The 288,358-nt window shown below is 42.2% G+C and overlaps 1 protein-coding gene and 1 long non-coding RNA gene across 2 annotated transcripts in view; one reads left to right on the top strand and one right to left on the bottom strand.

Moving 5' to 3' along the window:
- LOC146434507 (uncharacterized) overlaps nucleotides 1-38,629 on the top strand; it is a 247,945-nt gene extending 209,316 nt beyond the window's left edge. The window contains exon 9 of the long non-coding RNA XR_014853417.1: nucleotides 36,546-38,629. This is a non-coding gene — a long non-coding RNA (uncharacterized LOC146434507). The remainder of the gene's footprint in view (nucleotides 1-36,545) is intronic.
- A 59,466-nt stretch (nucleotides 38,630-98,095) lies between these two features.
- PLCL1 (phospholipase C like 1 (inactive)) lies at nucleotides 98,096-279,664 on the bottom strand. The gene is made up of 6 exons (XM_085066109.1): nucleotides 278,485-279,664; nucleotides 135,262-137,733; nucleotides 132,888-133,091; nucleotides 122,597-122,672; nucleotides 118,664-118,773; nucleotides 98,096-99,845 (listed from the first exon to the last, which is right to left on the bottom strand). The coding sequence occupies exons 1-6, from the start codon at nucleotides 278,755-278,757 to the stop codon at nucleotides 99,663-99,665; spliced, it is 3,318 nt and encodes a 1,105-aa protein (XP_084922235.1). The 5' UTR covers nucleotides 278,758-279,664; the 3' UTR covers nucleotides 98,096-99,662.
- Between the last annotated feature and the right edge of the window lie 8,694 nt (nucleotides 279,665-288,358).

The following is a 288,358-nucleotide window of genomic DNA, read 5'->3' as shown; positions in this document are numbered from 1 at the left end:
ATTTGTTTGCTTCTGAGTTTGGAGCTGGTTTTGTTTGGAGTTCGTTCACTGCTGCAGGTGCCCTCCTGGCCGCTCTCCTGACCCCTCTGCCAACCCGGAGCCCCTTCCCGCCGCCACAACCCGAGCTGCCGCTGCTGCCCATGCCTGCTCTGCTCCACCGCAGGGTGAGGGCCACATGTCCCCCTGTGCCCACCCGTCCTGGGGTGCCAGCGCTGGGGGACACGGGGAGATGGTCTGTCCCTTCCCTCAGCCTGGCAGAATTCTTCCAAGACTCAGACCATCGTGTTTGGACTTCAGGCTGATTTCCTTGTTATCAAAGGCTACTTTGGTGATGCTGGGAGAACCCAAACCTTTCAAAGAAGTTAAAAGCGCAGATGAGAACAAATGCATGTATTTTTGGACATACAACAAATATTAATTTTTCCTCTTAGGCTGGGAGGGGCAATATCAACACATATTTTCATCTTCATTTCAAGCATCGTAAGTGGCAGCTGCCTCAGTTTAGGAGCAGGCGCTGATCTCTTCTCTGTGGTGACCAGTGACAGGACTGAAAGAATGGCCTGAAGTTGTGTCAGGAGAGGTTTAGGTTGGATATTAGAAAAAGGTTCTTCACCCAGAGAGGTGGTTGGGCACTGGAACAGGCTGCCCAGGGCAGTGGTCACAGCACCAGTCCTGACAGAGCTCAAGAAGTATTTGGACAATGCTCGCAGGCACATGGTGTGACTCCTGGGGATGGTGCTGTGCAGCGCCAGGAGTCGGACTGATCATCCTTGAGGGTTTCTTCCAATTCAGCTTATACTGTGATTCTGTGAAAAGTGGTCCAGGTTCCTGCTGTCTGGAATAGAGCTACACTGCAGCACCCCACAAGGAGTCTGCCACCAAACCCAGTTTTCATCAGAAGCTCATGATTTGCCAAAGCCAATAGATTTCCATGACATGTGGGTTGTCCTGCACCTGTGCTGGAAGACCTGCCAGGCTCTGCTCAGTGCTGGTAAACCTTGGAGACAGGGTACCTCTGGACTCGTCCCTGCTGGAATTGTCCCACAAAGCTACCCAGGAGCCCCAAAATTGTGTTTCCTGACTGTGTGCTGCCCCGTATGGAGCTGTGGGGCAAAGGCCACCAGGCTCAGCTTCACTTGGTTGTTGCCATCTGAAATGTGTGTTGGTTTGAAAAATGGTAAAATTTGAACTGCAGCCCAGAATTAATTTACATTTACATAGGAATCAAAATGCTGCTATGCTGCTGTTGGGACCTGGTAACACTGTTGCTTACTATGCCTTGGTGTAAATGAAATGGAAGATGCCAAACAATTCCAAAACAAACGTTATAAAAGCTTTTGAGTCCATTTGAATGCAGAGGCAGGCTAAACAGAATTGTCCATATCAAGCCTGCACAAAAATTCCTGATTGCTTCCCAGACAAGCAGTCATCAATATGTGCCAGTGAAACCACATGTGCTCAGACAGCACATTTGGCACAAAACTCCAAGCCTACTTGTACCTGCAATTATTGCCCTAAAATCTCTTAGAAAACCAAGAAAGGGGAGAGAGCACACAAAAATCTTGCTAATGATTCAACAATAAAACATAATATAGGTACTGAATCAATATTGCATTCCAGTCCAAAGCTCATTTGGGTCAAAGCATAATTCCAAAAGAATGGGATACAGATTGGATCAGCCCTTAATGAGGTGTCACAAAAGAAGTGTCAGTAAAATATACAGGCCAGCATATATTTTATGGGGAAGATTGTCTGAAGTCAACATTACAATTTACTAATTCAGTAGAACAGCTGGAAAAATAAATTTGTTTAGCTAGAATAGCACATCTATTTATTGAGCCTCCTTCTGAAGCTGTGCACATATCAACAGTAGGATTGGTCTCTAAAACACGGGGGAGGAGAGGAGGGGGATGATGGTGAATTCAAATTGATGCACTACTTATTCCACACTAGTAATTCAATTAATGATTTTATAGACCCTACGCTGTCTCACATTCTCAGTCGTTCTCAGGCAAATGAGATGGGGAATCAAACAATTAGCTGGGGTTGGCAACACAGCGGGTTCAGCCTGAGCAAAGTGCTGCACAAAAGCCACCTCTCGCTTCCTGCTGGAGTGTGGGGCAACAGGGAGCTTGCCTTTGGATTCTGGGGAGGAGGCTGGGCAGCTGTTTTCACACTCTGGCTATCAGAAACTTTGGCCCATTATTCTCACCAACAGCAGTGGGTTGGTCCACACCAATGCAAAACACTTTCATCTTGTTACTCATATCCATAACCTTTTTGGCAGCAGAAAAACCCTAACTGAGGTTTTCCATATTCGAACTTTGCTGAGGGCTGATGACATAAGGAAATAGTTGTGTGGGATTTCTGAGTTATGACCAAACTTTTGGTCAAAGTTGCAGCAAAGCCAGGGCTTGAAACTTGAGATGAATGGAAACTTGATTCAGGAAATTGTTTAGGTACCTGCCTAATTTTAAGGAGTGAAATTGTCCTGCATTCACCTGAATTACTAAAGTGTTTGAAGGCAAACATTTGCTGACATCATGGCCTGAGACCCCCTGGTGCTACTCTCAGACCTGGATGAAGACAGAGCAAAGAAAGTGAGGGTCTCCCAGAAATCATGCTTTAAGTATTTCGTTTTGCACAGGTACTTTATAGCAATATTTGTTGTTCTGCATCAGCTGAACTGCCATTGAGAAGTTATTTTTATATGCATATGTTGCAAGCACCACTCATCATCATGTCCTCATCATGTCCCCTACCCTGCTGAGTGGGTGTGTGGGTGGCTGGGTGTGTGGGTGCCCAACAAGCCCATGCCCTGGCGTAGTCTGGATAAACAGCCTTTCTGGATAAGCAGCAGGCACACAGAATCGAGGCATTCCTACTTCAATCTTTTTTCCCAACATTCATGCTGTTAGTCATTGTTTTGTTTGCAAATGAACTTCTCTCTGAAGACTTCAAACTGCAGTTTTGCTAAGACATCTGACAACTGCCGTCCTTGATCTCAAGGATGCTCTGCACTCAGGTGACAGAAGGCAGGCAGGAATGCCAGCTGGACACACTGCCAGAACTGCCTGTGCTGGGCCAGGGTTGCAGGGAGAGTTGCACCTCATGCCTCGGTGCATGCAGGGCATGGCCTCAGCACTGATGCCTGCTGCTAAGGCACACTCAGTTATTTTCTTCCTATGCAGAAAAACTACCTTTTTTTCAGGAGGCCGGTGGAGGTCTCTATATTTTATTCACATAATCCAGACCTTCAGTGTCAGTGCCTGAAACGAATTACTGTTTATATTAGAAACTTAGTTTAATAAATTAAGTCTGGTGTATGACCTGTCAAAGTTCCTATAGTCTGCAATTCATATAGAACAGATGCCTTTTCCATGACTCTTAACGAGAAGTGGCCAACTTGATTGCTTCCTTTTTGCCATTACTACATTCTGTAGGTTTAGTTATCTACTGCCTACAGAGAATTCAAAACAATTTAAAAGGGCATCTGGTATAAAGCACTCTCTGGGAAAAAAAAAATCTTTCCATATACAATAACTTTCTGTTTAGGTCAGAGAATTATTCAATAATTGGCACTTGTTTGACTAGACCATTCAGAATCAGTTTGGTTTGGGTTTTTCAATTGTAGGTAGAATTACAGGGCTTTTTTTCTTTCTAAACAAGCAGGTTTATAAGTTCTAATTTCCACCATATTTGTGGCACTGCTATGATTAAGACCTAACAACTAATTTTTGTACAAGTAACAAACACATATTTCAAAAGTGCCATAAATAATTCAGTGATTTTTTTTTCCCCAGATTGTTTATAAATTATAAATTTTCATTTACTCTGTCCTAGTTTTATATAATACTGATAAAAACGAATAGCTAAAAGGAATGGTTTAATTGAAGAATAGAAAACAAGGGTAGGATGGTCAGAACAGACCTCTTTGACTTGTGTTCCACTTTCTCAGTCACCATCATTTAAAAGGCTGGACCCGCTAATACGGGCAGTTAGAAGTCCTCAGTTCCAATATTTATGTTTTGTGAAGCACTCATAATGCACAAACAGTTGTCACATGAAAAGTTAATAATGAAGCACATCTATGAGGATGAAAAGAGAGTGGGGCTGATGCTCATTGCATCAGGAGTTGCACGTCCAGTCATTTCCAGGTAATATTTTTTCCGTGTTACACATTAAAACAATTCATTGCAGGACCTCAAGCCTGCCAGCACAGCAGAGGGAGGCTGCAGGACTGGGGCAAGTCCCCACAAGGACCACAGAGAACAGCTGCCTGATGAAATTTTCATCAGCTCCCTGCTAACATGCTAAGCTTTCGGGATGGGCTATAGCCACGTCGTGGTTGGAAGTGAGAAACATTTTCCCATCTTTCTGTGTCTGTCACATCCTGTGAGATGAAACAGCCACAGGACAGCCTGAGCTGGGGCCACTGCAGCTGTGGGTATGGTGTCCATTTGACAGAGATAATTTTTTAATGGCTGGGCAGGGGTGGCTGACAGCAGGACTGTGAAGAACCTCTGCACCCCTCACCTCAGCACAATTGAGCTTTTCTCCCCGGCTGTCCAAAACATGGCTTTCCAGGAAGTCCATTGCAAACTTGTGTCCCTACACAGGGCTGTGGCCCATGAGTTTCCCACCTATGTCCAGAGGATATTTAATGAAAGTGGCCGTGGTTAGTGCTTTCTTTGGTGACGATTTTCACAGTTCATGCTAGCTGTCATTCAGTCATGCCACTGAATATAGGTTGCATTCTTCTGGGAAGAAATTCTTTGTGTGGGTGCTCCCTTCTTTGAGCAGAAAACCAGTAAAGGCCAGAGGAAAAGAGAGATCTCCAAGCTGGATGGACCATCAGTCTATGTGGTTTTGCAGCCTGCTCCTACCCATGGCAAAAGCCACTTGATTTAGAAGAAGGTGAAGGACATTTTGCAATGCCAAGTTTGAAATAAAAGTCAGTGAACCTCTGCAAACTTTCTCATATCTCTAGGTGTGAAAAGTCCTTATCTGCAGCAATGGACTCTGCCTGTCCCAGCTGGGAGTGAACACTGTCTGTCCTGACTTGCTGTTTCCTTTGGAAATCCTACTTCTTTTTTACTGTGAAGGTTAGTGCTAGTAAATAAATGTGATAGGGGTGCAAATTGCTGGGAAAGCTGACATGAGGAGGAGTATGCTGATACCCCCCAGTGCAACAGCTGTTCAGCCAGTGAGCAAAACCAACACTCAAGACTCAAATTTTCCCTTTGTGATGTTGGGATGCTGCTCCATCCCACTGCAGCTGTGTCCGTTTACAGAGCCAAGAATCAGGCCCAGAAGCCTTAAAAAACCCAACTGGTTACCCAGTGCAAGCTGAGAGAAGGGAATGCATTGGTAGCAGATAAGAAGGGAGCTGGGGCTGCCAGGACTCTGCAGGGAGCTGTGCTTCATATCAAGTGATAACCAGCCCCACAGACAGCCCACCCTTCTCAGGGCTGGGGGACATGGGGTGTGTTGAAAGCACTGCCTGCTCCCACAGCCCCAGCTGCCTCCATCACCTTGCAGAGCTAGACTGGAGTCACAGGCTCAAAAACTCTTTCTCATTCCTGCTTTCATAATTGATCATGACTACATGGGTGATAGTGTTACTCATTAGGTATAAAAGTTGTTTCCTCTCTGGAAAAGAGCTGCACAAGGACAGTTATATATACATCTCTGTGTTTATAGTAAGTATACATATAAATTATGTATACATGTGTAAGTAATATGTAGAAGCATAATTCTGTTTGTGTGGGAGAGAAACATCTCTTACTGTGTTTGTGTAGACCCACACTCTTACGCAAATACCTTTTGTTGGACATTTAAAAACAAAATGTATAGCAAGTAGGAATCAGGATTGGGAAACTAGAATGTAAATAGCAGATCTCAGAGCACACTGTCTGTGCAGAAGTACAGTGCAAATGCCTGGTTTGCTTTCCTACAGGAGGATGAATGACCCAGAGATGGGGAGCACTGGGATATTGTCGTCACCACACCGGTTTTAGTGCAGCACCTACTTTTTGTAAAATAGATGCCTGCAGAACTCATCCCATTGTAGCTGCTGGCAAAATTCCTGTTGGCTTAGGCATTTTACAATGTATAGTCATCTCAGGTTTCACGTAACAAGGGATTTGGTACTAAACAGGGCTCATAAGTGTGTAATTGTAGGGGTTGATGGTTTGTGCCATGCATGTGTTTAGGCACAGGTTCAAGCACCTGGCTGAACAGGGCTCAGACTTGCTAACTTGACTAAGGTTCTGCTGCTTCAGTGAAAGGCTTCTCAGCTTATATAACTGGGGGTTTTATTATATGTCGGGCCAAAACAGGTGAGGATCAACTCAAAGTGTTACTTCCAAAAGTACTTACTCTCTTCTCTCATGCTTCCTCTATGATTTTTAACTTAAGTCACTCAAAGATCCTATGTAATTTCCAGCTGTGTCTTTCTTGGTACTTTTAAATTCATTTATTAATCTCAAATTGTTGGGAGGTTGGTCTTTCCCTTGGTGTATGTGTCCTTTTCCTACTGTAGAAATGACACGACCTAAATCTGCTGGCTATGCCTTTCTCCTTCAATTATTCCATTCTGAAACTTTTTTCATGTTTCTAATGCTTTTTTTTTTTTTCATTGGCTTCTCTTTTTTTGACTTCTACCCTTTATTTTACTGTCTCTCTTCTCCACAATGCTCTAATTATCTTGACTTTCCACAGCCATTTTGCAAGCCACTAGCCAAGGCAATTTCAATGTATTTGAGCTTGCCAAAGTATTCTTGGATGGTCCCTTCAATGGAATTATACTGTGCTGAACCTAAATTTGACCCGCTGCTGCTCTGATTATAGTCCTGCCTGGTCTGCATTGAAAAACCCCAGCACATTTAAAGAGACAAGTTTCCTGTTATCATAGGAGGCAGCTGTCATTCTCCCACATTTCTTCTTTGTCCAATTAGTTTAGAGAAATGGTGTCTGTCAAACCCACTCTTGATGGTGATCTTTGTGCTCCTTTTCTTAAGCTGAAATGCCATTGTCCCATAAGCCATTAAGGGCCTTCTGTGAGAAACTCCATTACACAGCGCTATGAAATGAAACATTTTTTCAGCCAAATCCACATATGCCTGGTTCATAGACCACTGGAATTAGAGGGACTCTTTCCACTGACTTCAGGGCTTTAGATTCTGCCCTATTTCTATTTGCCCTAAATTTTGGCTAATGCCCCATAGCATTGTCCTCCCAGACACAGCTTTACCTCTCATGCTTTTCACTCCCAATAAAAAAGCTTCTGCACTGACCCTAGATGACCTCCCAGGGTTGTTTTTCACTCCATTGCAGGACTCCTGTTTTTTCAGTTGTTTCATCCCAGCTGGAATCACACACACAGAGGACTCAGTGGCAGAAATCAGAGAATTTTACAATGATTCTAAGGGTTCAAATGTAGCAGCTCACATAGTTTATGTCTATATCCATATGGATGAAATGTGACCCGGGACTGCGCATCCCTTTTAGTGAGTTCATGGAAAACCAGTGCATGAAAACACCGGGATGGAGGCAGGGTTCAGGGCCATTCTTGTGGATACTTCTGGAGTGGACAAGCACTGGGATGGCTCAAAATTGCCCACACCAGTCAAGGCAGGAGGCACACTGTGCTGCACAGTGGGAGGAGCTGTCAGCCAGCACCTCGAGGCCCAAACCCTGCTCAGCCTCCTGCTGCAAGGCCATGTGTTATAATGGCCAGAACAGCACTGATCTGCTGTTTCACTTCTTTTATGTTAAGTCATTTTTATTTCATGAAGAAAAAAAAGATATCCCACAATGCATCGGACAATAGAAATAAGTATCTTCATTTTCATTTTATTTTTGTATTCTATCTCTGTTACTTTACTTGAGCTTCCTCTCAGCCTCACTGCATGTACCAGCAAGCTCATTGTTATGATTTGCAAATATATATATATATATATATATATATATATATATGTGTGTGTGTGTGTGTGTGTCCCTTGAGGTTTTTCCATTTGCAGAGTGTGGTATGAGAGCCACATTTCATGTAAGGAATGGTTAATCCAGTTATAACTTGCTGCGTTGCTGATACCCAACTCTGGTTGGGTTTGAGCATCTCCCTAAATACCTGAGTCATATCTGAAAGCATTTGGCAATAAACTGTGGGATTCCTGAGGCTGTTGCAATGGCACTGTTGAACATTGCCTAGTTGAAGGCCTGTTGAGATCAGTGGGAATGGATTTAGCGTCAGATGAGCATCTTTGACAACCTACAGCCTGGATGTGCTGGGAATGACATGTATCATGGTCAGAGATGGCAAGCTCTTGGCTTCAGAGACTTGGAAAAGTTCAGTGTAGGCATCCAGACAAGAAGTCACGCTGCAGGAGCGGCAGAGGCAGGAGCAGCTTTGGTTGTCTGTCTATGTGAAGGTCTCTGTTCCATCTCACTCAGCAAACTCACTTAAGAAGAATTTGATAAAAAAATACAGCAACTTTTTAATGCATGGAGGTGCAATCTCCCCTGGCTCTTGCTCCCAGGCAGGGGAGCAGTGGCTGGCTGCAGTCACACACTTGGGTCTCCTCCCTGCACACAGGTCTGGGGTATCTGTGTACCAGCCTAAGTATGAGCTGGGAACATCAGGACAGTGTCTGCGGACCTGGGGACTCACAAACATCTCTGAGACAACTTGTTAGGATGAAGAACCAGTGCCAGGTTGGTATTTAAACACCACCAACAAACTAGTCATAAAAAGCTGCATTATTTTAGCATTACCTCTGTACATATCTGTCTGCCTTTAGGGATGATAATTCCTTCAAATTTAAAATATCGATCAATCCCCTTTTGATGCCTCCTTCCTCCTTTCTCTTAAACATACCTTTATTTCTGAAGCTACCATGCTGATGCTTCTTTGTTCTCCTTTTAAGGGGTTCTGAGGATTAATTGTGAATCTCCCAAATATTTTTCTACCGTTTTAAACTATGCAGATCCACAAGCAATATTTTATCTGAGCTATCGAGCCTATGTGATGAGTTCTTGTATAGTCTTGAAGCTGTCTTTCTCCCTTGAATTTCTCTGTCACTCTCCTCTCTCTCTGCTGCAAGGACTGTGAGTAGTTGCTCTACACTGTGCTGGTGTCTGTGCTCCATCTATTTTTGTTTTGTCCCCAGCTCCCTGACGATGTATCCAAGGGCTAAAGCTGTAGGGAAGCCCCTGGCCCCTCTCCAGTCCCATGGAGCTGGGAGTGGCAGACCCCTCAGCACCTCTTGATTATTTCCCACCTGCCATGAAGCTTTTTCAGGCATTGTCTTGGCAATCAATGGCACCTCAGTGTTTTGTAAAAGGATTCTTCATCCCCGTCTCTTGATGGTGTTGTTGAGTCCCTACTTATTCGCTTCAAGGTCTCCAGCACCGGCAGAGCGGTGGCGTCAGCAGATCACAGGTGGCTCAGGTCCTTGGGTCCTTTTCTTTATCCTTGGAAGCCTTGAAAGTTTTCCCCAGACGGGAGGTGAAGAGTCTGTTAATTTCACACTTCAAAATAATCTTTGCCCTCTATTTCTCATTCTTAAACACGATTGTGTTATCCAAGGAGATGTTTTAGGGACTCAGGAACAATGTGGGGCTTCTCTGGCTTTCTCATCCAGTGCTTCCACAATGCTTTTATTTGCATTGCCTTGAAGCATTTCTTGCCTTTCACAAAAGCCGTCCACAATGCCCTGCAGGCTGCTATCGCTCTGGCTCCATGCTTGGAGATGGAGGCGACCAGCCAGATAAGCTGGCGGTAAATATCTAATTTTTGGCAATGCTAAGAGAAATTGCTTTCCCCTGTGCTGCAGAAGGTAGGGGGCACAGAGCACCTTGGCATATTTCTGGCAACCTTCATTGCCGAACTCTGGGAAATGAGGAAGAAGGAGGCAGCCCCTGTTCCTGCCCGCTGGGCACTGCTGCCCCAACAAAGGGTCCAAGTGCTGGGCATGAGCCCAGAAAAGCACAACAACCCCTCACCAGCTGGTGTCTTCTCTTTCCATCCCAACCCTTTTATCCAAAGAGGTAGAGAGAAACGTGTGGGATTTGCCTGCTGTCCTTGCAATTGGTCCTTCCTGCAGTCTGATACCATTGGTGCAGCCCATTGCCTGAGCACAGCTCTGTGCCACTGGCCCAGTGCCGCCTCCACACCATGATGTTCCTAGGGTGCAGCAAAGACCAGGTTTTACTTAGAGACACTGGTGACTTGAAGAAATTGAAGCAAATAAACATGTGTAGCTTACCAGATATGGTCACATTTCTAGTTAGATTTTCTGCCAGAGCTTTGATTCAATTTCAGATAATTAAAGTTCTTGCTCTCAACACATCTCATACTGCAGGTCTTGTGCACAGAGGCTGGGAAAAACATAAACATGCTGAGTTCCACCACATTTTTACTGGTGCAAATGAGATTTTCCAGAGTGGAGCTTGAAATATTTTAAAACTAGGATTTTTACGCAGAAGGATCCAGGAGGTGCTGTGGTGAGGCATCCATGTGGAAAACAAGAGAGGAGGACAAAATCATGGGCTGAAATGGGTGGGAAATAATGAGCCTGGGAAAGTGCTGGAGTAACTGACACGTTCATGCCACTGCCGAGCTACCCAGGGAACATTTAAGCACAGCTTTTGGCTGACACTACTCTCATCTTCTCTTCCTACTAGAAAAGAAAGTCTGTGTGTTTCTGATATCAGATATGGCCCTTCCGTTCTGTGCTGTGAGGCCGGGCAGCTCATGGAGTGCCAGGCTGCTCCATGCAGACCCCAGACCACTCAGACACCACCCCCACTGAGCTGAGTTTATGGGGAGACTGAGGGTCTCCTGCTTCTGCCTTCCCCTGGTCCCCAGCTCCCCACCAGGAGCTCCGAGCTCACTGCCCAGTACTGGTGGGGCACGGTGCAGTTGTTCAGGGAGGGGGCTTGGAGCAGGCTTGGGAAACAACAGGATGTTTTAATCTTTTCCTGCAAAGCTTTGCACAAGAACGGGTGTTATGTTTGGCTGCATAGAGGCGTCCTGTCTTAAAGAGCTGGTTTCCTTCTTGCCTGAGGGGAAGGAATGATATCAACCAGATTTGTTGAATGCTAGCAGTTTTATATGTTGTCATTGGGATTGTAAACACTTTGGGTCATCAGCCCTCTCCTCTTCCGATGCCTTTGCCTGGGTCCTCCATGAGGAGCCCCTCCTCCTTGTTTCTTGATGCTGCAAGGATGCTGCTAAGAAATCACAGCAGTATTTCTGTTCTGTTTAAAGTGCTCACAGCTGCATGGGCTCCTCTGGCCCCCAGAGCTGCTGCTGTGGCATCCCCAGCAACACGTCTGCCATTTAAGGCCACCCCCTTCCCAATTTCTGTTCTCCCTGCTCATGGCCAGCTGTATTGCTAGCATGTTTTGGGGCACATACCTGCTGTGTGGGCTCTCTTGTGACATCCTCAGTGGTGGCTGGGCCCTATTCCCCAGTGGCGGCAGCCAGGAAAGGGCACAAGTCCCTGTATAGACACCCATTTGTAGGAATGAACACGTCTTCCCGATCACTTGGGGAGAGAAAAACCATATGTGTTTTGGATTAGTTTTCCCCAGATGTTTTTCAGCTTGCATTTACCCTCAAGCTGAATTTGATTTGTTTATGCCCTGCCCAGGTTTCCTGTTCCCGTGGGCCCTGGCACTGTACCCCTGCAATGTCCACACTGTCCTCTGCCCCTGGAACTGCAGGTCTGATCCCTGAGGGCTTTATAAAGCTCCACAGACTCAATTAGCCCAAACCACCCATCACCTTGGAAATCCTGGGCCCTGTTACCCCACAGTGCTGGCAGTGCCCTCCTATCCCCAGTGTGGTTATGCACAGGTGGCTGCATCCAGCTGGTCTGGTGGGGTTTTTTCTCCAGCTCTCCCTGCTTCTTGCAATCCCCCTCTGCTCTGCACCCAAAATGCTCTGTCCATGGCCCGATGGCAGCTGCTCTAGCAGCTGTGTTAACCCAGCACAGATCAAGCTACAAATGGCAGAGCATGTTTTTGGGGCGGGATGTGAGTCCTGCTCACACCCCAGCTGCTGGTGAGGCAGCAGCTGCCCATGCTCCTGCCCATGGGTCTGGAAGCTCAGATCCTGGAAGCTGTGGTCTTCCAGGATCTGAGCCGGCTATTCCCTGATATAGGAGCAGCCCATGTGCCATACAGGGCACTGCACAGGCCTAGTTATCAGCTTGGAAATGTATGATCCCAACATCAAAGGGAAGGAGACCATGGCGAGAGGGTGGATTTTCACAAAGGTGCTGGCAGCAGGATTGACCCACCCTGCAAACTCTCCCTGCAGCAGGAACCTCTTAGCAAATCAGGTCGGGTCCTGCCTTGAGATGTCAAAACTTTCCCACAGACCATTAACCCACTTTGTATTCTGATTTTAAAATGTTTATTTTCCTCTATCTTTTTAAGAGTCACTTTTGCAAAATTAAGTGACAGAGCAATGAACTGTGGGGTCTTTGATTTAGTATGTTTCATTTTACCAAATAAATGCAGGCTGTGGAGAGTTCATAATGCAGTAACTTCTGCTACCTGGTGGCTTGGTGGCAGTGGCATGAACTGGGGGACAAGTGACCCTTGCTGAAGAGCCCATCTTGATCCAGGCTGGCTTTGTTTGGGAGAGGTTAAGTGCACTCCAGCACTGACAATCACGATGTGAGAGGCTCTCAGGAGGCAGCAGCCTTGCAGTGCCTGCATGGGAGGGAGGGGAGACACCTCGCACAGGAGAGAACAGCCAGCCCTCCTTAAAACTGAGTGCTGGAGAGGTGATCATCTCTGCTTGGCAAGCAGTTGCTCATACTTGTGGCTCTTGTTGTACTTAAGGAGAGCCTCTTTCCTTCAGTCAGGGGTCAAAATTGTGCTCAGGTTGCAGGGAGCTTGGGAGCAAAGCATCCCATGGGTGCAGGAATTCCTTCTCAATTCCTGGTGTGCACTGAACCTGTGCTCAGACAGCACTTCTGCATCATTTATACTTCAGCTCCCTTAAGAGTAAATACATGCTTTCCTCTCAGCATTTTGAACAACTAGAGAGGCAGCAACACTTTCCCAGCAGTAAGGGCTATGTGCCTTTCATTCCTGCTTCAGTCTCCAAGCCCCTGGTCTCAGTTTCAGTGAGGAAAGGCCATCCCATGCAGCACACCAGTGTTAGAAGAGCTGAAGCTCATCATTTAAGAGAGCTTATTAACAGAAAACTCAGATGTTTAGTCTTCTCTTCCCTGAGGTTTAAAAAAAAAATGTTTTCCAAATATTGTTGCATGCCATAAGGTCTTTCCCCCACTGACAGTCGCTTCTCCAGTGCTTGGATGGGAGTCACGAATTCACTGGCAGGCTGTGCAGCAAACCGCCGCTTCTGGCTCCTGCCACCCATACACTGTCCCCTATTAAAAGGGATATGGCAAGAGGTTTATTTGCTGCCCGTATGGCAGCCCTTATGGGGCAGACGTCGAGGGAAAGTGACGCCTGCCAGGGGGTTGGCCCCCTCTGGCTGGCAGCACTCTGCCCCCTGACGCCTCCTCCCCTTCAGGAGCCTGCCTCTGCTGAGACTCCACTCCCCCCAGCATCTCCCTGCTGTCATTGCTCCTCTTTGACATAAAAATAGGGGCTGTGGGGTAAATCCCATCAAAACCTTTCCCTGCTGGCATCCTGATCCCCCTTGGGTTTCCTCATCTGCAGAGCATCACTGTGGACCTGCCATCAGCATGGTCCCTCCATAACCCCATTCTCCTGGCTTGTTTTCTTTGGAAAGGCCATGGCTCCTGCGGTTGCTGACAAAGTTTCTTTGTAAGTGTCCCGCAGGCTGTCAGTGCCTACTTCCTCGGCCTGGCCGGCAAGGAGGGCTATCACTAATGTGTGTCATTCATCAAAGCAAAATTACATATGTCCCAAAAAAAGGGACAGCATGCAGACAAATTACAGCATGCAGCAAATTGCTTACTTGCAGAAGAAAAAAAAAATACAACCCACTGTTTTCCTCCCATCCCAGAAGTAGGTGTTTAATTCAACATATTAACACTGAGAGAACTAATTATAGCTGCAGGACGAGGGAAACCCAATTGCAGCACAGCACATCTCTCACCCCAGCCGGTGGGTGTGGTGTGGCCACGCTGTGCCACATCCCAGCAGGGGCAGCCTGTGGGCCGTGCTACACTGGCCAGGCAAGCCCCCCATGCTGCACCAGGGACCCGGCAGGGGGAGCAGCCCCGAGGCCACCCTGCAGTGCTCCAAAGCACCTGGGGCCACAGAGGAGAGGAGATGGCTGTGCAGGGTGACATGCTCAGGCCAGTTTTGTATTCTTTTTAAGGGCTAGAGGTTTAAATTATGTTTTTAACCACCTTACAGCACTGAGGGACACTTCCTCTCTCTCTGGCTGCAGCTGTGCTGCTCTGGTGTGAGCTGGGACTGAGGCTGGAGAGAAGGGCTGGCAGTGTTGGTGGGCAGCTGGTGCTGGGGAAGAGGGGCTGAAGGGAGAACCCCCAGGCAGGTGTCAGCCACATGCTCTGGGAGCCAGCAGTCCTCCAAGAGCTCCAGGGCAGGGCATGAGCCCAGTGCATCCCTGGTGTGGTACCTGGCATGGCTCCTCTGTCCTAAGGGAAGGGGGAAAGGGGCCTGGTCCCAGCCACCCTTGGTTCCTACCTGGAACCAACACCCCTGGCAGGGGTCTTCTCCCCTGGCTGTATCTTTCAGATTGCAAAAGCCCCTCTTATATAGTTAATTGATTTTCATTAATCACAGTCTTCTCATCTACTTGTTTATGTTCTTCACTATCTCACAAATCTGATCTGCCATTGGAGTTACAGATTTCAGAAATTAACCTTCCTTCAACGTTTCTGTTTCAAGGTATCTCTATTTATTTATACTCTGTCAAGTGCCTTTCAATAAGAGCGATTTCTGCTTTGGCAGGCAGAGGAGCCTGTTGTTTTCCATGGAAAAGTTTGGCCAATGGGTAGAACCTAAATGGGTAATTGTGGGTCAGAACATAACACCCTTACTGGAGCTCAGCAGCACTAGGCTGTGAGGCACCCCAGATGGCTGGGCTGCAGTGCACCCTGTCACAGCCTGGGCATCCCAGACTCCTGCTGGGAAGAGGGAGCTGATGGCAGATCCCCCTGCCCCAGCAGGAGCCAGGCAGGAGGGCTGCCCTTTGCACTGTTGGAGCTCCCCAGCAAAGCTGCAGCCTGGCAATTCAGTTTGGATTGCCACAGCAACCTGTGTACTCCTCCATCTAACAGAGAACAGCTGCCTCCAGGAATAGGGATTCGGTATTTCTCAAGCAACAATTAACCTGGCAATGACATTATTTTCTTATCTGTGGAGGATGATGTGTGCATTATTACAGAGGTACCTCAGAAATAATGCTCTCTGGCTCACTCCACATTCAAGAGCTACTGTCTTTTATGAAGCGTCATGTAAAAGGCAAGAGAAGCTTCTCCTGTAGTAGCTGCAGTACACCTTGCAAAGGAAAATAAACCACAATTCTTTATCAGAATAAAGAAAAAGAAAACAAAGAGAGGGAGAAAAGTGAGGGTATGTTGCACTAAGAATTAAAGGTAATTTTGGAGTGGCCTCAAAATAATTGCCCCCATTTTTCCTGGTGGTGGTGGTGGTGGAGGCAGGAGGGGAGTCAGGGCGTGAGAGCTGATGGGTGGCATCACACAGAGGCAGTAATCCCCACCTCCATGCTGGCAGAGATAGTGGCTTTATACACTTTAAAGGGATGTGTGGCATGACAGAGTAGTTAATTGCCCATTTTTTAAAGCATAATTCTTGGGACCAGACTGTTTCTGTATTTTATCCATTTACCTTGACACAGATGTGGCAATGTCCCCATGAAATTTGCTGGGGAGGGCAGAGTGGAATGTGGTACTGGAACAGCTGGATGGCTAAAGGCAGGGTGCTGAATGGAAGGAAGTGCAATTGGTCATGCACTTGGGAACTCATCATTCCTTGTGTTGTTAGCTATGAGCACCCTGGTCAGGCGGTACATAAGGGCTGAAAGACCCAGCTGAATTAATCAAGCTCTGGGTGAACCAGGAGCCTCAGCTGGGAGGTGGCTGTGGAAAGTGAAAAAGCAGTGATGGGGTCTATTGGTCCAAGCAGACCCAGCAGAAGCAGCACTGAGCAGCACCATTCAGTTTGATGTCAAGGTGGCAGATAATCATCCACCTTCCTGGTGAAATCGTGGGTGGCTCTTACCACTGCAAATGAGCCTGACCCCAGAGCAACCTCACAGCTCTTCCTCACCCTTGGCTGCTCTCACCAGCAGACCACATTTGAGTCAAACAGCAGAGGGGAGTAAAAGCCATAACCTGCAATCACCAACCTGAAATAGCCCAGGGGGACCTGTTCCTGACCTCTCAGGCATCCTGTCAGTGTCTCTCGCCTGCTGTAGCGTGGGTGGAAGCCAATGCCCACAGCCCTGTGGGCCACCTGCACCCTGGGTGCCCCAAGCCACTGTGTCATCAGCGAGGTAGTGGAGAGCAGTGCACCCAAAATGCCCCCTGTGACAGGGTGATTAGGGAATTGCTGGCCAAGCTTGTATGTCCCCAAAGACCAGGTCATCATTTTGCTGCCCTGTGGTTACAAACCCAGCCCATGACCTTCCCGCCATCTGTTGTCCGGCCTCACAGTAATGGAGGGGTTTCTATTCTTGCTGAGCTGAGTCCACTGGCTCTTACCCATCCTGTAAACAAAACCAGCCCTCTGGAAGTCAGCAGACACCAAGGATGTAATTTAGTTTCTTAACAGCCTTGCTGAGGCTATTTTGGTATGCATGCTGCAATGGTGGCACGGCGCTCCCTACTGCCTTGGCCAGTGATTGGGGCAAGGAACACTGGGATGAGAGCCTGGCAGGACACACTGATGGTCAGGGACCTTCAGCTGCAGGGGGGCTGCTGCGTTAGTCTCGCTTCGTTACAATTATCTTGCTCCAATGATCTCCTTACCTTCTTTCTCAGTTGCTGTAAGGTTATTTTATCAAGCACAAACATTGGTTTTTCATGTCCTTCTGAAAAGCCAAGGCAGGAAAGCCCAGTTTTCCCCTCATCTAGGTTTTCCCCACAGCTGTGTCCTGTTGGTTGTTTTACTCCAGCCCAAGCCCTAAACTTTTTCTACGCTGGCTGTACTTTGCCATGGTGTTGCTACATGGCATACTCATAATCTCAGTGATAATGCACCACAAATCACTATTTATGGACATCAAAAAGAATGCACTTTATTTGCATTAGTTTGGTTTTGGTCTGCAGAGCAATGTCTGACTGTCAGAGCAGTGGGGCAGAAGGATGTAATCAGGAATATATCCCTTTTGGGTACTCTTTAAGAGCAGCTAGGCAGCTGTAAAGGGAACCTTTCCTCTTCATAAAATATTAGAGGCAAAAATTAATACCTTGTCTGCATTTTGTACCTCAGTTTCTCCCTCTCGTTTCCACTGACCATGAACTGTGCTGCTTATTCACCTGCAGCCACCAGGATTTTGTCAGTTAAGGCACCCTTCGGGAAAGTGTTCATGTCCATAAATCCAGTGGCTCTGGCAGAAGTCTTACACAGCCAGCTGAAATGCCATCACCTGCATCCCATCACCCTGCCATGGTGCTGGGCTTGGTCCCAGGTTGCCACATGCCCCTCGCCAAGTCCTGGCAAGGAGGCAGGACCTGGCCTTTGGACAAGCAGTGTGCTCCTGTTCTGTCTTTCCCTTGTGCCAAGACCCAGCCTGCCGGCACTCACCCGGCAGCATGCCTCAGCACCTGTATCTGAGTCCCTTGGGGGGAGCATGGACAGCCTACACAAGCTCAAAAGGTGAACGTTTGCCGTCCTATCTGCTTGGGCCCGGCTGTTAGTTCTGCCTTTGAACACTTCTGCTTGCGGTGTAGTATTGGTGTGAACAACAGGGTTTGTCCGCAGAGTCCTCTCCCCATTTCCTCCTTCAGGAACATAGCAAGTGTCCCATTACAGCAACTCCAATCTTGCCAGCAGCCAATGACCCCAGAGCCATGTATTAAAACTTTAGCCCTCTGAAACACTTGTTCATTAGAAACTAAGCCATTTTCCTCAGTGCTTCAACTCTCTGTATGCATGCAAACTCATTCAAAAACTAAATTCTTCCTCTGAATTAAATTGTCAGCCTCCCACTCAGGCAGATACATTAGCACTGACTGTGTAACATCAGCTCAGCTCTCTGTATAACATATGAATAAGCCTTTAAAATTGTATATTCTGCCCTGCAGCATTTATCTCATATTTTAATCCTGGCTTTTCTCTGCTAAAACGCTTACTGGTCCCTTCAAGTGCATTGATGGTTTACGCACTTCAAATTTAGGGTTCATTTGGGACTTGCCAGTTCTGTGATCATTCTGTATCAGTTTGTTCACGTACTAATATATTCTCAAACCACAGATTATGATGAATTTCTGAATCTGGTAAAGATAGTGACAAAAGATTTTTTTCACATTTCATCATGTGAAGATGTAGCAGTTTATACTTATGAAGGGGATGTTAATTACCATTTTAATTCTTTTTTTGAAAGAAAAAAAACATTATTTATCTTTAAAAGTAAATTGAGGGTGCAGGGGTAATTTTATGGGTAGGGTATGATAAGACACTTCAATTAATTAAAATTTTAAAAATTATATTGGCTAGAAAAAATTGTGTTGATGCAGTACTCCAAAATTAGTGGAGATTTGGTGGAATCTAGTGGAATCTAGAGCAGTAGATTGAAACATGTTAATTAAAAATAATGCATTATATCTCTCCTAAATTGTCAAATATATTGCATTCGTGACATTTCTCATGAGCGGTTTGAGTTCCCAGCAAACATTTAAGGCCAGGGAATAGTACCTTGGAAGCCAGGAGAGGAGGAGAACTCTCTTGGCCCCTGAGCCGTGGCAGAGCTGTGGTCATGAGGCCTTGATAGGCAGTGCTGCTGCCTGGGAGTTGCTGGGAACTGCCAGTCTCCAGCTCTGGCAGATCCCGCTAGATTATAATAGATGGCAAACCTCCATCAACTTTGAGCGAGGAAAATATCCCATCTTTTCATGTGCAGTGTGAATAATAATTAAAAGAAACATATGGGTTTTCAGCTGATGTACAACCACATAAGGATTATCAATGATATTTTGCCCCCATCCGTGTCCTTGCCCCATCGATTGGTTTGCTTGTCCAACGGCATCGAAACTCAGCAAAAAAAAAGGCGCCATGCTTCTATTGTGTGCTTCCAACTGCAGCGCTACCTTTTTCTTTCCTCAGAAAGAAAACGCAGACCGCCCTGCAATTAGCAGCAAAACCATGAATACTTTCTTCGTTAACCACAAATGGTTCTTTTCGCGACGAGCGGGCTCACATATGTTCTAAATATGTTCAGTTTCATTAGGCGGCGAAGCGCTGTGGATCTGCTATTTTATTCAGGAAGGCAAACAAGAGCTGCATATGTGCAACATAAGTTGAGGAGAATGGGAAAAACTCAAGGCACTTGCAGAGTGCCTGAGATGCTCGGACGTGATGATTTAATGTGGGATTGCACCCAGCTTGTTTCCGTCAGCCTTGTCAATAGCAGAGATCAGTGTGATACAACTGGTGATGCTCCTGCCCTTTGCCAGCCTGAAAGTCCTTCAGGAAAGTGGACTTGGGTGCTGCAGGTGGTCAGGGTGTGGGGGTTTGTCTCTTCTGCCCAGCAGCCACCCCCAGGCTGAGGGGCCAACAACTGCTACCCAAAAACCCCTTCTGAATGAGTGTTAACAAAGGTGGCTGCAGCAGGATGTGGCACTGATTCCTGCTGCCTGCAGGGTGTGAGGGGTGAATTTATCCCAAGTCCAAGCCCCCATGCTGGGGGACAGCCACAGCAGTCCACAAGCTGAAAGAGGTGGCTGGGGGCTCCTCCAGATTTTCTGCCATTGGAGAAAAATCTCTCACATTTTTCCGTTTGTAGTAATTAGGGGTTTTTTGCTTATTGCTTGTGTGTTTCTCTAGTTACCTGGTCAAAATCTTTCAAGAAATGAATATGCTTTTTTTTTTCGTAACTCAGAAGCACATTCACTTTTTCTCTTTTTTTTTTTTCCAACCATTTTGCACACCGAAAGCAAAGCAACAGGTTCTTCAGACCTCGGTGTCCCTTTTCTGTCTCTCCCAGGAAAGTGTGACAGACCAGTTTTAATCCATGCAGCAAGTTTATACAGTGTAGCAAACCAAGATTTGTGTAAATCACATTTTTTATGTAAACACATACAGTGTTAAAAATATTCGCACCCTTAAGTGTTTCCCATCACGTGTGTGCTAATGAGTGGATTATGAAATATGTTTTCTGTGTCTCACACTTGGTCCCTCTGATCCGCTCTCTCCCACCAGAAGGGACCCCGGGGAGGCTGGCCCAGCCTGCGGGCAGGGAAATGCTGTGAGAAGTCGTAAGAATGTGCACTGTGTGCCCTTGATCCCTCACAAGAGCTGGAGCTGCCGCGTTACTGATGTTACTGCCATGGGACTTTGCATGCATCAAGGAGAGAGTTGTCTCCTACGGAATTGCGACCTGTTGGAGGCACCTGGGGGGAACTGCAGAGGATGATGCTGACTGCATGTCCACCCATGCCTGCAGCCTTGCAGTGCCCTTGCTTAAACTGCATGCATGTAGGGATATTCCTCAGTATAAAGGCAGCAAACAATAAACAAAGAAAAATAGCTCTCAGAGAGCCTCAGGAAAGGAGCTGTAAGAAATTAATCTGTTACTATTTGCTGATGGTGTAGAGATATGTTTTAAATGCTCGATTTGTGGCAGAGAAGCAGTTGTAAAGCACCAAATCAAATAAACGAGTGAGAGCTGCTGTTGTAGGAACAAGCCGCGATCAATAAGTATCCCAATGTCTGCCGTGACTCTATTCATTTTTCTTTCCCCTAAACCCAGGAATTCTATTAATAACATCTTAGGCTGTGCATGGACTGCTCTGTAATCTGTGCTGTGCTGCTGGGTGATTTTCACATCGGCACACCCCGTGTCTGCTGCCAGGAGCTCAGGAAGCATGGAGTTAAATAAGTTTGCCTTTTCCTCCATCCGAACAATTGGAATCAGCAGTTTGCATTATTTTAAAAATGAATGCTTGGAATCAGCAATTTTCTTTTTCCCTTTTTTTTTTTTTTTTTAAGATCTTGAGGGTTTTTTTTATTTAAAGTGGAAAACTACATTAAGTGCAAGGCACTCAACAAAGAAACAGTCATAAAGCCTAAGTATTCTTAGAGTTATAAAATATGTCCGTGGTGGCAATTCTACTGCCAACAATGAAGTTTTAAGCATTAATATGCCTTCATTGCAGTTTTAATGCCTTAATATTGACTCTATAGCTCTTTTGGGTAATTTTGCTTTCTCTGGTACTTGAAAGGTGATGATGTCAGCGTTCTTCATACTGATTCATATGCAGGTTGATGAAGCTGAGTTATTTATTGAGTTCCATTATATTTTCTATAAACATTAGTTCTCAATAAACAGAGACATTTAGCCGAGGGTTTATTTATTAAATAGGTACTGTACAGATGGTTTTGCCACACATGATGTGCTGCAGAGGATATTACTCAGGAATAATCAGCTGTGTTATAGCTTGGCTAAATTAATAAGATGATAATGATGAAATTGATGCTTTTGAGCTAGGCTTGGTAAATGGTTTTTGCATAAACAAACTGATAAATTTGAGAAGCAATTACTTGCTTGTCAAAGATAAAAACACAACAGGGCCCATTTATAGTTAGGTCCTATTTATTTTTAAAGATTGTACCAGATTTTATGTTTAATACGCTGCAATTAAAAAATAATACTTAAATGAAGAATAATAAAAAACTAACTTTCTGAGCTCTCCTTCAAATTTGAAGATGCAGCATTGCTTGGTTAGACATCAAGTAAACTTTTTTCAAGGCTTTCACTACATCTAGAAAAAATATAATTGTTTTATGAAAGATGCTGTCTGGAGTTGTGCAATGCAGACTCTGGCAGCGCTTTTGGTAGCACTATTTGCTCTAAAATTAAGCTGGATTTCATATAGAGGAACACAGTCTCCAATTCCCTGTTTAATGTGGATTTCTCTGCAGTGATCTCGCAAGCAAACAAAACACATATGTACTCCCCACACACACCACCTCCAGGTACTCGCCAGTAAAATAATGAAATGGGTGTGGAGAGAGGTTTATGTGTGTACCTATATATGCACGACAAAGACGTCACTTGACTTGTCTGCTAAGAAATGTGTGTGTGATGTGATTTTACACATCAGCCAGAGTAGTTTATTTCTGTTTATTTAGACAAAACAACGGGGCAGGTGATGTGCAGCACTTCAGGTGGACCCGCTGGAGGGGGGCTCCTGAGTTCTGTGTTCTCAGAGAGACAGCAGGTCTCTACAGTGACCATGGGTGGTGATTTCCTTCTGAGGGCTTGAAGGCACCTTATGAACATACATTTAGTTTTGTGATGTCCCTGAGACAGAGATGTTATCACACAGCTTTTCATCACCTCCGCGGTGGGGACAGGCAGCTCCTGTGTGCACTGCTGGGACAACAGTGCTCCTAATAACTTCCTTCACCTTCCCATGCTCTGATGGAAAGGTTCAGGCCTTCAATTACTTCCTTCTTTCCTTGAAAATTTCTGTGCACCCATGCCTTTACACATAAATGCTGCTGTGGGACTGTCCTAAGTGATTATAGCTGAGAAGAGGAATCAAATGACCAAGCACAGCAAGATGCATAGGCATGTCCTAACTTAGGAGTTTCTACTATGCGCTTTCTGACACAAAAGGATTTTACTTGTAATCTTAAGGAACTTTTACTTGAGTAATTTGCTCTGTAAGGACCTAAAGCCAATAGCAATGTGTGGGAGGAGTCCAGCCCTGCAGCAGCATGTGCCAGCACAGGCAGGAGGTCCTGCTGGCCCAGGAGGACTTCCCACCTGGAAGTGGTATGGCACCGTGGGGAGGTTTTCCAAAGGGAGTGGGCAAGGAGCCCTTCCCCTTGCTATTTTAAAATGTCCCACCATGAGCAAAAACATTTGCTGTAATTTTTTTTTTTTTTTTTTTTTTTTAGATTTGGTCCTGAAGTATTAGTGCAAGGTATTCTATAACTTGATGTTAGCAAATACTTCTTATGTTTGTCTTGCAGCTGTTCATACAGGATTTAAGGTCTTATGCCACCCTGAAACTCTCAGCAGGGATGAGCAGGAGAATCATTTTCTCATAATGCAGCCAACAACGGCTTCATAAAAGAAAATTCGTAACATATCATAACTTTAGCTATATCTGTAAATTAGTCCACAACCAGACACAGTTTTTCCTGTTGGTTCAGGTTGATTACCTGAATTACAGGGATTCATTGTAATAAAATGAAACAAGATCATTTGTTTAGCCTTAAAAATCTGCAATGAAATTGTCTACAGTGCTCGTGTCAAAGGTATGAACCACATGGGTGGGCTTTGCATGGCCGTGTGAGTCTGGGTGCTGCCTGCCAGGGTGGCTGGGAGCAGCAAGGCTCCTGCTGCAAACCCAAACCAAGCTGGCAGCCATCACCTTGGCTATGCCCAGCTCCCATCACCCCAGAGGGAGATGAGCCCCTGGAATGCTGTGAGGGGTGTGGGTGTACCCTGGGTAGGAGGAATGGAGAAGCTGTCATTTCTCAGTAAATGTTCCCACGTGTCTGAACCCAGAGCTGCCACAGTGCCCTTTTACAGTCCCCCCAGGCTGTGCTTGTGGGAAACAGAGGAATAGGTTTGCATTCACAGAAATATTATTTATGTCATTATAACTATTTATAGGCTTTCACAAATATTTGTAAAATGTGCTCACTGCTCCACAGGGAGATTTGAAATTATGTGACTTTGTGAAAATAAAAAAATATGGTGCAGATCAACCTGCTCAGCTGAGACAGGTTTGCAGGGGACAGGGACTTCCCTGCACCGCTCCTCCAGGAACGAATTTAGCCCAGACATCAGTGTGAACTGACATCCCTGCTGCTGAACTGAAGCGTTTTTAGCAAGGAGGTGTCGAGGAGGGAAAGATGAAGCCATTTCCATGCTGTGGTGCCACATTTACCCAGGCTTGGGGTCAGTGTGAAATGGAGCTGATGGATGGCATGGGTTCATGGAAAAGTAGGTCTTGGCAAAAGATTTGGGTGAGAACTTTCTTGGGAAAAAAGAGAGTATATTCTTTTGGCTATTGCCAAGGTTCTTGGGGAGGAAAAAATTAGCAAAGTCGATGTCACTTCAGTGCTTTCAAAATAAAATAACTTTTTAAGTATTGCTGGAAATTTTATGTAAGAAAGTTAGTGGTTTTTTGGGTTTTGGGTTTTTTTCTGAAAGTACCATGTTCAAAGAAAATATTTACTTTTATGTAAAACAGTGAAGATTTTCTATCAGTAAAGATCTTCTCTTCCTGTACAGCTTTGTAACACCCAAATATATTACTGGTCAACGAAAACCGAGCCAGAATTTTCCCAGAATACTGTTGAAATTTTTTCTTTCTTTGGACAAGGTCACTACTCAACTTTGGTTTTGGTAGAAGAGTCAGGTCCGAGCTGCTGCTGCAAAAAAAGAAAAACAAACAAATGTGCTGTGAATAGAGAGAAAGCTGGAGCTGCAGCTGCGCAGGACGCTGGGCTGAGGGCTGCTGCCACAGAGAAGTTGTGTGCAGCCTGCAGACCCTAGGCTGGCCCCTGCCCGTGGGGCCAGCGCGGCTGAGCAGCGCTCGCTGCGTTTGTCATCCGCACGGAGCAGCCGAGCGCCGCTCGCTGCAGCAGAGCGCCTGCCTTAGAGCCCCGCGTACGGCGGCGCTTCCAAATAGAATCATTCATTATTAATTAGGTCACGATGAAAAAAAATAATCCTAGGGATGCATTCGCGGCACTAAATGAGCCGATCGCAAATAATGCGATTGTAATGAATTCCAAAGGAATAAATAATGACTGAGCCATTAGCATAAAGTGCCAGTCACAGCTCTGCGCTGCCCGCCTGCCCGCCTGGCACCGCTTCCAAACCCACCCAGCCGGCCGCCGGCCCAGGCGTGGGGGTTCCTGCCACAGGCTGGCAGGGGGGTGGCGGGGTCTGTCCCACTCCTTGGGATGCTGAGGAGGGTCAGGATACTTTGGTGACTCCCACAGGAGCATGCAGTGTCATCGCCCCCAGGACGGCCACCCCGGAGTTCCTTTGCAAGGAATAGAATAATATGCATGGAATAGAATAATATGGAAGCATGCAGGATGATATTTTTGCACCTCTTCACCTCTTGTTTTAATATATGATCAGAGCTTTTGTTCCATGTCTTGCACAGGCAAATTAATTAGAAATTTATCTTATCAGAAGTCCAGTGCCATGCACATTTAAAGCAGAGGACATCCCTGTGCATTTGTTTGCTCTCCATCATGGAACAATTATCTTCCCATTTAGGGAATTCAGAATTTGTTTCTATTTTAATAGACGCTCCTAAGCAAAAAAAAAAAAATCAAACGACTTCTGATTCTAGCATGCTTTAAAACTTCCAAGAGGAAAACACCACTTGTAACCCCCCTTCTCCCACCCAGAGCATCACCCCAGGTGTTTCCAGGAGGCCACTGGGCAGGCAGCAGCTCCAGCCTGCAGTGGGACAGACCTGCACAGTGCTGGCAGTGACAGCACAGCCACCTGGGCAAGAAGAGGGCTGAGACAGCAGGAAAATAAGACAGGATGAGGCTGGAGGGAGAAGGATGCAGGGAAACAAAACAGGGGTGGTGGCGTTCTGGGAAAGAGAGCTTTTTCCTCCAAGCTGTGTGGCTGTGCTGGGGCAGTGACATGGTGAACACTGCAGCGGAGCAGGGACCGGTGTCTCTGGGGACTTTGGCCCAGGGCAGAGCCTTCCATCAGCCTCACCAGGCACCCTGGCATACTAAATAAGTAGAACAGGTAGCAGGGTGGCAGTGGGACCTGTTTTGTCAGCATCCCTTCCCTCCCAGCAGCCAAGCAGACAGGCGCGTCAGGTGCTTATGCCCCTCTTATGTCTGCTGTTAAAAAACCCAGCCAGGGAATGTCATTAGAAACAGCCACACCATCTGCCTTTTCCTCCCCTCCCCTTTAAATAAGGAAACACCTTGTCAAACACATCCCACCAAATATCCCTAACACCCTCCCGCGCGCTTCGCGCTCAGCGGTTCATGGGATCGTGCACCATCTGGACCCTCGCGCTCCGCTCGCCAGCGAGGCCCCAGCTCGGACCCACCGCGTGCCCCATGGCCACTGGTGGGTCTGCACCACCCACATCCATGTGTGGCAGCAGGAGGTCACGGAATTAAGCAAAAGCAATGAGTTCATGGGGGAAGAAAAGCCCAGCAGTTCCGTATTGTTAAACCTAGGAAATTAACCAAGGAGGACTTTAAACACAGACATTTATTAACATGTAAATGGACTGAGTCAGCAATTAGTCAACAGTCAGCATAATTGAATAGAATATAATAATGAAGGTGCCATTTAATTATTCCTGTTTTGTTTAAGGTAAATATTTACTACAGTCATGGGGTTTCCGTTGTCTTTGGAACACCAGTATCAAAGTATCAAACTGTGATGAAGTTTCTTAAGAACTTTGAAAAGGCAGGTTGCCACTTGCTGTCCTCACAGTGCTGGTCCCTGATGCCATGGATGAGCATGGCTGAGGAGTACTGCCTGCTCTCCTGTGCTTGGGATGGCACCAGTGGGAGCCAGTGACCAGTGCCTGCGGGCCCTGAGCCCACAAAGGTGGGAGCCACGTGCCACGTGTGGGTTGGGGCTTGTCCCTGCTCGACTCCCTCCTGCCACAGCCCTGCAAAGCCAGGCAGTGTCTCAGGCACACGTGTGCACACACAGCCCCCCAGCCCTGCTCACTGACCGTGCAGATGAGTCTTTGTTCTTGGTGATTACTGTGCAGACAACACACTCACCCGGCTGCACCGAGACACTGCGTACGCACCACACGATGTGCTGATAAGGGAAATAGCGTGGAGAAGAGCCTAAGGAGATAGAAGAACATTATTTTAAATTATCTTGAACATAAAAAAACAAAGTGAGGATTTGGCAACCTTGCAGCAAAAACCTCAAAACCAGTTATTCCTTTTAAATAAAAACAAAAATGAGAAACAGTAACTATTAGAAATCCCACCTGGTGCTTTCTCTGTGTTAATGATGCTTCTTAAATTGCATGTGGGTAAATGGTAATTTTGTCTCACACCATTAAAAACTAATGGAACCCTTGATGATAAGAAATGCCATAGCTAGCTTGTTGGAAAACGTTTAATTAATAAAGTAATAAAATTATTGTAAACTAGTGCAGTTTCACAGAGGATTCAATGGGATATAAAACAGATAAAACATCCTTGAGAGTTGATACAAGAAATAAATGCTCCTCTATAAAAAACAGCACTATAAACTTAAGCTGGTCTGTGTTATAGTGAGTTAATGCAAGCTATCATGAGAGTAAAGGTATTTGGATGAGCCTGTCATGGGAAGTGGTGAGAAAACCTCCTGAGTGCAGACAGGTGTTTCTGTGAGGAGCAGAAAGCTAGCACACCTTCCTCTGCCTGGTGTGAGCCCAGAGGTGACTGCTGGTGGGATCTGCAGCCCTGTGAGTCCATGGGAACCATTTTGATTGTGCTGTTGCTGTTATCCACCTGTCCCAGAGGCTCCAGAGTGAGGGACACCACCTCCAGTAGCCTGAGTGGCTTTGGGGTGAGGCACCATCCCACCCTGCTGCTACAGCCACTTTGCTGCGTAATTTTTGTGAAGCAAGTGGTGTCAGAAAGTGGAGAGGAGGGATCAGACACTTTTCCTGCCTCAGGGAATGAGCCTTGGTGCTCCATGCAGCCACATTTCAGCGCCGTGCAGGTAGCCAGCTGGTGGCATGGCTGTGGCACCAAGCATTTACACATTGTATCTCAGTGCATGTGCATGGTATCTCAGCTCCAGGGGGGGAAAGGGTTGGAGTGGCAAGCACGGGGAAAAACACATTGGCAGAGAGGGCTAGTTACTGCGCCTTGTCCTACTGCTGACCCCAGTCTGTGCTTCACATCCTCCTGCAGACATCTGCCTGCAAGCTTTGGGAATGCTTTCTTGTAACTGGGAGAGTGTAGAGAGTCTTTCTGCATTGCACAAGCTGAGCTGGGTACCTCTAGTGTGTACACACCCATGTACAGGAGCCCATAAGTTTCCATTACACTCACACCTCCAAAATTTGCAGATGTTTAGCTTCAGGATGGGTGTCATCTCTCAGGTGCCCAAACTTTCCTTTCTCCTAAGACTTGAGCTGCAAGTCTCGCTGACAAGCACTGTCAGCTCTATTTGTGAGCGCTCAGCCCATGGTGACAGGCCACTAGAGGAAAACAGCTGGGAAAAAGGCACACACAGGCACATCCTGGATTTCAGGGTGTCATGAGAGCCACTTGCAGCACTGGCACTTGTCAGCCCCTAAGCACAACCAGCGCTGCCAGGGCAGCAATGCCAAGCAATGCCAGCACTCGGTGATGAGCCACAAACAGACCTGGAAAGGTTTGGGACCAACATGGGCCAGTGTTTTTCCAAAGCTCCAATGACATTTCTCTATAAACAGCTGGAAGTGTTTCTTTAGTGGGCTGGCATGCCTTCTTTCGTCTCACATCAGAGTAGTGGATGCTCATTCACACTGGGAAATGAAGTCCTTCTGCTGTGCTCCCAGTGTGGAAGGTTTCTTTTACCAGAGCTTTGTACAAACACCATCACAGCCATGGTCTCTGCTTCCCATGTAGCTAAAAGAAATTATATTGCAGTATGTGTAACTGGTACATTGCTGCAGCACAAAGGTTAATCTTGTGTTCCTTGGCTGCTTATGGCTTGGTTGTAATAAGGGGATGGTCAGACCTTACTCACAGAAAGCCTGGTTGCCTCACCAAGCCACCACAGACACTGCTGTGCCACTGATTCAACTGCAGCTTCTGGTTAGTGTTTGCAGCAACATCTACTTTTCATTTGAGTGCCTCTGGTTTCCTCAGCAGTCTCCACCTTGATCATTAGTTAGAAGCCATCCTGCTTGATCTGTAGTTTTAAAATGAAGTGGGTAATTTTTTTTAAAGCACATCAGCATAAATAACACCGCTGACAATAACAGTCACCCACTGCCGCCCAACTTCCCGGGTGCCACACCACACCAAGGGCTCCTTACTCACTTTGGCCTGGACATATGGATAGACTGGTGATATAAAATCTTTTCCCTGCCCAAGGCACCATCCGCCTCAGGGAAAAATACTGTGGTTTCCTCTTGTAGGCAGATTTATTTTTGAGGTAGCCTCAACAATGTGGGCACAGGGAGAAGGCTGCTGCTCTTTACTGAGGCAGAGTGAAAATGTTTATGGGGATCCATAATTCAGCCCCGCTGGCAATACCAGCAATGACTTTTCTATTTCTGTGGTGTGTGAGAAAGGAAAACAGGAGCAGGAGTGCATAGAAGACCGGTACGGCCAAAGCTGGGATATTTGTTCCCTGGCAAACGGTGGCTGCTCTTGATTTAGCCACAGTTTTCCCAGCTGATGTTTTGCAAACCCGACAGAAGATTCAGCTTTCAAGGCTGTGAAAGTGAACACGGGGCTGGAAGCCGCCCCTGCGCACACTGGCAGGGAGTCAGGCCGAGCCTCCTTCTTTCAGAAGATGTTGCTTGTTCCAGGACTGCGTGGCTGTGGGGGCAGTTTGGGGATGGAGATTTAATCTTTTATTTTTCCCATATGTCATAAGTATGTCTAAGATGATGACAAAATAATAAGTTGGTGGCTGCTGGAAACTTTTTTTTTAGCAGCTGTGTTTTTAGAATATTATAATTAACCATCCTTTTGCCTTAATCACTTAAAGACTTCTAAAATAACTAAGAGTTTACTGTACCTTCTTTCAACTTGAAGCTTTCCCATGTGGGGACCATGACTTTATTTTCAGGAAGGGAGGGCAGAAGAAGCAGGGTAGAGCTAGAAACACAGAGTCAAGTATATCAGTCTGGATTACAGCGTAAATTACTAAAATCACTGGAGTGATTTTAACTTACAGCCGTTGCACTAGGAGCAGGAAAAGAGGTGACATTGTATTTAAGCTGCACAGTGATGGAGTCCCTTTGCCTGGGCTCATTTTTGCAGAAATTTTAATGAAGTAAACGTGGTATTTGTCGGAAAAAAGAAAGGGTGAACTGTGATTAAAGGGAAAAATATTTGTTGACTTGCCAGGGAGAAGCACAATTAAAAGCTGACTGTTAATAAAGCATGTGGGCGACAGGGCTGTCTCCCCACACGGTTCCGGCGCTTGGCTCAGGTAAAAGCAGAGGGCTATAGCTCAACAACGCACTCATGTCTGTCAATGTTAGGTTTTCGGGGTTTTTTTATAAATGACATGTTTTCTTTTGGCAGATGGGAACAAGTCTTGAAGAATAAATTTTTTGGAGGCAAATTGGCTGCCTGGAAATGTATGTATTTAGGAACCTGTCGGGTGCTGTGAGTGTCAGCACCACCCCAGCTGAGCTGGCCGGCACCGCTCTGCTGCTTGCCTGCTCCAATCTCCTCACAGACCCCCCAATTCCCCAGCTGACCACTGCCAGGTTGGAGCAAAAATGACAACTCTGATACAAGATTTGCTCTGGATATTGCTGATATTGCTTTGTGCCTGCCTTATAAAACTTCCCCGTTGGCTATTTCTCCAGCTAGGGGATTTTACCCAGATGAATGTGCTTGCCTGCCTCTCACCAGCTGCCAAAATCCAACTTATCTGTAAGTGGAAATAATGCTTGGCCTCAGGTCGATCAGAGCCGCAATGCTCTTTACGAGAGGAGGCGAAATAAAACCATTCCCTGTGTTAACAGCTGCGAAAGCCGACGTGCTGAGAGGTTAAGTGATTTGCCGGGTGTGAAGTAGGATGGTGCCTGGCTCTCGGGAGCCCTTTTTTGGGAGGGGGATCAGGAGGGCAGTGGGGAGGGACCACAGACCCCAGGCATCACCACAATTCCCATTCCCACAAGGGCACCTGGTGGGGGGAACCACCTGTAACATGCCTTCCCCCCAGCCAGGCGTAAGCAAAGTTTTACCAGAAAAAAATATATTCTGCAAAAATTCTCCTAAAATTAGGTACTGAAAGCGGGTGTTGGGTTTTGTGAGCCAGCATCAGAAATAGGTGGCAGCTGGAAAGATTTTGGAACATCTCAGAAGTGCCTAAGTGTTGGGAGGTAAGCAAGGGAAGAGGCAGATCAAGCCAGCATCCAGATGCCTTGGAGCCTGAATCAGTGCACATGCCCGGCACAGCCTCTTGTCTGCCTCGGGACATTTAGGCCACATTTAACCAACAGAAATGGGCAGCTTTAATGAGCAATTCAGGATGTCCAAATTAGAGCCTAAGTATCTGTATAGTTCTTCAATATAGATGGTGCAGCATATGTTAATAGAGCAGAATAGTTAATTTCTAGAAATGTAATATTTTTTGCCACTTTTTTCAAGGGATGTGCTAGATGTGAGGTGGCTATATATGTACAGGTAAAGGTAATAGAAAATGTACCATAAAAGGCACATTCAAAATTAGGCAGTGTTGTTCCCCAGTTTTGTAGGGTCGGCAAAACTGATAGCAGCTCCCTAGCAGTGGCTTCATCTCCACGCTCACAGTGTGTGTTCTTAACACCTTCTTTCTCTGCAAAACTGAAGTATTTAACCCAAAACATACAAACAAATCTGTTATTCTTCTCCTTTATTAACCTTCTGAGTCCTCTGAAATCGCACACGAGGAGAAAGCTCATCCCTTTCCCTTTGTCTAGGAGATGAGGTTTAGACTTTACATGCAAATAGACACATGCATACATGTAAACCTACCCGTGTAATCAGGCACATGCAGCGTACCCTTTCTTCTTCTCTATAAATATATATACACATATGTATATCCACAGATATGCAGGCATGTGCGCATATGTGTGTGTACAAAGAGAGAGAAAAAGACTTAGAAAATGAAAGACAAATGTTAGAGAATGATATTCCCAAGCCCTCAAATCCCTAATCATGAGTTTGATGCAATATTTGCCCTAATGGGAAATGATAACTGGCACTATTCCAAAGCAAACCTCGAAGAAAGGAGCAATAAAAAAGGAAAATGCTAGCTTGGCAGTTAAAGAAAGAGGAGCCGAAGCGAGAACTGCTGTCGGAGATAATAAAGAATTAACCACAAACCCCTTTTCTATTAAGCACAAAAAAGGATATTAAAATAACATGCCCCCTCCCTAAATGTTTCAAGGCTTGTGTCATGCTTCTCTGCGCAGCTTGCCGGGACGTTGTGCGGCGCAGGGCTGCAGCCCCGTGCAGCCGCTCCCGCTCCCTTCTCGTGCGAGGCAGCCGCGCCTCTCCAGAGCACAGCGAGGCACAATCACGCTCCTGGCTCTCCGAGCTTGCACTGTGCCTTCCAAACCTTGCCCTCGCCAGGGAGAGGGGATTGAGCAGCAGCCCGTGACCATGTGGACCTTAAGGCACTGGCTGTGATGGGGCAGCTCTGGCGGGCTCTCTGTCCCCTTCCCTCCCCTCGGGAATCCTACACATTGGGAAGCCTGCGGTACAACGCAGCTTGGCTGCTGTGTTATCTGCAATGTCCATAGGCACAAAGACATTGTTTAAGCGTACAGTGATTCTTAGCGCACCGTTTTCCAGTTATAGCAGCAAACAAGTGCTTTTACCTTCATGTTCTTACTGTGATTTTTACACTGGGGCATTTTCTCACTTTAAAAATTACATGTCATAAATTACACAGAAATTGCCACAGATCTGGGACAAAAAAACGGTGCAAAAAAATTGAATCAACAGCTGCTAGGTATAGGAAAGAAGAAAACAGAAGGGAGGGCTATGACTCTGGAGACACTTTTTCGTCCAGCATCCCCCCTAGGAGCCTCCTGGGACATCCTGTAATATTACCAACAAATAAAGATGCTGCTCACCGTGTTCGTGTGTGCCTTGGATGCCCTCATGGAGTTCTCCATAGCCAGGAATGCACTGGACAGCCCCAGATCAACACCAGTTCTGCCTGGTCACATGATGTACAGGGTTTGTTAACTGATAACACCCATTTCATAATTACCCAAACCATTTTAATAGCACAATCGAAATTAAGCATTCCTTGAAATTTCGACCTCAAATAAATAGTAGATTTTACTATGGAAATTTTCAGTTTACAGAAGAAGTGTTATTTTAGGGCACCACAGACCCAACAAGCTGAAGTTACCCCTTTATATCATGTCAAAGAAACCCCCAATAATCTTACATTTCAAAGGCATTTATGACCTAACTTTGGTTCGTTAGTACATAAGAAGACATTAATAAGACAGAGTAATGAAATATAACAACTCCTTTAGTACTTTCTTATTATCTGGGTCTTTAACATTGCAGTTTGACAAGAGGTAGACTAGCAGCAGCTTTAATAGCATTTTGTAGAGCTGATGCTCACCTGTGCATTAGGAATACCCCAAACCTAAAATGGCACAAGCCAAAAACGTAGAAATGCAACAAGGAATCACTGAAAGTTTATAGCAAATGTCAAATGAAGTATATTTGCCAATTAGGGCTTATTTTAAAAAACAACATGTGGATTGCACTGATCTTAGCCACTACAAGGGTGGAGCTTTAAAAGGAAAAGAAAAAATGCCCATCTGTACCAGATATTTTTTAAACATCTTGCTCTTCTAGACTTTTAAAACTCTTTGTGAAGGAAGTGTAATCCGCAACTCAGGGAAAAATTAATGTAATCTATCTTTCAGAAACAAAAATCAAAACTCCCTCCTGAGCTATGTCCATGCAGAAAAGCAGAGTTAAATATCAGCTGCTTTTATCTGAGTGCCTAAATGTAAAAATACTTAACCAGAATTCTACCAACTATTACATTAAAACCCCATCATTTATGTGCCAATACCAGTCTAGGTTAATTTCTAGGCTGAGCTTAAAAAACCCCAAAAGATCAATAAAGGTGTAGGTGGAGAGGTTTAAAAAATAATTACTGGAAAAGGTGAGCCAAGATCTTTGTAACAACGTGTCCCTGCCTGAGGTACGGGCAGGCTGGTTTTTAGATCAGTCACCTACAACTGTGATGTCATAAAGTGGAAAAATACCACCAAGAGTCATTTTTAGCAAAGAACACCAACAGCTCCTCTCACATTCACATCCAGTGAAACTCCATTCCAGTTAGATTCATTGGCAAATTGTAAATTCTTATTTGATTTATCAATCTCAATTTTATATTGTTAATTCATATGTTCATTAGACAAATCCATTCCTCTAAGGTAATCACTTAAGGTACTGTTGGCATGTGAACATGCACAAATGGATAATTCTTAATGACCTTCCAAACTGACATATTTTTGGCATCAGTTTTCTGTATCCTAATTTCAAGCTGCCTCTCTGGTGTTATCGTGGGGCTGACTTCACTACACAGTCAAGGAGGACTTGCAATTGGAAGTCGTTAGTAAGATTGTTCCCATCAGATATCAGCAGAACAAGGAACAATTAAAATTACCTCCTTGCATGAAACCCCTGTGTTTCCAGCTGCAGATGTTGCTAAGCAGGCCTCTATTTTAGCAGCCTTGAAGGAGAAAACATTCACATCAGACACTTTGACCAGATTTGTAACTTTTTCAGTATTTCCACATTACATAATTCTTGCTCTGCAGATGCTTGGTGCAAAAAAAAGAACATCAGAGAGGCTGAAACTAGATGATCTTTAAGGTCCCTTCCAACCCAAACCATTCTCTGATTCCATGAAATTAAATGAAATATAGGTTGTACGGGCTACTGTTCTGGCAGCTGATCTCCACATTGCCTTCCCACAAGGCCAGGCCAGTATCCCAGATTTCCTACTGCAGGTTAGGATGGTGCCAGTGAGCCACAAGCCAGTGCAGATATGGCATATCATCTATTGCAGGGCTCTGATGCAGGAGCTCATGAGGAGACCTGCAGGTGGACCCAGCACTGGCTGTGCTTGCCAGGTTTGCAGAGTTACAGAGCAATCAGGTCAACTACCAGAAGATGCAAGAACATTTTCCATGTTCTTAACTTGAGAGATGGCATTCGCCCAGCTGAATGACCATTGTTCACAAACAGTGACCCAAACACTGACCAGTGGTACCCAAACTCCAAAAGATTCTGCACGCCAGTGTTATCCCCGCTAAGGCTGTTTGGGGTGTCTCTCCATCCCCAGTCTCAGACTGTTACTGCCACTCATCCAGCACCATGAGAAGGGGAAAAACATGGCATTGCCTTAAACACAAGGTTTCCAGGGATGCTAGCATTTCCACAGTGCTCCCTCAAGCAGGTCCAGACAAGGAAAGGGGAATTTCTGTCATTTCCTGGAGTCTACAAGAGACAGGAGGAAGAAATGTGCAGGGAAAAGGTGGGGTAGGCACTGTGCTGCCATCCACTTAGGTTTGGTTTTTGGCTTCCATGGGCTGGGAGGCAGGCTGGTAAGGGAGTGAGGTGCAACAGGAGGGAAAAGTGCTAGGAAAGAGCCCTTCCCCAGCTGATGGCCAACACGACCAGCAGCCCCCCATGAAGGAGCTGCTGGGGCCTGGGGCTCTGGGTCGCAGTGGGAGCTGCAAGGGGTGTGCATGCAGCCCGCGCCCTCCGCGCCTGCCCGGCTCCAGTCAGTGCCCAACTGACTCCCAAAAGTCAAAGAAAAGAGTTTGCATCCCTTCCTCAAAAGCACAGCTCGGGTTGCAAATCCAAATGTATGGGCAAAATGTAAATGCATTGTGACAAGCTGTACGGGGAATCAAAACAAGGAACAAGGAGCGTATGTTTCTTTTAGAGAAATGTCCTTTATCTTGCAGGCAGAACGAAGCGTGTGGCATTCAAATGTTAAGATTTTTACACACTTTCATGAAATACTAAAGAGAAACCAAAAAAAATAAAAAAGAAAAAAGAAAGCAACAAGAAAATAACCCAAGTCCGTGTCACTTCTCAGCTAGATTGGTTATTGCTGCTCCTGAGTACTGTAACATATGCACTTTCCCTTTTGAAAATGTATCAAAGTTGTTATTTTGGGGGTGGGATAAACTCTTACCCATGCATATCTTATGTTTTGAAGCCAAGAATGCTTAAGAACCTGCTCTGGATCCGCACATCAGATGCATAAGTGATTAGTGACAAGTGACACAGAAACAGAGAATGTGCTGTGTTACGATGAATAATAAACACGCGCAATTTATGCAGGCAGAGCGAGCGAGGAGATGGCATCCTGCACTTTTTCCATATAAATAATGTGAATCTCTCGGCAATGAAGCCAGGCCGACCAGGGAGTTTCTCCAGCCTGCCAGCCGCGCAAGCCGGCGGGAGAGAGTGGGGATGGATGAGGAGGGGTGGCCCACCAACAGGGCTGCTCCTGGCTTATGGGTCATCACAGAAGGGACTGATGGCCATTAATTGTGTCTCAGCTAGAATCCCCACAGAAACAACATTCACAGTGGACAAAATTTTTCACTCTCTGTGAGAAAGGAACTTTTAGGTAAATGGAAAAAATTCACGGAAAAACATTCATGTGGTTTTCTATTTCTCAGGTTTCTGGAGAGCATCACTACAGTGATAGGATTAGTGGTGCTTATCTGAAAAAAAAATCGAAAGAATACTCGATTTCAACATGAAATTTCTCCAGGAAAGGTGAGTACATGCCCCTGGGAGACTGTCAGGGCTGAGGAGAGCTGGCAGCAGGGGTTTCTGAAGGGCCATGGCATACCTGGCAGCACCATGCCACTCTTGTGTTGTCCATTAGCAAAATCACAAACACCACCGAAAAAACCCAAATGCCAAAGCCAGCCAGCCATTCATCCTTAGCCCAGCACATGTGGTTTTTCTTCTTGCCTGCATCTGCCACACACAAACACCGGAGCTACAGGACAGTGCTCACATGTCCTCCCACAGTGCCACATCCCTCAGCCTCATGCTCAGCTGGGGGGCAGTCCAGGTTGGACACATGGGCTCCTGCAACATCCCCACTTTGCCAGCTTCTTTCCTCTGCCCCTTGCTGCCCTTCCACAAATGAGCCATTCTCCAGGAAAAAGAGAAAGGCATTATTTTTTTTTATTTAAAAAAATATCCACCTGCTACTTAACTCTGCACATCTTTTCCTGGCTGTCCTGGCCTGCCAACTCTGAGCAAGCTTTTCTCTGTCATTTTTGCACTCTCTACACTTCCAGAAATGTACGCACTTGGATAAAAGTAGAACTGAGAGGGGAAAATTCATATTCTGTTAAATAAAAAAAAAATTTTTAAAAAAGTTGAAAAAAGTGTCTAAAAGATGGATGTGTAAAGAAATCATAACCGTACTTTAACTCTGAGTTTGAGTTATATAAACTGTACTGTGGTAATTACCAAGCTCCTCCAGATTAATAAACAATTACCATAGTAACTACACCATCATATGAAACCTATGCTCATGAATTTTTAAAGCATAAATGGAAATACGTGCCGGTTGAAAAAGTCTCCTATTTATTTTGTTCCTGGAAGACAAGGGAGGCAGATCCATTAAAGGATGTCGTCAAGTTATTTCTTCCTCCGCTGGTTCCTGCAGCCACACTTCGGACAAGTGCCATATATTATGTACTAACTAGAAAAGTCCATTACATTGCAGGGCCTGGGGCTGGCAGGCAGCAGGGTTGGCCTTGCACCCCACTCCCCTGGCAGCCCATGTGCTCTCAGACCTTGTTTCCCCAGAGGGCTTAGGTGACATGGTGCACCTCTTTATTTGCCAAAATTTAAAGGGTTTGTTGGCAAATCAAGCTATCCCTGGTTGTGCATTGGGTCATTTTTATTTTTTTAGGGATAATATGTGAGAAAAACTGCAAGCTGGTGTTGTGTGACCACACACAGGAAAGACATCTCCATCAAATATTTGATAAGCTGACTACCGAGAGACAATGCACGCATGCAAATCTAACTTTCCCCAGCACGGTGCGCCTTGTTTCCAGTTCATCCACCTGTGTCCCACAAGGCTGACCCTACCTCAGGCTATGTCACAGCCTGTTTTCCATATCTGGAAAAATCCAGTGTGGTCTGCTCTTGTGCCAGTGCTTTGCACCCAGAACCACGCTGGGCATGTGCATTCAGCCACCAGGAAAGGGCTCTCTGCAGACCCTGTGCCTCAGCATGGTCTGACCCTGCTACACTGGAGTCAGTAGGGAGGGGCCATTGCTCCAGCAGAGCAGCACGAGCCAGGGGCAGACCCCTGCTATGTGCAAGCCAACAACACAAACCCCCAGACACCCAGCAGAAAGGATATCCCAGTCTGACATTGGCTTTTCCCTCAAAGCCCAAGCAAAGCAGCCCCACAGGACTGCCCTGCACTCCTCTGTCTCTGAGCCACTCTTGACAAAATGTGCCAAAATGTGCCAAAACGTGCCCTCAGTCAATCATAGGAGGCATCAGTGATTAAAAGCAGTCTACGATATGCACCCAAGGTCAGTAGGAAAAAAAACAAAACAGCTTTCTCCTGCCCCAGTATCAACTCTTGCTTTACACTATCATAGACAAAAATTTGGTTTGAAAGCTTGCACTCATATTTTGGAGCTTTAACACAGCTGAGCCTGGCTTTACTGCACTTTGCAATTTGTTTGTAACATGTAAAAAAAAATCTCGAAATGACAAATAACAAGCCATGTAACAAGATTATATATCAACCTGTTGATCATTCTGACAGGAAAGCTGAAAAGCAGCCCTGAGTTAAAAAATAGTGTTCGGCATTTGAGTAATAGTCTAAAACATGAGGTGAGACCTCTACGCTTCAAGTTTGAGCCGCTTACTTTTGATAATTTTGATGAGCTGAAATAATATCTCCCTTTTTGCGAGAAAGTATTTCTTTAGACACTTTGAGATTTAGGAAAGCCATTAAATCCTTGTGGATTGAAGGTAGAAAAATAAATTGTATGTATTTTAGACTTTGAATGATCTTCCTATAGCAATTTTCGGGAAAAAAACTAAGAAGAATTCTGCAATTTTAATCTCCTCAGTAGCTTCCCATTACTAAACAAGCAGAACACCACAGTACAAATGTGGATGTTACATGTCATCTTGATCTGCTGCTTTTTTCTTTCATTAAAGCTTTAATGCAGCAATTATGGCTACGTTGCCCTATAAAAAAAGGAAAAGGCAGTTTACTTTAAAAAGTGAAATTGCATAGCCTACTATTTAATTATACACAAATGTAAATGGCCTATTTTTCCATAACTGGTTATTACAGCACTGTTTTACTTTCTGAGTTTTCACAATCTCTAAAACCTACAACGCTTCCTGCTATATAATTGTTTTGCTACATTATTGTTTTCATCTTATTTTTTCTTTTAATGCGAGTGCAGCGGGATAAATCTTGGTTTTAAGCCAGCCAGTACTTCATCTACTTAAGCTTTTATAGATGAAGATTGCTGTAATTATCAGAATACCCGCTTATTTCTGAAGTATTATCTTGGCAACCTGCTGGCATTTACAACCAATTAACAAGCTTTGCCCATTAGTTGCATAAGAGGTATCACAGAGTAAAGCCATTGTGTGCTAATTTTCTATTTTAGATAATCAGTTTGGCCATCCAAAATGGAAAGGGGAAGAAAAGAAAGGTTTGACACCCAGTGGCAGACATGTAAAAATGACTACATGCCTCCCTGAGACAAAGGTATCCAGCAACTGCATGATTGCTTCACTGTCGTCACCACTGGGTTTTAAGTATTTATTCCCTTTGTCTCTTTTGGAAGAGAAAATAGAAAGTACAGCTTCAGCAAAGTAATCATGTCCTCTTTTTATTTTTTAAACAGACTGGCTTCTCCCTCTGTCCTCGCGGGCTTGTAATTTCACCAAATTGTGCAAGTGTTAAACACGATTTAAAAAAAAAAAAAAGAAAAAGAAAAAAGAAAAGACGAGTAAGCAATAGACAAGGAAGCCTGTTTGCCAGTGCAAGTCTCAGCCTTCCTCTCCTAATTGCGGGGCCGAGCAGAGCCCTCATGCCAAAGGCAGCCCCTTGCTCGCTGCTCTGCGCTTGGTTCAAGCCATGTGCAGGCTGGGGGTTTAGCTGGGCGCTGCTATGAGCAAATGGGCTCCCGGCAGACCTTCAGCCCTGGCTGCTGAGCTGCTGCCAGCCCTGGTTGCCTCTTCCCTGCCCTGGAGAGTTTGGGACAACAGGACCACTGGCATGGCGCTGGCTCGGGCACTAACGCTGGGCTCATCTCCCTGGGGAGAGGAGGAAAAAAGCTGTGAGGATCTGGCAGATTTTTTTACTCATTAAGGTCAAGGCACTGTTTGCTTTCCCTGCTCCTGGTGCAGAGCAGGGAAGATGCATCGCCATCTAGGTGCTCTGGGCAGGAGACTGCTCCTGCCTATGACTACAGTGCTTCATCCTCACAGCATTCCCTGAAGTGCTCATCCCCACCAGCCCCATCTCCAGAACTGCCCCATGAGCATCCCAACCCTGCTTTGCTGCCCCATCCACACAGCCTTTGACTGGGTCCTGTCTTGAGGATGGGCACCCCAAAGCTGGCACTGTGGGAAGCAGGCACAGCTGGTCCTGGCTGGGCAGCAGGGATGGAGTGGGAGGGTGGTGGCAGGGAGTGGTGTCAGTGCAGTCATTGGATGGGCAGGAGTAGAGCAGTGCTGCACAGGCAAAGGCTCAGTCTTCCTTGATCTCCCACTGACTCCAGGCCATAAACTTGACCCTTGCGTGTATCTCCATCCTAGTCTACCTGCAGCAGCCAGGACCAAAAGGGTCTCCTCCATGCTCAGGCTTGCCCCACACCACATGCAAGGGGAAAAATGGATTTCTGATCCTACCCCAAAAGCCTCAAGGTAAATAACAATGATTGAATGATTATGCTGGAGGCAACAAGGCTTACCCATTTAATTGTGTATAAAATTAGACATTAGACCTGGTATAGATGCCTGCGCTTTGTAATAAGGAGAGAAACTAATCAGTTTAAAGATGAGCGCAGTCCTTAAAGCATGGTTAGATCCCATTTACTCCATTGAACAGAACGGGTGGATGGTTCATGTTGTAAAATGGTTTTACAAAATGTAGTGAACTGTACAATGACGTGTTTTATTTGCCTCCTGTGGCTTAGATTCATATTTTGCTTTAGCATAAGTTAAACAAAATTAGGACTATGATTATGCTAAGAGGATGCAGCCAGTAAAGACAGAAAATGTTGAACTCCTCAAAGTCATAAAGAATTGTCAACTGTGCAATTAGTAAAGGCTGAACATATACAATGAAGTCTATTAAGTCATAAATGAATGAGAAAAATGTAGTGCTTGGCAATTTAATGTGTGTATTTGTCTTAATTCTTTTAAATTAATTGCTATTGGCTATAATCATTAGAAAATTTAGGATTTAAGCAAGGTACAGTATAAAACCTCGTATAAAGTGAATCTAGTTATATAGCCAAGGTATTTTAAAATTGATTTGGCTGCTGAAAAGGAATAAGTAAGAAAGGTTGATGAACAGCATGCTGGGGACAGCTTGGAGCTCCTTGCAGCCTGTCTTCTCTGATGCTGCCCCAGGTTTGAGCACCTTGAACCCCTCCACTGCTGTCAGGGAGCACAGACCAGCCCTCTCTCCTGCTACCTCCCACATCATGAGACCTCACAGATGTCCCCTTTTTGGGCACCTCTGCTCAGTTTCCCCCTCATACCCATCCTGGCCGCACAGCTACTTGGCAGGACACTATGACATGAGCCCACACTCCACCAGCAGAAGGCTGTGACATTTCTCCTCTGCATGGTCACCAGAAGATTATTATTGAAAAAAAACAAGCCCACGCCTACTGGAGGAGCCCTCTGCAGCTGCAGCTCCTGGCACCAAGCGCTGGTGGATGCTGCTGCTGGTTGTCAGGCTCTGCACTCTCTTCCTAGAGTTGATTGAGGGTGCTACAGCCAGACAATGGGAACTGAATGAGGCAAGGGGTATCATCCAAAAGTGAGCATTTCAGAAAAGCTGACGTGTTTTTTCTGGTGCTTTGTGAATTAAAATTTTCTATTTCCTGTTCTGAAATGTGATTTGGAGATCACTTGTAGCCACATTTTATTTTCTTTTTCAAATAAAGATGATTAAAACCGTAAGATAGATATGAGAAGGTATGAAACCTTTTTCCCAGGTTTCCATTTCTCTAACATGAAAAAAAGGAAACTTGTATTTTAGGGGAGGTTCTTTCATAGTCTCAGGTGAAAAAGCAGTTTTTCCCAATTCGAATTAAGCCATTCCCAATCAAGATTAGTGTGCTCCCATAGCCTTACCAAGATGATGACAGAGGCAACTGGAAGATGAGTGAACAGAAAAATTCTCCCCAGGAAAATGAAACAGTACACAAATTCCCACTATATGTTCTGCATCTGCAAGAAAGGAGACATGTTCCTCCAGGACTCTAATCTTCATCACTAATATTATTATTAAATATTTACGTACCACCCTAAGTTTGCATGACACTTTACAGAGATAAAAGATGCTCTCTTTGCACTGAAGATCTTAGAGCCTACGTCAGACAGAGAAAGCAAAATTAGCAGAAAGAAGACACGAAGATTAAGAAAAGGATCTAATGCTGGTGACCCAAAAGCATTTTTAGATTGTAGCAGCATGTGGGACTAGGGCTGACAAAAGCTCATGGCTTTGGGGCCCTGTTTGCTTTTAGTAGCCATCTGACCACCTTTCAAACTCATGGTGGCCATGTGGACCTACTTCCCCACAGCTTTGACCCAAACAAAGAAAATAATGGCATCCAGTAACCACTAGAAAACTGATTTGTGTGAGGAAAAGAGAAGTCAGGCTGCAAGAGTTCAGCAGTTCTGGGCTGCACAAGTGGGAGAAAGGCCTGTGCACTACAGCACTGATCTGAAAATAGAAGTAAGAGTTGCTTGGTCCTTCAGCTTCAGTTTCCTCCATTGGGATTAATTCCCTCACTTCATTTTCATTTCTGCCAGTGCAACTAGAGAGCCATGATGAATCAGCCTTCCCTGTCACACACCCTGGGCTGGGGCTGATCTGGCCTTTAGCTGTGGCTGAAGATACACAGCAGCAGGAAATCAAAGCAGCAAAGGTGGAGAAATGGAGATATTCAGTCCAACTCTACCTGCTCAGGGCATGGGGTAGGCACCTACCTGGCAAAGTACAGGAAAGAAGCCTCTGCAGAAATGATGCTAAAAGCCCCACTCGAGGAGGATAATACCCTTTCTGTAAAATCTGTAAAATAATTTAACATATTTTAATGTAGACATTGCTACCTTGGGTAGCCAAGCCAAGCCCACCATTAAGCTGCAGTAGGACAATGCCCCTCTCCTGCCTCCAGACAAGGAGGGGAGCTGGCAGCCCCAGCAGGAGCCAAGCCCACCCCACAGCTCTCCCTCTACAGTGCTGCAGCCAAAACTCCCTGGGATGGGGAGACTGTGGAAGCGACAGCAGCAAGGACAAGGCCAGCAAGCTTGAGAACAAGTGGCAGACAAGAGGAGAGATGCTGGAGCCTCCACCAGAGGGGTCCAGGTCAGGCAGCAAAGACCCCTTCTGGGTCCTCACCACCCACCTATTATTTTCATTCACAAATTTGGTGAGCAAGAAAAAGACTTTTCCTGCCTTTTAAACTTTTGAAACTAATCTTAGCATAATCAATGGCAATGCGAGATTTCCTCGGGTTTCCCGGAAGATACACATTTGTTGATGGACCTGAGGCATCATGCAGAGAGATGCAGCAGCACACATCAAATCCCCTGAGACAACAATGGGCAGGACGTGCAGGGCAGAGGAGGTACAGTCTGAGGCATCCAGCAGTGCAGATATGCAGGCACACACATGCACGTGTACACACACACTCATAAATGAACATACACACACACACATACACATATAAATGCTCCCAGCAATTCAGCTAGAATAATTTTCTTTGGCTATTCCATTATTTTCCTGGTAGAGTACTTAAAGAATCAGGTTAAGCCTTTGCATTAGATACACAAACAATGCTCCTTTACCTCCACACGGGTGTTGTGAGACTTTAATTAATGTTTGTAAAGTGCTTTCAGATCTCCAGAAGAAAGGCACTATAGAAGTGTGTAGTTTGATTATTTCACAGCATACAAAAGTAGAGGTGAAAAGAAGTAGTCTCCTCCTTATACATAAAACTACTGATCTCAACTCCTGTATTTAAAAAAACCCAAGATGTTAAGAAAGAAAAGAATTCTGACCATGAACCTACTTCAGGCTTCCCCTTTGCCTTTTTCATCTGATTTCTGGTTGAGTGAAATAATAAGCTATTGTATTGCTGTAAACTCTTTGTAAGTAGATTTGACTAAGACAACAGAGTTCAGTGCCAGCAGCTACTCTGATCATTCTTTTAAATGGAAATTTACCGTCTGCTGCATCACATGGAAAAAATATAGAACTATTTTTCACAGCTTGTTCACTGAACAGATTATTGGAGGGAAGAAAAAATAAAAAGGCTTCATTTTCTACAGATCCCAAATCTTAGCATAGAAAGTCTTGGCAATTTCCTTTTGAGAGGAGACAGATTTCACTTTCACATTGATTTAACAATGAGAAGTGCATCCAAAATGAGGGCCTGATTCTGAGCATTTAAATGGTTAGCCATGGCTGACTCCATAGCTTATCTATGGGAGCAAAACTACTCACATCAATAAGACTGTGTAGGATCTGGTCCTAATATAGAACCAGTTCTCGATGTCATAAAATCTTTTTTAACAGCATCTTGTGTTACATTTAATTTATTTCACATGGCCTCATAAAATAAGATAAAAGCTTGTAAGTCTAAAAGTCATATTAAAAGGATGGGAAAAAAAAACTCCCTACCATGTATTCATGTTTATTAAGTAATATCTTCATGCAACTTACATGGTTTTAACTCCAGAATTTCCGAATTGTTTCTAATCCTAATGGCAGTCATCGAGAGCTGACAATGTATAACGTAAACAGATTACAACACACTCGCTTTTGCAAGAGGGAACTGTTTCCCAAAGCTCTCCCCAGACCGGTCATCCCTTTCAGCTCGAGGCAGCAGCACCAGGCCATACAAAGGTGCCCTCCCTCTCACTTGGGCGGGGCACGGACAGAGCATGTCTTTGCCCTGCCTATCCTGGGAAGTACGGCTGTGTGGTCTAATTTCCAAACGTAGCCCAGGAAGCTCCAGGACGACAGGCACAAGAAACACCAGCTTGCACCAAGCATGGTTTAATCTGACAGTAGCCTGAAGAGTGCACAAGCATCTGTTCTTTAATACACAGAAAAACTCCAAACAGAAAAACATCCCTGGGGCCAAGAAGGCTTCACCCTTTTCTAAAGGAAGTGACCGAGTGCCTCCCCTCCACCACTGAGAGTGTGCTTTCTGCTTCAGTCCCAGGAGGAGAAGGAAAGGACTGTAGCCATGGTCCCCAGGACATCAGCTCCTCTGGTCAGAGCATGATGCTAATAATGCCAGGGTTGTGGGTTTGATCCCATAGGAACTAGTAACTTAAGAGTTGGTCTTGATGATCCTTGTGGGTCCCTCCCAACTCAGAACATTCTGTGATTTAGGGAGAGCTTACCTGAAGTCCAGGGGACATGGCCAGGGCTTCCCAAAAGACATTCATGGTAGCCTCTGGTGCACTGTAGCTTGGCTCCCACAAGTTCCCCACAGAAAAGAGGTTCTTTTTCAGTGTTTGAGGGACAATGTTCCTGGATGCTGGGGGATAGGCGGATTCAGGGATGTAAGTCAGGGGGTAAATCCTGGTCTGCCTTTAGGGCTCCCAAATGTATATGTGCTTCTCCAAGGTTGGCAGTGGGGCAACCATATGCCAGATGGGCCACCTTCCTATTCACAGTATGGGTCCTTTACTTGTGCAAGTGTCTAACAGAATTTATTATAAAAGTGCCTTCAGCATCTCAGAGCATGTCAGCGACCTTAGAGAGCTACTGGTATGAGTATTTGTTTGCCAACAAGAAGAAAAAGGTAAAAATAAAAAAATCCCACTACCGTAGTATATGAGCTAAGGGAGTGTTCCATTAAAAAAACAAACTACAAAACAAACACACACACACACAAACCACTTGCCCTTTTTTTCAGCTGACATTTCCTTAGTTTATCAATGACAACCATTACCATAAGAAAATGATGAGGCCTTACCTGATGCTGCTGCTAGGAAAATGGTTTCACTACCAGAAGGCCATCACAGATGTCAGTGTTTTAGGAACCAGCAGCAGACCCACTGCCTCTCCCCCAGGAAGCACAAGCCAGAGGCAAACCCAGGGGCGATGTGGTAAACAAACACTGTGCTTCCAACCTAAGCCCTGGAAAAGAAAAGTTACTTTTGATGAACTAAAAGAATTCCTGAGGACAACTTGCTGTAATGATAAACTTTAACCACGATCTGACACGACAGTCAGCAAATAACTTCAGGATAATCCCACATACCTCTGGTAGGCAGTGGTCTAACCCAGGCAGAGATGCTTTTAGAACATGGCTGTTCTCACCAGCCCTTGATATTTTTCTTGCGATCCAGGCAACATCACATTGAAAAACCTACGCCACAGCTGTCAGGGCTTCTCTCCAGCAGATAATTAAATTCCATTGTGACAAGTGAGCTCAAGTTTAGTGACACCATCCCTGCCAACCAAACAAGAATGAGAGCCATCAGCTGCACAGACGTTGATCGCTTTGCTGAAAGAAGAGGTGTCTGCAGTACTTACCAGCATCCTCCCAGGCTAGGTGCTCAAGCCCCCAGGAGATACCTGACAATAACATGAGTACATCTCAAGGGGTGATTGTGTCTGGACCAGTGTGCTTATGCAAGAAGGCCTGGCAAAAGTGGAGCAAGTCAACAAGTTTAAAGGACATTCAAGATCTTTTCCAAACCAGTGTTTAGCTTGGGCAATTGCATGGTAGGGTTTTGCTAAATGCAAAAGATGAAGCCATTGGTGTTTTTTCCCATGGATTGCCCTCTCAAGTTGCTCTTTTAGGTAAAGTGTTTATTTTTTCCTCATCATATGTACTTTTTTTTTTTTTGCATATATGTCCATTTTCCTTAGAATATAGCTTTTAAACTTAGCTTATCCATCAAAAATCAGACTGTACATTAGCTTGTACCTAACTCCAACTACTTTTCCTTAGCTATATTGCTTCATATGTAAATCTGTTACTTCTTGGCTAATTATTGAACTATCCAATTTTAAGCGCAGCTGCAGGAAAACTGCATTTTTTCCTCACAAGAGAAAGGTACTGCTTCTCTGCTGATATCCCAAAGATACTCCCCCAATTAATAAAGGGCGGCCAGGTCTCACGTTTAAGAACTGCACAAGCCCTGTGTGTTCACTTACTTTGCTCATGGCTCAAGTGTTTCAAGCCAGCATTCCTGCTGCAGTAGCTGCAGAGAGGCTAGTGGGATGTCACAGTTACAGAGGCAGACATCTGGCTCGAACATGCTGTGCCAGCCAGAGAACAGCTCAGATCCCACACAGCCTCCAGGCTGTCCCCCAGTACACAGGAGGTGTATTTGGCCTCCAGGGAGGCACTGCAGGAGCCCACTGCTAAGCCAACAGCCAGAAAACGCAGCGCATTTGAGCAGGAAATTAAACCTGACTCTTCCGAAGCCTCAACAAACGGCTCAGCCATCCTGCTGCAGCCAGTCTCTCAGAAGTGTCTCCATCCCTTCGAGAACTGAACACTAACATACACTTTCTGAATCAAACCCGGCTGCCCCTGTCCGTGAGACGTCATCACTGGCAGCTGGGCAGGGAGGCCTGAGGCTTGACAGCACCTAAATACTGGATCTAGAGCCTTAAAAATGTGGCTAAATCAGTTGGCCCCTTTCTAGATCTCAGACTACGCTCCCAAAAGCTGAGTTTATTCATCACCCTATGTGCTTTGCTAGCAGCATTGGCTTCTCTGCTTGTCAACACGCCGATTTCTGAATTCTCAGTGCAAAGGAAGCCTTTCATGGTTTGGCATCCTCTTATATGTTTATGCTTCTCAAGATATATTCTCTAGCCAAGTCTTTAAGTTCTTACATTAGTCCCCAAGCCCAGACATCAATCTGTTGCTGATCAGGTCTTTTCACATCATGCTGCTTTTATCTGGAATGCTGTTTCTGATGTATCCAGGGAAGCTGATGTGTTTAAGAATGTGGTTAATTTTTTTTCCTTTTTGTTTAAAATAACACTTGAGCACAGCTATTTCTTTTGCTATAAGACTTCAGCAAGAAATTTGCCCTATAAATGTTATTATGCTGGGGAGGTCCTGATTTGCATCTTTGTCCTTGGATAGCGTAGATGCAGCACAGGGGTCCGCAAACAGAGATTGATTGATTTTTTGTCCCCTTTTATAGTCTACAATAAAAAGTTTCTTTAAAGGGGAAGAAAAGAGAAGCACATGCTTAATATTGAAGAATAGCTTGCTTGTGCTTGATACATTGGAGAAACAGTTCAAGAACACTTCATCCTCCTGCAACTATTTCCTGCACTTCTGCCAAGGTTAGGGAAACCTTGGGTTAGCTACTGCCTGAATACCGCAGGCTGGTATCAGTCTGAACAAGTTCAGCTGACTGCTTAGATTTTCATCTTTATTCTTCCTCCTGTTGTCTTCCCACTTTGGCAAATAGAAATCACCTTCGACTTTGGGGGAGGCCTCAGCTGAAAGCACCCAACAAAGAGAATTCCCTGAGAGATGCTGGCTGGGGGGTCAAGGTCCTTTCATTGAGGCCCCTAAGTCAGCTGTGCTGGTGATCAGCCAGCTGTCATGAAAATGAGACTGTAGATCAGCCTGGTCTGGGATCAGGTGGGTCAGAAAACACAACAGCATAATCTCATAAATGACTGAATTGGACCAAAAATAAAAAAGCAAGAAAAATCCACCTCCCTCATACTTTAACTCCCATTTTTTCACACGAGCAATGAAAACAGAAGTGACAGAAAGAAAAAGCATCAGGCAAGTATGACAAACTTTACCTCATTTTTCATTTGGCTTTAAATGAAAAACACTGCTGGCTAGAACAATCCTTGGATGCCGACTGGTTTTGCACACAGCTCCTCTGACGTACAAGCCAGAAGAGCAGCACCGGGATAGAGAACAGACCGACTGATGGATCCCAGCTCCAGACAGCTGCGGGACAATCAGCCCAGCATGACTGCAAATGGAGGCTGCACTCCTGCTCCTGCACTCTGAGCTGCCCCTTACACGGGAACAAGCCCTTTCACTGTCCTTCTGCACTGCTCTGGGTCTCAGGGATAGATCATTTTGTGTGTCTTACAGGCAGAGCCACATAGGTAAACCTGACCTGCTGGAAAACAAGTCAAAAATACAGCAAATTCCCCCTCTTATGGTTATCTGTTTTGTAGTAAGAATCATGCTAATCACTGCTTTCTGTGGACCATGGTCTGGGCCTAATTTTAACAGCTTCAGTTATTTACATATAGGAAACAGAGAGCACAGGGATGGGAAAGAGCTCAAGCACTTCAGCAGATACAGCAGAGCAACACGTTCTTCTGTGTACTCCCGTGGGGAAACTGCTGAAGGCACATTGCCATGGCTACCTGCCTTGACAGACAACTCTTTTTTCCAGTTATTTTGTGGCAGAAGAAGGGACCCCAGTGCCAGCTTTCTTTTTCTCCTCTCTTCCACGAGGAGATGCCAACAGTGGTTCCTGCAGGCCAGCCCACCTCCTCCCGCTGTGTTTGCATTCACCAAGCCCTTCAAAATCTCCTGTGGACCTGGGGCTGCCCTGCCTCTGCTCTCTGGGAGCTGGGCTGCTGCAGATACCCTGGGGATGAGCTGCCAAAATCCCAACCTTGTCCTAGAGGGCTCTCAGGGAAAGGGCCCTGCTAGGGAAAAATTTGGCAGCAGGAAACAACATGAGAAGAACCAGAGAGAATGGGGGAAAAGTATGGGTTTATTGGAGAGGAGGTTTCTGGAAGGACCGGGGTGCATTTCATGACTGTCAAGTCTATTTTAGTATACTTTTTTTTTTTTCCTTTCTGTACAATTGTGGTTAGAAAGTAGATATTACTGGATAATAAAGCCTCACAGACTGGTCTGGAGCCCATGCAAAGAAATACAAAGATTCCCATTATCTTTGTATCAGCTCCACAAGGAATAGCCAACTTACATTATTGAACATATCTATAGATTCTTTTCTCTCCAGTTAAAATTTTTGCTTCCTAAAAATGTTGTGTCTAACCTCATTAAAAAGGAAAGAAGGAGAGGTATAGGGTGAGCAGAGAAAGGAAAGGCATCATATCATAAGCAGCTTGCAATGTTACAAACATGAGAATAATCTTTTTCTAAAAAAGAAAAAAAGCACCGCTAACTTTTTCACATTTTAGCAAACTTTTCAATTAGGATTTCTTCCTGGCTATTTAAATATGCTTAAAGTAATGATTTGCTGTAATTTGTCTTTTTCCTTTGGAAACATACCATGCTATTGTCAGCTTTAAAAAAGAAGCAATTTTCTGACTTTTGAGATTGAGTAGGTCATGGAAAAATTACTACTGTGGGAGCCTATAATTAAATAGAAAATGCAGCTGCACCTATAAAAGAAAATAAAATTAAGTTTATTCTATTAATACTTGACTCTAGAATTGTATTTGACTCTTCAGACACAGGTCAGCTCAAAGTGTACCTTAAGTGCAGAACATCAGGAGCTGCACAGGCACTTGCAAAAGCAGACATGATTTGGTACATACAAATGTATTGCCAAGTGTTTGCTGGTATCTGAATTAGATTCAGTGTAGCATGATTGTAATTTCCATATGTAGTTCCTTTCTCTCCTGTTTTCCTAGAAATGGCACTACATCTTTGGGTGTTGGTTTTGTGCTTGTTTTTTTTAAAGACACTCGATTAAAATAAATCCAGGTAAAATCACAAATGTTTATTGTCAATTTAACTAGAAGAAGTACAGAAGGGGGCTTTTGAAGAAAATTATGTAGTACATCTGAATTTAATAAAGATCTTTTCCCAGAATTTGACTAGTCGTGAAATGAAGACAAGATTCTAGACAATATCATGATACAAAACCAGGCTTTGTGTATATATAAAGAAAATGTATCATAAATCCTGACTGAATGTTTACACAGTACCAGATACAGGCTTTGAGTTAAATTCTAAGTGAAAATATTGGAAAAAAAATTGTGACCTACAAGAGATTTTAAAACACCCAAAATTAAAAAAATTAACAAAAGCCTCACCGAGAAAATAAGATACAGACATGCTGTCTAACAACTCAGGAGACTTGTTCTGTCTGATAAAAAATACTTTCACAGAAATCTTAAAAGAAATATATAAAATCAGAAGAAGAACAAATTAAAATAATGGTATTGATTTCATTTATTAATAGTAATAAAAATAGCTTTTTAAAAATAATTGCATTTAGGATGATCACCTTTCATGATTTTCTAGGGCAATAATAGGTGGGATTCTACAACTCTTCCATATTGCATCATTTTATATATTACACAATAATTTGTAAAACTACATTTCCGTAAAACCTCCTCTAATTGACTAAGTTTAAGGGCTATTTTTTACCTTTCAACAAACAGGAAGGGAATTATTCTTCTTCCTTTCATCAGTCATTCTCACATGTCCAGCTTTCTGTGCTATTATAAAGAACGTACCTAAACCCATTCAGTTGATATAAATGTCTATACACTATTTATTACATATAACAGGCTGAAATCCTTTCTTCGTGTGAAAAACTCCATTATTTTAATACACTTACGTATCACATCTAATACAGCTAACCACAGCTACTGAGAAAATGAAAACGGCATATCAGAAATGGTAAAAAAAAAAAAAAGTGAGGAAACATTATACACAACCCAGGAAAGATCTCTTTTTCCCGTTTCAGAAATGACTTGTGAGCGACAGCGCTGCTGCAGAGAGAGCCCACAAAACCTGTATCATCGCGTACACGGCTTGATTACGCCCAGAAGTGATCCTAAGAACTAGCAGTTTAATTATTTGATTTCACATCAACAGATCGCTTTCTCCCGGCTGTCTGTTTGGTCAGTGGCATGATTTTTTTTTAATTTTCTTTTCACTTTGTGCCGTGGAGCTGGATTTCTATTTTCCAGCTGCGTATATTCCGTGGAGGAAAAGAAAACTGATCCATGAAGTTCCTATTTGCATAAAGTGCAGAAACATCTGTCACAAGATTCTTCTTGGTGGGTTGAAGCATCAGGAGGTACTGCCACTGATCATCTGCCTTAATACTATTGAATTCTGTTTCTGTCAGGAGGAGCTCTGAGCGAGGGTGTTTAGGGAGGCAGAGAAAAGAGAGTTTGCTCAGGGAAGACATATTCTTACTATTACTTGAAATGAGTGATCGGTACGTGACGCCATCTCACACAAACACTGAGAAATGAGCTCTGCCCCAGGATCAGTAAATGCCCTGTTCCATCTGATACTAGTTTTTTGCAAATACAGATCTTACAAAGGTATGCGATGATTTAATCAGCATCCTGCAGTTGCCTACAATGCACAGCAGCTTTTTTTTGTTAAACCTCATGCGATGAATGATCCGTGTAGCAGCACTAACATTAGAAAGTGCTCGATCTGCAGGGCTGTTTCGAGTTTTCATTTTGGTTTAGAGAATCAAATAAAAAATCTTGAGAAAGAATTATCTGTGTCTCAGATCAGGAAAAATTTCATTCTGTTTCTGTGTGTATATATAATGCATGACTACAATCATAAATATCAGGTGGAGCAGGCAATTCATTCATACAGAATACATAAATAGAACAGAATCTCAAGGAAATATAATAGCAACAATTTAAAAAACCAGAATGACTGTTAGGTCAAGTGTTGTTTCTAAAAACATTAAAGTAAGTACTTTTGTTAATATACAGAATTCATATTATTGCGTTATGTTCTGCTTTTTTTTATTACAGATGATTTCTAAAATCCACTAACTCTGCTGATAAAATTGTACACACTGATTTCAGGCTGGCCTCCTCTCTCACGCCACTGAGAGTCAGAAATCAGTCTAATCTCTGGTATGCAGTGCAAAGAAAGTGCTCTTCTCAGCTCCTTTGTTTTGTGGAGTTTAACAACCAGTCTGAGAGGAAAATAAAGTTTGTTCACATTTACCATCTACTTATGTCAGAAGTAGCACAAAGGTGATCAATACAGCCCTATTCCCTGTTTTCTGCCAAAAGCTCCAAGATAGTCGGCTTTCTAAGCTAGGTCAGCAGAGATTAATAAGACATTAGTAAAATCTCATTCACCATTGTCATTGTAAAACAAAGAGGCTTTAAATATTTCTTATTCATAGCTGATCTCTGGAACATGCATGTGTGCTGCTTTTTTCCCCTCTCGCTCTTTCACACACTCACAGATACCTCGACTCAACTGCAAATGTCCGAGTGCAGGAAATACCTGCTCGGGAGCACACCCTGATAGGGTCACAGGAAACTGTGAAAAAACAATTGTAAAAATAATAATAAAAACCCAACAACTGCATCAGAAGTGATCTTTGCTCCCATCCACATATTTGTATAAAAAGTTTCTCTGGCAGCGGTTCACCAGCAGGCAGTAATCAGCTAAGATACTTCTTTGTAATTTTTTTGTTTCATAAATAATACAGGAGTTTACTAACAGGAAGTTTGTGGGAAGCAACAGTAAACAGTCTAGCAATCCATCTGTTATTGCGGAATGCAAGAAAGCTGAATCAGATTCTGTGCAAGTGGACTATTTTTGCTGTTTGTGCTAGCGAAGCTGTGTGGGAAATGGGCATTTAGAGTCATTGTTAATGTGAACTCTTGCGGACCTCCTTTCTCCCTTGCCTTGCAGAAAGGGATGGCTGGGTGCAATTTCAGCAAGAAGCTGGAGGATTTATGTGGCTACAGACAGCTTGTAATAAACCTGAGCAAAATAGACAAGGCATTTGTATCAGATGTGAAATATTCAAGTGACAGTTACAAAGGGACTTTTGCTTCCTCGAAATCAGTCTCAGAAAGAATGACTTCTAAATTAAATTACTCACAAACTCCTGTTAGCGCCTTCCTCAGCATCAAGATATTTATCAGGAAGAAGTTGAAGGGTTGGAGGGAACTGGAGTAGGAGGAAAGGAAACAAGGAAAAATAAGGTAACGATGGAGGTTGTACTGACAGACTTTCTGTGCCAGCACAAGTAGAGAGTCAAGCAAGGGTGAAAAAAAAGCTAGTATCTTTCCTGAAGACAGACTGTTCTGCTGGCATTGGTCCACCCTTGATATATTGCTTATGAATAGAAGGCTAGAAAGAGAGCGGGGGCAGGCGTGTAAATTAGTCACTACTACTACAAAAGCAAGCTTGCCTTGCCAGCGGCAACGCGGTGTCTCACCTCCGAGATTAATTTGTAGCTCTGAAGTGTGTGTCCAAGACAAAAAGTTGTGCTGCTAAATAAATGAGAGTCAGAAGCAGTGCAGTGCAGGATTATATCCTGTGCTTACTAGGAATCTCTTAAACAAGCTAACAAATTCTGCTTATTCACAGCGTGTCTGCATATTACACGTTGCACTTGGTTTAGAAGAGACATACGCAGAAAACCTCTGTCCAAAACGAAACCTGCTAAAAAACCGCATGAAGTTGTCAAGAAACACCAATGTCACGTTGCGGGGCACCGTACCAGCTGATGGCGGTGCGCTCAGCGCCCCGGGGCAGCGGCGCACGGCAGCCCTGCGGGGAGGGCAGCGCCAGCGGGATGCTCCCAAGCGTTTAACGTGGCACAGCGACGCGTTTGGCCGCCGGCCGGCCCCTCGCGGCGCTGCCACACGCCGGGAGGAGCGCGGAGGCCGCGGGCTCGCTGGGGCGGGGGGTCGCCGGTCCCGAGCGGGGGGAGCCGCGGCCGCTCGACCCTTCCCTCCGGCTCTGCTCCCGCCGGGCAGCGCCGCCATCTGCCGGCAGCGCCGCTGGGGCCGCTGAGGCGCCGCGCGCTGAGGGAGCTCGCGCTGAGCGCCCCGCGCCTCCCGCGGCGCTTTGCTGCCCCCTGCCGGCCCGCCGCGCGCACCGCCGCCCCGCAGCTCTGAGGGGAGGAGCGCGCGGCCCGAGGCGCCCGGGGAAACCCGGGATTCCCTCGGGAAAACGGGAGCGACCCGGGGCCTGCAGCCCGCTGCTGAGCCACTGCCACTCCCGTGCCGCAACAGGAGCCCTCCGGAGCGCGGCCCTCGCGAACAAGCTGCCCGTTCTCACTGGATTTACCTGCGTTCGGATAAGGAGCGGCGGGACAGCCGGTGAGGGTTTCAAGGCTGCTCTGTCTGTCTGCGCCGGAGTGCGAACTTTAGCAAACATAGTTTTACCCCACAGCACCGCACCGTTGCCCTCGCAGCTGTTACTGACAATTCCATTATTCTTTCTTAAGGCAGTAAAAGACATTAGCTAAGAACTGGCAATGCAATGCTGTGCAATAGGATGGCCCTGCTGGAGCAGGGCTATGGGGCCGATGTGACCCACTGCTGTCCCTTCCAGCCTGACCCTTCTGGTCAGCCTTTGGCTCTCTGAACTGCTGGAGTTACAAATTCTGCACTCTCTACGTCAGTTATTCCTGTACAATGGCAAGTTACTTGATTTTTTAAAGGACTATGTTTTTTATTATTTTCACTCAAAACGGTAAAAAAGCCTGAAAATCCTTATTTTGAAAAACTCATCGTCTGAGTCTGTGTTGTCAAGTGACTGCACAGTGCCCATCCTTTCCTCACACAAGTTCCCCAGAAGTGATTCACAGCACCACCTCTCTACTGCAGGTCTCCCATAGGGGAACTCCAGGGGTTTGGACCACAGACACAGCAGTAGAAGTGAAATTGTCAAAAAAGCTGTGGCATTACTTCCTATTACTCCAGCTGTAGCCTAGCGCTGGCAACATCAAGTGCTTCCAGCTTCTTCCAAACCTTTCTTGGTTTGGTTTTGGTTTGGCTTTCTGAGTGCAGTAAAACTTTCTGCTCCTGACTGGTTCCTGCCAGCATTTGCCTGTAAGTGATAAAGCTCAGCTGTGTGACTTTTTTTGCTTTGAAGACTGAGGATACTTTTTATCTGATCGTCTAAATTTCACCCACTCCTGCGCAGTTCAAGAGATGTGCCACCGAGCCAGTTCTACACCAAAAGCACCAAAAGAAAGAAAAAAACCAAGTTGCACAGTAAGAAATGGTGTGATTTTGTAATAATTTTTTTTTTTTTACTGCCTGTATTTCGCTCACTTGGTTAGGGTGGGGCTGGTTTATTTCTGCATCCTGATAGGATTGATTTTAACACTCCTCAGTGTACCAGCATAGCTCAGGTATTGAGTGAGGTAGTTATGATGGACTGGGGCTCCACCTAGGCACACACAGCCTCTCTGCAGCAGCAGCTCCCTTGATCATGGCATGCACAGATGTGCACAGTTTTTCTTTAATCAGAATGAGACATGGCAAGCTTGGGAATCCAGTGTTCTCTGTCACAAGAATTTCCATGATGAAGGGTCTTGATGGTACTTCTGGGTATCCACTGATCTGCGTGCTTCTGCAACCCTGGGTACCCAGCAAAGTCCATCCAGCAAGTGTTTGGTGTTATAGACATTTGTGCACCCCAGGAATTAGAGATGTGAACTAACTTCAGGCTGGCAAAATGGTCCCAACAGTGACCTGTCCCTGTCTGGACACAAAGACTTCCTGCCATCCCTTGCTATGTCCCTTCCAGCCTTGCCAGACATCTTGTCTCCAGTCTGCCAACAGAAGGTTTTGGGTCAACAGAAGGGTCTAGCAATGGGTGCAACTTGTGCCATTACTTATCTGGATTTCCTGGCAGAAGTGTTCTTCAATGGATCCAACAAGCTGGAACAGATCCAGCAAACCTCATCTCTTTCCCAAGGTTCTAAGGGAAAAAATGACATTTCCACAAGCATGCCGAATCTCCACCTCCAAAATGCTGGTTCACCCTGGCTGCAATGAGGTGCAATAAAACAAAGGCTGTAGTACGTGGCAGAAAACTGGGATTCTAACAACTTTTGGGCAGCCTGCCTTAACAACCTTTTTAGGTCTTTCCCTAGGCCTCACCTCCAGGTTGGCAAAAACAAGGCTACTTCATGTCCTCCTGTTACGTGACAATCCTCTCTCTCTGACACCTTTGCTCAAGCTGCCATTCCCCATGAGAGTCTGTGCTCAGGTTTATGGCCCTGTGGTGAACCTTCTCACACCTTCCATAGTAGTCAGGGCTCCTCTCAGCTATAATCCCTGCAGTACCTGAAAGCAGGGACTTTCCACAGGGGCCAGAAGCTGTGTCCAGGGCTCTTATGGAGCCCACGAGAGCCAAGCTTTTCTCCTTAAATGTTCAGAAGACACAAGCGAAGTAGACTGGATTCCCTGATGCAAGATTAGTTTGTCATCCTAATTACAGAAATGGATTGTTAAACTCCTCCTTGCCAGAGTTCCTACATCTAATGGAGCTACATTACAGAGGACAGCTTTTCCTAGAGAGATGAAGTCTTTTCTTAAGTCCAGTTACCTCATTTGGATGAATCAATTTGTATTTTATACCACCCGTGTTACTGCTCTTTCTCTTGCATTTGGAAGTGAACTCATGTTGAAAATCACCAGCCTGTCAATTAAAAGTCTTATAGACAGGGACTTTAGAAACTGATTCTAGACTGGAACCTTTGCCCAGATTTATTGAGTCATGATGGTAATCGATTTCCTCTTTAGCTGGGGAAATCCCTGTCTCTATAGTTACCTTTTCTCTTCTTTTCTCTTTTTTTGTGCCCAGTTCACTTACTCGATCCTTACTGCTTTCTCGTCTCCTGTTCATGGTGACCAAACCCAAACTTTATGGGTGGAACAGTATTTAATATACCTTTGAAGCCAGCAAGGATAATTTAAAACACTCATGTGTGGATGCATGCCTGAATACACCTGCAAGCACACACACACACAATTAAAATTCAGTCCAGGAGAAAAGGTCTGTGAACAGGAAATCCTGACACTGTGCAGCAGGTAACAAAGCAAAGCCTTACCAAAAATGCTTGGAAAACAAATGCTGAGAGGGCATGAGCCAGAGGTCAGGAAGCACACAGTTCTCCTTTATAATGCATAATATAATTCTAAGCAACACCGAGTGAAACTGGTCATAGAAAAATCCACAAGACAGATTGCAGGCTCACTGAGAACTTTTCCCAGGGAGGGAGTTTCTCGCACTGAAATGGAAATTTGAATTAATGGCAAGTAAATGATAAAGGAAAATTGCCTTCATGGTCATTTTCATGGAACAAATGCAGAAGCTCTTGTTGGTGTGTGCCCTTGAGAAATATATGTTGCTTTACTGGGAGAGAAACTGAGGGATCAGATGCTCCCTTCACTCTTGTCTGCTCAGCTTGTTGTCACATCCTTGTTGAGGTCAGCTCTTCCTCACCAGCTTTGCCCAAATCTCTTTGCCAATGATTTAAAATCACTGGAATTTTTTAAGACATCCGAGACAAACAGTCCCAGAGAAAGGAACTAGGATGGACAAGCTATTGACGTGCTTGCTGACAAAAAATAAATTTTCTTCAGAAATGGAAATACATTGCTTCCAGTTTAGTTACTCATACAAAGTGCTGCTGGGAATACATCAGAAATAAACACCTATGTGTTCTTTACCTTCAAACAATGGCAAATACAATTAGCAATAGAGGTGATGAGCCCTGATGCATATTTTCTTCTGTTGGTGGTATTGCTCTGAAGTAGGAAAAATTATGTTGTAAAAACAAGACATCTGAATAGTGACATGTATTCATAAACCCAGTGATTAAAAAAGACATTATGTTTTATTAGGGACAAATAATCATTCTTAAAGAACAGGCTTAGGTCATCAGTGTAGAGTCCCTCTGTGTGGTGTGAAGTAAACACAGGACAGAGTTCAGGACCTGCAAGGGGTGTGCCCAGAAGGTGCACAACTACCTGCAATCTACATGAAAATTGTGTGTCCTCAAAAAAAGGCAAAATTACCTCAAAGACTGAAACACAGTAGCAATAATTTTAAATGTTTGCCTAAGAAATATTTATAACTAATTTTGCTTTAAAACACTTCCATACAGAGCCTGAGTTTAAAAAATTGTGAGATCTTCACAACTTTGAGTTCTACTGAGGGTCATCATGAGGTCAGGTTTTGTGATGTTCTCCCTGAAGAATTTTGCCAGCCCTAGCACTCTGGATATGTTCCTCTGTCTTTGGACAGTTTTTTGTTCCTGCTCCTCTCATTACCTGCAATAATACATCTTCTGTTTGAATTCGAGGCTATTGTGCAATGTTCCACAAGTCACATCTTGGAACTAGAGTGCTCAGCTTTCTTCTTATGCTCCCCCCCTTTTTTTTTTTTGCCTTGCTTTGAGACTATCTCCATCTGTCTGCAGTTGCAGTCGTGTTCACCAATAGTTCTGGTATTTCTTGAAAAAGTTCTGATTTCCATCTACTTCATGTCTTCTCTGTCTACTTAATAGCAGCAATACCTGCATTTCTGAGTGCTGCCCCTCTTTGTATGTTCTTATTTCTTACCTCTGCTACTCCCAAACCTCTGAGAAGCATCAGGTACCAGCTGCTCCTGCAGGTGATCCTGTGTGTCTTTGTAAAACTGAACGTGTCAGTAAAAGTACCTGTGCCGATCATGGAAGAACAGCAAACATCCTTGCGCTTGAGAAAGGAGTTGTAAGACTTCCCGACTCTGTTCCACGCTGGAACTCGAGCTGCCGCTGCGCCCGCCGCCGCCGCCAGAGGGCCCATGGCATATATGTGAAAGCTAGGTATGCATTTTCTCATTGCTTCAGCCTAAAAAAATGCACCAAACAAATGCTCCAACATTAAAGCTTTACTCATTCCAGGACTTGGCAATAATGTATAAACCTCAAGTCAATAGCTGTAACTGAACTGCACATTTTTCTCACAGTACATTTAATTAGGCTCCCAAAGGTTTTAATTTTAAAAGACTTTTTAAAAATTTTATATTCTCCTGTTTCTTTCTCAGTATAGACAGGAAGAGTTCTTTGCATGGTCTGATGGGAATATCTAAAAGAAAGTATTAGAAACTGCATCTCCAAGCACCTTTCTTTCCAGCTCAGTTACCAAATTAATTTCCTTCACTGGTGCTCAACCAGCTGCAAGGTCTGAGAAGTGTGTAATGCATTTTCAGCACAAGAAGTGTCATCTACGTGGATTTAAAAATTGTGTGTATATAAAAATAATAAAGTTCAGTGATAATTTGAGGCAACCTAGACAAAGGGAACTAGACAAGGAAGAATTCAGCAGCTCACCAAGCCTTTTCAATGATGCCAGTAAGTAATTGTTCTCAAGGCTCTGTCACACTACTGGGAAGCAAGTCTACATGGCATGGATTGGTATCCACCCCAACTCTCTTCTAGTTCCATCACCAGGCAGACAATCAGACAAGTTACACATATTTTTTTATGCACAGCCTGTTATCCTATCCCAGGGAAATCCTCAGCAGAGGAGACTAAAGCTGCCCCTACTTCTTCCTTACCTCTTCAGGACCCAGGCTGCAGACAGGTCAAGCAAGAGAAGGGACACAAGCACAAATTGCCTCAATGGGAAACTGTTCCAGCCAGGAGATTTCAAAATAATCACAAACATCCCCTACTTTCTTGAGGTTGTATTTTCCTAAAAATGATCAGTCACTGATTCATCAAGATCAGTGTTTTGCCTATTACATTGAAATTTCTTGAGAAAATATGTAACTTTCAAAGGGCCAAGTTAGCTGTTATTGTTACAGTAACATACAGTGTAATTTTGTAAATAATGACAACATATTTTGGAATAATTTTTGTGTCTGTGAAAAGCAGCCAGAATACATGGAATTTTGCTCCTCTGGAAAAGTACCAAACATTTGCTTTATGTTTGACTTTCTTGGAGGGGGGGAAGAGAGGTGGAGCTCATTTTGAAAAGGTCAGAATTTACAGGAGGAAAAGGAAGGCTTAAATCCCTAAAATGCAGCAGGTTTAACTCTGTCCCTTTTAATCATCTGGACTGTATGAGCATGATCTTGGCTGACTCCAAATTAAGGAAAACTGAAACCAGATGGTGTAGCTGACGATTTCTATACTGATCTTTTAAAGCAGCCCTGACACACTTGAAGAGCAGTAAAACACAGTTAACTGAGGAAAGCACCAATAAACTGCATGCTGTAAGTGAGGAGTTTCAAACTGAGGTCTTCGGTGGCTGCATGGTAACACTGACTGGCAAACACAACATACTCTGAAAATATGTTCCTTTCTCCATTAAATGATATTTGGATTTTTCGCTCCCGTCTCTTCCCCTTTCCACCAGCAGGGGTCTCACAGACATTAAGGCACAGTAAGAACTCACAAATAAATGTTAGGTTGGTTTTCTAGTCAGTTAATGATAAGTCTTCCATTGCAAGACATCATAAAGCTATTTCAGAGATATTCCTCTATCAATAGCAAGTTGTGCCTATTTAATGGAGGCTTGGAAAGTACACTGTCAAGTTAAATTTGTACCCACGTTAAAAATAAAAAAAAAAGTTTAGCAACCCGTAAAACTAGAAGGAATGTTTACACAATTTAAAAACGTTCCAGTCAGAACTGTAGCTATTAAACAAATCAGCATGTTTCAGAGTGTTTGATGCCCAAGAACTGAAATACTACGTACTTAGAAGTATAATTTGCCTTTAAACACTTCTTTTAAAGGAGATGCTCTTTATTATCAACAAAAATTCCAGTGACAATCACTGGGGATGAAGCAATCTCCTGAGTGAGTACTATAAACGGGGGATTACAGGTTTGCAGGGCAAGATCCTAAGCAGGAGTGGTGCTGGTTGTCATGTCAACGGAGGACTCAGATTATGATTTATAATTTTGCAGTCACTCTTTTAAGGGCACTTTAGGCCTTTGGGATACAGATCTGTTGAAGAACCAAGGCTCCAGTGAAGTTGATAACAAAAATTCTTCAGTGCACACAAAGCACTCTTACTTCTTTCATTTCAAAGACTGCCAGTACTCATATACAGAGACGTTATTAAATTGCTTGCATAGGACAGCCAAACTATGTTCTAATAGGTGATAAATTCTTCTCCTTTTTTGGCAAAATCCCTTTAGAGGAACTTAGCAACACAGAACGGGCTCAAGTCCCTTTTCTGCATGACTCTTCCAAGTATTCCTAGCTGCAGGGCACCAAATCCCTCAGCACAGGGTGATGATGAGGCATACTTTGAAAAGTGTCTCTCATGCAGTATCCTTTTCTTTCTAAAGAAAGAAGCAGGAAGGTTTTCTTCCTAATGGTCATCCCAGTGGAGTCTGAAAGTCAGCCCAGATCCTTTCTAGGAGCTATTTTACAGGGAAAATGTGATGCCAGTTCTATTAATGATACACTGTAAGAGGAGAATACACCTCAGCTTCTCTTAATGTTGTTACTAGTTTTATGAAACAGGGCCTTTAAAAGCTTGATTATCTGTGTTGCTACCTTAGTCAGCAACCAAGACTTAACAGACATCAGAAGGTCACAAAAGAGAACAAGAAAGTGTCATCTTCAGAGGGGCTTTGATCTATAATAAATATAACCAGCACAGCAGAAATTTTCATCACCTTTCCCAACACAGTGCAATCCAGAAGGAATAGAAAGAATTGTGCTGCGTCCATTTGTGTTACCAGCTCACATCAATGCAGTTACCAGATTTAATGATTTCTTTTCTGGCTCTTCATAAGTATGTTCTTCAGGGGACAGGGCTCCCATCCAGTTGAAGCTCCTTGTGTTTCTGTCTCCCTGTATGTCCTATAAAACTGCCCCTCCTGTCCCACTGCACCACATATAGGAAGGACACCAGAAAAAATGTGAAGGTGCTCTGTAGTAATTTACAATTATAAGTGCCAGTGTATATAAAATAATATTTATTTATTGGTCTGATTAATGCAATCTTGTCATATTGATTTGTTTTCCTAAAGGCCTGTGTGGGGCAGGCACAGGGCCAAAGTTCTTGTTACTGATCCCTTGTGGGTACTTAAGAGTAGTTTCAGTGGACACAGCATTTGGAAAGTAGACTGGAGATGTATGTGCAAACCACTGGAGTGCAGCAAGTTCTAGAACCATGGCAGACTGCAAACACCATGAAATGACCCCACAAAACGTGTTCCTCCTTGTGAGAATTTCAGAGCAATCTGCAACCTGAAAGTTTGCATGCAGAACTCCATCCTGGTTATCTCTCAGGAATTCAATTCCTTCCTCATCAGAAACACTTTTTATATCCTTAAAACAAACAAAAAAAAAAAAGATGAGAAGAATGTTATTTTGGCCACTCTAGAGAGATAAACCATGACAACAGCCCCAATGGCTATTGCAGCCCCAGTCACAAGTCTCAGGGCTGTGACTGGACATACAAGCAAAAGGAACCAGCAGTCGAACTAAAGAGGACCAAAAAAGGAGCCTTTCCAAGTGACTCACTATAAAGGATAAAAAAGGAACTTGCACAGATAGCTAAGTTCTTCAGAGCACTAATGATCTCCTCTGTCTGCAACCCTGCTTTAGAAATGTGAGCCAGCATCACAGCATGTGGGCAGAAGACTCTGGACAACTTTCTCATGACATATCCCTGGCAATCCGTCCATGTCTCAGCAGTTCCTTGGTCATTATCCCACTGAAACAAAGCACAACAAGGAACATTGAACCATGTTCCAGATAACAAAATCCAGACTGTACAAACTGCTCTTGTGACATAGAAATTCCAGGATCTAAGGCCACCAACAAAACAGGAGAAAGAGACTGCTTGTTTGGCAAGCAGATCTTGCCTGAGTTTTGGTATGGAGGACACAAATCAGATTATACATGTTCCTGTACTGTTTAAGACAAGAGTTGGGGAACTGTGCTAGAAATGTTGCTCAATGTCCACATAAGAACCTTCATCATGGATATATTTAACACCAGATTAGCAGCAGAGGGATTTTTTCCTGCATAATTTTGCTCCTAGTGGAGATACAGCCAAATTACAGTGACTCCACAGGTCTTTGCAGATAGATCCATACAGATTGTCTCAGATCTTCCTGCACATCTGGTTAGCATATCCACCTCTACCTTTCTGACCTGGGATCTCCAGTCACATGCAGTCCACAGCCTTGCAGGCATGAATAGAGACAAAGCAGCTGTTACAATTCCAGACTTGAATTCAGCTTAAGTCCTCATTCGAGCGTGTTCCATCTGCAGCAAAGATGCATTTGTTTCTGGGTAGCTCAAGTACACACCACTCCTGTACATCTTGTGTAGTGTGAATGAAATCAAACAGACCTGCACAAGAGCTCATATTGGCTGGGTCTGAACTACTCAGTACTCAAATAATAATCCATTTAAAAAGCAGTGTTTTCTTTTTAACATGCAACGTAAATAAAATATCAGCTAATGCTACTAAAAAACAAAAATGTGATTTCCATAACTTTAAAAATCTCGAGTACCTAAAAGCCATAAAATGCATGTCTGAAAACATTAGTTCTCACAGACCCCACATTTTTAAAAGCTATAAAAAGCACATACTTCATCAGAACAGTAATGGTATTTGCACACCATTTTATCCAAACTCAACACTACATACTTTCTTTGCTGTGACGCACCAGGAAACTCTTTCTCAAGAAGCAGCAATTGGCACTTTCTGAAAAATCATTGGTGAGAGGATATCACATCCCCAAAAGCAACTTGTTGAATCCACTGATCAGAACTGAAGTTGTAAGTCCACAGTAATGGTCTTATGTCTGAAGGATATGTTTAAGCTGCATGAAGTTCCAAGTCCTGTACTTGATCCCCTATGTTTGTTTTCTGTGAGGAACATAATAGGGACCACATGGTCACTTTAGCAGATAAATTGTTTGGTTTGGAATTATTGATATGCCTCAATTTTGTTTCAGTTCAAAGTTGTTCTGGAATTTGTTTCAGCTTTCCTTTTTGACCCCCAAAAGAGCAAGATATTTTCTCTTTATACCTAGCTGCCAAGATCCAAATCTGTAGTTTCTGTGTTTCCCTGGTAACAGCTGGTGATGTCATAAATTTACTAAATGGTAGAGGGAGATGCTATGCTCTGTGCAGCCATGAAAGTCTGGAAGAGAACAGCACACTGGCTCTCTGCCCAGCTGCCAGCAGCATTCACCTTCTCTGCCTGCCCAGCTCTGTATCTGGATCAATTCAGAGCTCTCCAGAAGGCTTGATTCCTCTTGGCAATGGGAGTGGAAGTCATAGAAATTATTTCTACTGTCTCAATTTTGAGCACTTTGTGAGCTCGATTTGCTGAGAATTGTTTTCTAAGCAGGGTTTGTATCTGAAATGACACTCTGAGTATTTTGTTTGTCACCAATGTAGCTGTCAACCTGCTCAGCACTGGCAGTGAGCTGTGCCTCCTCTGAAGGGCCATACCCATAGCAGAAGTTGGCAACTGGTTCATGATCAGCCTGGGTAACTCTGCCCACTGCCATGTCAAACAGGATGCAGTTGGGAAATCGAGGAACAAAGAGAGCAGATATAACATTCTGGTGTCTTACCTGGAGAATGACTTCCAGAAAATGTGCATATTTCCAGCAGAATCCATAACACATACAAACGTACTACTGCACTGGAAGTTTCATGCTATTTCACAAAGGAGTCACATGCAAGCATTATAGCATATGCATGAGAGAAAAAAGCTTTCCCATCATTAAATACTAGGAGGTAAAAGCAACAATCACAGAATGAGATGCATAAAAATTCTATTGTTTGTGTGCTGCAGTCACTTACCTCCTAGTGTGTACAGGCAATGAAACTAGTGTTCCAGTCCTGCGATATGGCTTACAACTACATTGAAAAGAAACAGGATTGCATGCTATTTATACACTATGGATTCTGATTCAGGGCATTTCTCTTTGAGGAAGAGGCCAAGGGAAGAGAAAGAGTTAGGTAAGTTGCAGAGTTATCAGTGTGATCTGAATCTGATTTATCTAATGCTTTCAAAGCAAGATCCTTCTTGATCCTTCTAGACACAGTCCACTGTCATGCTTCAACTGGACATTTTAAAGAAGAAAGGAGATAAGGGACTCCTGTACATAAAAAAATCAGGAGGCAGCTGGACAAGCATAATTTTCCAGGACTGAGAGACAAGAGATTTTATGTTTTTCAAGGTCTGTAGTCCTTGTTGGCTAAAAAAAAATCTATCCAGGAGGATATAGAGAATTCCTGTAGCAGTTTCATTAGCACTATGCAGAGGTAATGTGCCTCTCTAGTTTCTGCCTGCTTTGGAGTTCTGATATATCTAGAATGAGGAAATACCTGTGCACTGCATTGTAGTGCCTGTGGCTCAGGCACCACAAACAAACCCAGCTCAGGTGTCTGTACATAGCTATGTGACCTTCAAGTTAATCTTGTCATCCAGAGCTTTACCATGGGAGTTCATTGTATGGATAATTGTCCCTGATGTTCTTTTCAGAGTCAATGCATTGCCCATCTCCAGACAAAGCACAGAAGTTTCACTGGTGATCCCAGCTCAGCTAGACCACAAGAGTTACAGGAAAAAGAAAGAGGTGTAGATGAGCAGGAAAATAATGAGAGCTTTTCCTGCTCCATTTCATTGTTCAGATCTAGTTTTAACAACTAACAGCAGAGTAGTGTCTCACAAACCCTTGTCATGGGGGACGTTCCAGGAAAGATCTAAGAGCTGCATCTACTCAGAAATAATATTCTTGTCTACAATGAGTGTTCCTTAAAGTTTGGTCTGAAGGTTTTTGGAAAGGCTCTTCATCTGACAGCTGGTGTCTCTTCTTTACCTCTTCCTTCTCCTAAACTGACCAAATAAGGAGTTTACTTAGGATTTCATCAGCGCCAGAAATTAATAAAGAAAAATTACTCGGAGAGATAAGATCCCAAAATTTCCCTTTTTGTTTATATATCTTTAGCCTAGAGCTTAGTTATTGCATGAACCATAAGGAAAATAAAACAAAAACCCACAAAACCCAAAGTCCCTAAACAAATAAGAGGAACTCAGAGCACAGTGATGAACTCTACAGTACGCCCTAGAAAAGATCCTTAGGAAGAATATTACTGCTAGAAAAGCAATCATCTTCACTACTGGTGCAGAGTGAGAGAAAAGAAAGCCCTAGGCTGAAACTGGTATCAAGATTATTTTATTAATTTCTTTTATTAAATCATAAAATATTTGAAATCATTAAGAAGCCAAACTGGACAGCTGAGACCAATTATTCAGGAAAACAAGACTCTTGGAAAGGAAACCTCTCCTGAATATTAGCAAGAAACACGGGGAACTGCCCAGCTTCTGTCTCACTGGGGATATGAACTATTGTTGGTATTTTTAGCATTTTAAGCAGTAATGGCTAATGGACATCTCTAAACAGAAAGCAATTAAGAATTTACTGCCCTACCAAAATGTTTTGTTAGCTTCTATAATAAACACCAAAGTTCTTAAACCTTAGACCCAAGGGCCAAATAAATATATAATGATTTCATTATCTCTATGAAAGGGTGAATTGTATCTGCTAATACAGCATTTAGAGCAATAAAGAATGAAGTACATCACCATGTTAGGCTTAAAACCAGGTAACGTCATATTTTAACATCAAGTGTCCTTACAAAAGGTTAATGAAGTCAGGTTGTGCTTTTCAAAATAATTGTCAAGTTAATGTTTAACAGTGTGACACTGGTGACATTGGAATGTGAGAGTAAGGGGTCACATAACATTAAATAGCTGACTAAGACATACTAGTTCTAGCATAAGATGTGTAAGCGATGCATAAAATCTACAAGCGCATATTCATATTTTATGTTTTTAAGGTGATACTGGCATGCCCCATGGTTTACAGGGAAGAAAAGCCATTAGAGAAATAGATCTCTCTAACTACTTTAGCCTTCTTGCTTCCATCAAGTGCAGATTTTAATGATAAGACAGTGAAGAATGTTATCCTTGAGAAGACAATGCAGAATACTTGCATGATTTTAGTATAAACTGAAAGCCTGTGGCTTTTCTTGTGCAAACTACACAATTTCCAGTCATAACTGCCATTGCTGTCTTGTGGCTTTTTAGAAGGACACAAGACTGTCTAAAATTCCAAGATATTAAAACATGCTGTCTTCACCCTTATGTAAAAGGTAACAGCTTGACAGATGGGGCTGGCTGTGTCTTCTTTATCAGCTGCAATATTTGCAGAATATGCAGAACACAGATATGTTCTCCATTGGTCACAGTTGCCAATTGTATTTTTACCTTAGAGGGCACTTACTTTTTAACTATTCTGCATGAAAGAGATTTTAAAGCTTCATTGGTACTTAACAAAAAGTACACCATTCTTGTGTCCCAAGTAAGTGAGAAGTGGGTGGAGGCCCACTGAAAAATACCATCTTGGTGAATTTCTGAATTGGTCTCTTGAGGTTTCTGAAGCTGAGATGCTTCAGATATTCTCTAAACCAAGGGATAAGTGCCAGATGTACTTAAGTTTGAGTTTTCTCATTTTTGTGTTTTTCTTAAGTAAGCAGAACTTAACTCTTTGCTTTGCTAGCATAAACTGACTTTCTTCAAGCATTATGCCTGGTGTGAAGGCTGATATCAACATGACATATCCTGCTCTTCAGAGGCAGTTGTTCCATACAGAGAGGTTCCATTAACAGAGCCAAATGCTGGGATATTAATAGAAATCTGTTCCTGAAGAGGTAATGGTTGAAGTGACATCATTCCCACTGGGAACTTCATATCATCACAAGAGCTTTACTCAAAAGAGTCTTTGTCGTCACTCTTACGGTTCTGTCTCCATTTTCCCTCTCTCCGTCTTTCATCTTTATCACACATCACAATTCTTGATACTTTGAGATCATTCTGTCAGGCATACAATTACCCCCTTGTCTATGGACATAATGTGCATTCAACAGCTCACCTTGCAGGGAACCCCTGGTCCTGCTACTGTATAGATCAACAGCCAACTTCACACAGGCAGGCAGGGTGAGGCTTTCCATCCTTCAGTGACCTACAAAGGAAGGACCTTTACTGTAAATCTCATTCATACTCTTTCTCTCACTTAAAATGGCTTTAGCCAGTGGCAACTCTAAATGCATGATAATGTTTTGATATTAAAAACAAAAAGACTCACCATTTCATTGCCAATCCACTAATGAGCTCACATAGCAACATGGTAAGCTCCAGCTCATGATATATTTACAAAAAAGATGTTGACTAAGGACAGCACACTTCCTAACACAAAGTCTTCTTTTTTATTGTGCTCCCAGCAATGGTACCCACATCCAGCAGAGAAGTTTTTTGAGGCATTGACAGCTGGATCTCCAAGTAACTGTATTTCTCTCTTCTGTCCAATATTTCATTTCAGTATGATCACATTGTCTAAACTCTGCTGAGATCTCAGATCACCACTGTAACCACCCCCCTCCCCAAAATGATGCTGAGCTAATCCCACCAAATACCACAACTAATTTCCTATATTCTCGTCAATGAAAGCCAGGCAGTTCCAGGTACCTATGCTCCAGAGCAGTAGGGGCACAGTGCAGATGTGCAGGAGATTTGGAGTCACCAGCAGCAGTGAACAAATTCAGCTGCTCTCAGCACTGCATTACACAAGCTAGCCTTGAAGAACATCTGATATTTATAAAGAACAGATTAGCCATAGACATTTTTCATCAGCCAAAAAGCAAAATACAGTTAAACCTCAATAATTCCTATTTGTGTCTGGGAAACTTAATTTTGTTAATTAGCAAATAGCAATTGAGTTGCAATGGGAGCCTGGACTTTACCATGTACTAATAAATTATTTTTATATGGTCATATTACATTTTCCTATATCATCAGTATTCACAGCCACAAGAACATTAATAAAGTATAACCTTGCTCTTATATGTAGATATATATATGTGTGTGTGTATGTATGACACACACCCCAACATATATACGTTTCTTTAAAACTTGTAAAGCTCTACTCTGAGCCTTCAAGAGTGAAGCCAAAGAGCTTTTATTGCATAGAGTAGAAGATATTAGAGGGTCATTCATGCTCCAGAAGAGACACTTGACAAACACCAGTAGGAAAATGTCAGTAAAGTAAAGCAGGACATTGTTCTGCTGGAGGAAAGAGTGACTTTCATCACTAATTGTCACTAACTTCCAGCCTTAAGTGTGCAAGGAGGAACCAACTCTCAATTATTTCACTTTTAGGTGGGCGCATGCATTTTTCCCTGGATTGTTGCCTAGGATTCTTATCCTTCTCTCATACCTGCCAACACAAATTGGGATTTACTCCACTCAAGAAAAAACAGGGAAAAGAAACTTAGGCTCTCCATTTGTTTTTCATAAAGAATATTTGCAGTCACTCCTTACCCTTTTATGATGACAAAGCAATCTTGGAATTTAACTTGATCAGCTCCTCCACATTCTTCAAATAGTGACATTTGGCACAATTACCATAAGGAAGTTTTAAAAATAACAGGAGCAGCAATAACAACCATACTCTGAACTAGATTCTTTTGATTAGGAAAATACCTTGTAGCTGTCAACAAAAATCTTGTAGATTTAACACTTCTTTTAACTGGAGACCTCAGAAGGCCACAAACATCACAAAATGAGTCTGACAAACACTTTTGGTAGTGAGGGGCCAAGCAGACTGCAGGCAGAACTAGCACCAATACCCTTGAGTGCAGCAGAATAACTCTCAGGAACCCACAGCAATATTATTAATACGTCTGTGCTAAATGAGATGCTGTCAAGATCCTAAAGCTGTTTTGAAGAAGAGATGGTTTTGTAGAACAGGAATGTTATTAAGTTCTGTTTTCAGTTTTATCTTAAATATTATTAACATGACTTTTCTCACAACAATGAAATATTATTGGGATAAACCTCTAACTTTGGCTAAATTAAATAAATAGAACACATAATATTAATTGTTGACCCCTGAATAACAACTTGTTTCATTTTTAGGTTGCTGGTACTACTGTGCCAAGAGTTTATTTAAATTATGTAACAAAACTTCTGAGCAACAATGTATTCATGTAACTGGGGAAAAAAAAAAAGAAAAGCAGGAGAGCAAAAATTGCAAAGTGATAGCTTTGATCAGGTTGCCAGCAACACCCCATCCCCCAAAACACCCTATGAGAGACATGTCTGTTTTAAACAGCAGCCAGTATCTGACAGAGGCAGATTTCCTCCTCACCTTGCACATACAATAAGGATGAGGAGAAGAAAAGAAAAAAAATAAAAGAAAGAGAAGTCAAAAAGAAGAACAGCAGCTAATACATTTAGTGTTCTCTTTACCATAATAACGCTTATCTTATTTGTAGGTTTTGGCTTTCAGCCTTTCCTGCTAAGCTGACTGAATTCTCCAGGAAATGATGCATGCGGGGAGGTTTCCAGTCAGTTCTGTTGAGGAACTCGAGGTTCCCAGGAGGGTGATGATAAGTTGAAATGATAGGTTATGATAGGAGGCATTGCACATATAGACAGGAAGAACAAACCAGCTTGAGCTAAAGACATCCAAAACATATAAGCCTGAAAGTGCACTTAGAAACTATTAGCCTGGAAAGATGCCTGCTTCAGCAGGAATAACTTGTCAGGGGAAAGCAGCCACTCTAGGACTTTTTAATCAGTATTTCACAACTGCTGTACTGTAGGCATTCCTCCTGGCAGTGTTACTCACTTGGCTGCCCATATGCCTGATTATAATGGTTGTTTCTTGGCCGTATTACTTACTACTTCTGTAAGGCAGCAGCCTTCCAGCTGCATGACATATGTAGCCCATAGGCATGTACTTTTAACATATGCTGCATCTTGTCCTTTACAACACAAAATGAGGAGACTAGTACTGCTCTGTCCTCTTAGCAGTCAGTATGTACAGGAGCGAGAACTAAAAATCTCTCCGTGTTGCAAGCCTGGCCTGAAGGATTAGGAATAGTCAGGGTTAAACATTGACGTGTGTCTAACCAGACCTTCATGCTGAGTGTTCTTGCCTTGACTTTTCCTTGTAAAATATCTTTTTTTTTAACCTACTTTCTCCTTTCAAATAGAAAAGTGCTCCAGAGTACTCTTGTAAAATGCATTCTGAATAAATACTCAAAGACATTTTAAACTAGATCATATCACCACTGAGTCCATGAGCCTCACCAGAAGGTGAAATACAGATGTAAGATTTACGTGAGCTATTCCTGATTTATACCCATTTAAGTGACAATTGAATCAAAGCGGCATTTTTACTACAGTCCAAGATCAAAGACTGTCTTACCTGGCTGGCTAAAGAAATTGTATCATTCTCTTGGTCATTCACAGTCAGTTTGTAATTTGCAGTTCATCCAGGAGAACTTGCATTCTGCTGGACACTGGAAATAAGCATTTGGTTGTGGAAAACTCTTTGCTACTTCTGCAGTGATTTGTGTAGGAAGCTTGTGATGCCACCATCCAGTATTTACTGCGGGCTTAGCTTGAGTTTAAGCAATGACACAGATGTCTAGTCCATAGAAATAAGAAGTGGAAGCAGTTAGAAAGTCGCCCTAGCTCCTCTTGCTAACATATACACCATATACATACAGTACGTACACAACAGAACCTGCTGCATTCAAAACACAGATGACCCAGTGAGTCATATTGAAACATTTATAATAAACCACACTTTTCTGAAACAACAGGTCATGAAGCATTACTTTGTGCTGGGCATTAAATGGGACCTGAGCAACCTGACTTTCCTGCTCCAATGTGCTTCCAAACAGTTTGGTCTTATGGATGAGGTGATTTTCCACTCATATCTACATGTAGTCTGCACAGGGAAGGAAGCAATATCTGGAAGGGGAAATTGCTCTCATATCGCTTCAACTGTCTTCCCCACAAAGGTGTATGCTGTGGTTCTCCATTTCATGATAACTTGCAGTTTCCCTCCTGATGGAGTAGTGTGCATAGGCTCAGCATTACTGAGGAGAATCAGTCTTGGCAAAAGGGAAGGAAAAAAGAGACTTTCAATGACTGGAGGTTTTTTAGCAACTTCATAAGTTCTGGGAACAAAAGATCCAATCTGACTATACAATTGTAAAACTAGAACGCAGTTTGTGAAAGTCTGCTCTCATCAGGAGCTCAGAATCTCCTCTTGAAAGGTTAAAGTCCTCTAAAAGTGCTGGTGACAAGCAGCTCTTTTTCTTTTCCCAATGTCTTTTGGCAGTCTTTACTTCCTATTTGAACCTGGGATTAATGCCAGGCAGTTTCTGAAATGTTCAGACCTGCAGATCATTTGTCAAACCTCTAAACCAGAGTACAGCAGAGTACAGAGAACAGGATAAATTTAGCCCATGCTGAGTCCCACTGCTGGATTCCTCTGTGATATCCAGTGCATTTTATTTAAATCTAACTCAGGAACCTCTATATTCCACTGTGACACAGGCTGCTTCCCAGAGACACACTGCCTCTTTAAAGGGGAGTTCTGCGCTCCTGATGAAAAGTCATAAAGCAGGAACCATAGAAGTCCTTTGTGTACACTTTAGCCCAGTTCCTTTCAGGATTAATCTTTATTAGCTGAAATGATGGTGTTTGGAAAGGTTGGACACCACATGCATCAGGGCACTGTGAATGACAGAGGCAGTGGATGTTCCCAGGGGGACCTATCCTACCACCCCAGCCAAGGACCTGGGAAGCCTGGGAGCAGCTCCAGCAACTTCCTGGGCTTGGGGATAGGACAAGGCCAGGCCAGGATGTACCCCCCAGGGGTGGGGGTCAGGTTCAGGTCTGGTGCAGGAAGCCAGGATCAGATACAGCCCCAGAATGTCTGAGCAGGGCCTTGGGGATGGAACTGGGCTGAGGCCAGACCAGGAGGTCAGTTTGCAGATTAGGCTAGGCTTGGTAGAGCCATGACTGTGCCAAGCTGGAGATCAACTTCCTTTCAGCAGCACTGGTGCAGGGACTCAGGTGGGGTTCTGGCCCACGGCAGGACTGAGCAGAGGCCCCAGGGAGGCTGGGCAGGGACACTGAGGGTCCATGTTAGTGCCCCGTGGCCCTGACAGCATGGAAGTCACACCATGTGCTCTTGGGGCTATCACAGAACAGCTGCCTGACACAAGGCTGTAACCATGTTTGAAAGTTTAAAAACACAAGGAGGAAAAAAATATATGTAAGTCTCTAGCAGGAAATGAAGAGGCATTTGGATTTGGATTTTTTTGCATTTGGCAGGCAGAGGGCATATTCAGGCTAGACCTAAATATAGCCTTCTGTCTGCTTAAGGGCTGTTTATTCTTTCTGTCTCCTGACACCAGTACACACAGCACTAACTTAATATGCAGCAGGTGCAGCACTCATACAAAATTATACAATCTGTTTTGGAGAAATCAGTGTGCTGGTAGGGCAGGACTGGCCAGCAAGAAGACACAGTTTTCCCCCAAACACCTGAAACTGGTTCTGAGTATTGGGAAATAAGATGTTTAGAACCAGTTGAGGCTACTGGGATGACTGATCAAGAGTTTCGCACCTGACTGATTTTTTCAATAAAAAGTCACAGATTCTGCTCCCCTCCAAAGTTACTTTTTTTTCTGTCAGCAAAAAAAAGTAATGGGAGCTCTCTGGCCAGCTTCCTCTAAAGCTTTTGCAGTTTTATTCCTGCCTCCAGGAAAATGGTGTGTTTTGGATCCCTGCACGTAAAATAACTGCATGGAAAAATTAGCAAGACTTAATGTGTCAATGCAAAAGCATTATTTTCCACACAGAGAGACTCTGCTGCCAGTGATTAAATTAGCAGCCTAATCTTAGTTCACATATTCATCAAAAGAATTTTATTATATATTAAATAGTACAGGACATATATTCTCACTTAATTAAATAACTATTCATCTGATGGAAATCTGACAGATCCTTAATTGTTGGAACTAAACTATTTCACCCAGAAGACTTTGTCCGTTTGCTGGCAAAACCTGTCACTGAATGCAGTGAGTCAGTTTAAATATATACTGTATGTGTCACACAGACAAATATTTATTAAGATCAGTTTTATCTTTGCAATATCATTTTCTATAAGCAGACACACATTGAGTCCCCAGAGGTGGGGTGGGTGCCCCAGATAGTGGGGTCCTTAACACCCCCAAATGACTTGGTCCTAGGAGTCTCTGTGGGTCATCAATACCCAAGTTGTCAGGATCCTTGGCCTTCCCAGAGCCTGGGGTCCTTTCCTTTAGAATGTGGTGTTGATGCTGGAGATGCTGACCCAGCTGTGGCTGCAGTTATTGCTGTGGGATGAACACAGCCCCAGTGTCACCATTTCATGGCCAAGCAGGACACAGAGAGATGGTGGGGTGGAGGCACCAGGTGATGCTGCAGCAATGGCTCAAGCATATCAGGAAGGACACTGGGGAGATGGGGAGAGAGAGGAACACAGGGACACATGGTGTGAAGGACCCCTGAGTGATTTGGTCCTTCCCAAAGAATCCTAAAAGATTCCAGGATAGGTCAATGAGTGAGACCCACGCATTTCAAGGGCCTGTCTAATATACATGTTAACAGAAGAAGAGAAGAGATCAGCACAAGCATAGTTTTAGGAGAGCATACCAAGGACTGCTTGTTTCTCTGACAGAAAATTGACTTTTGTGCCAAAGGAGGCACCATTCTGAATTAAAACAGAAATCCTCCAGGCTCATCTGAAACCAGTGGCATGGGCTAAAAGCCAACACCCTGCAAAGCAAGGAGTCAGCATTGACATTTGGGACATTTTTTATTCTACATCAACTTTAAACATGGTTACAGAAGAGATCTAAACACTGAAAAGTCTGGTGTTACTGGGAAAAACGCAGTAATATGTACACCTCTGATGGTCTAGCCAGCTGCACAAATCCCAGATTGAGTCTGCAGGCACTTCTTCAAGAGCTCCAGCTACCTATGTTGTCCCTCAGGTAGCTGCCTTTTGCTTGCCAAAAATGAAATCAATGGGTATTTTTAGTCTAAATCTATTCCCACATCTCAACACTTGAATCTGGAGATGGCTTGGAAAGCGCCCATGCACTTTTCTTATTCCGCCCAATAGTTTTAAGATGGTTCCTTTCCAGGAAAAATGTTGTGTTCCCTACAACAGAGTTATAAATAGGGAGAGGAAATTCAGATGTGCTGTTTCGTTTTACATGACTCTGCTCCCTGCTCCAGTAGCAGCACACAGTGGGTGTGGTTCAAGAACTGGGTTCTGCTCCCAACACAGGACTGATATGGGAATAGTTTTGCATGTTGCTGCTGAGCCACAGCTCCACTGACCTCTGATTCTTGTGTGGCATTCACTGCTGGTTGGCACTCACAAATCATGTTCATGCGATCCTTTGCTGTTTGCCCAGTTTCCTTCTGTCTGTTCAGTAGACAAGTTTGGACTTCACATTGCTGAGTTTGGGTCTACCTGGCTGCAGCTCCTGAAGAGATTACTGTCTAAGTGCACAGGCTGTACCATGGCACGTGCCTTCTCAACATCTTCCCCTTCCATTTAAGATCTCAAAATATATCCATGGCAACTGCAGCTCCTGCTTGCAAGAAAACAGAGACATTAAGAAATGCCTAGGCTCTCCTTCCGGAGTGTGGCATCAAAAGAGAGGATGCCAGTTCAATGCCTCTCTGTTCCCAGGGAACCATGACCATCTCCTTGGTCTCCATGGTCTTCTCCAGGGACCTCGGGCCACTAGAGTACCATAGTTACCCTAAATACACAGCAGCAATCGAGGACAGCACTTAGCTTGAAGAGATCCATTTCCTGTTTAAAGGATCCCAGAGACGTAGAAAAGGTGTGACAGTAGGAAGAAGACAGTGTAGGAAAAGAATTAGCTCATTATAAAGGAGCAAGATATGAAATAGCAAGCAGCTTGCATTTCATATGGGCAGAAAGGTGAGGTCTAGGAGAAAAAAACTGATGTGTTGGAACAGACTGTTCCAGCAAAGCACAAAGCTAAATGTGGCACACAGACATGTTATTCACCCACAAGCTCTAAAGCTACAGAGGAAGCATACGCCTGTCAACATTTTGACTTATGATAGAATTAGCATCACATTACCGCAAAACCAAAAAAAGGCTTAAGAAGACGACCCTGAAATGGAAGAGAAAAATAAAAGTATTGAAAGTGCTTGTTATACTCTGCTGTTCCTGGCTGACAGGAACAAAGAGGTGCAAGGGGCTGTATTTGTAAGAGAGACTGCCACTCCCCAGTATTTCTGTACATCTACAAACCACACTGATCGTTTGGGGGGACAACAGAGTGACATTAGAATGATGCATACCTGGCAAGAGAGACTCTGCTCTCTGCTGTTTGACTAGTCATCAAAATATCTGTTGTGCCTTCTTCTTTCTTTTCTTTTTTCTATTCTTTTTTTTTTTAACTGTTGCTCAGACACTGAATCAATGATTCATTTGTAAATGAAGGTCAGGTTTTTTTCTTCCCAGGGATACTACATATAAACAAAGGAAAGGGTGTTTCAAGACATCCTATTGCAATGTGTCTTGTTCTGTAAAGTTGCAGTGATTATATCCGAGGCTGAAGTTTTAGAGAAGTTATGTTTCTTATTAAACCAGCTGATATTATCGGGAAGAAACAAAGTTTTCTCAGCCTTCTTGTGTACTTAAAGCCTCTGTGTTCTATTTCCCAAGACTGAGCAATTTTGTCTTTACTTTTTATTACATTGCTCTACAAAGCTAGGTTGATCATGCTAGTTATAGCATGTTATATACTAAATCACTGCAAATTCTTTGTGAAAAGACACCGCAGGCATTAAAATAAGTTTTCTAAAAATATTTTATCCCTTTGTGCTGATTTTGGATCAAGCCATAAGGGCTCAGCCCAGAAGCTGTAAATTCGGCTGAGAAAAAGGAATCAACAACAAAAATGTAATCCTCAGGTGTCTGAGTTCAGGTAGGAGACAGAAAATGTATCAACAATATCCCACACAGATATAAAATGGTATCATCTTTTTTTTCCCCTCACAAAATCAGAATATTTAGCTTTGGTATCTAAAGGATGAAATTATCACTCTTGTTGGATCTTAGCCTCACACTTCTGGTTGGTAAGATCAAACAACACAAACAGCCCATGGCCCAGCAAGATTCAAATTGCATTTGCCACACTGTCTAGAGTTAGAAGTTACAGAAAGTCTGGTTATCTTGAGCTATCTTTACCTATCCTTACCTACAGGTAAAGGTAGATGTTCAGCAGTTACTGGCATCCAGTGGATGTTGCATGTGTGCAACCATCAAAAAAAGCAATTCCTAAATGCATTTCTAGTGATTGTAACTCCACATTATCTCTATTACATTAGCAATAACATACCTTCATACCTTCCCACTTTGGCTTTGCCTTTCAAGACAGCAAGCAATGACCTTTCTTGGCATCCACACAAGAGTCTCTGGTGGTTGTTTTCAAACAACATAATAGCAGGTTAGGACTTTTGTGCTTATATTGAACCTAGAAGCAGAGCCAGACAATCACACCTCAAACACATGGAAAACCTTTGGTTTAATGTGGCTTCCAGTAAGAAATTTATGGCTATCACAGTAGAATCTTTGGGTCTGGGATCTATGAGGCCTGTGCAGAACTAAACACCATTCTGCGATTCCATGCAGAAATAAACGTGGTTACAGAGACAGGACAATGCTATGGAGAAAGGGTCAGAAATGTAGCTATGCAGAAATAGGTCCCAGTGAACTACCTGAGGTGTCCAAACAGAACAATCACTTGGCGTGATCAGTCTGTCACAGCTTCTAATTCTCAAGCTGTTCTACTCAGATCGAGACTCAACATTTCCTTCACATCCTGCAGGCATAACCAAGAAGTACTAGCAGGTACAACGAGTAACTCTGGTCAGCAACATTGCTTGTCTAATTACTGTCTGGCTTATTTCAGCTACAACGCTCTTCCTTGACCTTCCACCATGCTGGCAGCCAAACTTATAATGAAATGGCAGGCCAGGCCAAGGAGGAATCTGTGCCAATCTATGATGAGATAGGCAGAGTGTCTGAAGCACAGAAGTAATATAGGTTTAGTAATTAAGCTTTGTTCTGTTTCACAGAAAATACTGCACTACTTCTATTAGAGAGACAGAGGTGAAGCACTGGACTTCAGGTGTGTTTGTCGGTTTGTCAATCCGTTGTTGGGCTGTGGGTTTAAGGAGAAAATGCTGTCTTTTCTTCTGTGTGATTTTAAAATATACATAGAAAATACTTACAGAAGTGGTATATACAGATCTACCTAAAGACAACTGATGTCCTTGAATGTCACCATTCCAGATGAGCAGATTAAAGATGCATGGGATCAAATTTCCTTGAGGAGGGCAAAGCGAATAGGCTCTTCTTGTAAGAAATCTCCAGGAAAGATGTAAGGGAGTCACTGGCCAGTTGTACAGGGTGTTTATACTTACATTCACTACCAAGAGCTGAATGTGTTCAGCTGGTCACAGACTCAAGTTTTCATACAATGAACAGTCTTCATGAGCTTGGCCCAGCAGGTGCAGGTAGCTCTGCCATGCCAGCACCCACTGGCCAACAGGGTTCACTTGTCCAGCTGAAGTAAAGCCTTGCAGAGCCAAGAGGTCCTGCTCTCTCCCCAGCAGCCCAGCACACCCCACAACTCTGTCCCTGTCACAGCAACCCCTCAGCCAAAACCCAGTTTGCTTTTTACTTGAGAGCATGCAAATATTTATTGGCTGAGAGTCTGAGTTCCTGTGCAAATTCTTCATAAGGTGTTTCCTCTCAAGCTGATAAAAAGAAAACAAGAATGTCTCCTAAAGCAAATTATGAGAGCATTTATACTGCTGAACAGGGCCTTCTATCAATGGTTCCCCCAAGAAACTCCAGAGTGATACACTATCATATCACATCTCACCTTTAACTCCAACCAAGCAATTCTCTATTATGATTACAGTAACAACCAGGCAATAGCTGGTCTGGCACAGAAATTGTGACATGCACAGGAACCTGCTAAGATTTGAGGGAAATGCAGAGCATGAACCCTTGGTATTAACCTTCAGACCATGATTAAAGACCCTGAAATGTGATTTTACCTGTAATTCTCATCACAGAAATGTAAAATATCAGGTAAAGGAGGCCCAAATGAGGCTGCTTTTCCAAGTGCTACATCACTTTTGGAAGATTAAAAACCAAGCTGCTGTTCAAGAAAAATGTATTGCAGTACAAGTCAGAAAAGCATCTGGGATAATTTCTTCTCTAATATTAGATGTCTAGTGTGTATTACCTTGGTACGAAATGTTGTTTGAAAACAGCTGATGGAAGAACTAAGGGGCAAGAGGAGGAGAATAAACACAAAGCAGGATGAACAAGGTCTCCTAGCAGCAGACTGCAAGAGTGTTCCAAGAGGAGGGACAGAAGACAGGAGTGCTTGAAAGGTAATAGAGGTACTGAAGAGTTTTTCCAAAACACCATAATGACACAGGCTGCTTGTAATGAGCAGTTCCCAGCTGCAGTGTTGCTATAGCTAAGTCTTTGTTCTGGCCCTGGTTTTCATTTCCAAGCAGTGGTAGGACTTAGAACACCTCTATGAGACAGCTATCCCAATCCTAAAGGGAAAAGCAAGCAACATCTCTTTCCTATATCCCCACACCCTTTGATATCTCTCTCCACATCTCTGAAAACATTGACATTTAACAAAGGTGGGAACTTTCTCATTTCACAGGGAACATTAGGACACTGCAATCAGTGTGTAATAGCATATCACCGCTGAGGGACACGAGGGGCATTTCCAGTGGATCATTTTGTTCCAAAGCCAGCTAAGATTGCTAGGGAAGAGTGCCTTTTTGCAGTGATGAGGCTCTGAAGAGACTGGGGCCTTGACAATTTTCAGTCCAGAAAGGGAGACAGAGAGCAAGAAATGCCAATGATCGATCCTTCAAGACCTTCTGCTCCTATTGAGTGCTGAGAGATTATTTTGCCCTTCACACATCCTGCTCTAACCTCATCAGAGCCCAATGGAAATTTGTTAAAGGGTCTCTCTCTGTTTAACCTGGAATTCCTTCAAGTTAGTCTGGCCTTTTACCAGCTACATTTGCCCATCAGACCTCCTCTTGTGTGTGTCTCAGCATTGTGAAAGCACTACATGGCTGATATATAGCTGGCTTTTATTAGGCTCAAGGAAGAGAGGGGGATCTGAGCAATGAAAATATACCTCTGTTACATCAAGTTTTGAGAAAGCCAAAAAGTAGCATGCACATGAATAATATGAGATAGGCTATACTCTTCCTCTTGTTTTCAGACACAACAGAATAACTCTTTAAAACCCTGGTAAAACCAAGCAGGTTTTAGAAAGGAGCTACAGCCCATGTACATTTACATCAGGATTGGGGGAAAGGTAAACAGTGTGGACCTCTCTGGGAAGCTCCTAATATCTACAGAGGCACACACACGTTGCCTGTACAAAGGCTCCAAGCATGGTAGGAAAACACTGCAGAACTGCAAGGACTGCACAGGAGTGCCAGCATGTGCATGGCTCCATTTCAAATCAAACAGGGAAAATATTTGTTGTTCTTAGCTAGTTTCTTAGCACTCAGGAAATCAAGTGCCATGCTATTCTTCCCTTTTATGCTGGGCATTTAGGAGGCTAGTTGTCATTGGAGTGCTGTTAGGAAATTTTAAAAGGGTTTATTTTCTTAACAAATTTTATCTTTTCCAAGAAATAACTTCAGTGATTTAGAATGAGTTGCTGTAAAAGCTTATCTGCTTGATAAACATTTGTCAAGTTCAGTAGACCCTGGAAAGCTGACAAGCCTGTGGGAGCCTTTATACTGGGTTTCAGTGGGAATGTGCTCTGATCCAACACACACAGCCAGATTTCACACCAGGCAGCTAAGACTGGATAGAAAGAAAACAGAAGTAGAAGAAAAAACGTTCTAATTAAAATAATCAGCTGTTTGTTACACACCAATGAACACTGGATTTACCCCTAATCTGCCATTGCTCCTATAAACTGTTAAATCACAACAAAAATTACTTTGTCTTCCCTGTAACCCTTCCATATGTCATTCAGGTCCATTGCCTCTGTACTGTTTATTTAAGCCTACTTTGGCCTGTTGTTGGGGTGGATGATACCACCTCAGGAGCTGCTGAGGAGCTGGGTGGTTCCAACGCAGCAGAACCCCACTGGTGGAAGCCTTCTTAGTCCTTCCCCCTGGAGAACACGATGGTTCCTCCCCAAATTATGTAAATCCCCCCAGCTGTAACCTAACCCCTGATCTCATCCCTTCCTCCTCCCATTGGTTGTGGTGTTCCCCCCGCCTCCTCTCCCCTGACCCTCCAGCCGCCCCTTTAAATGTAGACGGCTGGGGTGCCTCGCTCTCTTTTGGCCCTGGAACCCTTCAGAATAAACCTCTGGAACCTCCGGCTGACTGAGCGCTCTGAATTCTTTGTCTCTGGTAACGCACGAGTTATCCAACTCCGTGGGTGAGTGAGAATATGTGCCTTACACCGGCACGGGTGTGAGAAGGGCTTTTCTGTACAGCACCAGGCAGTGCTGACTGGAGTGATCTCTCGAAAAGCCATAGAGACACTTTCGGTAAACGCAGAGGCGTGGTTCCACCCCTCCTCCCCCTCCGCGTTAGCCTGTCTTTCCCCTGATACCATTTTTATCGGGTGAGCCCAGCACAGCAGGAGTTTTGATCTCCTTGTGCCAGTTATATAACTCCTCTCCCCTTACCAGGAATTTGGGACACAGGTACACACTGCCTGAGATCTGCCTCATGAAGGAGCAGCTTAATTTCCTACAGAAAAGTTAAAAACTCCAGTGTTATTGAAGATAAAACATGCAGATAGTTCTATTCTTCTGAGGATGCTTGACTAGCATAGTTAAAGCCCCTCTATTTCACAACATATAATTAAAATAGACTGGAGGTGAGCAAGTTTCTTTCCTACCCACTCCCTTTTATGACCTCAGAATTTGAATACACTGGGTTTTGGGGCATAAAACATTGTGTACAAAGGGTGCCTTTAACATCAGTGCTGAGTCTTGCACACCTGGTCACACAAACCCTTTTATGGGACCTTTCATGAAACAGAACCCTCACAACTTTTGTACCCAAAGGCAGCACACACCTCAGGTTTCTCCTTGGAGTATGGCTCAAGGTTTAATAATGATGGCTCACTGAGCTCCTGTGCAGTCACTGCAACACAGGCTTTTGCCACATCACTTGAATACGATGGCCTGTGAGACCTGGGAGCAAGTTCAGGGGAAGTGAAGCATCCAAGTTCTTTTCCAGTTTGTCTGCAAAACAGGATACATGAACTATTTTGCTTGTGATGATCTGCTTTCTGGCAGGCAAACCAAAAGGATTCAATCTTTGTCCAGTAAAGCTTTCAAGCAGGAATAGCCAGGAGATAAACAACCTACCACCCAACCAACTGACCAACCAACCACAAAAACTTCCAGGATTCTCCAGCACTAAAGGAAGGCCAAGTTTACACTCAAAATGCTTTTTTTTTGTTTGTTTTGGTTATTTTGCAAACAATATCTTGGCAAGAAGTGAAAATTTATAAGCACCTTTGGCTTTGCTCAGATGATTTCCATTGAAGTCACCACCTTCTTGCTTTGTATGTTTGGTTACTGATGATGTGTTAACATGGAACATATTCATCTCATTTGCTTTCTGATGTGTCTCTGGGAGCAGATGCTGTGCATGCTAATCCAGCCAGGATAACAGTACCACAGAGCTGTGCTGGGCCCTGTCCATGAGCACCACATGGTGCGGGCAGTGACACCACAGGCCTGACAACCTGCAAAGGTGAGGTCATGACGAGTTTCCCAAAACAAGCCCTTGGCAAGCTGGTGTTAAGGTTGCCCCAGAGACTTCCTAATGCTCATGGCGAGGCAGGTGAGCAGGCAGCCCCTCTGGCATGAGAAAGAGGTGAAAAATTCAGTGTCTGCTTCTGACACAGATGCACACAGACAGACTTAGGCTAGATTTCCTGTTAGGACTGGGGTGTGCTGGAGCCACTGGCTACCTGTGTCTCTTGCTGCTGCCCTGCAGCTTTTTTCAGAATACTGTGAGAGAAGAAATGCAGATGTATTTCTGGAAATTACACAGTGATCAGGACATCTGGAACATCTTTCACCCAGCCAGCACAGCCACTGGCTTCAGCTGCTTCAGTTTTATTTCAGCTCCAGCAACATTGCTCAGCAGCACCGTAACAACATTAAACCTGTCACTCCCACCATGGCGCTGCTGCAGCCACCAGGGCACCAGCCAGGCTCTGGAGTCAATGGCTGCTTCCGTGGGGTAACAGGTCAGCCATGGCAGAGGGGACGTGCACATGTACAGCTGCTGGGATCATAAACACAGGGTTTGAGGCTCTGGTTCTTGGGAAAACATGTCCGCATCTGGCTTATCTCAAAGCTCTTATCTGTTGGATCTATTTTCTCTAGTCAGCAAGGGAAGAAAGTAGTGACTTTTTCTTTTTAACTATTTCATAGTTAAAATCCAGTGGCTCAGAAGTGCTGCTGGGACAGCTTTGAGGCTCAAAACACTCATCCATCAGCCACAGGACAAGCAGCAATCTTCAAAAGCAGTAAGAGCCTGAAATCCTGAAGTAATAGCAGTTGTCACACAACTGAATAGCCTTGACCCACAGTCCAATGTCCTGGAGAGTAACTTGATGACAGAAGCCATTTTTATGTGAACTAGTGTTGTACTTCCACATCCCACATTTCAATTTTTATTGGTATCCTAAACTTAAAGCAAAAGTTCTCCAGACAAGATCAGGATGCTGTGGTGGCAGGACCTCAACATACAGTACTGTCACTGCCAGGAAGAACTTAAAATGGGAACAGCCCAGCCTCACTAGAAAAGTATCATTCAGGCTTTGTAAAGAGGTGGGCTAGGATTAGGCACTTTCCGAAAACAAGGTGAGAGATCTCAAACTCAGCTTTAGGCTTCAGAGGGCCAAGTCAGTGTGTTCTCTACAGGCAACACTGCTTCTTTTGAAGGACAAACGCAGATTTTACAAAGTTGCAGCAAAATTTTCTTAGGGTTCTGACTGATTGGTAAAATTACTCTGCTAGTGGCTGCTCAGCAGGAAAGCAAACATCACAAGTGGGCTGTTTTCCATGCCTTCAGATCTTTTAACATTTTAGTAGCAGTGTCAGTAGGGAACAGGAAATCTCAGAAGTGCTGAAAATAAAACCCCTACAACTCCTTTACTGCAGTACACAACTGAGTCATCAGCAGAGTTTGCCCTCAGCTCAGAGTTTTCCCATTCAAATAAGCCCATTGAAACCAGCTGTGATCAGAAGGTCTTTGTCCTGCATCTAATTTACCCTGTCAAAGTGTCTCTTCCATCCAAGTCTCTGCAGGGAAGACAGTCATCTCCCTGTGATTCCACCTCTACTCAAATCCCTTGTGCCCTACTGAAGGTGACAAAGAGAACATTTTCTGTAACATCCAATAATTAACTGGTACTGCACACTAGGAATATAACTCAGTTCATAATCTCCCTCCTTTATTCTAATGTAGGTGGAAGCAGGACCAGTTTTATCCTGTAGTGCTTGAGAAACTGTTCAAATACACTCCCTTTTCTGAATTTTTCAAGGTTCTGTGCTGTTCTGTTCATTTTTGCCATGTAAAGACACATTTCCTCTTAATGTCTGTGAGCACAGGAGGAAAATACAGGCTCTTCCATACCTCTATGTGCACCTGATAAAATCTAGACTCAGTTTGGAGTGACTGTGTTCTTATTTCTACTGCACTTCAAAAGAACAAAGCTTCCCTTCTGTCAGAAAATCTTGGGGAAGTGTAAGGCAAAATTAATATCTTGCATGCTGCATTCCCAGCAGCCAAGGTTTTGAACAGGAAAAGGCCTAAGTTTTCTGTATAGTTTGATTGCTCAAATTGCTCATTAATAATTTGTCAGAAGGATTTAGGATAAGGTTCTTGAAGGTATATTGATCATTCTGAACCCAGAACAGCATGCACAAAGCTGCCAAGTAAAAGTTATCCTTTCAGATAATCATATTCATGAGGTCAGCAGAGGACACTAATTCTCACCACTGTGCTTTGTTTCCACATGACCTCTTCTCCCTGGGGTGTGAGATTAGACTGGGAGAAAAAGCAGTTCCCTCTCATCTCTCAGCCAGTCATCAGCACTGAATCTCTCAGTGCTGCTATGAGTCAACTACAGATAGCAGCAACCTGAAGTCATGGCCAGGGCACTGAGGGAGGGAAATGAAAGGACTGACCCTGGTGATGTCCCTTGCTCCATCTTTGCCTCTCTCCTGCACACCCTACCCAGCCAAGCAGGGGTTCATGGCACTCCAGCGTTCACAGGCACTGGCATTCTCACTCACTGCACCCAAGGAAATCAGAGTCCTTGGCAACTTGAAGGTAGAAGGTGGGTTGAGATTTAAAGGCACAGAGCTGGGAAGTGCCAGTGGGAACTCGGGGTCCAGCCATGCCATAGGACTACTTGGAGATTCAGTCCTTCACTACTCTGCACCAATCATTGCAATCTCCTGGGAGTCTCAAGTACAATATAATGGCTCAGCCATTCATCCCGGGACAGGGGTACTCAGCTCATCATTCTGCAGGGCAGCCTGCTCATGTGGCAGGGAGCAGTGAAGGCTGGCACATTTGGAATGATGCAGCTGGCTCAGCCAGAGGGGTAGAAGAGAAAAGCAGAGGCAGAGATAAGGCTGTTATCTCTATGGCAACTGCCAGGGAGCAGCATGATGCTCACTGGGGGAGAAGGGAAGAAAGGGACAGGGGAGAATGAAATCTAGAAAGCATAGCCAAGAAACTGCTAACTAGTGGAAAATTGAGGTGGGACAGGAGCAGCAAAGCCCACTGTTGCTGAAGAGGAAAACAAAGGGCTCATGGTTGGTGTTCAAGGAGGAGGTTCTTAAGTTCCCAGCACAGGTCAGCTCTGCCAGCCTCCCCATCCACATCCTACAGGACACAGTCTGCTGCAGCCAGGCACAGCTCTCTGGCAGGCCAGCAAAAGTTCCACATCATCTTATAGGAGACACCAAAAAACGTGTGAGACTCAGGTAACTGCACAGGTATTTGAGCCTGAGATGCCAGCAGTGCTGGCATCATACATAATGTGCATGCATAATTTAAAGTGTGAAATATTCATTTTACTCAAACCACAGATGAATATTAAGCTCAGATAAAGATGCCAGATGGGTGGTGAATAAATTATATTCCCTTAAATCCATCTGAAACAATGAAAAATAAATATTGAAAAAATTTAGCAGGCTGAGGATCATGCCAGCACTGTACAACTTGTTTCATGTTTGCATCAGAGCACAATGGAAAGGTAGGCTGGATTCAAACTAATCACATTTGTCCAGCTTTCCCTCATCCAAGAAGGCTTCACCTGTACAATCTGGAAGTCAAGGTGAAAAATTCACTCCTTATTTCCCATACAGTCACAACACAAGTTACTCTCCACAGAATGAAAACACACAGGGTTTGCTCCAGACCTCCAGGAGACTCCTGTCCCTTCTCCTCTCCCCTCTGTTAGTCAGAAGTCATATACATGCCCTAATGATTTGAGAGAGAGAGTGGAAACTGATTCCAGGGACTTCTCTTTACACAAGTCATAGAAAGGGCTCATTTTACCACCTTACCTGTGTATGTGGTATGGGCTCTCCAGCTTGCCTCCATTTCAGTAGCAGCGAGAGAGTGGTTTGCACCACGGAACTCTGATTCAGAAGAAAACACAAGTGCTAAAGCCTTACCAAGCAGAGGGATGAACATCCCCTTCAGAGCTGGGAGGGCATGCATTTAGCACAGACAATCTCTCAGCTGCTCAGGCAAACAGAGGACAGGCTGCCAGCTCAGCAGTGGGTCAGGCTGAACTATGTACAAAACCCAGAAACTCCAGGCTGAACAATGTGCTTCCCCATGAAATCTAGAGCAAGGCCTCCCAGGCTGAGGTGCAGCTATGCTATCCCCAACCTCCCTCCAAGATGAAGGCAAAAAAAGCTGTTCTCCAGAGGCCATGGGAAGCAGCCAAGTTTACCTGACAAAGGCATGGGAGATGCTGCCCTCACCTTGGTGCCAGAAGAGATGGAGGGACTGAGGAAGTCATACCCCTCAATTAAATGATGGGCTGGCTCAGGTCCCCAAGCTGTGCTCTTGCTGCTGCAATCCTCAGTGGTTGCTTTTCTGCGAGAGAGAGACGCTACCCTTCAATGACAGACGGGCTTGGCTGGGTCTCCTCAGCTCCTCCAGAGGCTGGAAACAGGGAGGATAGTGAGTGGTGAACTGAGAGAGCCTGACCACCAGCCAGCACCTCTGTGCTCCTCTCTTGCTCTTGGCAAGACTTGAGTGATTGAAAGCACAGCACCGCATTGACTGCTGGGGAGTAACTGTGCCATAACCTGATGTGTTCACACTGCTACTCAGTTCAGCAGTGCACCAGCTGATTTTCCAGTGGGAGATTGACATTGTGCCTTGGAGATGAGCTGGGAAAGGAACCACTGCCATACAGTTCAACCAAAGCACGAGTGATGATGCTGACAAAACACAACCTCTCAGACTGGCATTTCTTTATTTTGGTGAACTGCCCTGTTCTCTCACCTTGCTGCCAGTTTTCCATTGCTGAGCAGCAGCCATGCATTAACCCACTGGGAGCTGCCCTGAAACCAGGGGCAGCTTACCAGCTCAGTGCTTGTCAAACAAGAAATTTAGTCTCCATTAACAAAAGGCCTGAATTAAAGGGAAATTTGTTAAACTGCAACAAATGTTGTTGGGGATACTCATATTCATAACTACTTTAGTCTTAATTATGTTGATCTTAATTAGCTTTCAAATCACGGCTATTTTAGTTGTCCATGCATGTTGAACACCATTCAACCACTGGGAAATGAAATTCAGGTTACTTCTTGGTGTACAAACAAGCAACCAAGTTACAGCACAGCAGCTGAGTCACAGTCACACTGTAACCCTTCACAAATGTGACTTCTGACACATTAGCACAAATATCTCCCTGTAATGTTTAAATGAAGGCTTTGCCTCACAGCTGCTGCACGGTGGGAATACCTGCAGCATTAGCTCAGCTCTTGGAAATAAATACAATGTGATCAAGCCTGTAGGATGAATAGAGAAATGACCTCCGTAACTGCCTGGGGGATGAAATTACTTGTACGCTCTATGGAAAGGACACTCTTGTCTCAGTCAAGCAAAGCCAGCTGAAGATCATCACTTTATCTACAGTTAAAGAAGCCTCTTTTCCATGAAGCAAGGGTCCACATGGCACCAGACTTTGGCTCACCTACTCCACTGGGAAGCGGAACACAATCATGAAGGCCATTTGCCATGCTCCCACAGGCTCACACGTGCCACCTCACAGCACACCACTGCCAGTGCAGAGCCCTTTGGAGGAATGTGCTACCCATGGTGGCAAAGTGCTTCAGCTGCAGGAAACTTTCAGTCTTCTGTGCTCCCCTTCGGCACTAAACTCCCACCCCACCATCAGTGTGATACACAGGCAGTTTCACTGCAGCAAAGGGCAGTCATTGGTCCACGCAGACCTTGCTGACTTGCAGCCTGTGCTCAGGCTATGCAGACTGGGGTTTCCATGTACAACAATCTCTGAAGAAAAAAGTCCATGATCTCGTCCTAAATTATGAGCTCAGATACCATTATATGAAGGGACCAGGAAAATTCTGTAACTGAAGCATTTTTAGGCAGCTCTCCATAAGAGCATCATCATAGCACAAGAGAAGATGTCTTTGTGGCTTCCTCTGAGAGGACAGTATAGGTTCCCTTAAATGTTGGAAGCAGTTTAGGCACTGGAAACAACTCTAAATCCCTTTCACATGATAAATGAAACTCTTGAACTCTCTTGTATAACCTATACTTTTTCCTTCTTAAAAGAAGATTCATTGACCTGAAAGAGGGATTACTAACTGAAAGACATTAGATTTAGGCTACCAGGCAGAAATCCTTACTAATCTTGGCTAATCTTACGCCTGGTTAAAATTCTGCTTTCAGAAGTTTCTGTCCAATCACTCACAAAACAATCTATATTTGAAAGACAGACTGATGTCATTAATTACTTTTATCCCTCATCATCTGTCTCTCATCTGTCTTAAAGAAAAGCTTAACCCTGCGGTTAAAAGTTTACCTTGGAGTTGGTATGTCACAGAGGACAGGGCTGCATGGGAAAGGCAAAGAGTTGCACTGCATTCCTGGGAAGAACTGCATTTGGTTTCCTGCTCTGCCACAGACCTCAGGTCCCCATCAGCCATACTCTGCACTATATCTATGTCCTTTGTATGTCCAGGAAGTGCATGCTGCCTCACCTGATGGGTGTGCGAAGCAGAAACATTGCAGGGTACACTGCTATTACAATAATGAGTCCCAGCCACAGGAGTCCAGAAGTCCTACAGGAGCTCTTCCAGGAAAAGAGGACAAAACTCTCCCTTCCTGAATGGTCATGACAAAATGGTGCTTTCATGGCCCATTCCACTGCCATGTGGCACAAAACAAATGCTCATCCGGGACCTCACAGGGTTTGTGGTGCCTTTTCCAAGAGGAAGACATTCACTTGCTAAAGTACAGCATGAGCTCAGAGGCTGCTCCCCCTGCTTTGGCAGCCCCCCTGTGCCTGTGCATCATCCCCAGTGCTGAGCAGGGCTCATGCCAGGCCCCAGTGCCCCACTCTGTCCATGCTCAAGGGCTGACCCTGCACCCTGGCAGGAGGCAGAGACAGGCCTGTGCTCCACACAGCAGACATAATCACACAGGCAATGGCCCTAAATCCCTTTCTGACGTCTCAGCCATTCTGGATGCCATTAGAGGCAATTTTCTGTCCAGCCGCCTGTTTTAATGGGATGTGCAGTTAAACAGATTCATCCTTTCAGCTTCACTCTGCAGAGCCTTCACTCTCCAGCTGCTGCAGCTCCTGTCCCAGGGAATTAGAGTGTGCTTGGTGTTTCTCTTTTGCAGGCAGGAACATCGCTCAGAGAAGCAGCTCTTGCCAAGAAAAGTGTATAATCTAGAAAGCCACCTGCTCAGCTTTTGTTCTTCGAACTCCTTACAATCAATTTACCTTTCCCAGGAGAAGGTGCAACTGTTTTCAGCGAAGCAGGAAATAGAGGATTCATTATATGCTATAAAAGCATAGCCAGTCCCAGGGAAAAGGTTAATTTGCCTCACTGTGGGGGTTGAAACATGTTATGTGGGGAAAAACAGAGACACCCTAGGATCTCCAATGCTGACCTCCCAAATTTCAGGAAATTGTCCTTGTGCCTGCTTCACTATCTAGCAGATTATCATCATGTTCCCATCAAGCCCGGTTGAAATTTTAGTACCACACAAAACAAGATGTGGCACTTTACCTTCCTGACAGGTCTCCATTTCCTCCCTGTGACTTTCTCTGTGACTCCTGCTCGGGACAGGAGTATATGGCATTTGCTACAGGGGGTTCTCTCAGCTGGTCACCCCATGGCAGAGCCACAGTCCCCCTCATGCCCCAGTGCCTAAGGCAGTGAGCATAAGGGCTGTGGGACTGAAAGTCACCCATTCTCCCTGTCCTTTGGTTTTGCAGATGTGCAAAATCATTTCATAATTCAATCATTTATAATCACAAAACTGTTCTTTGCAAAAAGCAGCCACATGCAAATTTCTGCCCCTATGTCTTTGCAGGGTAACCTGAATCCCCACAACCCTGCCACCAGCTTCCTTGGATTTTCTTGTTCAAAGAACCCAAAAAAAACCACTGAGATACATCACATGGCCATGTACAAGTGTACAAGCTGTCACAGGCAGCTGTCTTTTATGCAGACAAAAGTTTGGTTTCTCTCTAAGGGTTTCCACTATAAATACTTGTAAGATATGGCATGAAAAGGCACTGTTGGGATAAAACCACTCCTCTCCTAAAGTGCACAGCTAAAACAAGTGGGACAAATGGCTGCCTAAGGATACCTATTTCAGCACTGACAACAGAGAGGGTTTAGCTGCCCAGAAAACCTGCCTTGCACAAGGCCGGCAGCCCCATGCACGGAACTGCCGCTCCAGGAAGTGCTCAGGAGACCCCCTGCTCTCCCCACCAGGCTGAGATGCTACTGTTTGGGCAGCTTCTCCAAGCAGGAGCCCCATGGCTCCCTCTTGGGGAGCTCCCAGTAGTTGGAGGGTACTGCACAGGGATGCACCTGAGCCTCTCCAGGATATGGCTCTGAGTATCAGCTGTGCTCTGCTCACCTACTAGAAAAAAGGGCAGGTCCTAGAGCTCTCTGCTCCCTTAGGAACTAGGGACACATGAGCAGTATTTTCCTTGCTGGACAGCTGGGATCCCGAGGCCACAAGGTGTAAAGCTACCCCATAAAAATTCCTCACCAGGCCTAAGCCTCTTTCCCATGCACATCGTTAATAAATACTATTCAGGTAATTTTCACATCCAAATTCACACAAATAATGAGAGAAACCAAAACTGGTACCATTCCATCTTCATTAATGCTGTCATTTGACTCCACACTGGAGACTGTCATCTGTCCTTAATTTGACACCTGGTAGAAACATTTTTCCTGTGGATATTTGTGTTCATTTGATGGTAATTATGACCTTTAAGCATTAACAAAAAAAAAATCCCCTGGCAACAGCCTCCATGCACAAAGAGTGTGACAGAGCACAGTGTCAGTTTTCACATATCTCCTCAAGACCTGGAGGGGGACAATTCCAATTGAATCACAGCTACTGGTTAATTGCAATGACCTTGTTAAGAAATATCAAGTTAGAATCAGTAACCAAAAAAGACACACCTGGGTTTACTGATTGCTCCAGCTTGCTGGATTGCAGGCAGTCACTCACACACATCCTGCCTCTGCTCAGACCCCAAATACCAGATCAGGCTTTCCAGAAATACAGGATCAGCTTCTGCCTGCCCTAAGGGGCATGTGCCTCGAAGCAACTCCTAGCCAACCTCAAACACAGTTTGCAGACCTGAGCCAATCTCATGGAGTTAGCATTTTTGGTTTACTCTGATGACAATTCAATTCTGCACTCAGTTACTTCCAAAATGTTTCAGCTGATCTGACAAAGGGGTACCCTGCCATGTCATCAGCTGCTCATTGCTGTACACCTCTAGACAGTTTTCTTGGCTAATGCATCAAATCCCTCAGAATAACTCTGTTTCCACACCACAGTCTAATGGCAGTCCTGAAACAGTGCTGCCACCCTCCCCCCTCAGGAGTTGAAAAACACACTGCTTGCCTTGGCAAGGCAGAGGGAAGCTGGGACAGATCTCACCAGGAATCAACAGAGCAATTTGTGTGAGTAACCAGCTACTTAGAGATAAGATACCAGCAAAATGTACTCACAGCATCAGCAGGTGAAATTACAGCTTGGCTTTGGTAGGAGCTGATCCCCCTCGTGCTGTGGTTGTTCTGAGCCTCCTAAAAACAGCATCACCAGGCAGCCTCTGAGGGAGCAACCCTACAGTGAGCTGCTGCCAGCCCAGGGCAGCCCCACACATCTCAGAGAAGGGTCACTGTGGCCATGGGCTGGGTGCGCACTGGCCCTGCCCAAAAGCATTGAACCATTCCCTTCTTGCTGCTCAGACTCTATAAAAACTAGAGTCCATCAAGGAGCACAAAGAAAAGGAGCAAACCAGATGTCCAAGGGGCAGTTGCTGGCACAGCTCAGGTCTAGCTGTGCTGCCCTAGCATTGGAAACACCTTGTGCAGGAAGGGTGTTGCAAAGCAGCAAAGGATGGCTGAGTGAGGGCTGGCGAATCCTGAAGGCAAAGTACATCAACACCAGCAAGAAATGGACTTGCCAATATTGGTATGTTCTTCAATGCTTTGTTTCTGCCCCTCCAGCACACTCACTTTCCACCTTGGGAAAACCCAGCAATGAAGCACAGCAGTAGCCCATACTTTGTCCTGTTTGCCTGGTGCAGGAGGCAGCAGCAGCAGCATCACTCGGCTTCTCTCCCACATGCAGGGCACACTAATGCTGCAACTGCAAAGCTCCCTCTCCATCCATCAGAATCACAAATAATCATAGCAGCTCCTGCTGTCTGAACCATAATTTGTATCTCGTTTTTAATTGCATTATGTGTAGCTGGTTCACCAGACGCTATCTGAAGAAGCATACAAATAATTCATCTCTATCCTCCATTCTCCCCATGCATACTTCCAAACAAGCCAGATTAATCCTGGTCTTTGCCTGCTTCTAAGCTCATGTCCATCCTATGTATCTAGCATCTTATTTTCACCTGCCATCCAGGATTAATGCTTCACCTAGCATATTCAATCTCTTCCAGTTTTCTAAACTCATTATTAAATACTCTTCAGAGACCAAGGTGAACTACAGGCATTCAGTCAGCCTGGATCAAAAGAGATTATTAGTTTTGTCTTACAAAAAATAACACCTGATACATTACAGCAAGCAGAAATATCTACAATGCTCTCAGTGGCACATTATGACACTGGAGCACAGCAATTTTGTGATTCTGCATGCCAAAGCCATGAGGTGATTTAATGAGATGTCACTTAAAACTGACTGACACCTGCAGCCAGAACTATGTGAATAGCACTCCTACCCACCAGGCCACAGTGACAAGCTGCTGGCATCCAGTGCCATCAGTGCTGTGAACCCACAGTGCTCCAGGAGTGCTCCAATGATGGGAATGCTGCTACATCTGGCGGTTGCAGCCACAGGCGCCCCATTCCCCTGCGGGTTTTTCCCACAGCCTCAGTAAACCATGGGTCAGGGATGGGACAAATTGCCACAGCCATCGCACCTCCAGCCCTCGCTGAGGTCTGTGCAAACCAACCCCACCCGTTACCAAACTGCTCCCTGGCCAAACAGCCCTTCACTGCCACTGCAGGGAGGCTGGTGGCTCCTCCTGGGCTCTTGGCCAGTGCTCCCCCATGCACAGCCCCGCACCCAGCATCCCCACACTCAACATGCCACCTCCTCTCCATGCACACTTTTGGCCTCAAGTATCACATTTTCTTTCCAATTTTGCTATATTCATGTCTTTATAAATGAATAAGTCTCTGCTGTGAAACTTAACAGGGAAAAAACTTTCTAACATCATCAATAAATCAAACTTGCCTTTGGAATCATTCATTTTTTTTCCAGTTCCGAGAGGAGGGTGGTGTGGACTGTGCACAGCAAACAGCTGTAAAACACAACACTGTCTCCTGCTCCAGCATCATCTGCTGAGAATTTGATGTCTGCATGTTTTCTTGGAATTACTCCATGAATATTTTCTGCAAAAGCAATTTATTCATAAAGTCTTTCAAATAATCAAAAGGACTGGAACATCCTCATTTAAAACATGACCTGTTTGATCAGGGGCATGTTCACACAGTACTCTCTGTTGGAGAGGAACAGCTGGTGAGACAGCACTTGCATCACATTTCTGGCCTGGTCAGTCACATCTTGGTTACTGAACTCACAAAGCCCTCAACATCCCTTTAAAAAGGAAACATTTTTTCAGGGACTTGCTGTGGAAAGCAAATGCAAGACTGCTCAGCCTGAGACTGTGCAAAAGCAACCTGCCAGGACCATGCCAGAATAGTCCTAAACAACACTCACACTTTGGACCTGTGAAACCCATCCCAACAGTGCTCACCAGCTGCCTGGGGACATAAACTGCCTTTTGCTTGGTGTGGCAAATGGAGACAGCTTTACTTGTAAAATGTTATGGAAAGCAGTGGAGTGTCATGCCTACCCAGGGCAGGGAGAGGGGCCAAAAAGAACTAAATCTTGGATTTATCAAATGTGTACTTCGCCTGCTGCTGCTGAGATATGACCCAGGGCTGCCATGCTCAGCCCCACAGCAAGTGCTGGAGACATGGAGACACTGCTCCTGTGACCCTCTCACCTTTTTTTTTCCTGAAGCTTCCTAAGTTAGGCCCCTGCCTGAGGCTGCTGTCTATCCCTGCAGGAGTGGGACCGATGCCAAGGAGGCTATGACCTAATGTTTTAGTCTGAACAGAGAGATGGAAGAGATGGAGTATCATACAGGAAAGCACTCTATGCATACAATTATCTGCTATCAATCTATTTTGAGAGATTAATCTCAGAAGGAGGAACAAAACTCTCACCTTCTTTGCACTGGGAAGCTGCATTATCTCTTTAAAAACAGGGAACTAAATACAGGAAAAATTATACAGAAAGCAGCAGAACAGCAGGGTGCTTTAACTCGTGCTGAGTTCAGGAAAGGGAGAGGAAAGGGGTCAAGTCCTTCTGGTCATGCCAGCACATGAAATTTGGTAAAAATCTATTCCTGGTGATTTAAGACTAATCAGGTCAGTGAATAGCTGGATTAATTCAGCCTCTTCCTGTGCCTCATGGCTGGATTCCTTCATGCACGTACAAAAGCAACAAAATCCACGTGAAATCTGCATCCAGCTTTCTTTCACGGGCCCCAGTGTCCAGCTCACAGGTACAGGTCATGCTGTAGCCCTGTGCCCCATGGAAGGTGCTGCCAGGCCCTCTATGAGCCCCCTTCCCCATCTTTACTTGGGAAACCTGCAGGAATTTGACACCTTTGAGGTGGCTGCCCCTCTGCCACACTTGACCAAAGGTGCATTTTGGTAAGGGCCAGGCACACAAGCATGTTAACAAGGTATCCCTGATCCCTGGAGGAACCCAGGCCCTTGGAATGGCGATTGTGGGGCAGCTCAGCCCCTCCCACACGTGCTGCCTCACCTGTGTTCACCAGCAGGGGAAGGACTTGGCACACACTGGTGTTAACAGTGCCTGGTTGTTCTCCTGAGAGCAACAGCAAACTCAAAGGTATTCCAGAAATGTTTAATTAATCTGTGCCTGGGAAGGAAAACATCATCAGTCTTGTCTTACAGTTGAGAGAATGACAGAGGGAAAACAAATACTGTAAACATGGAGGACTCAGTGGCAGGGAGAACCCAAGTAGATTCACTCCTGTGCTCCCTTCTGGCAGGCATCTCCCCACACCAGTCCTTGAGAGCTTCTCCAATTTCCACTTGTTAAACTACGCTGTAAGCAACTGCAAATGACTGTAACACTTTCCTGAGGTAACTTCCACAGAAGTGATACAGATAATATCCACCCATTCACGTGGGACATCAGGCAAATCGTACCAGCAGAGGGCCCAGAGAAGGCTGTTGCTGCACTGCAAGAAGCCAGACACACCATGAAACACTTCCCAAAAAGGCCAGGCAGTCAGTTCCCTGCCTGTTTGTTGCTGATGCTGGATGCAATTTGTCCATGTGTTCTCCCTCAAGGCTGAATTTTTATTACACCAGCTGCCACTTTATCATTCACTTCCACTCCCAGTGACTTCAAAGGAGCTCAGAGGAAGGTGAGATGAGCTTTGCTGCCAGCCCTTCTCTTGGTGCAGGAGCAAGGGTGGAGCTGCTCCAGCTGCAGGGTTCTAGGTGCCAGCACCAGGATTAGTCCCAACTGCCTGGGGCAATCCAGGGTGCCCCAAATTCTCTACTGCCTGTATTTTGGCACAGAATGCATGACCTTGGAACAGCACATGATGTGAATGTGAGACATGGCATGAAAGGTGTGTGTGCATGCTATGGGATTTCCATCCAGCCACTTCTGGTTCTCCTAATGCGTCCAGAGTGAGAGCTGTGTGGTACTCCCTGTACATGTGAGCACAGAAAGAATGCCCTTCTCTCTGTGATTTCATGTTCGTTTGTTCCTAACATTAGAGAAGGTATTTTGCCAGCAGTTCCTGTACAGATATTAGGACAGACTTTTAGACTGAGAAAATCAAGATGTTTCTAGATTTAAACGAAGAAACAAGAGGCAAGCCACTCACCCTTCCTCATCCCTCTCCTGAGAGGGATGCTTTCCAAAGGCTGATCCTTTGCAGCTGGTGAGGCTGGGTTAACCATTTCTATCATCCCTAACTGTAAGTACTGAAAGCCAAGTGTTGTTTTTGTACAAACATAACCCATGATGAAATCAGAAAGATAACCCAAGAGGGCACAACATGAACATGCACACTTACACCATTGATGTGGGCTTTATGCCTTGCCTGAAACACAAAATACATTTCTCCAGACCTCAGTGAAGTCTGAATACACATTCATAATCTAATGGAGAGAGAAACAGAGGATTTAGGGATGGATTTGAACACATATGGCAAATTTTACTGAAATTATATTTAAGGCACCCGAGTTACAACCTTTGCAATAACACAGCTGCTGTTAGAGCAGGACCTTCTCTCAGGCAACTTACCCACTCTAACCTACCTTTATCCAGGATCATGTATTAAATCACTGCAAAATCATGGGTCAAAGTTGTTTCATAGCTTTACTCTCAGTAATGTGCAACATGAACATAATAGTGTTATTAAGAAGTCAAAAATAACTTAACACAATAGCTATATAAGATTTTTCCAATGATCAAACTTTCAGCAATTACCTTATGTTAAGTTCAGAAAATTAGCATATTTGTTAATCAAATTAATTTAAAAAGTAGCTTTTAAAAATAAAAGCAATGCTTTAAATAAATATAGTCTTTTTTATAACCATAAAACACTTAGTCCTGTTAAAGGTAACACAAATACTCCACTCAAGCACAGTACTTAAACGATTGAAATGAATGTTGTGAGCGCACGTGAGCCAGACACCGGGAGGGACAAGGATGCATTGCTTCGTGACATTCTCTGTCTCCTTTCTACAGTGGCACAAAGAGGCAGCCAATTCTCAGAACTACCCCAAACACATGACATGTGTCAGGATATTTGTAGCTGCTGCACAAAAATGCTGGCACCCTGTTTTTCCCCAAGCTACTTCTCTACACTACACCTGCAGCAGTTCTTCAGCCCTGCTTTTAAATCTCTAGCACAGCATGATTCTTAACAACAAAAACATAAGTCCAGAACCTGCTTGCTTCGTCCAGCTGACTCCAATGTCTAAGCAGAAGGTGGCAAACAAGGTCTGACCTCTCACACTTCTGGCACTAAAGCTCACACTTTGTGAAATCTGGAAAACCTTCCTTTCAATACTGGCACCATTGGGTGTTTCAGAACAGCCTGAAGGTCACCTTCAGAGTTCATGACCACCAAAGGGTATTCACAGCTCTCCCCATAATTACAGGGCTGACTAGCTATGTTCATTACTACTCAAGTTAATGCCTATCACCAAAGATTGTAGCTGTCTTGCAGATCTACAAGGTAGCAATATTTTGCTGGAATAAACTAAATTAGCTAGTTCTTACATTAGTATGTGCTGTCTGGGTGTATCCTGAAGCGCAGTTTGCTAAATTCAGCAAAAAGACACCTCAAATCTACTGATAATCTACCTAGAAACTCTGACCATTTAATATCCTGTTTACTTGGTCGTAATTGTTCACTAAAAATCACCTTCAGGGTCTGCAGCAAACCACCAGTTTTGTCCTCACAAAAACAGCTGTCAGTGATACTTCTTGTATTTAGTTTGTTTGAACAGCGTAACAGTAATGTAACCTATAAGTTAAATGATAAAAGCTGAAGAGTAAAATAAAGCCGAAAACTGATACAAGTGCTCTCAATTTGTTTTGATCTTCAGAATGAACAGGCCTATTCAAAGATGACAAAGGAACAAATTAGCAAATGGCTAATGTAATGCATGAAAGGGTGTCTACAGGATTTGCATGTGCGCACACACACGCACTTGCATACAGACAGCTTGGCTTCATTAGAAATCTCACTACCAGAGTTTAACTTGGATAAATTAACTGCATTAAAATACTGACATTGTGAGGATTTTAATACTATTGCACCCTGTAGAGGGCACTCCTGTGTGAATTTTTAAATGCTTTAAAAAAATAGTTTAGAGTTATTGAAATCTGTGACAAATGTGACAGCTCTGCCTCTCCTCACAGCCTCCCATTCTCATCTCCAGTATCCTTCTCCTGTATAGCCTCCAGGCACCGTTTTGCCTTGGCATCCGCCTGCCCGCTCCCAGCTTTGCTCAGTCCACAAGACAGGCACGCCAGCTGGATCTGCTTCATGTTCTCCAGGGCTTCGTTCTTGGCATTCTTCAGGAGATCTCCTTGGCCCTGGGGATGCACAGACATGCAGGAGAGAGTCAGGGGTTGCACACATGACCAAAAGCACCAATACAGTTCCCATGTCCCATCTCAAATCGCCTCTGCCCCCTGGAAATGGGACTGACTGAATCCCCTCCTGAGCCTGGTGCCAGCACATTAAGGAAGGAGCAGCCAGCACTGGGCAGGGTGGGACAGGCACCAGCCTCTCCTCACTTCCATGTCACCACCTTTGGGAGGTAATTGGGGCCTGAACTGAAGGAGGCTGCGGGAGAAGGCATTTCCTCTTCCACAGTGAACAGCAACGTCCTGCCAGGGACAGGACACTGATGGCACATGGTATCCCTCTCCCCCTGCTACTGCTCTGTCCTTGCTCCCTGGCATCAGATGCCCCATGGCAATGGCTGTGTGTCACCAGCCAGGGGCCTCCTACAAGTTGTGAGATGCTGGTAACCCAGCCCCCCCTTGCACCTGGATTTGCTACCCAGCCTTGGGCCCTCCTTGAGCAGAGCAGGCCAAGCTGTGCCCATATGAAACACATCATCCTGTGGCACTCCAGTGAATCCCTCTGTGCCATTTTGTTTGGGACCTTCAAAAAGGCAAATGGGAATTGGGCTTCATGAACAATGGGCTGCTTCTGTATCTTTTCAGAGGAGGTAAGCATGAGGTGACTAATAGGACGTCAATCCAACTTGTAACAATCAGGAAAAATGTATTCCATTAAATTAGTAGTAAGGAGTTGGGGTTCAGAAATGCCAAAATGAATATTTATACAAATATTGATATCTCAAGTGCCATGAAGCAACAAGATTCTGGAGCTACAGGATACAAATAAATAAAAGCCAGAAGATGCATCTGGTTATTAAAATTCAATATCAGTAAGAACTTGAGCTCGTCTTCTCCTAATGTCACCCCAAGTACAGCTTGAAGCACAGCACGCGCTGCAGCTGGTTACACTCATATTCAGATGGAATACCTCCACTGACTGAAATGTCACATTTGGATCTCTACCACCTAACCTGACCTCCTGCAAATCACAGGCACTTTGACAGGTCTCACAGGAGACAACAGACACTACAGCAGACCTTGAGCTCACTGGAGGGGTGACTGATCACTGCCCCTCCTTTGGTTCTCAAAACAAATCAGATGTGTTGGATGAGTCACAGTGTGACACCTTCCAGCAGTGGGAGGGTCTCTCTGCTCTCCCCTTCCCCAGAGCTAAGAGGAAGGATTTATCCTACACCGATGAGCACAGTCCCCTTTTTGCCAGCGCCTGGCACTGGACTCACACGGCCTGAACCCCTGTACACAGTGTTCACAAGGAAGAAACAATGGTGGCTTGCAAGGCTGCAGCACTGGTAAACACCACGTGGGACACGACGTCATGCAGGGATGGCAGCCTGTGCCTGAGAATGTGATTGCCTCATCTCCTGGTGTCACGAATTTGTCCCTGCTGAACGATGCAAATCACCATCCAGATGCTGGGAGTACAACTCAGAGTGAGAATAACAAAAAGCACTGGGACTGCGTGAGCAGCTCTGTGCTATTTGCTATGAAGCTCTTTTGAAGGGATTTGTGTCTCGGCAGCATGACAGTTATGGGAATACACAGACAAAGAGCTTGGGATCCAGTCAGCAGGCATGGTTTGGAAAACAAAACAAGAATAATTTATGCAGGAGATATTTCCCCTAGCTCTGAGCTGGCTTTTCTGTCAGAGGCTTTGCTTATGGTTACAGACAGTATGCAGGAATTCAAGGGCCCTGGAGCTGCCTGGAGCACCCAGCCCACCTTGGGGTCCTTCCCTGTCTGCAAATGGCACAGGAATAGTGCCAGTGCTGTAGTGACAGGGACAATGCTGCCACACAAGCAAAGTATGTATCATTAACAACATGATAATGTTATCAAAAAGGGTGTATCTCTTCAACACATCTTCAATCTCTTAAAACTGCACAAATGCTGTTTTAAATACTTTGGGTTTAGGAGGAAATACCCCTGGCTGCAGTGGAGTGGCTACTGCTTATCATGCACACAGGACCAAAGACTTCACCATCAAACAGGTGAATCAAAAATCATTGTGACAATGCTTTGCAGCCTTAATTTCCCAAAGCTAAAACATGGCACTATGTGCTCATGCCCAAGAACAGAAAAGTCCCCTTAGTGCAAGAAGCAACCCCTTCCCAGGGTGAGGCCACAGCATGGAAATCTTTCTCAGGGTGGCCCACAAACTGTGTGTTTGCCCAGGGACTGAGACACACATGGATGGAAACTATTTGGGATTAGATGCACCGCCTGGAGGATTCCAGCCTGAGTCTGCCCTGCCAAGACTCACATCTGAAGTCCCCAGAAGCCAAGGGACTTCACACCCCATGCGAAAGTGCCAAGCCACCCGCTCTCCGCTCTCCCTTATGCATATTCTGATTTCACATTTGAGTAACCAGGCAATTCAGATTACAGATTTTGTCTGAGGCAATGCACAACATGTCTTTGGGTACCAAGAAGAAACACACGCCTCCTGAGCATACTTCCACTATTTTGAAGACATTCTTATTTTACAGTGATCTAAAAACAGAAATAGACTTATCAAAATAGTGCAATTCCATTCATGTACAGACCAGCTGATTTATGTCTTAGTCTCCTTGTGGTTTTTATTTTTAAACAGCTGGTTCATTTGAGCAAGATGAAGGAGCAGAAATGATTTTGAATCATCTGTCATGAGAAAATTAACGACAAACTAGCCTTCTCTGACAGAGCTGTCATAATTCTAGAGACACCATTAAAAAAAAATCTGTGGGCATGCTCTGCTTGAAAAGCCATCTGTTTGCTTTGAAAAACTGCCTGTGAGCGTAATCCACTTAAGAAAAATGTCAGCAAAATTGTGTCAACACCTTAACAAACTAAATACTGGATAGAAGCTAGAGTAAACTTTACAAGCGTGATTGCATTGAAACAACCTTCACAAACCAGTCATTGTGATCATCTCTGTGCACAGAACCATCCTGCTTGCCCTTACAAACAAAGCATCTCTCTTCCAGACAAAGAGAGATCATGACAGTCCACTTCAGCATCTATTCATCTATCTCCCTTCTGCTATTGATATCATCAGCCTTCCTGAAAATAAATACTCGTGAGAAAGTTTAAACTCAGCATTTGGCAGGACAGTGAATTAAGCCAGATGAGATTAATCCAGTGCTCTAACTGAAAAACTGATCAAGGGGTCCATTTTCCTTTAGCCTTAGGGAACACTAAAAGTCAGTTTTTATACACCTTACTACACTGCCTCAGCACAAATTAACATTGCAGGACAAATAATGCAGCTTGTCAAGCAACTGCAAGATTATAAGCCTTTACCTTGACAGGTTAATACTGCTTAGAAAACCCATAATCTGACATGGCTTTAAATATTGTTCAGTTCCAGTGAAAACCCATGAAAAGCTTTAAGAACAAGTAGCTCTAGACAGACACTGGCAATGGCTACAAAATCCATTTGTTGTAGGTTCGGTTGCTTTTTTTTCCAGATCAAATATCCAAGTTTTTATGACTCAAGATAACAGCTCTATATGCAACAGCAACCCACTCTGGCACTGGGGAAACCAAAGGTGGGTTAGCTTAGTGGCACCATTTCATGTTCAACTTCACAATATTACTTTTATATACATTGCATGTATATTTCCACATAATTATAAATATATGGGCATGTCCAGTAATAATTACTATTTCTATGCTTTCTAGGAAACACTGTGCAACTCTTAGGCTGTGACACATGGCTGCTGTGGGCACGCCCAGCACTGGGGACCCTGGCTATGGCACTGGCAGCACTCACAGCCTCTGTGCTGGCAGCTGCCCACACCAGCACCAGGGGCTGCAGGATGACCCTGAAAGCCAAGACTGGGCCCATGCAGGAGTGAAGGGCACTGGCAGGTGCCCCACATGAGCACCTTGCACTACTCCTGGTGAAGCAGAAAATCTCATGCTGAGCAATAGGGCTTTCCTGGTGTTCCTAACTGGCCGTGTTTCCAGGGAGGCTGAAGCAGTGGCTGCAAAAGCCATTTTCTAATCTGCTGCTTGCTAAAGCAGACAGTTGCTTATCTCCTGAGCAGACATTCTGTGACAGCACATTAGGAGAGGTTTTCTCTCCAATCCTCAAGGGCTGAGTAAATACAAACAAATAACAGAGGTCTTAACACCCATCCCACATATCATGCTCATGATATTACTGTTATTTTTTAACTTTTTCTCAAAGAATCAAGCTCTTTCATTACTATTTAATCACTAAGTAAAATCTCCAGAGGCTGCCAGTGGATGCCAGTGGGTGGCTGAAAAAGCCAGACACAGTCAAATAAAACAGCCACAAGCATTGTGCCTCTCCACATTTCAGAGGCAACACAGGCATGGAAACAGCACTGGCAATCTGTGCCAAGGGACTCCAAATGCTAAAGAACTGCTGTAATATTGGGATACTCTGTGTGGAGGCAGCATTACTGCAAGGGGTGCATTTTCAAAGTGTCAAAATAGGACTTTAATTGTGTTTAATATTAATAAGGAGGCACACAATTAAATGATCGCACATGGGTTTGAAAATGTAATCTTGGGGAGGAAATCATTAATGAAAATATTAGACTGTTATGTTAAACTTATTACAAAAAGCAGACATTTTTTCATGCCTCCTTCAAAGTTAAATTTGGGAACAATTGGTATGAATTTGATTATTATATATTCACATTTCAGAACAGATTACTCCAAATACACAGCGTTGCTGAATCAATGCAGACTGTAAAAACACACCCTTTTCATTATTACTGCAGATAGTTTGTCAAGAGCTTTGCTTTATTGTCTGTGACAGAGATCATAATGCACATGTTGGCGTGAAAAATTACTGTACACAAAGATTAGACACAAAGCTACAGTCACTTCTCACACATTGAAAAATAAAGGATTGCAAAAATGAGTTACACCACAGGAAAAGCAGGGTCCAAGTGTTACTTGCCAATTTATCTTTAAACCCTTGCACAGCAGAAATTCACTTCCTGTCAGGAAAATAAAAAGGCTACAAATATAATAGATGGCACTTAAATGGCATTCCTTGTGCAACTGGTGTATCATTTAAGGTCTGGGTTTTGGGCACAGCTTCTCGCTTATGCATTCTGAACCAAATGCAAGAGCTTGTTTCTACCTGGCTGAAACCAGCAACAACTTTGACACTGAGTAAATCAGGCGATCCGACTGAGTGCTCACTGGGGCCTGAGTCATCACATTTTGCAGAATGTGCTGGTGATTTCAGATATCAAACTAAGCATCTCATTTTGGTATATCAGCATGTTACTGACAGCCAGAGACCTTCTCTCCTATTTCCCAAAGGAGGGTCTAGCAAAAATTTGCAAGAAGAAAACAGCTAAGAATCGATTATATTTAACAGAGGACAGATTTGAGATATACAGAAAACATCTGCCTAGGGAAAGGCAGTCAACATTTTATATGAAGTGCTAAATCTCTGTAAGCAAGAGCAGCAAAGAGTAACTATTGTGGAATAGATTATTGTGTGCAGCTTTGACACAAGGTTACACAACAAAAACCAAATGAAATTATTTAATGGTGTGCCAAGCCACAAGGTCAGAAGCTCTAGGGCTGATCTGCTCAATGCACTGTAGCCAGCAGCTGAGACATGCAGAACAACGCTGAGGACGATGACAAAGAAGAGGAGACGGATAGTTAAAAGGAACAATTTCCTAGTAATTCTGTATCTAAACCCAAATTATTCCTCACGTCATCTTTTCTCCATTTACTTAATGAATCAGCCATATGGACACTGGCTCCAAGCTTTCCTGTTTGTCTCTTGTTGCACAGAGGGCTGAGCAGGTAGAAATCCAAGCTCCTTTTCCCAGGAAAAGCACCAGGAAGCACAGAACCAGCCCTGACTGCACTGTATGTCCCAACTGTTTTACCACTTACTCAAGGAAAGAAATCCCATTTGCACCTGCTACTTGCACAAGTCTCAAAAACAAACCCCCACCTGCAAGAAGCACTCGAGGCTTTGAGGGCACTCACTGCCTTCCAAGACACTCAGCCCTCAGGTGACACATTCCAGCCAGCAGTCTCCTGCCAGCAAGCACCTAACCTAAGGACAATTGCTGGGACAAGAGCTGAAGAACAACTATCTCTGCGAACACCATTTACAAAGCACAGTCTCTTTTTCAGTGCAGCCAGTTGTAAGGCAGAGAGCACAACACAACATTACTCCAGGTGGTTGGGAAAATTCACAAGGCAACTCCAAAACAACCTGGTCCCATATAAATGCAGAAAGGTCTCTTAGCAGTTCAAGGGAAAGCAGGCAGGAATCTGGATTATGGCACTTCCACGAAGCCCATTCAGCCATGGCTTTCCCTAAGCACCCAGCAGGTTCCAGTGGATCAGCCCAGTCCTCTTGAGGCACAGATCTCTGTATGTGTTCAGATACCATAGCAAAGAGACACAGAGGAAGTTAGGAAAAATTAATAAAAAAAACCCAACTAATAGAAAAAATAAATAATGAGCAAAGTAAGCAGAAATCAGAATGGCTCTAAATTGTAACACAGACCAAGCATTAACCTCACGTGTGGCTCAAGTGCCACTACACACCATGGGCTGTACTACCCTGCTAACACACCCAGTGGATTTGTGACTGCAGGTGGGTACTCTGACTCAGGGATGGAGCCTGATGCTAAACGTGTTAATATGGTGTGTTAAGAACAATATTCAGGCTACCTGAAAATAAGTTCCATCTGATTTTAGTTACTTTTATTTGAAATCTCAAACTAGACCGATCTGACAATTGTTCAATATTAGGCTGTCTCACACAAACCCCAAAACTTTTACACTGATTTCATTCGTCATTTGGATCACACCCCAAAGGTCTGCATTGGAGAGGATGACTTAAAGGGATTTACAGAGCTGTTCTGCATTAGTCTGGTTAGCTTTCTAGGAGGTTGGTGACAGTTCATTGCACAGCCAAGCAGCCAGTCCCAAAGCACAAGACATGCCATGAATGGTGGCGAAGAGGGAATGCCATCTGTCTCTGCTGGTATGGCACTCCCTCGAAAAACACCCATACCATTTCTTGTCTTCTTTTCCAGCTGTTGGAAAGTGCAGTTAAAATCTAAATGGCTGTGCTGGATACCAAGAGACAGCCCCCACTCCACCACATTGGGCGATGCTCCCCAGCTATTACAAAAATGCCAGTCCACCAACCTGTGTATTCCCAAATCATGTGACACAGCCAAACACAGACCCTGAGGGCTCGCTGGGAGGTAGAAATAAACAAACAAGGAGAACCTCAACGAGAACAGTCAGGCAATTTCCAAAGAAGCAAATACTTAGAAAACCTTCTGATTCCGGCTGTTGGCCTTGCCAGCACAAGGCTATCACTGCCTTGTGCAGCCATGGCAACTTGGGAAAGAGGGTCTGTATTTGTAATTCTCTTTCAGGATTTGCCTGACAAGACAAAGGCGAAGGACATACATGGCCAGCTTGCTCTCAAACTCAGTTGAGTGCCCTCCCAAACCCTGCTGGCCCTCGACCAAAGCCTGACAAGGAATTAACACCAAGCATTTGTTTGAACACCTAAGTGGCAAAAGCACTCATGCTACAGCCTCCCCTATTGATCTTTAAAAAGAGCTCTTCACTGAAATCCAGGGGCTCTTGCAAATCAATTCCACTGTATGGCTACTAATTTATGCCTTCGAGCACGCATTTTATGTATAAAAAGAGTGGGCTTTTATTTTCATTTTTTAAATAAATGCCGATGCTTCTGTCTCATATGGGCATTTAAATTAAATTACATTATATCAGGCTGTCAAAAGCAATGAATGTGAACATTGACTGTAACTGCGTTGCAGCAGGAATTTGCTTTCAGAAATAATGCCATTAATTTGATGTTAGCCATGTGCTGAGCAGTTCAGCTGCCTGTGTGTCTCTCAAGCACTACATCAGGCAGGCAGACATTCTGCAAGCACAGCCACAAACAGATGCACTCTGGCTTGTCAAGCCCTCCTGCCTTTTTTTCTGGTGGTAAGTTTAAAATCACAGGGTTAAAAGGGAGTCCAGCCGTACATAATATTACAAAACCCCCACATCACTGAAGAAACTGAGGCGCTATGTATTTTTATATACAGCCATGAGATGAAAATTGAAGCTGTATGTCCAGGCATTTATTTCTTAGTCCTCTTTTGGTCACAAAGCCCAATTTCGCACAGGTACCAGTACCAGCACTAGCTGGTAACTCCACTAGGATCCAGAGAGTCCCAGTAAAACAAAACAAGTGTAAGAAAGATGAAGCAGAAAGTGAACAATTTCTTCTGCATTTTATTTTTCTCAGTAAAAGGACCAGCTGCAGGAAAATAGATGGCTTTTTGCAGCTAATGAAACACCTGTGAAATGCAACCCCCAAGCAAAACATTTGGCTGGCACCCCCTTGCTCCTTGGTGCCCTCTGTGCTGACTCCTAGATGCCCAGGCTGCAAACACACAGTTAACATCAAAATCGTGTCCTCCATCACAGCGTGGCGAGCAAAATGTCCCTTCAGCTCATTAGAACCTGGGAAGGGTTTAGCGGTCTGCAGTCAAAAGCAGGTTTTCTGGTGAGACTGGACAGGGAGCTCAGTAAAAGCAGAACTGAACCACCCTCCCCGCTGATGTTCTCCAAGCAATGTTAAAGAGGCCCCAGTGGGCCTCACATGCTAACAGGGCTTGTTTCCCCTGGGAGAATCCCAGCCTTGCCTTGCCAGTGCAGATGTGAAATCAAGTACAAACAGGAGTGGGTAGGGTTATTTTTGTAAGCAGAACACTGACTGACCCAGCAGGCAGAGAGCTACTGAAAGGAAGCAACTCAGAGGGGAGGAGAAAATCAGCAGGGTTCAGAAACAGGCCTGGGTGGAAGTAAGAAGCCTCTGTGAAGGATGGGGATGGAAACACATGGCAAACAAAGTGAGCCAAATATAAAAACTGGTGGTGCAGGATAGAGGTAGTGCTCATTTACAAATTCATTGCCCCAAAATGTCAATGAGGGAAACTGAACAAGCATAATTTACAATCCATTATGATACTACAGAAAACACAAGGCCTCTCAGCCAAATTGCACTCAATTTTTAAGCCTTATATAGAGGGCTGTAATAATAGCTCCACAGTTGCTGTGGAGGGTTTGAGAGGATGAATTTAGACTACCCAACTTCAGCTTCCCTCTGAAGGAAACTGTCCTGCTGCCCCTGGCAGCCTCCAGTCCCAGCCCAATCATCCTAGGCTTCTTAGGTTGTCCAACTCCCACCACCACCAATGCTTGAAAAGGTAAAAACGCTTTTTGGGGTGCTTTTCTGTGCCTTCATGTGGCTCGGCTCCTCCCCAGAGCTACACACACCAGCATCCCTAGGTCACCACCCGATGGAGTGGGAACCAAGGCAACACAGTGAGAACTTAACTGCAATTATCACCTCTATTTATTACTGTTCAGAGGATCACAGCCTATCAGTCAGGCTCTTCCTGCCAATACCAGACCTGTGTCTTACCTGCAACACAGAGGGTACTGAAGAAAAGAACTACTGTATAGGCATTTTAAACTTAGTCCTCTGAGTCCAACTGCTCTCACGTAATAGCTTTTGTGAGATCAGAAATTACATCTTTTTGTGATCTAAAAATAAATAGCAGCTGTCTCAGCACCTGAATCACTGGTTTTGTCTCTGCTTTTCTCCACAAATGGACCCCACCTGTACTGGGGAAATGATCCACAAGAAAGCGACCTTTGAAACCTGCAGGTTTCATCACCTGACACTGGAATTCATCTGACCCAGGTAAAAGAAGACTGCAGCTGTCAAAAATAGAATCGTTTCCCAATCCATTGTTCCTACAGTAAAGCTTACTTCCACCCACAAGTACTTGGGCCTGATTTCCCTAGCTCCTGTGGAAGGTTTTGGGAATGCCTGCCACATTTAGGGTTTATGGGATCTACCATAAGATCTAGGGGAGAATAACTGCAGAACAAATACCTGGTCTCACTGAACACCCACAACTTTCACTTAATGCACTTCATAGCTTTTCACTGTCCCAGCCCTCCCTGCAGACCCATCTAGCCAATAATCACACATGTAAACACAGAAGTCTTTACTCCACAGCCTTCTACTGCTAGTGGCTCCAGACAACAAAAATTAATCAATACCACCATTGACTTAAAGAGCATTTTACTTTAACCACAGCCTTCAGAATATGTAGTAGCATGGATGAACACTCTTTTCAATGCCAGGAGGCAGTAATGAAATCTAGACTGGCACAACAAAACAGGGAAGGTCATGCCAGCAAATCACTGCCTGCTGGATTCACAGTTCAGCTCCCATGACTCATATACTCACACAAGTACAAAAGAAGTCAAAGGTCCCAGCAAACAATTGCATTATGCACATTCTGACATGTGGAGAGAGGATTCCTATTGATGCTCGGGAGGGAGAAGGTGAGGACTTGGCATTCACACAGAGACATGCCAGCTCCCAGCTTCAGCCAAGTACAAGGGCCAGGTACTGCTCCATTATAAAATATATTCCCGGATTTCACTGAGGCCGTTGACAGTGCCAGGGAAAACCCAAACAACCATCTTAGCAACTGCAGAGGAGGAAGTTCCAATGGAGCAACCAGCAGCTTTCATCGCCTCCTGAGCTCTCCCAAGGAACTATCTTAAATTAGACACCCATTCCCCCACAGGGAGCAGGTTGTGTAGATGCTGGCACATAATTCACGCAACAAAAGGGGCAGTCAGCTTGTCATCATTTGTAAGCTCTGGGAAACTGTATGTGATCCGCTGACAGGAGCTGTAAGGAGCTCAAAATATACCACAAGGGTAATTTTTAGAAGATGTTAAACCTCTTATCACACACCATTCAAATACAACCGTTTCAGGCAAGTACTGGTTGCAGCTCGCAGGGAATGGCACAGCACAGATTTAACAACAAGCAAATGCTGGAAAAAAAACAATGTACAAGCAATCCTCTCTATAGTTCTTGCCATGTACAAATCAGTGCCTTGGTCTCTCCCTGATACTCAACAAACTCAGAAAGTAGCTGTGGGTGGAGGCTCCCTTGTGGAGACTCACATGGATGCCTTAGAAACATAGCCCTTCACTCCGTAAAGCCTTCAGTATCATGAATAAACATCCAAGCAAGGTGGTGTGAGCCACTGCCAGCCCAGGAAGGAAAAGGTCTCTCCAAGCCCCGCAGTGAGTTCCAGGCACTGGGGCAGTGGCCCTGCCTGAGACACTCACCCAGTGCCCCCTTAGGGCCCAGAGCAAAGGCTCGCAGCCCCCCAGCACTGCCTGCCGTGTGGGCAGGGCTGGCAGCTTGGCTTGGGTTACACTGCAACACAGAACACCTCACAGAGGCAGCTGCTCCCTCTCTTTCAGTCTTTGTTAGTACAGCCATTGACAGATAGAAGCAAGAAATATGTGAATTTCTGTGGAAACTCATACTTTCATTACAGTCTTTTTAATTCCTCTGAACAAGGTCACATTGTCAGATTGGCACCAACTAGATTCTCAATTTCCATGTCTTCCAGGCTGTGTTAATTAACTCCACTGCAAGTACAGCAGTCTTTGATATCCATGTCTCAGAAGAAAACATTACCATTGCAGGGGAGGGAGGGTATGGTGGCAGAAGTTGCCAAAGTTCCTATGCCACCTGCGGTTTCTGCCTGCACTGTCTCTTCCTCCAAGGGATGTGAGATGACACTGACCGAGTTTTTACACCCAAGCAATCCTTCTTTGGTGGGGAGCCACCTACATTCAGCCACCTTTCCCTCACGCCACCCCTCTCCTTCCCACTGCCTCCCCTTTATAGTACCAGCTTTCCAGCACAGTTCTGCCCAGGCACATACGTGCAGGAGTGGCTACTTTTCCTCAAAAGATGAGTATCTTTGAGAAGCTTGTGACCCTACCTGCTGATTATTCAACAAAACCCCAGCAATAACTGATTAACAAGGGACAAAGTCTCTCCTCTTTGTCAGGCTGTCCTGGGACTTCACGCTCTACAGAAATTCACAGGATCATGAAGGAGATCATCAAGAGCTGTGAACCCTGGTGATCTTTGCCCTCTGCTTAGTCCCTGCTATTGCCAGCAGTTGGTACTAGAATATTTAAGATTGCCTGGGTGGCCTTCACATATATTTTAAACACACACAAATATTTAATTTGTTCTAAATCCAACTCGTGTCTTGGAATTTTCCTTGGCCAAGAAAACAGAGACCTTGTCAGAAACACCGTTAGGGCTTCAAAAACTCACAGGGAACAGCCAGGTACCCAGAGAGGTCATGCTGTACTTGTTGAGACTGCTCACTACATCCTCCCTGGAGCAATGCTCTGGCAGCACGGCTGAGGGCCAAGAATAACAGGATATTCCAGCTCATTAACTAGTACTCCTGATGGACTTGGATTACATTCCTTTTACCCTAATACACAGTGTTGAAGTAGCTTGAGAAGTTTCCATCACCAGATACAACTGACAAAATCCACAGAGACGATCTGTTAAAGAACTCATTCCTGCCTTTTGGCTTGGGCAAAACAGACAAAAATCAGTGCATTCACCATTTATGGAGAAGGCCTTTATCAGCCAAATCAGTAGAGAACAATACTCTGCTAGGTACAAGAAAGAGCTGCCTATCCTGCCTTATAATCACATGGTTTGGTTCCCTTGATTTACAAAATACACTGATCAAAACAGCTTGGCATGTGAATCACAACACTTAGCTCCTTATCTTGTAACTCAAGATCATTTAGAGGACTCTAAATCCCCTCTCACAGAAAATTCTTGCAACACCTCCACATACAGAAGAGCCCTGGAGCCTGTCCTGAGAGCCAGGAGCAAGGTCTTTGCCTTGGAACCAGCTCTGAAGCTGGGAGCCTGCAGTGCACTCACCTGCTTTCAGAGTACGCAAAGGGCCTGGGAACAAGTTGTGCTCCCATGTGGCTCCTCCAACCTTTTGCACAGACTCAAAAAAGAAAAACCTAAATCCACCTCCTCCCTCACCTTTCCCTGTATGTTTAAATTAACTGCATCAAACTAAGCAGGTTGGTATTTACAAGACTAAATGGAAGGTGACCTTGAAGGACCTCTTCACCTTGTCTCTAGCACTCTCAGAAAGCCAGCTGTTTTGCATTATTTTTCTCTTTCTTGTCCTTCAGTTTATGTGTAAGAGACCCAGCTGATCTAGGCACTACGTGAATCATTAGAACAGCTCTGCATTTCCTCACGTGCTTGAAAATCTGCCACTCAATCACAGACTGACAGGCTCAGCCAATCTCCGCTGTAGCTGAGCAGGTCTCAGCACAAGGCAGCAGATCCTTCAAAAGTAGCCAGGGCATACAGTCTGGAGAGGTTTAAAAGTTTGAAACACCATTCTGAACTGCATCAACAAAGCAAATGCAAACAATGTGGGAACTAGACAGCAGAAAATATTTTTAGTCTCTCTGAAAAAAGAGCCTTTGGGGTAATCACATTCAAAATACACTTATCTAGATCCGGATATGAGTAAACATGAGATGAACAGATATGGAGTATCACACTGAGCCCTGCATTTAAAGGCAGGCATGAAGACTCCATGCCACACAAACCACTCCTGCCTACTGCTCTTGCTGGACTACCACTGTCAGAAAATGACAGCAAATCACAAAAATTTGTTGTTAAGACACTATGGCTTATATTCCATCTATTTTTGCAGTTTCAAAAATTGAGCACCAATGTGCTTATGTGCACAGAGATATGCTGGGAAAAGGAGGGAGATAAGATATCAGGAATTTTGGGGGGTCACGGGAAAGCCTAACTGACACAGTGAATAAAATATATGGTACGAGGAATGCAGCAGCTTTGTGGGACTCATGAATCCATCATGCTCTCAGCTGAGATCTAGATAGCATAAACTGTCATGCAAATCCTTCAGCAGCAATTACACAATGCATGGCAGACTATATTGTTACCATTGTGCTTAATTACATATAGTGCTCCTAAGATTCTGCTGTGCTGCTCTGTTGTCCACTCTGCAGCATGCCAAGGAACAAAGCCATGATTCTTGCCTAACTGTATGAAAAAGGACTGATGTGAAAAGACCCAAATAAATCCCACAAGATGGTTTTACAATAGTCAAAAACACTTCCATTGTGAACTATAATAATCCTTAAATTAAGGCTGGGAATGGACCTAGTTCTTCCAAAGATCATCAGAAACTCTGTGTTTAAGGTGCTTTAGAATAACAATCACTGTCTGACAGCTTTTCTTCATAAAAAAAACTGTTACCTTATAGCTATGATAAATTAACCTTGGTTTAGGTGATAGTCTCTATGTACATCTGTCAGAAATCTCACTTTTATTTCTACAAGTAGCCTTAAAGTGTGCATTTGAGGCTCTGGATGCTGCAGGTCTCCTAAGCAACTGAAGGCTGATTGTCACAAACGACTGGTGAAGAAAGAGGTCATTTGTGGACATCATCCTGCAGAAGTGCTATTTCTGCACAGTTTTTCTGCACAAAATCACTTATGCCAAAGCTAACATTGATCGCATCATAAAATTGTGGACACCTCCCCCAAAGAGAGAACTGCATTAGCAATTTAATAATTGCATGCCTTCTGCATTCAGCAAACTTCTCTTAATTTATCTAATCAGCATTAATTTAAATGCAGGATAATTAAGATACACTCATGGAGAGCTGAAACGATCCCTGAAAATGTAACCACTTGATGTCTTGTGGCATTCACTAATAGTTGGAGTCCTAGTAAGACTGAACAGACACACTTAGGGCAGCAGAGGCAAAATCTTATCATGGGCTGCAAAAAAAAGATTTAAAAACACATGCGCATTTCAGAGCAGACTAGAATCAAATATCTGAGCGTTTTGCCCTTCAGTAGATGACCAAAACAGTAAATGCCACTTCATCTTCTTTTTCCCATGTTTTGTCTATAAATAAGCCAGTATGTTGGCGTATTAACTATCCAGATATTTATCATCAACATACAAGAACCTTCTGGTATTGCTTCTAGCTTTTGTATGTGCTGACCCACCAAAGCACAAATAGCCCAGAAAAATCTGTCTGCAGACAGTCAAATTATGTCCATGTGAGAGCAATAAATCTGAACCACAGTCAACACACTCAAACTTTGTTTGATTCACTTGCCAGGCTCTTGGGACTCAGGCAGATCCCAACTTCTTTACTTGAGTAAACACTTCCTGGCAGTCTGTGACAGTTTTTTCTCAGTGAGGAGAGTAGTTTTGCAAGTTGTAACTTTTTTTCCCCAAACATTCTCAAAAATTCATACAGCAGTCACTGAATCAGTGGTTTGCACATGTGACAGATGCTAAGAGTGCCTCAGTTAGTGCAAAATGCTTTGTAGGAGATCCCATGGGAGAGGCAGACAGAGTGGGGAGAAGAGCCCCAGGAGAGGTGGCAGCTGGCTCTGAACTGTGCCGAGAAGGCCAGGAGCAGACCCGAGCTGCCTCTGCATGACATTACCCACAACGTGAGTGTACCTGACCAGAAAACCATCCAGTACTGTACAGCAGCACTGAGGGCAAGGGTTATGTCCCGGCTCTCAGAAGGACTCATCAGCTCAAGGTCAGAACTGCCCTAAGGAGGCTTCTCAGCTTCTGCCTTCTAGGGTCTGCTGCTCCCCTCTCTCCCAGCGCAGGCAGGAGGAGCTCACTGCAAGAGCAGCCACAGCAACCAAAGCAGAGGTGGCCTGGCCAGGCAGGCAGGAGGAGCACCAGCATCTGGGGAGAAACAAGCACGAACCCACGCACCCACGGAAAAGCCTCTGCTCTGGGAAACGGAAATTCACCTGCTTTAAAAGCAAGAAATGCCACATGAACATGAATCGTGACAGTGTGTGACATGGGAGGGTCAGACCAGAACGGTTGCCTCGGCTGAGCTGAGCAGCTTTGCATAGCTGGTAGGGTGAAATGAAGGGTTCCTAACACCACAGCCCCCGTGAGGGGGTAAACACAAAATTTCTTTTGCCACTTTTGCATTCTACTGGCACTCAATTTAACACAGAGAGGAAAACAAAGACACAGAGCTGGTGCTGCATGGAAATAAAAATGAAAGTGAGACTAAATTTGGGATCTTAACCATTCCTGTAATATTGCTGTGAGAACATGATTCTTCCATCTAGTGTACTTAAGTTATACTTCTCAATATTACTGACTGTGTTCTACACAACATGGAACCAAAGACAAAGATTTGACATTTTATAAATATGCATTGGTGTCAAAGCTGACTTGTTAGACTGTCACCAAGTTATAACATCCATGTGAGTGACATTTTAGCTCCTGGCAAACAGTTTGTCCTTATAGTGGGTATTACTAATATGTAATTAAGTTTATATAAACTAAGGAAGAAAATGACATACTATTTTGATTCACTTCTTAAAAGTACCCCAGTGCATTCTTAAACATGAAGAATGTCCACGGTTAGGATTTTTATAAAATACACTTTAATCTTGCACTCTGTAGCTATTTAATGATTTTGCCAGTAGCAATTTCTTATTGCATCTCCTCTTTTATTCAAAGCTTACCTACTGCAATGAGTCTTTATAAAAAAACACATTAATTAAGTATGTCTTGGCTTCACTAGCCCAGGAAAAGACTATTAATCATTTCACAGCACAAGCACAACATAATACCTGCTATTGCTCACGGGCACCTCACACTAACTGACTCCTGCCGCATGATGTAATTGCCTCCAACAACCCTGAGCACACAAAGAGGCTTTTTCTCTCACCAGCCATTCACTCATCTCACCTCATGTAAAGCAGCTGATCCATTTGTGAGCTATTACAGGATATTTTTTTCCTTTTCTTACAACACTATATGAACATCTAGTGAAATATACTTGTAGTGTCCACGCTGCTACTGGATGTAGGGAGGACACCTATGGCTTGAGTGGGGCAGGATTGTCGGTCTCTTCCCACCAAATCCTCCTGAGTAGCTCTCAGCACTGAGGGGAGCCAGTGCTAAAGAGGAGATGCAGCTGTAACCAGCAAACAGGCTTGTTATAGGCAGGGTCACTGAATGACAGGAATTTTAAAGGGGCGAAAGGGAAAAAAAAATTACAAATTAGAGCAATTACTGATGGTCTCATGTGAGACACCCGAGGCACAACTTCATTCCCAGTTTTCTAATGTCATTCCTGAGTTGGACTTTAGTCAGAATGAAATGGTGTTCGTGTACATTTCATGGATAGTTGTCACAAACTCTGTTAATATTTTATTGCATGAGAAAGGAAGAAAAGAAGTCGTGGCTTATTAATGAAACAAGTAAATTATTCCCTGACCTTGACTAGATGTTTTTAAAGCTCTTCAGTATGTTGACAATATGTGCTAGGCAGCAATTATTTTTCATGGAAAATGTTTCTCTGATATCCTACTTGTACCTTCATTAATCATAGGTCACCCTCAGAGGTGCAAACGTCACATTTGACAAACATCTAAAAAATCAAAACATTTAGAGTGACTCTGATCATAAGACATTCATTTTACCCTAACACAGCTAAAGGTATTCAGATTAATGTTTAGAACTGCCTAGTGTGCCTTTTTTGGGAAGGGGGGGACTCTAGCTACTTACCTCAATTGGGGAATAGGTTAAGTCTATCTATGTGTACAAGTTTGAACTGGTTGACTTTTCTCATCAGATGTCCTATTAACTGAGCTGACACTCACTTTAACACATTACTCACTTTCCCTCTCTCTCATGGTGAATGAAGATATGCAAGAAACCACAGGTGTCCCAGGTCTTTTCTACCACCAATGGGCTCCCCCATACACTTCTGCCCTTCTGCCCTCTGATCCCAACTCCTTTTTCCTTCTCCTGCTCAGGACATGCTAGTGTTCTTTCCAGCACTACAGTGCTGACACATGCACCTCCTACTACTCTTGCATGCTACATTTAGGGGTATATTTGATGAGGAACTTAGTAAAAATTCCGTTTCATCAACTGGCTTGCTCTGAGATGTCAGCAAAGGGAAAGGCACTGGGAGGTCACAGGGAGATGCTGCCAGACATGGCAACGTGGGAGCTGGAGCGAGGGAGCAGCAGGAACAGAGTGAAGTGTGATCTATCAGAGCAAGGTGGGGAATGAGGCTGTGAAAGGTGTGAGTTGAATGCTAACAACGTGAATGCTTGGCTCAGGTCCTCTCTTTCTGCTGTGGCTGCACCAGATCCTCTCCTCTTTCCATCTCTGGCTGTCCTTAGCTGCTTTCACCCAGGCTCTGTTGTACAGCTACCATGACAATTTGTGGCTGGTTGGGGCTAAACCAGCAGCTAAAGCCCAGTGAGTAACAACTCCACCCTATGGTGTGTGTTACTGCATGAAGGGATGAAAATCCCTTTTTAGCTGTATGGACAGTGCTCCTCTTTGGAAACATAACTGCAGGATCTACAATATTCCTCACGTTTTTCCTTCAAAGTCCCTCCTGCTCTGTCCCTTCCCAAAGAGATGCTCCAGTTGTCATTTTACAAAACAAGTATTTGAGACACAATGACCTCAAACAGGTCACTTTCAGGGTGCATGGGGCAGAACAGACAACCAAACCCATGTCCCTGATCACACAAACCTCAAGGCATCTCTCCTCTTCTGTTCAGGCTTACATAAATTCCCTTCACAGCTTCTAAAGCGGAGGTGTAATGGATGTATTTGACAAATATCAGTAAGTGGGGATAACTGGTACATCCCATTAAAAAAGAACAATATATTGCTTCAGTATTAAGATAGTACAAACAGAGGAGCTAAAAGAGCAAAGGTTTACTAATAAAGTTAACATGAGATAGGAGGTGGTACTTTCTGTGCTTACCTTCAGCACTGTGATATTCCATGCAAAACTCTCAATGGCTTTGCTTAATTTTCTTCCTTTCAAACCTTCTTTTGTCCCAAGGTTATGAAGCTCTTCATGGAATTCCATTCCTAAAAATACAGATTGCCACATCATTCAGTGCACAGTTGATTTTCCCTATAAAATGGTGAGTGAGCATTTTCAGTCTTGCAGCTGGGACTTTTTACAACCTTTCTGTGCTTTACCCCCCTCCTTTTCCTTTTATGACTCCATCCTGGGAGAACATTTTTGAGAATAAAGGTGTCATGTACAGTTTCAGGGCTGTGCTTCCACTTGGTTTGTGGCTCTCCTTGCCAGTTCTGCGGTTCCACACAGGCACTGGTCCCTGCACAGACACTCCTCCAGCACTTCTGCCTGCAGCCTGTACTGCTGCAAATACTGTGGCAAAAGGCAATAGCTCATCACACTCCTTGAGTTGATGACTTTGCACCTTGGAAGGCTGTCTGACACATGTGGAAGATACCTGTTCAGCACAGCAAATGCAAGCTCCAATGCATACCCCCTCATTAATCTTAATCACAGTCACACAGAAAAGCCCTTGTACTTCACAGTGATAAATTACGTCAGAAGTGCGTAACTGTAATTACAGGATTGCTTCTCCTGCAGCACCAAGAACTGAGACTTCCAACCACAGCCCTGTTGCACTTCATTGCAGATGTCTGAAAATGTCTGGAGATCTATTGCTGGATACAAGAATTCAGGAAATCTAGGAGCAGATTAAAAACCTTAAGGTATCAAATTAGCCCACTGATTTCACAAAATCTACAGTGTATACAACCATTTCTCTCAGTCTGGTGTGGATTAAGAGACAAAAACGAAAAGAGTTGCTTATGTTCCCTAATTTGTACCTTTAAAAGGCAAAATTGGCACTAAATAACTCCAAAGCATCTCAAGCCCATACTGGCTGAACAAAGCAAGCTCCATCTCCAGTTGTTTCATAGCTCTCCCTCCCTTACCACTTTAGGGTAAATGTCACTCAAATTGAGCTTTATTGAAATGACATCAAAGAAATGCCTATGGAGAGAACATCTGCATGATGTAGACGCAGAGGCTGCTTGGCAGGTTGCGGAAGGACAGTCCAAGGCAGACTTGCACTCAGCACAGCTTGCCCAAAGCACTCCTGGAAGACTAACAATAGTTTTTCTTCCCTTGTGCCAACTCCAGGAGCTCAGTAACACTGAGGCTGTTCAACCCCACACAATGCAGTATTTCTCTACTGTTTATGTTCCAAAACTTCACCCACTCACAGGCTTTGTTTGTCAAGGGTAAGAGTTCCTCCAGTATATCCTTTGGAAAAACAGTCTAAATAACTGCACCCCAAGCAAGATTTCGTTGCAGGTGTGCTTCATGCTAACTGACTTAAAAATCATTTCACTTCAATTAGTAAAACAAAATCTTCAAATGATTTGCTTTGTCCTGGGAAAAAAAGTGAAGGCTAATGGATCTTAGCTCCACATGTGCAACCCTGACTTTATGCAGCATCCTTTTAGTTATTTTTCCCTCTGGACCTCACTTCTCCATCTGTAACTCGGATACAGTGCTGCCACAGAGAGAGGAAGCCACAAACATTTGTTAGGCTGCAGGTAGCAACACCAATGAAAGCACTTAGCAGGATCAGTCCTCCAAGCTGCTGCTGACCACTGTGCATTGGGCTGAACCAGCACATTAAAAAAGACAACAAAACCAGGCACACAAGAACCAGTGTGGGAGAGCCAGCAGGCCCCTGAGGCACAGGGAACCCACACCAAACAAGGCTATGAAGCAGAGGTCTGGTGGGAACACATGTTCAGAGGAAGAAGAACTGGGGTGAGGTAAAGGACAATGTCACAGGCAATTTTATCTGTGACAACTCCTAATTTTGAGTGCTTCATCTTCCCACATTGGAAGTGTTATATAAAAATTTGCCTGGGTAACATTTGCAACAAAGTCATTGGCAAACGAGCATGGGGAGGGATACTCTCTCTCATAGTCCTTTCCTCTGTTTAAATCCCATGGCTTCAGAGAAGCACTTCGTATCTCTCCAGCTGCCTACTCAAAGAGAAATTTTAAGGCTAATGTGCAAGAAAAAGAAAAATATCAGTGGACGCAGCAGCAAATTGAACACACTTGAAGAACTCCTCTTTTTCCAGGGGGAAGGAAGGAGAGAGGAGCTGCATGAAACTCGGGACATCAGTGTGGTGGCAAGGTACTGCATGGGATTTTCTATACACATCTCCTGCTCACAAAGACTTCAGTGCCCAGGCAAATGTCATGGGTTCTTCTCTCTGTGCACACACCAAGCTGGGCAGAAAGGCACCTGATGCTGTTGAGAGTCTGCACAGTTTAGTGCAAAGTGTTGCTCTTAAATTAAACTATAGAGACCCTCCTGGGTGCTGCACTTTCCTATTACTGTCCCACTCCTAAACCCTCTGCACACAATGAAGACTTTGGGCTGAGGAGTTTTATGCTGCTTACCCAGATTCACAGAACCAAAGCACGTCACATGCTTCGACCTCCAGCCAGACTTGCCTTTCGCCCCTTTACTACCACAATGCTAGCATGGCTAAAGAGCTAAGACTACGTTCCACCCTGCCCTTGGCACCACATAAAATCAGTTAAATGCTACTGTTGCAACAGCTTCCAATTTCTCCTAATTAAAAAGACAAATTAAAGTATTAACTACAAAACAGCAGTTTCATTCATTATTTACAGTTAGCAGAAGCAAATGGCTGTAGCCTGCATCACTTGCCAAATCCAGAAATGCCTATCAGAAACAATAGTATTTATGACTGTTGTGGTCTCAGAAGACCATGCCTAGAAACACAAATTAAATGCAGTCACAGGTGTTTGTGTTACTGACCTTCAAGGCTTGCTACGGGTTAGGAGTATGTACGGGTTAGGTTATGTACAGTTGTACAATAGCTAAATGAACTGAAAATAGATTTAATTTCTGCAGTGTAAACCACTAATGAAAATACACTGCATGTATTTATTCAGCATGGTTTTTGATGCATGAAAGCTGATGGATTTAGTTGTGGAGGATTACCACTGCCAAATGTGAACTTGTCTCCCTAGTAGGGCTTATTCTTGCATATCAGTAGAAACTACAGGAGACATCTCCCAGTTCCAAGTCTAGCCTGCTATTCTGAGCAGTGATGAAGAGAGGTTTGCATGAATAAGCTGAACTAAGAATCACAGACAGTTTGGTGATTTCTGTCATCCTGAAACAGGAGTGTGAACCCACAGCAGAGCAGACAGCACACCAGCGGCCACTTCTGAACCACTTCTTCCACTTCTGATGCACACTAGACACAGCCCAGGTTCAGACAAAGACATCAGAACAATACTCCAGCAGTGTAAGGTCTATTTTACACCTGCTTACCGTGGTTTGTGCCCATATATCTGACAGACATAAAGCACAACCAAACAGATTTACTGTGATAAAATGGAATTGTATTGGCTCAGGTTTACAAGGTCCAAAACAAACCTAAACAGGAAAAGAAGGTAAAGGTAGGTGTGATACAGCCTGGTCCTGTGGGTAGGAAAACCTCTTGCCTGCTCTGTGTTTCAAAGGAACAACTGAGTTAGAGAATGCACTCAGTGAAGTCACCACACCTTCTCACCACCTCTTTTTAATGCCTTTCTGGTTCATTTAACTAATTTAAATGCTGTCAGACAGTTCAGAGCTGTATAGCAGATAGAGAAGTAGCTTCTAAGGTGAAAGCTGAGTATTTTTCCCGATCGCACACCTGCATTGTTACTGGAAGATGAGCCTTCAGGAGGGTTCACCAGAGAAAGACTGAAATGCTCATTTACATCCAGGTGAAAAATGCTACATCAGTCACAAACACTAAGTAAATTATGGCACATAATTTCCCATCTTCCATCCAGAACTGCTCAATAAAGATGGATTACCTGCTTTCTGGCACTGAACAATCTTGTCATGAGTGGTGTCTGCCGTCTCAATAAGAACCCTGCTCTCTTGAATCATCTGTCCAGAAAAAAAAAAAAAAAAGGAAAATAATCAGCATTACTAGGGTTTCCTGTAACATCTAACACACAGAAAGTACAAAGGTTGAAACAGGAGAGGAGGTCTGCTCTGAAAGCAATACGATAAATATTGGATCCCTCCTTCCCCTGGGGGCTCCCAGATCTGTGTCAAGCCAAGCACCAGTTGCTGTGAAAATGTTTTGCTCCAAAAGTCAAAGAAGAGCTGTTTTACATCCGTAAGACACCACTGCAAACAATATGAAGGAAACACAAGTGATTTCAGAAGAAAGCAGAGTTAGCAGACAAAATACATTCTATGTTCAACTAAGCCCATTCTAACTAGTACTTCTCGTGAAACAAAAGTAGTAAGTACAGTCCTTGACATACTTGGTTATTAAAAATGTTACCAAGTAATGAATAGAAATGTTTCAAGAGGTATTTAAGCCTGTGCTGAATTTTATGCTATACAACAGCTCAGACAGCTATAGGATTTCTTGAGTTTCTCCTTGGAAAAATTGAGATCCAAATCCTATCCTGTCCTCAATATTTCTGTTGAAGCTTAATAGAAAAGACAAAAACACAAAAAATCAAAACAAAACAAACCCTACCTAAAACAAAACAAACCAAAAGCAGCAGTTTCAACAAGCCTACTCACAAGTTTCAAGAGACCTCCATACTTAATGGACTACTCTAGGAAGATGTCCAACAACAAACAAATGAAGGGTCCATTACCTGACAAAAATCAGGTAAAATCCTGAGCCTCCCTGCATGCAAATACTCATCTCCTTTGATGATAACAAGCTTCCAAAACCTCTCAGAAGCCCAGAAGCCCAATATTGTTCCACTGTTCTATTTTGTGAAATTGCAAAAGGTGGTACATACATGTGCTATGGAAGGCAGGCACATGCTGTATAAGAAACCATGCCTCACTGTCCTGGGATGTTCACCACAAACCTCAATCAAACCCAAACAGCACAAGAGTGGTGCCAATGAGAAACGAAGCAAACTGAAGAGTGACTGCCTAATGTTACACCCTGAAATTACAGAAGTCACCACCTGAAAGCTTTGCCAAAATGCTGCAACTGCTAAAAGCCTTCCTACTTTCAAACATGCTAAATATGAAAACCCAAAAAGTAGGTTTCGATGATTTTAGTGGAAGACAGCATAACAGTAATAAATTAACACTTGCAAATTAGCACATCTTACTGTTTTAATTAGACACAAGGAATGAGAGACGCTTCCACTTGTCACACTCAAACTTCCAAATTCTGGAGAAATTTAGATCCAAATTTTGCCCCTCATCCCATTTTTATTTCTAATTAAATGCATTAAGACAGGCTGCATTTAAGAAAAATACCTATGCCTTGCCTTCAATATAAAGAACATAGGAAACAAAATCCATTATCACCTTCACAGGCATAGTGCAAAAAGCCTATACACCTACACAGTGCAAAATTATTTTTAACAGAACATGCCCAGTGGATATGCCTGAGATTCAAATTACTTTTGATAGTATCCTTTGCCTTTCATTCTTATTACTTGCTTGTTCATGCATCACGTTTATTTTTTCCCTCTTTGATATTTTCACTTGTCATCTAGAAAGAAATGGCAATTTCTACCCACTCTCTGGCTTTTCTGTACAGCACATTATCATTTTATGCTGAAGGAGCCATTCAGCTGACAACTACCAACGCTGAAGGCAGGTCTGAGCACTAAGGACAGTCACAAAAATCCTGCAAGTCACTAAAAAGGCAGCCAGAGGCCAAATGTGCACCTCTTGCACATACAGAGCTGGGGCCTGTGAGGAAGTGCCCACACTGCCCAGTCCAGCCAGGTGATCCCAGCATCTCCATGGCTCCTGCACCTCATGAAGCCATCACCCTGGCCTTGGGTCCCACTGGGTCTGTGCCTGTGCTTCCTACCCAGCAGCAAGGTTTGCCCCATGAGGTCAGCTGCATCTAAGCTGGTACAGGACATCCAGCATGTCACACTCTCCTGTGCTCAGATCCCTCAAGAAGAATGAGACTTGTGAGGTTTTTATATATACACATGCATACATAACATCACACTCACACACACATATATATATATACACATGGCCACAGGAATATCCTACCACACACAAAAAAAAGCAGGCTTGAGAATCATGCAACTACTGGACCTACTCCCAGGAATTTCTGGCATGCTTGTTTTAGGATTCTCAGACATTAAGGTATTATATTCATTCTTTAAGAGAAAATTAGCACTAGGATGTCTGCAGAATAGGTAGAGCAACCCTCCACTCCTTTGATGCTGACATCAAAGTCTCACTTGCTCTCAGCTCAGCAAGAACAATTAAAAACAGATCATGTAGCAGAATTTAACCTGTTCCTATCTTCCTGTTCAGCAGTAATCTTGACAAAAATAAGCAGCTTTTGTTCCATGACAAATCCTGAGAGTGTTTTCAGAGTTCCTCGGCACAGTGACGGGGGTTAGGGGACAACCTCAGTTCATCACCTGGCATCCTCCCTCACACGTTCTAGGAAATAGTGCACTAGGTAGAAATAATGGGAATCAAGCTAGTTATGAGATAAGACTTAGGCTGGCCTATGGCACCTTTACTACCTCTGATAACCCAGTGTACAGGACCCTGTATCCCTACATGAGGGGCCAGACTCTGCTCTCAACAAGAGCTGCACATGCAGTTCCTCTGAGCACAATATCCTGCTTCCTAACGCTGACGTAAAAGATGGCAACAACAGGCAAGGGCAAGGACAAAGCCTGGGTGTTCACTTTGAAGAACAGACTGATTCAAACAGACGAGTACAACAGGCAAGTAACTGCTATCCAGGAATAGTTACAGCATAGGGTCATGGCATCTAGACAGACATTTTCTTTTTTGTCACTAGTTCTGACATGAGTCCATGATTTCCCAGTCTGAATCATTTCCTGCTGTTCCAGCTGCCATCACATCTGAACCTCTGCTTGAGGATGTCACCCACTTCTTCTAGAAGTGGCAAGAACCAGAAGCACTAAACACGCAACATGGAAGGCTGTGCGATTTTCTGCTGGGAAAGTAACCCCATAATCACATGGCAGCCAGAGATTTTCAAGCCCAGTTTTGCCAGTAATGTTGCAAAAGCCACAAAGCTGTCTCAAAAGTGAAGAGTGAGCTTTCTGATGTTTGCAGCATGAATTTCCATGCACCTTTCCTCTGCTCAGACCTCTGCTGAGCAGCCCTCCAGGGAGCTGTGTAAGTCCCAGCCATCTGGCTGGAGCCTGTCAGGATGCTGTTTAATGTCAGCTCCCAAACGGCAGCTCGCTTCAGTAAGTGACTCTCACAGAGCAAGAGATGTCCCTACTCCCTCAGGAATCTTGTGTTCCATCAGAGTGTTAGCTCCTGAATGCTGAGCTTCAAGGGAGTAACTTCCAAGTGATATATACTGAAAAGCAACCTTTAGAGGATGGGTGTTGGTATCTGGGTCCACTTGGAGGGAGGATATTTTATCAGCTGCAGAAGCTGGCAGGATTTCTTAAGACAACTTGCATTTCTCATGTCAAAAAAGGTGATAAAATTTACTGAGTGATGTGTTTAATGTAATTGCGGGGTGGGGGGGAAAATTGGACCAAAACAAGAATGAAAGCACACAAAACCTGATTCTGGTATAGGAACTGAAAAAGCTACCTTGCTGACCAACTGCAAGGTAGTTGTAAGTAGAAAGCAGGAGTAAGCAGAAAGGAAGAAGACAGAATGGAAGTAACTACCACACACCTTGACATCATTTGGGAGCCTGCTAAGTTGAGTGCTTGGCCCTGCATCCCCAGGGCTGAGCCCCATAAGGAGGATGTGGGGCTCCTCACCTGGCATCCCCAGCAGTGCAGAGCTCTGCAGCGACAAAGGCCAGTCCTGCTCTTCCCTTCAGGCACTGCTGCCATGTTTCCACGGGAGCAGGGATACAAAGACTTTTGTGAGTACTGGAGGTGCTAACCTTCCTGGGAGAGGCTGCAGAGGCAGAAGCACTCTCACAGCAAGAAGTGAATAAGGGGTTGTTCAGAATGACAAAAGAGGCGCAAGGCACAAGGCCCAGAACTATCTGTCAAGTTTAATAAACTAATGGGAATTAAAAATAGAAAGCCTCATCTGCATATATTAGGATCTTTTTTCTGCAAAACAGCTCATTAAATATTTTTACACAATACTGAAAGCAAGAAGCACAAACTTGATTCATCTCAATCCACCTGAAGCATTCTGTAACAATCAGGCTGGATTCTCAAAAAAAGCATAGGAAGTAAGAGTTGGCACAAACCCAGGAGTTCTCTCCTTATCCGGTATATGAGACCCAGAAAGTGGAACAGACCAAGGGTTGAAAACATAAGCGACCTGTCTCACTTCAGTGTCTAAGAATAGCATGGAATATCAAATTTAAAATCCCAGTGCTTCATGCAAAGAATAATGATTTACTTTGTCACTTAATTGTTAATTACAAAGCTAAACAAATCTTAAGTGTAATTTAAAATATCTTAATGCTGAGGGCATCATATTACTCACATGAAATTAACAGGGTTATTTATTGCCTGTACTAAAGGCAGTTTAATCACAGGATCAGTAAAAACTGAACAAAAGAATGTTCTTTTTACTTTAATGAACTCTTATGCTAAAGACCAACTGCTTCTTTTCATTATGAATTATTCTACAAATTGAAAAGGAGAGAGGAAATTAACACAGCAGAGTTTCACCAAAAAAAGACCAAAAAAGAGAGGAAAAGCTCCTGGTGGCAAATTAAAGTACTGCTCCTGCTGGAAAGACAAATGAGAAAAAAGAGACAATTCAATGAAACCTTTCATAAATATTCCAAAGTTTAGAACAGAAAGTGACTGACCACCAAACTAAGAGGAAGCTTTCTCTTAGGTTTCTCCTCATGGCCATTGTCCCAGTCTCCTATGCCTTTCATTGACAATGAAGAGTTTTGCCTGGGTACAAAACAAAACCACAAAAAACCTTCCTAGACAAACCAAACCCACCATCAAGCAAAAATAAAAGAGGTTACAAAAATACAACCAATTAAAAAAAAAACAGCTGAAGTGCAAATTGAGCTCATGAAAATTTGAAGAGAATTCCCTTTAGAACTGAGCATTTCTTGCACACATCTGGGACAAGAAACAGCCAGGCAATCGTGTGCCAGCAAGTTCTGCAAGGAAAGAAGGATGGGCATGTAGTGTCAGGTCATGGGAAGGAATGCTGTCCACCAGTCTGTCCACAACCTTATCTCTGTCCCAATATACTTCAAGCCAGATTTCAGTACCTGAGCCTTTTCCTGCAACAGCCCAGTATCAGAAAGAGTATCAAGGATGCTGGAAACATCTGAAATACCTTACCAACACAAACTGCAAAAGAAACTGCATAAAATTCACCTTAAATTCCAATTTCATGTTTTCAGGTGGAAATATTTCTGGGAAAATATGGAGTCAGTGTTGCAGGATGTGATCTGTGCATGAAGACCAGTCCTCTACAGAACAGGAGCAATGGAGGAAGAGAGAGAGAGAGAAGTCAGTTTTCAATATGCTTATGTGCAAACAGAATAACTGAAGTACCCAACTGGAACTTCATTCTCTCCAGGAAGGTCTGATTTGACTGTTTTCAGATTTTGTTTTAGAAGTGGCTAATGGACATGGACAATCAGAGCAAGAAACTTGGAGAGCATTGGGTGAGAGAACTGTAAGAAGTAGAGAAAGAAACAGGAGTTTCCTTAATAAAAAGTGGGAAAAGAAATTGACTTTCCCAGTCTATGTACAATTTTGGATGGAAAATTCTTTAAAACAAATACAAATCCAAGACAACGTCCACGTGTTGAACTGTGTTTGACGTCAGTGCATTATGACACTTCTTTGGCAGTGGATGTTCTGCTCTGCAATATCCCTTGTCTTCAGTGGCTTAGAGAGTTGTGAAAAATGTTCCTCTAGGGATGACTCCATCCCAGCTGAGGTATGAATTTCAGTGGAAAAGCTCACAAAAATCTACTTAGTCATTTTGCATTTACATAATAACTGGGGAAAACTACTTTCTTCTTGGGAATAAAGAGCTTGAGAGTAAAGTCATGCCTGCACCAAGACAAAGAAGCCCAAAAAGACTGAATATGAAAGAACAGCAGACAAAGAGCAGCTCTTCTCCATACACACCTCAGCAGACCTCTGCTAGCATGCATGGACCAATACACATGTCAACAAAGCCACTGCCATTAAAAACCTCAACTTATTTCCCAGCTTCTTCTCCTCTCAAAAATCCCCAATCTATCTCCATGTTGGCCAAGACATTCTTAACTACTCTGCCCTCTCTCAGGCACCTACAGCCACCCTGTCCTTCCATAACTGTCTGCTCCAACATAGCAAGATCAGGACTAAATACAGAAAAAAAACCATCAAGGTCAATGTGAATTTATATAACAAGTAGCTTCATTATTCAACCTTTATTACACTTCCTGTTATTAATGATTTGGAAACATGTAAAGATAATTTGGACATCTCATTTTTCTTAGAGAAATTTCTGTATGCACATGAGCCAGGAGACAGGTTAAAACAAAAAACATTTATTATCACTTGTTTATGGCTTTTGGTTTTTAAATAATTCAGTCATTTGATCTTGGAGGAAAATAACGCTTAACCAATAACTGAAAAGCAAAGGGCACAAGTGTTCCTAAGTTCATGCATGCTTGCATCAGTACATGAATATACTGTGCAGACACAAAATCCACAATCTGTTTCCAAACAATTCTCAACCAAAAAAATTCCTAACTTCACAGAATAACTGTTTGCGATGAATAATTCAACCATCTGTCAAGTCCAGCTGGGCCCCATCCCTTCTCTTCACATGGAGTAACTCCTTTTTTAGGTGTGATCAAAGAACACCAGCAATAATTTGACAGGTTGTGAGGCACACTGCACATTCTGCCCACCTGAGCAACCACCAACAAGGGGGAGCACACAGGTAGAGAGGCAGAGCAACAGCCCTTTGTTGTAGGAAAGGAAAGCACTGAAGAACAGCTCTGAAAGTGACAGGGTACACTATCCTAGGATGTGTGTGTGGGAGGCAATGACAATGTGATCAGAATCCATTCATCACACTCCATGTATGGTATCAATCAAAGCTGTAAATTGAAATAAGCCATTCTATGCTGTATTTCTGATTATTGACACACTTTTCAAAAATGTTGTCTGTGTATTGTCAACAGTCCACATTATTTTCTTGATTTTGGCAAATCATATTCCCTGCTCTCCACTCCAGAAACTCCCATGCAACCCAGTATTATCAACAAAACCTCCTCCTATATGAGACATGGCCAAGAGTACAGCTCCACTAAACCACTGCAATGCTACCATAAAATGAGAGAAACACAGTCCTGAAAAATTGTTCCAGTTCCTTAAACAGAGCACATTAAATTTTATCATAATAAGGCCTCTCTCAAAAGAAAATATTTAATGCAGAGCACAATGCTAAAATTAATTGCCCAGGAAAAAACAAACAAACTGCACAAACGGGTCTTTGTCTATCTCACTGCTGACAAAGGCTGAGCAGGAGGGAACAGACAGTTAATTGTTTTCCAGATCATTGTGGCAGCTCCCCAAGCACTTGCACCTCTATTTCCATGGACCTTCAGCCCTGTTTATGCCCCATTAAACACACAGGCAGAGTCTATACTTTCTGTGGAAAAATAGAAAGGTATATTCAGTTGGCAATTTTCTGTAAGGGGAAAAAATTCCAACACATTAGGGCTGTTTTTATCAGAAATTATTTTCAAAGCAGCTGTTTTAAAGAATGTGACCTATGTAGTGTTTTCAGAGGTGGTGAGGAAGCTTTTGCCCAGTACTTAAGCTCCCTGTGCTCTGGGGCCCAGCAAGCAAGGCAGACTGGCAAACAGCTCCCCACTATGAGATTTAGAGTCAAACTTTTGTCCATTTTACTGTAAAAGGAATTAAGAAGTATAGCCTGTTCATACAAGAGATAGGCCAATGTAAACAGATTTTATTTTATGCATTTAAAAATGCTCTTAGGCCTATTAATTCAAAAAGTGCTTTGAAGTGAAGAGACATGCAGCAAGCATTTGTGGATCCAGTTCCTTGAAGCCAATTTATCAACAATTAATACAACAACCTTTTATCAACAAATAAAAGGCTGAACTGTTGTATATCTTGAATTAAAATTAATAAATAAGCTAAAATATTTTATATTACTTTCCACCAACATCTCCTTGTGCTCTCATTTGCACAAAAAATATATACATTTATTAAAAAGAAACACTCCCTGGATTAGACCAAGTCATTACACAACACAGAGAAGCCCCTTGTCAACATCTTAACTGCAGCCCCCTTCCCACCCTGTGCTTTCAAATGTCAAGATTGATAGAGACAGTTCATTTTTTCAAACACAGAAAAGGCTAAATAGATTTCAATATTCTGCTGCTGGCACTGTCTCAAAAGGCACACATCCAAAATGTAGCAAAACCACTTATTAAATCCAGCCTTCTTTTTCAGAAGTGAATAGTTTTAGCAAAGTAAGAGGCAGTCACAGCCAAAGTGGGTAAAAAAAAAAAAGGTATCATGTTCTCCTTAACAGAATTATATCTCAAATCAATCCTTACACAGGCAAGGCAGAACTCCCTTCTCTCTCTCTGATTTTAAACTACACACTCTCTTGACATTCAAGTTACATCTTCCCCTGTCACACACAAATGTGAGAACAAACATTATTTAAAACAGTTCTACAAGTGTTTTTGTCTACATCCAAGAGGCCTTTCACCTATTTAAACTGAAAAATTGTTTCTAAAGTACAAGGAGGCCTTGAAAAGTCCCATGTGTACTCTTCAGTATATAATTACAAAGATAAGAGATGACACATTCATTTTGGTACAACTCCATTACGCAGGCCTCCAAAGACAGAAAAATCTCTTATTTATGTGATATTTGCTCTTTCACAAAGCCATGAGACCATGTAACAAATCTGCCCAAAAAAAGTTCCATCTAAAATAAGGTAGTCGACTGAATTTGCAAATCCTTGTTCTGGTATTGTTACAGCTGGCATTTTATTGCCATAACTTAATTATTTCCAAGTAATAGAAACTACTCTGGAAGGAACCCAGGGGTTATTTCAGAGTACTTTTAGTATTTCTGTTTTAATCAACATCAGTGTCTTCCCCCACCCCACAAGCTGATTTTCCCTTGAAAAGTGTGTTATAAGGCAAAAAATGACATGAAAAGGAGGTGATCGTTTGGCACATCGAATAGCTGGTCAAACCTGCAATCACTGCTTTGCAACACTTCAGGGTCTCTGGAAGCAATCTGATACTCCCAACATTATTTACCATTTTATTCCTCATGAACACAGGCTGCAGAAATAACTGCTGTGCACTGAACACAAGTCGTGATTCAGTCTGGCTGCCACAGTGCAGGGCTGAAGTCAGGCTTGGCAGAACCGTGCATCTTGCTGTTGGTTGCTGCAGACCATCAAAAAGGGTGGGAAGCAGCAGGGCACCCCCACGGCCCAAGAGGCACAGTGTAACAGCAACTTCTGCTGCTGAAAGACACTCACAGCTGTTGCTCAGTCACCCACAGCAGTGACATATGTCATACAATGAGCAGCACCACTCATCTGGAATGATTCCAGTTCGTGTCTCTACATTTTTTTTAAGCATTCCGGTCCCATGCTGACCTCTCCTTCCCCATGCAAGAAAATGGGTATTTTAACCTTCCCTTCCAACTTTGTCATGTTGCCCCAAGAGCAACACTGACTTGATCTGACAGGGACAGGGGCAGTATTTAACAGTGCTGCTGCAAAGCACAGGGAAAGGGAGGGCTCAGCTTTGCCTGGGAACTGCCATGCTGCAGCTCCTATCTAATGGCCTTGTGCTCTGCTGCGGAGAGGCCAGCAAAGGGCAGCACACAAATCTTGCTGCTTCCCAAAGACAAGGACTAACAGTGCCAGTACAGGCTGAATTGCTGCTAGTTTTGTAAACAAAGTCCTCTTCAAATGCCAACCTGTGCTAGCTACAACCATGTTTAAAAAAGGAAACAACAAAAAGCCCAGTGTGGCATTGTGGTGATTAAAAGCCAACTTTGCATAGCCCAAGTCATTTTAAGAGCCTTGTTTATTTAAGTGGAACATTTGGGCATGTGAAAGCCAGGGAGCACAGCCTGCCCCATTCACAACAGAGGGGAAAGGCAGAGGTGGCAGTGCTGAAGTGCCTACCAGGTCATACGCTGCCAGGACCTTTTTCTGCACGTCGGGCATGGTCCCCAGAGGCTCCAGGTAAGGAAAGGTGTCCTTCATGCAGAGGGTCACGGAGGGCACGTTGTCGCTGCTCACGAGGCGCGAGGACAGGGTCAGGATGCACTGCTTGAGGCTGGCGATGGGCGGCAGCCCACACAGCTCCTTCACTGACACCATGGCGTTCTGGGGAAGGACACAAACACTTCAGCACGTGTTCCACCACAGCTCAGTCCCCCTGCCTGCCATTGCCTGGTCAGCCCTTGCCTGCTTCTCCCTTCTGATGTGAGCCAGTGCTATGCCACTGTCCACTGTCCCCAGCCATCCCATGGACCATGGGACTCAATCTCACACAGGAATTCCCTGCCAGCCCCATTCTCTGTCCCCAAGCCTACTGCCAGCTCCAGCTTTCTCCCAGGCCTAGGCATCTCAACTGCCAGCTCTTCAGCTGCTTTGCATTGCAAATCCAGCCCTAACACAGGGACAAGTTCTCGTCCCCAGCATATCAAACCATCATCCTAAAATGCTATTTCTCTTCCAAACTGCTTAGACTCCAATGGCTTTTGATGCTGTAATCACTTTGTTCTCCCATCATTATCATCCTCCAGCAAGAACAAGTTTGACAGACCTTGTATTTCCCATGGGAAAGACAAGCAGGAAAAACTGACTTTGTTTTCAGCCGTGCATTACCACATCATAAAGAAACACAAACACCCTTTCCTCTTCATAGGTCACATGTAAGAAAATCAATACTAGATATACAAGTCAAACCAAACTGACATGCCAGGATTAATTTATTTTTCAAGTAAGAAGATATACAGCTGACATGCACTCATCATTTAGCTTCTTGAGTCGTAAAAGGAGTGACCAAGATGCACAAAATCCAAACATTGTAACAACCCATACCTTGCAAATGTTCCTCCTGCAACTTGCTGGAAAAAAACAATCATCAGACAATGCATGCCTAAATAATAGGCACTTCTCATTAAATATGAGAGCATGCAGTTAAATCCAAAACTGTGTCTTTACACAGCATTCCCCAGAACATGATCTTTTACTGAACTTTTGCTTGGAAGGCATATTAATGCTGTTTCCAAGTCAGATTCAGAATATTTTCATTTATATAGTTCATATATAGTGCCTGACCTAGACAGAAGGTGGAGTCAGCAGTTCAAACTAGTTACTTTCAAGGCCAGAAGGAAAGGAAAGGCTGGGAAGAGTTTCCCATTCTTAAAAATATGCTGAGACTATTCCTTTGAGAGTGATTTAAAGCTTGTGTCATTTTGCAAACTTTTCCAGCTGTCAACATTTCATTTGCTTTCCATCCAGAATAGTGGGGTCAATGAAGTGCTATGCATTTTTCTCCAGTTTTCAAGAGAAAAAATATGAACTGTTTCTGTATCCTTACCAAGGAGATAGCTACAGCTGATTCCAGCTATTTATTAAGGAAAACTCGTTGTTTAATGCTACTCAGTTTTGTTTCTAGGCAGTGCCTGAAGCTTTGAATTGAGGAGTCCTTTAATCAACCTGCAGTCATCCCCACCACAGAAGAAGACCACGGGGCAGGTTCTTGTTTGGCCTCACTGCCACTCCATGTCCTGCCAGCCACAAAGCACTTGGGACAGTGCTGTGTACCTGGGTCCTGATGCTGCTGGCCACAGCAGGCTCTGCTGCACGGAGCAGCATGGGTGTGGGGACAGAGTGCCAGGGGACCCTCTGAGCCAAGACTGGTGTCTGTGCCAGCCCTCAACCAGCCAAGACAAAACAGCTATTCAGCAGGGAGGAAATTGCAATCCAAGTGGCATTCAGTGCCTATGTTGAACATCTGCAGCCCTGGGGCAAACAGTGGCGACACACACTAGGGAAAACATGCTGCTCTTTGCACAGTGGGTTTCTTTGGTGTAGACAAGACCTTAATGACACATGCACTGACTGCTTCTTATACTCACCCAAAGAAAATTAAGAGCATAACCCTTACTCAGTTAGCAAAACAAAAGCTTGTTGACATTTTCTAGAATCAATGAGGAAATTAAGTGTTTGAGACCAGAGGCAAGGGATACAAACGTACCCTCAGTTCTGCTTTCTCAGGAAAAAAAAACAAACCACCAGTAAAACTTGTTTGGAGAGGGCATACTGATTTTTAAAACATTTCCGCCTAATACTACATTTGCTTGTTAGTTAGCACCTGTAACTATCAGCCTGCCAATGTCAATTTAAAGGCTGACAACAGCTGTGGGTCTGAAGCTTCACCAGCTTCCACCAGTGTCAGCAAGCCTGCCCTACCAGCTGCTCACACCGTGACTTTCACTTCCACATTCAGGACACACCAACACACACACACACAGAAGTGTCATACCTGCATGTTTTCTCTCATGTCAGTAGCCTCTCGCAGTGGATGCACTGCCAGCTTAAAGATGTCATCAATAGTCTTGAGACCAGTGTTCCTCAGCATGGTGTACTCCCTTGCTTTCTTCCCTATCCTCACTGAGAGGCTACGTTTTTGAGCCTTCCCGCCTCCACTTCGGTTGGTTATTGCAATGTGAACAAAGAGGGTAACGTGCTCCATGATATCACCAACAAAAGAGCGCAGTGGTATGTGCCTGTATCCGGGCTGTAAGCACTCCAGGGGGATGGTGTACTGCCCTATGAACTCATCCCCAATGTAGTCATCATCCAAAACAACAAAGCGGATCATGGCCAGCTCTGGTAGATTGATCTGGAACTCAAAGCTTTCATCAAAAATAGGGTTATCACTGTTTTGCTGCACAGTTTTAGTTCTCTGTTCAGTGCAATCTGCAGGAATCCCATGTATTTCTATGCAGACATAGGGGTCTATGACATCCCCTTTTGCACATGCACCCTTGGGCTTTGGAAAATTCTGACCACTGATAATTTTGACATGTAGGACCTGGGGGGAGACCCCTGGAACAATACCCTTGGTATTTGCGCTGAAGTAAGACACTTCGTCACGCATCACTGAAGGCCTGAGAACGTACCCGCATCCCCCATTCTGTAAAAACCAACCAGTGTGTAGGTCCATCATGGGCCCCGGGGTCTGATAGTTCATTGCCACTATCTGGCAACCACAGTTCCAAAAATCTTGAGGATTTACATTACTGGAGTCTATCCTCATAGCACTTGGGTACACCCTGGACAGAAACCTTTTGTTGTAGTTAACAAAATCTTCAGGGTATTCATTAGCAATCCGACTGGCTTCTGCCTCACTGAAGGAGCACATTTCCCAATAATTCTGAGATTTCATGGAGGTCTCAAAGTCTTTGTACTGGACAGATTTGCATAGGGACACCAAGTCAGACAACTCCCTGCAGAGCCAGATCAGCTTCGGTTCCCTTGAGAAGTCCTCTGACAGTCTTCGGGATATTTCAGCCTCTTCATCTTCATCTGTAACTTCTCCTTCTAATACATCCTGGTCACAGGGCAGTTTCTTCCCCTTCACAATAATCTTCATTTTCAATTTCTCAGGTGATGGGAGGTAGGCTTCTGAGGATAAAGGTGCCTCTGTGTACAGTTTGCTTCCAAAGATTCTTTTCATGTGTTGCACCACGACCTTCTGCTGCTGTACAGAGCAGTGGTTCCCCAAGCAGAGAATAAGAGGGTATTCTGAGGCAAAGAAGGCCAACTTGTTAATTACCTCAATGACATTTCGAAAGGCAAGTGGCGATGTCATGTTGTTGCGGTTACAAATAATGGGTTCATTATCTGGGCCGTCACAGACATCCAGTTCAATACTCCGGCAGCTCATCTTTAAAGCTCTGACATAACCATTGATATCAGCTGGCCCTCTGAGCTGATCTTCTATTAGATATGTATTGTGGGATGCATTGATGTAGTAATGTGACAAAGGCTGTGTCATGTCTTGGACAATTTTTTTGTGCTCTGGGTCAAAAATATCACATTCTGAGGACAGTAAGTATTGAGTAAATCCATCAATTGCAAGAAAACCTTTCAACCGCCCTTCTTCAGAAAGCTCATACCTGCGTATAATATCTAGACACATTTCTTCTGTTATGTGGGTTACTCCCTGCTCAGCCTCTAAAAACAGCATGAGGTCATTGGCATCCAGGTACTCTTTGTTTTTGGATATTTGCACGAGTAAGAAATACACTTCAGGTCTTGTGCAAAGTTCACTGAACGCTTCACAAAACTCTTCTTTCGTTACTCGTGTTGTCAGTTTCTCTTTGCTCTTTTGAATTTCCTTAAATTTTAACCTAATCTTTGATTCCTTTAAGGTGGGGTTGAGCTTCTTGATTAGCTCCACAGCTGTATCTTCTAACATTATGCCATTGCCATCAACATCTGCTGCTTCGAATACAGTTTTTAACCAGGTAAACCGTGGAGTATTATGGCTGTTTTCCATCAAGTCCAGGGGTTGTTTGCTACGAGAAACTAAGTACCTTAATCCTGATACCCAAATATTGGCCACATCAGCAGAATTGGCAACCAAGTCAAGGGACTCATAGTTCTCACCGTGAATTACTGACAGTGCACAATCCTCAGAAATCTGATCTGCAAGTCCATTATTCCTGAATGTTTCTGTGTTCTTCCCTAGTCTGATTTCTTTTATAGCAGAAATATCAAGCTTGGCTTTGTCAAGATCCTTCTTGGAAGGTTCCCAGCGAAGAGCCTGCAGGTCAGGATCCAGAGTAAAAAAACGGTTATAAATCCGGGAATTTGGACGAACTTTCTTCAATTCACACCCAGCCTGCATAAAGCTGATACAGTCACTGGCACTGCTTATTTTCTTCTCTGATGGCATGCTGCTGAAGGACACTGTTTTCTTTCTTCCACATTTTTGGTTTGAAGGATCCTGTGGAATAATTACATTTTAAAAAATTAGTAGGTTTTCTTTGGGCAATCCACAAGTGCATAAATAATAGAAAAGGTACATTTACATAAAGATAATTAATGTTCTTCTGAACCTCATAACACAACATATTATTCCTTCCCACAATTCAGTTCCCTACTGAGCTATAAAATATACTGAGCTATAAAGCAACTTGATTGACTGTGGCATTAGAGATAGCAAGTTTTCATGAATGACATTTGCAGCTATTAAAACTGTCTTCCAGATCTCAGCAACCTCCTGCAGCTGTGAGGAGGCAGTATCCAGTTGTATGCGTTATGTACATTTTCAAAGCAGATATATCACACTCTTGTCTCCCCATTTGTTTTCAAAAGTAGCTATTCTGGTAATTTCTGTGTACACTGACTACAACTGTATGGAAATGGACAGCCAGTCAAGAAATCCATAGCCTTTGTCTTCAGGAAATATATTCCAGTTCCTCTTGAGAAAATACTAATCCACATTGTCTTTTCAGTATCAACTACTTCTTGCTGTTGGATGTAAACCCAACTGCCTACAAAGCTGTCTGTAATGTTAGTGCAGCAGCTAAATTTGAACATTTCCCTACATATTATCAATTCAAAACATCTCACAATAATTATAAATTATAAACCATTCTTTTCTCTGCATGATTTCTATCTACCCCATTAGTATGTAAACTATACAACAGCTACCAAAAATATTTTTCAAACATCACTCAAGACTGCAATTAATTGTGAAAGACTTGTTAAAATTGCTTTCCCTCCTATTTCCCTAGCCACCAGCAACAGTTCCTTAGCTCTCTGCCTTCTGCTGTTGAAGGGAGCTCATCTGCCTGGATTTTCAATGGAAAAGGAGTCCCAAGGCAAGGAAATGTTGATGCTGGGCATAAGCACACAGCCCTCCACTCTGCTGCCTCAGGCCCAGACATCAGACATGCATCAGGGACCAGTTCCCAACAGCCCCTGGGCATCTGCTTTGATCAAAATCCCTGACTCCCAAAATCTCTGCAGCCTAGACTTCCCTTCCCTACCCCACCAGCTGGTTCCACTCAGCTCCAGTTTATCTGCTGTGTCATTCAACCTTCCTCACATCATACTCCTCTGCAAATCCTACATATATATATCCTACATGCTCTAGCAGCACCCTCCTGATGCAGAGCAGAAAGGCCTTGCAAACTCAGGGCCTTGTTGCCATTGTAAAATCCTTGCTCACTTCTGTTACTTTGGCTAACTGGAAAAGCATTCTGGGAATGACTCAGATAAACTAGAGGTGAAAAACAAGTTACATAATTGCAAAACAATTATTTAACCAATACGTGCTCACACCATGGGGCTGGTCATTGGTTACATCTGATGCCTGTTCCTATTGTGGTCTATGGTGGTTGGTTAAGCACATTTGTTGTGCCTCAAAAGTATATAAACTCCTAACAAACTAACAGTGTAAGAAGCGTTGATTTCTGCAATAAAGTGTCTTCACCACACCATCATGGAGCTCGTGTGTGCCCTTAAAGAACATCACACCCTCCATCCACCCTCCTCTGTTCTTTGATGCTCTGCACCATCTGAGCAGGACCTTGTGCAGCTCCCCAAGCCACAGAGCATCAGTCTCATAAGAACCTTGCCACTCTTCATTTGCATGTTTGTATAAACACTTTCAGCAAATTAGTCAGTATGAATGTTTCTACAAAATTGCCGTTGTCTTTCATTCACTTCATTCAATAACATCCAAAATATTTCCAAACCCCCAGGCCCCTAACTACTGAATTTAAAGGCATGGGATCTGCTGGGAACAAAATTAAAACCTCTAAACTTCTTATGATAAAGATTTCTCATTAAACTAGTACAGAGGCTTCTTCTACTGACAAGAATAATTACTCTTGCCATTTATTTAGTACTTATTATGAGATGGGTCCTAAAAAACCAGGAAGAAAGTCAATGAAGCAAGTGCCTCAGGTCAGCAACTTTTTTAATTACAGTTTTATGCTAAAATATTCTGTTCCTGCATTAACATACTGTGTTTAAATACACAACTTTGGCTATGAAAATCTTCAGGCAGTAGATGCTAATGAATACAAACGAATACAGCAGATTACCTCACAGGTTTTAGAAGAGCCTCTTCTTTTTTATTTCCTTATGTTTACAGGAGCAATATTTAGATTTAAGATTGATGACTAATTAGGATTATTTTTCTCATATAGTTAGATCTATTAATGGCCTTGGAATCTGCAGTGATTCATTCCTTGAGAGAGGTTCCTCAGGGCCAGACCTGGAAATCTCATCAGAGCAGCCTATCTGATTTATCTACAAGTCTGACATTTTGTCTTAACTAGGGAGGGCTAGGGAGGCACAAATGTTATGTAACTACCTTTTTTCTGCAAAAAATAAAAGACACTTATTTTTAGTTCCAAGATACCTGTGCCTTTTGATCAAAGCAAGTCAGGGAATTAATCAGCCATTTTTCAGGTATTAAGATGGGAAAAAACCCTAACTGACCTCATGGACAAACAACAAAAGTTTCCTTTTAACATTCAGTCTTAACCCCTCAGGGATTTTGATGGGGATTAGATTATCCTCTGTGTTCTCTTTCCCTGTTTTTATTTTTGATGGATACTTCTGGTTTTGTACTTAGTGGTATGTAAGGAACATCAGAATTGTACAACAGCACTTCATCATGTCAGAGTAGGACTTCCCCATATCTTTCAATAAGTTGAACAGAATTCAAGCCTAATCCACAGACTAACTGCCACAATTAACAAGATTTAAGTATTATTGACACTGACTGGATTCTTTTAACTCACACTAACAATGTCCTCAATCTAATGCATAATACACACAAACCCCCCGAAACTACAATTGCTAACTGAGCTTATTACTGCATCATCTATTCTGCTCTTGGTCTCTCCAAACTAGGAGCATACTCAGTCTTTCAAAGTGAGAGCTGTTACTTTAGATATGATGGGACAGTTTTCATTCATAATTATCAAGAAGTTAATTATTCCAGTCTTGCAAAAACTCAAAAGGTGTTTCTGTAAGTTCCAATGCTGTCCTCTCAGCCTGACAGCCCAGGCACTCATCTTTGCTTTACCACACCTCCTAATGCTTGAAGAAGTATCTCTGGAACCTGACACCATGGTTTAGCCAGGCCACACAACTCCAGATCCCCAGGGACCACCCTGGGGAGCAGAGGAGTGCTTTCTTCAAGAAGTGTCCTCCCACTGCTGAGCCTCACTCACATTAGTGCATGGAGAGGACAATGTAGATACCCTGTGCCTCCTCACTGATCTTATGCTGAGCTTAGTTAACTCAGACTCCAAACTTTGAAGTTAGCTACTTTTATTGTAGCTATTGCTTTCTTTAAATCTCTATCTCAATCCAATTTCAACAGATTGATCTCCTAAAACAAGACATCCAGCTAAGAATACTGTGCTCCAGTGTCTCCAGTGGTGCCACTCCTCTTTACTGGATACCAAGAACAGGAACAAGTCACCTGGCAAACAAAAAGCTGCCAACATCTTACATGGATAAATAGGAAACCTGTGCTCTTGTGCTACCTGCCAAGAACATTCACACTGCAAGTTATCGAAGAGCCTCTCCTCAGTGTTCACCCATGCAAGTGTACTTGTTCCTCTTCATTAACCAAAGCAATCAGAAAGCACAGTAAGATGCAGCCCGGAATCTTGGAGGTGGAAAGTCTCTTTCTCCAAGATGCTAAGGTCATCAAAATTGATCTTGCCTAGGAAACTGGACAGTAACTGGCCTAGGACTGCCCTTTACTCTCAGTCACTTGTACCGATGGAATTGAATTTATTTGGGCAGTGAAAGACCAGAAAAAAAGGATTATGTTTGCCAAAAAGAGATATCTACATCAATGTCAAAACAAGGAAATAATTTGTAGATTTTCCACCATAAGACCTTTCCTACCAGAGACAACCAAGCTCTATACAAAACACTGCTCCTGGAAACAAACACAATCAGTTTGCATGCAATGTTCAAGTACAAAAAGGAAATCTCCACTTATACGGGAAACCTTGTGTTTCCAAGGCAAGACACTTTTTCCAAAGTTACTCCAAACCATGGTTTCCTTCAGTTCTTTGGTCATCACCTATAAGGTAATCCAACAGGATGACTCCATCTCCTTCCTGCTCCTGAGCCGGCATAATATCCACTATATAAAATACTTCAAGACTTCAAGCACAAGACCACATGAATATGCACTTAGATTTCAGCATATGCACCACTGCTCCAAAATCATTAAGGACCAAGGAGACACATCTGTGTGCTGGCCTGACTGCATCCTAACATTTTCTAAATGTCTCTAAAGGAAGGATTCAGAACACAAGTCTAAGCACACTCCCAAAATAGGAGAAGCTCTCCTGTTGAACACATCATTCTCGTCAGAGGGACTGGATACACAAACATTGGGATCACTAAGCCATCAGCAGTTGTGGGAAAACTCCACCCCATCCACCCTGACCTCTGACTGCTCAAACTTCTGCTGTTTAAATCAAAGAGCTAATAGAAATAAATACGAGGGATTAAAAAAATATGAGTAAACATGCTCTCTACCTCATCCCACCCTCTTTGTCAGAACTATAGGACATAAATTGCCCATCTGAATTTAGGAACCAGGGTAGTAATAAGAGCTGGATAGCAACCCTGCATACAAAGGTCAGGCTCATGAATTATTATTTGTGTGAAATTAAGTTACCTGAAAGCTCTCTAAAGCATTGACAGTCTTCCAGGATTCTGATAAGGATAAGAAAAGCAAAAAAGGATGATCTACCCAAACACATCAAAAATCTCTAAAGAGCTGCAGGGCTTCTGTGAAAGGATGTGAAATTTAGTAATGATCCTGAGAGATAAACTTGTTAAGTGTGATTAAGAGCTATTTCCCCAAAAACCAATTCACATTTTCACCAGTTTCTAATCTAATTCTAATCTTTGACATTTCGCCTGAACCTAGCACTAAGAAATGAGCAACAGACAGCTTAGTCTATCCTCATAAATAGACTGCAATAAACAGTGCATCCTAAAAGCTATCTGCTCTGGAAACTCCAGATGACTCAGTTAATTGGCCAACTGATTACCTGATTTTTTTTGTTTTCTGGGAGAAACTAATTAGCTCTACAGGATAAGGTTTTTTTGAATACTTCTAGATATTTCATTTATATACAGACAGAATCCCTGAAAATCTTAAAGCTTTACAGCACTTGTGGTGGGAAAATGTACCTTTAAACAGAAAATAAAGAAGTCAGTGAGTCACTAATGGCACTCAAAGCACCGTATAGCAGGTTGATAAATGACAGTGTAATTTCTCTATAAGGAAGTAAGACAGAGCAGGGAGGATTTATATAAACTATCCAAGAGAACACAAAGTCAAAGCCTGTGCAACTGGATTTCACCCATGTGTGAAGCTTAGTCTATTTGATTAGATGAAGCTCAAAACTTGAACCCACAGTACCAGTACATGACGACTACAAGTAGCAATGATCACTGGGAGCCAATATTCATTGTTAGCACATGAAGATTTCTTGTGTAAATCTCAGACATGTTCTGGCCATCCTCAGAGAGCATCCTTTGATTGTCTACTCTGCAGATTTTATCCGCTTTTCTCACAGCCTCTGCTATCACATCAAATTAATGAGCCAATCTCCCTCTAATATTTCTTGGCAAGGTCTATGGGATCTAAGTATCAGATACCCACTGTGACAACTCAGAGGTCAACAAAGAAAAGGTTGACCTACTCAAAATTCATCCAGGCTGACAACTCATAGCACAAAGCAGCTACCTTTGCACAGGGGCTGAACAACTGAGCCACCTTCTCCCTGGAGCAGGCAGCTATGGGGATGCTGCCAGTCACACTTGGGCTAAACACACAGCTCAGAAGATTGCAAGAGCAGATGTTAATGCTGTCAGATCAACCTTGGTAGCCTCTTCAAGGCAAAATTCCTACTAATTCAGGGATTTGTGCACAAGGGCAATAAAGACCGGATCCAAAATTTAACACACGCGCTGTTAAAGCTGAGCTACACGCGTAATGGAATAAACAGAAAACTTAAGGCAGACCAAAAATACAACATGGACACATACATGAGAAACAGCTTCAGAACACAGTGTCCAACAATTCTCCAAACACCAAAATAGTCCCCCCAGCATGTCTGCAAAGCCAGCAAGTTGTCACTAACCAGCAGTTTGACCCGAGCACAAGCTCCACACAGAAGCCTCAGCATGATCATAATTCATAGAGAGCAAGGACTAAGGGAGCTCAGACACGGGAAAGAAAAGTGTCCTGGGGAACAGTAAGTAATATCTGCACTTACAGTGGGCTTTCCTCAATCAGCCAAGATGTTGGGTATGGGCACTGGACTGTCACCAAGACATATAATAATTACAGTCAGCTTCTCATGAAAAAAGTCACCCTGTAAAATGGGTACTGTGAGGGCAGGAAAACTGAGCAAAGACAATAGCTTAACTATTCTGGGATGCTGAATAGTCCCCACTGGAGAAGCTCAACAGGAGGCAAGACTGTAACGGCTTGTCTGATTTCCTCTTTTGCTCCATTACTAAAAATCACTTTCAAGTACTGTAGCATAAGGCTAGAGAGAAATACAAAAGAATGCCTGGAGCAAATCTTTAGGAAATCCTAAACATCTGAACCAAAATGTTTTGCTCTTTTAAGAATGCTTTGTTGTACATTTGCTTTTTTCCTTTTCTTTTTTTAATGACTAGTATTACCAAATTTATTCAATTTTACCTTGAAGAAGATTTACCTTTGCTATTTAAAAGACAAATTAGAGCAAAAGAAAAAACTACCAGCATCTAAATACTCCATCTGGAAATGCTTTTTTGGAAAAGAAAAGCACACAATGCAATAAGGGTTTATTTTCTAGCATGATACAATGCTGAAGTTAGTACTTCTCCCATCTTTTTTATAATTAGGGCCATGAAGCCAAGGCTGAAAAGCTTCCAAGAGCACAAGAACATGAAAGCTTATAATGAGGCTACCACTTCACAGCTCCTTCTGCCATTATTGTTAAAGTTTCATCCATCTGGTTTCCACAAGTGTGAGCAGCCCTCTTATGAATTAAGCAATGTCTACAGTGAGAAATGAATTCCTATATGACACTTCAATACATACACAATTGTCTCCTTATAACCCTATGGAAGACACCATCTGATGATTTTTCACAGATACTGCCCATTCTACCTGAAGAAAAAGACCCCTCACTTAGGATAACCCAAGTGTCAAATCTACTTCCAGTTGGGAGAAGACTTTTAATTTGTAAGGGACTGACACAGCCCACTGGATGTAATGTCTCCAACCACTGCCACTCTCAAACATGCAGCTATTTCCAAGTACTTGGGCTGCTCACAGGCTCTAATCCTTATTAGTCTGCGAGGGCATCTTGGACATGGATTGAATCTATCACCTTGCAGGGAATATAAACCTGAGAAAGACAGAAAAACACTTTCTGCTTTCTATCTTCAAGCAGAAGTAGAAGCAGCAAGGTCTGGAAAAAGGAGATCTCAGCTGCAGCATTCCCAGGAGAACTCCATTGTATGAATCCTCCTTCTGTTACAGAATCTCCTTTGAATACATCTGAGACAAAAATTAAGACAATAAATGAATGCCAGTACTAACTCCAGAGGAAAAGCCAAATAGGTTTAGAAAGACCTGGCTAAGGAATAAAATGCCCCACTGGTACTCCCCTTCATTACACCTCTAAATACTTGATTGGCACTGCATCTGTGAGTGGGTAACTTTTACTGTCAAAATAAAGGAAATGCTAAAAAAAAATTTTATTAACAATAAAAAGATGATCAGCATTATCTATTTCTAACATTATGGAAAACAGAGCTTGTCAGACTAACGTGATATCTCTGCCTTTATGATATTAAAAGTTTGGTTGATGCACAAAGTCATTGTACTAGACTCAGTAATGTATTATGGTTTCTGCAATGCATTTGAATTGGCAGTGAATGACATTTTGATTAAGAAGATGCAGCAATAAAAAACTCAGAAGACAATAAATGGATCAAACACAAGACAAATAACTTTCAAATGCAACAGTAAATATGAAACACTTATCATGTAGATATGCTTCAAATGGGATCCTGCAGGGACCCATTCTTTAGCCCAGTGCTATTTAGCATTTTTAGAGTGACCTGGAAGAAAGTATAAAATCAATACACATGGAGTCTGGAGATGATACAAAGCCAAGCTTCAACAGCGATGAATAACAGCATGAGTCAACAGTCAAAAGATTGCTTGAAAAGCAGTACATAAAAAAATAAGTATCTTCCAATAAGGAGCAAAACACGAGGTCGTAAATCTAAAACACACAGGGCAGGCCTTATTTACAGGACTCTGATGCAGAAGAATAATGTTGGGGGAAAAAGCCAACTTCGTTATCACAGATGATCAGCACAGAATATAACAAAAAGATCACACACAAAACACTTGGTTGTATAAACATAATATCTACTCAGGATAGAAAAGTTCTAGTTGCTTTGTCCATCATGTGATGGACATTTAGAAATTACCTTGAAAACTGGAGAGCTCACAAGTGCCACAAGAATCAAAGATTTTGGAGAACACATTCAAGTAAGAGATTACAGATTCTTTTCGTTCAATACACGTATTGTCAGCATTAATAATTACTGAATGAATATTAATTAAAATGTGCATGAATATTACTAATAACTTCAATAGACACCTCATGCAACGCATATCTGGGCACTTTTATTCAGAATGTAATAGTTTCAATTGAGTAGTTTAATTCAGTCCTTAATCAGTGTACTTTACTAAGTCCTTCAAATTATATTTCCTTATAGATCCCCTAGGAAGTCAAAATGCAGACTAACGTCACAGATTTTAGATGCCAGAATATTCTGAGTTGGAAGGGATCCACAAGGATCATTGATTATTAAGATGATTATGTAAAGATTATCTGAAGATTAGTACAGTCCAGTGATATGTTCTTTTAAATCGTGTAAATCAACACATTCAAAATCAAGCTAAGACTTTAAACAAGCAAAGCAAAACTGACAATGGTCACAGCCTCCCACGAATGGCTGGAGAGCCTTCATCACTTTTTCATCAGCACCTGATTCCTTCCAAAATTATGTCCCATGAGCTCAAATACAATTTCATTTAAACCTTATTTAATGGAGAGCAGACCAGACTTCGGTGCTATTTTTTGGCCTGATTAATTAGGTATTAACTCAAAAATTAAATCCTGTCTTTTCCAGAGGAATATAGTTGAATGTAACTGTGCCTTCTGGTCTGGTATCATGGCACTGGAGATTACCAGGCACTGGGGGCTCAAAATAGGGTGACTGATTTAATTTCATTCTGAATCTTACAACAGTCCTCCAGGAATAAAATGTGTAATCCAATAAGCCACACAAATCTCAACAGGCTAATCACATTTTAAGCCCTTTTTAATCAACTTAAACTATTTCTTCATTAATCACATTTACACCAATTCAGATCAAACCCTACACCTAAATTGAGCGACGAAGCTACAAAAATCAATAAAATTAGGGAATGAAACTGGTTAACGAGATATTTTTAAAATTCCAGTTGTCATTTGTAATTGAATTATTAAATAGGTTGAGATAAAAGACGTAAAGCCAAATATGAAGCATATGGGCAAGACAGGGCACGGTTTTATCTGGCCTATAATGCACTTGGAGGTGAAATTTTGGCTCGTGCCATCTCTTTCTGCGTCCTCACTTTGTCCTCACTTTCTGCGAGAGAGAAAGCAACTTTCGGCATACCCAACAAATGCATCAGCTCCTCTGAGGAAAGTGTTAATCAGTTCAGCAGAGCGTCCTTGAGGTGTAGGAGTCTGTACAGCTGGTGTGCAGGCTCTCCGTGGGGGCACAGGCACCACCTCTGCAGGAGCCCACAGGACAGATCCTTGTGGCAGCCCCTGCACTCCATACCACCCGCTGTGGGTGGAGGTGTGATCCACCTCCTTGCACACGTGGCATGCCTGTCCCATTTGAGATTTATTAACCTTTGTGTTGATACCTTGTCAACAAGCTTCATCACAAAACAAGGATTAGGGAACCCTTTCTGATTGCTCCTCTACAAAGAGTACATATGGGCACTGAAATGTGTCTGTAGTTAATCACAGACTCAAAAATTCCTCAAGATTTTTTACTTTTATTTTTATTTTACTCCCATCGACAGCTTTTTAGCTTTGCAACTACGGGCATAGTGTATACCATGCATCCCCCTTCAGCACTCTTGGGCTGAAAAGCAAGGTGCAGATATAAATCATGCCTGCTGGTATCACAGCAATTTCAAGCTACGGAAAGCTAAAGGAGCTGGCAGGGCTGAAAACAACATACAAGTGAAACAATGATTTCAATGGTGCACTTAGCAACAGTATGACAAATTAAGCATCTCCCTTACAAGCAAAACACAGATCTCTCCATTAATACAAAGGAAAAAAGTATTCAAGAGACAGCTGTGGAAGCCTCATTAAATCTTATTATGTGACTCTCATAAGTAAGCATATTGCAAGTTTTTAGCAATGCAGACACAGAATGTTTCCATTACTCATCAAAATAAGGAGTAAATTATGCAGGTTACAAGCACCTTGATAAGCTGCAAACTGCAGCATCATAAACGTCCAATTTATTTAAAGAATAACTGATTTGCTATGGAGATGTGCTGCAATTTTTAATCACATTCCTTCAAAATTATCCACCTTGAAGGGCAGAACTCTCCTACTTCCCAGAGCCCATGTCTTAGGGAGAAAAAAAAACGCAGTTGCTCATTTGGCTTTGGTTTTTTAAAACAAATAAAGGAATGCAATTATAATGTAGTTTTATCCTGGTCATATATGCATTTGCTAAATAATTATAAACCCTTTATCTTACAATTAAACTGTCTGTATGCCTGAATATTACAATCCCTTGGGTTTTACACACGCATTTTTTCAGTTTATCACCAACCTGGTATAATTGCTTCCATCCAGTTAATATTCAAACATTACAAATTACTGGTTATAGGGGTTTTCGACAAAAAATTAACTCTAACCACAGTAAAACTACACTTTAGCTACAACAGAACTTAGCACTTATGTGGAGAAAGTAACACCTCAAATCTCCAATAGTTTTGTACACTTGCAATATTTAGACAATGCTGAGTGAGAAGAAAAATGTTGGATTTGCAGCCAGGAAAGTGGGAACCTCCTGGCTTCTAGTTCAGCTCAGGAGCCCAGCAAGACCCCTTAGGAAACACTATCTGCTCTGGATTTGTCTCATGGTTTCCATAAGACTCAAAAATGTTTCTGACACACAAATCTCAGTACCTTCAGAGAAAAGGCAACTTCTGCCAGGCTCTCCATCCATCCCCTCACCTGGGGGGAACACATGGCAGAAAAGGGGGTGTCTAGCAGCAGGGCAGGAGCAGCTGGGCCAGTGGTTTGGGGAAGCTTTTTGTTTTCAGAGGTCCAAGTTTGGTATTTGCCTTCTTGAGGACGGAAAGCCACAGGCCCCATTGCTAAACCACAAGCTTCCCTTACCTTGCACAGCTGTCATTAACAACACACTCTGCCCAGAGCGATTCGAGAGGGTACTAAAGGACAATTACATACTGGCCACGTTTAGTTCTGCAAGTGTGAACAAGTGGTAACAGAAGAGTGACATTGGTGAGCACTGGTAACCACTTTTGCACGGACAAAAAATCAGCTCAGAACTCACAGTTCAGTCAATGGGCCCTTTAAAATATATCATGCTTTCCAACAACTGTGTGATTCAGTTGTTACTAATTTTAAGCTTTAGTCTTACCAACATGTTTGGTCCCCATGGTCACACTGTTCATTTGTTAATATTCTATTTAGATTAAAATAGGTGTGACTGTGCATTTGTTGATCCTACATCTCCTCAAGTCCTTTTTAAACCCCAGTGCTCTGGCTTTTTGAGACTTTTAAAGGTAATCCCTCCCACCATGGGAACAGATTCTAAAGTTAATGGTGTGGTTTTTACATAAGCAGATACAGTGAAAAGACAAATGTTAAGAAAAAGTATTTTCTAAAAATATTAACTCCCTCCTTTCTTGTTATTTTTCATCAGTTCCTTTAGGTGGATGTATGAGCTATGAATGCTCCCCAACACATGCTCTTTCCCCCTTTCTTTACTTTGGAGCAACATCTCTATTTAGCTGCAGGACTTTTAACTCTTGGAATGAAGAGGCCAGAGGTAAGCAAGAAAGCACCCTGGCAGGAGCCAGCAGCAGTGAGTGCCCCAGAACCAGGGAAGCACAGCCATTCTCAGGCTGGACTGCTCCAAAACCAGCATACCTGGGAGAAGCCAACTTCTGAGCTCCATTTTCACAAATGACACTAGTTTTTTCTAGCTGATTGTCTCAGGAAAATAATATTGCTGTAAATAGATGGCTTAAGATTTATTTCTTCTTCGGTGTCTGTCTTTAAATGGAAGACTAAAAAAGACAATAATTTAAAAATTACAGAAAATTACAGAAATTATTTGCTTTGCTTGTCAGCTTTCCATTTCAAAGCTCTTTATGAAATTTCTAGTCTTAACCCTAAAGCAAAGCTTTATGCAATGAAGGGCCAACATATTTTATATCTGCTTAATTACAATAATGAAGACTTTGGTAATGCATTTAGAAGAACTACTGTCTAATCAGGGCTGTAACCAGAGAAGTGCTTTGTTGGACCCAGGAGAATTTGTCTGTCTTAATTAAGTCTTCTCGCTCAGATACAGAACATAGAGGCTCTTTCATCTGAACTACCTTATGTAATTGCAGATCAGCTCTACTTGCTGCATACAGCATACCTTGTTTACAGTACAGTTTCTAACACTATAACCATGTTTCCTAAAGGAAAAAGATAGAAAAGAGTCTAGGTAATGTCCTTGGATACAGTAAATGGTATGCACGTGCTTCTGTCTTGTGGTTCAGCAACAGAGGCAGCAGTAAAATATGAATGCCCTAATGCTCACATTGATCCAAATCAGACTGAATTCCCTTAGTTCACACAAAGCAACTGTTCTTTATTTAGCTCCATGTAATGAACACAGAAACTAGCCCACAGGTGCAGTGGATGAGATTTGTGGAAATCCCATTCTTAACTGCACCATATTTTCTGGATATACTATCTCAAGGCATCTTCGGAGTCAGGAGAAAAGTACAAAACACTGTAACAGTACCCGATATTTTACACAGATTAACAAAAATTAAACCTTTTTAGAACTACCATAGACACTAAACTCCATAGCTCAATAATTTTAGTGGGTTTTGTGTCTGGTCTTTTCTAATTTTGAATCAGTATTGAAGCTTGTTGAAAATATGTTCCTCCTTATGCCTATGCATGAGCCAAATCAATTTCTTTTTTTTTTCCCCATGAGGTGTTTTCATCTGGGATCATTAGTAACTCAGACAGAAAGAATCAACTCTTTGTATGCAGTAAAGTGGCAAACATTTGTTTTTTAACTATGTACTTTGGAAAAGAGTACATTTCTAACTCATTTTCCAAAGATAATTAAAAATTACAATTAAATTACCTGTCATTGAGTTCTTCAGCTACTAGGTAAATTGAAGTACATCAGATACCCTGTAATTGCTAAATTACTCTGTTGATCAAAGCACACTGTTGTAGCTTAGCAAACTGAAATGGCATTACTGCCCTCATGAAAAATTAATGCCTCACGCTGCAACCATTTGCTGGTATTTTAAAACTTCAGCACTGATTTCAGAGTTCCAAGTGAAGTGTGGTCAAGAAAGCACTGTGCACCACCACACTGAGACAGAGATTTCAGTTGTAAAGTTGGCATAACCCAACCTCAATCTGTGGTTCCTTCCTAAACTCTCACAAAAAACTGCCTGAAAACACATGGCTTGAAATCGAATTCTGAAATTCAAGTACGCAAATACACAGGACTGGGTATGAAGCAGGTTTTCCTTGCACCCCATTTCTGAAAAACCCAAGTGCAGATGTCCCATATATTGTATACAGAGTCAGAGGTACTTACACATCAACCACTGAAACCACAGATCTGACTCCAGAGTAACATCTACGTAAGCACAAGTTCACTTACTTTGTTTTGCACAAAGCACAGATCTGATGATACATCCCCAGCTCTTGCTGACTCAACCAAACGTTTACACATGGATCTACTGTATTCAGTGAAACTTAACAGATACTTTAGTGCTTTGCTGATCTCTGAGGCACCCACAATCATGCAGGAAACAGAAGGCAGACATGCTGTGAATGCTGCTGAAATGTTGTAATACTAAGCCACAAAACCACCCCTCTGTTTTCAGAGACTGCTCTAGCTCTGTATCAAACCTACATGTTTTGTGAATCACATCTTCATGGTAGGAATGTAGCAGCATGCAGCAAAAATAAGTCAAACAGTTGTCTTGGTAAAATAAGACGTTTCTTTGGGAGTGCAGAAAAGATACCACACATCATTCCCAAGTGTCTTTTCAACGTGACTGCCTGGAATATCTTCATGAAAAAAGACAGACTACATACCTGAAAAGTAGCACTTTTCATTTCTGACCATAAACATCATCTGAGGGCAGGCAGGAGATATGGACTTGAAACCTCATAACCTAAACCATACTCCTTTCACCATGAGTTCCCCAATAATTAAGGTGTAATAAACGGCTCTGTTTGGGTAATACCAAACAAAATTATGCTGGTTTCTTACTTAAAAGTTTCACTTTTTTTTTCTTCTTGTATTTGAGAACTCTTATTCATGTAATACCAGAAAATACACACAGAAGTGCCCCATTGCCTCTGCCATTTCCTTTTTATAACTTTCACAGTGATGACAAGAAAAATCGTTTGTTTCAGCAGACCTTGCGCAGAGCTGGTCCCACACAAACCCAAAAGCAGGTTCCCAATCAGTCCATATGCACAGCCTCACCGAGGAAATTACATGCTGCCCATAGCTTAATCAGAATTTTCAGAGACAGAAAACGCCTCAAATTTACTAGATGCAGGTGTTCATTCTACAGGGAAGAATGGGACTTAAGGCCTGGAAAAGCTTCTTGTGTTTTCTATTTAAGCCTTTACAAAGAGACAATGTTTGGCAAATAGATGTATTTTAAATACACATCCTGGACATGTTTATATTCCATTTGTGACTAACACATGGAATTTAGAGTAAAGCTGTGCTAAGCCCCGTGGCTTGAGACAGGACACATGGGCATGAGCACAAAGGCACACAAGCACCAGCACACATGTAGCTGTGTAAGCACACGCCTCACACTGACACACAGCTAAAACAGAGTCATGAAGGGATTCCACCAACAACTTTCCAAATGCAACCTGCATAATTATAAAAAAACTTGGTACATTCTGAGGCATTGCAAGAGCAAGCATTTTCTCCACACAAATCTCTCCTTGAAGCCCAGAGGGCAATCATGTCTTGCAGGGATGATTACACAGCATCCAGAAGGAGACAGAAGCAGAACAAGAAAAGAACTCCATCAGAGAGAAACTGGGAAAACCAGCACAAAGCTTCCCTCTCTATAATTATCTTGGTAGAATAATGGCAGAATTATACAAAAAGAGCAACTAGAGCTCCTTCCAGCAAACATTGCTATTGCCTGGATTAATCAGACAGAACCATTCCTGAAACTGATACATAAATTGACATTAGTTCAGTCTGCATGTATAATATCAATTCAATCTCATTTTTCATACCAAATTATGTTGGATTTTAATTAAAATCTTTTAACTGAAAATTAAAATGTCAGTGGTGATGCACAGACGCTGTTGAACCAATTTATCTTCTCCCCAGTGCAAATAAAACAAAAAATAAGAAGAAACACCTAATAGCAAGAGTTTTAAGCAATAGTCTGCTCAGGCAGCAGTAGAGACTGGCGCCACTGAATTAAGTTTTAGGGGTTTATTTTCTATCTAAACTTACCTCTCATTGCCAGTAACGTGCCAGCAGGATCAAGGACTGCCCAGCAGAACTTTATTAGTCAAATAGCAGGTAAACATAAAAGCAAATAGCTCCTAAATGCAGTATAACAGTAATAATACATGACTCAGGAAACTCCAAACAGCTTTTTCACTCACTAGGCAAAAGATAGCCCCTTAGCAAAAGAGAAGCCTCAAATTCCACTGGCACCCCACACAGATGCACATGGCTGTGTGCTCATCTGCCTCAGCTTCCCCCAGCATTTGTATGGGACTCAAACGCAGTGGCTGAACACCACCTTCCACCTCTCCAAAAATATTCACCAGGGGAGAGCTGATAACAGGAGAGCCTGGTGCAACACCATTTTCCAGAGCCACTGCTCTAATGAAGCCTTAACTCCACTTCGTCCCACTGTTAATTGCTTAAAATGAGCTAACATGGTTTGACAGCCCAGCTCTCACCTACCAACAGCTCCCAAAGGTCCATTTTGGACCTACTCCTAGCATCAAACTCACAACAATTTTAATCAAATTGTTTAATCTACCATCCAAGGTCCACAGGATCATTGTCATGAAGTGAGAACTGCAGCTCTTCTCTCCAAAGCTACTGTTTCTGATGTTTTCAGAGGTTCATCTGTTTGGTTCAAAGAAGTCAGAGTTATAAATTTTATCCACCTCAAATGAGTCACCAGCTTCAACCTGAATTTCTAAGTGCAGACATGTTTTGGGCCCAGCACCATACACAACCAGGCTCTACTGATGCTGCTGGTCATTTACTGAAACACTTTCTCTAATTCCACAAATAGCCCATTCCATTACTTAACTTCATTTTCTAGCTATGAAATAAGTAAGAGAGACAATGAAATGTTGCATATTACAATGTACTCTTACAATAAATGTGGAGCCCTTAAGCAGAGTGGGAACATAAACAAAAATTAAGGCATGAGTCATAGAGTTCAAGTCAAAGGAAAAAAAGGGAAAAAGACCAGTGAGAATAGCAATACATAAAGAGGGTGAAAACAATACAAACGCAAGACAGAAGTCATAAACAAGGGCCCATGTAGAAGTCACTGTCAGGCATAGGCAGCACACTTCAGAAGGGGACAAGCTAGAGCTTTTGACACCTCGCTCAGTTCAGCTTTCCATCCTCATTAAAAAAGTATCTGAAAAAGAAAACCTTGGCTCTCCTGGGAGCACATTTCCTTCTCAACAAATGGTACTGAGAGTTGCACTGCTGACATCAATAAAAGGAGGGCAGTTTAACCACTAGAGCTAGTTTTGGGTTGCTGATTTGATGATGATCTGCTGCTCAAGCTGCTAACAGTTTGAGCCTAATTTTGTGGTAATCTGACTGCATTCATCCCTCATTCCTTGCTGCTGAGGTATCTACCATCACTGTACCTGTCAGGTCCTGGGAACTGAAAAGGATTTCTCTGCAGTATTAAAACAGCTGAAAAAAGAAAACAGATATTACTAATGGGGAGCAGCAGCACTGATGTTCATAGAGGATATGGCAGTTCCACAGAGCTGAATTGCATTACATATTTGCACAGGGCAATTCGTACAGGAAATATTCTTCTGCTTAACTGAGTCTTTCTATTAAAACAGAACAGTCTGGGGGAAAAAAAAAGAATAGAGGTCAGAATAGCAGAAAAGCCAGCCTGATTTTTTCAGTGGTCTGCAGAGCACCAGCACACTCCCACGCAGCCCTGCACAGCAAAGACTGGGGATTGAGAAGGCAATCAGCAGTTCTCATCCTTAAGACTAAAGGTCAAACTGAACCAACCCTCCAGTGGCAGCAGAGGCTCGTGGTTCCAGCAAACACCCAAAGGCAGAGACACATCAGTGACACGCAGCATGTCACCGCTTTACCAGCCATGGCTCTGCCCCAGTCTGTCAACAAACACAAGCATTTTGTGCACGACTGTTTCCCAGGGTCAGCTTTCCTCCTGCTTGTCCTTTGCAGACCCGAGGCAGGTTGGCCAGCTGGGGAAGCCCATCAGTCAGCACAGAGGCAGCAAATGCCTGAGACATGCAAGACACCCCACACTCAGGCATGCACATGGTGATTCACAGCATCCATTTCAGTTGCCAAAGCTGTTTAATAAACCACTAGTAGACTTGAGGTTTCACAGGGATGTTTAGACTGAGAGCTTATACAGTGACAAACTTCTGGCTTTGAAAAAGACTGTTAAAACCTATCTTTGGTCGTTTACACATCCTCTCCTAGTGTGAGACCTGCCATCTGCCTACTGAGATTTGCCAGTTACGCTGCCGTATCCGCAGCCACCACGCTGCTAAAACACACAGGCAAAAAACCTCTCTTGGTGTTTTTACCCACACGCTGCCTTTAGACTGTTGCCTGAGAAGGAGCAAGTGGCTTAGGGTTAGAGGCAGAGAGCAGAAGGATTTGGTCATTTATATCCTAAGCACTGCCCTACAGGTAGGTTTTTCCTCTCCAGGAGCAGTGAGGAGCAGTAACAGCCCCAAAGTTCATGCAGGAATCCCAGTGAGCTGACAGCCCTCTGCTGCCATTGCAGAGAGACTGCCTGACACCAGCCCTTCCATCACAACTGCATCCACCCCTGCAACTCTACCACCTAGCTTTTTGGACACTAAGCTAGGTAAAGAGGTAATAAAACTGTCAGCCCTCCAGAGACCCCTCATTCAACCTTAGACAGTCCAATTCTCCCCGCTTGCATCAATTCATCACCAGCAAGATCAAAATCACTCATGTGATTTCTATTCCTGCTCCAACCCACAGAAGCTGAGCTGGGGGAGCAGTACATGGAGCGGCAGCAGTTCTGTGTTTAAACAGGGGATTCATCCACCTCGAATACAACAAATTCATGTCCCCTGTTCCTTCCTCACCTGCCTGAACCCAAATGCATATAGTACACTGTTTAAGAGAGAGGTAATTTGAACTGAATAGTAGTCCTAGCACATTCCAGGAGCATTCCTGAAAACCAAGCATTTGGATGAATTTTCTTCAGAAGCCTCTAAACAAACACTGAACTCTGCTGTAATACTGCTGCTTTCCCCTTACCTTAGTAACTGTGGGAGGCTATTTATCTCATTCCTCTTGCAACATAAAAGCCATTTCTCCAGTCAGGCCTCTACATTATAGATGGTTATTTTTTCCTTTATCATGAGCCAGCTGATAGTGTCTTTCATATGGAGGCAAAGCACCCAGCTGAATGATGAAGGTGGCGGCAGAGAAGCAATCATGCTCACAACAAGGGACCTCTCCCAGGATTTTATGCTGTTTGCAAAGGCCTGACTCCAGTGCCACGCTGGCTGTACATCACTGTGATTACACTGGCTAGGTTATTCTGATTTACAGCAGAGACAGACAGAGAGGCAGGAAATTGGTCCAGCAATGATGTACTAATGTGTACTTCTCTCCAGAAGCTCAGTGCCTCTAAATATGAAAATGTTAAAACCATGTTTTTGATAAGCATGACAAATCATGAAAAGCCCTTACAATTTTATTAGAGGAAACATTTTCAAATGCATTGATTAAGTTAGGAATAATGACTTGGACCTGAAGTTATAAACCTCTAATCTCATCAGCACTAATGACCTCCTGAAATAGAAGGGAGGAAGTCAGCATCCTCATGCCTGAGACAAAGAACGCACAGCACACACCATCAGCCCTTTATCAGCTGTGGATAACACTGGGTGAGAAGACAAAGACTCTGGAGAGCCAAATCACAATCCAATGTTAAAAATAGCTTCAGCTATCTCAGATTTTAAACCCTGTTTAAAATTACTTAATTCTTGAGCTCCAACCAACATTGAGCCACTTATTGTAGTCAAGAAGCAACCTATATAAAAGCAATTTTACTTGGTACATATTCACAATGAAGCACATGGAAAAATACGGAATGTGTTCGACCTATAATAGTCTTCCCAATGCAAATGGCTTCTGGCATGCATATTCCAAAATGTAAGTTGCATGCAAATATCCCACGCACCAAACTGCTGACTCCAAAGGACAGGCAGCAAGGAGCTAGTCATAAGAAGGCATTCACCTTCCCACTCTTCTCTCACTGAAAGTCCCTGTCCTCCTTTATACTGACACTGATCTCCCTCCACAGTCCACCGAGACAAGAAAGAAATGGGAAGGTGTAGACTTTCACTACATGTACAGACTAAAGATGAATCCAATTGCCCCTTACCCTCCTGATGCTGACTGCCAAAAAAAGGTACTGTCACTGAACAGGCCTACCTTGTAACCTGTATTTCAAGGTGCCATTTTCAAGATTAGGGAGACCTGAGCTGGATAAAGAGCAAGGAAAAGAGCTAATGTGACAATGCAGCTTCTTAAATCTTCCCCTGAGTCCTGGAGGTGGGTCAGGACTTGTTCTCATCTCTTATGTGATTGAGACAATCTCAGGGTCACATGAAACCTTAACTCCAAATGCCTGCACACTCAGCAGAGCAGGTGGAAAGCAAAGCATGGTCTTCACATCCTGCTTCCAGGGTTGCTGCAAAACCCAACAAGTCTCTCCACACTGAAGATACTTCCTCCTGGTGGAAACAGCCGGCAAAAACTAAACTGCTCTTTCAATAGTGTGTGTCTAATCCAGGCCTTCTATGGTGCATCCTCCTTTTATCCTCCCCAAGAGCAAACATTATAAAGGATGTTTGTCCATTTTCTTTTCCCCCCGCCTCTCATGTTTAGCCCTTCTCTTGTTCTGTGAAAATCAGAAGCAAGAAAAAGAGTGAAATGAATGTATGCTATACCTGTCAAAACACAATGTATGGAGACAAAGCAAACTGTTCTTCCCTAAACTCAACAACTATTAGCTCACGTGTCTTCTGAAACACCAGCAAATACAAGAAACTTGTGATGGAAGAAGGATTGTTTTAACAAAGTCTGCACTTTGAAATTCAACATCAATATGGAAGAATAAAATAGCAAATCATGCAACGTTGTGGAAAACCAGCAGAATTATCTGTATGCTTTTCCACATCTTCCCTTATTTATGCAGTCTTTAGATTTATATACTTCTCTTTCTTGTAAGGACTACTTCACAAGATAATGCACGATTAATTAATTTGTTCATTAAACTTCATCAGCATTGTTTCAGCTGTCAGATAAATGGAAACTACTGATAATATATAGCTGTGCATTAACACTATTTCTGCCTGTCTCACCGAGAGTTCAAATCCAAGAAACAAGCCTCAACTCAAACAGGGAACAACTTAGTTTAACTTCCCTTCAAGACCCAAAAAACTCCCCCATCAGAGTAACCTATATAGTGAAAAACTGAGTTTCAGAGCTTTGGATCTGAACCTCTGAGACCTTGCCTGCTACAGAAACATTCCTACTTGGTAGAAGCTAGAAAGATGCTCCTCTGTGCACCCTTGAAATTCCCAGGAACACAGTACAGAAATAATCTCACTTGTGCATCCAGGAACAGGAGAGAATGATTCACCTTGCACACAGTATACAAATTTGGTCTAAGAGTGCACACAACTAATTACTAGAAGTGGATCACAATGGTAAATCTTTTTCCCTTGAACTGAAATTCCAGATTCAAGGTAGGAGTTTGGTTGCTTCTTTCCTGTTGCCTTTATTACAGGAATAAACTTTCTATTATTAGTCTGTTTCTGTCATTAAATTTGTAGTGTGTGCAAACACTGATGAGTGTTTTTTTGCTCTACCAAATTGTTCTGTTCTAGCAACTGAGAACAACATCTTTTACTGCATTACACATAGGAAATATTTAGAACCAACAAAAAGAGAACACTGGGTACCCACATGCATTAAATATCTGCTAGTAAAGTGAAAACAATACATGTGGTAGTGCAGCTGCACAACATTAGTATAATTGAGTCTGTTCTCCATCTCTCCAGCCATTGAGTTTCAACCTTTTTTCAGTATTCTTGAGTTATCTTTTTTCATTGTAAATAGACTTCATTTCCAAACTCTTCCCATCTTTATTTTTTCCCTTGAACTCACCTCTGAGAGACTTAATGAGGACAGAAAATTGATCAGCGAGTACATTTTATTCTTTATTTGAAAGCATATAATGTTTCTCACAAGTTCTCTTTATAGGAAGATGTGTCTGGAAGTACTTCTCTTCTATAAATATATTAAGAAAGATGAAAGAGAGAAACACAGCAAAACTCCATGACTTGGTTAGCACAGATGTGCTCTTGAGACACCAAGACTGCAATATCCCTTCCAGCTATGCACTGCCAGCCCTCCCCAGTGACAGCCCAGCTGGCTTTAGGACTAATCTAAGAGATTTTGCTTACTCAGGTCATGAACCTCCAGTGTCCTGAGTAATTCACCTATGCTGAAACTTGGTTCCCTTTGAGAAGTGTGAAGCTCAATCCTATTCTGTTTTTTCTTATTAAGTTTTAAAAATACTTTTATTAAAAACAACATCACAAACAATGACTGGTTGTCAAACACAAATTTTCGTCTGTTTATGGACCATTATTTACATGTGGGGGTTTTGTATCCCAGAGCTATCCTATTCAAAATTAATTTAAAGCCCTGTCTTCAGAAAAATAACATCAACCACAGCCTGGCAAGACCTCAGCATGGGAGATATAAACAACCTTCAGCAGAACACACTGGGGTGCAAGTTAGCGAACATGAAACTAACAAGAGTAGTAGGAAATAAAACCAGCTAGTTACCCTTAAAAATACTGACACAGTATGCTTAATATTTTCTATTGCTATAATTTGTGGTTAGTAAACAGTTGTGTGATGGCAGCAACCAGATGTTGCAACAGGATGTTGTACAGCACTGGGAGGTGTGTGAAAAAAAGAGGCAGCAGTTGGCCTAAAGGGTTGACTGTTAATATTGCTTGCGTTATTCTAACTTATTAGAAAAAAAAAAATCTTAGAAGGAAATTTAATTTAAAAGACACTCAGAAAATACTGGCTCATCAGTCAGGCTATTAACACAGGATAAGTGTGTTAATAACAATTAAAAATAAACATTGTGTTAACAATAAAGAGAAATTACAGCAGTAACAGTAAATTATATCGTTTGAGATAAAGCCTAATAAGAGCAGTGGTTTTCTGCTCTATATTACTACACGTGCTGTTTGTTGTATAGGGTGGTGGGTTTAAGACATTTCCCATGTTATACAAGAGTGATTTGAAAATTGAACTGGAAAAGAATTGGTGAAAAATGAAAGTATATTTAATAGCAAAATGGAGTCTAGATATTCATTAAATGAACTGACTTTATCAGGCTCCATTCATCTGTATTTTTCACCAGCAACAAAAATGGAAAGTGGGTGGAGAGCTGTTTCAAGTGCTGTTACGCTTCCCCACAGATGCAAGCAGCTTACTTTAAACAAAAGGTTCAAGGTTTCTGTGGAAAGAGTAACACATCGACCAGGATTTCAAGAGTGCATGTCCTCAGTTTTCCCATGATTCCCTCTCCATTCTCAGCGCTGTGGCTGTGGGAAGACAATGGCCTGTCTCACTCATGGCTCCTGTGTTTAATGTAACCATATGCAGCACTCTCCCTGTTCGCCCCCAATTCTTGCTAAATTTAACATTCGCGCTACATTGTTCAAGATCTCCTTTGAAACTGCAAATTTTTATATTCATTGCAAGATACAAAAAACAGGGGGGTAAAACCATTAATCTGGATATTATCATTAGCCTGCCACTGATTTCCCATTTAAATCTTTTCATTCACCTATTACATAATAGACTAAAACTTAGTCTGAGCGAGCCAAGTGTGTCCATAGCCAGTCTCTCAGGCAGACAGGAAATTTTCCCCCAGCCACATATGGAGGTCAAACAGCACAGCTTAAGCACACACTGTAAATAAGTGGTCATAGTCAAGGTCAACAAGGTGGATATTTTAAGGAAGGAGATCCAAGCCTCTTGCCCTGCCTGGAGGAGACAAGGGGAGGAGAATGGAGCCTATCAATCCAGTGAGGCCGGGAAAGGGAAGGACCTTGCTAGCTCGTCATGCTGCAGCAGGAACACCCCTGCAAGCCGACGGCAAGTCCTAGCCTAAGGGTTACAGTTCAACAGGGATGGGGAAGCAATTGCAGGAGGACATAGGAAGGTGAAAGGTAAACAAGGATGCACCATTTCCTTTCATACAGATTAAATGAGGCCCACGTGCAAAGCTGAGTTTCAGCAGGCACACTGCCAGTGTGCAGTGAGGGAAAGGCAGCCTTTGGCCCCCACAAGGGCCTGCAGGACTGAACCTTCAGGAAACATGGGCATGGCTCCCACCCATCTGCCGTGGAGTGCACAGGGCCTTCCAAGACCAGAAGGGGAAGCAGGAGCCCAGCACCGCCACAGTGCAGCACTCGGGTAGCAGCTGCTGCCAGCCTTCCCGGGGGCTGCATCCAGCTGCACACACCAAGACACCCTGCTCTTGGTTCGGCTCACGGGGACATTTGCCAAGGGGAGGCAGCTGGCAAAAGCCAGTAAATCCTTCAGCTCAAACTAGCAGAGATGGTGCTGTGCCCCTGCCAGCTCTGATGGTGGGTCAAATAAAGGGTTCTGCACTCCAGGTAGCTCATAAAAAGAGATTAAAGCATCACAGTCAATGAGACAGTTCCTTCTATTTGCCTACTCAGGCAGAACAATTTCCCCTCCAGATTAATTTCTGCCTTCCTCCACTCAGTGGAGGCACCAGGATGCACAGGTGGGAGGTAGGGGAAAGGCACACCAGAATGGAGAGAGGCACAGCCAGGGAGGATGCCCTGTGTCCCTCCTCTGCACTCACTCTCCCAGCAGTGGACCATTCCTACGGGATGAGTTGCTTCCTGCTGTGGCAGGGACACAGACCCATAAGCTGCCATGCGAATATAAGTAAGTCATTACAAAAATAATTTTAAAAGCATTTAGTTATCACACAACTAAACAGTTATTTCCATAGCATTTAGAAAGTCCATCCAGACTGACTGCTCTGGGATGGTCCATCAGACTGGGATGTATTCTCTGCTCCTTTCAAATGTGGCTTTGTCTGATGAGGGATCTAGAATACACAGCTAAGGTATGAAAACAACAGATAATAATACAAGGTAATACTGCTTTTCTCCAATGATAGCCATGACCTACCCAAGCTCTGGGGATGGTCATCTATCACGTCAGCATTCCCACTTTCCCCAAAAATAGCAAATCTAGCTCCCCAACGCTCAATACCCCTTAAACCTCTCCATCAGAAGATATAAAAGAGAAAAAAGCAATTACTGAGTATACACGAAGTCCGTATTAGCTATTCTTTGACATAAAATTTGCAGAGCACCACCCAACTAAAGACTGTTTCAACAAAAAGCACTTGGCCATCTGGCAAAAGGAATTCACTGACAAAGCCTCAGGTATGGACCTGCACAAACATTTTTAAAAGATGAAGTTCTACAAAGGAATATATACATATACTTTCAGCTCCATGTGCCTAACACCTGTGTAGTGCTTCATTCCAGGTAACTAATTACAGCAGGACAAACACCAATACCCTAGTTAAACAACTGCTTAATATATCAAAATTTTGTCAGTGTTAGTTGACATTTCTAGGAAAATGCATTGTACTCATGAAAAACAGTGTTACAGGATTCTCTTCAAAAGCATTCAGTTTGTTCTTCCGAGCTGACGGGTTATTACCTCTAATGTGCTGAAAATATCTGCCGTATAATCCCCAAGAACCCCAACTCCCATTAGCACAGGCTGAGGTTTCTGTTACCACACCAAGAGTCTCAAGAAAACAGCAAGATAAAGAATCTACATTCTCCTATCTACAGCATCTCTACTGTAACTGCTGCTTACCACACCCTGCACAGTGCCTCAGCATTCTTACACCTGGGTTTGCGTTTACTGTAAGTTCTCTACAGATGGTAAGTCTGAACTTTGTTCCCCGTAAAGAAACTTTCATCTCTCAATCTGATTCAGGCTTCTACTACTTATCAGTTAAGTACAACATCTGAGGCCTACGGTCAGGTTATTAAAAGCTGTTTCAAAATTGTATATAACAGAAAGCATCAGCTTTCAGCTGGAGCCTATGTGAATAAATGAAAAGACAAAAAGAACTTTTCTCATCTCTCAAGTGGCTATTCACATTTTACTTAGCCTGCTAGGCATATTGCCGCTATTTTGAAATTAAGATCAACACAATTTACAGACAAACATACTTTTATAAAAAGTAACTCCTGTTGAGCTGCACAGGTGTGACAATACATTTGGCCTCACCCCACAAAAATAATGGTCTGCTTTACACTGAGCTCTGCCTAACACCATGGTCTTCTGGCATGCACTTAATTCAGCTGTACCTTCTGGAAAGAGCCACAGTGTTATTAATATACTTCATACGCTTAAACACACTGAAACCAGCCATAGCATCTCCCAAATTGTGCATCTTTCAGGACTCCATTCCTGTGAGAGCCAAAAGCTTTGCCTTAAGCTCCCTCTGCCCCATGTTTGTCTGGAGATGCTGCAGTGCTCTCACAGCCACACAACATCCCGGGTACAAAAGGTCACTTTAATTAGTGGATGATGCTGAGATAATTTCACAAATGGAGAAGTCTCGCTCTCTCATTTTCTATTTCACAGCCTGTCCCCAAGTCTCTAATTATATGTATTCACACCTTCACATAGAATTTAACAGGAGTAAAAAGAGATTGTTCTTCTGAAGGCAACACATTCTTCTTCAAAATGTGGAAAGTCAAGTAAAATGTCACAAGGAAAGAAATTCCAGGTGACTTTAGATTATTTAACTGTCCACAAAAAATCTTTGCACATACCTTGAAATTAAAGGTTCCTTTCTATTTAAAAAAAAGTATATATACTTTTAAGAATTTGGAATTAAAAACGCATCAAGAAAATGTTCTGTTTCAAGCTGGTGCAAATCTGCTGATTTTAACAGACTGGAGTACAACAAAAATATTTTTAAGTGGGAAAAATTCAGTTAAAAATATGTCTTCAAGTCCTCTATTTCAAAGTTCAGGGAGAATTACTCTTCTCACACCTAACTCTCAGGAGAGTTTTGCTTAAAAAAAAAAAACCGACAACAAAACTAAAACAAGCTATGAGGGCAGCACCAGCTTCAGAAAGCCTGAGACAGCCAAATTTCATCAGAATCATTTGTTTTGCCTTTACCAAAATAAAACCTATCACTCATTCTTTTAACAAATAATTCTGGTCAGGTTACTTACTGATGTTTCTACTACTCAGTACAAATTTATTTTTTCATGTAGAAACATTTAAGGGATGGGACACTCAAGAGATATCTCAACGAACTTCCATTTCTTGGTAATCTGCTAAAGAGATCATTTCAACCAGTTACAGAAACCTAAAGTTCACTTTTTGAACGCTTTTCAAATTGGACAGTTTTATGCACCTCAGCCAGTGTGGAGGGAACAGGAGACTCAGCAAGACAACATCAAGCAAAACAGGAAGTTTTCTTTACCACAAACTACTTTCTGACACAGGTTCTTGAAGGAAAGGGTACAGAGAAGGAAGACTTCACTGACAAATTTCATTAGTAGGATTTCACTGAAAGAGAAAAAAAAACAACGCTATAACATCAAACACAAGCCTGCTACCTCAAACTCCATCCAGGACTGGGGAAAGGGAGGCCTGAGGGCACTCCGTGAACCAGGACTCATGGCAGGAGCACTGCCCAGTGCATTTTGCCCACAGCCAGGGCAGAACTCACTGCCAGACAGGAGCCACCAGCATCCCACCATGAACCTGCAGCTTCCCACGGGCCATTCCCCACCCTGCCAAAGGGTCTCCTTTGGCTAGCAGGACCATAAGCTTCTTCCTCACACAGATGTTCTGGACTGTGTCCAGCCCACTGCGTTTCCTTGGAAAAGGCCACCACAGTCTTGTGAGAAGAAGGGTGGTCTCAGCGCACAGCTGAGAGCTGCAGGTCCCTGCAGCTGCAAAGGGACTAACAGAAGGATGCAAAATTGACACCTGCCCCCAACCACTTCAACACTGGGGCGCATCAACTTTGCAAGAATACTTGTTTGCTGACTTACTGGATGGGTTTTTTGTTGCAATAGCAGGTTCTGTAGGTCCAACTTCCCCCCAAAATTCTTCTAAAAAGAACTTATCTACCACTGGATGCTGAAAAACAACTGCAGTTACTGTGACTGTTAGGCTATTCAAGTGAATGCATTTTCTAGATGGGACATCCTGAACTCTGCAAGCCAGAAATACATTTCCAGTGGTTTTAGTTTATTTTAAAAAGGTCAACTGCAGTTCTGTAAACACAGTATACCTCCAGCACCAAAGGTCTGAAGTCACAAACTGAGCTGGAATATCCATCTCCTTATTGCAAATCCCTCAGTAATCTCAAAAACAGGAAATGAAACAAAAGCCCACAAATAAATTTTATTTCATTCGCTGATCAAAATACTGGAAATTTCTTCCCAGAACCTCTGACCCTTCCTCAATATCTCATGGAAAATTCAAGGGATTTCTGCTTAGGATCACATTTTCCTCCCCTATGTGTCTCTTCAGCCCTCAGGTCAAAAAAGCCTTAGGAGCCAGAAAGAGGAAGAAACCACAGTTCCCTCCAGCTGCTTGGAAAGTGATCCCTTTTCCCACTCTCTTAGCAGGGAAGCACCCTGTCCTGGCCCAGGGGGCTTCCACTCGGGCAAGGTGCTGCTGTTCCTCTTCTTCTTGTGATGCTGGTGCAGCAAGATGAAGGCAAAGGTCATCCAGGTATCTGAATTATTCTACCATGTTCATGTCCTGCCACTCCATACCCATGTGGCAGATAGCAAGGATACCAAATCAATCAGAACTTTCTCCTTCCAAGTAGTGTAAGCTATTAGAATAATTTTACCTAATTCTTGTCAACATCTACACTCCGAGATGTCACCATACTACTATCAATCCATAGGATCATTGCCCAAATGTTAGTTTTTACAGGAAACAACCACCAGCACCTAGTTCTTTCTGTGTCAGAACAGTCTCTCTGCATGCTATTAATGCTGCAGGTTCCTCCTGTTCATGGCAAGTGCCTTCCAGGACATGTCTGCAGAAATGAGAGACAAAAGCTCTTCTTTGTGCTAACGAGGTTGGCATCTACTCTTCATGACACCATTTGCTCACAACTACACTTCACAGATTCATCTCTCTTGCTCTTTTATTCATTCTTACCATTGCTGACTCTGAGACACATTCCTCTACTTAAATTATGCTTCAGTTCAACTTGTGAAGCATTAAAATGTTTTTAATTTCCAAGGAAATGAAGATTTAGAAAGACTGTTCTCACTTTTCCAAAGCACATGCACACACAGCGCTTCCTCTGCTTAGTACATGATTAGTATTTCTTTCCAAGAATTTCACTGCTTGCCAGATAGACTGTTTTCAGTGAAATGTGCTTGGTGTAAAATCTTGCACGGAGGTGTTCATTAGCCAAATGCCGCTCATTTTGCATGGTCTTTTTTTTTTCTAATTTGGATCCTTAGGAACATCCTGGGAGGCTAACGGATGGATAGGAAAGATTTGTGTAAAATGAGCCACACATTTGCTATGAAATATAGACAAATGGGCAAAAGCACCAGCTGCCAGGCAGGGATGCAGGCAAACACGGACATAGCAGCGCATGGAATGAACACAAGGGATGTGCAGCTCTGGGCACATGGTGTCTTCAGGAACACCAACCAATGTCCTGCCAGCCACACCCTCCAATACTGATGGGACCTCCTGGACAGCTAAAACTTGGATCTTCAGCAGATGAGAAGGAAAACAGTCTATTATTGGGCTGCTTCTGAAACAAATCAACACACGGGCACAGGAAAAGAAGGCTTGAGAAAGCTTGTTCTCCCATGCTCATTCATGTGACCTTCTGACAGGAACTTTCTCTCAACCCCATCCATTTACAAATAGGAAGGAATAAACCCTATGTTTCAGTTAACAAGGAAAACCACAGTGTTGACCACAAACACTTGCCTAACTCTGCTTCTGCAGAACTTACATGCAGGTAAGTTGATAGTGCATTACAGAGAACATTGCAGCTTTGGGAGTTAAAAAAACCCAAAAAACAACGAAACAAACATCAATATTAGTTAAGGTTTGGTTTTACACAAGTGTGGGGGGAAATGTTAATATAGATACTTTCACATTTGGAAAGCCAAAGCCACGTATCTTAGTCCATGTTATATCTCCATATTAAAACCATAGATGACTGTGTATGGCAAATACTCAACGCCTTAAAAAATCAGGTTACATACTCACATTTTCGTGTTCAAAGACCCTTTTTAAAGTGGTTTATCAAACTCACAAACACTTGAGAATTTGTTTTAAAAAAATATTTGTTTCAGCCAAGATTAGATTTGACTTCAGAATCTGCTCACATACCTAAGAGTACAGAAGAATTCACAATTTGTGCATCCCTAGGCCAATTCACCCATGAACCTGAAATTATTACACTCTGGCATAAAACATTTCTTCTAATTTATAAGACTTAGCTGAAATAACATGGTGACTGATGCTCGAGTGAAGCTCTTCCAAATTTCATTTGAGGTTAAATATCTGATTTTCAGCATATGCAAAAGAAAAAAACAAGTGTTTTAGTTGTAACATGAAGCTGACATTTCTGAAATGCCAGCGGACTGGTTTCTAATTTTTGCTGGAGGAAAGACTGCCAATATGTCTTTGCTTCTTTCAGCATTCCTAAATTTTCCCTGTCATCATTTTGAAATAGTGGGAGTCATCCTTCACAGCAGAGCAACCCCCAAGCCTCTCTGATACCAAAACTGACAGCTACGTAGCAGAAGCTGTGAAAATTGTTTTCCTTCTATCAGGTTAAAAGCAGAGCACAGACATCTTAAAATAGGGCAAAAATTTGAAGACATTGAAAAGGATTTTGAGGCTCTTGAAAAACACCTGAGCCAAACCTTTGAGAACAGCCAACAAATGCGCTAGTTCAGATACCACTGAGCACGTAAGTGACCGAAAATTGAACCTAACCTAGAAACCCTTGGAAAATGAACAGCAGCTTTGCTTCATATTCACAGACAGCAGCAGCAAAAAGGCCACTCACTGGCCTACAAACCAGGACAGGTTGCATGCTATACCAAAGGCAAGGGAAGACCTCAGTGGAGCTCAGAGAATGAATGTGATCCATCTTTACAATTTACCCAGCTGACAAGTAATAAGGGCAAACTGTTCATCTCCTGCAGAAATTAAGTGAAATTGCAGTGTACAAAAGCATTTGAGTTGCATTAAGAGTAACTGAAAGAAGCTGGCTGATTAAGAGTAAGTTGCATAAGGCACTGAGGTATTTAAACAAAGAGTAAGAAAGAGTACATGGGTTTCAGTTGGGAGAACTCAAATAATTAAACATCACTAGGCCCACTGCATGATGCAGCACAGACAGCAGTACTGAAACATTAGGCCACAAACAGAGACTGTACTAGGACCAGCTAGCACAGAATATGGGAGTTACTTTCTGGGCAACACAATATAGCTTAAGTTTTATGCAAAAAACCCAAACAAAATAAACAAAACAAAACAAACAAAAAACCCAAAATGGATTAACAGATACTGTGTGCAGGTTGAAGACAAAAAATCTTCAGGGCACTTTCTTGGGCATTTTTCCATACACATTAGATGAAGTTAGAAACACAGGGTCTCAACAGGTTCCCTTGGGTTATGATATCCCATTCCCTGCTAGAGCACATAAGCACATCAGGTACCTAACATTGCACCTCCACTCTCCCACATCCAGCCCAGCAGCACCCAGGGCCTAGAGTGGTGGGAGGGAGGTAAAGGAGCAGTAGTGAGAAAAGTGAAGACAGAACTGGAAGAGTGGCAGGACAATCACAGTGACACCGGAGGAAAAACATTGGTTCCTGCACATCTAGGAGCTGTGTTTACCACAAGGAAGGTGGAAATAAGCATAAATTTAAACCTGTGTTCATTAAAACACCTAATGAGAAAATTGCTGCCTAGAGCAGTTAATGGTAACTTGTTACTGCTGATGAAGACAGCAGACCTCCTTTGTAAATACAATAAATGCTATTTCAGCTACTCTGGCTGTGAATAAAAGAGCCAGCATATTGTTTATTCACAAAGAAAAGTGATAGGATTTGTATGGTCTGCAAGTGCCTGAACAGTCTGCTCATCCCATTGAAGTACAGAGCTGTACAGAACAGCATCCTCTTCTCACTTGAAGGTCAGGAAAGCTTTTAACTCGAATGGGAGCAAATTAAAATCTGGCACCACTACGCTGGTAGAACAGTCAAGAGGACCTATTGTGTCCAGAGCTTTAGGAGCAAAGATAAAGCACTCTAGCTTGAAAAAGCTTGAGTGCATCCCTACATTGTGCAATAGCTGCACACCTTTTCAGAAAGGAGACATGTGCCACCATGGCTGAAAAGCACAGCTATCAAATTCAGACAGACTTACAGCCTGGCACCATTTTTATTGCTCTCAATTGCTTGAGCCAACCAAACCTCAGAGACAACATGAAAGTCATGCAGATTTGAATCACGGTTATTTCTGGAACTGCCAAATCCAGAAGGGAATATCCTCTCCCCCACATTTTTAATCAGCTTAGAAACAAAACACAGGAGTATTTCCTTAACATCTCGTATCACCAAACAGTAACACTTCCATCCCAAAACAAATGATGCTATATGAAGCTATTCACCAGGGTGATGGAAAGAAAATATTGCTAAGCTGCTCCTTTACTCTATCAGTAGAGCATGTAGCATCACATTTGGGCTCCACCACACCAGTGCCCCAGGCAGACATACAGCACACACTGCGACACATTCACACCACACCAGCATGCACTCTTGAACAAACCACTCAATTCTGCATGATGCTTCTTTGTAATTTATGGATGCTGAAACATCTATGAATGCTATTATTGCCATGCAGACCACTGTAGGTAGTAAAACTGGAACCACCAAGCCCTAAGCAGAACTTTGATCTGCTATTCTTTTTGTACAGAAACTTGTCTAGCAAAACCTACAATAACCAATATGGTACAAACTGGCAAGTGACAGCAAAGCAAGCTCTCAGGAACATTTATATGGACCTGCTCTAAGACAAAGACAATTTTACCATTCTGAGTTTAATACATTGCATTTCACCTATTACATTAAGCAAGGGCAAGGCACTTTCCCATACTCATAGCAGTAGAGTTAAATTACGCATTCAGAGCTAATTATACGATACACTGTTTAAAGCCTGTCATTATACATCTCAAATAAGGAGAATGCAAAATGTAGCTCCCAGGCAAGTAAGACAGACATGAAGTATGTGTGAAAGACAAACTTCTCCTAAAGGACTGGAATGCTCAAGACACCAGCTGTCTATGTGCACCATCTAGACAGAACTCAGGTGTGTGGCAGGGACAGTGAAATCCTGATTGTTTTGGCCTCCCAGCTGAGGGTGAGGTGTCTTGGCAGATGTGGGTGCCTGCTCTCTCCAATTCCAGGTGCTCTCTTAAAAGAGGCATGACTGATGAACCATCTTGCAAGGTAGCATGGCAGGCAGTTATTTCTTCTCCTCTGGTTTTCCTTATTACGCACATTTTCTGTAGTCTGGAAGAACTGCAAAGTTTTGAAAGCCCCATGGAAATCATGCAGCCCCAAACTTGCAGAGAGACCTACTCTAGGACAATCAGAATGCATCAGGAACAATCATCAGTGACCGATTTGGTTCCCAGCCACCGTCCTGCTCCTCAGGGGCAGCAGGAGCATCCCCACACAACCTCTGGAGGCAGCATGGGGAGTCTGCCGGGCAGCCTGCCAGCAGCTGCCACTCCTCTTCCACAAAAGGCTGGCAGGGCTGCAGAGAGCTCTGCTGGGAGGAGCAGGCAAGGCGGAAGTGTTCTCTTCTAGCATAAATACAGCTGTTTCCACAGCTACATGCCTCCAAAACCACTGCTTTCGATGCAGGCAGGAGTGCAAAACCCAACTAGTCTTGCACGTGTGGCCACTGTTGGTAACCAAGGCCAGAAATTTTGAGAAAAGAACGATACTTTTTTGACCTGGAAAGGTTTGCCAAGAAGTGATGGCAAAATCAGGCTTCATCAGTACTTCAGAGTCATGATTGGGGAAGACTAAATCATAGAATATCCTGCGTTGGAGGGGATCCGTGAGGATCATTGAAATCCTGCTCCTAGATGAGAATAAAAAAACTTAGGAAAGCCCCCAGGAGCAAGCAGGGACATGAAGCAGGGGCTTTTCCTGTCATCAAGACTGGGGAATCCCTATTCCCCGGGAAAATAAATGTCTGGCAGATAACGTTGTCATGGCTCCTGCTGATGGTTGCTCCTGTCAGGCTCCTTGCTGGTCCATCCCAAGCCTCCCAGTCAGCTCACAGGCAGTGCTGCTCCTCCCCTTACAGAAGAAAGGACAGGCTAGGCATGCATGCTCCCAACAGCCCAGCCTGGAGGTTTGTCCAACTGCAGTTTCCCTCATTTACACCAGGACTGACACCAGGCTAAAAACTGAAGCAAGCTTCAGGACAACAGCAAATAAACTGTCCTTCAGAGAGATGAAGCTGAACTCCAAAATTCATTTCATCCAACACAACGACAGTAATTTATAACAGTCCAAAAGGATGTTGTACCTCCAAACCCAGCCTTTTAAGGTTATTTTTAAAAAACTGAAAATGTCTGCTTCTTTGTCACAGTGGACATGTAACATACTTGATTAAAAAGCTGAGCCACCAGCAAGACACCAGAACTGTTTGCTCTGTCCTGGTTTGTGCTGTGGGTCTAAACAGCCACAGCCAGTGTGATTACAGATGGCCCACAGGGTAACAGGCACCGTGCAGAGGTAAGACTGCCAAGCAGCAGAAGTAGCCAAATTCCATTAATCACTGACAAAGTGTCCTGATGCTAAATCCTTCACATTCATCTTTTCCTGAGCTTTTCACTTTGCTGTTTATTACAGAGCGTGGCTCCAGAACCTCAGTAAACCCCCACACAAAGTCACATTTTTCAAACTGTCAGCCAAGCTATCCTGCCACTCTCCTGATCACCCACAAACATGACTCCATATTTACATTATGTACATTTAGAACATTTTTAATTATTCTTCCAGCCCAACAAATGAATGTTCACAATAATTTGGACACTGGCACTGTCTGCCTGCGGCAGGCAGATGCTACTGTGCTCAGTAGAAGAGGAAGCTATTTTTATTTTAGCATGAGAGCAGTAAAAGCTTCTCAGAACAAGCAGACAGTAAGTGAAATTGCTGGGGTTTTTTTTTGCTGCTCCCTGCCCCTTGCTCTTTGGGAGAACAGCACTGCTCCCGTTCACAGCAGGGACCCCATATGAGAAGATGCAGTTCCAAAGGACAGCTACCTTTTGATGGTCCACACATGTTTATACGAGAAGTACATATTCCTCATTACATGCGGAAAGCCAGCCGGACTGCACATGTTGTACATTTCAGTACTTTGGGAAGCAGCATTTTTACAGGATGTCAGGATCCTTTGCTTCTACTAAAACATCAACTATCCTGCAGAGCAGCTGCAATTATCTTATGACTCACCTTCTAGTGGTGGTGTGAATTTTGAACAATTACGTATTTTGACTAAGTAAGAAGATAAGAAATTTTTCATTTTCCACACAGAACTATCATTGCAACAAAAGCTTAATAGGTTTTTTTTTTTATCTTCCCTTCCTGCCCGTCACATCATTTGTACCACCCTTTTCCTCAGATCTTACCCTGGATCATTAAGAGATACACACCAGCAAGCACTTAATGACCTTTGTTCTTCTATCCCTGCCTCTCAATACTCCTCTGCCTTTCCCACATCCATTGGCCTACAAGTAACACAACCTGGCTCTCCCAGGATTTCACAGAAGGGACCGCAGCTTAACATATAAAATCTCCTGTGGGTCCTTTTCAGCCTCAAATAATTAATGCTCAGACCATTCTCCTCACCTGCTTGACGTTTACGTATCTGCAAAATGTTCAGCAATTTCTTATATCCAAAAGAACTGCCCAGGAAAACGTCAGAGTTTTAAGCTGCTACCAGTGAAAGGGGAGCTGGAAAGCCCCATGGATGGGATACAAACACCTTGCAGCCCAGATCTCTGGGGCAGATACAAGATGCATTTACCAGCTACTCCTTAAAGGGTATGAAGACAACCCAAATGGTCTATGCAATAAAGGCCTTGTAACTACAGCACTGCTCTGTCAGATGAGCCATGCAAAGAGGGCTCTTCAAAAGCCACTTGGGTTCCCCATCACCCTGTCATTCCTCAGCCCCACACAAGCTTTTCTGAACTACTGTTACTGAGCTAACTGGCAGAGCTCAACAGCAACCAAAGATGGCAGATATCTGAGTTGGCACTAAAGGTGGAAATGCAGCCCAGGTGGATCTCTGTTCACTGGAAGTGCTTGCACCATTCATGATTGATACGCATGGCAAAATGGGCCCCCTGAGATCCCTGACCTCAAAGAAAAGCTTCCCACTGATATTAGACAGATTAGGCTAGATTCCTCCTTAGGGTAACTCTGAACTGCAAAGTGACTGAACTAGAGTCTGCCTTACTGTTATCATCCAATTATCTTCATTTTAGCTACATTGCTCCTTATTCTCTTCCCAGAATGTCATTGCCTTAGTATAGGAGAAGACTCTGAGAGCTGAGAGAACATGAAGAACCTGGTGATACATCTGTCTGTACACCTTCATGGTGATAAACTCTTAAATGCCGGCAGCAAAGTCAAAAAAATTACCAGGGACTTAGCACACACAGGGCAGTTCAAAAGAAAAGACATATTCCTGTGCCAGTGTTCAGAGGCCGATAGGATGCTGAAAGGTCTCACAATTTTCTTGCCATTTAAATGGAAGACACAGCTGAGCAAATTCAAAATCAGCAGACTGCAGCAACTACAGATAAGAGTCAGTGCACCTTGGTTTCCATGTCAGGGTTATTTAAGTTCTAACTCAATAAACTACTTGTGCACTCAGCATTTTGAGATTCAGTGGGCTGTTTGCTATCCTGAAAGTTACTGCTTCCCCAGAAATAGCTTCTAACTTCCAGAGTAAAGGGGGAGTAAATCTGTTTGCTCAGCTCCATAGAGGCCAAAAACTTCACGGTTTTGCCAGAAGACTCTCCAATAAAGACACTAAAACAGGCAAGAAAAAAATCCCTTTTGAGGACTTCTTATGCCCTGGGGCAGAAGTCACCCCTGTGCAGAACAACCGACTGCAAGGCATGTGTAAGTCCTCAGGGACATCGGTGGTGGTTCTAGTCAGAGTGGTTTCTGTACTCTGGCCAGTACCAGCAAAGTACAAAAACCTGTTAAAATAATCACTACATCTTTTTAAAAGTCTTCTTACAGGATAAAATACAACCTAAGGCCTTTTGATTGCTCTCTGAACAAATGCCACAGGGCAAAATCCAATGGTCCTCTGCCACAACTCCAGCTGCAGACCACAGGCACCTTCCATCAGTGACCACTGAACCGTTCTGTTGGGCTCTGAAGAAACACAGCATATACTAAATGCCTGCACATTCGTGATGCAAAGTATTTCTCCAGGCTGGAACTTCAGTGCGTGTAGTAACAGCAGAATCTGAGCGGACATTGCCAAGTGTCAAAATAGGATAGCATTTAAACATTTGCAAATTTTGCTTATGATATAGCAGCACAAGGCAAACATACCATCATTAGCATTTCAAAAATAGCTTCTGTATGAAAGGAAACTTTAAAAATAACTTTGCTTTCTCCTGTCATCCCCTATGCTAATAGATTCTTCTTTAATTAAAAAAGTCTCTTGTATGCAGGCACCAGGTGTCATTATCTACTTAGGTAATTCCAGATCCTCCAGCAAAGCGAATCAGAATGTGGTCCACCTCTCACTTCCCCCCAACAAAACTGGGAGGTTTTGTGCATAGAATGGTGTCTCATGCTGCTCCAGGTGTCCACGTTCACAGGTGACAGTAAACTTGTGGTGATCCCTCCAAGAGAACTCTTTCAGGTAAGCTACATGGCATCAGTGAGAAACATGATTAACTTCTACAGATAAATCAGCCGAGCCAGAGACAAATGGATTTGTTTATCCAAAGCCACCAGATTAACGCTTGCACTATCATTAGTATCACAGCAGACAGTAAAGTATTAAAGCAACAGGAATCAACATTTAAAAACAAACAAACAAAAAAAACCCCCACAAAAAAACAAAAACAAGAAAGTGAGATTCCTTCTGAAAGAAAGAGTAAAAGTACCATATTGCATAATTGCAGAGGTGGTGAATTCCAGTTACATAGGCCCTCCCTACCCATATGATGCTTTGCTGGACAGTGCCAACATTTCTCCAGACCATTTTATGCACGTGTTGCAAAACACACTGAGGTGTTTAATCTACCTTTTAGTACATTGTTTTTCCACTTCACTCTCATCACCTTCTCAAGTATCCAATCCAGGTCTGGGGTTTGCAAACACTGCTAACTAATCCAAAAATTATCTACTTGGAAATCTCATTAGCTAAGATACAGAAAGCATTGCTAAAATAAAGATGATTCATTTTGTTGCTATTAGCTGAAAGGACACAACAAATAGCTGAGCAGATCTAAAATTACACACTTAATGTGAAACAATACTAAATCCAAGTACAGTACTGAAACAAAAACCATGAGCAAGCAAGAATTCTGCAAGCAAGGACCTCTGGAAAACAAGTTACTAACCTGATTTTTAACCTGTTTCATCCAGTACAGCTTCAGTGGTAAATATACTCCATCACTGGTTTCATCCAGGAATTTTGTAGATTTCGTCACTCCTTTTTGCTACAGTCTAAAAGATTATAGCACTCATTTCCTATCGTCTAAAAGATTCTATCTTACTAAATGACCTTTTACTTCCCAGCTCAAAACAAGCAGACAGATAAAAGCACTGGTAGGAGCCACTGGTAGTGAAGATACTGCAAAATTTCCAAGTATTTTGGAGCTGGCTGTTTTACAGGATTTCTGCATAAGGAAGGTTATCCATCAGACTCTGACATCAGCTGGGGGAAGAAAGTATTTTTCTCTCACTATCTGAAGAAAGTAAGTTGACCAGGAAACTTACTGAAGTTTCCTTCAGGAGAAAAGAAGGAGACTCTACTGAAAAGCCAGAATTAAGATGTGCCCCGGTGATAAGGCACAGCCCTTCCATGCTAGTGTTCACCAATTAGCACTACAAAACATTGTGCCTAGGTTTAGCTTTAAGGCTTCTCGTAACAATCTATTTATGCACATGTTTAAACATTTTAAGAAGTGGGTCCAAATTAATATAAACTGATTAAATTCCTTAACTTCAAAAGCGATGGGCAAGTTTGGGCCTGTTATTTCAAGAAATCCTCCCTGCCACACCCTGGAGGGGGGCCTGATTTTCATGAAGTACCATTCACTCTCTTTCCAGGAGATCCCCTTGCTACCATGACTCAGAATAGCCAGCCAGAACTGCAGGTCATGCTGGAGAGCACAAAGGTGCACTGTGCCAAACACCACAATCATCCAACACTCTTCTTCAAATGCTGGCCAACTCATCTCCTTCTCAAGTGTGTGTTTCCGAGCACAGAGGTGAATCTCTGTACCATACAACAGGTATACCTCATACTCCAGAGTGGGGCATTTAGAGAGGTCTCTGCTTTTTGCTGGAGCACTTACACTAAATCCTTAATGCTCACAAGGGGACATCCCCTTTCCAGGGGATAGCCAACACCTTGCAGAAAAACAGGTAGAATCTCCAGGTGTCAGAGCCCAAAAAGTACTCACCCTGCCAAGAGTGTATGCTGCTACAGGAACTGGCTGTATAGTTTTGAAACCCTAAATTTTTATGCTAAGTCAACCAACTAAGAAAAAACAACCAAAAAAACCCACCCAAAACAACAAAAAACCCCAACCAAACAAAAAAAACCCAAAACCACACAAAGAAAAAAATCCCCACAAACCCTAAAACAATTCCAAGAAAGAAACAAAATGCAATCAGGAAGACATGAATTTTAGTCAAATCCTGTGAGCAGACTGTACAGACACAAAGAGATAAGGAAAACTTTTATATTTTGTGTACAGTAGGGAAATAGGTCTGGGTAGTAGCACCATAAACAGTGCTGGCTGAAGATACAGTGTACAGCTCTAAACAAGTAGGGTAGATTGTACCAGTTCAGGTAATGGAGAAAGCTATGCCAGGAACAAGACAACTTTTTTTTTTTTTTTAACATATAGCTCCATCCCTGTGAAACATTTTTTCCTTGGATAGCATTTCCAGTCAAAAACTATCCTAACTAAAACTAAAATAATCACATGCCACTAACAGCTGCAATACAGCAAATTCAATACAGCATGTGTTTGTACATCTATATCTGATATAACCAGACTCATGCAGTCAAAATCACATCAGAAATACATATGCACACACTGCTAGTTTTCTACTGCACTCCTAAGCTAGGAGCAAGTAAATTCATTTCAGAGGCCTGCGGTGCTCTTAACTTCAAAGCTTCTCTAGGCTCTCCCCAGGCTCTGAACAGCTGGTGGTGCCCAACAGGAGCAGTCACACTGTAGAGACAGAAGGTGCAATTCCATGTGTGGCTTAAACTGTGTCCAAACCCAAACTGCTCCCACAGAGGGTGTTCTAAGTCCCAAGCCAAGTGTTTCCACACACTCACTCTCTTGTGCCAGCAGTGCAATCCTACAACCACATGGTAAAGCAATAAACTGATTCAGATGTGTGCTACAATATATGTAATTATGGGTAGTGCATACCTGCACCTAAAAGTCAGCAACATTCCTGAAGGTGTATCAGAGGACATTTTAGCCCCCCAAAATCCACACAACTTCTCCAGAAGTTTCAGAAATTGTTCGTCTGTATTTAAGTTATCTTCCTACATATTAATACTCACAAAACACCTTGTCAGTATTTATCAATAGATTAGACAGTCCTTTCCTAAAACTGCCAAATATTGTTATTGTCTTCTTTAGGAATTAAAGGCAATTCTTTATAGCACTCTGAGCTGTGGCTCTCGTTTCAGCAGAGCCAGTAGAAAAGTCCAGGGGGAAGGACTTAAGAGTGTTACACAGAACATGTGTAATGCTATACAATACTTACATCGCACTGCACAACTATTATATATTAAATACTGTTATAAAGTGTTATGCAGAAATATTAAATAATTGGTACCCCACCACATTCTAGCAAAGAAGGCAGTGAAGACAGAGTTTACATGGAAAATACCATCCATAAAGCAAAAACCTACTCTGAATTAAATATAAGATTGGTCTCTTTCTTCCTCTCTCTCCTGCCCAGGACCTGGTCCTGTTGGCCAGGTCAACCACCATCCACCCAACAAGACACAAAGCCAGCTCAAGAGAAGCCTTGGAGGCTGCAGTGCTGAGCCCTGCCAGGCTGGTTGCATTTGGAAGGACCTGCTGTCTGTCTTTAGCCACAGGTCCCAGGCGCTGTGCCCAGAGCATCTGCCAGAACAGGGGCTGCAATCCTGGCTGCTGGCTTGCACATCAGCTTGCCCTGGTCAGGGGCCCACAGCCTCAACCCTTCTCCTCCATGGCACCCTCTCCTCTGGATGGGTGACCAGCACAACCCACCACCCCTAGAAGCCTCCAGCCAGACAGAGCACAAGCTGCCTCCCTTCAGCAGCAAGGAGCATAGGGGCTTCTTGGACCCCTACCCACTCTCTTTGCACAGTGCTGAATGTGCTGCACCAGGAGACAGCCCAGTACAACAAATGAGATTCAACGCAAGGATTATGGCTCTGCTTTCATGCCTGGTTTTTAAAAGTCCCCAGACAACACCGTACCAGTGCTGAATTGAGCCTCATAAACGTAAGTGCTGAATGCATTTTATGGGCATAATTCCCAGGGTCTGTGGAAACAATGTGTTCTGTCTCAATAGCATCTAAACGAAACGGGCTCTTTAACCACCCAACAAAGGCCTGTTTGATGTGCCACATTCCAGGAAGCACAGCTCAGTATGATTTTATCTGTGCGTTGTCAGGCCCCTTGTGCCTTTTGTTGAAAAACTAATACAGCTCCACAAAAGGGGACAAAATATTCCTCTCTGAGTATGCAAGCAGAACAAAAAAAAAAAATTGATATTTAAAAAAGAACCACCATACCAACTTTCTCTGGTGTCACACTGTTTTCTCCTTTCAATGGTCTCAACGCTTACCTCCTAGAATGAGGGCCTTTTCTCAGGTTTGTAGTGACCAAAACATTTGTACTAACCCTGCCAAGTAAGGCAAAAACATAAATGTGTTTTGTTCACATGCATCCTCTTCAACCTCCAGTATCTGTGCATCACCTAGTTTGCTTTTAGTAGTCAGTCATGATGATCACCTCACTAAAGTCAGCAGGAAGCCTTAAAAGATAGAAGAATGCTTTTTTTTCTCTTGAGGAGAAAGATACATGGATATTTTTTTACCCATGTAGGCCTACAAAAGCAAATAGGTTATGTCCTTCTCTAATGACAGTGCATATCTAGGAAGAAAAAGACAAAACTAAAGAAAAAGAAGACCTACTCAACCTCTTAAGCACTCAGAAACCTCTGGATGATGACAACACGAATGAACCAAGTAGGTAAACCAAGATCCATCTACCTGCTATGCTTTCTGTGACAGCTGTGAACATGGGAGACTTAGAGGAGAGCATTAGGTGGTGACACTCTTCTGGTACAAATTCTCGGTATCTATGACTGAGAGACTTCCTGGACCAACACTGACATTTTTAATAAGTCCCAAACATTTTCTGCATCATGACTTTGCTTTTTTGAAACCAGCTCCGCTTTTAACATTCCCATCAAAACATGTCTGACAGTGTATTTAAGCTTAGATATTTCTTGCATGAAAAGTATACTCCTTGGTCCTGAAACTGCCACCTGACAGTTTCACTTGAGGTATCTTAGCTTTATTATGAGAAAAGTAAGAATTTGTTTCCCATCTGTTTTATTCATACTGCTCAAAGTTTGTAAAGCTCTATATCTCCTTTCTATAGTCTTTTTCTGGGATGAAGAACCTTCACCTTGGAATTCTGTAGTCATTTAGAAGAAATCCCATACCTGGGACCATCCCTGTCACCCCACATTGTGCCCTTCCAGTACCATTTTGACTACTCCAACCTGGCTGAGATGGGCAGCTCTATTCACTGAGTCACTGCTTCTGTAGAATTTAATACACAGTGAGAGCTGACAACTCATTTAACATATCTCAAAGCAATATTTAGCAGATGCCTTGGGGTCATTACTAATAGCTAAATGCAATCAGCATCTGCCAGCACCTGCCAGCCACATTCTCTCCCCATCTAAAGTTCCAGCTCCATTAATAAAGACACACCCATGACAGCCTGGCTTGTTGTTCTAATGATTTCATAGAAGGCTATTGACTAAAGCTTCATTCCTGCACACAGTGTGCAGACTCAGAGCATTTGCACATCTCAACACTTCAGTGCCCAATGCAGGTGTCATGAAAGAGTGAAGTTATCCTTCTTTTAATTTGTTCTCTTTTTTATTTTAATTATTACGTCTGTACTGAGTCCAGGAATGGAAAATTTAATTTGCCACCAAAGCACTCACTGAGGTGCAACAGCAACCATGGCAGCCCAGCAGCATGAAAGGCTTTGCACTGTTGAACTGGCTTCCCGTGGCTGAAGCCCCATTGCTGCTGCTGGTGGCATCCAGCTGCCAAAGCAGGCGGGTGGGATGGAGGAGTCTGCCAAACATCTCCCCACTGCCCTGCTGACTGGCACACGGAGCTGCTCTGGAGCAGATGCTGACATATCCCCCTCACAAGTGCCCCCAGCAAATGAGGACACCAGATTTACAAAAAAAAAAATAAAACACTCAAGACACTTGTGACCATTTTGTTCCAGGGCAGCAAGCTGAAATTTCCTCACATGAGAGAGAGGAAATGGGGGAAGAGGGGAAATGATTAATTAAAGCTGGTACAAAAGGATGCTGCTCTTCCAAGAAGCTGAGTATGACTAACAGGACCTCAGAAATGGCCATTTAAAAGAGAAACTCTTTTCTAAACACCTTCCCCAGAGTCTGTGCACAAAAAGAAGCTGTTCAACCCATGGACACTGAGTCTGTTGAGCTAAATAACAGTCTAATAACAATTCTGCACTCCCACATAGCTATTTTATTCACAAAACATATACCTATTAGTCAGCATGCCTTTGGAGCTGTGGTGGGATTGTGAAGCAATCCTGACCTCATCAGCCACTGCTGCACTGCCAACCATTAACTTCTGCCTACTGTGAGACCCCCGCTGCCTGTGCTGCTGCAGCCTTTGCAATTCAATGGCTGCTCTGAGAAGGGAGTACAAACGGAGCCATTACAACTGACATTCATGGCTCTCTACACTACTTGCATTTCTCTGTAGTATAGCTGTGATCCCTTTTGTAGCTCAGCACCTCTCTGCATTTCAGGTTGCACTTCGGGCTTTACTTGCTGGATTGCATAGAGCAGATTTTTTATAGTAGCTCAAGCAAGCTAGGTTTCGTTATAATCGCTAAAACCCATTTGGTTAGTGTTAGTATTTAACAATCACATCATTTCTTACCTTATTTATGTAAGTGGGGCACTTAGTTCCTTGCTATATTATCTTATTTTTGGCTGAATGAAAACAAAAGTGATTTACATCCTTCTGTAAGCTGAGACGTCACTACTTACTTGCACTTCCATATGCAAACTCTACCAACAAAACCTACACTGTCAACAATAGCTATGGGAAGACACAAATAGGTCTCATTGTTCATATCTACATGCTAAATTAATTTCAAAAATCTCAAGTTTTAAATCCACTTAGCAGGTTAATTCAATACAAAGTGAGGTCTCTGGATTTTGCTTTTAATCAAAAAGACACATGAATAGTTCAAACGATTTAGAGAAATCCGAGTGTATTATATAAAGGCTGGTTTTTTATCAGGAAAGCACATAACCCTATCAAAAGAAAAAAGAGTTGACAAATCTACCAGTGGTTAAACCACAGTAAGTAGGAATTATATTTTTAGCCTTTAATACTTTGGAGTATTAAACTAATACAGAGTCCCAAACAAAATGTCCCCTGTTGGCCTGTAGCTAGCATCAAGCCAACCTGACCTGTGCTCAAGGGTTATGCTTTTGTGTCCTTTTTAACCACCAGAAGGACCTAAGAGTCCCACAGGCCTTTGGAATCTCCCCAATTTTTACAACTTTATTAATTAACATTATTTCAGAGACTGCTGCAACCAGCTTCCCAAACTCTCCTGGGCACTACTTCTCAGCACTGAAGGATTTCAAAACGCCTGAGCAGCCTCTGCCTTGTCACCTCTGCTCCCTCACAGAATCCCTTTCCATGCAACCCACAGCACACGAGGAGACATCCTGCCCTTCAGCCTGGCTGGTGCTTACACCAAGCATCTCCCCTTACATGGTAATTAGCTCTCTGGAAAGTGCCATTTAGCCCATTCTCTCCCGAGATTGAATGGCCTATAACAAATTCCCACCTCCATCTTGTATTTACTTAAATATACAGTAGACGAAATAGTTTTCAACATGTAATTTTTATAAATACTGCCTCGAGATACAGCCACTTGTGTACTGGCACATTATCTTCTTGTGTAGGCACAGTGCATAAATGAACAGGCAATTGTGGCTTCTCACATATGGATTAGGAAGGAGAGAGAGAAATGCAGCGCTCGTTAAGGAAGGGGCTGCTTTGAAGTACTTCATGAACACACTTAGTATAGTGCAATCTGCTGACTGGGGCTTCCAGCAACGACCAGAATATAAGCAAATTATAAAGATAATGTTTCTAGAAATAATTGCAAGACTCGTGTTTTCTGTTTTACACAGCTCCAGTATTTTAACCCAATGTATTGGCACCTGATTTTTCCAAAATGTGACGTTTAATTAACGCTGTTTCCACCCATCACTTCCTCTTGCCACCAGATCAGAAAGCTGCTCCCTACAGAAGTGAGCTTTAACATTTGAGTGTGTGCGTGTGTTTGCACACACATGCTACAGAATTTGCATGCATTATCCGGGCGCTTGATAAAGGACACTGCACTTTGATGGTCTCTGCCATAGTGGTCTCTTTGTGCTGCCTTGCCAGGGGCTTGGCTAGGGTCCCATGGAGCAGAGCTGACCCAGTGTGGGCAGGGGACTGATCTGCCCCCTGTGACGGGGACCTTGCCCTGCTAAGTGGGAGCTGTTTGGTTAACTATTTTGAGCTGATTATGCCTCCTCCCCTGGGCATGGCTGCACTAGCTACTACAACATATGGCAACAGATGTTGCTGCCGCCTGATGCCTTTAATGGTCATTTGTGGTCTAAAAAAAATTTTAAAGGCAGCTAGAAGGGGCAACAGACATTGGTTAGTTTTACAGAGGAACAGGAATAAATAGTAAATAATGTATCATATTCCAGACCCATTTCTTGCATTATGCAAACATCAAGATTTCTTTCTGGCTCCAGAGAACTTTCAGTCCCTCCAAAGTAGCAAGGAGTCTACAATAAATTTGAAGAGTTGCAGCACAAGTTTAAGGATGTTTGTATCTGTCATTTCCAAGATGGCAACTAGTCTGCCCCTACAGTTATCATTAGCTAAATCAGTGCCTTCTACTACTTCTCACTTTCCATCCTATTGTTTTCCTTCCCCTGAATTGGAGAGGCACACTCAAACTCCCTGATGTGCTAAAGTAAAGCTGAAAACCAGTCAGTATTTAATAAGCAAAACTGTGCCTATTTTATTTATTTAGGCAATTTTTGTGAACTCACTGATTGTATTTGCATGACTGCTTCTCATCTTGACTAGCTGGATGCTGCAGAAAAAAGCCTCATAAAAAATTTATATTTCATGAAAAACATACACTTTAGGAGGGGTTTTTTTTGCTCCTGGAGACCTTTGCTTTGTTTCTATTCTTTTCTTTAGTATGAAGGAAATTTCTGGACAACAGGATCACTGCTTCTTAGTGAACATCTGCTATTAAAGGCAATCTCCCAGGCAAGCAAAGTCTTGCTTGCCTTGGCCACACAAATTGTTTTATCAACTTTAATAAAACTGTATGTGCAAGACAGACAGGTCTGACCTCTGCCAAGAACTATGTGCCATGTCCCTGAAGGTTGCTCCTAATACTCCAGTGATCTCACACCCCGAAGTTTTAAAGTACCAGTACTTTAAACAGAAACACATTAAAGAAAACAATTTCCTGCTATCATACGCAGCTCTAAAGAAGAAAGTCAGAAGAGAAGAACAGACAATGAAGCGTAAGATCTTTTTCTTACCAAAAAAGTTTCTATCACATTTCAGTGCCTGTTTCGCATAGATAAATTTCTCCCAATACTGTTTTTCTACCCAGTGCTTAAAATAGGACAATGCTCCAAACTCAGCCCTCTTGTGTGGGGGTTCCTGATACCAGTTTGGGGATTAGTGAATTAGTCATCACTGTGCTGTGCTGGGACACGGAGTGGAAAGTTACTGCAAAAGGGAAACTGTAAGGTGAGACCAATCACACCAGCTGGCAAATCTGCAGCATCTTGAAGGGTGTTACAAAAGGCAGGTTTTACACCAAACCCTCATACCGTTGTGTCTCGCACAGATACATGACTTCATACATAGAAGTAACACCTGGCAATTTTTGAAACGTCTCAGCTCGAAGCTACATATATACATCTTAAAGGCAGCTCAGGCTGCTGCAATGGACATGCTTGGGTGGCACTGTTACTGCTTTCTTTGCATTTGTACAACTGTAAGTGATAAATCCAATGCTTAGGAACAAAGAGATTAACCACACAGTATTGTTAGCAGGGCTGAACTCCATTCAGCAACGAACCACAGCAGTCCTGCACTGGCAGCTCAGCTGTAATGACACATCCTGTCAGGGCTGGACTCATTCCTATGTGTATTTTAAGTCTAGGCCTGCTTTTCTGTTTAAGAAACTACTGCAAAACAACCACTACCGTATGTATGAGTACATACAACATAGATATTTCACTTCTGAAAGCGCTTTTCTTGCATGGCTGCTTCATCTAGAAATTATCCAGGGATTCAAATGTGCTCCAGTCATAAAGAGAGCTGGCTAATTCCTCACAAAGTGACAGCAAATCCACTACATAGCAACAGTCTCGTGCTCAGCCTTGCTGTGAAGGAGTGAGAATCTGTTGTTAATCCTTTTAAGACAACCCATCACACATCGACTAGAAGGGACAGTGTATTTACAGTGAAAAATGTTGTAATCTGCGAAGTATTAGCTGCTTTACTTCTGATAATAATAGCTGTTTTCATACATGACACACAAAATAGACCTTATCTAGATTTTTAAACCATTTAGAGTTTTCTTTTAAGTACAGAAGTTAACACTTACTCTAGAGTCTTCTTTCCTGGTAGCTAATGCATTTTCAATTTCATTTCCTTAACTGATGAACTGTGTCAGAAAGAGCTATTTAGGACACATGCTTTATGTTAGGACCTTAATTTGGTTGTGTTCCTCCTGGGGACTATTGCACTGACACTATTTAAACGATGCTGCAAAAGCAGGAGCAGCAGCATCTTTTACCTGCACTCATATGTCTTCAGCAATCCACCCATAACAACCCCTGGGGGAACAGGGAAAGCCCTTTCGTTCCCAGGAATAAATATTTTAGGTGTAAAATCACCACAAGAAGGGGGCTGGGCTCTAGTGGGGCTGCCAAGTGTCACATACCTCCACCTGCCTGGCTCAGTTGGGCTGTACTGAATTCCCTGCACAAGGGGAGCAGCGGTGGCACCTGGCTTTCCACAGGCAGGTGGCCTCCATGCACGCCCTGCCCTCCAGCCTGAAGGCAGAGGCAGCAACCCAGGCACCTAGTGAGGGGAGTTGCAGCAGTTCCAATTATCTCGTGGAGTGAGTTGACTACATCTCTCCCAGCTCCTTTTATGGCATTCTACTGTCCAACGGGTACCAAAAACAGAAAAAGAAATGGAAATAACTGGAAAGCAAGCTAGTGGGAAATTACCAATTCACTGACTGGAATTCCCTACACATCTTTAAGGGGATTACTAATAGTTCTACTGAAGTCTAAAATCTGACTAGGCATTTGGCTCAGAAAACACATACTTCCTTGGGGGGAAAAAAAAAAACCAAACCAAACTTACTTATCACTTTCTCATCCACGTCTTTTTTTCCCCATATTAGTAAGACAGGGAGGCAACATAGCTGCCTGACAATTCATTTGCTCTAGTTTATTGATTTCTCATATGAAGCCATGTTCCCCAGACAGTGATGTCATTTATTTCCATAGCAACTGTATAACATCAGAGGACTATACCTAAGCAGGTGGAGGAAAACCTTTAGGGAACAAGAATATATTATGTCCCTGCAAATCTGCCTGCACCAGAGAAAGGCTTTCAGAAGATGTCTGAAAGCTGGCTCTGAATAATCTTATTTTAAAAGACTGAGCAGTAACAGTATTATTAACCATTTTTCATTGGCAATGGTCAAATGAAATTCAGATGTGCAAAGCCTACTCCTCTCTGCTGTGCAGAGCACTTTACATGCCACATTCAGAGAAGACGAAGAAAGACACAGCTTTTCATCAGCCCACTCCAACCACCAAATCCCCTTCCTCCTGCTTAAAAAAGCAGTGCTCACCAAGTTACCAGTGAACTCAGGCTGGTTACCAGTTTTTCAGAAGCAGGATTCACTTTTTTGATTACAGGAGTCACTAATTACTAATTACCACCCTCAGAAGGTAATTTTACCCACAGCACCAGATGTTTTGGTCATCAAAACGTCCATGGCTCAACGAAGTCCTAGACATGGTATTGGCTTCTTTTCAGTAGTCACAGTATTTGAGCCAAATTTGATCTTTTTCCCACCAGGCTGGCCCATTTCTCCCCAAAAGGCAGCAGCCTCACTCACAACCACAACAAGACAACGCTACTAGAGCCCTTTCTTCACCAGCTACTGCAATGTGCTGGTGTCAAGCAGAGGCACCTGTCCCAAGGTCAGGGGGCAGAAGCACTCAGCCCCAGCCTCTTTCGCTCACGTGAGTTAGAAGTGTACAAAGGGAAAAGGGACACAAAGGTACTCAGAGATTATCAGAAGGTGACAGCAGCTGTATAATGCAGAGACTTCTAAGCATCACTGGGTCAGGCACAGACCTGCTCCCTTACAGTTTTCCTGCAGGCAAACACAGTATATATGACAGTCACATAAATGACCAGATGTGATCAACTCTTCCTACCATCAGTATATATCAAGTAAGCAATTCTACTCCCATTACTGTAAAATACTTCTATAACCTATACTGATCACATATCTCAGGCTGATTTCTGCTTTGTACAGAAGGAGAAAAAATGAAGCAAAACAAAAATTGAAAAATAATTGTTACCCACTTTTTCATCTATGAAAGTCAAGAGATAAACACCTTAAGATTGAGCGAATGAATCTCTTGAACAACAAAAACACTTCATGGTTAACAGCTGCCTATTCAGCAGGTTTCTAAATCCATTACTGTGAACTCCTGATCTAGTTCATTTGAGTAAAGCTTAAACTGAGGCTTTTCCTTTTAAAAAATTCCAACAAGAAGCTAGTCTTCTCTTTTCCCATTAGCAAAGCAGATAAACTGAGAAGAGATGCTCTGGGTAAATTCAAGATTTGAATTATTCATTAGCTTGACTAATTAATCTGCAGTTCAGTAGAGTTAATATTTTCTTTAAAGTAGCCTCAGAACTCAGAAGATGCAGAGCAACAAATGACAATGCAAATAGATTTTACTTTTTTCCTATTACCACCACATTAGGCCGTGCATAAAGCTTTCTTTTGACATGCAAATACTTTCCCATTGAGGTAACACAGTGTGGGTTTAGATTATTGCTGCCAGTAACAGTATTTTCCATTTTTATAAGCTATGTATCCTTCAGAGACTTCCCTCTGCTTTATAAATCCATTGCTCATCCATTGTCAGTTCTCTCCTGCATCTGCAACCTGTTGTCAACCATGATTTGATTTACTTTGTCAGTTATGCATCTTATTGTGCCCTTTGGTCTGTGCTTACATATAAACTATATTGACAGCTAGACAGACTTGACTGACATCTCTGTGCGTTTCCCTTTCAGAGTTTAGCCTATACTTGCTGGGTAAGGTCTCATGACGGCAACACAGACAAGGAGGTGACATCACTGAAGATGCCTCAGTGGCAGGCAGCCTCCCTGAAATACACTGCATATATTCCCCCACTCTCACAAGGACCCCAAAGACAACATGAATATTATTCAGCTGATGGTCCCTGCATGGCTGCATTAGGGAACATGTGAAAAATTTAAGTGAACTAGTAACTAGTCATACCATAAAGCACTGTTCTTCCTGCAGAAGAATAAGTAATTCTCCAGATAAATATATGGATCAATTTAATGAGTTGACTGACAGTTTCCTACATTGACTCCTTCTTTTGTATTCAAATTACACCAGACATCCTGCACACTGAAGTGTTTAGCCTGTGCTGTATTGCCTTATTGTTGTTGAACAGATACTGCAAGAAGGTCCCTCCCTTGATGGAAAAGTTTGCAGGGCTGCATCCCCTTCCTCCCTTTTCCAGGTACCCCAAGAAGTAACAGTTCATCTGGGAGCAGAGGCTGAGAGATAGAATATCACACTCAGCTGGAATCTCTTTCTAACCCCAACTGACACTGGTATGCACCACCATTACCTCTACCACGTAATACCATCTGCCCACACGTTCCAAGGACAATAATGAATTGCACATTCTGGTGTTTGCTGATATTACCTAGAACAGGCAAGTGGAGCATTTGAAAAGTATTTTCAGTTCTCCATTTAAACTTCACAAGCAGAAAACTATTTTTGTTTTGCAATAAGCTACAACCCCAACATTTTCCTACTGTATTCACTGAGCAATAGCAAGAGCTCAGCCCAAACAGGAGCAAAAACAAAGCAAGCTGAAGCAAACCCATTTATGTCTAGTTCTGTTCCTTTGCCTTTTGTGAGCAGAAGGACCACATATGATGGACAGCTACCAGCCTCTTGAAATCAAATCAGTTTCTTTCAAAGAACATTTGTATTTTGTAAACCAATTAAACCACATGAATAGTAGAAGCATGAATAGGCTTTTGTTTTATTCAAATTAAGATATTTTGGATTTGTGAAGCTGCAAATAGATATGACAAAAAAGGTAACAAGGATACAATAGAAAATTATAGAGCAGGGAGAAATTTAATTACATGCCTCTTTGATTGAAAGTTCAAGGTTCTTTTTATATTGCTTCATATTTATAAATTCACAGATCCTGTCTCTCTGTTTTCCAAATATGTTCAAGAAAATACACTGGCTGAAATTGTCCTTCTATGACTTTTTGTTTCAGTTGCATGCTGTTTAGATCCTTTTATTTTTATAAAAATTCAAAAGCAGTTCCAAGCCACGAACTAATACACTTCCTTTTAATGAAGGCTGGATCAAAACCTGCAGTCCTCCCATAACACAACAATCCTGCAGAATTTAACAGTGCACAATAACCAGTCTTAAACAAAAAGTTTAAAGAAAATCTAAGCCAGCCAGGCAGAGCTCTACAGCACTATATTCAACAGCTGAAAGAGCAAGGCTTTCCATCATATAGGGGAAGTTTTTAAAAGACTATTTCATTTCCATGAGCAAAACCCTTTTATTATACTTAAAAGGTAAACCCCTACTGACACAAGCAGTGTGTTCTGTTTACAGCTCAGCTGCAACCTGACCCTGTGGAGCTGACTGCCTTCACACCATCACCTCCACACGGTGGTGTCCCAGCTTCCTTCAGCATCACCCACTAATTCTCACTCATTTGAATTTACTGAGATGTTTGGTTTTTATTGGATTAAAAAAAAAAGTTACACCAAGATGCCAGTTTACAAAAATATATGCATGACAGCAGCCTTTCTCATTTCAGAGATCATATTCAGAATGATGGGGGTGGTCCAGATACACTGAGTTCTGCTGTATGAGTCCTGAACAAGTGCTTCAATCATCTGGGCCTAATCATATTCCAATGAAAATCAGTAGTTTTGTCAGTTTTACCAGGAGCCATGTGACGAGCATGACACTGATGGGAGAACAAGACAGTTATGGAAAGAAGGACTGATCTGGGTCCTTATCAACTTGTATGAAATGCATGGGGTCACTGCTGAGCTCTGTGAGGCAAGTGAGAACAAGCATTAGCAACATGAGTCCAAAGAATAACCTGGCGTCACAAAACACAGAAAACTGCCCCTTTCTTTCAGCAAAGAAAAACAGATTTTTAGCCTTTGGGAGTACCTGTTTTCATTCTGCCATCCTTCTGAATGCAATCCATTGGTCTTTGTGGTCCCAGCTGTATAAACAAGCTGCCAGATGACCTAAAGGGATCTGCACAAGTGGTAGCTCTATCCATAAAGGTAAACAGTTTTGTCCTGTACAGGAGGTAAAAAAATACAGGCCCCATCCAGCTCCTGATGTTTTCCCACCTCCTCACTGTTACAGGACACAAGCCAAAGAAGCCAATAGTGCAAGGTGCCAAGTATCTCCAGAAAATTAACTTCCCATGTTGTCAGTCCTAAAAAGGGACACAGCAATACAGACTGCTGCTACTGCAAGGATATTCACATAACACAATTGTTTATCCCTTCACACAACGGGAAAAAAAATTGTACAAAGAACAACTTACATCAAATGAGTTACATGAGGCTGGTCTGACTTAAAATTCTGCAGAGGTTGCAGGTGACCTGTCTGTACTGTGTATTTGAATCCAGCTGGCAGCAAGGACACAGCCCTGGTATGCTACCATGTCATTTGGACAGAGATATTTTCCAGAGAAAAGCTGCACTTGAAATAAACTAAACTAAAGGAAAAGTGAGAGCACTGGGAAGTTATCTAGACTACTGGCCTGCACAAAACAGTAGCTTTATAAGAGTTCTTGCAGGGCAATAAATGTGCTGTGATTAATACCAATAAACCCTGAAGTACAGTAAAGCACATTTGGAGTGAATTGAAGTCGGTGGCACCTATACAGAAATATTCAAATAAGAGAAAAGACACCATAAAAGAAGTGAGGTGAAATTTGTGTTTTGGGAGAAACTTTTATGGTTTGCAGGGCTGGGTTTGGGGCTGCTGCTGGCAGTGGTGCATTTGCTTGTGCTCAGACCTTAATGCTGGGGTTGAGCTGTGCACTGCAGAGACAGCTGGGGTAAGGCTTAGGATCAGGATTAGGAGAAGATTGCATGAAAGTCATGTAAATTATATGATTCATTTTCTTCTCGGTTTTCTTTCACCTATTTAATGGAAAAGCAACAGAGCCCATAAGGAAGTCCCAATTTTTAAACCATACCAACTGCATTGTCATAGCACATTATGAACAGGATTTCACCAGCTCTAGAAGACCTATAAAGATACAAACTTCTACGAAAGAGTGGAAAGTGTAATATAAATATAAGCTTTACAAACTGTAAAGGTCCAAGAACTATGAGGAATTAATATTGAACTTTAGCATATTGATGTTTCTGTCAGTTCTGAATTGTTGTTTGTACAGCCTGATATCCATGAAGCTCTATATTTCACGTAAACTTACGCTATGAATTAGTTTTTCATAAACAGCTCTCATTCCTCGTAACTAAGGATACACCAGAAGCTTTCCCATAAAAACAAATTTATTACTTATCATACCACTGTATTGGTTTAAAATTATTAAAAAGTGAGCACGACATAATTTAATTGAGTGTAAAAGGAAGCCTCAGCTTTCTAGTTCCGAGCTTCATTGCTGCTTGCTCTTGTGTTTTACAAGGCTTTTTAGCTATTATTATAAAAATCACATCACACTATTGTTTCAGCAGTATCCATTAATTTTGCTTTTATGAAAGCTTGAAATACACCTTGGAGCCCTAATCAAGGTGTTTAAGTGCAATACTACAGACTGCTTTTACACCAGAATTGGAAGTATTACTCACCCTGGATTTTTTTAAAATACAGTGAATTTTTTCAGCACTATTGCACAATGATTTGTGCTCTATTTATGTAGATATGATATTTGTGTGTATATGGTGTCTTATATCCAGCAGGTACCACATGACCAAAGTCTACTTTGAAGACCCTGACTTTAACATCTAAGGTCAATATCCATCGTGCTGGAAGGTTTCAGAAACAGAAACAGCAAACCTTCCCCTACCCTTTTATGTCCTTCAGAAAGTCTCCTTCAGTGACAACTATTCTCATTTTCCATTTTTTTTTTTAAATATTCATGTTGATTTGCTGCAAACGAATTAAGCTCAAAGTACTAGAAACGTAGTTTTGGCAAGTGTTTCAAAAATCCCTTACCAATCCAACAAGCCGGGCGCTCGGGTCTTCTTCCCTCAATTTGGGGAACTCTCTGCTTTCTGGTAAATTCAGCTGCAAAATCCACGCTTCCTCAGGGTGCTCAATAAGTAGTTCTGAAACCCACAGATGATGAGAAACCCTGCTTGAGCTAAGCTGTAGTGAAACCTGCTCATGCACATGCCTATGCATTCTCATGCCATTTTCCTACAGGGAGGGACAACATTTGTCTCACTTAAGGTTGCTAGAAAAACAGTTTTCTTTCCCTTCTTTCCCTCACACAAAGTGGTTTTGTAAGATTCAAGACCGTGGTCTACTTTACAATGTAAATATGTGAAATGGCCTTTCAGCATTCCAGTCTTACAACACAGTGCAGAAAAAGGGCGACTGTCTCTATAGAGCCTTTGGCACCTTTTTTATAATGTAACAAAATCTACGCACTGAATCTGAAAACTACTAAGAAAAATGGCAGTTTTTCCTCTGGCTCTGAGCCATGCCTTTTGGCACTTTCATTGTTAAGGGATATGCAAGTGCTGGCTGAAAATGCAGAAAGATTATCACAACTCATCTTCACAAAATGTGTGAAGCCTGAGACTTCCTGGTTGATTCCATCTGCAGAGTTGAAAGTTCACGTGTTCATGCAGAGTGCAAATATAGTGCCAAAGGTTTACATTCAGGCATATGGGCTCTTTTGTATATTCAACTTGGTCTGTACAGCAACAGCAGAGCAGGGAAGGTGGGTGTGTACGTTTGTTAGTACAGCAGATTGGATCGTGACTGCAGAGAGGTAAATTGGATTACTTTGCATCTTCCATGAAGAAACAATCTATTCTATTCTCTTGCTTACAAATCTTCCTTCACAGGATTTCTGGTTGACATGTTTCAATTTTTGTCTTAGGGGAGATGAAAGAGCCAAAGTAGTATCTGCTCTTGTCACAGCCAAGGCAGAAAAACATTATTTAACAGGATGCTGGATTTGTTGGATGTTGAAGAGTCTGCTGGGCAGAGTGAAATCTAGCAGGACCCTTTATACTCCTGTGCCATCACTGAGGTACAGACAGCAAATGAACATATGCTGTTCATTCAGCAGCTCTTGGTCAGCATGAAGTAACAGGGGAAAGAGAGCTATGAGAAGGTGCTTTCTCAAAGGTACTTCAGCTTTCTGTGGTGGAAGGTGTTAGGTATTCATCCCTGGGCACACAGTACCCGGCGCCTTTCTGCAACGCCTTCTGCAAAGCCTACCCATTACTCCAGAGAAGCCCCAACACATTTTTGCTCATCGTTAGCCTCCAAAATAGTAATTGGCAGTCAGAGTTTTTGAGAAAGAATCTTTGGAAGGTCCTTTTGTTCTGGAAAGTATGCAATAGCATTTCTTCTCTTATTAAATGTCTAGGATTTGGGGATCACGTTAACACAGTGTGGTATGAGTTGATGCTTCTTTCTAAGCTTTTCTTTGATTATGAGTCCTCTTCCACAGAGTGGCTCAACTGTTATATCTGTGAGATTGTCTTTGTAAAGCTGGTGGATATGGTATCTTCCTGAAGATACTCTGCTCTCCTACTGTGTGTATGTGTTTTGGAATTGTTTTTAAAGAGGGTTGGGGATTTTGAAATTTATTGTGCCAGAGTGATGTCTGCTTCCCAGAGCTAAGATGAGCAATTGGCATATCTGACTGTCACAACTGGCTTCTTAAAAGAAGCCTTCTGTTGGAGGCCACAGAAAGAGAGCTGCATCTGTTTAAAAGTGGGAATGACTATAAAGTGCCAGAGCTATTGGAATGACATGTCATGCTCAGCTTGGGAAGGTCTTTGTCACAATAATTAAAATTTCCATCCTTCTGTACAATTTATAAATTTGAGCAGTCTTCTGGGGCTGGTGTAGAAGATATGACTTTAATTGCCTGAATTTGACAAACAACAGTGATTAAGATTTTCCTAATAAATTTAGCAGGCAAACTGTGAGCATATGAACCATTTTAAGGACTGAAGGTCCCTTACAGTGTTACAAATACAAGGCTTGTGACTGCTTCATAAAATTAATTCAGCTGGTGTCAGTAGTAATGGAAATGGTTATTGTAGGTGTTCCTGAATTATATTTTACCTAAATTACAGTATCTTTATAAGATGCATAGAAAGATGGTTTAAATGAGGGAAACAGCTGTGTGTGACTAGAGATTGGAAGGAGCCTGAGCAATATGAGAAGGTGAAAATATGTGAGTGCTAGACTCTGCTTTGGTGTAGGCAAGTCACAGAATTTCACTGGTATTTCCTAGATTATAAAAGACAAAATGAAGTAGAAGACATAATCAATATTTGCTGACTACCCAGGTGTAAGAATGTTTATTGAGTGGATGTGTGTGAAGTTACTGAGATGGAAACCATATGGAAGTGATGGTCATATTAGGGCTGTCATTACTAATAAGACTGTTGACCAGAACTGCCCTTTTTGATCAGCTGCTTCTTTATCCAAAGAGAAGCTTGTAACTGGGGAGAGTGAAGAGAACTGGAATTTATATCCACAGACACCAGAATACCAGCAAATTCTGGGCTGGCAGCACAGTCTGTTGTACACACAGTCTGTCTGGGGAATGTAAGGCCATTAAATTTTGCAGTTACTGCAGAGATTGTTTTGCAGAGTTAATGTTAAGCTTCCACTGGGCATCTATCATGCCTAGATTTAATAGGGAAGAAAAAAAAAAAATCTAGAAGAGCCTTGCTGTCTGCAAGTTATTATGGAAATGAGGTGAGGGGAGAAGTTGTGCTGCTGACAAGAGAGCACTAGCTATTGCTGCACTACGTCCTGCAGTATTCACTCAGGCAAAGATTCCTCTCAAAACAGGATGAAATAATGGTCTCATTGGAGTCAGTGGCAGATTCCCCACTGACGTTGGTGGAGGGAAGATTTCACCCTGAGGCTATTGGAGAACTACATGGAAATTTCTAGAGGGGAATGTAGGAAGAAGAAAGGAAGGAGCAGTGCTTGCAAATAAGAAGCTGAACTGTATGGAAGATAGTAATATCTACCTCTTGTCTGAGCAGAAAGTCTGCAGATGTGATAAAGAGTTTTTTTTCAAACTCTAATAATAACACCGATGTAATAAATGCAGAAACCGCTAATTGTGGCTGACTTCACTGGCAAATTTAGCACAACTCTTCTTCCCAATTCAGCCTGTATCCTAAAGCTGAGGACCACAGATTTAGCAAGAAACACAAAATCTCACTCTTGTGTTTTTAAAACCTGACCTTAGCAAACTTTAACTGCACCCTTAAAATATTCACATCACCAGCAGTTATGTGGAAGATAAACTGGCACATTCACCCCACAACACCAGCTCTCATCCCACCTCAGTGCTCCCTTAAAGATAAAGAGAGGAGCCTCTGTTCTTTTCTCACTCTTTCCTCACCACCCATACCTACAACAAACCCAAACACCCAGTAGTCCCTCCTGCCACAAGCAACTCTGGTGCCACACTTATTGCTCCTGGAGGGGATTCAGAAAGAAACTGATTGTTGCCTTCTCCAGGGGAGATAAGGTGGCAGCTCTGACTCAAGGCCAGAAGGAAAAAGGGGTCCTCCACACAGACTTTGACGAATCTGTCGGTATTTCAGACCTAAAGCAGGCAGCAACTATGAGATCCTGCCGTGTTGACTGTTCAGACTCTATGGCAATTCTCTCTGCATTTCCACTCACTCCCAGGCCTTAGGCAGGATGATTAATAGTCCTTTCTCACAGCTCTTTGAATGGGAAGATAACGACAGTGACAGATCACTATGGCTCAGACTCTCCTAGCTGGCCTCCGGAAAGTTATAAAATGCTGTGATTTCTTTAACCCGCAGGGAAGGTGTGTCAGCAAACCTCGCTCTAGTTAAAACCCACAATTACAGCTTCATGCAGGTAACTCTCAGCTGAGTAAAAAAATCCTTTAACAGTCTAGCAAAGCACTGATCAGGGTGAGAGCTAAAAGGTCAATCACCAACTAAGTCATAAATGTTTCATTTAAATTTTAAAAAGTTCAAACAGTTTTTTAAAAATTCGTTTTGGATTTTTCTTGTTTTAACTCTTGCACCAGGACAGATCTGCCATTTCTGAAAGGACTAAGAGCCTAGCACTTTGACCCTGGCACTTCTCTTCCTGATACTAAAAAGCTCTGAACTCTACTAAATCTCAGCTCCTAGAGGCATCCTGATAAGCAATAAAGGCAAATAATTTATGCTATCCTCTCGAAAAATCAGGCCTGCTTTTAGATGTCTTCCCTGCTCAGAAATCCTTGCAAATTCAATTTGCATGCTTAATTAGCATCTATGCCCTCGTACCATTCTGTTTACAAGACGCAGTCCTCATTACACAGTCATGAATCTGTATTTCCTCTGCTTCTGAGTATGCATTGTGCATTTTAATTCTTGAATCTGCTCATTGGCTGGTTTGGGTGTGAGACAGACACTTCAGCATTGAAATGTCAGCCTACCACCTTTGTATTTGTCTTGCTCAGTTGTATTTATGATCCAGCTCTTGAAATTCCTCTCCATAGAGCTAGTTTCTGAAATACCTGAAATCCATCATAGCTTCACCCATGCAACTGTGAAAAGCCTTTTGATCTTAGAAGTAGAAATAACCCTGGAAGCTCACACAAACTTGAAAAGTAACTCATCAAAGGATGGAGGGCAGGGAAGTCGAAATCTGAGAGCTGTATCAAAATAATATTTTTTTTATGAGCACTTGTACTGTTGTATACCCTTTCTCTTTGGGCACAGATTTAGAGTACCTGTCTACCTGCAGCTCTGCTCAGCCTCTCTCTCTGACAGAGGTTCAGCCATGCAAGGGAAATGTCACCTTACAGATGGGCAATAGGGCAGACACCCACAAAGGTGCTGGAAGAATTAGATATCACACAAATATTGCTGCAACCTATTGCAAGAGGCAATTAAGAGTAACATGAACACACTCTCCTAAGAATAAATTAGCTGTCTATCTGTGTCCATAATGGATCAACAAAAGTTGTTTGGGAAACAGATTTAACACACCCTGCAAATAAGCCCAGATGCTGCTGATGAAACAGCACCAGAAAAGTTTTATGGCAAAATTATCTGAGCAAGACTGACAAACGAGAAAATAATCCTATCTAGATTATATCTTATGCTTAATGCCCAACTAATAAGAAACAGTATCATTTCAAGTCTGGGAACAGCAGGTTTATATTCTATCACAACACAGTCCCTGGGTAATAAAAGCTTGGAAAACATTGTGTTAAACACTATTAAAAATACACTCATTCTCCACCTTCCAATGCACAAAGCCACAATATATGGCTATTTGTGCACTAGAGTGCAAGGTGCATGTTGGTACAGTAAAGGTGAGCTCCATCAGAAATTACCAGCTTCAAAATTCTTTGGTGATGAAGCCCAAGTCATGGAGCTGTTTAATAAAAAGTACAGTATAACAAAGCCTGCACTGAACACTGTGTAGTCACTGAAAGAGGGATATCCCATGGAGGGAGAAGGTCTTCTGGCATTTCCCCTGCCCAGGAGGAACACAAGCTCTATTGGGGTTGCTCTGTCCATGTGACACAGCACCAGGGCAATGAATGGGTCAGACAGAATGCCCATCCAGCCCAGACAGTGGACAGTCAGCAGCACACAGCTTGGTCTGAGTACAGACTGAGCCTTTCTCTAGTGTACTACTTCAGTTTTTAGAAATCCAGGAGTTAGAGGCTCCCACACAGATTGGGAAAAATGCATCTTTACAGAGACTTAAAGAATTTTATATGCAAGGGTCTGTTACCAATGCTCTTGTTCCTCTAGCAACCAACAAAATATGTTCCTCACAAGTAGCAGCACTTTATAGACAAATAAAAGGCATGACCTCTGCCTCCAACAGTTTTCGGTGGATGGAGAAAAACATGGTAAAAGGCAAGCAAGTGGAACAAGAGACTTAATACAGCACAGAGTCAGGAGGGCGCTTGCTTTCATGGTTCAAGCATCCTGCTGTTTCCATCCTTTAAAACACTGGCAACAAGCCTTCAGGACCGTGCCCTACTATCACTAACATGCCAGCATGGCAAGCCTAACTTCCACATGAATGATTCCCTTTTCTAAATCCCTCTTTGCCTTTGATTACAATGCTATTGTTCCCATAAGATCTCATTACATATTAATAACCATTCACCCATTCATTCTGATTCCAGGAGGGAAATACCAGCTACATAGTGGCTGACAGAATGAGATTTTATTAACAGGTCTTAACATTTCACTCATGTTTCCAGCTTCACCATGGTTTTTGAAACAAGGAGAAAAGAAAGTCTGGCACTCAGCCATGGTAACAATATACTTGACTTTTTCCAGGAATACAATCTACTTCTGTGCTTCCTTAGATTAATCAAGAGTTTGACTCTTCAACTGTCACCTCATCCCTCTGCCAGCTGTGTTTTCCAGCCAGCTATCCTTTCATGCTTTTTTGTCTCCACCTGTTTGATGCAGAAGAGAGAGCCAGTGCAGTGGGTTTAATCACGACACAGCCTTCTGTGATATACAGTCATCAATCTCAAATAAGGACACTGATAAGAAGCATATTAACCAGCACGTGAGAATTTTAATCATTTCACAATCTCCTGCACCAGAGCTCTGCTTGGCATCTCTCAGCAAAATATAATGGCCACAGACTGCAGCTTTACAGCCCTGCTCACTTCAACTGCTTGCCTGAAATGCAAACATCACTGCAATTCTGCATTTTCCCTGCCACCACTCTCCATTGTGACCCTGGTAGTAAATTAAAAGAAACAGTACATAGAGCTCAACCTCTTGAGCATTATGTTATGTTCGTAAAGCCCCATACTGCCCGATTTCTCTGCTCTTTCTACTGTTCTCACTTTGGAAATGGAACGATAATCTATTTTCAAGAACACTGAAGGTAAGCCTGTGTAAAAATAAACAGGCATCTCCAAATCACAACGCAATTAAGGCAGTTTACTGTCTCAGGTCCCCAGGCAAGTTACCCATCTGATAGTAAGAAAAGCTAATTACTAGCCAAGGTTTGAGCATACATTTATACCTTAGCTTTGCAAAATGATCATTCTGAATTTAGATATTCTATTAAAAAAAACCCTACCCTTTTAAATTTAAAAAAAGTAGTTACCAGGACAAAAGTGTTATTTATGTAGCAAATCACACCTTCAATACTTTTTAAAAATCTTTTGTTGCTTTGATTTTAAACAGCATCATGTATACATGCAAACAGATTCCACTTATCAGTATGGGAGATGCACGTATGTGGAAACACATATAATAATGTGAAGATTCAGTTACAGATAAATATATTTTCCACATATGATTCACTTTTATTAGCATCTCTTAAAGCTTGAATAGAGTGTACTTTGTAAGTAAAGGCTAGCACATCCTTTACAACTGTTTTCCATCCTTTACAAGTATTTTCCATCCTTTAATGGCCTGCAAGGTTTATTTAATAGTTCATTATTAGGGTGACCACAAAAGCAACCTTCATTCTCACAGGCACCGAACCCACATGGTCCTTTCCCAGAACTGGGATTGTTTGCCTCTTGCACACTCCACCTTCAGTCCCACCAAAAAGGTTTCTCATTCCCCATTTCCTAAGGGGCTGACTGACCTCTTTTCCTTGATACCCAAAGATCTTGATCCATTTGCAAAGCTGTGGGACCAATGCCATTTCATCTGAGAGTCACCAGGCATTTAAAACTTGCCCTTCTGCGCTCAAGGCATTTAACTTCCCACACATACTACACTACACTACCTGCTGATTTTATCATGATGACTTTTCATTCTCTCTGCTCCAAACCAGGCCATTTTTCTGCAACTAGAAGGCAAAAAATATCTCTGCCACTGTTTCCAGCTTCCTCTATATACTTGTGTTGAACTAGGAGAATACGAGAGCATACCGTAGAGGCTATACAGAAGCAAAGCTGCCTACATGCTTGTACATGTATAGAACAACTTGACAATAACCACATCTCTAGAGGTTATCAGTATTTGCAGTTGCAAAGGAATTTTCTACCTTTAGGCACCACTAGATCATGCTTTCATGCTTCAGTTCATGAAGATGCCCAGAAAGACAAGGCAAATCAATATAGTTATTGACAGGTGATTTCAATTACTGTAACTCTCACTGCCAAGCAACAGTTGGCACTTGAACTGCAAATATATTTCAAACTGAAAAACACACAAAGTGCACTACAAAGAAAGGCATGTGTTCCAGAAAGTTCCCCTTGAATGGCAGCATTCCTTTGGCATGGAAAAAAAACCCCAAACAAACAAAACCCACTTTCTCAATTAGCTATGCCTGGGAAATTTCCTTTGGCAAGCCCACATTTTTTTTTATTCCTGCAGAATTTAAACTCTGCCTGCAAAACATGAGTTAATAATCTTGGATGAGTAAAAGACATGCAGTTGTCAAATTATTACAAATGCAGAGATTCTTCCAGAAACTGATGGTATCTCTGGTACCTCCAGCACTGCTGTAACCTCTTCAATAGAGTAAAATTGGAATGTCTACAATTTAGATTCAGCAGGTTCCAGCAACACTGCAGGGGTACAAGACACAGAAATAAACAAGAACCACATCAACTTGTGAGAACACAGAGCAGTAGTTGAGGGCAGACACACGAAACACCTCAAAAAGTCAGAAGAGCAGGAAGAGTAGCATGTTCTCCCAAATTCCAGGACTCTAAACCCACTCCCACTGAAACTGGCACTGCTGTCAGGAGGGGAAGAAGCAAAGTATCTCTGCTTTGCCTCCAGCTCTCTAGCAGACTATTCCTACCCCCTGCATTCTTCCAGCACAAGCATTTATGTAACTGTACAATGAGCCAGAAATAACTCAAATACACAATAACTATGGATGGAGTCTCCAAGGTCGATGAGTAAGAACAGTGGAAAGAGGGATCATTTCCTCCTCCTCTCCACTAGCTGAAGGAGGAAGTTAAAATGCCTGAAGTGCAATCCTAGGGTATCCACACTTGGCTAACACATGCCATTTCTCCCTATAGTTGTAACTCCACAGCATCCTAAGCACTGCCACTCATGAACAGGGGCTGTTCATCAACCCTAAGAATGACAAAAATATTGATTAGCCCTTTACATGTAAAGGTTCAGTGATCATCTTCAATGCTTTGCATGTAAACATCCTGCTTTCGGCTGAGTTTTCAGTCAAGACTCCTCTGCATGACAATGCATATAAACAGTGATTGCATTTTAAATAGAGCTGTAAGCAACTGGAGATTAAAATACCTCCCTCCCTGAGATAGCTGAGCAGTTGCCACCAATGGAAATTAAAAAATAAATTAAAAAACCAAAGTGCAGTAACATATGTTGTTACAGAGGTGAGCTCTTTAACTGCTTTCTGACCAGTCCCTTCTTTCTGACATACAGCAGGCAGCCAAAGCTTTTAATGGAAGATTAGTAAAAAACAGCAGGTATTCACCAACAGGGTTCTGGCACATCAGCCTTTATCACTGTCTCACAAGACAGACAGGCAGGTTATATACCCAATCGTACTTCATGTCATCTGTTTAAACATTTCTGCATGTAAAACCTAATAGGTAGAGGCAATTTGTATCAGCTAGTCCCAACAACAGCTTCAAGGTTTCTTCCAAAATATTGTTTCCTTTCAATCACCATTTGTGTTTCTCCCCCACTATGTTATACTCTTCAGAAACTCAAGTTCAGTCATTTACAAGCTTCTACTAAAAATCCACTCTAAGACTAAAATCCACTTTATCTACTAAAAAAAAATAATCTGGCTTTAATGACGTGTGCCCAGTCTTCTGTATATTCATGCCAAGTTTAAAAAACGGAAGCTATTTAATACTTAGGTCCACTGGGACTTGTATACAAATAAATCCATCAAAAAGCATCATCCTTATTTTCCTTCTTCCTTATGCTAGGCCATCTGTGCAACCCGTTGCACAGCTAGAGGGGAAAAAAGTAAAAACCAAACAGAAAGGAGATGCTCTAATATTAAAGGGAAACAGTTATTTGTGAGAAGAGCATTTTTGCTGGTGGTAGTGTCTTCAGCAGATAACACTTCGGAATTGAAGAGAAGGTAGCACTTGTTTCAAGGGAGGTTTGTCTTTATGCATATCCTGATGGAAACCTTCAGCTCCAAAGTGTTCCCATCACATTTGGCTTTTAATCACACTAACAGATGTTTAGATCATTGCCTGTGTAGAGCAGTCAGACCAAAGCCTTGCACCTTCACTGCACACAGAGCATTGTTTTCTACAGAGCACAAGATTTCTCTGCACAACTCACCACTGTAAATCAGTTCCACTTTACTCCTCAGTCTTTGTGAAACACAGTAAATTGGAGATCATCTCTTCTCTCAGTTAGTACTAAATCCAGTTGTTGAGAGACAGCACAGTGCACATTAAGCTTTATACAGGTCAGTGAGTCATTTCTGCAAAGGCAGTTTGGGTCCCTGTTCCTCCTATCAGTTTTTTTGGATAATTTTATTTTGGAAGGGAAATAGCATCCTTTAAAATCTTGGCAAATGCACTACAGGAGACAGCCTGGCTGCTCTACCTCAGGACAGCACAAGGCAGGTTTGCTTGTAGAAGCACATCCCTCCTTTCAAGGATTAACACAGGCATTAATCTGTTCCTCACCCTTCCATGTAGCCAGCCCTCCAGCACCCTTTTGCTTCAGCTCCCCAGCCCAGCTGTGAGAGAAAGAGAAGCATAACAAGAAATAGAAGCCCCCAAGTCCTGCCTGTTTTCCAGGGAGGCATGGGATGAAGGAAGAACAAGACCCATTCTCCCTGACACCTCCAGGCTTGGCTGACAAACACCGTGAAGATGTGGAGTCTCCTTGTAGGAGGGAAAACAACTGAACTGCCAAGTGACCAGACTAGCACTTGATTATCTCTGCTTGTTACATATGGATACACCATAAATATCGAGGAAGCCTTATTGGAACTCTTAATAGATTGGACTCTACATGTTTAATTAACTGCCTGATAGAGCTACACTGTACCTAAATCACTACATGTGGTATTACAAATCAATTAAATGTAAGAGTCATGCAAATAAGACGGTCCAGCCATTTAAGCCCCTGCTTCCACTTGCAAATAAAACTGTGACTCTTCATGTAGACAGCAGTCTTGCAGGAATATAAACAGCCACTGCAGAAGCAGTGAGTACTTTTCCCATATAAAACAAAACAGCCTTGTTATATGCATAAAATAGTCCAAGTTTCCACATTGTGTCACATTTGTGAAAGCTTACACTGAACGCATTTTCATTTTAGCATTTAAAGCCACAGAAAATCTGGAAACTCTTTTACATTATTCAAAAACCAGAAATACATATGTCTCCTTAGTCTGTAATTAAAGTGAAATTGTTTTTCACTGCTCACTGCCATCAAATTAAGTCACAGGTTTTATTGGAGTTAGTCTGTACCTTATCAGCCTGTTTCAGCTGTTCTGGGTGTAATAAACACAGATTTCAATTTCCACAGAGTCCAATCTAAAAGACTGGGGATCTTGCCTAACTAACATAAGGCAATGGATGGACAGACTAAAGTGCATAAGAGAGGGGACCTAAGGTGACAGAAAGTCTGCCTGTCAATCTTTATAACCCTTCCATAAAGATCACTGCTGTTTGTGTGTTGCCTCTTTCCAATGCAACACTCCTACAGTAGGAGATGAGCCACACCACAGCCTAAAAAGGGTTATCAGCTCTCCATATGCCCTGTTGTGATCCATCCCTGAAAGACATCAAACGGGCATGGAGCCCAACAGGGGAGTCACCTGCACAGACCTGCAGGTTGTGCTCTCCGACTCAATTCAACCCTTTTGCCACTTTGCTCTGTTTCTCCCCTCCCTGCTTGTCAGCTCAAAAAGACATCTTGAGTTTCATGCCAAATGCAGGTTAGGAGCAATTATTATTGGACCTGCAATCCAGAAGCATTTGATATGACTTGCACATCCTACAGTAAGATGAATGTCTGAAGGATCTCACAAGATGACCTGACTCCAGCCCTTCCACTGATGTGATAAATGAATCTTGCACATGAAGGTCAGAGCAGCAGATATTTTTGCCTACAGGAAGGTTTTGTCACCACTGTACTCTTTATATTTATTGTAACCTCTTCTATTTTTGAAAGAAAACTGAAAAATTTTAAAACCTGCTTTTCAGAGTTCCATGCAACAGAAATGTGCTAGACAGTTGCACATTTCAACTCTAAAGCCCAAAGCAGTTAGTTTGATAAGACACATACTTTACATTACAGCACGCCAAGGGTCCAGACCTTCACTCAGCCCTGGGAGGGCAGGGCTGGCACTCCCAAGGCCTGAGAAGCTGCCAGAACATATTTAGAAAAAAGTAATAATAATATAAACAGTTCAAGTTTTCATCTCTTGTAAATAAACCCCGGGGAAGGGGGGGAACACCAAACATTCCCCATACTTTGTTACAGATGGAAATTTTCTCCCATGAACATTTAGTCAAACAAAAGGTTGGTTGTCTTCTGAAGATATTCACCCAAAGACTGCCAACTGTCTTTCTCAGTCTGTGCCTCAGACAGCTTTGCAGATCCTGAGCACTGTGATAGCAGCGGTCTACCAAGTCAAAACCAGGTACCAAACGAGTTTGAACAGCTTCTTAGAAAGATTTTTGCTTTTATTGTAATCTTTTTCACTTGCATTTTATGTTCTGCCTAATTAATCATCTCATTTACTATGTTTTATTATCCTTAAGTCTTTCAGTAAGTATCCATCAGCCAGACCTACAAGTACTCCCTATGGACATGTCTCCCTAGAAGATTTGCTGATTATCCCATAATTAATCTAGTCGAGTGGCTCAGCAGCCATTTTCAGCCTCTACAGGAACAGCCTGCTTTCTATGTTTGGTTCATTCTTCTCAGTACCACGCATAAGAAATCAACAAAAAGCCCCTAAAACTACAACATCTAAACATGCAACCTTTTGTTCTTTTGATTTCAAGCAACAATTAACTTAAGGCATTCCAACAAGTGCTGTCCTTTGGATACTGAGATGGAAGAAGAAACAGCAGAGACTTATGTTTTGGCCCATGTTATTTTTCAAACTGCTTTTCAAAACAAGCCAACCATATGGATGTCATTTTTAAAAACTTGAGTCATACTGCCACAGACTCTTCAGCATGACCTACCATTATAAATGAAAATTGTTGTCAAATGAACAGGAATTAGCTCTTTTGTACAAAAAACAGAGACAAAAAATTGTTTGCTTTTAAACTAACATAGCTCAAATATCCTCTAGATTGAAATATCTCTGTCCCCACTTCTCATCATTACCTAGTTGTGCAAACCAATTACAAAGTCATTGTAATAGAGATCTGAAGGGCTCAGGAACAGTAAATAGTAAATTTAAAAAAAAAAATTGTTGAAAAATTATTTGAAGTACATAGATTGTGCAATTATTTCAGCAACTACAGACTAAACACTGAATGAACATCTGTGGTTTTATATAACCTGCCAACCCAGAAGGACCTACAGGCTCAATAAGGTGACTGAACAAGGACTGTCGACCTCAGAATCTGAAAATCCAAATTTAAAACAGCTCCAAAGGAAACCACATTCAGATTTGACTTTCAAGAACACAATGCTTCACCCCAGTTGATGCTTCGTTCATTCCCTGGTCTGTGAGAACACATTGACTGGATCCTCAAGAGCAGCCACATTCCCATGAATGAACTTCTGTAAAAAAATTGCCTGCAAATACATCACAGCAAGTCTTTCCAAGCACCAGTTTCAAAGACATGGGCAGCTAACCAGCCATCAGCATCTGTGGGATTAACACCATCTAAAATATATATGAACATTCACCAGATTTTGCAAACCTTCCACAGCATTTTATTTCATGTCCTTTACTACTTAGATTCTGCACTCATCTGTCTCAACACTTCTTTTTCCTTAATTTTATTAGTGGCAAGAAAGGAAGAGGTTCATGCATATCCTGATAAGATGGGTCTCAAACATGAAAAAGACAGTCTTGCCTTCTGAGGCAGGAAAACAAGTCCCTATATGCTCATCAGCTGTACCGCTGGATAGAGTATCTCAGTCCTGAGACAGCCAGAAGGTAAAAGTACAGGGTGAAAATGGTATCCATGTGTTTTAGTATGAGGCCAAGGGACAAAATATAGCACAGTCATATCAGCTTTTATCAGGACATATCTGAGACATTGCAGTATTTTTGTATACCAGGAGCAAAATAATGACTATAGGCCAGAATTTGCAGTGTGCTCTCTGCTGACATGGTAAACATGGCCTTTTCAAACAGTCTGAGGTTATTCAGTCCATTTTACTATTAGTGCTGGATTGCTCTTGACAGAGTTTCTTCCAGTACTTCATCCAGTTTAGTTTCAGATGCCCCTAAATGGAATGTGATTATTTTACTTGGGAGATAATCCCCAAACTGAAGGGGTCTTGCTGTCTAAGAAGAAATTAAGCCCTGTAAACCCTAAGAGAAATTCAACTTGGCTTCCTTTTTTTTTTTTTTTTTAATTTCACCTAATCAGTCTTAGTCAGAGCCCCTCATAAGTATAAACCGATTGTACCTGATGCTTTCATGATAAAAGCTTGTAATCCATTAGAAAATCATCTGCAACCTCAAAACTCAATTTACGTATGACCTTTTAAGCCATCAGATCAAAATTATTCCAAGTCACTTCGGTTAATGTCAGGTCTGACCTGCAGACTAAGGAAGCTCATTAAATGCCATACTCAACTGTACATGCTGATGTTTCTCCCTGCAAAGAGAGCATATTTCTCAGAGGTTCCTCTTCAACTCTCATGCAAATCATGAGCTATGTCATACATTTTATCTGCAGCTGTCATCTGCTTTTGAATTACAGGATCAGGAGAGACAGTCAAGGATACAGGCACAGATGCATTAAAACATTCCCCTAAGCCAATTTGTGGGAAGATCTAGCTCCTCTGTGATAACTAGCACTTATGGCTTATTGTGAAAAGCAAGAATCTAATGTGAGAACAGGGTATTGCAAACTAAGTATGGCATTAGACACACAGCAAGAATTCACAGGACTGGTTTATTACCATCACTGTAAAACAGCACACCATCCTACTTAGCATCTTTGTTTACTTAACTTTAAATCAAATACATCAGAGCAATCAATTACCTAACAGTGTTTCTAAATTAGTGTCGTTGAAAGATGGAACTGATTTTCTGAGAGTTGGGGCTCACAACATACTGATTTGTACTTTTTTCCCCCTCAGATAAGAGCCCAAAGCAAGCTGCCTTCATATAGCTCAGTTACATAACTGCCTAAAATGTTATTAGCAACTTCAGTGCTTATAGGGCCCATAGAATTCATAACACAAAAACTATATGCTCTGAGAGCAGATCACCATTTAGCCTGGAAAGAAAGAGCTATTGTCATTCTGCTGCATTTGCTAAGGAGGGCTCTTCTGCTTGGCTAAAACCTGAAGGGACCTCACTGAATTGCCTAGGAAGTTTCTTATCTCATACACCCACAGCCAAGGAACTTTGTAATTCTCCAAAGCAAAAAAAAACCCTGCCAATTAACCAAAATATCTTCTCAATCAAAGGATTAAGAAATTCCCACAGGGAGGTTTTGAATCTCAAAAACCCACAGCTGGGTTAGAAGCCTACAGAGAAGCCATGACTCCCCAGATCCAGAGATCCAGATACCTCCTGCAAGCACAATACCCAAATGAAAATAAAGAACATAAGAGCCTCCACCAGGAAGCCCTGCCCATGCTGTGAGATGAGGAGCCCATGGAGATAACCCTGACCAACAGAAAGGCAGATAACAGGATCTTCATGCATTTTTACTTCTGTTTATTCTTGCCTTTCTAAAAGTTAGAACTGGGGCTGAAGTAGCCTCTCAGTGCCTAGAGTTCCCATGTTCTTTTCTGGTGCTGCTCTCACCCTCAACTAAGCTGCACCTGCCAGCAGGGATGACAGGTTCCTGACCTATACTGGACAGGTCTCAGGTGAGCTGTGTTGGCTGGGCACATTGTCGGTACACAGAGGGAAGAGGAGTGCTTGCACCCTGAGCAGCCAGGCATTTTGACTAGGCAAACTGAAATAGAAAACTAGCTATGTAGATGAGGAATTGCCAATCTGTACAGCAAGATGACAAGAGGTAAAGCCTAGACTGAACACCACACAAAAATGTGTATTAGGAGAGTTTGCCACACCTGGACTGAAGCACTGCAACCACACCTAGCTGCTGATAAAGTCCACTTCACAGCTAAGGACCTCACAAAGTCATAACAAAATCCAAAGCCAGCAGGCTGGATTGAACTTTGTACACTGCCACTAAACATAAGAGGAGTTCGCATCCTATTCACAGTTTTCAAAGAAGTGTAAATATTAATACACAACAAAGCACTTACTTGTAGCTTATGTTAAAAAAAAAACCACTGCATCTTAAATGCAAACTATTCACATCTCATCTGAGATAGGAATGCAGCAGGCTTGAAACCTGCCAACAGACTAAGTGTCAGTTTGGATAAAGCACTAGAGGATGCTTTTGATGCTCCACAGTTTCTGTGGCATGGCTTTCTTGCAGTCCTGCTAGAACAGTCCTCCTGCCATTTATAACTGCCTATTTTAAGGCTACCAGGTCAGTCAAAGCAGTGGCCTATAAAAAGCAAGATATCACCATGTCCTTCCTCTTTCCACGTTCATTTATCCACAGCTCCTCTGCATGCAAGAATGACTTATGGGGCTGAGGATGTAAAGAGGTATAAGCTCAACACAGCAGCTGTCATAAAGCAGCTCCATCCTTCTTAACCAAGAACTTTTCCTCCCTGTCTCTCTGCCCCAAACTGCTCTGTGCAGCAGTCTTCCACCTATTTTGGGCACAGGAGAAGACAACCTGTCTCAAAAGCCAGCCCACAAGCTTGGCACTGAACTGCCCTGAAACACAGCAACCAGAGCCCAAGCTGCAATAAAGGTCACTTTCTGCTCTGTGTCCCCAGGCAGCTGGGGCCACACTCTGCAAAATGCAAGGCAGAAAGAGACTGATGTTTCCGAATGATTATCCCTACATAGGGATGCAGATTAACCATAACCAACTAAGAGAGTCATGGGCCATGAAAATACGAGAATGAGGGACATGTAAAAGTCAGAAATAGAAAGAAACTAGGACAGAGGAGAGAAGGCACGTTTGCTTAATCATCAAAACAGTAAGAAAAGCTGGGCTATGGAAAGTCTAATAACAGCCCTTCAAAATAGGAATGATCCCTCTGCAACCTGTCTGGGAAGCACCTCCCCTCTCAGTGCAGCATTTGTAGTACTTTTATCTAATTACCACCAACAGGCATCTGCTGCTGTTTGCATCCTCACTCTAATGAGCAAACACAGCAGCCAGATCTGACTGGAGCTGGGAAGCAGTATTGTGACTGTAGAGATTCTTTTTTCCTCAAGTTCATCAGAAGTACCTGCTCCTCAAGGAGATCTAGGACTTTCTCAAAACTGGGAAAAGGAGCATGAGAGATTAAAATAAGATTAGTTTTAAAATGAGGCCGTAAAGGAGCAAGTGCAATATTGACAGGTACACCCAGGGCTAGAAGCTAGGCCCCCCACTGCTCAAACCAGAGGGAGATATTTTGGTAGGGATCAAAACCAATCACTGCCTTTTTTTAAGGCTGACAAATTCAAGCTGGGGGAAATTCATGCACAATACAATCTGAGGTTGTTTTTTCTAGTACTCCACAAGGGAGCTGTATCCTATTTCCAATGTAAACATGGGACATGGTGCTCCAATTAGAGGTGTCTCTAGCTCATAATATGACTATTAAGTGACATTTCTGGTTTATCAGCTTTAACAAAGTCTACTTTAAAAAGTTTCACAATGCACAAGGTGCCCTGGGAATAATCTCTCAGCACAGAAGCAAAGAAAAGATGGTTATATTTGCTCTTCCAAAAAATTAGGTTTTTATCTTCTCACAAATACGCTTTTTAAAAAATGTAGTAACTACCCCATAATTTTGTTCAAGATGTACATTGGCACAAGGTTACTTAAATTGCTGGGAAAACAGAATCCTCTTCAAAAATAAATGCTTAGGAAAAGCTATTACTGACCCTGACAAAAAGGCACAGATGGTGAATTTAGTTCCAATGAGTCTGATAAAATGCTGCACAGTCAATAGATGGAATTACTCTTTCTCCCTTTCACGTCATTTAGACCGTCAGCCCTAGACAACAGACGTAAAACATTTGCCTCAAAAGACAATCCCTTGTAAAACATGTTTTCCTACAAAACACAGAAACAGATTTTAGAATAAGAGAGAAGTATGGGGATTGTCTCTTATTTCATTAGAAGCTTATTCCTGAATAACCTGAGGTATTTACTCCGTGTTTTGAGAAGCTCCTACAGGCCTTGCCTTGGCAGGAGTTTAATTTGTGTCATTCAGTTACCTTAGACAGGATTATGGGAACTTATGCTTATGGGAACTGTCAATCTCCCTCTAAATATAATAAACACTTTCCATGTAGTACTTACAAAGTTCATCATCATTAACTTCTATGTGCAAGAGCCTTGCAAAACTAAGTTTGACCACAAGCACTAACCTGAAATGTTTTGCCTGTATTTATCCCCTTCTAATCACATAACCTAGGGGTACAAGTGTCCACCAACTATGTCAAGGCAGAGCCCTTAGCAGACATAAGGAATCTAAACTGTGGGGGTATAAAACCAGAGGAGTTGTAGTGCTCTAACAACAGGAGTGTCACTACAACACCTGCTCATGCCAAATATCAAAGGAGACCTCTGGATGCCCCATACCCAGATTTTCGTGAATCCTTTTCTCCAACATAGCTGCACGCTGAAGTAGTATCTGTACTTCAGGTACTTCCAGGAGTAGGTCCAGTTTCCCAGTGCAGTGTGTCCACGACTTCTCTATAAGGAGTAAAATTGCACTGTATTTCCAGCATCAGCACACTGGTTAGCAAAACTGTTCTTCATCAACAGTCTAAGGCACCTTCCTTCTTTGCAGCAACATGGACAAATGTTGACTGCTTAGAAAAGCAATCAAAATGCCTCCCTCAGAACTTAACAATCCCCACCCTACTGTAATGCAGAGCTGTCAGTTTGTTTTTTTAAACTTAGGCGGCTGCTCATACTGGTAACAGACTTTCCTATTCTGTTTCCTCAAGTCTGCTTTACCCCTCAAAAAAGAAGAAAAGACTCTTTATTGCTGTGTCTAAGAATCTAGCCTGAAGACGTTTTATACCTTGACTTGAATGTTTGCATAACGTTTCCCTAAAAACCCTCTCGACTGCCATGCTCACTCATAAAAGCTGTCAGAACATGATAAAACTTTTCTAAGTGACAATTCAAGAAAATGCAGAGATATTATCCTGCTTGGGCTGAACAATTTTATTTCCAAAAACAGATCATGGGGAGGAGACAGGTTCTTTCCTGTGAGAAAACAGTGTGGGGGGAAGGAACAGTGCAGATTATCTATCCCTCTCTATTCCCAAATGACAGTGCTTAGCAGGAGCTGCCTCTGTGAGGAAGCACCCCCACAGTCTCTTGGCAGAGCACCAGGGAGCTACTGGTGCAAATATTTGACTTTAGGTTGCTGAACAGAAGCCCTCATCAGTACCAACTTCAAATTTGAACTAATGATGCCAGCATGTTGATGAAGGAAGTCTCCCCAAATACTATCAAAATTATGAATGAAGTACAGGTATTAGCCATTCTACAGCGATACAACCTGCTTCATAAACTTTGAGACTTTGGGAGACTACTGAGGCAGAACAGTTTTCTGCCCAGAGATGCTGGGAGATCAGTACCACCCCTGCCTCTGGCTGCTACACACCTGATCCTTGGAAATCCTTGCCATCCTTGGAAGCATGTTGCTTAACACTGGGTAGTAAAACTACTTTACAAAGTCAAGTGATCATTAATGGACTGGGTTCACAAAAATCATCCTTGCCTGAACCGTGAACAATTGCCTCCCAATGTAAACAGGTGTGATTGCAGAATATAAGAAACATTCACAATTATAACTGGATTGCAGCCATGCCCTTTGGACATTCTCTTCTCTGTGAAGGACAAATCTGCTAATTAGAATTGTTACAGCTCTAAAGGAACAAATGTCTTTCAAGCAGAAGCTTCTGATGTTTTTAACTACGTCATGCTTTTATTTTAATGTCTCTTTCACACTGATCATATAGTATGTAATTTGGATGCAAAACCACAAGAATCTACTTTTGAATCTAGCTGACACACTTCCCTCCTAAGACATTTAAACCCTATAAACCATACATCTCTCTAAAAGCAGTAAGACCTATTATAAAAATAAAAACTTAGAAAGTGTTCTGTACTTAGTTTGCTAATGGATCAGTGTCTGAACTTTGGAGACCTTAACCACACGGCTCCTCAAATCAACTTCCTTAAGCATGATAAAATTTGACTGGCATGCACCAACTACAGTACCAAAGAGAGTTGCCTTAAGACATCTACATTTCCAGTTGCCTGCGTCAGCCTGGTTTTAGGACATAAGCTTTTCTTCATTCCTGATGTTTTGATTCTGCAACCTAGACGCTATCACTTACAAAACCAAAACAAGTCTTTTTATTTTTAAAAACGTGATTTCAGCAGAGCCAGTTGACATTTTTCTACCAACAGCTCATTCCTTAAAAAAACACTTGGAAATGCACAAAATCCTTATTCTAAAATCATATCTCCTTACTAATTTTGGACAAAGTCTCTGCCTTGCAGCAGAGTCACCCGGAGTCCTGCGGGCAATCTGACAGAGACACTGGCATCTTTCCTGCTGCACACCAAGCTCCTGATGCTCTCCCTCCCATGATCAACCCCAGGTTCTCTCCAGCACAACTGTTTCCCAAGGGTCTTCTTTCATGGAGTATCAACATTTTTAATTATTTCCCCCACAATGTGCCAGGTTGTATTTTTCCACCTTAGACCTAATTTTATTTCTTGAGTATGTTTTTTAAACTTCCAGAAACTTTCTCCCATTTACTTTATTTCTCTGACTTGCCAAGCAGCATGAGCAAATAAATTCCACTGTTGAGTTCAACTACCTCTGCAGCTCACTCCTGCCTTTACAGAGAAACAGTGTTAAACAGCACATGCCATTTGATGAAATCACCCTCAGTCTGGGTCAGGACACTGCACACAACACCAGCTAGTCAGCCTCGGAAGGAAGACCCAAGTCTACACGTCTGACAGCTTCACTGAAGAATCTGTTTTTATTTTCCCTCAGCTGAGCCCTTAGGCAAAACCTGATCCCTGGATACTTCTCCCAGTACTGCATATTGCTGTTCCCCACTCCTTCCCTGAGCTGTCCTGTTCATCCCACAGCTCAGCAAGAAGCTTCTGCAAGACTAATCCCTTCATTACAATGCAGCTTCATCCTTTCCTAGATAGAGCAAGCACTTCATCGCCTACTTGTGTAATTTGATCTAAAGTTTTGATCAAATCTGCCTGGCGGAATTTGTCCTTTATAACCTGATGTTGTTTATTGCTCCTTGATCTTCTCCAGACTTCCCAGATCAGAGCCAAGAAACTGCCTCACTTGCTACAGAGCTATACATAATTTTGTGACTCTGAGACCTGTTGATTTTACCATCCCCTGCCCCCAAGATCGTCCTTTTTGGGGCACCTCTTCCTTCTTTTCACCCAGAAAAGAAGGCTGTGGGCTTACACAGCTCATCTGCCTGTGTATGTATTAAGCATGGTTTATACTTGTTTTTGTATTGTCTCTGCATAAGGCAATTTTTTTTCAGATTTCTGAAAGGAGGTGTTACCTAGGCTGTTAGCATTGTTGGATTACAGGTCATTTGAGGGCCTGTTAACAGCTGCTTTGAAGCTCCTGCATTTAAGGGACAAAACCTTTGCCTGTGTAAAGAAGTGAGGCAATACAGGTTATTATAAATATAGCTCATCTGAGCTACCTATGCCTAGCCATTGCCAGGCCATGCCCCACTTCCAGGAGTGCCTTTCAACCCCAGCCCAGCAGCAGGAAATGTCCTGCAGGGTGAAAAATTGAGTGTATCCCCACTAGATCGCCAGAAGGAGGCACTGACCCTCGCCTTGCCTCCCCTCCACAATCCTGTCCTTCCAGGCAGGGCACCCCTGTGAGCTGCTGCTGGCACCTGTGGCAGCTAATGATTTTTGTAGGTATTTTTCCACAGGTAACCTAAATTTCTGCAGAACCACCAGTGAAATAGCCCAGAGCCTTCTTCCCAATAGTGGGCATCCTTTAAAAACTGGCTCATACACTGTGGGCAAAAGGGGGTTTTTTGGTACAAATCAAAGTTTTTCCTAGAGTTTTTCTGAGATCAGTTCACAATGTAGCTACATTTAGAGACAGTGATAACTTCTACTACTTTCCACTGCAATGGGGATTTTTTTTTTTTAAGACACTAAAATGTAAACTTTTACACTCTATAAACTCTGTTCTCACTGTGCACATAAAACCTTCTGATAAGAAGGGTCATTTTTCACATATTTAAAGGAAAAGTGGCCTTGTTTAGAGTGTTAAAAGTGCTCTTTAAAAAAATGACACTAAGCCGTAGAGAAATTAGCAACACTGCTAAGGAAAATTCCTGGGGTAATGTCACAAAATAGACAACTTTAGTACTAATTGTGTCTCATTCTGAGTGCCAGGCTAGTATGATATTCATGTCACATTTTTATTTTTCCTGACTATCAAGGTTGAGAAAGACTGTTCAGTGTCAGTAATACTTTGTGTTAACCACAGGAAACACCACTCCATTCTTTCCTTGTTGGTTGTGGCTCTGTTGAAAGCAGAACCATTTGCATGTGTCTGAGCTCAGCCCTGAATGTCTCCTCTTGCCAAGACTCATTTATCAGTTTAAGTAAACTATAATGTAATTTCAAACAAAAGTTGTTTGAACTAGTAGCTGGAATATTTCAACAAATAGCTGGACTGCTTTTCATGGCTATCTTGTAGCAGCTTTTGAGACCAAAATCAGTACAGAATATGTACTTTCCTCACAAAATAGTCATCTTTAGGGAGCTCTACTTTTTTCTGAAATTATTGGCCACATATTTGAGTGCAGAAAGTTGGCATCTTCCCAGTAAAACCCAATGGAGTTATACAGCTTTACTCCAACTAAAATTCCCACCTTAGCTGTGCTGTATGTTTCATCTGTTATAGTGTATTGCCTTGGATTAATCATACCAGAATTGGATGAACAAATGCATTACCACTGTTAAAAATAATCCCATGCTCTAAACATCTCCTCAATCCTCACCCATAGCCATATTGATTATGTTGCTTTCTCAGAGCTATTGCACACATCTGTGAGGGTAACTTTCTTCTAAAAACGTGTGAAAACTACATTTCTTGGCTTATACTACACAGTGAAAGGGATCACATCAAATGTTGCAACTTCCATATAAATACAGCTGTTCCCATCTTTTCCCTAGAATATTAACTTTTGCTAATACACACTTAAATGAATCACAAGATTCCATCGAACAATTTATGCCTGCTGGTAGCAGTTACTTGGAAAGGAATGATTTCAGCAAAGCCAGTATAATTACTAATGATCTCATGACTACTTACTCTTTTTAGATGCTCAGTAAACCATCCGTAAATTCATTCCACCTACTATCTGTTTAACTTGTCAGGCAAGCTTACTGACAAGGGAGCAAGAACAACTTTTAAAAGGAAGGAACCAAACCAAACACATATGCCTTTGCCCTGAGGGATAAGTGCAACTACTGAGACAAACCTAAAAAAAAAAAAACTTTTAATCTGCTGTTGTAAATGCCTGTCCCAACATCAAACATCACTCCAAATAAGCGTGCGGCCACATGCAATGGCCACATGCGCAATAGCTTAAGTTAATGGGGCTTTTTCTTTTTTTTTTTTTTTTTTAACACCTAATTCTTTTCCCACTTTTCTGCCTCTGAGCCAACTCCTTGCCTTTTACAACCTCTTTTTCCTTTTCCATGGCTCAGCAGAGCTGGCAAGAGCTTGGTTCCTCCAGAGCAGGGAACCAGAAGTCACCTGCAATCGTGATCTGCAAGTCCAGCTCCTCACCAGCTTCTACCAGATGGAGTGGATGATGAAGCAGTTAACAACACGCTCCTTCCTGATCCATTTAAACACTTTGCTGTCTCCTTTAAATTTTCCCGCAGCTCTTCTAGAGGATAAAACCTACTTGGACAAATGCAAGCCTGGGCAGCACTTCTGTCAGTTCACAAAGCAAGCTGGAACACACAGCATTTAGAGGTGGCAAGAGCAAAGCCCATTGTTCACCAACCGGGTGCTTCCAGGTTCTGCCCTTCTGACTCGCTCCAGGAGCATTCAGTGCCGCTAGCTGCCCTTCCAAACACGTGCTAATGTAAACAATCTAAAGTCATCTCTACAGAAGCATGCAGGCTCTGGGAGCAAACAGAAGCTCTTGAGCAAGTTAAGTGTGTTGTTTGCAGTTCAGCTAGTTGAAAGTGAGCAAGATACAACCTCTTCTCCACCTCGAAACCAATGCCACGGCAATCATGTTTGCTTTCAAATAGATTTAAGTCTAACCTTGTGTATACTCTTCTCAGCAGAGATACAAACATCACTTTTCCAATCACTCCATACTCCTGCAGGCTGCCTGAGTTGTACAGCTATCAAAAGTCCCCCTAATCTTTTACTTGTTTAGTTTCCATATTCTTTTGTGTTTATTTTTTAATAATTCAAAGGAAAGGTCTATGGCATTGGTTTTGGTTTTGTTTTATCGGCTTTTTTAACTAACCAAAGCTTTTGCTCCAAGAGTTAGTCACAATGGGCTGCTCATTTTTTGGCATGTCTGAGTATTTTTCAGCACATTCTCAATGGCATTATGCAATCATTTCATTAGTCTCCACTGTTTCACTTGGCAGTAAATGAGTTACAAAATTATGTCAACTCTTGGAAAAATGGCAAAGCCAAAGGACAGTTTCGGGGTACACAAACCCTAAAATCACATGCACTTGGAATTCAGAAATGTCCACTTGTATACCTATGATCTCTGTTTTTCATTAATAAGCCACATCACATCACAGTTATCAAACATATATGGAGCTACAGAGCTGCTCCTATCACCACTCCATGACCCATCCTGCCAAGCCCACCCCTACAAAAAAGGGCACATTTGGTCCCATTTTTAGAGAACCTTTTGCACAGCCAAAGGTGAACTTGCATCCAGTTCAGCACACAAGACAAAGCAGTGATGCATAGCCTCCCTCTCCATGCCCTTCACTAGTGCAGTATGATATGATATGATACACATAGCATGAGTCAGCACAAGGTAACAAACCATAAGGTGTCATCACCTTGCCACCTGACAACCCCACTGAATGGTTCTTACTCCAGAAATAAAGATGTAGTTACATCTTCCAGATACCTGAATACAGGTAGTCTCTCACAGAAGGCACACAGCATGTTCTTGCCTCAAGTCAGTCACTGGCTTCTGGCAAGTCAAATGTTTCCAGAGCAAACAAAAACTAGCATGGAAATGGTGCTGACAGAAAAATGTTGTTTCTTGAGCAGGGAATCTCCTTCCCCCCATCTCCCATGACACTGCATGCCAGGTGGAATACTCTCTTTAGGGGCTGGGGAATCAAAAACTCAGAATACTCAGAACTAAAATCTAAAATATGAAAAACTTTATTTTATCCAAGGGCAGTTATCTGAAGACCACCTGCCACATTCAAGCAACTGCTGGCAAACATGAGACACGGGAATGGACATGATTTGCCTCTTGTCTCTAGACATCTACAATTAAATAAGTAACACAGTAGAGCTTCCGTCACACACAGACCCCAAACAATCCAATACTACTGCTGCTGTTGCAAAACAGACTACTCTGAGCATTTGGATCTTTTCCCAACTCCAAAGCAGCTGGCACTGCAGTCTGGGGATCACGTTGCTTCTGTCAGCATCAGGGCTTGTCATTAGCTGTTAGCACACCAGAGGGGACAGGGTAATCTTCACAGGAGGTAAGGAAGAAAGAAAGGGCCACGTGGCTGGGGGAGAGCCTCTCATCCCCAGTTCAGCCCTCTCAACACAGCCTGACATAATGTGGCAAAAAGAAAATGAGGGAAAATCCTATTGTCAGGGGAGCACTCACAAACTGACAATCCCCAGAAATACATTGTACTTTCTGATACAGCAGAGCATGCAATTTTATAAGGAACAATTAGAACAATACATAACACCCAGTCGAGCAAAGAACTGCTGACAAAAGCTATTTCACCTATATATGTCAATATTTTCTGTAAACTCCTGTCAGAATGAAATATACCATAAATAAGAATTCACATTTCTAAACAATGTCACTGAAATGAAATACCATAGATCAAGTGGATAAATAAGAGTCTACAAGTAAAATCTGTGGGGTTAAGGCACAGCAACCAAACCCCATGCCTCATTTTTGTAGCTAGAAGAAACCTTGTTCTTTTTTCAATTACTACATTCCATTCTTAACACGTGTGAGACCTGAAGAAGAAATGATCCTGGAAGCCTTTAAAAATAAAATTGAGCTAATATTTGTACTTTTCCTCTATGCCAAGCTCTGCTCTGCCAAGCACTTGTGTAAGTATTTAATTGCAGTCTCATGCATTAATCAAAATCATTGGGAGCACAGACAAGAAATAAACAAGTATTTGCAAGGACCACAAAGGTGAAAGTAACAAAAATGTAAGTAGTTAGGCTCTGTTTCAAATGCACCTTTAAATACTGTCAACATTAATACAAAATGGAAAAAAAAAAAAAAACAAAAAACTGTATGAAAAGCCAAGAGAAGATGTAGAAGTTATTTATGGCACTACAACAGCATTCTTTTTTTCTTTTTTTAAATACAGAAACAGCACCGCCATACAAGTCCCTGCCAAATCTGCTATAGCAATGCATTCCAGCACACATATGCTGAACCGGATTTTCTTCTTCAAATTTTATCATTTTGCCTTCAGGGCATGTCAATTCAAACACCGTTCAGAAAACCACTACGCAGGTAAGCATCTTTCCCTGTGTTTTATATAATATATGCTCAAGAGGAGAGCAAAATAAGCTCCAGAGCAGGAATAGCCAAGTACTTGTGCATGCTTGGAGAACCTCAGCAAGAGCCACGACTTGGTGCTCATAGGGGAGTTTCAGGGATCGCTGGTGCATTAACCTGTGCCTTGCTAGTTTAGAGGCTCTCAGTGAGTAAATCTACAGGGAATACCCAAACTGAGAGAGACTCCAGTCAGACAGCCCACATGGCAACAGTGCTAAATTCATGCTACCACTCAGAGCTCTGGGACTGTGTTTGCTTTATCATGGCAGGCAGGTGTCTGATGTGCCTCCCACAAACATCACCGCCAGCTGGAATGCAGGAAGAGGAGGCAACTGTCAGAAAAGGGAGCAAGAGGATGATCTGGGGTAAAGCAGAAATAAGGGAAGGAGAAGACCCTTGCTCCTCAGGGCTTTCCATTCTAGGATTCATCTAAATGGAGTCAGCAGACACTTCTCTGCACCCACAGCTTTGATAAGCTCTCACAGTCTGGTAGCTTCAATAAAGCAGAAACAAAGAGTGAGCTTGCCTTTATTATGGCACTATGTGGTATGCCATAAATAACTGCTTAGAAAGAATAACTAGACAAACACTTCAAAGTGCATTTGTCAGATAAACTGGGTAGAAAACATTTGGTGATTATATCAGCCTTGCCATTGTATTTATTAATTTGCTTTTAAATCCAACAAGCAATAGCACCGACAGCATGTCTTTTAGTCATTCATGACATCTAGTTGTTCTTTTTATTCCTCATCCCCCAGAGGGTTCACTGAAAAGAATGGGGCATTAGAGAGAGGAAATCTGCATTCCCTACCAAATCCAGGGAATGCAGGCCCAGCCATCAGGGCTTGATCTCCAGGCCAGGGTAGGAGCATGCTGGAGGTTTTGGTGCACAAGTACATCTCAGGCCTGGCACAGAGAGGAGCTGACAAGTCCACTCAACACTGCAACTCCTCCACAGGCACCACGAGGCAATGCCAGGGGCTGTGGGAACAGCAGCTGCAAAGGACTTGAACCCATTGGTAATTTAAGCCCTGTACAGAATTCACCATCTAGCAACAGCACAGCTTGTATAAATTTTAACAAATATCACTACCTGGACAGAATTGCTTAGCTGTTTAAAATTATCTGAAAACATGCCAAAAAAAAGGACTTTTCAACAATCAGGTCTGCATAGCTGGGAGTTTATGGGGAATATTCTATTAATAAGACAGTTGTGAACATACATAAAGGTTCTCCAGTTTAATAAGCTCTTTGTATACTGGCAGCACCACAATACCTCTGCACTTCAGCATGAAGTTCATTCAGTATACATTGATTTTAAATATTCTTTTAAGTTTCTGAAAACCACATTTATAACTTAAATCTTTTTAGAAGAAGTTCAAGAAGGCTAAACTTAGGAACTATCACTTCCTAGCAGAAACTCCCCCACCACTTTTGGGTTGCCCTGGGAAAGAGGAGGGGAAAAAAAAACATTCTCCTAAAATCTGATCCACTATCCTCTATTTTTAAGAGCAGACATACCCTTGGAAATATGAGTAAGGTAACATTTCATCTTTTACCCAAGCAGACTAGAAAAATTCTCCTTTCCAAAGGAAAAACATAAGCCAAGTAATCTATTACCCTGTATTTCTCTGATCTCATCTCTGATGATCTAAGCATTAACTCCTTCCTTTTTGTAGGCTTGCATTTTTCACCCATTTGTCTCTTAGAATGAAAACACCATCCCGGAGTGATTGTTGCCAGTCAACGGTGTTATTTCTTGTCAGTACCTCCTGTTGGTCACAAGGCACTTGGAAAGCAGTGGAGTGAGCTCTTCTCTCCAATTGCTTTCCTGTAGTACTATCCACATACAGATCCCTGAGCATAAAAGGGTTCAAAAGTGATCAGACAAGTTTATGGAAGAAGTATTTATCCAGAGATATTAAACACAATGGGGAAGGCTGTGTTTAGCTTAGAGAATCACAATGCTGCAAGAAGACTTGTTCCCATCTTATGCTTCGTTGTTGCTCTTCCCCATTCCCACAATCTTCTGGGCAGTGAGTACATGATTTTTCTTTCACACTGGTTAAATTGCCACATAATAGAATTGTGCCATCAGCCAACCAGACATATTCAACACCATTTCTAAGCTATGTGACAAATGCGCTGTGTCTAGGATTTTCTACAGTAGTCAAGAGCACTATTAAATAGGAGGGCGCAAGAAGGTTTCCTTTGCACACCAGTATTTATATAAAAGCAAACACAATTTGAGTGACTTATTTAAACATGGAAGTTACAAGCTGATTTAAAGCCTCAGTGTTGTTAATTTTTTTTTCTATTGGCATACCCTAACATTTGAAAATGTGCCAGAGCAAATTGCAGTAGAAACTGTAAAATGCTCTCTCAAACCTATGCAGTTAAGAAAAAAACTGTTTCATTGCCATGCATTACTCTTTCATGCTAATTTTGTGGGTGAAAAACTGGTTATCAGATCATCTTCTATACCAAAAGCAGGCCAACTGGATTTTCTCTACTAAGGGCGCAGGGGGCACCCAGAGGACAAGCAGCAGTGTCAGGGCCCAGCACTGCTGGGGTGCAGCACTGAAGCTCCTCTGCACAACTTCAACCAACACAACTGCAGCTCTCACAAGGCTTCTGCTGCACCTGTTTCCATTTTGAAACAGCTACTCCATCACTGTGCCATAGCTTGCTTGGAGCTGCCAGCTGGCTAAAAAAATTAAGCCTCTTCTTACAAAGCTGAGATTTCTCCAAGACAGGACTTAAGTTAAATGATGACATTAACAAAGTAACATCTACCCATAGCATTGCCTTGGATGAGAAGGGATGTTTGTTTGCTGAGTTTACTACCTGTCAGCTCAGTTTTCAGCCATACTAACAATTTCTTCAGCACCAATCCTTTATGTGACTAACGTCACTCACATTTCCTTTTGAAACAATAACTTTGTATTCCATACCTATCTTGTGGAAGGAGCCATCTGACCACACTAGAAGCTGTAATGCTTGGAACAGCTTTATTACCCTCATACAGCTTTTTTGAAGTCTCAGTCCAAGAAGAGCACCTTTGTAAACCATCCCAGAGGCATTAATTTTAGTCACTCAAACCTTTTTAAAGGCTCATCAGTGGTAATGAGCATCTTTATTACGTTTTCAGGAGTAAGTAACTGAAACAATGGCTTGCAGTTAGCTAATTATATGTTCACCGAGAAAGTAACGCTTGAGTTTCTTTTAATAATGCATCACTATTCATTTTCCACTAGCCTAATAACATGACTATATGCTTGAAAAAAGTTCTTCCCATCGTAAGAGACAACCTGCCTGTATTAAAAAAAAATAGTATCTGGTAACCTCTCTCTTCTAATGGGACTCACAGGAAATCATACTTATCCCTGTGAATTCCTACAACCACTATTTTATTCCTGGGGGGGTGGGCAGAATCACTCATGAAGCTGAACAGCCATCATTTCTGCTTGGCATTTTCAAAACAAGAAATAAATGAGGTAACTGCTCATGCCTTCAGGCCACTGAGCACTGACTTGATACCACTAATTAAAGCAAACCTATATCATAAGAAACATCTCAGCCACAAGCATAGTTTGAATTATTCAAATCCAAAATGTGAACTAACAAATTCCCTTTTTTAAAGAAAAAGTGCTGTTAAATTATCCTTTCTAATCTGGCACTGCAAGCCAGAGATTTTTTTGTGATTTTTAATGCTAACAGCCTTAGCTGAAGCATGGGAAGGGCTAATCCTTAAGCAAATGTTGGAGTTGTCTTGGCTGCTTCCAAGAGCTCCAGAGCATTTAGTGGCATTTAGCCACAGTCCAAGCCCTGACAGAGTGCAATGTACTTGGATCCTGCAAATGCCATGGTAAACTTTTTCTCAGTTTGGGGGGTCTGTACCCTCATTTGGACCATGGTTCCTCGTATACAAATGCAGAGTGATGGGTGGGCTACACTCCATGTGGCCTCTGTCAAATATGGATTGGCAGCAGTCCCCAGTCCAGCACATTCCCTCAGCATATGCAAAATTTCAAAACACACTACAACATTTAAACTATGGACATGCTTAGTTTATTGGATCAAGGCTTGAGTATCCATGCCTGTGCCTCTACACCGATGAAATATTTTCTGTGCGACTTGCTTTGGGCAAAATTCCTAAGCTTTTGCATTGAAGGGGTTTTTTTTCCCTGCACTGTCCAAAAGCAGTAAAAGCAACTGTGAAATAGAGTACAAAAACCATTTCTCCCTCCTTCCCTTCAATCACCTTGTGAGTCCAAAAAAGGCCTGAACACAATCTGTTCCAACAGGCACAACTTTGGGTTTTTTCCATTATAAATATTTGTTTCAGCAGCCAATCCCGATATGGTATAATTTTGATGGGCTACAATCCTGTTTACTTCTCTGCCAACATTATCTTCCTTTTCTATTTTGGTTCCACTAAACAAAGCATTTAGATGAAAAGCACACTAATTTTTGTGTGTTCTAAAATACACACATCTGTTATAAATACCTAACCTTTCTAGAACCCTCAAAATACACACTTGACACAGTCCAACAGTCCTAGATTTCCCCTTGGCAATATGCACCTAACCAAATTGAACAAAGCTGATCCTAACATGGGAAGCTGCAGCAAAAAAAATGCACAAGTTCTTGAGTCTATTCTAGGCAGTTTCATCAGTATAAACCTTTGACACCCACTAAACAAGTTAGAGATTGCCAAATAGCAACATACACTGGAAGTCTCAACAGAGTCTTTCAGGGTGAAACAACATCTTGAGGTCATCTAACTGCTCCATTTTTAGGGAATGTGAGGAAAATGTATGAACAAACAAAAGGCATATCTCCTGTATGGCACACATATGCTACTTGTCTTAAAAACAAAGAACCAGGGGGGGAAGCTAACCCAAAACAATGGTAACTACAATATAAACTCTTTCAACCTGAGCCATTAGTGATTCATCATTTATCAGCATAAACAATATACAGTTCTGCAAGCTCCTAGTTGTTGAGTCTCTATGTACATAACCATTTCTGCAATTGTTATTTCAAAATAAAGAACCCAAAAAGTGTTAGATCTGGAGGTCAGAAAAACAAGCAACTTGCAAAAGAGGCCAACTGAGTTCTCCTCTACGCAGAAAGGACAATACTCCAGCAAACTTCATGGACCACTGGACCTACATGTCATGCTACATCCAAGAATTGTGTTGGTTTATAGGGCCCTAATCCAGCCTAACTCAGAAGTGTTGGCTCTCTTGTTAATCACCAGATGCTGGCAAAAAATGCCACATTCTTAAAATTTTGCCATTATTTCCACAAGTAGACTGGAGATGCATGAGACTTAGAGCAGCTCCACCCCAATATCATCAAGGTCTCCTTCCCCTCGCTATACTCATTACAGACACAGACCACATTCCACAGGTTACCTGCAGGTGGTCCCCCAAACATCCTCCAGATCCAAACCACAGTCAGCTCACCTCATCAGCAACTAATGGCGTGGAAAACAGTGCAGAGTTCTCAGGGCAGCCCCACGTTTATGATCTGAGGAGTGGGCATTTTAGGCCATGACAATCACTGGGAAGCCTTTCAAAGAGGGTGGGTCTTGAGGCACCATATGTTTTAAAGATCCCATCACACTGTCCCCAGATTAATCCCAAAACTGCTGTTACCCTAACACATATTTTCAGTGGTAACACTACTTAGTTTGTATGTATAGGTCAGGTTCCCATACGACTAGAACAACTAGCATCTCCTTCACAACCACAGCAATGGAACAGATCAAAGTCAGTAACTCTGCCCCCTTCCTCCCCCAGCCAAATATCCAGGGAAGTCCAGAAAGTGGTAGATTGCATTACACTGAATTGAACTGGTAAGTACAGAGTATAAGGTCTCATTTCTACATACATCTAACAGCAGGTACATACAGAATCTCAGGCTGAATCAGTATGGGTGCAGTTGAATCAGTATGGGTGTTCAGATTCATACAGTGCTGCTCTCTGCTTTTCCAAAATGCCTTTTTTTTTCCTGTTTCCCTTTATAGACGATGATGGTGCAGGGGCTCTGGCAGACAGACACAGAGGTGCTGCAGTTTGCTCCAAGTATGGGACAGCTTCGATTCAATCTTATCTTGTAGAGTAGCTTAGCCAAGAGTCATTGCTTTTGGTGGGAAAACACTTCAGGCTCAGCTTTCATCAGCTCCATTCCAGCTGTCCTAAAAGACTTTTTGAATCAACCAAGTAGCTCATGGTCTTGACTTCAACCACAGCCAAGAGATTACTTGTCAGAGCTTCAAATACCCTTCTGGGGAGCAGAGCAGGGATGGGGATCACAGGAGTCTCCATGTGAGGCAGCATTACTCAAGCCCTGTACAGCATTACCTGACCAAAGCTTTCAGTACTAGCTCAGTTTCCCTGTACAGTCAGTAATCAGTAAGAGCCTTGCATACCATAAACCACAGGTTATCTGAGAATCAGGGAGGAGATCTTGCTTCCTCCATTTCTCCTACTGAAGCTGCAGGTGCCTTTGCCATGTGTGTACAATGTTAGGAACTCTGCCAGCCCTGTGCCAGGCAGGAAGGAGGTATTATGTGGCTGCAACCCAGCTCGATGAAAGGCAGGCATTCTCAGGAGACCACTGGCTGCCAACTGGTGGGTGCAGGCAGAACCCTGCAGGATTCCTCTGGTGTGGAACCAGGAGCCCTTGGCTGTATCCTAGATAAACATCAGTGCACCCAAAACACAGTCTTTGGAGACAGCAGAAAAGCTTGTTTGCTCTGGAGTTGGATTTCTTAATTTCTTTGTTTTGTTACAAAACAAATAAAACCTTACCAGTGGCAAACTTTATGCAAAACAGAGAAAACCTCCTGGACTGCCTCAAGACTCACAGTCTCCACAGCACAAGGAGTTTTAACACCAAGATTACTTACAGTGCCAATTTAAATCAAGATACACTGCAACATAAAACTTTAAAAAAATAGATTTAAATCACTGTGCTATTTTATCAAGTCTGCTTCATTCCTTAATTACTTTCCTAAGGAAAAGCCTGTTCAATCTGTGAGAGCACAGCTCAGTTCAGTAATGAAATTGCAGCTGTGTACATTCAATCTAACCCTGTCCATTTTCCAGCTTGTAAATAAACAGAAAGAAACAAACAAAAAGAAAACACAGGACAAAACTTTTAAAAAATTAAAACACCAAGTAATATTTTCTATAGTACCATGAGCCATACCTGTCTTCATGCAAAAGAATAAAAACAAAGGCTAAAATCTAATCTCCTGCTTTTCCCAGTTTCTACTTTTGGGGGGTTTTTAATCCTCATCTTCTCCACATGATTCTTCTCTGTATTTGGTATTTTATTATGCTCCTCTAGCCTAATTCTAAAGTTAAATCATTTTAAACAGCAGAATTACTCTCACTTCATTCTCTAGCAGCTGGTCTTTCCTGAGCTTTGCATCTTGTTTGTTGCTTTCATGACTGTTTGCACTCTGGTGTCAAGCAGGCACAGCTCCTGCAGTCTGACTTCTTCAGGCAGAGCCCTGCAGAGCCAGGCCTGCAGAGCTCTACTGCAAGCAATGGCCAGAACAATCTGCTCACACATACCCAGCAGCAATGCTGCACTCCCTTCCTTGCTATTACACTCAAAGGCGTGTAGATTTATAGCCTTCCACAGTCTACACTTTGCCAAACTTAATCTGTACTTGCTTCATTGTTCAGACTCCCCTACAGCATTTTAATTATTTATTGCTTTCTTATCTAAACTCCTTCCAGTTAGTCTGTGTCATTCTGACACTGAAGAAACGCAGAAATTAAACAGCATTTCAAATGCAGATACCACAGCTTTACAAACCAGGACTGTAAGTTACAAGCAGACTCTCATTTAACTTTGACCTGTCTCCTTCACCACCATTACTTGTCAAATGTCTTGCCCCATTGAAACATCTGCTTCAGCTTTCTTCTATAAAGAACCACACAATACATCTGATTACATACAAAGCTGAATTTCATTGTCTCTTATTCACATTCCCCAAGTCTGACGCTGTCATATTTTGCTATTTTCTCCATCTTTAAATGCACTTGCAATTCCTGTCAGTATGCTATGAACTGCAAGTTGTCTTGTTTCTGATGTACCAGCCTGGAAGCCAGGTCTGCATGCTTGCCTGCGACTGTAGAAACCTCAGCCAGACTAAGGAGCTGGAAAAGGTACACAACAGCTCCCTCCCATCCTAGATGTCTGTATTTCCTTCCAACAGAGAACAAGTGTCACATTTGAAGGCTGACAGCCATTCTCTGCTCAAGACTTTGTCTTGTTATCCCCATTAGCAGGTCACCCCCACTCCAGACTGACTGACTTTTGCAGAAGTCCTGGACAGCCACAACATGTCCTCAATTACATGATTGACCAAGGAACAGTAGTATTCCAACAACTGGGATTCTTCTGCCCTCACCATGAGGCTCCTGTATTACTCCACGGAGCTCTGTGCAAGTGAAAGCAGATGAATTCTTCACAGCACCATTACCCAGAAATCATTAAGTCCCCCACAATCATTGTGCTGTGCTTTTCCAGACTTCCTCATTTACCATTGTTGAGAATCTCAGCCCACATCAGCAGCACTCATCACTCTGTAGCTCTGCCAGTGCAAGTGAGAACCAGGGAAGATTTGATACCTGGGATTCACTGCTGCTCAGCACACAGCTGTGTTTGCTCAAACGTTCAAAGGGAGAGCCCACAGCCACTCCCTGCAAAGGCACAGGACACAGAGGTCTCCACAGCCTCTGTTCAGCATCTCCTACTGTCTGCCACCATCACTCTTCCTCACTTCTTTCAGCATGGCCAAAAAATCCCAACCACACTTTTGCATGCTCTACGTAATTAGCAATCCATGTGTCACACAATATAATTTTCATTACCTTTTCTCCCTCTTTTCCACCGTCACTCCTTCCTGCAAAAATCAATGCTAGGGAAATCCCTAATGCATTGGTGGAAGCCTCTGGCACTTCTATATTTGGCAATAATGACTTACCAATGTAGGATGGAAAACATCTATATTTTAATAATAGCAGTTTCTCATATCTTGGCTATATTTTATGTATTCATTTTTTTGTTTCTGATCTCCATAACACACTCTTTTAATAAACTTAATGGCAATTCTATGGTTTTTAATTTCAGTTGGAATATAGCCAAAGCACTAAATCTACTCTGGAGACCTACTGATTTATGGTCATCTTTTAATAAGTTTTATTTCCTTTATTGAAGCACCTCCGGGTGCTATTGCAATGGAGCTATTTGCAATTGCAAATGAACAATGAGGCAGATCTTCTAAGCAAAAGAAATCCAGAGGGCTGTAGAAAATACACACAAGAGATACAGCTTCGCCTACAGGATTGCATATAATTCAGTGAAATGCCAAATTGCTACATACTGTGTTTCAACTATAACAGCCCTTGGGAAGAAATGAGGTTTTTGATTGCTTCTGTAGGCAAACCTGGACAAACCTGTGTCAGAAATGCATTATTCAGAAGATGTGTAACAAAATTACAACACATTAATATTTTAACCCCTTAAGATATTTTAAAATAAAAAAGGGCTTTAATACACTCTATGAAATTAAATAAGGAGTGCCAGGAAATGAGGCAGACTTCCAAGAAACACTAACACCAAGAAAGAGATGGTGGGTACTGAGTTTGTATAAAATATACCACAAGTTCTGGCCACACTACATTTACAACTGCCTTGCAACCATTTAGAGGAGGCTGCTAGACCTCTGACAAAATTGAATCCTTCCCACGCTAGCATCTTCTGTCAAACCACAAGGAGAAAAAAAATAAAGGAAAGAGGAAATAAACACAGAGAAAATTAGCAAATAAAAAACACACCATGAATTGATTTGGCCTATTGTGTCCTCTAGGGGTTTTGGTTTTGCCTCCTTTTACTCATGATTAATTCTTCTGCAGACATTATTGCATATTATGGTACAACAGGGATTTTAGAATCAAAGAAACTTTTGTTATAACCAAGTAAACACTGAATGGGGTAACAATACATTCTAGTGTATTTTGAAACTGCAAAACCTAGACAACCAAAGTGGCAAGATGAGGAGGTCAGAAAAATAAAGTAAAAGTTACAAGCTGTGCCATAAAGTAACCACCTCAATTAACTTAATTTTGATCCTTCTCTGAAGAGCTTCTGCTTCTCACCTCCCCATCCCTTAAAAAAAAGCACTCCAAAATCAAAAGACAAAACCTCTGGTCAGCTATAGATACCTTCGACTATTCTGTTATTATGCAGAGAAGGTACTGAAAAAAATTCAACTTCACCCTGGCATTCAATAACATTATTTAGGATAAGAGGATATTTCAAAAACTTGAAGTAGGATCCCAGACAAACAAGCTGTTTCTCAGGAACACTGCACACTTAAGAGCTACTGGATAATTTCTACCTGCCAGCATGAGAAGCCAGGCACAACCTCCAACATAACGAGCTGTGCCACAATCTGTCCCAGAAGGATCAGGAGAGTTCTGAAAGTAGCTGGCAAATAATGACTCCTAGCAAAACTGGAATCTCAAAAGGCACAGAATATGGGAGACAAAAATCTACCAGGAATTAACCTTCAGGTTTTTCACCATTTACTGTAGCATTTGAATGACCTCTTGTGTCCTGCAGGGAAGCAAAGGCAGTCTCAGCAGCTACAACCACATCCACAATCCAGTCATTCTGAGCCTATGGAACAAGTTAATGCTTGACATAGGTCTTCAAAAAACATCTTCAATGCTAAATTAAGTAGCACAGAAATTAAGTCTAAATACAAGCTATCACATTGCTAAGAGCATAAACCAGATGCCTGAAGAGGATGTAGAAAGCAAGCACACCATTAGAAATAAAAATGCTGAGTCAGACTGATCTCTTATTCCTGTGAAGCAAAACCTGATTGCATCTTGGCCTTTACCCCACGCAGCCCTCGGCAAGAGGAAGAGATTTATTCAGATGACAAGTAGGAGAGAGCAGCAGAAATGCCATATCCACTCCTCTCTCACAGATGCACATCTCATGGAAGCAGAGAAGGATGATTTTTGGATGCTGACCATGAAACGGCTGTATATAATAACAATTTTCAAACTTCTTTTAACAAGTGGACTCCTATATTTTTTCTAGTGGCAGTCTGAATCGTAAGTCTAACAAGGAAATTTGCTTTCTTTTTCAATCCGTTAGAAGTCCATGAACTGGGTGTCTGGGATCCACATGCTACCCTGGCTGAAATCAAGCCTTCACTCTCTCCAACTCCAATCACTGCCAGCCCCTCAGTTCCCTTTTTGTCCCACAGGGCTACTGCCATCACACAACTTGCAGCCCAGCCTGCTCTGGGGGTGGTGAAACCAGAAAGACTTGCTTTATTTTCAATGGATAGTGTTTGACTGTTTCTTTCCTGAAATATATTTACAATGTTTTTAAACAGTCAAGCCCAACAAGCACTTGCTCCCCACAGTAGTTTCAGGCCATTCACTCCTAGTTTCCACCAGACCCTGCTCTAGCACTTCTTGCCCACAGGAGACAAGACAACCACTGCTTAGGACAAAATAAAATAACTCAGTTCAGTGATGAAATGAGAAATTTGAATGGTCTGTTTCCATTTCTACCTAATGAATATGTGCTCAACTATATAGAACAGCTATCAGAGTAATCATGAGTTTTATAGCCCTGAGAGTGCTGCCTCACAGACTTGGCCCATTTGGACTCATCCAAATTCACAGCATCTCACCATGCACAACAAATAGTGACAGTATTATCCCCCTTCCTTACTTAAAGGAATAACTTCAGTGGATACAGTGCATTACATAAAGGATTTCCAGTTTTATTATAGCTCTCATAGAAAGGCTTTGAATAATTGCTGCTTTCTAATCTTTCTAATCTTTAATTTTTGTTTCCTAGCAGACTGACTGTTTTGTGGTTACGGCGGAGGAGGATGAATAGGAACAGGGAGTAACTCAAAATCAAACTGGAAAAGAGATACACCAGCAAATCCTACTCTTTCCTATTAGCATTGCATAAACAGCAAGAGAGCTTCCCTTATAGAAAGGGCAAAGATAAGAAAGTGAAAGAATATCAAGATTGTTCAAGAAATCCTTTAAGAAGGGGTCCCTTCCAACTCAGCATGTTCCACGATTCTATGAGGTGATTTAGGGCAAGCACTACTTAAAAAGCGAGACTAATAATTTTAAATCAAAAAAACCCGATGTAATGTGGATATACAAGACATTCCAGAGATGTAAAGCCAGAGCAATATGTGCAGATTTCTCTTCCCTCTCCCTGACTAAAGAGATACTAGGTAATGGCTCAGTCTTTATAATTCACACATGCCCCAAGACCCTCAGAAAGACTTAAGATATATAGGACTCCACAGCCTGAGTATAATGGTGATTACAACAGATTAAACAATCAGCACATGTTGATTTATGATGAGGAGTCAAACCTTTCTTACTTCATACTGATTTTTAAACATCAAGCTCCAAGCAGCAAATATTCTAATTACCTTCTTTTTTTTAAGTGCAAAACAAAAGCTATGTTTATTTTGGAATGTTCCTGTGCCTATTTGTTTTCATAACATGATCTTAACTTTGAGCCAACTGAACACAGTTTGCAGAACGCAGGTATAGAGACAATGCTCCAGCAATGTGCTCTGAAAAACAGACATCATTTCCTCTATTGCTCCTAAGAGAGGAGGTCAAACAAGCCCTTATGTCCAGTGGGAATCCTGGTCTGACAAGCAGGGATAAGTACAAAAATCATGCAGTGCCTGAGGTTATAAACACAGTGTGCAACTGGCTGCTCACAGAGCTTCAGACACACAGACTGGCCATAATCATTGTGCTCTATTTTCCCCATGTCATCTGTGAAGCAAGATAAAACAGTACCAGGCAAAAAGAGGTGTGGTATCTTCAAGGACAGGTTAAATCAAACCGTGCCATGAAAACACCATTTTCACATTTATTTTTAGTATAATCCCAAGGATATAATTTTATCTTGCTCCCACACAGTGTCTTCTTATCAAGTCCCACAGTCTATGTTATAATTCAGGGCAAACAGCCCCAACTGCTGCATGCTGCTGTTGCAAAGAAAAGCCAGGACTATTTATTGGCTTTCAAGCACCATAAAGTGAACTACATTGCTTGCATGAAAAATTTTACAGAAATATTTTTAAACCATTTCGCTTTCATTCCAAACAGAAAATAACTCACTTCAAAGAACTATAAATTCAGAGTAGGAGGACCAGATCTAAGCACAGCTCATTAAGTGATGTGATGATTTTAAAAAGTTAATCATAGAGTCACAGAATGGTTTGGTCTGAAAGGGACCATAAGGATTATCTAATCCCAACCTCCCTGCCACAGACAGGGACACCTCCCACTAAACCAGGTTGCTTAAAGCCCCATCCAACCAGGCCTTGAAAACTTCCAGGGATGGGGCAACCACAATTTCTCTGGGCCACTTGTTTCAGTGCCTTACCACCCTTATAATCTCAGGGTTTAGTTATGAAAATAAGGTTATAGCTGTCAAACTGGCAAATTTGAAAGTGTGAGCTATGGAAAGATCTCTGCATAATTATTTGCCCAAGTTCACAGTCACTCTGTAGTTGTTCCAAATAGAATGTAGGGCATTGTGTATTTGTATTTCTTTAAGTCAGTAGTCTTGGTGACAGTGGGGGCAGTCTCAAAAAACGTTAGCACTTTTTTTTTTTTTTAATAAACCAGAATTTTAGTGGGTTGGATTGCACCTCCACTTCCTTCCCTTCTGTTCTGGTTTCTCCCATTAAAGTTGGGCCTTTATGCTAAACAGTGTAAACCCTTTTACACTGCAAATATTTCAGAAATATATTGCAAGTGTAGCAGATCCAGGAAACAACTCACTGTAGCAGAGGGCATGAGGAACATCTTCTCCCCCCACTTCTTTTTAACCAAATGTGAGAAATTTGGATATTTCCATAGTTTTCTCACTGCAGGAAGTCCCTGTCATTGATAAAATAAATACAAATTGTAATACTTCACAATGAGGTACTGTAATGAACAATCTCAAGGTTAAAATCTTGGAGAAGAAACTGGATGTAAGCTGTGAATTCACTATCACCAGTGACAGCTACAGTGCCAGTATTCTCTAGAAAAAAAATCTAAAGCTTGCTATCATATTTCCTGAGTAAGTTCTATTGCTCTGGAGTGAACTGATGGGATCACAGCACCTTCACTGCTGATTAAAGGTAAAACAGTGTTCCCCCTTAAAACATTAAATATAAAAGCAATTAAGAAGCACATGCATGGGAATATAAATGACTGGTGCATCTGGAGATCAAAGAAGAAAGCAACAGCAATGGAACTTCAAAGTGTTTCCTAACTGCTGAAGTTTTTACAAGGACATTTCCTTTCTCTTTTAGTACCTGATTAAATGTGTGCCAAATGGTCTGGCAGAAACTCTATCACCAAACATGGAAAAACCATTTGATGCAGGTTTCTGTATACACAAGTGAATACACACACATTTCTGGGAAATGTCTCCATTTTATCTTCTCCCAGAACCAGCAGGGCTAATCTCACACAAGACAAGCTTGCAGATAAAGTGCAGCCAATAGGATTCCTTGCAACACTTTTGTTCTAAGGCCCTCTTCTAGACATGGTTTATGGTAGTTTCTGAGTGCTGGGGCAGCATCAGCAGGGCATGGACCTTCACCACCTCAAGGGGCCAGAGAGCTGTAGCTGCAAAAGCCAGGCTGTCATCCTGCACAATAGACTTGACTACCTTGGTCTCCACTTGCTTTCTTTTAAATGGGCAAAGGAATTCTCAAACAACATCTTCCTAATATGATTTTTTGCTAAAGCAGACTCATCCAAAGGGTGCTGATGGCCCAGGCCATTGCTGTACTTTGAATAATTAGGCTCTGAGCCAGGCTGTGGGGGGTTGTTGACTGAGCCTAGCATTGCTAGGCACTTGGACAGCTTGCCTGGGCTCTGCACTGAGACAGAGGCCCCTTCAGCTCATCAGCATGACAATAAATTAAAAAGCAAGTGAATACTTATTTGATGCCTGTGAAAAGTCAATAAACCTTTCATTGCAAAACCAGCAGTAGGTAAACTCCTTTTAACTCACACTACCATTTTTCTTCTCTACAATACAGAAAACCATAGAGCTTTTCTACGTAACAGGCTTCTTGATCTGTGTAAATCCCTGCCTTCTTCATTCTCAGTTATTTTAACAGGTACATGCAATTCTAAAGCATCCAAGCCTCCAAACCATGTATGGCTCAAGCCACATCTTCTTTCCACTAATCTGGTTTTAAAAAAATCACAAGATGTCAAAGCTAACATTTTCATTTCACATTCTAGATATGGGTCATCTTATAGGTGTTACCAACTGCTTTCCTTTTCTCTGGTCCCCACCCTCAAACAGCAGTAATCTTCAGAAACTTGTTGGTGTTTTTGTTCATTTTGGGCTGTTTAGCTGGGTGTTAAAGAGTTGAGTGAATGTTTTAGTCCACTATCTTGCCTACTTTCTATAAAAGCAGAACATGAAGAATGAACACTTTCTATCAATCTGGCACTTCATATTTTAAAAGTCTAATATAAATACCACTATAATACATTTAAGGGGATTTTTAAACAAAATTGATTTTGGGGCCTTACTTTTAAAGCAATTCTCTAACAGTAAACCCTAGCATGACTGATTTCAACAAAATATACAATAGGATAAACTCATTAACGCCCATAGCATTACAGTCATAAAGCATGCATGAATGGAAACCAGCATGTGTTGTATTGATTAATTCACTACTACATGCCAAACTGGTAGTGAAGTGGGAGAAGACATTATTGGACTGGTATCCCAGCATTATTTTAATTATATTTTATTTTGAAGGAGATCATTTGCAAGGGAAAAAAAAGATACTGAACCCTGCAATCACAAGTCTATAGCCAAATTTTTGATGGCTCTCATACATGAGAGATCTAGACGAAAATCTATCAGGTAGCAAATCATTCTGAGAAACAGAAATGCCTTTCCTTGACCACTGTTGAAGGTCTGAATACTGTAGTCTTCTCCATGGCTTGATATTGCTGAAAGTTTTATCTTGTCATAACTGGGAGAGAAACAAGTGTTTTTTCAACTAGCTCTCCCTGTTGTTTTCAGTATTAACCAGAGGATTGATACTAACCATTATTTTCTGCCACCTTTAAATATACTCTTTGCTTCCACAAAGATTAATGTAAAATTGTTACAAAAAAAAAAAGCGACTACCACACACACATACACACCCCCCAAAAAAAAAATCTTCATCTGGGGGAAAAAACAAAAGCATAATGTATGAACACCATATTTGACCAATTTACATGAAGATGGAGGCTCTTGAAAGAAGATTTTATATTCAGACTTTAATTGACAAATACTTTTAAAACCTGAGAGGAACCTGCAGGGTGGAAAGTAGAGCTGTATAACTGGGAAGGTAAAAGCTACCTTCAGTTACACTTAAAATACCATTTTCCTACTTTATCAAAACAAGGATTGAGTGTATGTGATGACAGAGCCTCTCTTTCTCCTCCAGCTGCTGTGCTCACACTGAACTGGTAACGAAGTCACACAGCTACAGCAGTGGGAATTGTTCAAAATACTGTCCCCCAGTCCCATTTCCTCAAATTTTTGAGGCAAAATGCCACAAAAAAAGGAGTCAAGGGTTCAGTGCCCCAGCCATCCTCAGCTCTCTCCTGGATGCCTGGGAATCCTTATGTAAGCCTAAGCTTTAGCCAAATGACAACATTGACTACCTAGCTCATCAAAACAGCCTTACAAACTAGTTGAACTTTCAATCTAGAGATAAAAGGCCCACTTCTGAGCTACATTGTCCCTAGGGTTTTCTCCTCTAAGTAATTCAGTCATACATATCATAAGTGGATCATGAAATCATTTAACCGTGTATTAAACCAAAAGAACAAGCAGTTATGGTTATTTTTATATCTTGCCCAAATTAGGAATTGCCTACCTGTTGCACTGTTGTTTATTCGCATTTACCTCTAAATAGCTTCTACTTCCATTCTTGTGCTAAGATGGTGTTCTGAGAGAAATAAGTTCTCTAAACAGCCATATTCAAATAAATCTGCATACAGATTTCAGTGGAGATACAAGGGAGAGCAAAACTAGAAAAAAGACCCAACATGCTAAACAAAAATATATCAAGTTCAGCATTCCTTCAAAGCATGGGATAAAGAAATGCAACAAATGGTTTTCTGGAGTAGAGCCTTTTCACATTTCTACACAGATGATTTTTGTAACCACCAGTCAAGGACCAAAGTAGATATTGCTGGGATTTCTGATCCTGCAGTAACTGTTGCTCCTTAGTGTTTTCAGAGATTATTAGCTCTCACTGCCAGGATATGCACAGATCAGCCAACTACATTTCACAGCTGAGAGGAACATGTGTGAGGCTCATTTTTTCCTCAAAACTAAGCAAATTCTAAAATTTTATTTTTTCTCCCCTAAATGAAAAAAAAACAAAACAAAACAAAAACACCACGAAAAAAACCACTAAAAAACACCCAAAAAAACCAATTAAAAAAAAAACCAAAAAAACCCCAAAACACCGACCTTTCCTGAAAGGTGATGTTTGTGTAGATGAGTCACATCAGTTCTATTTGAAGGTAAACTAAATAAGGAAAATATTCAGAACTAGCTCATTAGCTGCCTTCAGTAGTATATAAATGGTTTGCCTTTAACTGCGGTTTCACAGTGAAGTCCCTGTCGTTGCATTTCTTACCTTTTTATAGGGACCTAACCCAGGGTTTTGAAGAAAATCAACTTGTCCTAACTGCTGTGTATCAGATGTCAAAAACTGTTATAAATTCACAAGCTAAAAAGGATTGTCTTGTAGAATATTCTTTCAGATATTCCCATCATACTAGAAGTATCCTTGGATAGCTGGAAGGATTTTTCTCATGAAGCCATCTTGCAGCTGTTACCTCACTTGCACATTCTCACAAGGTTAAGCTATTTCAGTTGGGACTTGCAATAAAATCTTTTCTTAAATATCTTTGGCCCAGCAAGAAGAAATTGAACCCCAGGGATTAAAGTCCAGAAAGGAAAAAATCTGTACAACTAAAGCACAATAAGTATACAGTGAATTTTCAGACAAACTGATCTCCTGGTGGAGCCAGCTTTGCCAGCCTTGTACAGTGAACAAACTAGACATAAGAAATCAAGTTCAAACCATTTATCTATGCAAACAGGATCAAGTGCACCTTGCACTAGTAGGAGGTTATGATACAAGCCAGTTCTGGCAGCACTGAGTGTGTGAGTTCAGCTGAAGTGACCCCAGTCCCCATGCTTGCTTCAAACATCTGCTTTGTCTGTTCTTTTGGACTACAAACTCCTGAGAGTAATGACAATTCTCTGCTTTATATAAAGATCAGGTTTAAAGTGATGTTGAGGCCTTTGGACTATAATTAATAACATCAAACCAAAGTAGCTACAAAGGAACACTGCAGGAACATTTCAACTTCATATTTGTTGGTTTTTTGATTGGCTTGGGTTTGGATTCTTTTTTAAAGGACATGTAGTACCATGTGCCTTAAAAAAAAGGTAGTCATGGCTGTAGAACAGAAAAGTAAACAACAGCTTGAAACAGTCTTAACCCTTTATAATAAAAAACTCAATTAAAATTTTCCTATGAAAAGTCTGGGTTTTGTTACGAGACATCATCTGTACAAGTTTCCTGCCAAGAAGAATGCTTATGATACTGCATATCAACAACATGATCTACTTTCTCTTCCTGCTGTCAAAAAATTAAATTTTATTATTTTACAAAGATAAGTATCATCACTAGGACAACAAACCTATGACCTAGAAGATGCCATAAAATAACGTGGCAAGAAAAACCAACAAAAGGAAACAAAGAATGAAGAACTGTTTTGGAAGCATTCCTCTCTCTGGAAATGTTCCTTTTGCAATAAACTCATTTCAGGAAATCTGCAGATACAATTAACAAGGAATATTCTCTTCTCCCAAGTAGAAATGGTAGGCCAAGTTGTGTCAGAGGAGTTTCAGTTAGATATTAGGAAACATATCTTCACCAAAAGTGTTGTCAAGCACTGGAACAGTGTACCCAAGGAAGTGGTGGAGTCTCATTCCTGGAGGTATTTAAAATGTGTAGATGTGGCACTTAGGGACACAGTTTAATGGTGAACTTGGCAGTGCTTCGTTAGTGGTTGGACTCGATGATCTTAAAGGTCTTTTCCAACCTAAAGGATTCTATGACTGTATAACTTGCCTTTAAAGCAGTCAGGTCTTGAAGCAAAAGGTCAGCTCTGCATTATTTTGCTTCCTCAGTTAAAGGATTTTAACATGTCCTACAGCAAAACAAAGCCTGTACTTCGCAATTGGGCATTTTTAAACTCAGAGCACAGGTGCCATGAAAACACGTGACAAATCTGGAAAGAAATCAAGATGCATCATTCCCTTGTCATTCAGAATAGGCTTTGACACCATTTATGTAAATGAAAAAGAAAAATGTAACCCTACTTTATGTGCTCTAAAATACCAATTAACTTTACGTTCAACCCTCTTTTACTTTTCATAACTGAAAACCTTTTTGTATCTGTTTCATACCTTTTTTTTCCAATGGCAGATAGCAATATTTCCTAAGGCTATCTAGATGTAATAAAGCATTTTTACCGTTTTGAGTCATTCCACTTATTAAATCCTATACCAATGTCAAATTAATATTTATGGAAGTGGATTTCCACGAGTATTTCACAGCCAACACTATAAATGTCATTCCCATTCCATATTTCTAACTCCTCAGTCTCAGCTACTTTGTGAATGATAATCAGTTCACTATTGTTACTGTTCTACAACTGCTGTGCTGTGTGTACCACAAACAAGGAAATGCAATGGAATTGAAAAGGTTTTTTTACATTATCACAAAGTTTTATGCTAACAGACAGCCTTATTTTTAATTCATGTAACCACAGAATTAATTTATAAAATGCATAGCCAGTAGAAAAGACAGTTGGCATTTCTCTATAAGGTAAGATTAATATTTTTCAGCTTTTGTTTTAGACAGTTCATTTTGTCAAAACCCGTACTTCAGAGTAACCCAAATAACAGGGTGAATTTTGCCAAACACTTTGGCCACAACAAAAGAAGAGGGTTTTGGAACTGTTGTGCTTATTTAGTTCAGATTCAGCAAAAGAATACACACAAAAAAAAAAAAACCTCTTAACAGTTTATTCCAGCAGCTCCAGAATAAATTATAAATATACCCACAAAATGAAATTTTCAAGCTCTTGTAATAAACACCTGCTCATTAACAAATTAATGTTAGATTTGCAAACCACTGTTCCCTTTTACCCTTCAACCCTGGTGCCTCCCCAGCTGTGGAGGATCCACATGATCCTGTTTGCACTATTCTTGTCCTACATGAGCAGTCATGGAAATCCCAGTTTCCATTCCCACTCTGAACCTGCTAAAGGATGATGGCTGCTCAGGGCCTGCCATTGGAGCACTGGGAATTGGCTCCACAGCCCCTCCAACAGGAATGAAAACCCTGCACACTGCCCTTAGTTCAAGCTTGCACAAAGGAGGAATGTAGCTCCTGGCCCTGATTTGAGAACTTCACTTTCCCTTGCAAGAGGAAACCAACACACTTTTGAAAACGTCAACACAATTAGCTTCACATACATCAGAATAAATTATTTTGACACATCAGAAACACTGCATTTGACCCAAAAATAAAAATTTAGTTTCCCTTTTTCTCAGTAAAAATAACCTTTGAATAATAATCAGACTAGCCCAACCTCACCTTTTTTTCCCCTCTATCCTCCTAGTTTGATCAACAACTGGAAGTATCAGACATTCGCAGAAAGTAGATGTTTTCTGACCAAAAATAAAGAGAAAATCCCAACAAAAGGAGTATCAGTAGTTGAAGTAACAGCAGAAGCAAAAGAATGTTAGTGCCTTTCATGGTCAAAGTTCTTCAACTAAAGAGGGGAAAAAAAAATCCTCTTTTTCCATTTGGATTACAATAGTACTTGGACGATGCATCTAGGATGAGCTTTCCATTGTGTTCAGTAAAAGATACCATCCCAGCTAACAAAAGACAAAGGCAAAGAGTAGGAGAGGAAACAAAAGCATGAAGATGTTTAATAACTCACCCAAGTTCACCTGAACTTACTGGAAGAGAAGAGCCCACATATGATAAAGCCTGTGTATTGTGCTTCCCATGGAATAGCTCACAGTGAGCCCAAAAGCCTTCTCTGAGAAGCTGTTCCTGAAGAAACATGCCAGATGCACAAACTACATACAAGAAATTTAGACAAAAACAAGAGTCCCCCTTCACCAGCACTGCTACCAATGGGACTTGCAGCTTCCAGCAAGGGGAAGCAATGCTGGGAAGTGCCAAGATTCCTTACACAGCTCACAGGAATAACTACAACCAAGAATGGTCTCTGCACCTACAGCAGCTTCCTATGCAGTCTCAAACTGATCAAAACAGTCAAGTCCTAGGTGGTTAAATTCCACTCAAACTCAAAGCCAAATAACAAGAAGGTGATCTGCCTGTCTAGTTTTCAGAGTGCCTGTAATATCAACCCTGCCCTTCCATGCTAAACCAGGCAGACACACCTGGAGACACTTCTTTGGGAATCAGAAGTGTGTTTTGAGAAGCTAACAAACATCCAAACATCATATTGCATTCAAGGGATCTCCTCCACTTGCATAGAGTTGTGCTGCTTAGGTAATTTAATTTAAATAACAACTCAGGGTCCCTTGAACAGCAGCCTGATTTTGATTACTGAAAAGACAACTTTAGAAAATCAGCTCAAAACACATATAATTTCGTTCAATTTTTGTTGCACATTCAAAGAAAATAAAGAAGCAGCAAATCCAGAGTTTAAGTTACATGAAAGAAACTAACGTGCAATTGCAGGGGCCAACAAAGCACAGATCAGACTGCTTGTCTTTCTCCACTACAGATCAGCAAAACACTTGGGAATGTGACTTAAAAGCAGTTTTCCCTCTTACTGAACTTTCTCAATGCTCATTTTCATTGAGCCATGGTAAGGCTAAGAAAAATATTTAATACAAACTGAATTCACTTACAGATATTGAAGGAGACAATACCAAAATTCCAGGTTCTCTTTCAGCTCTATTTATCTATCTTTGAGGAACTGCCATAAAGGCATTTCACAAAATAAAAGTCACATTGATTTTACAAGTAAACAGGGCTGCCTACTTACAAATACAACTCTGAATAAAGTAGCAATAACTTTAACAAGAAGCAACCAATTTTCTCCTCAGCCAGTAAATTCTAGTACAGCAATGAATTTCTTTTATATATATATATATACACATTGATGTTGCTATTAATCATTAAATATAACTTCTAACAGAATCCAACATTAATCATAGATGGCATTAATTGCCAGTTTGTCACAGTCTTAGTAGTCTCTTAAGTGAGCAACAGTCACATTTATTGTACATTTTAGGCATTGATTCCCAAGATGATGAATACATACTTTTCCTATTACACTAGTGAGGCATTATTAAGGTCTTCACTGACAACTGTCTTCTCTGAAGATTATAAACCAAATTACTTCCTTACAAGTCAATTTGCCTCTGGATTTCCATTTTGCAGGACTCGTAGAACTTAAGGGAACACAAGGCAAAAAACTGTGAATCAAACTTTTTAATTTGGTAGTGCTTTCCTTATCCTTTATACCAAACCACCAAGAGCCCTCACTCCTGTAGGTTTCTCCTGTGTTAGTTCCATCTCTCCAGACAATCCTTTTTGCTATGTCTTTTCCTGCACACCCGCTCCTAGCTAGAGTCTCATCTTTCCTTTGGACAGTACGACCTATTTTCCAGGATTTTGCCTTTTTACCTTAGTATGCAGACCCCTCTCCAAATGTCCTCTATCACACTGACTCCATATTGCAAGTAGTTTTCCCCTTCCAGCACCCAGGTGAGCACATCCTCATTTCAGAAGACAAATGTCAACAGTAAGGCACTGAGTTCTCCCTGAGTTCTATGTGCCACTCTAGTCGAGCATGAAACAAACCCTTGGTTATTTTGCCTCCATTCCCCTGCTTCTCCAAAACCATCTCACCCCTTTCTTTCCTTTTTCCTACCCCTTGTTCTGAAAAGAAAACAACAATGAAAATTAAAAATTAAACATAAGGGTGCTTAAAATCTGTGAAGACAATTTCCTTGTGCCCACACACAAGTATGCCTGGGTAGGTGACAGTGGTAGAGCAAAATACCCTGCCTTATCTTCATTGCTTTCCCACACTGAAAAGATGACACACGGCACAGCCATCTCAGGAATTCCAGGATTCTGCACCACAGCGTGTATCTTTTGTGATTTGGATATTTGATATGTGAGTCTAAAGTAAGAGGGATGCAGAGCAAAAATACTGGAAGGAAGAAAATCACTCCAGCCAGATAAGCACATGAATCAAAATTTAACTGCACAGCAATCACTTACCTGCCTGCAACATCTACAAACCCTAACAGCAATGAACAAGGGTAATAGAGCAATTAACAAGGGTAATAAATGGCACATCGACATGCTTTTGGTTCACTTGACTGAGTGCACAACACACTAAAAACTTTTGAGGTATGTTATTTCTTTAAAAAAAAAACAAAAAAAAACCAGAACAGTGTGCAGCTCTACTACACAAAAAGTAACCTCAGAAGAGAAAAATTATTGCAAATACTTCTAACTTTGTTTCAAAAACACCACCAGAAAAGCCAACAACAGGACAAACTGTCCACATTATTAACACACAATTATTCAAGAACCAGTTGATATAACTGAACATCTTTTCCATGTATCAGTAGAGGACATTTCTAAAACAAGTCCAGCTCAAGCCCCACTGGAAACCAAGGGTCCCCACTTAATTCACAGAGGGATTTTATTTCAATCAGAAAAAGTCAGAACATCCAGTGACCATGCTGTGGCACTTCAGAAGAGATTATCTGGGTGAAGGACAAAGCACTCATCTGTGTGTGCTTTGTTTTAGCACTGTAACCACTGCCTGCACTGAGGAGATCTCTGGGTATCCTTACCAACAGCATGGTAAGTAATAAAAAGTAAAACTGGGAAATGGGAAAAACATTCTCCTTGTCAAGGGTTATTTTTTCCCCCTTTATGTAACAAAATATCAAACGAGGTCTAAAGAAGTATTCTTTCCCCGCACAGTTAACCATCAGGCTTCAATCTAAAAAGGCATCCATATTCAGAATAGAAAAGGCCATGCTGAAATTCAAACAGGGGATTATATCCAGCTCTTACAGGGTTTAACACCAGGAAAGTATTAAAAGGCTTGTCTTGAATAACAATATCCTTAAAACTAATATTTAAGTGCTTTCTTGAACTGGGGCCATGAAGGAACCATAACGCTGAAGATTAGGCAGGTGGAATGGAGAGTTAGAATAAAAACAACTGTAAATTACTATTAACATCAGTAGCTGCAGGAGTCTACTTACGTGTTTTGGTTCATTTTGTTCCATATTTATGCGTCTTGTGATCAGCAAGAGGAGATGTGCTCATGCAAATGAGTGGTTTGACTCAGAAGGGTTTCAATCCTGCCTGCTAAGAGAACTTACACCATGCTGCAACCAACAGAGAGCTTACAAAGGAATGGAAAGAATAAATGTCAATGAGTTACAAAAACTGGTACTGAATAAATATATGCTAAGTACACATCCAACACCATTACATAGGCATGGGTGCTATGAAATCTTGACACTCAAGCATATAAGCAGGGAAACTGAAAAAACAAAAAACACATATGCTTAATTTCATCTGCTCTATAAACAGTTTTCTTTACTTGCCCAGTCTATATGAAAAAGTACCATGTTAACACATACATACAGAAAAAACCAAAACCTTACATTCTTTATATTACTGCAATACACATCTCAATTTACTCCCAAGGACACATGCTAATACAGCCATACCATTTCCACTGGCCTTCACAACATGATTCACTGCAAACTATGATTTATGTTTCTACATTGGATGTGTATTATGTTGTAGTGAGAAAGCATTCGTAACCAGATGAGCTAGATCACTTTGGCCACTCTCCTTACACTAAAGCCCTTTACATTCTTCTAGCAGCAAAAAAGCAAAAAATTAAAGCAACTGTAAATATAACTAGTCCCCATTTAACTGCCTTATATTAACACACAAACACCCATTTTCACTGTCACAGACACAAAGCTGGACTGAGACACAACCCTCCACTGAGTCCCCAGGCCCTTTTAAAAGAAAAAGCAAAGCAAATAACTTCATCATGAAAAAGCCCACAGCCAAATGTAATTATTACCATCTTACTCTGGGTCCCAGGAAAACCATGCAAAAACGCTGGTTGGTTGACTGAACTGCAAAGTTAGTACCAGGTCCCACGGAACAGGATGGTAATGTGATTTCTCCTGCAATGCAGTTCACAGGAACACCAGGCCATGGTGCCATCCTGCATCACATGCAGGGACTCCCAAGGCTGCCCAAGAGCTGCCCTGAGCATCCACTCCCACAACACAGGTTAGCCAGCCTTACTTGGTGCCATGCATCCAAAAAACCCTCACAGCTCCAGCAAACAACATTTAGAGGAGGAAAAGGGGGCAGCATCCTGATGCCACCTGTTAGACTTCAGTGCTGCAAGGACTGTAGCTGGTATGGAGGAGGTAGCAACCATCTGCCACTGCCACAAGTGAGGGTGCAGAACATCACTAGCTCGGAGCAGACAAATAGCAGGCAAAGAGCAGGAATCTTCCTGATAAAACAGAGAGTTAATTGTTGATGAGCCTGATTAGTCCTAAGGTTACTTAACACTCTCCACCTTGTGCAAATTAAGTGTTGTCTTTCACCAGCTGAATTTCAAATGAGAGATCTGCAATTTACAAGAATGACATTAGAGGGGGAGGAAAGCCCAGCCCTTCTTCCTTGTCTTCATGTATCAGAAAAACATTAATATCCCCTCTTTGATCCATTCGTGCAGATATATAATATTAAGGATTCTTCAAAACAAAAGCCTTTTCAATCAGGTTCTAAGTAATGCACTTTTCTCCATGTCTCAGTCACTATGCGTATAAAATTAAAGATGTGCCCTCAGTTTGCAGGCACAAGTAATTATTGCCTGAGCAACGCTAAGCTATTATACTAATGAGAACCAAGGGAAAGCTCATGAGTTAGTTAATAATCCTAGCCTGAAAGCATCACTCCAACAGCACATAGGAAATAGAGCCTGGGGTACACACACAACGACACAAAGAAGGAAGAGATGATCATTAGGTAAAGAGCCACTCCTGTGTGCTGGATAAATAGGAGTCTCAGAGAAAAAATTCTGTGTGGCCAATGTAAGCATAAAGGAGAGCATTAAAACATACACACATGGAGAGCCATGGCATGACCACCTGGGCAATATTAAATCTGCTGCCATTTTCTCCCTTCCAAGAGCTGGCTTCATCACCACTGTGATAGTCTTTTAATGCAGGAAAAGCTGTTTGTTTATGGGAGATAAAGGAAAATACACCTCTGCTCAATTATTTAGGTGAGTTTTAAGGAAAAATACCACACATGGCAGAATGCCCCATGTCCAAACCCTCATGAGGCTGAGAACTGCCTCCCTGAGGAAACAGGAGCTACAACCCTGCTGGCTGCAGGCACAGACCAGCCCTGGAGGACCCCAGAGGCCAAGGAGTGGGCCTGCTCAGAGGCTGGATGAAGGAACAGCACTTCCTTCCTGGACCCCACAAAGCAAACAGAAACTACACGGAAATAGTAAGGGCAGAAATATCCAGCATGTTCTTCCAACGCAAGCGGGAGAAGAGCCAGAGAGAGTGCACTGTGTGGAGAGCTGGAAAAGAAAGATGCCAAACAGCTCTGGCATAAACTTCCAGTACTGCAAGACAGCAGTACCAGCACAACTCTGGGTAAAGAGAAAAATGCCTCAATATTATGTGGTCTGATGGTGGGCCACAGCGTCAGACCCACAGATCACTACATACCTCAAATACTGTTTTTCTTAAATTAGTGTAACAAGAATGATGGAATATAATCAACAACCAAACCCATTCTGCAAGATTTAACAGCATACAATGCAGAACAGAGCAATTTTTCAGTGGATTAACCCTCATCTCTACAGAGGGGTCAGACTAAGCTTAGACAATAAATGAAATTAATCTGAGCATCTAGCAAGTTTAACAAGGCAAAAGCAAGCTTTAAGCAGCAATATTAACTTACTTAAGTCCTTCCCTAAACACTGCTTTTAATTCCTCTTTTTTCATACTTTGCTTTTTTAAATATATATAAATGTAAAGAACAGAATCCATGCTTATCTGTTCCTTCCTGAAAATCAAAATTGTTTATTATAGATTCTCATATTAATTAGTGGCTAAGATACTTATCTGGTTCATCTCACTCATAAAACCACTATATAATCATGTTCATGAAACATTGAAGGAAAAGAGATCCACACCTGATGACAGAAATTTAAGGTTAAGTATCTTTGACAAAGAAATTAATTCAAAATCCAGCCCAAATTAATTCCAGTAAGATTTTGCTGATTGACTTAGACTTTATATTGCGTGTTGACTAGCTGTGCTCTCAGAAACCAGCAGTGAACATTAATTAACAAACGCGTTTTGATTTAGCGTACTCTCATTTTCAGTGTACTGTTCTGCTCCATTGCACTGTTCCCCCACGAGTACTTACAACCAATTTTACACTTGAACTTGCCAACAATCAGTGCTTTCCCACTTAGGGGATTTCAAACCAAAGTCTTTTAGCAAGTTAAATATTTTAAATCCTGGGGGGAGGGGAGGGAGGGTAGAAATCAGGAAGCATGCAGTATTCAAACAGTCCCTCCAATTTCAAGAAGCAAACAACACAACCACAAAAGGATTCTCAGTTTTCCATTCACCTCCCTCACCACCAGGAACGGTCTGGGTCAGTGCCTGCTGACTGCCTTGGCAGCAATTTACAGCACAGTACAGGTTTGAATATTGTCCTTTGTATGTACAGGATGAAGGACTGCAGGGACTGCAGAGGTGACAGTACCATGCCATTTCTTTCTTGTCTGTAGCTTTTAATGGAATAAAAAGTGTTTACAAATGCTATTTTCTTTACTCAAGATGAAAAGAAAAAGAAAAAAAAGTACAAGTACAAAACAAAACCCAAAAAGCAAAAAGAGCTTCCTCTGTCCTTTATGATTCAAGTTAAATTGGAGAAACAAACAGCAGCTGATAAGGTATCCAGTGATTACTTTGTTCCTTAGGAATATAAATATGCGATAGCCGCAGATGATGCTTCTTTAGACAACACTTGATCTTAAGAGTTACTTAAACAGCTGTTTTTAGTAAACAGCTTGGCTATGCCTTTACAGATTCACATAGTGGACACCCCAACAAAACAAAGTAAAAAAAAAAAAAATTCCCTATAGTCTGACTAAACCACATTGTGGATCCCCTACCCACAATCAAAGCCTTATGGAGACATGGGGACCCTCTTCTTTTAAGGAAGTGCAATGTCAGGCAGGATGAGTTGAACTCTGCTGCCCAGAGGGGAAAGCAGCCCCACTTCCTGAGCTGACCATGCTGCCTCCTATCAACCATAAGGCAGAGAAGAGCAAGAAAATAAAAGAGAGGATGCTATTGCATCACTGATACGAGACAACGCTGTATTGGCTTTAAACTCCTGCCTCTTTGGAGAAAACTCTCACTGCCATTATATGGGTTTTACTCCAATGTTGCCATCAAAAAACGATTAGGCAGGTGGAAATCTTAAATTTTCAGATTGTTTACATTCTATATTTGACAATGGTTTATTCATAGCCATAATTCTTCCCCTGAGGCGCATTAATCAATTTCCTTTGCTGCATATGTATTCTTCACATAGTCTGCAGGCAGAAGAAGAAATTTTCAAGTGAGATAGAGTGATTGCAAGAAAACCCACAAAAATCAAAGAGAATGACTTAGATGTCTCACCTCTTTCTTTGTTTTTGTCTAGTATCAGGAAAGAACCCCCTGAAAATGCATTGCTATATATCAGTTTGTTTCTATTCCAGTACTTTTAAAGAATAAGAAAGTTGTGAAATAGGCCAAGAATAATCAAAGTATTATTTCAAAGGTCTTTAAAAGGCTTTTTTTGCATCAAGGACACTCAAAGAACTTAATTAAATAGCTTCCTTGCCCATGTGTACAATATAAATAACTCAACAGATAAAGAGGGTTTATGCCACATTAGTGTTTAACCCACTGAAACAAATTATTTAAATTCTATTGTGATTGCAAAGCATCACAGAGCAAATGTATGTCTGTAATAGACCAACTGATAACTGCACCACAGCAGGCATCTTCTGCCCTTAGACACAACAAATCAAGCTCTCTACATTTACAGTTTTGGGATAGTTTTGTTCACTCCACCATCCATCTCTTTGCTCCTCCTTTGGCAAACTGACTCAAGGTACATGCAGGAGTTAACAGTTTGCTGACATTGAAAATTTTATTCCTTACACATCACAAAATAGATTATTGCAGCCATTAGATGAATCTCCTCATCAGTTAACTAGTCACTTCTCAAGAAACAGTCCAAAGACACAGAGCAGGGTAGTGGAGGTGGGACTACAATGAGGTGTCAAAAGAAATGGCAGCGGAAAAGTGGAAAAGTTTTTTCCCTTTTATAAGGAAAGGAAAGGCAAGGGAAGAAGGGACACTCAGCCACAACAACACTCTGACACCCTATTACCCTTTCTGTCTTCAAGGTTTGCTGGGGCAGGCACAGCTTCAGGCTGCAAAAAGGGTGCGGGAAGGCACAACTCAGGAGCAGGATGAACAGCTCAAGTGCTGTCTCAGCATGTTCTGGTGTACCCAGCTGCCCAGCCTCACTTTCACCAAGACAGCCCAATATTCTCACAACTGACCGTGCAAAATCCTATTAGACCTCAGCAGAGGAGGTGGTGGCTCTATTTCCCCAGAGCTCCAAAAGGGAGAACAGTAACTAAGATCAACCTTTTGATGTTACAAGCATTTGTAGTCAAGCTCAGCCCACCCAATAGCTCAAATTCATACTTTGGTTACTGTCCAGGACCCAGTGATGAAGTCCCACACCAGGAAAGTTGACCATTTGATTATCCTTTCCCTACTGACTGCTATTTTGGCTTTCCTTGGGTTGCTTCTTTTCAAGATAGTAACACACAACAGCCACATCCTGCAAAGCACTAGAGTCCCCAAGGTATCCTTAACTTTGTATACATGGCTTGTCCAAGATCTCCTCGAGCAGTATCACACTCCAGGATAGTTTTGTTTTCTAATGCTAGGAGCTTAGTAACTGTTTAATTAGCTGGATTAAGCCAAAGAGAGCAAGGAAATCTATTATTAAACACCATGTAGAAACAGAACTTTGCATAACTCAAGCTACTTCATAAAATTTGAACATAATTGAAGAAGAAATTACACTTAAATTACTAAGTTTGAAAATTGGGCTGTTCAGCAGCACTCTGTAAGAATTGCCTCAGATTTTCATGGCAAGTGAAAAGTGAGGTTTAATTTTTTTAACGCTAGTGATTATTATGGAGTATCTATCCTGAAAAATAAAAAATAGCTTTTTGCAAATAATTATGCACACATCATCAAAACCCTACCACAAACATCATTTGAATATTTTGCTACATGTATTATACTACACAACTCTTTCTTGGTTCTGCCCATCTCTAGAACCCTTTCAAGATGCAAACACAAGCTGTCTGTGCATCAGCAGAGCAGCGTGGCCCAACTGGAAGAGCACTGGCAAACACAGCTGGCACCGCAGCCTTGCATGTCCCCTCTCTCATTTCCCCCTCACATGCACACATCAAGGGCTTTGTTGGGACTGGCTCTAACCCGGACCCAGGCTGCACGCTCAATAGGAAGTACAGCATCCTCACGCCCCTGACCTCCACAGAGCCCAGTCATGCTCTCCCCCTAAGCCCCTCTGCAGCAAGAGCCAAGGCTCAGAAATAGGGTACAATCAGGGTCTCAGTTCAAAAAGAGCACATTCTCTTGCTCTCAGCTGAAATGCTGAGACAAATGCACCCAGAAGAGGCTGTTAAGTGTTTCACGAAAGTGCAAAAAACTAAGTACATCTATCTACATAAAGAAATATTGACCAGTTGTCAGGGAGGTTTAACCAAATCATTAGGGCTTTGGGAAGAAGTAAATGCATTCTCCCTCATTTCTTAATCCAGTTGCTTATATTTGTAACAAGGCATTAGAACTAAGAAGATGTATTATCTCTGTGTTAGTTATCTTTGCTATAGACTATGAAAAATTCTATAAGAATTAACAATATTTCTATTTCACCTAAAAATATATATGCCTGTGAAAACTCACTACCCCTGGAGTGTGCTGAGTGGTTAATGACAAGGTATTGCATACAAGTCTTTTTTTTTTCTACCAAACAATTAAAAAGAAGCACCTCTACAGTTGTTTCCCCTTAAGGAGAAGATAGCTCCATTTACAGCATGATATTCTCTGCTGTGGACAAAGATCTGAGCTGTGTCTCCACATCATCTGATTCCCAACACACTGCCATCAGAGCTGCCCAGCTTAGCCCAGTGATGCTGCCTTTGGGAAACTACATTCATTTGATCCAGTAAATTACAGTTGGTTGGTGACAGAGTCATGGTTCCCAGAAAAGACCAAAATGACTTTACCAGCTCAACAGTATGGTTTCTTTGAATTTTTCACAACTTAGACTTGTCTGTAGTTTGCTGCCTAGAGAACAGGAATCAAAGAGCAAAGCTTTGTGTGCATGTAAGCAAAATTACAGCCCTGCTCACCCAAAAACTTCATAAGAAAACAGAGTTTTTTCAGAGACAATAGGATTGAATGGAGCCACAAATACTCTCCTAATCCCGAGAAGATGGGAGGAGCTTTTTGCAATTGAGCTTGGATGCTTTTTATTTTACCTTCTTTACACCATACTTTATAATGTTAATGTAAACCCATTACTCATGAAAGTGAGAATCCAAGGGTGTCAGCGTGACCTACACCGGCTGTGAGCAAACTAAAAGAGCAAAACAGATGCTGACTTTCTTGTGATTGTCATCAAGATTTTTTCAGCAGATTAGACTGCTGTTAGGTAAACTCTGACTAAATAGCGTTGAGAAAATGTTTCTAGCGCTCTTTGAACTGTATGTTCAGAAGTCATTCACAGTGAAGGCCAAGCCAGTGAAACCATCTATTGCTTATTTTGCTCACTGGCAAGAGCTTGCCTTTTTCAGTTGCTTTTACATTTGCCAGCTTTCAGCTCTGAGCTGAAATTTTCCGTATCAGGTGCCTGCCTTTAACGAACAAAAAAATTTAAAAATACCAAAACAATTCAGCAAGAAAGCTAGGAAAAAAAATAAGTTGCCTTGCCAACGTCTGAAGAAAGGTCAGGAGAAAGTTTCAAAGACATAATTGCACACAAGCACCTACACTTGGAATGCCTGACTTTGCGACCTTACTCTAGAACTATTTGAAAGAGCTTTTTGTGTGTCATGTACTATTAGATGGGGAGTCCTGTACCAGTTAAGCTCACCTCAAATTGCAGTTTAAAGCATATGTAGTGAAAAGTGCACGATGCTGCTGTTGAAAGTTGTGTTTCCCCAAGGCGTGGGCAGAGAGGCAGCAACCACTAGTAGAAATCTTGTAAGAATCAGGTCCTGCAGCATTTGTTTTTGCTTTCTGGAACCTGTTTCTACTGAAAAAAAATTATTGCACATATAGCCAAAGAATTAAAGAACTCCTTAGTTAGTTATGTTACACAGCTGATACCTACCCTTGACCAGGAAACACAAAGCAGAGAGTCCATCTCTGATCTCTGCCCTTCCCTGCAGCCTTCAAAGATCATCAACATATCACAATATTCACTTCAAGCATGAGCAGCAACACAAGGGACAAGGAAGTGAAGAATCATCTCTTGTCATCTTTGTGCTGTAGCAAACCCAGCAGAAGCTGAGTGTGTCAAGAAACAGAATGAGTAAGCAGTTAAGTGGGTGGTTCAATATGTTCATTTTCCTCCACTATTTCCATTTTAAGTGTCAGCTTCCCAAAATGTATTTAATTTCTACTATAAATTTTGATTCCCAAACTCTTAGCATGCTGTTCAATGAAACAGTCTGTACATACTCATGTAAAAGGAAATATTGCACAACCATAATGACAGCAAAGGGCTTTGTGTGAAATCTGTTGCAGCCACATTTACTTCCAGACCTAAAAAATGGTAAAAGGTTTTTTGGCTGGATGGATCTAAAGATAAATGAGAAGCAAACCCCTACCATCTTTCCTTCACTATGCAGTCTGTACTAAGCTTTCACCCAACAACAGCAGCAGACTGCTGACAGTGTAATTAAAGAGGTTTCTGTAGCCTCTTAATCACAATTGTAGCCTCTATTATAATAATATCCTTCTGACTCCTCATTAAAGCACAGCATTATGTTGGAATAACCACATTCCACCACTCCAGCTATTTAACCTTTAATATGTCCCGTAAATGCAACAGAACTAATGAAAATGCTTTTCTCAAGATAGCTTCATTGTAGCATACAGAACTCAAAGAAGGGCTCCTTGTTGTAACAGCCAAAAACCACCTGCCACAGCCCCAGCAGGAATAAGAGCATCGGTAAAAGCCCTCTCCTCTCTGCCCCCTGCCATGGCAGGGTATCACTCACCCTACTCCTGGCTACACCAGCAATAAGCATCAAGTAGTTTAATCAGAGAGAAAGGGGTCAGCTGTGGGGAAAATGGCTATACCCAAGTGAGCAGGAGAGAAACAAAAAGGAGGGCAGAACATTGCATACGGTACCCAGCAAACGACCACAGCAGGGGAGTGTGCCGAACTGTGCCCCTCCCAGCCTCATGCTTACCTTAGCAGGCTTCCCACAAGACCAGACAGCACTGCAGTCAAGGGTGCCTGCTGCAGTCTTGTCCTACAGCAACAAACGGTATCTTTACTGTATATGTACTGCTGTACAGTATCTGCTACAGCAACAGAACCCACTGCAGCAGAATCCCTGTAAAATCTAGTATGTTAGGGATTTGCTTCATCCAAACCTCAGGAGGCTCAGGCTGGCACGGCAGTCAATGAACTCCTTTCCTCTCGTAGGTAGATATTCCCTAATACTTCAGGATGAAGCAGTAAGCAGATTGTTCTGCACCACCTGTACCAACTGAGCCAGAGGGAGAGCATGAAAAGCAGGTCCTCAAATTTGAATTGTAACAGTAGAGCAAGGAAAACTTACTGATCCAAGCTCAGAACACACCCCTAATAGATAGCAAAGGAGGAGAAAATCCGTAATGATACCTTGCACACCATCAAAACCCATTACTCACCCTAGCTGAATGCTAAAGTATAATTCTGCAAGCTTGTCATAGAGAGGGATATGCAGTGTAAGCTTAATCTAATTGTCACTTTACTTTGGAAATGTGATAAAAACGGCAAATAAATATTAAGTAATTGATTGCAGACTTAAAGCTGCAATAATTGCAAAAACGGTTAAACCCCTTGTATCTACATTGTTAAAAACAGTCTCCCTTTGTGCCCATCCAAATACTGCTGCAGAAGTGGAGTACTTGAAAATGTACATGGAGCAGACAGACAAAGTTACCCATTATCAATACTATGGTCAGTCCTTCAGGTCTTGTTCTAGAGCAAGTATGCACTGGGGCAGAAGCAGTACTGCATTAGTAGAGCTGCAGGCTCACCTCCTGAACAGCAAAAGGAGTGAGGGATGACAAAAAGTGCATGAGGAAAGCCTGGGATTTTTCTCAGGTTCAGACAGGGCTCTCTTTGAGCCATCTTCTGCTCCACTAACTTTTCTTTCAGAGCATTACAGACTGAGTTGGAGGATAACAGAAAGAAAAAACACCATTTTTTACACTGACAGCATGTTTCACTCCCCACCCATCAAGAGACAAGGATGATTCACTCCTCTTCTGATAATGCTGGAGGACAGCCTGAGGAACAGAACTATTAGGATTAACTGGGTATTCCATAATTAAGAGTTTTATGGGCATTCCTGCCCAGTTTTGCAACAGGCACAAAACCTTGAGTTTGCTAAGAACTCTGGCAGTTTTTAGCAGGTCTTCCCTGCTAGCACTGAACTATGAGTCTTGCATATGAATCAGTTTACTTTTCCAGTGCTCACAAATGGAAAGGGATCTCCAAATTCTGTTTACTGACAGCTGCCACTAAACTCTAGTCCACAATTATCCCATTATTATACATTAATAATTCATGTTGATTAATTTTTTTTAAGTATGTGCAGCATCCTTATAAGCACCCAGAATAACCCGTTCAAGTTTCCACATCTACACCAGTCAGTGACCTCAAAAACTGCAAGTCAAGTATCAGCTGAAGCATGAACCCAGGTACAGCTTCTGTATGTGATGAACCCCTTGATTTGAGACTGAAAAATATTCTACTTTGTGAAAACATTGCCATCTGCCTAGAAATCTATTTTCTTATGAGCTACAAAACTGCTCCTCTTGCATTATTTCACCCTTTTTATCCTGTTTGTATGAATATTGGACAAAGACATGTAATAGCACTTGGTATGCAGAGATGTCAAATAGTTCAGTCCTCAAATAGATCTTCTATAATTCAAATTCTAACCTGCCACTTATTCCTAAAAGCTATGCCACTTCTTCACAAAATCAAGTTATTGCCCACAGAGCCACAAAAGTTACGCTCCTTTAGCACAACCGACCCTGACTTTTTCATAGGCAATACAAAATTGTGAGCTTAAAAGTTGTCTGCAGGCTCTAGAGTACACAGTGAAATAGATTAGGAAGTTTTTTTAAAAATTGCGAAGTAACTTAATATAAGCCTAAATTTCCTTACCGAGCCACTTAAGACCATTGTCACACTTAAGGCAATGAGTGGAAAGACTGAAGCAATCACTCAATTTATTTTTATTTGTAAAGAAAAGTTACTTGTATTTGTTGAAAAACCTCTTTAAAAGTTTAGGGGTGACACACACCCCTAACACAAGTCCCACCCCAGGTGACACGCAACATGTTTTGCTTGTCTTTTTGTTCAGCAGAAGAGTGAGAAGCCAAAGTACACCTCGGAGCTGGGCAAAAACTACTTGTGTAGTCTGTGTATCCAGAGTGCCAGTAAACTATTTATTGACCTTGCTGATGAAGTCTGTACTCTTCACACTCATTCAGTCTCTTACTGAGCTACCAGACTTTGAATGTGGGAAGAATCACAAACAGATGATCTGCTACAAATGAGCTCACAATGGACAAGTTCCAAGCAAAGTCTTGACCCACATCATGTCAAAGACACTTTCAGATCATACAACATTTCACATTCCTAGTTTCTCTTAAATCACTTGTTTGTGTTGACATCAGAAACATTGGAAAGGGATAAAAAATGCAACTGCTTGTTTTTAAATCTAAATACAGTGAGTTTTAAATGAATGTCTGTGTAAGGCAAATCAATCCTTTACTTATCACACATCTCGAATACTCATCACATCTATAGAACAGCTTTACTGCTGAGTACGTGCTACATGTAGCCAAATTCACAGTGTTGTGAGTTTCATCCTGAGAGTATTAACTCACTCAAATCAGTTTTGACTAGGGCATGCAATTCACTTCTTAACTCTAGAAAAACAGGCCAAATAAATGCAAGGTGAAGATTATACAGTGGTGTGAAAGCGTGTATATTTTTATCCTTTGCATGGTATTCTCTGTATATATTTGCCCACACATAATGACTTTTTTTACCAATTAAGAAAAATGCCAACTCAGAAAAAGAATGCCAGAAAGACAGGTCTAAGTAGAACCAGAGTCACTTAGGTTGGAAAAGACCTTCAAAATCATCAAGTCCAACTGCAATAGTACATTGGCATTACAATATAAATGTTTATGCTTGTTCTATAAATTTATCATTCTGACTATGGATAAACAGAAAAAGTTACTCCATCTCTGCTTCTCCCCGCTTCTGAAAGGAACTGCACACAAAGGTGGGGGTCCTTTGACTCCTTGCTTATATATACAAAGGCTGTGTATTTATAAGGTGATGGTAGGGAACATCCCTATGGGTCAGCAATGAAGCAGTTTTACTGAATTCATACATAGCAAACTGCAGAGCTGCTTTTACTTGCTTCTAGAAATAATAAATGAGATTTTACAAAGATGACTTATCTAAAACAGGATTTTTGCACACATGAACAGAAAATGCAGGACTCAAGCATGAAATATGTATTCAAATGTTGAGTGTGAAGACTGAAAACGTATACCTATTTCAATCATTCACCAGGGCACTGACAAAACTCTCCTTTTAACATCAACCATCATTGGTGAGTCACAGGCTTACCAAATGTCTCTAATCCAACATCAGAATTACCGGTAAACCTGCCCAAAGACACTTGAAACATAAGCAACCTAAAGGTGTTATTTAGTGTCCATGTGGGCAAATTGAGACAGTTCATTAAAACAAGTGTTTTTTTAAAATGCTTCCATTAGTATCTATGAAGTCCCATCCCCAAATGTGCAGTGGATGAAAAAGGCAGTATCTGGCTTAGTCTACTTTTGTAGTGATTTACATCACAAATTCGGTGGGAGGTCGTCTGGTTGACGCAGAGGGCAAAGACCAGAGCCAGGCATGTAAAAGTGGTGCTTTACAAGTCCATTGCCATGATTAAAATGAATAATCCAAGAGATAAGCCTCTCATTTCTCTACTCTAGTCCATACTGTATCACTCTGCAGTAGAACATACTAAGCTTCCATTTACATTACATGAATTGCTGGGGTAGGAATAAAAATATTTATGAGCTATTTTAGTATTTAGACTAACACTAAAGTGTTAGGTGAAAAAGCAAACATGGTCACTGAAGACACTAGTGAGACACTATCTCTGATGCACAGCTGTGACAAATCCCAAACCTGCACCTATGTAGTACCAACATTTTTCAGCAGAGCAGTATCATTTAGGAGAATTGTATCATCTTCTTTTCCTAACATAGCTCCCTCCTCAAAAAGGTTTGTCTAGTCCAAATGTATGCTTTAAATTTACTTTTATAGAAACTTAGGTAATAGCAACACAATTTAATACCCCCGGTTTAGTTTTCTTTCCAAAGCTAGACACTCCTACTACAGTAGGTCCTGTGGTCATCTACCAAAGCAATGAGGACTTTGCTACCCTGGACTATTTTGTTTCCCACATTTGTAAAGCTGTCTGTTTTATCATTATCAAGAGACTGCTGAGGAGACTAGAAGTCAATCAGAAGCATATTACAATGAGTACACACAGCAGTTTAAGCAGCAAGGTTTCCCGAGGTTGCTTCAGCACAGCAGCAATTACCTCTCACTGATGCCAGAAAAACTTAACCTTTAAATATAATCTCTAATTCATCTTGATCAATATACATAAACATTTTGTACAAACACTCTCACAAGGCCTAACTAATCATTTAAAGATCTTCCTTGGATTAACAGCCAAAACCCAACATTTTGCTAAATAAGAACATATTAGTACAAAAAACATCCATGAAAAGCTGAAGGATTTAATTTATAACCAAGCCTGCAGCTCTCTGCTTCCTACTTTCACAACAAAATTGGAAAACATGAAGACAGGAAGAGGAAATAATAATTCATCCATCAGCTTTGAAACCTTTCTAGGCCTTGGAAGGATCACCAAGACAGTATTTAGAGGAAGGTCCCACCCAGCTGGCCTCATCAACCTCTCTAAAAACAGAACTTAAAAAAAGGAAACAAACAGTTTCCATTTATAATTTTAAGATAAACCAAGAAATAAAACATTTTCTTCATGGTTTGAGCTAATTGGACCATTAAAATATCTCAATACAAAATAATAAGCTAAAAGGAATCTTGTCCAAATCATAACTGTCTAAGAGCTACGTTACATCTATAATTGCATCTAGACCTATTTTGACCTGATGGTTTCTAAAGGACAAGAAAAGAATAAACTAACCCAAAGGAGGGTGTTTGTTCTAAACCATCACATTTTGTTAATTTAATGCTTGTGTTAGTCAGTGCGTTGGTCTACCATGCTGCTTTACAGTAGGAACTACTGATCGACATCCAAAGTCTTGCAGGTCTCAGGGAAAAAAAGAAAGCATGTTAGCTTCCTTTATTTAGAATGGAAGAACTGTCATAACATGTTCTGCAGTAATGTGTTGCTTAACAAAGATGAAATAAAAATATTTACAGATTGAACTATTACAAGGCTTGGATCATCAGATAATAGCTATCATAACACAAAGCATCTGGAGGAACAGTGAGCAAAAGGACACTTCAGTACATGAACTCGGTGGAAAGGCCAAACATAGCAATTCTAGTGAGGAGAAAAATCAAGGCAGTTGGGATAGTCATTATAAGCCACTGCAAAATAAATTAACGTGAGAAAGATAAGACATGACACTTCTGAACAAACATCCTCTGAAAATTAGAGGCAGAATAATGTTCTATATGCCTTGTCCCATATCCCCTCAGCTGCACAGCAACATCCTAAGCCTCTGCATCCTTCTTTACTAACAACTGCAATTCCCTACCCAGAAGAGCCTGAAATTGCTCCTTACATACCCCTAAACTCCCTACCAACATCCCCTCAGACTCAGTAGGGCTGATTAGCCCACTGCAGGAGGGATAACCGAAGACATCTCCCTAGACATCTCCCCACCCAAACAGGGAGCTGCAGAGACTGCCAGAAGTTACAAACTCCACAGCATCCACCTCCCATCAGCACGGGCAGCAAGTTCAAAAGGATGATCGCAACCAACATTAGCAACTGGACCTTGGCAAGAAAACACTGCTTAGAATATTTTGCAACATGCATCTTGCAGAGCATTTCCTTACACAATCCAAGGATGGTAATTAGAAATGAGAAAACAGTTCCTCCAGAAAATATGTCCCATAGATTATCTGAATAGTTCTAATGGCCGTTAAAAAAAATTAAAAAAAAACCAAAAATGAGTCCGTTACCAGAAATTGCAGATAGGCCCTGAGAAGTCTGGTAGCAAAAATCAGTAATAGGAAGTTAGTTATGAATAACACATTTTCATAAGAAGTGACACAGCTATGCCTCTGTCACTCAAATCAAAGTAACGGCTAAAACATTTTTTTATATGCTCTAAAGCTCATACCTCTACCATTTGCTTCTTCAAAGGAAAAAAGAACTGAGAACTCTATTTGTATTTTTACTAGTTATACGTCGTTACTAGAATAGACTTGGAGGGGGGTTTTTCTGTGGAGGGGGTTGTTTTAGCTGATATTTCTCCATCTTTGGAAAAAAATTAGAGCTTTTATATGCAAAAACATTAAGAACATCATGCATCAGGAAGAAATTAAACCAGACTCAATAGCAGAATTTTAAGTTCTCACTAATACACTAAACTATACCTCCTAGACATGACTACAGTAATGCAGATTCTTTCCAGTGCATTTCATATACCTTGCAGTCACACCTTTTAATGAGCTGATTTTTCAATGAGATTATATTTAGATTTGACAACCCACTAAAAAAAAAAGTTTTTCCATTGAATAGATCCTCGCATAGGTAAAAGAATCTCTGAAGAACAAACAGGTTACCAGCTCAGAACCTGTATATTCTGGCTATATATATATATACACACGCACAATACATAATGTGCAGTATCCAGAATAACAGCTATTTGGTGTCTAACACCAAGCGTATTTCTCTTGGTGGTCTCTCTTGTGGGAGAAGGGGATTTTACCATTCTGAAAGTCTTAAGAGTTTTGAGAAAGCAATCTACCTTTCCTATAGAAACACATATGTCAAAGTATTTTGCAAAAGCAGCAGAAGCAGCTATTTTTTAGGCAGCAGATTTCCCTTTGCATGACTGTAACTTTACAAAGCAAGATATCTTTGAAAAATAAAGCAGAACTACACAATTTAAGTCAAATAATAACTGCTGACTTCTGGTAACAGTAGCTTCTAGTTTTGCTTGGCTACAGAAGCAATCATTCTGAAATTCCTTTCAGTTTGTATTCAAAGTAAACATCTTTGGGAGGTTTATTTCCCCTCCTAAAAACTGCAGGTTGAGATTGTTTTATCGCTTCTCAAACACATGATTCAAGTAACTCATTACACTGTTCCATCACTGCAGATCTTGCCATTGTTTCCTATAAAACTGATTAGCATAATATTACTTGCACCCTTCAGTTATTTTCCTCATCCATTTAAGTACGGATAATTTCATTCTGGAAATATTTTCAATGTAGTACTTTTCTTTGTAGTCAAAAATCATAATTTATAGGACCCATAGAATATAATGACATTTGGGGGCTTCTTTCCAAAATAATGGAGATTTAACAGTGCTGGTAAATTCCAAAGGCAATGTAGGAAGACAACTGAATTCATCTTTGAGATGATGATGCTCTACAGGGCAGAGCAGGAAAGAATGAAATGTCAGTTCTGACTCCCTACAGTGCAGCAGGAGGTCTTGATTTCAGGAACTGGCAGTCAAGGACCAGTTCTCCGACTGAAGGATTCCCAAATAGCCAAGAAATTTAGTTTACAGCAAGGCCTCTGTCAAGAGCTATTAATGACCTGCCTAAATTACCACAACACCACACTGCCACAGCAGCTCCAGCAGGGGAGAGCAAGTCCAAAAGGAAAGTATCCAACCTAGTAAGAACACACAGACTCCAGGAGAACAATCAAATACCAAGGTGAAATTGCTTCAAGCACTGAAAAATTCAGAAAAATGGTAGAGAACAATGAAACCAAGAGAGTGTCATTATTGCAACTGAAAATGAAAATTCTGGGGCTAAACAGACTCTATCAATCTGGAAAAATAAGAAGCCTAAATAGCTTCAGGACACATCACAACAAAAGGTGAATGCTGAATACTAACTAGGATCAGCCTCCAAGAATCTTCAGCTTTTCATGTTGCTTTGGATAGTAATGTACACACAATCTCCACCCTTCTGTGCAAAAAGGAAGAACCACTTGCAGAAAGATAGCATGATATAAATATATTAAGATCTAAAGCCAACTGCTGCAGGAAGAGTAGCTAACAACTTGTCACACAAAGCAGTATTTCTCATATTTGAGAGACAAGGGTGTCTTCTTCAGTAAAAGCTATTCCAAAGGAAACAGTGATTTCCCCACCTGTACATCTGTGGTCAGCAGGGAGACTGGCTGTGCAGGCTGGGGCTGCAGCAAAACAGCCCAGCACAAGAGACATGGCGTCCTCTTTAACCTCACTGACAGCAAACACAAGAGAGAAATATCTGATATCTTCAAAGCCGAATGAAGAAGAAAACTAATTTATTTCTGTTCTCATACAGTGGCTTAAAAGTCTCATCCTACTACAGAGCAACCACAAAGACTTTTCACATATTCAATTAAAATCTCTTTGCTGTGCTTTCTCATTTGTTTCTCCAGCGTGCTCTTTTTAATCAACTTTTTAGCTACACTCCTTTTGGGGAAGAAGCTTATAAACAAAAACAAATGAACAACCAACCTTTTATTGTGCTGCATAGTGTCCTTAGTGTCTGCCGTTCTTTCTCTTACCATCAATCTTAAAGCTAAACACATATGAAGCATGCAGTTTTCATCTCTGAAACTAGAGTTACACACATGAACTAAAGACTTGACAGTGGACTCAAGGCTAACACTCTAGATGATGGCAGGCATCAGCAGTTTATTATCCCCAGTACACCCTTTTATACCCTTTCTCCACATGCATAACAGGTGTTACTTATCACAATTAGTTAGCAAACTACCCACAGGTGCCTTTTGTAATCAGTCATACATGTCCACATGCTTTGCTTCTTTCTCCTACAAGGTTGTTTCTCTCTCTTGTTTAAGGACACAGCTATAACTTATCTAGGTCTAGGCTGCCCACAGCCTGTTCCTATCATCCCACAAAGACTCACCACTATGTTATCATGGCAACAAAAATAAAGCTTCCAACAGTACTAGGGGTAAAAGAAATAAACACAGTAACTCCCACATGCCTGAAAGTTAGTTTTCAAGCAAAAACTGTTTTATTCCATATTCTGAAGTCTTGGGACATAGGAAGGGTCTCCTACAGAAAGAGTAATCACATCTCCATACTTTTGTTAATTAGAACTCAAGCATGATAAAACCTCTCCAGAGCATTCTAGAGTTCAACAAGTCTGTTGACAACATGATATTGTCACCCTTAGCAGTAGTTCAGTGTTGACATCACATTGCAACACTCCTACAAGTTTTGGCAACCCGTACTGTTGTAAAGGTGCTGCAAGGTGATCATGGGCAGAACCCCAAACACACTGAAAGAACTGGTTCAATACTCAGCTTTGAACCACTCAGGGACAGCACAGACACAAGACTTACTAGATAAATGCATCAAGTCAAAACACATCACTGAGAGTTGAACCTACACTTAGCAGGGAATCACAATAACAGTGGACTAAATTTTTTTTTTCTGATAATCTGGACTTCCATGTGTTGTTTTTACATATTTAGTCAAATTGTCTTCCATTCCCCAAGAACTTCCTAGTATAGGCAAGGCCTCAGACCAAAATCAAGGCGCAGATTCTGAGTTGACAGTGACAAGGTTATGGCAGAGAGTGAGAGGGCAAGAAAAAAAAAATGTGAGCAAATATTCACAGATTGAACACCATCGCTGCGGCTTGACCAGCCATTTAGAAAACACTCCAAATTGTTTCAAAGCAGTATACATTCAAGTCCAATACACAGGACAAACACCATGATTATGTGGGAAAAGCACTGCAGATACACAGTTTTTAACTTGACAACGTAATTAATGCTCTTCACTATTAACTGATGACCATTTGCTTTGCAATAAAATAAAATGTTCCATTTTTAAGTGGCAAGGTAAGATTGGAAAAAAAACCAAAACAGGAAAGAGCAAAGGTATTTGGCCATAAAATGAGGTAAATCAGCTATTCAAAAAGGGCTACCAGTCTCCAGCAAAGGTTAGAAATACTTAAGTCAAGGTCTCATTAAGTCCCATGCAAGCATTCTGCACCACTCCCCTACTCTACACATCCAACCTATTCCCCCGAGCAGGCTGACACATAGGACTCCCATATTCCTGACTTTCAACACCAGGCACTGGCTTCACAGAATCAGACAAAGCATGGTTAGCCTGGATTAAGCTTTCACACAAACGACTCTTGCTTGCAGAAAATAAAATTACAGGAGAAATGTTATCAAAAAATTTTAATTGGATGGATGAGACATTTTCCCCCTTCCCTGCCCCAGTCCAAGGGAAGGATTTTGTAGGTTTTTCACAACTTTTGTTGTCTATATGAATACATACTTCCATCCTACCCTGTATCTCCCTGTATTTTACCAATAATAGATAGATGCTCCAACACCATCCTGTGCATCCCTGTGGTTTGGCTCCATGCATACAGTAATTAATCCAGCAGATCATTTATACAGGATTACCTGGGAAAGGCCCTGCTGCTAACATTCCATGAGCTCTGCTTTCTCTTTTGGCCAAATAGTCCTTCCCCTAAAAGCACACCATTTGACAGCACTTTAAAGTGAGCAGGACCATGCAATTATTTCCTGAGCTGTTCTGTTCCAAGTCTGTGAATGCTCCTAGGTGCAGTTCTTTGGCAGTTAAACTTTTCTTCTTGCTTTTCACACCTCTCAGAACAAAGTACAGTGGTGTCCTCAGGGAAGAAGGCACTCAGACATATTTGTAAAACCAAATACGAATCCATTATCGTAATGACTCAATTAATTAAGCAGTTAGGCATGGCTGGAAGTGACCTGCTGGGAGAGACAGTGGTAAACTTCCCATATAGTATATAAACTACCAAGAAACAAACCCTAGAGCAGTCAACAGCAAAGGAAGCATTAATCATTGTTATCACTGGAAACACCATGAAGCTTATCTTAAAAGTTAAAGAACCACTTGAGAAAAGCAGCAATTCTCCCTAGTGAATTGCCTGGATTATTTTACTGCTATTGAGCATAAATCATCACAGAAAAGAGAAAAGCCTAGCATTCTTTGGTTCTTAGTGGCTCATCTGACAACAACAGAAGCTCATTTAGCAGCTGTTATGTGTCCAGCCATCTCAGGTCCTTCCAGAAGTATCCTAAATACCCTCCTGATATCCTGATTGCTCCTCAAGTTAGCTTCTTCAGCCTTTCTTAAAAGGGATTTAAAATTATAATTGAAATGGAACTTGCCACTACCCATACAGCCAAGTGTGACAGGTACCCCAAATACTTCCCTGATGTAGTAAAACCTTCTAGACAGCAACCAAAACATGCATTATACATGCAGTGGTAAAACACTAAGGATAAAAAAGCTGAACTAAAAAAACACATAACACCAAACCAAATGAAACAAAACACACTGTATTTTCAAGCAAGTTTTGTACCTCAAAATCTGGTGTACAGATTGAGTAGCCAAGTCACCTTACTGAAAAGCAACTGACGATATCAAGTTATACAAACATACAACATGTTTATGTCTTTTCTACAACCTTACTCGTTCATATAATTTAGTTCCATATTTGCATTCATCCATTAATTACTTTATTGGAGCATGATAAACCCAAAGGGACAATGTAATGTTTTACCCAAATGCTCCCCATCGAGTCAGACATCAACCCCTAACTGGAAACACAAAGTTCATGAAAAGCAAATGCATTTTGAGCAACCACTAAAAATACAGGTAGGCATGACAACCAGCCACAAAAAAACCCTACCACAAAACAAACACAAACAACAAAAAACCCAAACCACCACACAAACTAGTTCAATAATTCAACAGTATAGCTGACTTTTTACATACACATTCAGGAAGATCAAAGAATTTCTACAGCTCAAACAGCTAATAACTGGTATTTTTCCATAGAGGGTATTCACTGGTCCTACCTTGAAAGATGCCATTCATTTGTAACTCTGCTATCCAGGACTCATAAAGATAACAGTCATTTCTGACACCAAGAGCTTTACCAAAGGCTCCTGATTAGACTTTTCTATCTAAGTTCTTTATGGATCAAATCCTACTTTGGTGTAAAAGGTCTGAAGAACACCTCTGTTCAAGCAATTCTTTGGCATGAGGAGTGCTCTGTATCTGTCTGCCACAGCAGCACAAGACATTCTGCACTTCTCTTCCTCCTACACCAGCTTTTTGCAGAAACCACCAGCTTAGGCTGAAAGGCAAGAACACCAGTTTTGCAAACACGTCACTCTACGGATGCAGTGTTTGCTCTTCTACATTTTCTGGTTGTTATTCTTATTACCATCTCCACCTTAAAAGAAATGGGCTATGACCTTTACCCACACAGAAACTTGTTTTAATTAAGAATTAATGCAAATCACTATATAGGCATTCTAGTACCAGCTTTAGTTTTAGCAACCTCCTGATGACCATCCATTCAAAACTTGTATTGTCCATACACAATTTTATTTTTTATAAAAACTTCTCAAATACACCATTCCAACTTATATTTACAGTATACCAAAAAGTGCAGGAGATGGAAAGAAATACTTCCAATATACACAGGTTATTTAGCACTGTCAGCCGTACTTGACCTTCTTATTCATATACCTCTGCTGCAATACTGAATTAAAAAAACCTTTTCTTCCTTTTGAAAAGAAGTTGCATCTTGCAATAACTACCAAGTTCAGTTCTTGGATTCATACAAGGAAAAAACATTATAATTTCCCACTACTAAAATTATGCAATAATGCAAAATTTCGTGCATAAAATGTCAGTCTAACATGTTCTGTGAAATTTTATTAAAACAAAAAGTATATACAATACATATATGTATATAGATGAAGGGGAAGATAATGAACTGAGCAAGTGAAACTATGTTCATTAGAACATACACATATCCAGACACAAACACTTCAGTGTTTTCCTTGACTGGTATTTGGAGAACTGTGCAATATGTGCTCCTGGCTGCAATATGCCACAACATGAGCTACAGACATTCTGCGATCCTTGAGTAGGTGTACAGATAAGCAAACAAACTAAATGGCATTTCAAATGAAATATAAAATTCTAGACTATACCCCACCAATGGTGCATTTCAGCAGGGTCATATCTTTTGCATCACAACTGTTCAAACCAGACAGAAAATGCTGCAACCTTCTTAGGTTAGAAAGCTGATCTTTGCTCTCCTGGTGAATAGAACATTGCCCACACTGTTCCTTTCAAATCCTCAAATTTCTAAAAATGATGCCAAATGCACTTTCAGTAGGATATAGCTGTTGATTCAAGCTCAGAGCTGCGTATCTTTGGAGAAGTTAAAAGCTGGTCTAAAGATAGAGTTTCCTCTTTGCAGAGCAGGACTGTGGGGAAGCCAGGCACCAGCTTTATGCCAATTTTCTTAAGAAAGCTAAGAAAAGTGTGTGGTCCTCCAGACTTGGAAGGCAAGGTACTGTTATACAGGACACGAGTGTACTCTTAAGCTTCAGGGTTTTTACTTGTCAGGATGTAAGTCTTAATCATTTCAAAAGCAACAAAATTGCTCTCTTCCCCAGACATCACAGGCACTGCCACAAGCAGGTAAAAGGTCCAGCTTCCCAACATCTCAGTTCTTTGCACTGCTCTGCATTGCCCTGCTTAACATGTTCCCTGTTCCTCTCAGCTCTTCTTGGCAAATGGGATCACACACCCAGCACCAGCTCACATCTAAACATGATACTGGCTATTAGCCCTCAGAAAGGTGAGCTCTTTGGGCAAAGTAACAAGATTTTATCAGAAGTGCTTGTATGTCAGCATTTCACAGCACACAGGACATCGTTACAGTCTTAAAGCTGATCAATGCAAATGAGGATATTAACCTCATCTCATTAAATCAACCCTTTTTCCTATCACTTAAGTTTTACCTGCTCCCCACACCCATGCCCTCCGATCAGAGCTACTGAGCCTAGGCAAAGCACGGTGCTTAACTCACTCGCATTTCACTCTCCCAAGCCAAACAATTTACTTATCCTCCCCTACCTACTGCTGCAACCCAGCTTCTTCTGCAGGAAGATACCACAGTCCTTGGACTGGTCTATATAATCTGTGCTCAGGGTGAGAATATAAAACAATCTAAGTAATTATAATGGTTAAAAAAAAAAAACCTTCGAAGTTGGGAGGCACTGCTGCAGGGAACACTACTCCGTGGCAACCAAGGGTACTGGGAGAATGTTCTGAAGTCAACAAACAGGCTCCAATTTGATCTCAAGACCAAGCTAAGATTTGGATCAGTCCATTGAAATGACTCACTTCTAAGCACTAGTCCTGTCCATCAGAGTAGTGTATCTCACTATTATGTATGAAGGTACCTCCCTCTCATCCATAAAGATGTAGCAAAAAAGAAATATTGCATATGAACAGAATTGTAAATCTGCATTCAGCACACAGATGCCACAGCAGCACTGCCAAGCAAACAATAAACAAATGCATTTGCTGCAAGTTGAGTCATCTCTATTTTTTTTCTCAGTTCTAATAACAACTTAGTCTTTTTTTTGTTTCTAGTAAGAACAACTTACCTAGAAACAATCCCCCAAAATTCATTCTTCAGCAGTATCATTGATATTTAAAGTAATACAGTTTTGCCAAACAAACCTTGCCTAGCTCAAAGTAGAATCAGCATAACAAAATTAACAGCATTTTAAGAGTCTGAGAAAGAAAAATTTCAAGTAAAATAACAGGGTTGAGTGATTGAGTTATGTTCAACTCAATCCCTCCTCCATTGGTGGCAATGGGAAAATTCCCACTGATTTCAGAGTGCAGAAACTATGTTTATACTGAAAATCTCCATTGCTCTAGGGAGCAACTGCCACTGTGAATCACAACACTGAGCAAGAAATTCACAAACCACATAAATACCATGACTTGCATTTCCAAATCATACACAAGTACAAGCGATTTTATGTAATACTAGAAGACAAGCCTTCCTGCAAGATACATCCATGTGTATGTCCCATGTGTATGTAAACCTGTCCTTACCGCCGTGCCAAGACTTGGGTGTCACCCACAGAGCAAGGCCAGCTCCAGCAGAGCTCATGCACAGCGCTCCAATTGAAGGCTGTGCAGCTTCCAGGCCGTCTGAGGGACTGGGCTCCATCTACCTCTGAACACAAAACATTGGCAGAAAGTCTTTCTTCCTTTGTTTCATAATTCCACCATTATTTTTTAGCAAGTGCTCAAAGACTTTTTTATTACAGTATTTACATGAGGTAGCCTGGAGGTGTGTCATACTCCAATGGAATATACTTCTTTTACTAAACTATCACATTTTCTAAAATATAATAACCTCCTGCATAATCTCATTTGGAGAAAGGGGAGGGATCTTACAGTAATCCATTTACAGTGCTTGCTCCTGATAGCTCTAGCTTAAAGAGTTCAGCAATTCCTCTAGGTGAGCAAATGCAACTTCTAATCAGATATTCATGGAAGTTGTTATAAAATTAAAGAACAAAAATCACATGGGTCTTCCAAGCAAAATTACAGCTTATAAAAAAATTAAATGTGAGAACCCAGAACTCATCTACATTTACAATAAGTGTTGACAATGTATTTTGTGTCCTAAGAGAAAATTTAATGTTAAGTAAAAATTATGCTTTTCATTTTCCTATGCAAATAGGCTAAAACTGAGACTCCACCAAGAACATATCATTTCTCAAAAAATTATCCTAACAATGAAGCAAAACCATAACATCATGTTGATATACGTGTATAATGGTAAAATTTGCCTATATTCTACAGGGATGTGGAAAGCTTAATAAGCAATGTCTAAACAGGCAGCAATCTTCATTTAAGCAGAGAGGGATGCAAGGAATTGGATTCGACCACCAGGCTGACAAGAGCAGGACCAAGGCAGCGCTCAATCATCCTCCCCTTGTTCTGTCAACCAGAGCTGCCATCAATGTTTGTGGCAAAAAACCCCTCTGGCCGCCTGGCAGCTACCTTGTGCCCTTTTGCAGGTTCCCCATTCCATCCCAAAACTTGACATCATTCAGCTGCCTGTCCCCTTAAACACCTACACACCTCTAGCAGGTACACACCCAAGGAACCACAAAACCTGAGCAATTCAGCTGAGGCAACAAACTTATTTTTCTGTCCTTCGTGACCTTCCCTGCAGGGGAGCTCAGGCTGGGGCTGCAAATGGGATCCCCATGGCTGTGCTCCAAGTTCTCCCAAGAGTCCTCGTCCTTCACCTCACCCATGCCTTGCTTGTGTGTTCTTGACTTCTCCCAACTCCACTGCCCAATCTCCCAGCCAGGTTCCTGGCTTTTATTTCAGCCTTGCCCACTCCCTGTGACAGCCTCTGCTCTCAGCAGCACTCTGATTACACATAATCCAATTTTCTGAATTTCACTTGAGCTTCTAGACATGCTCTCACCCTGCTCTGTACTGTGGCTTTCCTGTTGTACTCAAACAATAGCATTTGATTCCCGATCAAGGAGTTTTACCTCCTAATGCTATTTACTTCCTGCCTTTTTCTTACAAGCATGGTGTAGTTCTCATGCAGATTTCTTAAATTAATGGAATCTTTTTCATCAATACTCCTGGCAGAAGTTTTTGTCTGGCTGCTTGTTCTTCTGGTTTTGGTTTTTTAAGCAGGCACACTTTCTAGGAGGTGCATAAACACAAAACAGAGAAAGGTGCACCAGTATACACAAAAGCAAGATGGATATTGATAAATTTCCATGAGAAGCAGGCATCTCATACCACAAGTGCGCCCTGCATTTTACTGAAGGAACTCCTTTTTGCATTGTGTTTTCCCTCCAAACTATCTGAAAGAGTGAAATAGCATAAAAATTTTTCATAGCCTACAATCAAAACAAATTAGCAATCCATCAAACCCATCTAATTAATTAAAAGCATGCTGTGTCCACCTATAATACAATACAGGTAATTAGGTCCAAATTAAGCTGGGAGAGTCACCACTGAACATTAGTTTGAGACTTTGGGTCCATAAAATAAAGACTGAGCACTGCACTTTACGTAATTCTAGACCAATTTGAAACGTATGCAATTAATTAGCCAGCCTCGTACTAAATAGATATCAAACTGAGATTCTTTTTGCCCATTCTGAACTTGTAACCAAGTTACCAAAACAAGAATCCAGTGAACAATGATGATTTTAGAGTCCTGATTACCCATTACTCTCCTTCTTCTATAGCCACTTACACCCACACAAATCAATATATGACAACTTTGAAGTATTCAAACGCATTTATACTTAGAACAAATCTCTGAACAAAGAACTGGGCAGCAAACACATGCTCCTTTTACCCCTTCAAGAAGTACCAAATCAGCGTAACATAGGTCAACCTGAAGGTCAAGCAGGATCCAGCAGGATGGAGAACCTCTCGGGGAAATTCAATATGACTCTAATGACTGTTTTCTGTAGCTGTTTCAACTGCGATTATCTAAGACATGGTTAGTGTTAGTACTCCCCTGAGCAGGCAACTCAGGAGGAGAACCAAATCTTCACAGTACACATTCACAGCTAGAATATATTTTTTAAAATCTCCTCAGTACAGTACTAAAGAAGTAATAATTTGGTGCCAGTTACCTTCCAGACTGTAATACACCTTTAAATGGGCATGCCACAATAACATTACCTGATGCATGCTGCCTAAAATAATAATCCCAAGGCTAATTTTGTTGATGTTCATGGCTCTGGAACAGGAGGACTATTTTATCTCAGTTTGATTGCAGTTAATTTCAGTTAGGGCCTGTACACAGTGCCAATGGCCAGAGACTTTCAACTAATACACATTAACAATGAACCATGACTAAATGAAGATATTACAATAATCTCAGCAACTTAAAAACATTTCAGCAAGGGGATCGATAATCACTTAAAACTGCAAGCTTCTAACATAAAAAGACTCCTCCAGAAAACAGGATTCTTCATAAGTAGGTTTAAACCCCCAAAATATTTATCATACTGAAAGATATAAGTCTTTGATCATAAATACATTTCCAAACCTATACTTACAAAGACCTTTACCAGTTTTCAGAATTTGTTAGCATTTAGTAAAGACACTTGGCCATTTCTAGCACTTATTTTTTAGTCAAGTCTGAGTAGTTCTTAAACTGCCATGCATGTCAAAACCTCCAAGTCACATTGGCTAAAAAAAAGAAAGCTACAATACATGTGTAATTAAAAGTAGTATTTATCACCCTTCCTCATTTCTTAGAAAAATCACCCAGTATTACCAGAAATTACACCTACCAATCAAATATGTTGATTAAGTTTACGAGAATGATCAGCTAAATGGTTTACCACAGTAGATATATTATTGGTTCTACAGTAACTGCCTGCCTTTTCACATCTACTGTAGGGAAGAACAGGAAAAAAATATACACCGTTAAGTCAATTACAACATTTTTGTTACAGATGGCATTGATCTCAGTGGAACTAGAAAATGAATAAAATATTAGCATCAGAAACAGGATTTGCATCTCTGCACAGATATCAAAACTCAGTTTTATTAACAGCTGCTTAACATATTTGGAAAACAGGTAGAAAACTTTCCTCCTCCACCATTGCTCTATCCACCAGCGCCATTACTTCATCAGAAAATAATTTTTAATCATTATTGATGTGCTTCTGCACAAGTCTTCATGAACATAATTTAAAAACAAACCAACCAGTATCACCAACTTCACCTCTTAGTCCCAATCATAATAGCTCCTACCTCTTACCTAGAAAACCTATCAAACAATGTCCTGGAACGACCTGCTAGAACTTGTGCTTGCAGACTGCTGGACTTGCTGTTATCCTACAGAAAGGTCACCTTTCGGTAATTTCAGTGCAAGACACTCAAATCATCTTGACTATTATGAACTGGTATGGAAAGACACCCCAAACACAATGCTTTATCCATCCCACATGTTTACTGAGATCACTGGTCATGTGTTACATTATGTACCAAGTGGAACAAAGAGACAAGAAATACTAACTGCTAATTCTAAAGTAGTTAGCAGACAAATTTGCTATCAAATTTACTAGATACACGTTGTCCTGGATGTAGCTTGTTTGGGCTTGTTTAAAATTTTTCGGGTAGTAAAGTTTAGACAAGTCAGTGTAAAGGCACCCATTGATTTTTAAGAAACTTTTAGCCACGCCCCACATTCTCCTTCAAATTTTTTTCCCTATAGGGTTACCAACTTAGGTACAGCCATACTGGATCTACCAAGGTTGCTTTATAACCAAAGAGGAAAGAGATGGAGGTTAAACCCCAGTCTGAAATGCCTACTGCCCCCCATGAGAACGTATCTCAGTGATAAATGCAACAGTTCAAAGAAAAACTGTCCATCTTCACTAACTACTGGATATAACTCATTTGGCAAAAGCAGGTCTACAACCAGTATTTGTTCTGTTCAAACCTGTCTAAAGTAGATGCTTAAGAAATAACAGCAGTATATGGAATACAGCCGGAGATTTATGAAAACATAAACAGCTACACCACAGCAATCCCAAACAAGATCTCCAAACTGCTTCTCTTCTGTAAAGCTGGCAAACATTAATTCTAAATAATTAAATTAACAAAGAAGAGTCTTTTAATTTCTAAGGAATTTTTACACTAGCAATAATGGAAAACAGTTTTCTGGGTCTGTTAACAGTTCATTTAAGTTTTTTTTTTTTAAACAAACAGAGATACTGGGTTAGATAAAGGTCAACCTAGGCTGGTATCCCAGCTACAAGCACATGCCTGGGGAGACACATAAGAAGCAAGGAAGTACAAAGTGGTCGATTCTCTGCTGTGGCTCCCCAGTTTTCAAAAGCACTTGTAGTTTAGGAACTTTCTAAGCCAGATGCTTTTGGTGCACTGTGATGCTCACTTCATCAATTTGTTATTTCAAACCTGTTCAAATCTACATTTCTGACTGCACAGATTTCTGTGGCTGTAAAGTGCATGATTTAATTACATGCTGCATCAGGAAATAGTCATTTATTTTCAACCTGCTGCTAAAGAACTATCACTGGATTTTTTTCCCTGACTTCACATTCTGTGAAAGAGAGCAAACATCAGTTCCCTGTTTCTCTCTCCACAATGTTTGGGAATTTACATATATAAAAATATCACCCACCAGTTACATTTTTCCAGATCCTCTGGTGAATTTCTCATTTTGTGGTAGTCTTTGCAAGGCTAGATATGTCATTCTTGCCCTTCTAAATACCTTTTTAGGCTCTATTGACTTATTTAATGTAATCTCAACCTAAGTATTCTCCTCTTTTTCTCTGGTACATATACGTCAAAGAATGCAGTTGTGATAAAATCACTGTTGGACTATCAAGTAGTTAATCAGCTATAATGAATCTTACATAGCCATAGCTTTAGATTATTAAGCAGCAAGTGCCTAAATGCAAGCTTATACAACAAAAACCTATGTAAAAGCTACTGGAGAAACATTACAGTCCTGAAAAGCTCTGTCTCCTGAAAAAAAAATTTTAAATAGTTACATTGCAAACACAGAAGTGGCATGTATTTAAAACACTTAAATTCTGTCACTGCATTTCAGAACACAAACTGAAACAAACTAAGCCTCATTGCTTTTATCATAGGCTTGTTTTTCTAAAGCTAAAAATGTCACTAGAATAAATACAAGTCTTGAAATAAGACAGCTGGCTATCTCAATACACTTTAACTGATGAATTCAATTGCAAAATCCTGATACTTGCAGTTCTTAGGCTAGCAGTATATTATGGGCAAGGACAACTCAACAGGCTTTCAAAGGAAAAAAAAATCTCTGCATGAAGCAAGCAAACAGCCTTTGGAAAAACCTCCACAGTGAAAGGTCTCATAGCTCTACTGTGACTGAAGTTAAAGTCTCCCGAGTTAAGAGTCTGCAGCTGCTACTTCAAGTTCATTTCATGGGCACAGTCTGCTGCTACTAACATAATACAGAGCTGCGTTATCTGCTAAGGTATCTTAAAACAAAGATCCAGGAAGAAAACAAACACATGATCCCAAAAGTTTGTCTTGCATGCAAACAAAGCAGAGAGAGAAGCCTGATAAGAACTGACGGAGAAATACTTTGGTAAAAAATTAGAAAGTATTTCAGTAGCATTACATAACGAATTGCACAGCCTTCCTACTCATTTATTAAAGTGCTCATACATGGCAACGTCAGAGGGAACATGCCAGAAGGAAAACAACATCAGTCAACTCTGTTTAGAACCCCCCACACAGGAAGGCTTGCAAAGCATTGCATGTAAAGAAAGCCGAAATCCAGCTCTCCGAGTACTGTCTTCTGCTCTCCTAGCCCAAAGATGGTTGCAGTTATTACTTTTGTTTGCAAACAGTTGGCTCCAGACAATTCACAAGTTAAAAAAAAAAAAAAGTAAACACTGGGCAAATAATTTAGTCAATACACAGTGCCTCTTTAGGTTTCCTAGAAAACCGGTCAAGTTCTATGATCTCTTGCCATTTCTCGAGTTCTGTCTCCAAGCACCCTAGTCTGCTGATTTCAGGTTCCTCATGGCAAACTCCTTTTCTTGCTCCAAGTCTGTAGTAAGACCATTTACCTCTTCCTTGCATTAGAAAAAAAACCACAAAACCTAAAACAACAACCAATGCACATGTATTAGGGAAATGACCTAATGCACAAGAACAGCTACAACTATTTCTCATGCATCTTTTTAAATTTACCTCAACCTACAAAGCTGCAAACATCAGCAAAGCAAAATAGGAATAAAAATATTCTGGCTACACATTGTTCTTTTTACATGAACGAGTTCTCCTGTTTCTGAAGCCAAATATAGAGCACATGAACGCACGGAAGATTATTTAGAAGGGTTCATATTTTACTTGCAATATATGCCAAGTGGAATTTGCTGCAGGGAAAGTTTTTAAAGCGAGTCCCTGTTCAGTCTCTGTACTTTACAGTTATATGGAGGATGCCAGAACACTCCAATGTAAGCAAGTCTGGCTTCCACTTGAATTGAACTCTTAGATGCTAACCTTGAGATTTGAAGAATTCCAAAGTCAGCTGGGGAAAAATGCTGTTAAAAGTGTACTTTGACCATCTGAATCTACAGAATCTACCTTATGCTTAATTGAGCAAGACCTCTCATGTTTAAAGAACACCTTTAAATAGGTGGGAGAGAAATGAGAAAACAGGGCAAGAGTGTTCAACTCCTGCAAAGTAAGAGCACGTCCTGACCATTTAACTTCCTTTGTTTTCTTAAGTCACATTTTTCAGTTGATAAGATCAGCTTAAAAAAAGCAATAGAATACTATTTGGACTATAGAGTTACATGAACATATGGACTTTTTAGAGTAAAATAAATAGAATAAATCATCACAAAATTCATTCCCCTGTAAAACACACAATGCTTGAGCAGAAATCCTGCATGTTGAAGTCCTGGAAACAGAAAAAATGTAAAATAAGTTGGGGGATTTTATCTTAATTCCAACTAGAATCTGCATTTAACACCTGATGAACATGTCCTAGGACATTAGAAATTCCTGAAAATGCAGACAAATAAATGATTTAATTCCTACCCCAAGTTAATAGTATTTTCGAGTGCCAAAGGAAAACTGTGATACAAAATACTTTTATATACCACAAAGACAACCTTGTGGGAAAAGAAATAGAGTGCTCTGTATGGGGTCCCAAGAGTGTGGCTTAGAGGTGCACAGCCTGGGAATTCTCAAGTTCAGTACCTGCTATCAGACACAGCCATGTTACCTAATTTTATCCATCTACTAAACAACTAAATTTCAGATTACCTATGGCATTTTTCACTCCACCTCTATCATAAGACCATTCCAAACCATTACAGTGCCTGGAATAACTTTCTAGTTTCCAGACTGGATCTATGCATAGAAATCCTTTGCTTTTGTCCACGAAATCAATTTTCACTCCATACAGTTTTCAACCCAGTGACCTTATCAGCCCATCCTAGCTATCCTTCTGTGCACCTGCTCCAGTTTGAATGCACCATTCCTAAGGAAAGGAAACTGAGTTTACTCAAAACTTCAGATGAGTAAATACGAGTTCCTTGTATATATGAGTTCCTTGCATAAGAACATCAAGACTTTATTATCTCTGTCAGGAATCTTCCTCCTAATAAAGACCATCCTAGGATATATCTCAAGAAACTTCCCCCAGTGAGAAGAGTGATCATTATCACTCTCAGTAGATTTGCTAAATTATCAAGTTACCAACCTGTAGTGAAAATGCTACTCAGTCATTAATAATTATACACAATTTACAACATTAAAACATATCTACCACACGGAACTGGTATAGTCTGTAAAAATAATGATATGTTTTTAACTAAAATCCAAGACTGTATTTTTCATTTTTGAAACTTTCACACAATTCTAAGAAAAAATATCATCTCCATACTAGTATAGTTACCGAACTTTGGTCCTGATTTAGTAAAGCATTCATACATTTATGCAACTTCAGACTGGAAGCATTCCCATCACACTCAGTGGATGTCTTCAGAAAACTAAAGCCACCCTTCAAGGCTTTGCTGGACTTAATGGGTTCAATATTTCAAGGTGAAACTTGCAAAATATCCTCAAGGCTCTTTTGCAGTTAACTACTTCGGTCTCCTCTGAACGTCTAGAACGTTAAAATGCAAAAAGCAAACATTTCACTTATCTGTTCTTCCTTTGAATAGACATACTAAGCTGTAAGAGCCAAGCATGCGTTCTCTGCTTCCTTGCATTGAAGTAGAGCTCTGCCCAGTGCGTTCACACATTTACAGATGAGAAGTCTCATTTTCCGCTATTCTCCCGATGCCTTCCAAGTGCAAATCACTACAAGAGGATCACGTGTGACCATATGCTAAATTAAGTTTGCCCAGGAGATTTCATTCATCGGTTCCCCGGAAACTGGCGATTAAGCCTACATACTTAAAAGGAGATACTATTTAATTCAAAACCACATAGTTTATTCTAAAAATATTAAAGAATTAGCATAATCATAAAGCCATTTTCCTTGCAAGGTTATAACACAGGCGGAAGCTTTAAGATCATGCCCGACCAGTTAGCTTCACATTAAAGGTGCTAAACACCCGGTGCTGCTCTGCAACAACCTTGTACTACAGTCAGTCTCCAAACACACCTTCTGTTAATTTGTGACACTGCATATTTTGCTGCTCAAGAACTAAGAAAGCCAGCACTACAGAAGCTCTTTATTCTGCCTTCCAGGTGCTTCATAAATATTAAATAAGAACGAGCTGCTACACACAAACTTTACAACTCGGCGGGAAGCTGCCCCACGGGTCGCGCACGAGCGCGGGGGCGACGCCGACCCCTCTCAGTGGCGGCGGCAGCAGCAGCCCAGTACAGACCTCGGACAGGCGCTCGGCCAGGGCATGCACCTTGCCCCGGGGGCTCCGGGCAGGCAGCTCGGCCCCGCCGTCCTTGCTCGCCGCAGGCAGGGCAGCCGCGCTGCTCGGCGGAGCGGCCGCTTCACCTGCGCGGCGGGTGCGCGCCGCCCGTGCCCGGCGGGCTCTCACCAGCCCTCTGCCCACCCCGGCTCCCCGCGCGGGCAGGGGGGCACCGGAGGGCGGCTTCAGCCCGGGTAACCCGTCAGCGGGACCCGCGGAAACTTCCCGGCGGGGCGGCACGCCCTTACCTTGATGATGCTGCTTCTCCGCGGGGTGGCCTTGGCCGCTTCCAGCAGGCAGGCGTCGGGGTCGGGCGCAGCCGCTGGCCCCAGGCTGCCGCCGGGGAAGCGCTCTGCAGTGCCCACGGCCGAGACGCCGCTGCGGCGCTCCCGCCTTCTGCCCCCGGCAGCCGCCGGAGCGTCCAGCGATGCCGGCTCAGGCTCCTCTTCGGCACGGTAAGCGGCGTCGGGAGGAGCACGGCCCGCCGCCGGCTGCTCCCTGCCGCCGGCAGCCTCTGCCATCGCCCCGCCGAGCGGTGTCAACTTCTCCGGGGCGCTGAGAGGGCGGGGGAGTCACACGGACGGAGGAACGGACGGCGTCCCGCGGCGCTCCCCTCACGGCACGGTGGCGGCAGCGCCAACTTTCCCCGGAGGAGCCATGGCCGTCCCCGGGGCGGAAGGTGCCCGCGCGGGACTCCGCGCTACCGCAGGAGCGGAGCGAAGGACGCGGGCAGCACGCAGGAAGTGCGGCCACAGCCCCGCGCTGTTGTGACAGGAGCCGGGCTTGTGTTGACGGGCGGCGCTGACGGACGGCGCGCTCGGCCAATGAGCGCCGCGGCCGCCCCCCGGCGGCGCTGTGATGGCCAATGGCCTTGGGGAGGGGCGTGCCCGCGGGACGCCCGGACGGGCGGTCGGGGCGGTGCGCGGCGGCGGGCGAGGGGCAGCGGGGCGGTGTAGGAGGGCTTTTAACACCTGGGTGCCCCCGCCACGACCTTGAGGAACAGGGCCTGTGGAGAACCGTGCCACCTGTCGAGAGCGCCCGTGTGCCGGGGCGGCCGCGGAATTCTTCCCCGAGCGTGTTTTAGGCAGGTTTGGGCTGCCTCTGTTCCAGGGTAGAAGCAGCGTGTGGAAGAGGTGGCTTAGGTTAAACACGCTGCAGCCCGCGTAGCCCTCAAGCGGAGGCGCTGTGGTAGGAGCAGGGACGCTGCCGGGTCAGCGGCCAGAGAGGGAGCGCTGTCAGCCCCGGTCGCGGGGGCTGCGGCCGTAAGGGGAGCCGTCTGCTGAGGGCGGGCAGCAGAGCGGGTGCGAGGCGTCAAGGGAGAGCTCGCAAAAGACGGCGAAGACTCACGTTGGGATTCCTCCACTTCTTAAAAACGAGCCAAAAGCGAAGCAAGTTGTGTGGGGCTGCGGCTTCGCCGCCGCTCGCTCCCCTCTCGGCCGCCGGCCCTGCGCTGTCCCGCTCCCGCCCTGCCCCTCACGGCGCTGAGCCCGGCGCGCGCTGGCGCGGCCCACAGCGCCCCCTGGCGGCGCGGCCGGGCCCCGCGGTAGGCGGGCAGAGGAGCCTGCCGGGAGCGGGATGAGCCGCGCTCAGCTGTCGGAAGGGTTCGTGCGAGAGAGCTGCTGTCCTTGCAATCCTTCTGGGGGTGTTTAGCTATCAGCAGATTAGCCACGTGGAGGCCTCAGGAAACCTGGGGTGAAGGGGAGTGCAGCAAGGGTGAAAGCACGGCAAAGAGAGGTGAGGAGCACCTTACACAGTGAGATGGAAAATAGGACGGATAGGGCTGGGCAAGTTGGTTGGCACTGGGGATGTAAGACTATTCAAAATTAGTTACCAGCTTTAAAAGTAGTAAGACTGTGAGAATATTAATTACCCCCGTTTCTAAAGTAATTCCCTAATGAATGTGTTTGGCACCTGTTGGCCCTCACTGATTAAGGAAGAAAGAGTAAAAGAGAAACTCCTTACCCTAACTACTCATTAGCTACTAGCAAATGCCTGGCTACAGGGCATAATTGCCACTTAAAGGATGTGAAATTTATATATGTATATGCAAACACAATATATACATTTAAAATTCCATATTAAAAAAGGACTTAACCCCAGCCTGCATTGTACAAGAGAGAGATCATCCCAAGTCACTGCAACAAAGCTGGGGAAACCCCAAACCAACTAATAAAAGCTTATTACATATCCACATACTGCCACATGGACTGACCGAAGAAGACGAATTTAGAGACAATAGAGAAGGTAATTACCATGCAGTATTTTAATAGAGAGGATTATTGCTTCATGCAGGAACATGTTACAGGTCTTTCCTATATTTTGTGAAATCATATTAAGTTTAATCATTGGTTGAATTATATGGAAACAGCACAGTTTCCTTATCAGCACTGCCATAGCTGAAATCTCCTGCGTCTACCAAAAGCTCTGTAGTGTGTTGCACAGACAGATGCACATAATATATTAAAGAACTTTATCCTTTCTAGGATATGTTTTACACATTTAATAATAGAGAGAGATTTCTTGTCAAATGCATTGTCTTCTGACATCAAAGGTTTAAGACTATTTAATTCTCACCTTATATTACAACCTTTGTCACCTGAAGTCTTTAACAGGACAAGGTCTACAGGGAATCCACAGATTTTAAGTTTCATAAACAACAAACCTAGAGGGAACACTGAACAAATTGTATTTTTTATCTGTTTGTCCACAAGATGCAGAGGTTTTAGAATTATGAATGGTACAGCTAAGTGAGAGTTTAGTTAAATTCTTCTCTAGAGGAGAATAAAAGGTTGGCTATTTTTCTGACTGGGCAGCTCTATCTGCTTCTGTTTGTAGAGAGCCATGTATTATGAAGGAAAAGAGCAATTGGTTTTGATACTTCTTGATGTCTAATAAAAGAGAGCTGACAAAAGGAAGCTTTACAGTAAAAGTGTTTCCATAGAAAGTTTTAAAAAAAGCAGGACTGGTTGGTGATAAGTGCATATAAGAGGTTTTGTGTTCAGTTTCAAGAAGGTCTGGTGCAGTCCGCTGTACAAAAGCACTGCTGTGTTGTCTACACTTCACATAGAGACAGATTTTCCAGAACAGTCAAAGAGTTCACTCAAACGAAGAAAGACAAGATGATAGATATAAACATCTATGTGTTTGCCTGAACACGAGTCACTAAGTGCTTGCAATATCTATTTAAATGTGGATTTTTTTTTACAATCAGCTTACTCCATCTCCATACTTAAGGCACACAATTGCTCCTCAGTGGGCGTAGTTTGTATCATAAACTGGCTGAAAATACAGTTGTCTTGGAGCTGCACTGAAGTACGGCTTACATAAGCCAGTATTTGCACCTAGACATCACATCTTGGGAACGTCTTAAAATTAAGTGTTCTACTGGGAGCCAAAAGTGGTTCTCCTGTACCAATTGAACATGGCTGATGAAGTGTGAAAACTGACATATTTTCCTGTGTCATGAGCATCTAATTTGCAAGGCAGGGAAAGCAATAGGGGAATTGTTTTAATTTCTTCAAGTATGCATTCACACTGATAGCAAAGAACTAATTTTAGCATTGAGACATGCAAAGCTATTAATGAGAAAATATTTTGCTAGGTAATTCTAAAAGAAGTGATTTTTTAAAGTCTTAGTGGTTATTGTGTCTGTGCTGTTACCTCATGAACATGATATTATAAAACAATAAAAAAAAGAATTATATAATTTATTTATACAAATATGTACTCGTTGCTAAGCTTCACTCACATTTTGGCAAAGCAACCCCGAGTCATATTTTGCCTTTAAAAGCATAATTACTCTTTTAGGCTGGAAAAAAAATGCAAGTTCAAATCAGTGTAAAGCAAATGTAGTTAAATCTTGATTTTAAAATATACTGCATATGGTTTTCATTTTTATTTTTTAAATATATTTACGCTACTTGATTCAATGCCTCCTGATTTTTTTCTTTTGCTCATCCTTGTTTTGTCTTGCCTCCTGTATCTTTGAAAAAGCCTCACTATACTTACACATCATATTGTATTTTCTAGGTAGCATAAATGTTGTGTCCTCTCTAACGTAACAAGAGAGACTTTCATGATATGCCTCCATCTTAACGAGGTTCTTGTTCCAGCTGAAGTCACTGATGAACTCTTTTCACTGTCTAATGGTGCTTTCAGGCAAATCCAGTGTTTTTAATAACTAAAATGCCATTGCTATAGAAGATTCTTCCAAATTCTTAGCTCTGAGGAATAATCCTTTTCTTTTTAGCAGCATTGTTTGACCAAACAGATATGCCAATGAAGTATGAGAAAAGGTAAAATCAGGACCTTAAATTAGATCATATTTAATCCTATTTCACAGCCTCTGCTTACTGTATAGACACAGGCCCAAGCCTGAATAGAGCCAAGGTTAGGTAAAGCCTGGAATGAAAAGGGGAGTAAAATCTGAGACAGATTCTGTAAACAAATTCTGCAGAATCATATCAGGTAGTAACAACTGAACCAAATTTTGTAGATAGAAAAGAGCAGATTCCTGATAAAGAAGTGATTCTTCCACCAAATTTGGCACAAGGTATAAAGATGAAGGTGACATTAGAATTTTTTTAAGGCAGAATGGTAAAATGTCATGTGTTGATTTAATTTTGTAAATAACTAAACATTTTTTTTCTAATCTGATTTTCAAGGGCAGATGTTTGCCAAGAATGCATTACATTTACATAAAGATTCACAGTGTAAGTCATACCCATCTTCAGATTTTTGGCCAAAGTGATTGAAGTTCAACAACTTAACAAGTAACTGAAAATAAGGTTTTTAATGGACAGCCTGAGATAATCCCAGAAGTCCTGCTACAACCTAGGCAAAACATGTAGATTTTATTCATTTGTGCAACTAGTGAAGCTTTCACAAGTTGCCCGTGCTTAGCTGCTAGTTGCTTAGTTTCTAGGGAGGGAAGAGAAGGCATGTTGTATACATTATTACAGAAATTGTCTTGAGGATTTGAAGGAGTCAAAGATTAATTCTTATTCAAGTCTAATGATACTTAATAATAATGACTCTTGTTTAAAGTAGGTGGCAATTCCACTTACTGAGAACATTTACCAATGACTGTCTTTCAGAGTTCTTTTTACTCTTCTGATCATTGCTTTTAGTATTTCTTCAGCTGTGACACATACATAGAAATCTAATTGTAGTTCTTGCTAACTTTCAGGCTATTTGAACTTGTTAACTGCTGTTAAGAGTATGATCCAATAGATGCATGCCATCTCCTCCATTCTTTGGTAATTACTTAGGAATAGATTCAAGTGTACTGTGTCACAGCCTTTCACATCCTTGCTAGGGCAATGGATATATTCAGTGTTAGAAATGTACATGGCACCAAGGTTCCCACACATTTTACCTACATTTACCTATACTTTTTTGGGATCATCTGGATTATTATGAACTGCACAGCTGTGGGGGGAGCAGCATTAGTTCTAAATGATACCTATTAGCCAGAGATCCTTCTTACTGGGGATAGAAACTATTCTGGTATTATCTGATTTCAAAAACTACTCCTGTGGTCTCTAATCCTGCTACCTCAGAAGGAGATTGCTACCAACATCAGCAGGAGTCATATTCATACGTACTTCATAGTTAAAGAGTTTGGAGGAAATCTGGTCAGTACACCAAGAACAGAATTTAGGCTATTCTTCTGCCTGTTAATTAGACATACAACCTTCTTCCTAACATCAGCTCTCTGAAAGATTTTGCATTGCTTAGCTAGTTTTGGATATAAACAAGTTAATCATGAGCAGCCTGGGCTGTTAAGGTGCTGTGCACTAGCCTAATCACCAGGAGAAAATAATTCATTTAAATCCTTCTGAGGAGTCCTGACAATGATATGAGGGAAAGTATCAAATAATCCCATAGGAGTGAGTCTGTATGGGGAGAGCATTGGTGATGAGAGCCTGACATCCATTCCACTGGCACTTTGGGTGGGGTACAGGTCCAGTCATAGGGATAGAATAGCTTCAAGTTGGAGAAGAAGCAATAGTCCATGGTTTCAACTGAGAGGTCAGTTTGCACTTAGAAACTACTCTGTGATGTGAACCAAGTAGCTAAGTTAGGATGATCAGGAGATTTGCTTCAACACTGCACCTTGATCCAAACAAAAATGCTACACCCAATGCACCCAAAGCAAGTAAAAGTACATTGCTGTCTTTAGATTGCTTGTGCCTGACTGGCACCCCAAAGAAAGAGTGGAAAGCGCTATGCCCACATTTGCCTCATTTCAAAGAAAGCTGGTTTTCTGTGAAAAAAAGTCAAGACAGTGTTTCCCAGCCATGTTTTTGACAGCTTCTACACTGAGTTAAAGTGGTAGTATATGCAAACAGAAAACTGATACTGTGTAAAGTCTTCCTTTTTATATTGGAACTAAAGTTATAGGCAGGCTGGCCTAGTCCTTGATAACACTTCCAAACACAAGGTTACATGAATTTGCAAACTCGCTAAAAACATTTATGTCTGGTTATTTTTCATGTGTGTAAATTTGGCCCATCTCTCTTAATTCACTAGAAAAAGTTAGCTCAAAGAAAAAAAAAAAGGCAATATGATTATGATCACAATGTAATCCTCAAAATAACTTAAATTCCTCTGGTATTAATTGAACAGGATTTTAAGAAGATTAAAATTATTTTCCACCAGGGATGAAGTATATCTAATCTCTTATTGCAAAATCTCATGTTCCTTAATGTCAGGTCAGAAGATTATCTAAGGACATGGAAAAAAAGCCTAATGACTAATACAAGGAAGCTTATTTTCCTGAAATTTGCTACTCTGGGAGAATGCATAGGTTGAAAGAATTGTTAACTACTGTTTATCTTTGTCTTTTCTGAGTGGGGTTAAATAAACTGGTAGTTAAAATCTATACCCTATCCTAACTCCCACTGTATCTTACAGCAGAAATAGCAAAACAGAAGCATTCTGCAAATGCAAAGCCAGGAGCGTTTTACTCCCAACTGCAGAGATTTGCAGATAAATCCACAATAAAATGTGTTGGGCAAACTTAGAAAGTCACCCGTTTGCTTTGTGGTTTGGAAGAATCCTCTAACTCTAACCAGTTACCCTCTTTTCATCTAATCTTGCAGGATTTGGGAGATTCGGATGTATTAACTCTTCAGGCTATGCTGCTGTCAAAAGACAGCAGGGCTTTTCCCATATATACTCTGCAAGTGTGATGTCTAAAGATTCCAAGAAATGGTTTTATGAGCAGATATTACACACAATGAGCCTCAGTGAACCATACTTGAACACAGCACTTCTCACAGGTTTGTGATTTGGGGGAGGATAGAAAAAAACTAAGGCGCCACTACAAATAAAACAAATTGAATTTAAATTACCTTTTTGTCTGAACACTTAAACCCCTTTGATGTGAATGGAAAGCAAAAGGTAAAAAACATTTCAGAGCTCACAGATGCTCTGTGATTGTATTCTACAAAAGGCAGGGAAAAGAAAGAATGAATTGCAACTTGACCAAAAGAAAAAAAAGAAACAAAGCATAAAAATCCTGTAATAACTCACACAAGCAAGATAAGTGATCTCATAAAGCTGAATTCTAACTGAAACATTAATATGGAAAAACCTCTTCATATTCAATGTTAAGTAGGAAGAGTACCAATCCATTTTAAAAATCGATGCTTTGAGTTGTTTTTCCTATGCATCTCATTTTTTTTTCTTTTAATAAGAGGGACAGATACAAGAGGAGTGTTGTTAGGGCAGCGAGAACTAAATAGGAGATAAAGACAAAGGTTAGAGAGAATGGTGGAAAAATGGGATGGAGTGAGAAGTCACAGCTCTTAGAGAAGGAAGATGTGCCCAAACCAAGAAAGGGAATGTTGTGGGAAAAGGGCCTGTGAGAAGGAAATGCCACATAAGAGAAACACATCCATTTGAATAAACGGAAAACTTACCAGAAACAAGAAATTTCTTTCTGCATTTTTCACATGGCACTGACCACAACTTTTTTTACTTAGTGGAACTCCTTAGGTGACCACCATCACTGCTTCTGAGCACTGTTAACTCCCTTGACAGGTCTCCTCCAAGTCCTTCAATACCTTAGAGCTCTTGGGTTTTTGAGTTTGGGCTCAGACTGTAGAGAATCCATTCACAAGCTCATAAGAGAAATTGCTGTGTACATCTTCATAAGTTACAGATTTTTATTTTTCTTCTAATACAGTTGTGGTCTGTGCAGCAGAGACAGAAGTCAATCTTTTAAGAACATCCTAAGAGACATTTTTATGACATTTAGAGCAGGAAGTAAGTAATCTTTCATCGGGTACACCTTCTGAAAAGGATACATTAATGCTTGTATTTCCATGAAAGGATCTTAACATGCTGGTAGGAAAACTAGCATTGCTATCCACACATAGAAAATAATAGAAACAAAAAAGGTAGCATGTCTTTTCCAAGGTCAGTGACTCAATCAGTGAAACAGCAATCTGTTGTAAGGCTCACGTATTACTCATAAAATCATCCTTGTCTTTTTCTGCCTGGAAAATTCTTCCTTTCTCCTCCCAATTAATCTTTTCTCCATATTTTTGTCTCTTGCTTTTTTTTTAGTTTATCTTTCCTCACTTAACCTCTTTCTCTGATGCTAAAATAAGGACAAAAGGCAAGAGGCTACAAGAACCAGCATAGTCAGACTCTTGTCTTTGTCCAGCATTGCCTTTTAATTTGAGGGAGAGAACAGCAGGGGAGTTTATTTCATGCTGTATATATTGCTGACATGTGGAATCAGGAAAAACAGTCACACTCCTGACTTCCTTTGAGAGAGGCTCCCTCAGCCAGGATACTATTCCCTTAATGAAGCAGCCAAGCAGTGCCATGGCAGCCCAGCAGCCTTTGGTGTGATATTCAAATCCTGTATGCATGGAAGTATTTTTTACCAGCTCTATAGCTTTATAGGTGTGTTGAATTTTCAGATTTTAAATTACCACAATAAAAAAATAGCTCAGTCTTTCTCATTTATTTGCAAAAGTCCTATTTTTGTCACAACTGTCTTATTTTAAATGTAAATGTTCCAGATTTAGGTTTTTTAACTAAAGGAGGAGCTATAATGCAGAAGATACAACAATTAAAACTATGTAAAATACACTTTCATGTCTCTGAATGTTTGTTCATTCTTTCAGCTGTTCTCACTTTAAATTCCCCAAATCAAGATATGAAGCACATGAAAGGCTTGGGCTATTCTGCCTTTCACATCATTAAAATCTAGTGCTGTTCTTAGGATAAGCTTTGTTGCTGTCTGATAAATATTCATAAAAGTCAATGAATGCAATTCAGAAGAGTTCTGTAGTATCACAAAATAACTACTTCTAAAAAATCCCATCAGCTCTGCTAAAATTGCCTTTACTTTTATACAATTTTCTCAGGTAACAAAAAAAAATCAATACTAAGAAATAAGCATTACATTGTTATACATTACAGGCACAGAATTATTAGAAACTCTTCTAGGTTGTGGGTTTTTATTCTGTGTGATAAGGAGTGTTGCAGAAGCTGATAGATGTTGAAAAAACACCTTAAAAGAAAGGAGCAGTGTAGGCTCCTGCAAGGACTGCAGGTCTGTGCCCTACCTCAGGGAGAGTTAAATTATAAAAACGGGCTTTTTGGCTTAGGTGCGATGGGTATAATTCACATAAAGAAAACTTAAGCAAGTTGAAATATTTGAATTCAACTAAAACATATTGTAAACATTATCAAGATAATCTTCCTTGAAGTCTTTATTTTAAAGCACCCAAAAAAAAGGTAAACTACGAGAATAACTAATGATAGTAGTGATCCTGACATTGAGTCTCAGGATTGAGCTGCACTGATTTAGCCTGTGCATGTTTGATCACTTTGAAGAACTGTTTTTCCAAAGGGGTGGTTCTCCCAGCACACCCTTGTCTGCACACCAGCTCTTGCTGGTATGATTCATGACCAAATTCTTGATCTTGTCAGGTCAAGAATTTTTGTCAGGCTGTACCATCGTACCTACATTGATTATGAGTTCGGCATTTGAATCACTCCTTTTTCCAGACCCGTTTAACAGCAGAGATATTCTAAGGGCAAAAGGAGCTTGCAGACAGGATAAAATTATGGAACAGGAGAGCAGGTTGTAGTGAA

Source organism: Lichenostomus cassidix, chromosome 7 (genome assembly GCF_008360975.1).
Source record: "Lichenostomus cassidix isolate B80296 chromosome 7, HeHo_3.0, whole genome shotgun sequence".
Classification (NCBI taxonomy): Eukaryota; Metazoa; Chordata; class Aves; order Passeriformes; family Meliphagidae; genus Lichenostomus; species Lichenostomus cassidix.
Note: the sequence above shows the minus strand (reverse complement) of the source record. Positions and strands in the feature narration are given on the sequence as shown.

Bases quoted from the DNA above. Each gene is read 5' to 3' on its own strand.
- PLCL1 (XM_085066109.1), bottom strand. From the start codon at position 278,757: ATGGCAGAGGCTGCCGGCGGCAGGGAGCAGCCGGCGGCGGGCCGTGCT. The intron at 137,734-278,484 runs GTAAGGGCGTGC...ATTATTCCACAG, and splicing joins GGAGAAGCAGCATCATCAAG to GATCCTTCAAACCAAAAATG. The intron at 133,092-135,261 runs GTATGACACTTC...GTCCTTCCCCAG, and splicing joins ACATGAGAGAAAACATGCAG to AACGCCATGGTGTCAGTGAA.